This window comes from Apis florea, unplaced genomic scaffold, assembly GCF_048593485.1.
Source record: "Apis florea isolate Af1SG1 unplaced genomic scaffold, ASM4859348v1 contig_2272_pilon, whole genome shotgun sequence".
Taxonomy (NCBI): domain Eukaryota; kingdom Metazoa; phylum Arthropoda; class Insecta; order Hymenoptera; family Apidae; genus Apis; species Apis florea.
Genome location: NW_028256549.1, coordinates 322,089 through 610,446, shown reverse-complemented (window position 1 = coordinate 610,446; position 288,358 = coordinate 322,089). Strand labels below are relative to the sequence as shown.

Sequence of the window (288,358 nt, the reverse complement as noted above, 5' to 3'; positions counted from 1 at the left end):
AAATAAACTTGTTTCCACGACTATCTAACAACTTCGATTTAATTTATCGTCCAAAACGGTAATAAATAATTGTAGCAACGAACGAGGTAACCCTATTCGAAATTTTTAATTCTTTTCAACGCCCCCCCCCCCCCCCCAACTTTGTGGAACGAGATACGAGCTTTTGGGGATGGATCTCGAAAGATATACTTAACTCATCGTGCGAGAGGCGACGATCGACAAACGCTAAATTTTCTTGGCCGCGTTCGGATATATTTTCTTGACAAGGATGTTAAACATCATAGATGAATATTTTAAACAGCGATAGTGATATTTTTACCAATTTTTTTACCGAGATTATTATAATTGATAACAATTAAAATAAATCTTTCTTGTTCGACGATAATGAACGTCTTGCAAAATGAAATAAATTATACTTTATACAAAAATTCGTAGAAATCACGCGTGACAACAGCCTTGTTGTTCATGGCTGACGCGCCATTGGAACTTGAATCTTCCCCTCCCAACCTTTCTTCTTCACCCTTTGGCGGAGAGGAAAAACACGGAGCGGATGCGCTTCGCGAGATACGTCCTCGCCGTCCTTACCGTCACGTTCCCTTCCAACCCGACGAGATCCGGATACTCGGCCATCCAGGCGGATACACTCGAGGGGAAACCACCGCGCCACCGTTCCACGTTTAACGTAAATTTTACGAAAGGATCGACCGATCCAATGTTTGCCTGTTGGCTTTCCGCCTTTTCTCCCCATCCCTCTCTCCTTTCCCCTATCGCTCGCGGCCGGAATCCTCGATGACAGAATGGAAAGGACGACGCGATCTTTCGGATTAATACGCCGTAATGCACTCGGCCCTCTTCCGTGATTTCTGTCAACTGCACGCCACTGCACGCTTCGTTTCTTCCATATATATATATAGAGAGAGAGAGAATATTCCATCGATGAGACTTATTGAAATTTCATATACATATATTATAAATATTCGATGAACGAGGTATACACTTGTTACGTTAAAAATTGTACGTAATCGTGATATCAGTTTGGCGAAATATGACGAGATTCGGGAGTGTTGTATATTTCGAATAATAAAAGGGAAAGAAAGCGAGGAGGCCGGTGGGTGGGACATTTATCTGTTTTATAAGCAACGATAAAGCCCGCGAGGCGGAAGTAAATTTTCTGGCGGGCGAGAACCTCGTGCGTATTAAATTTGTCGCGGCAACAGGGGGTGGGGAGGGGAGGAAGCCAAGTTTTTCATCCAGGAGAATTAGTTTTTGTTTCGAAACGGGCATAATACCGCAACTTACAACGGGGTCCATTTATCCCCCAGTCGTAGAATCAGGTTCGTACATAGGAAGTATTGCATAGGATGCACATAAACCCGCCCTTTTATTAGGTGCAAAATAACGCAAACGTAGAAACAACAAAAGAATGGATGCAAATTTCTTGGCACAATGCCGTCTCCCCGAGTTTTGTATCGTCTATTGTTTGATTATATATATTCGATAGAGAAATCGGTGAATCGTATCGGGTTAAAGTATTTTTTTTTTTTTTTTTCTTCAGTAAACTCGATCGATATTGCGTTACAACGAACGCGAGAAATTAAGAATCGTACGAGTATTGAACGACGGGGCGGAAGTGTTGGGACGGAATCAAAGATTCTTTTCCAGCTTCGCTTCGATTCCGATCGATACTTTAATCCAAACGTTCGATCTCTCTCGACGATCCAATTCCACCGAGATGAAAGGATAGACGACAAGATTTCGAGAATGTAAAAATATCGGGAATTCGCGATTCTCGATGGCATTTTTTTTATTACGATTATCCACCGTGTAAATCGATACGGTGGACATTAACAGCCACTTTGAACCCGATACGTCGATTCATTGTATACCTCGAAAGAATTACGAACAGGAATTTTTTCGAAAGTATAGGAATTTTCACTCGTCGAGGATTGGGAAATTCTAGAAAATCTATTTCCACGAATTTCTTCGACCTTGGATCGAATATTCCGTAAAATGACGCGTTGGAGGGAAGGAAAAGTAAACAAAGAATTCGAACGCATCACGATCGATTATTATCCGACTTAATATACGTAAGATGTGCCGATCCAATAACATTCAATTTGCATAATATTTCGGGGATATTTAACTTTTTCCTAACTTTTCTGTAAACAGTTAGCGCCAGTTTGAAATAAGTACAATTTCTGAGCAAGTTAAGTCGACCCCGGTACAATTTCATAACAGGGAAATCCAACTTCGGAACAAGTACATCTTTGGTATAAGTTAAGTCGTCGAGTCGTCGTCGCCGCCGCCGCCGTCGTCGAGGTAACGAATTGCTGGAACGAGATTTCCTTAAATTTGAATTCTTTTACATCTTGTTGTAATTAAAGCGATTATTAATTAGAACCGGTGGAATTAAGGGAAGTGGTAAAGAAAAAAAAGAAGAAAAGGGAGAACAGAAATTTATCCTCGAACGCTACGCAGTCGGAAAATTAATTGTTCCCTCTGTTTTATGGCGAACGATTTTTGCTCTAAGCGCATCCGACCAATTTCTTTTTTTCTCTTACTCAACGAGCGTTATCCCTTTGATACACAAAATGTGAAAGCTACGATTACGAAAACAGATTTTTTTTCCATCCAGATGGAACCTCGTCGTCAACACTTAACAGACAGATCTTTCTCGGTTTTTTTTTTTTTATTAAATAAACGTGTACGCAGTTTTATTCAAATCAACAGTATTTTTGTGAAACGATATTTTGTGAAACGTTCGCTGTTGCGAAGGATGAAGGAATTTGACAGAATTGACACGTATATCTCGTTTCGCTTCTTCTCTCCTTTGAGCCGCACACATTGCTTTTCAGGATATTTTTTCGATCCGGATCCATTTTCACCAACCTCTTCGAAATCAGAATCACTTAATCTCGATCCTTGCTACTTCTTTCTTGAGAGAAACTCATCGTGTCTTTGTGTTTAACTTCCTGTAAATTACCGATGCGTCGAAGAGGGCCCATAATTAAATAGAGACGAGACCACTGATCGACCCTATCTACCCTAACTTACTTAAAAGCAAAGCTGCTGCGCGGTAGGTTCAACAGACGCAGACAGTTCAACCACGCAACTAAAGTAACCATATTGGCGACAAGTAACGCATAAAAGTGAGAAACTAGCGCGGCTAACTAATAAAAATCCAAGCGAAAACGTGAATCTGAACGTGTGGAAAAAATGTAAATTTACGTTACACCTTACCACGTTACCAGGCCAACAACGATATAAAATCGAGCGAAAAATCTAATAATAATACTTGAAAGGGGACCGCGTTGATCGACGTTAACAATTTCATCCACGCATCGAATTTCTTTTATTATTATTATTCTTATTAAAATTGAGAGGGAAGAGGTGAGCCCGTTCGATCGAATAGCGTTATGCAATAGCTGGTGTGCACACCTCTACCCTTAATAAATCGGATAATGAAGATGCCGGGATAATAGAAAATCGGATAATCGGGAAACCATAAAATGAGATCCCTTCGGCCGGGCTATATTGGGAGCCCGAATCGAGCTCTTAATTCTTGATATCGCCGGCGGCCGATATATCAGTGTCCAGTTTGAGGAAAAGAAGAAAAGAGCGAAGAGCAGGGAAGAGGAGAGACGTCGTGTATTTATAATTCGTATTTTGCCCCGCAAATATTTGCCCGGCGACATTAATCTTTCGAGTAACGAGAAGGAGGGAGGGAGGGAGGGAAGAAAAATACGATGAAAACTCGCATAATTTCGCCGCAACGAAAATTATCGGACGGACGAAATTATAACGGCTCGAAATCAATTTTCGAAAGTTTTCGATTTATTATTCTTCGTAATTGCGTCGTGATTCGAATTCCGCGCCCTGTTTACGATTATTATCATATTCCAAAACGTGAGACCGCGTTTAAAAAAAAAAAAAAAGAAAAATAGGAAAATAAAGGAACGAAATATTCGCATCTTGCAGTAACACGTGCAACGTGCAGTGTAAATATTCAGTTTTAATCGGTTTACGAGCGGCGGCGTCCTTCACGAGAGGTCGCAGCTTTTCGAAACGTGAATTTTTTTTCGCGCAATCGGGGAAAAAATTCACGGACAAATCGTATTTCACGTCGGTTGATCATCGATATTACGAATGATTCGAACGATATATTACGAAATTCGTTCTCTGAAATTGTTGATACGCGCGTGTGTGTATATATATATATATATATAACGTATTCTATAAACTTCGGTTAATATTCCCTCCTCTCCTCCCTTCCTCCACCCTCCTTTTTTTATTAACTTCAGTTTTTTGCAACGTGTTTGCAACGAGAATTTCACGCGTGATATTAATTTTCAATATCGCAATATACACATTTGTTACGGAAACCAATTTAGAATATTATTTCCCTTTTTAACGTGATTGTGTAACGTTTTTGGGAATTGGAGGAAGGGAGTTGTTATATCGGAAAACGTTATCATAGATAATGTAGAAATTGGTAAAAGAGGAGATTTTATTACGGAGAAAGTTAATCGAGTGTTATCCAAAGTTCAGCAACAGGCGGGGCCCGGTAACGGTTGTGCACGGCGATCGTTGTTACAATTATAATAACGGCAATTACGGCGAAGGAACGGAACGATTATCGTGTCGTGGAAGCGTTACAACAGAAGCGTGGCCGAAACGCCTGCACTTCTTATTGATCCCTCTCAGTTAGTAGACTACTTTGCTAGTTTAATTATCGGACGCTTATCTTAACGATCGTACCGGGCCGGGGACAGATGTCTCGTTCGCCAGGAGAATATAAAGTGACGAAAGATAAGAACGTTGCGCGTATCGTGTTACACGTAAATACGATAAATATTAATTTTCTAAAAATAAATTCAAGGAGGACGATGAATGATTTATGCTGTTTCCGGACAATAATATTGATCTTGCCGTGTTGTACGATCAACATCGATGATTCGACCGTTGGAAAGAGCAACGAGAAATTATTCGAGCGAAACGAAAATGTTGTTGTTTCTTCTTGTAAACTGAAAAAAAAAAAAACCTCGGCGGCGAATCGAGATGGCCGAGAACGCGAGAAAATTATGAATCTTTTCGGGAGAAAGAAATCGGAAAGGCCGCGTACAACAAACGAGCAAAGTGTACTCAATTATACCGTTTCCGCGTTTTACCCTCGCCCCGGCGGACGACTATATTCGAGGCGGGGTCGTAAGACACCGACTTTACCGATTCGACCGCGAACCAGACGGCAAACTCGAGTGCTTGCGGACCCTATATACAGTCCTCCGGAGAGCCTTTCGAACATCCTCCTCGAACAGGAAATTAATTTCATGGGAACGACAATCGATGATGCGCTTTTCCTCGAATTTTACCATCTTATATAAAGTAAAATTTAATTTCGTTATCACGAATGAATTCATTCTTTTCGTTTCAACAGAATCTGTGGTTCAATTTTTTTTTTTATACCAATTTCATATATATAAACTACGATGCCAACAAAGTTCGATGCTAATAATTCGGACTGGCGTGATCGTGATTCAAGGTGGGCCGCCTCGTTGAAATTCGAATCGCGAATTCGAGGATTGAAAAGTTGGCGGATGCAAGGGTATTAGGCGGAGGTGTATTTGTCAAATAGAAGACGTGGTGCGCAGCGGGGGACAATATATATATATATATATCGCACGGTTAATTTACTCTAGCAATAATGGGACGAGAGGGAGAGAATCATAAGCCCCAGGTGTTACGTCGCGAATCTTCGACCCTCGTAAACACCGTTGCACGAGAGAGTTGCAAGGAACGCGCTGTGTGCGCGCGCCCAAAGGGAGAGGAGGGTAAAGAAAGGAGGTAAGGAGAGAGGGAAGGGGAGGAGATATAACGAACAGAGGCTCAAGGGTGCACCCTACTTTCCTCGTTGTTACGGTATCAGTGGGTAAAGTTGTAGCAGTAGCTCGGCGGCACGCATCACTATTTCCATCTTATCCTTGCCCAACTCTCTCTCTCTCTCTCTCTTCCTCCTGCTTTTTAACTATCCGCGCTTGGCTTTTCACCAACGCCTTCCATTCGAAAGTTTTCTTCCTTCGTCGTTACAAGAGACGTTATCTCTTAATTTTCGATCAATTTTTCGATTCTAAAGCGAAGCTGATTTCATCCGGTGGAGGAAATTGGGGCGTTTATATTTATACGACGATATCATTGTTGCATGAATGAGAAAGGAATAAATGTTCGATAAGAAGGGTGAGGATGGAGATAAAACGCGTTTAGCGATATATCCCTCGATTCCTCCAGCTTCGTGGAGCACACCGGTAATTTGTATCGGTATTTGCCTGCTTCTTCCTTATCACTTTTTATGGATAGGTCACGTAACGCGAGACGAAAGTGGAATATGGCCACTTTAACGTTTTATTCGTATGAACTTTCATAGGAGAAAAACTCGTTCACATTCTTTCGAAAGGGATGCGATAATTTTCAAGGTATTTCTTGGAATGAAATTTTATCCGGAGAACAGGAAAACGCGTTTCTAGTAAGCCAAGGTATCGGCACGCGTGGAAAGGATCTTCGTTTAAGTAAATTATGTGGACGTGATTTAATTAAAATCAACGATATTCTTCCATAGAACGAAATATATACGTGTAGGAATATGTGTGTTCAAATAACAATTAAATTAAACCTTTCGCTCGTAACGTTTTCCATTTGCATTTTACCTGGCGTGTGCTACGTATCGTGCCACGTATTATTCGGAAATATAAAAATTTTTCCTTCCCACGGAAGACAAATATGAAATAACATTGAGTGAACAATTTCCAGTTTTAAAACAATTTCAAAATCGCGTGTATATAATTTATATCGTACGCGTTTGCCTGATTTATTTCAATCAAATTCGTGCAAAACATTTGTGTACATTTTTCCACGTGTTAATTACGACAATGTTCCGGCAAACATTTTCTAGAAAACTAGAAATCAATCGAACGAATAAATTCCCCCGTCTATAGATGGACAGATTTTGCGAAATTAATTTCGTATTTATCCGCGCTCCCAACTTTCGAACGCCGCCGCGCTTTCGAAACATATTTAATGTTTGCGAGCCGGACTCGTTTATTTAAAAAGTATTTAATTTTTCGCATACTTCGATATCTCGATATTTCTATCTAAAAAAAAAAAAAAAAAAAAAAAAAAAAAAAAAAGAAAATTGTGGATATTGTTTTTTACAAATGGCAATGATGAATATTATTTAATAAATAACAATTGTTACTCGATATAAATAACAATTTTCACCGATGAAACGGCCATTACCCGTCCAATTATTTTATCACCGTTCAAATTCAAAATTCTTTCCCCGTCAACAATAATATGATATAATATTTGCTTAATTTGATACGAAAATATTCCCATTCATAAAAATGTGAACAAAATTTAAAATGAAAAATTCTATAATTAAAAATTGTTCCGGTTTTTTCAAAAAAAAAAAAAAAGCGGGAAATTAACGCGAGAAAGATATATTCGTTCGATTCACGGGATATAAATATATTTGTGTTAATAAATTCTTCGATCGAATCTGTGTAATCGTATAAGAGCAAGGTAAATAACCTTAAACTTCACGCAAGAAAAATAACCGCGCTCTTTTCTTGGAAAGAAAATACTCTTTGATCGAGGTAATGAACCAACTTGTTGGAAAAAAAATAACAAAAATCCGGACCGATAACTCGTGTATAAGCTCGTACCTCGTTATTAATAACTCTCTGTGAGGTGAAAAAAAAAAAGAAAAAAAAAGAAAAGGAAAACAAAAAAACAAAAAAAAAAAACAGAAAAGAATTTGTTAGTATAATGAGTTTATAAAGCACGCGATACTTATGTACAATATAGCGTTCCTGCACGCTCCCGTTTTCGATATACCGTTGTTAAAACGCAAATAATTCTGATCAATAAGTTTATGGCCGTGTTCACTTCGACACCTTTTTAAAACGCCACCGAACGCGTTTGTTTATGCAAACGCGCTCGAATTACCATTAATAAAACGATCGTGAATTGTTAACGAGAAAAACTCGTTAATCGACGTTAAGGAGGGGGGGGATTGAAAATTTCCTTCGAATCGACGTGTAGAAAAATGAAGTAGAATATAAAACAAACCACGCTTCTTCCCGTCTTTCAATTCGCTTTTGTTTGAACGTTAAATAACGACGTCGAATTGGAACAGGATAGATTTCGATCGCGTGGAAAAATGGAGGAGACATCGTCATCCATAGAAAATTGTCAATCTTTTGCATCATCGAAAAAAGTATTCGACGCTAATTAAGACTTTGTTTCTCATTTCGTGCGAGAATTAGTCGAGAGAGAGCTCCAGTTTATTCCGAATCGAGGAGTAAATTCATGTAGAAAAGAGAAAAATTGATTTTTTTTTTTACCCTTTGATTTAATGAATCATTTCTCTTTCTTTTTTTTTTTTTTTTTTTCAATTTCACAATAATAAAATATCGCGCGAAACATTTCAACCATTCGATATTTCCAATTTTCGCCTTACCAACCATCACCCACGAACACGCGCGCATAAAATAATCGTCGGCTATCAATCGCGTGAGTTTTAAGCGAACGGTGGCCAATGAAAGCCCGGATACCGGGTATTAACGTGAAATCGTTCTGCTCCTGTCAATATATGAATAAACGTGTTTGTAATAAGGTTTTCACTAATTATCGGCGCGGCAAACAACAACCGTTTGAAAATCATCACCGCTCGCTCAGCTTCTTCTTTCGACACGGATCTTCAATTTACATTTACGCTAGGAACACTTAAATTATCCATCCGATATTTGAACGAGTCCCTCCTCGGAATAATTGCTTTTTCCTCCCCTGTTTTCGCTGTTTCGATAGAATTTTACAATTTGCCCGTGTGTATATATAAAGATATCCTTTGATATGCGCGCGCTCTGCAAATTTCGAAATTCTAATTTCGAATTAAGCGCTATCTCTAAAAGCGTAGTAATTTCCACGAATTTGCACCATCGATTGCACAACCAGTCGCGGATATAGCGGGGATGCACCAGAATTAAATTGCTCGAGTTTAATTAATATCATCGAAACGTAAGATTCTTTTTTTTTTTTTTTTCCAAAACGAAGCGATCCATTTTTCATTATCGTTCGATATACTATCTATACGAGTTTCGATCGAAATATTAATTTTCGAAAAATTCTCATCGAAATCGCTTGTATTTCGCTCGCGATCGACGAGGGGAAAAGGATACGCGATACGATATATTCGAGTAAATGTGATACGTGTCGGACAAGTTTGTCGCCTGCAACTGTACGTAAACAGGATACGCATCGAAATGACAAAGGAAAAGGAAAAAATTGAACGAGTCGCGTACAATTGACGCTATAATTCTTCCCGCGTTTGGCAAAATTTCGTATTTTCCATCTGTAAATTAATTATAGCGATCTTCGGGAAGCAAAGATCGGATCGAAAAATTACGCGAAATTACACGACAACGAACCAGAACAATGCAAAAATTTCAGCTTTTATCCGAAATATATATATATATATATATTTTTTTTTTCTTCGTAATGTTAAAAACAAGCGGGATATTCTCCCCAGCGGGATGGGAGATCCAATTACTTTATTTACCTACGTAAATTTAGCAAATTTTTACACGGAGGGGGGAGGGGGAGGGGGGAGAGGAAGAAGAAAATGAAGCGGATGGAGCAACAAAGAAGATGCAAATATACAAAGGGATTGATTACAGAACAAACACTTGCGTTGCTCGCTTTTCTCGAGTGGCTCTCGCGGGGACGCGTTTAAAATGCAATCAATGATGGAACGTAACACAAACGAGCGCGAAACGAGACGAGAAAGAAGAACAAATATCGCGCGGGCGACGATTGACGCACGCACACGCGCATGCGCACGCTCCATTTGCCGAAGCGGCGCTCATCACTTTCAATTATCGAAAATCTAACCGGGTTTCGCGGCCTGCTACTACATCCGGCCATATTTTAAATTCCATCGGGCCACGTGACGCCGCCAGTTCAATTTCGCCCCCCAAAGTTGGCCACGAAAACTAAGTAAACCGATCATTCGATCCGCGCGCGGCCCTTTGGCTTGTTCCCCCTCCCCCCGTGGAAACGGGAATTAAAAAGCAGCCCAATCCCCGAGGAAACTCAAACTCCGAGCTGTGCAATTCCAACGGCGAAACCGTTTAAAGTGCAGAATTTTTCTATCTTCGCTTTGACCGCCCATCCGGAATTGGATTACCGATTTACCTTCAATTTTCATCTAGTTTATTCGGCGCAACAACGCTACAGAGTTATTGCTCGCAGAAAGTAAAACGAGTTAATATTGAAAAGTGTTAAAAACTAAAAGGAAAAAAAAAAAAAAAAGAAAACAAGAAATGTAAAGGATATATGTACACGTTTCTCGTTATCTTGTTACGTATACATTATTCTCTCTCTCTCTCTCTCTCTCTCTGTATCGAGTATATACTTCGTTTAATCAAGAGGGCAAATATACACGCGTTTATTCAGAAAATAATAGTTTTATATCGAACAAGCCTGCCCAAAATGGCCGTTCTAACGTTCTTCGCGCACAATGTGTACAATCCCAAACACTCGGTCTAAAGTTTAGACTCTAAACACTCTTCCCAGCTTCTCAACTCTTGGAAAAAGTCTGGGATAGTATCGGTTAAAGCGAAACAAAGAGAGATATTCTCTTTTTCTTTCTCTCCCTCTTTTTTTTCCCTTTCACAACTCTCGAAAGGACGTTGAAAGGAAAAGCAATAACGCAATTTTTTCGGCGCGTTTCCAGAAAAAAGGAGAAAAATGATGGCGAAAATCGAAGGGGGAGGAGGGGGGAGGGAGGGGGAAAAAAAGGAAAAGGAATATCGCTGCACATTCCGTGATTGTTCATTGGCGATTACTCTTGCTATCGGGTGAAGCGTTCCATCTCAATATCGTTCCGCTAGCTGACCCGTCCTCCCAACCCTATCCCTCTCCATTTCGCCAGGAACGTGGCGAACTTTTCTATTTGAGTCCCGGGGAAGAGTGGCGCACGGCACATAGGAAACCGATAGTTGTGAACCCGCCACGCTGTCAGCCGCGCCAGATGTCTCAAGATAAATCGAATCGGGGCTGCACCGAGTTTCGTCGGGATAAACAAAAATTGTTGCAACGCTAACGAGTCAATAGGCGAGTTAAGTTTTAGCAAGGGTAAGATAGGTCGTGGATGGTTTTTGAAACAGGGAGAGAAGAAGAAGGAGGAGGAGGAGGAGGAAGTTAGCCAGCTGGGGAGAGGAAGACGAAGTAGAGAAAGATGGGAGGGCAAATAAGGATCCGGAGCCGTGGCTTCGTAAGGCGTAGCGGCGACGTAATCGCGCGTATTCTACTCGACAAATATTTGAGGCTATTCATACCGTTTCGCCAGCTTTTATTATCACCCCGATAAACGCGCGAATTGAAACTTTTCGAACGATGATTTTTTTAATTCTTAATAACACGAGTTAATAAAGACGATTCTTCTCTCCGATGCGTCCTGCAGTTCCCTGCAAAAATATCCTTTAACCAGGAAATTTTTATCAATCTCGTCGAATTGTACGCGACGATTTATCTTAACGCGAGACGGATAATTTAAAAAAAGAAGAAACCGAGGATTAGTTTTTTAGAAAAAAAAAAAAAAAAAACGACGACCTTGCACTTCTCCTGGAACACTTATCCCGTCTAGACGAGATAACCGTAGATAGAGCGAACGATCGGAAGAATTATCGCGTTATCTATATTCCTCTAATTGTTAACTCGCGTTAGATTATTAAAATAATATCTCGAGCGCGCAACGTTAAAAAAAGAAAGAAAGACGTGGAAAGAAAAACGAATATCGTGATCATCATCCTCTTCTTCCCCCCTCTAAGTCTTCTCCTTCTCTCTTTCCCCATCTCTCTGTTTTTATCCGCCAGTTTCGAGCAACGTTTCACGTTTTCTCTCCCTCTTCCTCTCTTTCCTTCTCTCTCCCTTCTTCTTTCTCTCGCTCGCTCGCTCGCTCGGCGACGAGACCTCGAGCCCGCGATCGATTGCGAATCCCCCCCTCCGCGCCACTCCATGTAGAGTCGTCGAATCGGATTTCAGAACGACTCACCTGAAATTCTAATTTAAGACACCGTGGGAGAGGGAAGGAGACTGAACGAGAGAGAGAGAGAGAGAAAATGCACAAGCCGGGGACAGAATCTGTGCATCAGACCGGCTCCTTGCCGATCCTCACCAACATCGGGCCGTGTCCCCGTGCCCGACCAACCGTTTTGCTTAATTGAGGGCTCGCCCGGCTACGACGTACCTTTCATACCCGAAATTCATCGAATTACTGGAGTGAGACGGGACGGTTCTATAACCGTGCCACTGACCGCGAAGAAAAACGCCCGCTGTTGCGATCCCGCCGTTTCTAACGTCCCCCGTTTCACCCGACAGCTCCATCAAATTACCTTTCGTTTGCTATCGTAATATACGAACTTCTCGATATCGTGTGTGCGCGTATATAGCTGAATTAAAAATTATATATCGAAACGGTCGAACGAACGTTTATTATTCGAGTCGAGATAAGAAAATCTGAATTGTCTTGACTCTAGATAATTCCTATCTCGAGATCTCGCCAATGAGATTTTATTCGGCTAGATCGTTCTATTTTTTTTATTCATTACGAACATTTTTTGGGGTAAAATGTTTCATCGCAGATGATTCATCGATCTCTCTTTCTCTCTCTCTCTCTTTCTCTTATTCATAGAAATTATCGTTAAAAGTTCGATGAACGAAATTTTAGCCGAATTTATTTTATTGAAGCGAAGAATTTTAATTTATTAAATAACAGTCTCATATTTAAAATATCAGAGGTGGAATGAGAGATCGATACGATATGTTCGAAATAAAAATTTCAATCGCGATTGATTGAACGGAAAAGTAAGGAAACGGTGTTAAATGAAACGTTTTTCAAGATAGTTTACTGGAGTATTTAAAAAGAAAAAAAGGAATTCGCAAACTCGTAACAAAAAATAATCATCCGTTTAAAACCATGAATTTTTGAACTTTGCACGAAAACTTACGAAGTCTAGTTCCCTTTTATGAAACTATCTCGACGCTATTATTTAATTCGAATAGCATTGTCGAGAGAATACGGTAAGTACATTTTCCCTAACGAAAATAGAAAATTCTAAAGGATAGTAACGTCATAGAGAATGTTACGAAATTTTAATAAGAATCTCTTTCAATATTCCAGCAATATTTGAAAATGAAGACGTAAAAGTAATTTGTATCTAGGTATTTCCAACGCGATGCGCGACCAATTTTGATAATCGAATAAAAAATATCCTCCCCGAAACACCGTAAATTAAATCATCCTTTCCCATCGCGATATTACTGTATACGAACCGTCACTTCGCGTTCCTCCAATTCCATTCCAACTCGTAAAACTAATAACAAAACACACATAACGGTAATTAATTCGTTTCCAGATATGAAAACTAGTTTTCTCTCTTAATAACGCGCTCGCGACTCGCACGCGGCAATCTCACGCAAACGATACTGCTAATTCTGTCGACATAGCTCTCTCTCTCGACCACAACCGTCCTCGCTCGTAAATACAACGTAACGCGATATTTTCCACGACGAGCACGTAAACACCGCGATTCCTTCCTTTCCTGTGAAACGATATTCGCAACGTACTGTTGTGATTGGTTAATTTGGAAGGAAACGCCTATTTTCAACTACGTACGTGTAGCGTGTGGTGTCAGTAAACAAAGCGCGCAAAGTGGGGATAAACGGTCCTTCGGTAGCGAAGGATCCCGTCCCGCCATACCTTTCTTTCCAACGGCGAAGAATGCGTCGTTACGAATTTTGCAAGACGATGGCGTTGCTGCTCGACCGACCGAAAATTAAGTTTCCATATCTCTCGAGCGAAGCCAACCTCGGTGGAAAGTTGGTCGTAATTAGGTTGGGTAACGAGTAGATCCCCTTTCGACAAAACCAGATCGTTTACTCGTTCGTCCATCCTCGAATCAAAACTGATCCGGAGCGTGGTCGAGTTCACCGGTGCTCGGTGAATTCGGTTGGTGCGAGGTCCTTTATGGTTGGAAGTGTTCGTGCATGCAAGATTCGGACCAGTATAGCCCGACAAAGTAGTTCCACGGCTTAATGCTCGCGCTGCTTGCACCAGCTGCTGCTCGTACATGCATCCCTATGCATATACGCTACGTATCTAATTGTAAGTAAATGCGTGTACGTATGTATATGTACACATGTGTATGCGTGTGTGTACGTGTGCGCAAAGGTACTGCGCGTGCGAACCAGTCTCGTTTTTTGAAACGAAGCCCGCGGCGTACTGGCATCGGCTCAATCGTCGAACGAGCCCGATTCCAAATGGCCCGCAGCTAGCCCTCTTGCCACGTGCTCTTTATCACCACGCCTCTTGCATTCGTTTCGTATTTCCACTACCTATATATATATATACCCGTGCACTCTCAATTGTCCCCAACTGTCACTCCTCCATTCTCCACGTACAATGGTAATGTTACCCTCTGATTTTCTTTCTCCCCGAACTCTGCTCTCCATCTTCTCCTTAAGGCCTGCCTGCCTGCCCTCTCCTTAATGGCCTCTCTCCGTCTCGCTTTAGGATTGGTCACCATTGTGCAATCGAATAATTCGTCACTCGAAACTACGAACAATTTCCCTACGTTCGAGAGCAGAGTCGTTAAGGAGTTTGCCTCTGTTCGTACCGTTTATTCCTTTTCCTCTTTTGCACCTTGCTTCTTCTTGACATCGCGCTTTGCGCTTTCTTCTCCTTACTTTTTTCTTCTTCTTCTTCTTTCTTCTCTCCTCTTTCCTTCTAATTGCGCCGTGGCCAGCCGTCCGTAACGACGTGCTCGCGTCATTATGAAACGGGAATGTTGTTTATTTGATGCTTCGCTCCGTTACGTTTCCCGAAGAAGGTTACCTTGAGAAATTAAATTAGTCGGCGGGGAAGATAAACGAGCATTTTTACAAGATACACGCTATCCTCTTTTCCCTCGTTTTTGTCCCGATCCGGTTAATTATTTTACCTATCCTATTTGTCCATCCTCTTCTCTCTCTCTCTCTCTCTCTCTAGCAAAAACAATCGTTCCTATTATTTCAAACTATATATATATATCGTATCCGACGATATCTAAAGTTTTCCTCGCCGTTTGATTTTTGAATATCTCTTCTATCTCAACCAAGTCCTTTTACTGTCGGTGTAGACAATTGATTCGCAGTTCTCGAGTCGTTTACGTCGCTCTCTTATTTTCAATCTTTCTTCGCTACATTTTCCTTTTTTTTTTCCCTCTCCTCCCTTTTTATCTTGTTCTCACCGTTGTCTCGTTAAATCATCGTTACACGAGAGTAGGTCGCAATTATTCGCGCACTTATCGAATATTCGCGAGCGCGATTTAATTACGACTGGGACGATGATATTATCACGATTGTTAAAGAGAGTCGGGGAAGGAGGGGCACTTGTTATTTACGCGTAAATTTATACATAAATTCGCGCAAGGGAAGAAAATTCCTCGCGAGGAGCGAGCAACAATTGTTGCGACGCGCGAATAAAATAAAATATCGCCGTTCCGAGGCTTCCATCGACAAAGGGACAAAAGTGTGCTCTCTCTCTCTCTCTCTCTCTCTCTCTCCTCTCGGGTTGACATAAATTATTCACGCATGAATTTACGCGCGTTCCCGATAAACAGAATTTGCACAATCAACTGGCAACCTCGTGACCGAATAAAATACAATCGCCACGAAGAGCTGTTTCCACCGGCAAAGGAACAAAGGTGTTTCTCTCTCTCTCTCTCTCTCTCTCTCTCTCTCCACGTAGATTATTTATGAAAAAATATTTACGCGATCGAGCGGCACTCACTCGTCCACGGAACGAGAATATTCTTGTACGGGAAAAAAGGGCTCCTTTGTTTCGCAAAAATATATCTGAATTCTCGACTCCTTCTCGGTTTAGATTTTAAAATTGTAAAATTTTGCTTAGAGTTGGAGGAGGCACGCACAAAGAGGAGTGTATATCTTTAACTGATTAGATAACAATGGAGGGAGGTTGGAAAGCTTATTTTTCATCTTCAATCCAAGCATTAAAGCACACATTACTACGCGTGCAACTTATAAAAGGAGTGAAAATAGTAGGAGCACCCGTTATCCGAACGCCATTATCCGCCCGTTTTATTATTCAAACGATCTGCTTTCCCGAACGAAGTGTGTACTTCCCCTTGCAACAGATGCGTTCTCTCCTTTTGCGAATATGTAATTTTTCTATATAAGCGCATATTATTTTCCTTTCCCCGATCAAACGAAGCTTGATCATAACAATTTAGCATAAAGCATATAGTATTACAACGGGTAACAAGGCAGCTCCGATATTTTCGAGTGGAGTTAAATTTCGAAAATGATCGAACGAATAAATCGGTAAATGATCGGAAAAAGTATTATACATCGAAACTGTACTTCGTGACCAGCAAAGTTTTCTTCCTACAATATAATATCTCTCGTCGACGATATCTTCTCTAGTTGCAACGTTTTCCATTCTTGGTTTTTCACTCGATTCCTCGATCAATTCGTCCATTTCATCGTTAGAAAAAAAGTTGAAAATTGAGGGAAACAGGTAATTCTTCGCAAAAAATTATGACAATGAGCGGACGAGAGCTATTCCCGCTGGTCACGCGACAAATTCTAGGGGAACGAACGACAAAAATATTTAACATTCGTGCAACGGCTATGAATCAACGAAACTCGGAACTTCTATCGATTCGAGATGCCGCGCGATGCACGCTCTTGTCTCTCGCTTAACCAACCCACGATTGCATATATCGATTATTCCGCCTCGTGTATTCTAAATTCTACGCGAGGGCAACATTTCTCGAAGAATGCGGCAGATAAGCCGACGTTGTCCATCTTCCACCTCGTTCCTCGCAATAATAAATTTACCAACAACTCGCAACACGCTCCGTTTGAAATACCTCGACCCGAGCTTTGCAAAGCGACAACTCGCCCATTAAATCATCTCCCTTGAATCCCCATTTCTACGACAATCTCTATCGACAGATACGCGACAAAAGAGCAGAGAGAGAGAGAAAAGAAAACGGCGAGAACGTTAGCGGATAATATTACACGGTCAAGATTTAATTCGGCTTAGAGCATCGTCTGGATGGAAATGTCGCGGAACATTTAAGAATTTCTTGAACGGAGCAATTAAAAAAGAGAGGGAAAGAGAGAGGAAGACGCAAAAGTAATACAAACGAGCGGTAATGGAGAAAACGAAACAAAGGGGAATCTATATATATATATATACAGAAGGGACAACGGAGTCCGTTCCTCCAGCCCCTCCTCCCCCCGTGCAAAGCAATTATTCCCGACGAGCAGCGGTGGCTGAATGCGTCCGCGATTTGTGACTCGCATTCGCGGCGCTTGCATCCCCCTTCGTCTTGTCTTTCGAGTAAGGAACACACGTCCCTTTCTCGATCAACCTCGATCCCCCAACAACGAGTCCTTCCTCTTCATCCACCGCATGTTTCTTTCATCTCGCTGCTCTTCTTTCCTTCCCTTCGTCCTCTTATAAAAATATCGGTCAACGTGACGAGGTTTCCTTTGAATAAAGTCCCCCTTCTAAGTAAGTTAGCGTAGTAGTAGTAGTAGTAATAAGTCTAAGAAGAATCGAAACGAAATGTGTCCGCGCGACAAATTCACGACCTCCTTTTTTTGTTCGGCTCACGTTTGCGCGTCGAATAATATCGAAGAATGAAATGAATGGTAGGAAGGTGGAGCTGGTATTATTTTCTTTTTTTTTTTTTTCATAAAGGTCGTTCTTTTTTTGAAACGAGGTGGAGAAATAAGGTTGAACGTCGAAACACATTGTATCCCCCGAATCTTTTATCCTTTTTTTCCGAAATAAAGTATCGGCCGGTAAAATTCTCCACGATCGTAAAATTTATCCTTCTATTACGCGTTTAGATAATAATCGCTACGTATGCTCTTTTAAACTTCTGTAATTGAAAAATATATATATATATATTTTACCTTTTACCCTCGTTCTTCTCCAAGGATTTCTCGCAACGCGTGCAAAACTTAATCTGAAATTGTCGAAAAGAACAGTCTTAAAAGCTGGCCAGAGAGGGATAAAGGATTTAAGAAAATTTTATTCCAGCGTCTAAAGCTTTGAAGCTAGAATAACCTTACTCGTGTATCTACCAGCGAACGGCCGGATCAAATGTTCTTCTTCTTTTTTCTTTTTCTTTTCTTTTCTTTTTCCTCTCCGTTTCTCTTTCTCTTCTTCTCCGTTACGCTGCCATTTTTTCAAACGTATACCTTTTATCATTCGAACTTGGACTTTTCGTGCAAAAATCCCCGTGAGAGGTGAAAAATTTTCCTCGCCAATATTTATTCTCTCTACGCGAACGTAGAGAAAACCGTGCCGCTGAAGTCAATTTTTTGACTCGCGTCGATATCTCGATCGGTTGCCGAGATACGAGGGCTCGAAGTTCTCCGAATGGGTCCGAGCTCGGTGACTTGCCGTTTATTCTTGGAAGTGCGTACTACAAGTCCTTCCACGAATCGTGTTACGTGTTGTGTTTTTCTAGGAATCGCGGCTGTCTGGCCAATGAGACGAGAGCGAGAGGTCCGAATAAACGGCAACGACAAGCGGCGGCGGTGAACGATGAAAAATTATCTTTCTCTTCGCGCGACGATATCTCGGCGACCGGAAGTCGTATCGGGATGAACGAAAGAGCGTTTTAAAGGGGAAGGTCCCGCGCTTCCAACGATCGTTCACTCGTCGATTGGGAACCGCTATCCTCCAAGTTACAGCGGTTTCAAAGTTTTCGTAATTTTAATAGGATCGGAGGAATGATAGCACCGGGCTGCGTGCGGTTCGAAAATGGTCGAGGATGGATTCTTAGTATTTAGCTTCGACCACGCATACTTGGCTCGATTATTGTCGCAAAGTAAACAATTTAACGGGGAAAGTTTCATTATTTCTGACTTATATTTCGAAGAAGAGGCAGTCTCAACGCCGTTGAAAATACAATCACGTAGAAACGCGACCAGTGAGAGACTCGCAAAGGGGAAATTTTTAGTTTGCTCTCCGCTTTTACTGTAAATAGCGCGTCAACTAATTTCCTTAGCGGTATAGAGCACCGCCTTACAGACCCGAGTAACTTTTACTCCACGGTAAACACGAGCTTCATAACAAGCGGAGTCTCCTTGTGCGAAACTTGTCCATATTTAGCTTGAAAAAGAAAAGCGTCATTATCGAAGGATGAATTTTATAATAAAAACACATAAAACCGAATATTTACGCATCATATTTTTTCTTACCTCTTTTTTTTTCTTTCTGGAATATCCCGACGTGTATATATATAATGTGTAGATAACGACACATTTTGGATTTTGCATCGATTAAAATATTAATTTTGTTTATATTTCTGAAAGCCCGGGGAGAGAAGCTCGCAACACAAATTATATAGATAATTCCTCCATTGTTCCATCTTGTTTGCATCTATTTAAGATCCTCCATTTTCTTTCTAACTTTAATTACTGTATGCATTTAAATTAGATGTCCATGTTTATTCAAATGAAACATAAATTGGCACGGAATATTCGTGACACGAAAGTCAAACGCTTCCTCGAATCCCCACCTCGCTTTTTTAAAATTACAATTTTGGAAAGATCCTCTCGTTCCTCTCTTTTTTTCGGTCGCCAAAGCTCGCGGCTTTGAAAGAGTCGAGAAAAAAATCGAAACGATTCAGCAACGATTCGCTTTATCGATCGAGGAGAAATAAAGCATCGGTATTTCGTTTCACTGGCAGTTATTTAACATTCGACAGAGGCGGCCTCGTCTTGATAAACTAATACCGAGCGGGATTCATCGACAGAAAGTTTAATTGCATTTGTAATGGACCTCTCTCTCTCTCTCTCACACACACACACACACTGGCCACCACCATCACGGGAATAAGTATTTTCCTTGCATAAAGAACTACATTAAGAAAATGTATTTGTGTTTGTCGTAGTGTGCGCCCCCTTGTCATTTCAACTCGAAATGAAAAGCGGAGAGAAATGAAAGTATGCTCTGTCCTTGCAACCTTTCCTTTCGCCGTTCAATGAACGCGATACTCGACTCTCTCTCCGTCTTCGCTATTTCGCACTCTCGCTACCGTTCCCACGCCACCTACGTGTATGCTGGGGGAAATTGAAAATGCGAGAATTTTCGCGATACACATTCCTCCCGAACGAAAACCGTCCGCGAAGGTTGGAAATTCGATCAACTTAAACCGACCGAACGTATTCCACCATCTTATTTCGAAAAATTATATCCTTTCTACTACGCCCTTCCCTTTTCTTCCTTCCTTCATTTTTCTCGCTAACGACAATTCCTTCAAATTCGCACCACTTGGATCGACGCAGCAATATTCGAACGACAATATTCATTTCTGTTTGATTGCTTTTAAAAATATCGCTTTACGAGACAGTACTCCTCTTTAAGTATAATCTCGTTAAGTGTAATTAAATAGTTAGATTTTTATCTGAAATAAGATCGAGAATCATTCGTTTCTGTTCGAGAGAAGAGAGAGAGAGGAATCATATTTCTTCGAAATCGTAAATTTCCCCAAAGTATTACGCGTATGACTACACGAATGCACGACGAGCAAGCTTAAGGTCTTTACAAAATTTAGTAGCAATTACGTAACGCGCGATTAAAGCGGCAATTTTCTGAGAAACAGACAAGTGTTCCCCCTGTTGTGTCGACTTCCACCGTTCCAGACATTATGAGAATAAACTTCCGGTCGATATGCGTTTATTTCCCTGTCTCTGTCGTCCCGACGAACGAGAGAGGGGGAAGAGAGAGAGGGATGGAAGGTACGCGCGAGAATATTTCCGCGGCAATTATGCATGCAGCATTCATAAAGAGACGATTTTTTTCTTCTTTCTTTCTTTCTTTTTCTTCTTTTTTTTCTCTCCTCCTCCACCGAAGAATAGCAACCGAGTACTCGTCTACTTGGATAATTTGATTTCCATTGTTGTTGTCGAATAAATACTGGAGGATCGTTCGTGCGAGGGGAGGAAAATTGAATGATTTTTCCCTTCTTTTTTTTCCCTCTTCCCTCCCTCCTTCGATGAAATTTTTAGGTTTAATCGCGATCGAACGAATTTGTGGGGCAAATTAAAAAGATGAGAACGCGCGATAAACGCGTTTGGGCAGCGATGAGAGCGCCATTCGCGGTTGGCGCGGAATTTCGTGAAAATCGCGATTGTAAACCGCGGGTTAATCGCCAAGGACGAAAATGGGTCGTATTGAAATGCGCGACGAAATGCGCGTAAATTTTATTACAAGAAAGACGCACGTTTTAGATTTACGGATCTAATCTCGCGAGGATCGAAATAAAGACGAATTCCTTTTGTACGTATTCGATTATTTTTCTTTTTTTTTTTTTTTTACATTTATAACGAATCTCGCGAACGAATGATTATTCACGATCGAAATGTAATATCGGATACGTCGTCTTTTTTTAAATAAATAAATGCGTACGTTATTTTTTTATTTTTTTTTATCAGTATCTTTGTAACACGATGCCAATGAAACCTGCCCCTCTCCCCGTATCGGCACGTGTATTTGTACGTGGCGATACGAGCATTACAAATCATCCGTGACAATGAGATCCGTGGCATTTCACGTTGCATTTAACGTCACTTCCAATTATACAAACGCAAACGTATAATAGTTGCGTGCAGCCTCCCCTATTCGTTTTCGAATTATTTACTCGTGGAATCGATGAAATTTTCATCCGAGAAAAAGAAAAAAATCGAAGAAACGAAAGGATGATTCGGACAACGCTCGTTCGATTCGAAACGAACGAATTTGGAAGAAGAAGAAGAAGAAGAATATTTAAGGACAAGAGAAGAGTGGGAAGAGTGGAGGTTTTTGCCTCGATACTCGATTAAATTTCATGAGATTGGCCGGATATCGGCGGATTCGTGCAATTATGTCGGTGAGAGTTTGCAGACAGAGGGAGCTTCCTTCGGTATTCTTTCAGTAAATATTAAAGCGCGGCTGCAAATGGGGCGACCCCATTATATTAAATTTCACGCATCAAAAGACGTACCCTTTTAGAGATTAAAAAACGCCGGGTGTATAAAAAGGGGAGCGGAGAATACGATTTCGTTCGAGGCAACTAGGCTGGCTTGTTTAATAATTAACAATAATATTCTCTCTCTCTCTCTCTCTCTCTCTCTATGCTGCGCGCAAATTTAAAGGAATTTGCCCGTTCAAGTCTAAAACGCGTGTTAAAACAAGGTGAAACTTGAGCGTGACTTTTAACGATGAATTGAAGATAATTCGGCTAATAAAATCGTTGGTGTTTGTGCAAACGTTAGGGGCACGAGCCCTAATCCACCGATCGATAAACTGCGGATTTTTATGCAGTTGTTCGAATCTGAACTTAAATCCCCCGTCCAATTTATTTATTTCCATCCTCCGTTAAAAATCTAATTACACGAATCGCCATCATCATCGTCGTCATCGAATCAAAACTGTTGTTTAAACGGGCGTTACATAAATTCAATCAACACAAAGTGTTAATCAATTACAGAATCGCGGCGATTACAACAATTATATCGCATCATCGATGATTGCTTAAGTCTCTCACTGGTTAATTGCCAGTTTATTTAGCCCGCCAATTCATTCTCGTCCCTCGTTAGTAGCAGGAAATCGATACGAGCACCAGTTGTGCCCGAGATCACGACTCGAGGATATCGATCGGCAAATTTACTTTCCCTCCAAGAAACCCAACATCTTGACCATCCACGCGCTACGATTAATCGTTCGTAAATCATTTCCAATTTATCGACCAGCGACAGATCCTTTCCTCCTTTCATCATCGAACCGAGAGATACGTTTTTACGCGCGTGTGTTTAAATATACAATAAACGGGTGGCCTCGACCCTGCCTGCCTCTCGACGACCGTGCAACTTTCGAACGGGAGTTTCTCCACGACCGCCGAAAGCGAATCGAGCACCCCATAAAAGTTTCATCGAGCCGTAACGAAATCGCGTCGTAACCCTTTCTCCACCTCCTCGCGTCCACTCGTCTATTCGTTCGTCCAGCTCTGCAAATCGATAGGAAATTTTATCGGAGGAGGAGATGTATCGTGGAGAAACAGATTTATCGAAAATTTTGGTATTTCTCTCTCTCTCTCTCTCTCGTTTCATTGCCACCATCTTTGCTTCTCCTTTTCTTTTCTTTTTTTTTTTCTCGAGTTGGGGTTTAATCGTTCAAGAAGCGGACGGTTAATGAAGTTAATAGTTAATTTGAAGTTCGTCGAAATTTTATTTTGCGATTCCTATCATTGAACGTTGGTATTTATTCGTTCTTCTTCGATAAGCAATATTTGTTGAACGTTTTGTAAACGTATAAACACGCAATTACGTGTTAATTAAATACGTTCGTTCACCCAAATCCGTGTATATTATTTGTTGTTTTCACCGTCCACTGTGTCAGTCGATGTTCCGTTTTTCTATTCGAATAATTCTAATTTCAACCCGTTCCTTCCCTCCTTTCGTCATCTCAAGCTTTCTGTAAACAAATCCGATCGAATTTAAATCGAAACTGCTGTTCCCTTTTTTTACACCACGCGGGGTGTTATTAAAATAGAAACAGAGATCTTGGAAATTAAGCAACGATTGTTTCGAAAATTTATGAAAAGTTTTTTAATCGGCCCGGATTACAAACCCGGATTTACGATAAAAGAGGGGGGTAAAAACGAGTTTAAAAATTCAAGCGAGGCAGGGTTTATTTATAGGATAATCCAGATTCGAAATCTTCGGAGAATTATTTATGCACAAGTTATGCAGACTAAAGGAGTCGGAAGAGGTGTGCGAACGACCGATATAAATGTTCCGCGATTATTCTCGCAAATAATTTACCCCCGCCCTTTATTCCACGCATCCCTTTAATTCGAGAGGCCGGCCAATAGCATATCATAAACTATATTTATGCGACGATATATTATTTGCATAATTTGATCGTGAAAAGACTCGGCGTGTAAAAGTTTGCCAACTTGTGTAACCCGTTGCCAAAATTATACACTTTTGTTTCCAACGCGTATATTATCCACGCATCGTGGACGAAATTAAGTGAACGTTATATTCACCTTAGCAAATCATTCATCGTTGTGGATGATGGAAATGAATTTTTCGACACGAACAATGTCTTTCGAAATCGAATAAAATCAGTTTCTATAACTGCTCTTACGTGTTTGTTTGTATTTGTGAACTTTAGATCGTGGACAAAATTAAGTGGATGCTGTGTTCATCTTAGCAAATTCATCGTTGTGGATGATGGAAATGAATTTTTCGACACGAACAATGTCTTTCGAAATCGAATAAAATCAGTTTCTATAACTGCTCTTACGTGTTTGTTTGTATTTGTGAACTTTAGATCGTGGACAAAATTAAGTGGATGCTGTGTTCATCTTAGCAAATTCATCGTTGTGGATGATGGAAATGAATTTTTCAATTTTTCGACACGAACAATGTCTTTCGAAATCGAATAAAATCGTAAAATAACTATAATAGTTCCTATAATTGCTTATATTCATTATTCTGATGCAATGATGAGAATAAATTTTTGAATATTTCAATGAGGAATGTTTTTCGTAAAATCAGTTCCCGTAACTGCTTCTATATATTTATTTGTATCGGTGAACTCTATAGTTAGGGCAAAATTAAATGGACACGTGGAGTTAATATTGTGATATCATTAGACAAACAAGAAGTGATCTAATTGAAAAAGAATAAGCAAAGTTATGTCGCCACCAATTTGCAAAAATAATTCGAATTTATCCTCTGGGAATGGCAGCTTTGGCCCGCAAGATTCGCGACTAAACTGGACGCGTTGTTCCTCGAAAACGAACGTCTCCGTCAGAGATTTGCTGGGAAAAGGGAGCCCTGTTTTTCAACCCCGCCAGACGGTACACGGTTGATTAATAATTTACTTTGCAACACGGTGTCACTGATAAATGAAAGCATATTGGACAGAGAACTAATTAAGCAGCGTAATAAACGTTTTGCGCGTTGCATTAATTACGTCACCGTGTTGACGCGCGATAACGCTGCTGCGGCCCATAATGAATGTAAAACTGCTCATTAAATTTGGAATTTTAAATATGCGCGCCGATAGAGCCGCGTTCCCGCTTATTAAAAAATCGTAACGTAAAAAGAATAATCAGGGCCTCCTCTTCTCTCTCTCCCCCCGAATCGAATCGATTTTCGTTCCCAAATTTCTTTCCTCCTTCGCCTTTCCGGGACAAATCGATCCAATTCTCCAAAACGATAATCGTGTGTCAATTATAAATCGCCTATTGCAATCCTGCAAAGCTTAATAAATATACGAATACACTCGTTGAAATGGTAAATTCGATGGAAATATTCCAACATTTTTATATTTTATTATTGCCGCGCGTGGATTATCTCTACCCCTCGTCAATTATTCGAAACGAGACGGAGAGGATGACGAGCGTTGATGGATCGGCGAGGGGGAGGGTTGCACCCTCGGCCTGACTTTTCAACCGCCACCCCAACTTGTTAAGGAGGAAAAGATCGAGCGTAGGGTGTGCTTCGTTACGATAATTCGCGGTGGTTGTTTGCGGTGCTCGAGAGCTCTCTCTCTCTCTCTCCCTCTCCCGTTTCCGCCAATGTAAACGAGGCGCCGGCCTTCATTGGCGCGCGACCAGAAGGGATCCACGCGCGCGTTTTTCAACCGCAAATATTTGTCATCCCGGGCATGGTAAACAAACGCTTTGGCCCTGTGTCGCGACAAACGCTCGCCCTCTTTCATTCTCCGCGCTAAGTGATATTCTTGAGGAAGCCCCCGTTGCTGTTCGATTTTCACCGAGCCCTCGAAACGATAACAGAGATTAACGATAATCGATCGATTTCGCTCGTTGATCGTCGTCCACTGGGATTCTGAAATCCGTCTTTTTTCAATCGGTTGGTTACATTGTTCGATAATAGCCTCCTTATAAAATGTCAATTATGTTTCGCATTTTCTTTTAGGTTTGTTTTTCAGTGTTCTATACGTTTCTAATGGTTGCGAAAAATTTATTCTGAGGATGGGCAGGGTGGTTCTCTTCCTCTCGACACGAAAGCCGTCTTCGAAGAATTTATCACGATATGATCCTTGATGTGGTTGCAAGCTTTTTGCTTTTCATTCGTGCTTTTCCATTGGGAGTTTAGTCCGTTGTTCGTTTATTACGAGAATTAGTCCCTCGATCTGATTTATCCTACATCGGGTCGGTTATCCAGACGAGTTGCGTTTCTCTGGCATTTTCTCTCCAAGATTTGATTCTTGATTATTTCGAAAGCTTGGCAAGTGGCAGTCTCGTCCGTTCAAATTTCGTGTATTTGTGATTGTGATAGGCGTTAGTTCTCAGACGTTCCAAGATTCGACTTATAATATTTTCGTTACAGCAGCTATCGTTGCATTTTTTCCAGTGACTATAGATTTTTGATAATTTCAAAAGCTCGTTCAAACTTCGTCAGTTCTCAAATGAATTCAATCGTGTTGCCTTTCCCTATTATTTTCACCAAGGTTTGACTTATAATATTTTCGTTACAACTAGCTATTTTTGTATTTTTTCCAGTACTGGAAAATGGATTTTTGATCATTTTAAAAGCTTCCGTGATCGATAAACGTTAATTCTCAAATCAATTCAATCGTGTTGCCTTCCCTTGATTTTCTCGTGGATCTTCAAGATTTGACTTATTAATTTCGTTACAGCAGCTATCGTTGCATTGCTATGGATTTTTGATAATTTTAAAAGCTTGGCAAATGGCAGTCTGAATAGTTCACAGCTGTTGTTCCACTTTTCCTATGGATTTTTGATAATTATAAAAACTTGGTGCATCAGCAGGCAGTTAGTTCTTTGCTGCTACGAGCGAGGAAATACGCGGGCGCCAAGGCGTGCACACGCGTACTTGCTTATCTACCGATTACGTACAGGTATATGGAGAAGGAAGGAGGAAGAGCGGGATATACGCTTACGTCATGTTTGAATACGCTGACTTCTCGAATATCTCTCCCCCGTCGTGTATCGTAATAGATTTCTATAACGGAGAAAGAGGAGGAGGAGGAGGAGAAAGAAGAAGAAGGGGCATGGCGGGACGAATGGAATGGAAAAAGTTTAATATAAGAGGAAAGCGCATGGATGGAACTTTTCGCTCCTCTCGTCGATCATCTATCTATCTTAAATTCTCACCGATATCTCCGTTATTGTATCCTTCTCTGGTTGACGAGACGAAACGAAAGTAATCGCGACCAATTTTTTGACGAACGATCTTGTTTATTTCGAGAAACCGTTCATCTATTTTCATCTATTAAAAAAAAATATTTATCTCCACGAGTAAATAATTTGCGAATCGTGAAGTGTGGAAAATTCTTCGAGGATTCTACTCGCGGAAGAAATATACGCGCACTTTTCGAGGGCGATGTTTCGACAAACGATGTTTCGCGACACGGGGAAAAAAAAGAGAAAACGACGAATAAGATAAACGTCGGAGGAGGGAAATGGAGAAATGAGAGTGGCGGTAAACAGAGAGCAGCGGAATAAAAATACCGGGAGGGAATAATAAAGGGTGAAAGAAGTGGTCATAGGAGAAAATTGTCCTCGACTTATGACCCCTCCCTCCATAACTACCCACCGTAACTGTACAACTGTTACGTAAGAATAATATCCAGTAAAATGTCATACGTAAGTTACGGTGTGTAAGTAGTTTTCATTCCCTCGATTCCAATTCTTTTCCTCTTTCGTCCACCCTTTCGTTCTCCTCCCGTGATCCGAGTGAAATTAAAATATCGGTTAGAATTCCCTTCGAGGACCCCAACCGTGTGTGAATATATAACGCTAATCGCAAGTCAAAGATCGTACGACGTTATTTACGTCGATATTTATTAAAGTACGTTTATACGTTATATAAAATAAATGTTTAAATCGATAGAATAAATATTGATTAAGGATTGAAACGAGCGAACGATAAATAATAGCAAGAACGGTATTAAACGTTGAAACAAATGTTGTAAGAATAAATATATAGATGGAAAGTTATTCTACATTATGTATACGCGCACGTTATAATTTCGATGCGTTCGTCTCGGAGGTTGGTTTGGAAGTGAGCTCTCGCTCGCGCGACCCCTCGTATTTATCGACGATCGTCCCGCAATTATACGAATCGAAACTATATTCTCGAAATTATAACGATCGATTTTTATCGTGTCGTTCCGTTGAATTAAATTACGAGTTAAAATCAAATTTCAACCGTATTAAAATATCGTAAATTTTAACGAGAATAATTACACATAATTACCGATAGAGCACCGTAGTTGGATTAACCAACGGGACGATATATCAAGAATAATCGTAATAAAATTTTCATCTCGGTGGTATAAAAATTATTTCTATACATATATATATATATATACATCTCATATTAAATCCACTTATTTTCCCTAATATCTTTCAATTATTTTGTACGTAATTTTTCTTCTCTTTTTTTTTTTCTATTACGATCGTATTATTCTTAACGCATTGCGGCCGATGCCGCAACAATGCAACGGTATCGGCGCAAATACTAAAATGTATCGGGCCCGATACCTTCGGCCGGAATTACGTCTCAGTCCATACGTTAACTGATGAAAAAGTTTTAATACCGTCGCCCAACTCCCCACGGCGCATTATATTTCCATGAACTTATTGTCGAGCCGCGAAACTCAGCTTTTTGCAGGACACGTGTTGCCTGATGTATTCCACCGGCTCGAAAACTTATTTGCCCCGGAGACTACGCGCCATATTTCATAATGCGTCGGTGTATACTCCCTCCGGGTAACGTCCTGGTAACGTCGCCCTGGAATCAAAATAAAGACCGAACGACCCCCTTCCCTCTCTCTCTCTCCTTTTTTCATTCACGCGCCGTTTCCATCGCTTTGACTTCTTCCATCGAATCGTTACGCAAATCTGCTCGCTCGATCGTTAACCCTTCGACTCGAGGAAAACCCTTTTCGCCGAGGGAAAATATCTCTTCGAAAAAGAGAGAGAAGAAGGAGTCGATCGTCCGTCTCTCTTAATTTTACGCGGTAATATTGTTTATTTGTCGTTTTCCCTGAGAAAACTTTTTTTAACCCCGTTTTCGCTCGAGTCTCCGTGATATAAACGCGTCAATTATGTAATGTAAGGTAGCTTTGAATCAATGAAAGAAAAGCAAGTGGAAGGGAACGACGTGTAAATTTCCAACGCGAAGTAATTACTCGAGCTTGATTTACAAGAAGAAAACGATCATCCACGATTTATAAGTATTTAAATTGAAGTAGTCGTTTCGAGATGTCGAAACTCGACCAATCAATCATCGATCGATTCTCATTCGCCTATATCGCTTTGTTCAATCCGTAAAAATGAGAAATTTCAACGCGCTAATCGATGATCGAGACGATTATTATTTCCTACAAATTTGAAGAAATGAATTTTCTCCACTTCGTAACGCGTCGTTCGACGTTTCATGACTTTCCACACCAGATCTCGTCATTTCCTGTTATAAAGATTACAGATCTTCGTTTCTTTTCGTGTGAATGAAACCAAAAAAAAAAAAAACGAAAAAAATCGCAAACGGTTGAACCTTTTCGGGCAGCCAATAAATAATCCATCGATAAAATTTGTTTTTTAGAAAAATTGGTGGCAGAGGGTATACTTAACCGGTGGAAATCATCGGTTGCTTACACTTGGAAGCGTCGATTAATTGCTTGTATTAATCACGATCGCGCGTTCCTCTGCATTAATGCGCGATTTAGTACAGGCGTGTACATTCGCCACAATGTGTTACCGCATCGGTTCGCGGTCGCTCCGCATATTCGCGCGCCGCGTGCAACCAAAATTTCATCTCCCGAATGCGACTCCATGTCTTCGTTCTTTTCAACCGTCCTTCACCTAATTCACTCGCGATTCATCGATCGATCGTTTCGTAGTTTTCGCGCCGACCGAAAGGTGGAGAATTTCTGATTGTCGCTTTCACGAACGAAATTCGCTAATTTGTTTTCGATCAACGGAAATCTCGTGGAAAATACGACGAGTTGTCTGAATTGAAACTAATTAAGGGAGTGACAAAAGTGGAATTTTTGTGGATAACGGAACGATTACTTCCTTTCGTGTAAATTTTGCAATCTCCATTCTATTTTATTATCATACACAGTATTTACAAATATGTATAATACAATTACATTCTAGGGAGTCTTGTTACTCGATCGGTGACGATATAAATCTAATTAATTAATTAGAAAATAGATCAGAATTTGTAACAAATATTTTTTTCATTTATATTATTATAAGTTAAAATATAACAAATTCATTGTTGCTTATTTACGCATTGCGTAAATAAGTATTTTTGAACGAAAAGAAATTGGATTTAAACATTTTAAATTATTTTAAAAAAATTACAACGTATAACGTCGAGCCACACTCGAAGACAAGAGGGTTAAAATTCGTTTAATAGAAATGAACAAAATTGACAGTATTTTGTCAACTGTCCCAAGAATAGAATTGCATCCCTGTGTGTATTTTTGCCAATCTCCAGTGATTCACCACTTTCTTCAATTATTTTCTCTTCCATAGTTAAAACTACGCGATCGATACGATTACGTTTAACACAGGAAACTGTATTATGTTTGTATATTTTATTAGCGTTCGAATAATAACGGGGTAGGAGTAGAGTATTTCTTTTTGAAATTGTATATCCATCGATTGCACGATCATCCGAAACGATTTGTCTTTCTATTTGTTCGACGTATCCCGACGAAATCAGAATTTGTCAGAATAAGACAGTTTACTTGGAAGAGCGTCGGGGATGGGAAGAGGAAGGGTATGACAGAATATCCCGTTTCCAATACGTCTAATGGTAGCGTTACGGCGAGTGGGCCGGTTTAAGGTACACAAGATGCATTGGTAATATCAAATTCGTCGATAATGGAACGTCGATAATTCGAAATGTGTGTGTGTCGATCTATCGTATCGATTATCTTAATAATCTAATGTGGCGTAAACTCGTGTTTCGCGTATTTAATTCTCACTCGATCACACAATTTTTGAGAAAGATGTGCGCGTAATTTCAGGGGAAAGAAGGAGGTGGCCAAAAGTTGCTGGTGAATTTTGTTCGTTCGTTCTTCAGCCTGGGAATTTTTCCAGTTTTTCCATCATCCGTAGCAGCCTGTATCAGCCGGAATATTTTTCGTTCGGTTGTTGTCCGGAATTGTCCGGTTATATCGATCGATTAATCGATCTTGATGCAAATTGGTCGCCGTTATAAACGACGAGCCATACAGTTAGAATCGACGAGATAAATCGATCGATTTTCAACGTAATGTTTTATCGATTCGCGATACGTTTTAAGGCCACCTCGCGAAACGACGGTTTAAATATAATTATCGGCTAACCATTGACCGTTAATCGATCGTTATTAATCGTGTAGCGAATCGCTCGATAGATTCGATAATTTTTCTTTTTCCTTTCTTTTTTTTTTTTTCTCTCTTCGCGACGAGCAATGCGTTACTCGATTAACCGGTGAAATTCAAATTTGAACAAAATGGTGTATATAATTTTTGACAATTGCATTTTAAATTTTGTTAATCGAACGATCGATGGACGATTCGCGTTAATTATTTCCACCCGGATGCCTCGTGGACGCGAGAGTGCCACCGTTTGAAATTGAAAAGCTGTGTAAATAATTTGAAATTCGCGGTTTTGTTATTAAAATTAAACGCGAAACAGTATTTATTTATCACTCGTGAAATGCGTAATTATTTTTCCTTTCGTCGATTAAATTTTCCGCGGATTAAATAAAAACCCTCCTCGATTTCAACGAATATTTATATTCGTTTGTAACAGAATTGAAAAGGGGAAACAGTCGTTCCATTTGAAACCTGTTCATCGAATGATCAACCCACTATTATATTTTAAAATTATACGAATACGCCTACGTGTTTTCGTCACAAGCATCGTAGATATCGCAGATTAAACTTACAGGAAAACGCGTGTCACGCTTTGTTAAACGAAAGAGAGAGAGAGAGAGAGAGAGATCTTTGATCCTTTCTGGCGCGAAGTGGCGCGAATATATAATTTTCGTTCTCAAAGAAGAAAACGCTTTTGCGCCGTCTTTAACTGGAACACACAATTACGCGTGTACGCTACGTAACAATTTAAGCTTCTCCCTTTCGACGATAGTTGTCGCCCGTTTCCTTCTTTTAATTAGCGTAAAAGATACATCACGCCACGAGTAACCAGTAACTCGAAATTTCTCTAAGATCCAGCTCTCCTTTTTTTATTTTCTTTTCACTAAAAAGTATTCGTTGTCGACGATCACGGCGACGACTACGAATCCACGATTTACGATTATTTCGTCCGCGTTACTCGTTCGAAAGATTCTCTTCATCCTCCTTTTCCATCCCCCCTCCTTCGATCGATAAGCCCCGAGCCGAGTCGATCTGACGGTTGATTACACTAGGAGCGAGTGATTTGTTGGAGGATTATGCCCGGACACGGTCTATTAAACCCGATCCGTTCGATGCTTAAAACAGTTTGATTATCCGCGCGTTTACGTTATATCCTGTAGCCTTTTCCTCCTGGATAAGACATTTCTTCCGTACTTTTTCTGGGGGGGGGAGGGAAAAAAGTGATCTCGCGGAATTCCGATCGTGTTATTCGAAAAGAAAAAGAGGGAGGGGGAAGGGGAAATAATAATTTTGACGCGTTTAAATGGAAATGGAAAAGTTTTGTTTCGTCGAGATGGAAATTTATTATGGAATCCCGAAGAAGGCGACGACGGATGATGGAAAAACGTGACGTTGGCGCACGTTTGAATACACGTTGTCGAACGTTATTGAAGTTTCCGCTATATAACTGGATTCTATTAATAGGAAAATCGATTCGCTTTATGAGTTTATCCATTTGTCAATTCGTCGCGATCGCATACGATTCTTCGGTATCGAAGAGTTTAATCGTCCAGTTGAACGATCTGTTTTATCGGCGAGGGGGGGAGGGAAAGAAAGAACGATCGAATTTATCGGAAGCGATAATTCATTCAGCTAATAGATTCGGACTATTGTTGCTCGAACGAAACATCTTGATAAATTTAAACGCAAAATTCGTTAATAACGGCGTGATATTATTCATTTATTGGAAAATATTTATATATATATATCTGCGATCATTCGCCTGCGACAATTTAAGAGAGCGTTCCGTTCCGAGCCACGCTTTCGCTTTCGTTGTTGGAGGACAGCAACGAGTCTGCAACGATTTCGCTTTTTCCTTTTACTTAACGTAATTGCAACAAAAATGAATTAGAATTGTAAGGCTTCTGCGTTGATCCGTTCGATCCTTCGTTAAACAGATATACAGATTCGCAGTTTGTTGGTTTATATTATTACAACGCGCAGCTTTTTCGTTATTACACGCGGCGCGAAACCTTTATTATCGTTCTTCGTTAAATCGAAATAAAAAGGTGCGACCTATTTCGTTCCAATTACCACGAGTTTTATTCAGTTTTAAAAAAAAATAAACACCTTCTTTCTCTTTTTGTGTCTTTTCTTGCACAGTATTTTCAAATACTTTCGAAATATTCGAAAAACCATCGGGTTAATTTGCCTCGAGGAAAATCTGAACAAAATGAAAAACCTCTTCGATATTTATCCTCCTCTCCTTGCTTCTCCTGCACAGTATTCGAAAAACCATCGGGTTAATTTTGCCTCGAACGCAACGAATCATCGTTTCCTAATTTCGAAGATTTAAGAAAATAAGCATTGTCTCTACTCAGATGCAGTTCGACGGGGCAAGTGTATATACGCTTGCTCTTCTGGTATCTGATTATTTTATCAATAGAAAATCGTATGAAATTAAGATTTGGATTTCTCTCTTTCGTGGCTTAATCGAACATACGTTAATATTAATCCCAAACAATATGTATATAGATGCATTTGTTATGCATATAATGTAATATAAATATTCACATATTCCTTTCTTTTCTTTCCTTTTCGCACCTTCCAACTGTATTTTCTTTCGGTGTAAAAATTTATTTATAATCACTTTACAACGTTATATTTCTCCAATAAATGTTGATTTTTTGGATTTTAATATCGTACCTCCTTTTGCCAATACGCGCGATCCTCAGCTCGAGTATAATTTATTTTTCCAAAAAAAAAAATACGCAAAGCAATGAGAATATTTGGTCGTTGTTGTAATTTTGTAAAAACGAAATGCGTTTGATTATGAATGAAACATCGAGCAAATAGCATACGGGATATTATCATCGATGAAATTGCCATATTTATTTGAATAGTCAAACGAGGATTATCGGGTCGTAAGAGTAAACGTTTGCTCTTTATGTGTATCGAATCAGTTTATTGGATTCGAATGATAATTCGAGATTATCCGGTGTTAATATAATAAAATAAACGAAACGAGTATCGATACACGACTTTTCCTTTTCTTCTTCCCGTGGCTCGCGTAATTTATATTTCTCACACACCCCTTCTCTCCCCCTTTCGCAACTTTCTTCTCCTCCCGCGCATCTCTTATCCACATTTCATCGCTCGTCGAGTTGGGTCAATTTTCGTGCACGAATATTTGCCCGAAACGAGCGGCAATTTCAGAAAGTTACGTTTTCCATTTTACCCCCCTTTTTTTTTTTTATACCCCTTTTCCCCTCCGTTTCTCCCATATTTCTCAACTTTCTCCCCTCCCTTTCCTTTCCATTCTCCGCTCGAATCTCGTACATTTTTTCCCAATTCTTTCGAAAAGTCTGTGCCAACCAAGCACCGTTCCTCGACGTCGTCTCAAAAGCGATACCCCTTTCGATTCGACTATTGTGCACGGAAACGTTAATTAAGGATGGAAGGCGGAAGAAAGTTTCGAGGGTAAGCGCACGTTGGCTGACATATCAACGTTGTAAAACTAAAGCACGAGGGAGGAGGGTGACGAATTTCCCCAGATTTCGCACACTGACGTTTAATTTTCGTTCAACCGTGTGGATGCGGATTCCCTCTCGACAGAGGGGGAAATTTCTCCTCCCCTTACGTCTGATTTCGTTTGAGTCTCGCTCGACAATGGAGCACAATGCTCATTGTTCCACACCGTCCCACGTGATTAGAAATCGGGGACGAAGGATGTGTGCATCTCCGCGAGCTTAAAAACTTTTGAAAAATCGACGCCTCTTCGCGCGGGGGGAGTTCAAAGTTTCCGAGGTTTCGTATTTTCTTTTTCTTTCCTCTCGATACGAAATTATGGAAATTCGATTCGAAATTTAGTCGAGAGGGAAATGCGATTGATTGGCATTCCTCGAAAGATGCGATGTGAGGAAGAATTAAATGCGAAGAAACGTGACGATAACTGCAATCGTTTCGTGCGAACCAATGTGCGAGGCGAATCACGCAACTGGGCAGGAAACGCGACCCTCGTGTTTTATGGAAAGTTTTCGTATCCATCGTTTCACTTCTTTCTCCCGAATACATTTGTATCGTGGTGAAAAATTGTTTTTTTTTTTCAATAATTTTCTATGTGTTAAAAAACTTAACCGATTAATAAAATTCAATCAATCTCTTGCGTTCTCGTCACTTGTCGCGATATCGTGAAAAACGAACGAGATATTTTGGCATATTTTCGCCATTTCCTGGAGACTATTGCTCTCTCGATAATTCTATTCTTGAACATAGAGATTAAACGAATCATATTTCTCGCACCAGCTCAAATATCGAGCCAGACTCGAAGAAATTATAACAATATTTTAGAAATAATTTGTAATTTTGCACAATTTTAAATTCTTATTTAGTATTATTGCACTAGGATCGAAACATTTTCATTTTTACTTTATCGAGACCCTCTTCTTTTGAATCTATTTTCCAGATGAATTAAGAAGTTGTTGCTAGATAAAGGAAAAAAACCTAATCGATCATAAAACTCAACCAATGCAAATAATTCCTCTTCTCTCCCTGCATTTACCTCGAGATATTTTGGGGGGGGGGAGGGAAAGATACTCCTTTCTCCGAAACACGACTCGTATCAGCGACTGATAATTCCATTCCTCGTTCTTGTCATATCGATCATACAGCGGTGAATAAGATAAATAAGAAACGTACCGATTTAGCTGAATGGATATATTTTATTGGTGAGTGCACGTGTCGGGCTACAGCAAGTGAACAACTGACTGATCGCGTATCGAAGACAGGAAAATGAAAGGATGCCAATTACAGGATAGCGAGACTGCTAGCAACGTTCAATAATAAAATTATAGATGGAATTTCATAACACTCATAACACTCGTTCAAAAAAGACGACCTAATCGATCGTGAACAATTCAATCGATGCGAACAATTCTCGTTATAAAGAGAGACGAGCGAGATACTTTCAGATATTTTCGCGAGATCGCGTTATTTTTCGTTGCATCGACCCGCCTAATAAATTCCTTCTAAATACGCGGCCACCGTAAATTAAGCGTTAAAGCGGTACATTTATGCACTTGTTGCACGTTCGGTGGCGTGCGCGGGGCTTTTATGATTTCCGCGTGTCTTTATGGCGATTCCGTCGAAACCAGGACGAATTGCGCGGATGGATCGAAACGTCGCGTTCCCCTGTTTGAAACCCGCGTTATTGGAACTGCTCGTTGGGAAATTTCAATTTCTGAAATGGAACGATAATTCTTCTGAAAAATTGATCGACAGTATTTTTTCTTTCTTCTTTTTTCCTCGTCGTAAATAAGGAAACGTAAGAGGTAAGAAAGTTTCGAATCCGGGGATTAACGGAGAGAGAGAGTTGCTAGAGTTATCTATCCGTCCGAAGAGATTTTCCATCAGACTCTATTTCCACAAATTCTCATATATAGCTATCGATCCTTTCGATAAATCTCTCCTTTAAACGTCTCCAACGTCCCGGAGTTTAATTTACGAATCCGTACGTTGTTCGATTCCATTGTGGCAACGTTGCACGTCCGTTGATCGCGTTTAAATGTTTAATTTCTAAAATTACCACGCCAATTTTTCTTTACACCACACGACTCTGGATTCTAGTTGATGGTGTCGATCGATATTATTCCGCATCTTCTCGCTTTCACAATCGCAAAATCGTGATTAAATTAGACCAAAAGTAAACTTTTAAAATCAACTACTGTCCGCCAGAGGTACAAATATATACGTCACAATGCGTAGAATAAATGTAAAAATGCACCGTCTCAGATAACATCGTTCGTGTCTCAAAGAAAAATTTATCCCACGAGTCCTCCATTCTTTCGCCCGATCCGAGGAGATGCGTTACGAGAGGGGCTATCGCTTAGCCGGATCGCGATTAAAAAATTGTTGTGTAAGCAAGCGGCGGAATGTTGATAAATTATAATTTCATTTGGCTGGTCTTTAACGTAAATTGCGTTGCCGCGTTTAATTGAAATAACTCGTCCTTTAAACCCTCTCCCCTGACATTCCCCTTCGTTTTATTAAGAACACCGGGGAGAATTTTCAATGTTTTCGCGGACGGATGGAACGCGAGATTACACCGCCGAATAATTGGAAGAGATATTCGGTGGAAAATACGAAATTAGATCAACGTTGACAACAATCCGGTTAATTGCCATTCGTATTTAACTCGGCTATCGTATTCCATAATTCACCAAAAACATGGCGGCCAGGTAAGGAACGAAATTCAATCGAATCCTCGGTCGGATAGTACGCGATAGTAAATTCGCAGCTCTCGGACTGTCAACAGACAAGGAATTCTCGGGTCTCGGCTTATCGACTTCCAAGCTGCCTGGCTGGCCTCCTGCAGGAGAAGGAAAATAAAATCGCCACCGATTCGCAAGAGACAACGCCCTCTGTCACCTTTTTAAGTCACGTGTATATTTAAGTATACTCTTGAATATATATGTCTCTTGCAACACGTCTAGTTGTGCGTTTCTTTACGTTTTAATTATTACGTTATTCGTTACATTAATTTTATCATTCCCTTTACTTATATAATAACGGTTCCGGCTGAAGTATTCTCCTTCGCGCAACGGTGTTCGACAATTTGCAATTTGCAATTATATCCACGAGCAGACTTTACTTATTTTTTTGCCGGCAATTCTTTTCCGCTTCAACAGCGTACGCCGTTTCAAATTACTCTGTGGAAAGTCTGTGCACGCTGGAACTCGATACATAATCCGTATTTGTATTCGAGATACCTCTTCCTCAACATCCATCGATTCTTCCTCCATCCACGATTTCATTACGGGAAAATCTGTTTATCTCGAGATATCGACGATTCTTTTTTTCCTTTAAAATTGCACACACAAAAAAAAAACAAAACGAAACGAAACAAGTCTAGAAGGGAAAAAGAGAAAGCGTTTTAATTTTTGCGCGAGATGGAGTGGAGATGTAGGGCACAGAAGGGGAGGGGAGGGAGCACTTGAATCCATTAGTGCACGGTCGATTGGCGTATTGGATCGGCGAGGAGGAGAGCAAGTCGTACAATAGTCAGCGTGGGTCGTGATTGGCGCGTGAACACGATTCGTCCCATAATCGCCACGTCGTGAGCAACGTTTGAATATGCAAATGTACGAATGCACGCGTGTAACGTCTCTCGAGCTTCTACCGCGCGATTAATAGTCGCGTACAATGTCGTCGACATTGGCCAACCAGAAAAACCGACCGACTCGACTGATTTAATCCGTTTATATCCGTCGCCAATAAATAATATCGACGAGAAACGAACCGAAATTTTCTCGAGTAGAAAGATGATTTGTATTTTCAGTTACACGATCTTCTGAAGAAAAATCGTGCGTAGAATATCTTCTTCTTGTCTCCGTTTCGCGAAATTAAAATCAAGAGAGAGAAATAATTTGATATAGCGCTCTCGTCCACTTTAACGAACAAATTAACGAAGAAATCGTTGCGAGATAAACAGATATTTAATTCATTATATTTTAAGAAACGTATTTTTAAAAACGTGTTTTGTTTTAATCCCGAATATGTTCGTTTAATTCGAGCCGATTTCGATCATCTGCTTCGTTTTGATTTAACGGTATGTCGTATACATTTTTACCACTGTTCACGTATTATCTGCATCTGACAGCGGGCGTAGTGTCTGCGGTGATACTGCGTTGTGAGTTTATCGACCTCCTATATGTATATATATATGTTACATTTGCAGCATACACGATCATAATCCTCTACACATCGCGCCGTTTGAAAATATTGACCAAAATACATTTGATACAATGTTATCGAATTCACGAAGCTTTAATCGCGATGTGGGTTCGAAGAATTAAACGAGGAATAACGATTCGGAGTGAAGCCAATCTCGATCTCGAGGTTAGATCCATTCCTTTGATCGTGGATCGCGATTCTCGTGCGAGAAAATTCGCTTTCGTATTTGTGGAAAATAATCGTGTATATATATATATATATAACACCTTAAAACTGTTAATCCTCTTTTTAAAAGGGATTAATAACTAATCGATGACTCGTCAATAGATATAATTAAATTTTAATACGACGTCTCGAAACGTCTATTTTAATTTAAATCGTTATAAATAAGTTACTCAAAGTCGAGTAATTACTTCGCGTTAGAAATTTACACGTTCTACTTTTTTTCTTTTTTTTTACTGCCATATTTGATTCGCAAAACTGTGTGCTAAGATTCTTTCTAATCTTTAGTTGACAATTTTTTCATTCTATAATAATTAAATGCAATATTAATTTACAGAAGTTATTTATAAGAAATAATAATTCGAAGCATGCAGCAATGTTCGATGAATAAGAGCGCAGTATCGATTTGCGATCAACAGATTTCTCTTTATTTCTTTCTTCGATTAGCAACGTATTATTATATCAAAGGAAAGGAAAGGAAAAGAGAATCTTCTTCGTACGATTCTAACCTCTCCTTAACCCCTCCCTTGTTTGAATTCCTTGGTCGAGCAATCGAATTGCAGATTCGCCAAATTACTTGGAATGTCCCGAAACATGCCGGCTTCCCCCAAACCGAGCGATCATACCGTGCCAGATTGCACGTGACTCGTTCAAATTCCCTCCCTCTGGGAATTTTCGCCCGTGGATTCTGGCGTATCAGCCGGAACGACGTATCGAACCGTTAAGATAAATACCACGGCTCAAGAATGGCTGTATGTCAGACGTACAATCCTCGCTCGTTCGTTCGTTCGTTGCTTCGTCATATCGCGCCGCTATTTCCGGAATTCGCATCACGGCTCACCTGCGGTATTGCTCGTTACATCTGGCAAATGTTCGGGAAGTACTTCCCGTCACTTCGTCCGTCCCTTAATTCGAATCGGTAATTATACGAAAAGAAAATTCGCTGTTCCGTTATTCAACACCAAACCTAGCGACATTTAACGTGTTCTACAGCTATGACCATGAGCGGTCGAATGACAGAAAAACATTTGTATCTTAATATAGAAAGGGATTTTAGCCAGTTGGATTCGTGAAGTAAACGATACAGAATGTTGTGAATATTGAAAAATGGGGGGTTGTGTCTGTATCGTGTATATAGAAAAAGTCAACAAGTCATACAGTAACTTCGTATACGAAGAAATTCGAAAGGAAATTTCAGAAACGGTCGTTTGTAGGTTTAATAAAACAAACGTTAACGAAAATCGACGGCTCGAACGTCATTTAGAGATTAAGACACCGTTCCTAACAGCGAAGTGGAAACATTCGTTCCTCGTTCGTTCATTATTGTTAAGGAAAAAATTGTGGCCCATTTCTCGTCGAGAGAAATATTCGGAGAAATTTCGCATTTATCCACAGGCTGTGAGGATACGATTCGAAGAAAAGAACGGTTCGTTCGACGAAACGGAAAGAAAGAAAGAGGGGAGGAAAAAAAAGAAGAAGAAGAAGAAAGAAAGAAGCAGCAGCGGGGACCAGGCGCTATATTTATGCATTTATTTATTAAGCAAGTTTTATTGGCCCCGAGGGCGGGATAACGGGCGGCGAAAACAAGTGGCGGGCCACGGCGACAACTCACGGCCTGCCACCGCCAATTGCGACGATTCGTTTTATCCCGCGACATCCTCGATCCGTCCACGTCGTACGTCAAGGCATGATAAATCAGTGTCGCGTTGATGGCAAGCGCGGCTGATACCTGCCTCTCGATTCGAAAGAAAACCCCTTTCCTTTCCCTTCTCCTCTGAGGTGAGGAGAAAAAAATTGAAAATCCAGGCGAGGCGAGGTTATTACAGCGGCGAAAGATTAGGAGGCGAGGTATTAAAGCGGCGGGTAGGGTAAATTGGCAGGATAGAAAAATCCCGATGAAAAGTGGAACGCGGCGAGATGAGAGGCGGGCAAATACCAAGTGAAATTGTCCGCGTTGTTTGTTTCGGTTAATTATCGTATCGCGCTCCCTCTGTTATTCCCATCTCCCCGCGAATACTACGTTCCCCAACGTATCTCCCTCCCCCCCCTTCGAGATTAAATTAAAAACCGAGATGTATCCGATGTATCGTTTGTACGGAAGGTTGTTCGACACAAAAATTTACACCTTTCCCGTTCGATCTCGCTTTCCCAAATTCGATATACGAATACACGAATATAATATTCTTCTATCCGTTTCCACGTAACGAAAAATTTAGTCGTTCGTTGAAATGAGAATTATTCGTGGCGGATAGCGATTCCTTTCAGAAGAAATCGAAGTTTCGATTAACGATAATTAGACAAGAATTCAGCGAAGATTATCGATCTCCCCTCCTGTTTCCTTATCGTCTCGAGATCCGATCTCGAGAAAAAACTCGAGGTCGAGGAAAATTGACTTTTACTTTTACGCTCGGGATCGACGTCGGTGCGCAATAAATATCGAGGGTTTGGGGGATAGGGGAGGGGCAGCGATCGAGGATCCACCCTTCTCCGACATAAATCGGCGAGGGATGTTGGACGCGAGGTAATTTGTCGCTGCTTCAAAATCGAATCTTTATGGAATTTCTTCTTTACCCGCCCTAAAATTATTCGGAACGAGGCGAAGAATGGATGGATCAACGAGGGACAAACTCGAAGAAGAAAATTGCGAGAGGAGAGATCACTCGCTCTCCTTTCTTCCGTTTCCTTCTTCCTCTTCACTCGCAATAATAATATCGGGAAAGGGCGGGGAAAGGCGGTTTTGACGGGCGATCTTCATAATTAACGAAATTTCCACGGCGTTAAAGGCGAGGGTAAATTTAAACAAGTAATAGTTGCTCGTAACAAAAAGCGCTAAGCCCTAGAATTAATGGTAAAGGGGAAGAGTTTCGAAAGTTTGCGCGGAACTTGAACCAGCCAAGGGATGAAATTCTCTTGTTTTTTTTTCTTTCTTTCTTTCACTTTTCCCCCAACCGTCGATTCGCGGGTACGCGTTCGGTTGTCTCGTTAGAGAACGTAGCGTTGTAAAGGCGACCGTTTCCTTTCTTCTCTCTCTCTCTCTCTCTCTGCTCCATGGTCGACATCGATGCTCGAAACGACCACTCTGCAAATTTTCTCCATATACCGCGAACACTGAATTATTTGGAAAGGAAACGGAAGGGAAAACTTTTGACATTTGAAAAAAGAAAGAAAGAGAGAGACAACGATTTGAACGCGTTTGAAAAATTCGTGGCCGGCTAATTCCAACTCGTTCGACGCTACGAAAATCCTGGTTTTGAGAATGGAATACGTAAGATTCCCCGTAACGACAATTTTTGCTCCTTTTTAATTATTCTTCGCACGCGATGCTCGCATTTTTCCTCTCCAAATATATATATATATATTTTGGGAGGAGGAGGAGGAGATACGATGAAAGAAAAGGAAATTATACGCGAACGTTGTTGTTTATTTCCAACAATTTTCCGCGCTTCGTTCGTTTCCGTTTCGAAAAATAGAAATACAAATAAATTACGTTTAAATCCTTTTGTTCGTTCGACGTTTCGACGGATTAATCCCGTCAAAAGGGGAAAATATGTATTTTTTAATCTAACCTCACGCCCACCAATGGTAAGTTTTAAAAAGTTTCCACCTTTTTATCCTCGCGCGAGATATCGCGTTTCAACCATTCCTTCCTTTCCCAAAATTATTAATTTTACCGTATTTTTGTCCACGCGTGAAGCGATTGTACGCGTTTTTTCGACGCACTCCTTCCCTTTCCCTATCTACAACGGTGTACCAAAGCTGATCGACAAAAAAGAGTCCGGGCGAGCCAAGATTCTCAATTTTCCGCGCAATTTATTCCATATCTCGTGGTGGAAAGTCGGTACACAGATACCGTAAAACATTCGCATAAAAAAACCTGCTCCTCCTCCTCCTCCTGTCTTTCGAAGCAACGGATCGGTGCATTTTCGCTCGGTAACAATCCGACAACCGCAAGAAAGCCTCGAGATTTTTGTCCATTAGATATCGGGGTCCCGATCTCGCCAACCAACCAACCACACACGTATACGATACGTGTATTATATATACGGTCCCCTCGAATCGCTTCGCCAACCACCGATCTCTAGACTCTCTCTTCTACCTTCTCTTCTGGAGGGGTTAAGGATGGAGAATGAATATTTCGAGGTAATGCGAGCATGGTGACGCGAGCGTTTCGCCTGTACGAAGGGCAAAAAACGAAGCGAAGGAGCGGGGGAGTAATTGCATCAACGGTGGCGATCGATGGCGAGAGGGAGGGAGGGCGCTGGCGTAAAAATGATGGCGCGGGCGTCGCATAGGGATCCGGGGAAAGTAAGTGTACAGGCGTAGCGAGCGGCGTTAACGAGTAGCATCGTTCAGCCGGAGCTTAAACCCTCGTTAGGAAGCTAACAACCGGCCATACGTCTTGTAAATCGGACCGAGCGTTCCACCGATCTGCCAATTTATGCGGTCGTCGAGTACCGATCCACCGGCTTTTCTCGAGTATAGATACTACAGTTCCGATCACAACCATCCTCCCCGTTCCCTTCCGTTGGTCGCCGATCGGTTTCTCCAAGTCGGTTGGACGATTTCGTGGCCCAAATCGGTGGAAATTTTCGAGAAAAGAAAGGAAGGGTCGATTTTCAATTATCCGTTTACGATTTAAACGATGCCCTTTCTTCCAACATTGTTATGGGAGATCGTTCTCCCGAGGATCGATCGGTTGGAATCGAGTTTGGATTTGACACGACAATCCTTCTCCTCCATTCGTAGCATCGACGATAACGGCCGTCACACGACGACGACGACGACGACGACGAGTCTCGTAATCTCATTTATTCGTGGACACTTTTCGAAAGAGGAGAAGAACGACGGGAGGAGTCAAAGATCGTACCTTTTAACTCGCATTTCCGATATATATATATATTCTCACGGACGTCTTTATGCGTTCTGCGTAGGCGAAGTATCGCTGTACGCCAACTCGATCGTGATCAGACTCGCGAAGGAGAACGCGTCTCGTTCCGCTCTCGTTACCTTTCTTATCCTCCCATGCAATCTTACCGATCTTTTTCAATCTTCTCCGCGATACGAATCATTGACGAAACGATAAGAGCTGTTAAAAAAAAAATACTTGTCGCGACGAGAGAGAAGACGATCCGTTCGTGCGGTTGCACAAACGTGTAATTCGTTCATCATTTTCAAGAAGAAACGCACAACGTTGTATCGTTTATTGTATCGGTGGCTGCTGCCATGGCGGAAGGATCGAAGGTTTGCGTGACGGGTAATTAAAAAAAATTTCGTTGGCCAGAGTTTAGATTTCGTGCTTACTTGGCACGCAATTTGCAAACGGTTGCGTTGCATTATCACGATTGTGATTTTTCACACAGCGCAAAAATGCATCGCGGTTCGTGCCAACCGTGTTTTGTTTCGCCCCGATTTGTTCAAAATCACGCTAACCTGAAATTTTTTAATTTCCATTTCCATTCTCGCGTTTGATCAAACTTTTTCTACGGATTAAAGAGGAATAAACGCTTTTAACGTCTCACTCGGCTTTAATCGTCGTCCGTGAAATCCGTCGCTTCGAGAACGAACATCCTCCCCTAACTTCTTCCTCTCCTCTCTCGCCGGAAGTATCGTGATGAAAATGCACTTATTGTTTTAACCGATCGAAAAGATACCGCGAGGAGAGAGTGAGAGGGGAGGGGAGGGGGAGGAATTGGAACACGCTATATTTCTCGAAGGAACGAGAGTTTCGGCTTGTTGGAACGTGTCCCACCGTGGAACCGTGCCACCAGAAATTACATTATCGGATTGTATGTGGTGGTCGACCGAGATAACAGTAATTTCATCTTTAAATCTTTTTTCAAGATTAATTCCTTTGTACGAAATTTATATGGAATCTACATTCGTTCGTTCGTTTCCATTTCATAGATGGAAATATTAGAGAAATTGGAGAACGCGTTCGAAAACGTGGTTTCCATCCTGGTGGAAAATTCTTCGATTTTTCTTCTCTTTTTCCGTATCCCGACAGATACGTATCCGTCGATAAGAAGGATGCAAGTTTAAGAGGGATATCGATCGAGTCAAAGTGCACAACAACTGTCGTCGTGTTAACCGATGGGTTTGGGGAGAGGCGAACAAAAGCCTCTCTCCGCGCAACTCGAACTCTGTTAATTAAATACATGCAGGCCACGGCCAGGCTGGTCGGAGCCGTCGTGCCCTATAAGAATAAGAAGTGGCCGAGGAAAGGCGTCGTTTGTCGTTAATGACTCTCGTTATCGCATTTCCACCAGACTTTTTCATTATCGCCGTTAAACCTTGTCGCGTAATATCGCCATCTCGATTAAACGGAATCGAGTTTTTGCGTTTTCGCGCCGTTTTAGTTTTCCAAGAGTTAACGAGGAGACGCGTGTTATTGAACGTAAAACATACACATATATTCCTTCCTTCCTTCCTTCATTTTTTTTCAGAGAATTTTACTTTAGTCAAAAAAACGATAAAAAGCTACGATTTTTACAATCACGAAACGATCGTGTAGCAGTTTAGATCGAAATAAGTAAAAGAAGATTTAACAAAAAAAATTTTCCATCGTTGCGTTCGATTCGTTGGAAACTTGAACGACAGATACGTATATTCGTGGATATTTTCACTGATACTTTTTTTTTTTGTCCCTGATATTCGTCGGACACGCATTCGCGGAAATCGTAAATTAAATAGAAACGCGATTATATCTATCCATCGTCCAATTTCCCATAGTGATCCCATAGATTTAGAAAAGAGCACGCGTGAGTTTAACGCGGAACACGAGCTCGAACGATATTTTTCACAAATTCGCAGTCCGGTTAATTCCCTAGTTTTTCACCAAACCCTCCCCGTCCCGTGAAACGTGGCGCGCGCTAGAATCCCGGATCAAACGCGAGAACTTCGGCCTACCGATCTATGTACACCGCGTTGTTTAAAGGGACGATAAAATATGGAGACGCTCTAAAGAATTTCAAACAAGAATTCTTTCCTCTTTTTCTTCCGAATTCAAGGTTTTATCGCGTAAATCGATCTTTCCGCCGATTCTTCCCGGATTTTCAATTCGTCGAAGTTTCTCGATGCAGATCGTCCTCTTCCAAATTAAAATTTTTTCCCAAATTTAAATCTTTCCTACGACTTTTCGCGCGTTCTCTTCCATTTCGATCTCGTAAGCTCGTAATACGAGACGATGCTTGTTGCACAGAGGAAACTTTGTTGGAGGAACTCTTTTTAAAAACGAAACAACGCTGTTTCGGACGGCGCCGCGAACGAGAATTCGATGAGAAGTTACGATCGTAGAGAAAAAGAAAGTTATTTGCACTGCACCTGATATACATAAATATGTTCGCGGTGAATGGAATATCCGCAAAGTTTTTCAACAAATTTTTTTAGAATCGATCGTTTTCGAACGTTTCCCTCGTAACGTTGATAATATCCAGGTGTGTCCGCGGGATATCCGCGTCGATCGAGATAAACACTCGAAACGCAATTTTTAAACCGTACAAAACCGTCGATTGTCACCTACACTCGTCGAAAACTTCGTTGAGCGCGCAGACTCTTCTCTCGGCGGAGAACTCGATTACAATTTCTACGCACGCGAACCGAGCCATAGTTTACGCGTTTTCGTCTCTCTCTCTCTCTTTCCCTTTTTCTTCTTTTTTTTTTCGATTCTCTCGAAAATTCGTGGATCACTTTCATTTTGACCGGTGTCGAGCGATAAATCCGATAGCACAACCGCAATTCGTATCAAACGTGGAAAAATTTTGTCTAGTTTCGATCGCTTATCAGACCCCTCCCCTCCTCTCGTGTTTGACTGACGTATCGATATATATATATATATATCCTTCATCAGCGAATATACCAAGTTACCTGTCAGTTCGTCGATAGACTACTTTTCTTTCCATTTTCCTTTTCTTTTTCTTTTTTTTTTTTTTTAACCCAGTTTTTGTAATTAGCAAGCGTTCGATCGACTTCATCCCTGAACCGAGTCGAAATTTGGGATTCTTCGATCGTGAATGGATAATTTTTTTTTTTTTTTTTTTTTTTTGCAAGGTCTAGGTTAAGCGAGGAGCGAGACGTCGTTACGCTAATTAACAAGCAGTAAGGTCGAACGAGGGAGTCGCGTGTTTGCGTTTTCGCCGAGGCATAATGCTCGAAGAGGTTGTTGCAAAGAAATTCTGGCGAGCGAGAGTTCGGTGCCTGCTCGACTTTTCAATGGCTTTTTCGCACCCGACCTCCTCCTCCTCTTCCTCGAATTAACGGGAAACCAGCCACCGGTTAACGGTATTTGCGGGACGCAATTCGTTTTCACGTGTCGCTGACCGCCTTTAAATAAAAGAAAAACGCTCCTTTCTTTTGTTTCTTTGCTAAGCTTTTTACGTTTCGAGATAAAAGAAGAAAAAGGAAAACTCGTGTTTTTTTTCGAACGCCCAAACACTTTGCCTTTCTTTCGCTTTTCACACGCAGATGGTTGCGACGACGACGAAACGCGAGTCGAAAGTTTTTCGTTGTTCCACCATTCCTTCGAATATTTCCGTTCGCATCACGAGGATGCCGCCATCTAGCGGAATCGTTTCACCCGTATGTCGTTCCCTCTCACTACCTCCATTCCCTCTACGATTCTCTTCTGTATATTCGAATCTTTCGGATACGTGGCGTTAGCTCGTTCCTAATACACACAGATACGCGTACCCGATATTGGAAAAATGTGAAATTTTGCGGATAGACCGCGCCGAATTTGTAAGATTTTTCGATATTTCCGTTAACGAAGGCTCGAGCTGTTTGTTTTTCGTCGGGGAGAGGAAAGAAGAGAAGCGAGCTCAACGATCGATACTCGGTTCGATATTCTCGTATATCGTACGAGACAAGACAAGGTAGAGAGAATCGTTGCTTCGAAAATCTCAAATTCGAGGAAAGAAACAGAGAACGAAACGAATTGTCGTTCGTCGTCGTTTCGTCGATTCCCCCGGATCGGGAAGGAATAAAACAACGAAACGACTGGAAATCGACGCGCGAAAATATAGATGTCACGGTGGCGCTGTGGAAGGCGAAAGTGAAAGCAACCGCGACGTCGAAACGCGAGACTCGGGCTGAAAAAAAAACGTGCGCGCGCAGGAGCAGGTGGGGATTAGAGAGCGCGTGTGCGTGCGTGTGATCGTTTATACAACACCGAGAGACTTGGCTAGGACGCGACATCGGTCACGATGGTCGGTAGCGAAAAATTGGACGAGGCCGAACAATGCGCGTACGAATGAAAACTTCGTTCCTCGAATAATGGTGTGTATAGGTGCATGGTGGAAGCGGCGGTACTCGAATCGACGCGTGTTTAACGTGCTCGAATGAAAGGGGTAAACAGAGAAAGAGAGAGAGAGAGAGAGAGAGAGAGAGAGAGAGAGAGAGAGAGGAGATGGGATGTCGTCGACGCTTGCTTCGTTCAAGTGGCGCGATACAAAAACATCCTCGATACTGACGACGCGTCTCTTAATTTGTGAACGTTTGTATCTCGACGACTCAACGATTATATTGCCTGCCTGCAGAGAGATAAGGGGTTAAGAGATCCCAACAAGCGATTGAAAAAAATTTCTTCTCTTCCCCCCGTAATTTACCGCTCGAAAATAATTTACGAATATGCTATATCTCGTGTTCTATCTGCACAACCGTACGCGCTTCATCCGTACGTATGCCCTTGCGTTCCAACGGTAATATCCCAGGATTACCAGAATAAAATAGTGTTGTTTGTTTTCGCGTGTGAACAGACCCCCCCCCCCCCTCCCCCCTTCCCCTCCCTTCACCTAAAAACGTCCTTGTAAAACAGGTATTACGAGTAAGATTTAAGGATGTATAAGCGAAGATGTATGGTCGAACAAAATTTTTTCCTTAATAAATAACAAGATGGTAATTTTATAATTATCGTATCCGCTGCGTCCGCGAACGAGTTTCGCGGTTCTCTTGTCTCGCGAAATGAATTCTGTTTCGGTATATCAAAAAAAAAAAAAAAAAAAAAAAAAAAAGGAGGAGAAGCACGTATTAAAAATATTTCGCGTACTTTTTGGGTGGAAAATTTATTTTCATTGCGCATTGCATTCGTAATATCGTAGATTTAATTATTTAAATATGGTTTACATATATACGTACGGACAAAATGGAGATGAAATTATTTTACTGTCATATTCGACATTTTGAAATATCTGAGATTCAACTCGAAATATTTGTATCCATTAGTCGATGGAAATTACCAAATTCCAATATTACTTAGGAATTTAATACAACATTTCTTTCGTTATAACGCTCGGCGACATCATCATTGTTATTATTATTATTATTATTATTATTATTATTATTGGATTTTTCGACAATAATGCAAAATATAATCCGCGTAAACGATTAATATCTATCCGCGTTTGTCGATTGAAAAAATACTCCGTCTTAAAACTCTGTCTTTTTTTTTTTCCATCCTTTCACCACTTTCGAACAATTAATTAATTCCCAATTAAAACAAATATCAAGAGATTGAAACGCGTTAACAATAAGATCTTTTAACGATACCGCGTCCATTCGTTCGTTCGTTCGTTCGTTCGTTCGTTCGTTCGTTCGTTCGTTCGTTCTCCTTTTCAATCAGGATGTCGAACATCGAGAACCAATGCGAGAACGTTCGAAAAGGGGGTGCTCGACGTTTTAAATAGTTGTTCGAAAGATTGAATCGCGCAAAGTGGATCGGAATTGTCCCTATGGTTTTTCCTTTTCACGGATTCATTATCTATTGAAATTCAACCTCCCCCTCCTCCTCCCCCTCCTCTTTCAGATATTCTTCACATCGTTGAATCTTACCCCACGGGTTTAATGGGATACCTCCGTTACCCCTATCCGCCTTATTTCGATCTTCGGAAGGATCCTTGGATGGATCCTCTTCCCCCGTCTGATTTCCACGCTTTGTTATTTTATTATAATCCCTCCTCTCCCCCCCCCCCCAAAAAAAGTATCGAAGTATCTTTTTCCCTCTCCCATCGTTATTTAGATACTTCTTCCTTCGAATTCGTCAAAAAAACGAAGAGAAGAGATCGATATCGAGGAAAATTTGTGGCGAATGTTAAATTCCTGGGATTCTCTCGGCTCTCGTGAAATCGAGGGAAAGTGGTTTATCGAAAATCTTCTCCCCCTTCGCTTCTATCATTAACGAAAATAATTACGACGAAACGATTTAAATTGAAACGCAATGAACTCGTGTAACTCTTTCCAAAAGGACGATGCTTTTTATATCGATGGTTTTCGGGAGAGAGTTCGGTTTCGATCGCCGCGTGTGCCCGCGTAGCTTTGCACGAATAAAGCGATCGATATCGGAACATTTCGCCGGCCAGGTATCGCCACGCTCAACCACCGACGCATAATTGGCATATTCACTTCCGAATCCGGTTAGACACAGGTACGGGAGAAATGCAAAATGCTTCCGAGAGAAATTATCCCTCCTCGGAAATTTACACGGATATCCGATCGATAATTTGCTCGATGTATCCGTTCTTCTTCTCGCTCCTTCCTTTCCTTCGATTTACCTCCTCGAGTTACGCGGGACACGTTGGATTAACGTCGCGCGAACAGCGATCCCGATCCGCAAGGAACAAAGGAACGATGGAAATTTTCGGGGGACAATGCGCGAGGACGGGCGCGTGGCGCCGGAACAATCGATAAGATCCGAGTCGGTAACAATTATCCACCGAGTCGAGCGAGATCGGTCGATCAAAATACCCGAGCGTTTAGATCGGGTCTCAATTAGGAGGCGGACTCTCGGGACAATACGCTCCGCCAGCCCGGGTGTATCTCGTCGGATTCGATCGATTCCCGAGATTTTAGTCCCGATCAATTAGAGCCGAGATTCGGCTCGAGGAGGAGGAGGATGGGCGAACAATTCGCGATTTCCAATATTCGAACGAGACAACTCTTAGCGGGGAGAGGCAACGAAACCAATCGTCTCGAGTCTCCTTCGAAAACGTAAATTACAATTTTGCCCGTCGTCGTTTCGCGCGACGAATTCGAATTCGTTTGCTGCGCGACAGTGTTGCCGTATCTCCGCCGCCATTGTCTCCTCCTCCCCGATGCGTATCCAAGCTACGCCGTTGAACACCTGTGCGAGGGAGAACGTAATGATCCCAGAGGCGGTCCCTCGGCTTCTATTTATCTTTCGAGCTTGCTACGATAGGCGCGACACGCTGTCGGATTATGAGCCACTCGTCGTCGTTTATCTGAAACTTTAAAGAGCGGGCCGAATGGACGGGTTATGCATTACGTAATAATGTACGCCCTTTCTTTGTGCGAGCTTTCGTTGGTGGGGTGGAGGGAGGAGGGAGGGGGGAGGGTACATTCGTTGCAAATAAGGAGCGCCACTTTTGAAATCGGAGTAACGTGGAAGGTGGATGGAATAACGAGAGAGAGAGAGAGAGAGAGAGAGAGAGAGGTAAGAAAAAATTAGAGAATATCGTTCGTTGCGAGAAAACTTTCGCTACTGCATATATATAGGAACGAGTCGAAAAATGAATTTCGAGGAGGGTGTTGTTAAAACAACGAGTCGTGTGGTTAATTGAATTATCCATTTTTTTTTTTTCGTCATTTTATTATATATATATATGTATGTATGTATGTATGAAACGTAGAATTTAATGGCATTGTATTTATTTCGTATTATTTTTAATTCGGCCAGTTAAAAGCAAGAATCGTGTACGCGTTTCAGCCGAGAAACGAAAATTAAACACGGCACGCGAGCGAAACGCGACGAGGCCAATGATAAAAAATAACTGGGAATAATTATTCCGCGTGGATCCAGGTTTTTTCTTTGAAACGTGCCAGGGGAATGAACCAAATTCTCGCCTAAATACGACGTCCGAATAAACGTAACCCGCATCCTCCCCTTCCTTTGCCCCTCTCTCTCTCTCTCTCTCCCTCCCCCCCTCACCGTATCGCGCATTTTTCGAAAAATTCTTAGTTGTTACGAAACGAGGAAATATCACGGAGAAACGGCAAAGGACGAAAACGAAACATCTGTAAAAAAAAAAAAAAAAAGGGAAGAAAAAAAATTGATAAATGCATGAAAAAGAGATAAAGTGTCTAAAAAAAAAAAAAAAAAAAAAATTCCAGTCAGCGAAATATTTCAGTGTTATCGTTAAATATTAGTAGAACATTTTTCAAGTCTTTTAGAAAAATTTAGAAACGCGATATTTTCGTTAAAAGTAATAATAAACGAGAGGTATTTTCTGATAATTTGAAAAAAAAAAAAAAAGAAAAACTATCCATGTGTTTTTCTTCGTTCAATTTTTAATCGTATTCGTTGGGAAAGGATTTCTCTCTCTCTCTCTCTCTCTCGTTTTGTTTTCCATGTTCTATTCCGATCGATCCATTTGTTCGTAATAGACTTCCAATAGCGGGAGCCCAATCGGTTGAATGGAGGTTTCGAGGTTAGGAACCCTGCCGAAGATCAAATTCTATAACTCGTTGCCCGATCCAAACTTCATTTTCCCCCGGTATGGAGAAAGCTGGATTTAGTTATCGTCTTTCCTTACATCGCACAATCCGACGTAGGAAAGGCGATACTCCTCCTCTATCTTTTATTTCCCTCCAAAATTGCCTCGCCTTTTAGGAAAGCAAAATTGAAAAACGCGGCGCTTACGTATCTTCTCGAGCCAAAGTTTTCGATAATAACGATACTGGAATTATTTAATCTTGTTGGAAATGAATGTGGGGAAAAGAAATTCGAGTAAAAAAAAAAAAAAAAAAAAAAAAAAGATATCGAGATTTCCAAATACGATCATTCTTTCAAAATTGCCTCGCCCTTTAAACAAAATTGAAAAAACGCGATGCTTATTTTTTCGAAAAAAAAAAAAAGTTTCCAACAAGTTTTCAAAAACCATACCATACAAATTATTCAACCGTGGAGATATGCGAGGAAAAGAAATTCAAAAAAAAAAAAAAAAATGAAACTTTCGAATACGATTATAATAAAACGCGATATTAAAACGAAAGAAAAAGAAATTCGAGTAATCTCTCGTCTTACGATTCCTACCACGATCCTCGTTACAATTTCTCGCTTATTTCTTCGTTATACGAAGAATTGGTATTATAACGCGGGTTAACCCGATACAATCGATAGACCGTCCCATCGGAAGGAACGCACCTTCGTCCGGCCCGAGTCGAATCAATTATTTTCGCGGAGGGTTTCGGATATCTTTCGGAACGCGCGGAGGGAATTCCTGTAAGAAGCAAGGCCGCGAATCGCGGAAGAAACGCGAGGAGAGGTGGGAAGGGATTGGGGTGAAGAGGTCGCGATAAAAGCGCATGAAAATAAAATGTCCCAGACGATTTTCGCGAAAGTGAAGAACTCTCTCTCCCTCCCTCGAAGTTGGAGAGTAATAAACGGAAACTTTGATATCGCGCGCTCACTCGTTACGCGAATAAACGAGTAACGGCGCAATAGAATCAACATAATCCGATTACCTCTCCGATCGTATCTCCAGATAACGCGATGATACGAGTATCTGGAACGCTCGTACGTAACATCCGCCGCTTTCTTTCTTCTCCACGCCGTAATAGTAATAACGAGAACGCACGAGGGGAATGGAAAATATGGTTGGAACGAACGAGGAAGGATCCTCTTCCCCCCTCCTCGTGGGATAAATCCGGGGGAGACTTTTCAAATATCCGATCATTCTCGCGCCATTTTCCACGCAACCGTTCGTTAAATATTCGAGAATTCGAGTACCGTTCTTTCCTTTTTCTTCTTTGGAAATTTTAAGAAGCTCAAAGTCGCTCTCGAGATCTTTTTTTTTTTTTTTCTTTTCCCCTTTTTAACGCGTTGCTGCATTAAGCATGATCGTGCGCCTCGTCGTAAGCTCGTCGCGCGTTTCTTGAAACTTTCGAACTCGTTTCGAACGAGCAAAAGTGAGACGCGAACGTTGGAATTTCTTCGCGCTTTAACTTTCTATTTTATATATATATATATATAACATACACACACACACACACATACATCCTACGAATACTCTCTTTTTCCTACCGCACTCTCGAAACGAAAATTTTACAATCTTCGTGTGAATTCGCGACGTTCGTTAATTCTTGTTCGAATAAACGAGAGAGCGAAGGAGAGACGCGAGATTGGAAACGATATATCCACCTTATATTTCGAAATCGGTCGGTATATATGTAAATCGGGTCGCGCGGAAGCTTTCGACATCGCTTTGCTCTCTGACTGTGTGATTGTTTTTGTTAGGAGCCCGCCCCCTTTTACGGGAGGGTAAATCCGTAACGGTAGAGGAGATCTTGTCCCATTTCTGGAGGATTGGCCTGGCTTGTGCCTCGAGAAAGCGAGAGAGGGGGGGAGGGAAAGAAAGATAAAAACGAAACTAGCTATCCCGTTCGACGATCATCACCACTGTTTGCCGTATATTCGTCGCATTACGCGTATTAAAAACGAGAAATTTATTTCGGATCTCGCGATACCATTTCTATCCTCGATAGATTCTAAACGGAGAATCCAACCGCGTTAAAATTGGATCTTATAAAAATAATTGAACTTTCGATCGAACTTACGTACATTCGTCTACTAAATTATATCGAAGCGTTTAATATCATCCATGTATTATCGCCTCCAATTAAAATTGATTCGATCCCGCTTCGAATTCGTCGCTTTCGAAAAATACTTACATTTTCGAGAATGAAACCTCCCGCAGAGATATCGCGTATTATCGTGGTTCGTCGAGAAACGATGGAAGATTCGCTCGAGTGGAATAATATTTCGATCGTCGACGCTGGAGGAGTGAGAAAAGCAATCGCGGCAAAACGGATCGCGGAAATCGTCGTCCAAGTTGCGAGGAACAACCACAACAGACGCGTGTTCCACGGCGAAGAAACAAGCGAGAGAGCGTGTACGTACGCGTCTGGATTCGCCAACAGTTGTCCCGTTTCCCACCTCGCCACTTTCGGAACAGCGAGCGAGAGAGGGGGAAGGTTATATACACGCGCGCATATACACGTGTATATATATATTTAGGCGCGCGAAGAAGTTTCTTCTTTCTACGATCGTAACTCGTCACCGAATTCGAATTGCTTGCGTTCCAGAACGGCGTTCTTTCGCGCGCTTGAAATGATTTCACGCGCGAATTAACGTACAAAACTTTTATATATTAATATTTTGCGCGTAAAGATAAAGAAAGAAAATTCGTGCGATATTTTAATAATAATGCAATTACCTGGATGGCATCCTCGGTTCGTCGAGAATCGAGAAGCAAAGCAGCAACGTGCGTCTATTACTCTTATTTTTCACTTATTATTCTCTTGCTGCATCGTCAATTTCTTAACGAATAGAAATAATTTCGTTATTTAAGTCGGGTTTAAGAAAACGATCTTTTCCCGAGTTAACTCGCGAGACCTGGATACACGCGCCGTCAATGCGACATTCCTCTTCGTGTCATTCCGTGTTTTAAAATTTATACCATAAATTTTCACCATCTTTCAATATTTTTTTCACCCTTTTCAAATTTTCTTTGTTTCCCGAATCACTAACTCGGTTAAGCGAAGTAGTAGGTGCAATTACCTTAATTATTTTTTATCGTAAAACGACATTTTTTCCTCAAGATTTGTTCTTTTGAGAATTTTAAGAAAATGGAGAGTAAACAAAAATTGGTGGACGAAACCGCTTTTTAACTGATGCGGTTTGAAGAAGAATGCGCCCCAAGCGAGCTTTTCCGGTCCCGTGAAAAGTCGTAGCAAAGAATTAAATTCGAAATTTTAATTCGAAGATCGTCGAGAGATCTCCAATACCCGATTTAACCCGCGATGAAATCTCGAATTTGGAAGGAGAAAGAAAGGAAGTTATTCGTATATACGGAGGAAGGATAGCGGTTTGGAGGAGGCAGTTTGTTTTTCTCGCGGCTCGTTCCGTCAAGGTGTTCCGCGCAACGTTTGTCACGGAAACAGACGTGAAATGTGTTGTTCTCGCCGCGACCCCGCCTCACACTCATTCCCCCCCGAGGGTTGAAGAAGTGTCGCGTCCTCTCCCCGTGTGAACGGCTTCCTCCTCCACGACTGTCTCACCGCTAAAATATTAACTCCATTACCAAATGACGCCGCGCCACACCTCGTTCCACCTCGAAATCGGTCGCCATTTCTCGCCGACCGAGAAAAAGGAAAAACCTCTCTCCTCTTCCCTTCCCTTGTTTTTCTTTCTCCCCTCGTCGATACGTTTGTCGACCGGATTCACCAGCTCCTCTCTCTCTCTCTCTCTCTCTCTCTCTCGCTCTCCTCTTGGACCAGGCGACTTTTCGTTGTAAAAGCGAAATGGTGTCGGTGCTTTATCCATCGTCTGGGAGGAAGAAAGGACAGGTCGATTCGAAGAGAAGAGGAAGCACTTCTAGCGATTAGCGACACCCTCCCTCCTCCCCCGCATTACACGGTTTGTCGAGAAGCTGCGTGGAGGGGGAGAGAGAATCTGGAGAGGGAATTTTTTTGGAAAATTGTCGGGGGAAACTCGATCGGATTTGGTAGTGGGAAGGTAGGTGCGTGGTTTCTGGGTTAACGGGCTACCTGTCGCGAGACCCGACCCCGAATCGAGTAACTTTGATAATCCGAGCTAATTAAAGCGGGCAAACGTTTGAATAGGCGACACGAGGGTTTAGCGGCTAATTGAAATTGTCAGTCGAATGTTTGTGAAAAATTCCTCTCTCCCCCCGTCTCGTGTTCCAAGATTCGAAGAACCGTTCGATATTCTTTTTTTTCCCCTCTCTCTCTCTCTCTCTCTCTCCTCTCGTCGCCTCTTAAACCCCAACCGCATCTCCTACTTTCCCTTAATTAAAACCTAATCCACGCCTCGATCATTCGTGGACCGTGGTGCGTGGGTTTGAAACGTGTGGTTATTTAATTAAGAAATTGAATCACCGAGGCGAATTTCTTTCTCTCTCTTTCTTTTCTCCTTTCTTTTTTCTTTTTTCTTTTTTTTTTAGATTGAATTTTTCAAAACTCTCGAGGTGTATTTCGAGAAGTTGGCAAGCGCCACTTTCCTTCGATGTTACGGCGGAATTAAAGGGGACGCGTTGTACAAGAAGAGCGATAAATTTTAATTATCCGATACTTTATCGCTACGTCGTCTCCTTGAATAACTGGAAAGTAATAGAGAGGAGGAGCTTAGCTTGTATACCGATTATGAGAGACAAATAATAGCTGGGGATATCGGTTAATAATTACGCGAGATATAAAAAGAAAAGTATAGTAAGTAGAAAGAATGCTATCCCTCGATAAACGATCGAGTACGCTCCGTTATTCGTCAATTTGGATACCGATCATCATCTCTCGTCTCCTTCATTTTCCTCCACGCTTCGATTGTCTCGTTTTTTTGCTTGCTTTTCCTTTCGTTTCGAATTCGATTCGTTTCTTTTGCGTCGCTCAAACGCGTGCAAATTTTTAATCCACGCGAAATCTTGCTCGAGGGAGCATAACTCTCGAAGCTCTTCGTGCTAAAATTGTTTTGCTGCTCTTGCATCTAGTTCGTCAAAGTGTACGTCGCACACATCGGCGCGTGAAGAAAATGTAGCGCGCCTCGCCGGTATATTCGTTGGATTGAACAAGGATTGAAAACTTTCGAAATTGCTTCTTGTTAAAAGGGACTTTCTCATTCTTGCGACGTTCGCTTCCGAGATATTGCTTTTTACCCTCCCGATCGAGGTGTATCATAAACACGGCGCGCACTGTTTCCCCTAATAAGTATGCGATCCCCAAAATCCTCGACCAACTTTCGTTTATCGAGCGAGTGGGTGGAAATCGAAGCGAAAATCTGTTCGATGATGAATATTTAACCCACCCGCCCTTCTCCTTAAAACCGACAGATATTTAAAGAAAACTGTAATTTCTATTTTCCTATATACATTTACTGCTACATTCATTATATTCATTTTACAACGGAGAAAAATAAAATCTCGTGCAGAGTTAGGCGCAGAGTCGATGCCGAGATCGATTCCTCAGATCTTCGCCGTTCCTCCAATTAAGAAACGTATAAAGGATCGCAAAACTCGAGTTTCTGCTTCGTCGCAAACACCTTTCGTCCAATTGTAAATAATTCCACAGACCGTATTTTCTCCTCGTGAAACGATTGAAAAAATATCGATCGATCGAGAGAGAGAATGAGGGAGGAGATTAACGAAACGGTATTCGATATATACTTCTTGGACGATAATAATTCGGGTGGTGGGACGAAAGTTAAATATTTATGATCGGGTGTAACGCGATTACGCCCCGTTTCGAGCGCGGAGCCAATCTAATTTCCGACTCGAAATAGTTCATTAGAGAGTGGCGCGTTGAGCGCTTTAAACCCTTGATCTGTCTCCGGGTGGATCACCGGGGCCAGGAATAAGGGCGCGGCTTTGTCAACGTAATAACTAATGTAACCGATTCGATGGCGATTCCAACGGGCGCAAAGATTATATCGGTAATCGCGGCTGGATCAAGGCAGATAACGCTCCAAATTTTATCCCCCTGTGAAATAATAAAATCGTCCCTCTCTCTCCCTCTCTCCGCGTCCGACCGCATTTGTTGCGTTTCAATGCATCGGCGTCGCGTATGAACAGGCAAACATATGAAATATCGACAAACAGTGAAGAAGATCAAATGTGATTATACGTGTATACGTATAGTTTCGTTCTAGACGAAGAGGAATCGGAGGAGGAAAGTTTTTTGTCCAACGCATTTTTCACGGGCGAGAGTCGAATACGATACGAACGTGCAAATAAACGGATAAGAAGTTTTAATCGGATAATCGATTGCCAAGTTAAGATAAATATCGTATTTTTTTTTTTTTCAATATTTTCGTCGAATCTATCAATTTTCGATCTCGGTTGAAAATAACGAGAAGAGAAAAATGGAGGATAAATGGTTCGATTCGTAAAATCAAATGGCTGGACGGAGGATAGAGATTAAACGCGGGTGATCGAGATAAAGGCTGAGACGTCACACGTCGAACAAACTAAAGCGTTTTAAAGTTTGCCAGCCACGCATGATGAACCAGCTAGGGCCGAAAATTTGTAAGACACGGGTTGTCGCACGAATTACGAATTAACCCCCCCCCCCCTCTCCCCCGAAACTTTCCAACTCTCGACCACGGTTTATTCACGTTATGTGCCTTCCATTCCCATTCACCCTTTTCGCCACTTCCGAAACCCAATTGTATCGCAGACAAACAGGGTTTGTTTCGAAACAAGGCAAACACGAAAATCCCTTTTAAAAATCTCTCGCTTCTAATCTCGTTCTTTCTGAAACAAATCCAAGCTTTCGTAATATCGAGAAGGGGGGAGGAGAAGAGGGGAGAGAGAAGAAAATAGGATTGATAAACATAACGGGAGAAATGGTTCGCGTGCGAGCGGTGATTAAGGGGTTAGAGACTTCGCAACGGAGCTGCCTCGTAGCTGCGAATTAATCGTTGGATCGTGCGTTGAATATCGCCCAGGTTAAACCACAGAGAGAGAGATACATATATATATATATTCGTGTGTTACTTTCACGCGGGACGATTCAATTTTTTCCCTCGAGATGTGATGATTTTCGTCTCGAATATTTGAAGGGGCGAAATTGCGAAGAAAAGAGACGAGAAGAAGAAAGAAATAAGTCGTTTTGGACCGATGACGAAGGGGAGGTTGTTCCGCGAGAACAAGGACTGGCTGCCACCTCGAACTAATTTAAAACGCGGCAGGGAAACGCGTTTCTTACTTCCGTAAGGAGTGCTCGAGAGCGACGAGCACCTGTTTCAATTAGAGGAATAATTCCTCGCGACCATTGTACCCTCGTACCTCGTGATCGCGAGGACTGACGTCCCTTATTATTGTATTAAGTAACGAAGCCGTGCTTGCTGACTTTTCCATTTTTCCTTTCTCCCTTGCAACGAGATAACGAGGGTCACGGCTGGCTCGAGCCGGTGGTTTAAAAAAAATTACTACAACTCATCCCCCCACCCTTTCAGCATCGAAAGCTTATTACGACTTTCTTCTCGCGTTGATAAGAAGAAGAAGGAGGGTGATAGATGGGGCGGTTATGCAATTTTAATCGAACGCTGAATGCTCGATACGCAGGAATAGTAAGGTCTGATCGCAAACACATTCGCTTTGAAGAGTTAAGCGTCCCAAGCCGATTGGTCGGCTTCGACGTGCACAAACGCTCCTCCTATACGCCTCTACGCGTGTGTGTGTATATATATATATGTACGCGTATATACAAATATATATATATATATATATATAGGCGTGTATATGGAACGGTGTTTGCACGGCTATGTAATACAACGTGTCATCACGGTACGTCATACGTGCTACTTTATCAAACGGTACATAGCCGGTCGATAGACCGTGCGAGCGTTAACCCGATAACCCGATGCTCTCCTTAGCTCTCGAGCGGCAACCGACGTCCCAAGATCAACCGACATTCCGTTCTAATTGAATTTACGTATCGCACGGTATTCGAACTCGTTCCGAATTGATCGATCGATTCTTTCCGAAGAAACGTGTTGCAAGAACGTGGTGTAAGAACAACAACGATCGATAGTTGTACGGTTTAATTTATTGCGTATCTCGTCCATCTAATAAACGAGCGTCTAATTTTACATAACGTTTCACACGGTTAGGCTATATATATATATATATTGCGAAAAATTTCAAAGAATAGGGAGAACGGTTTCAATTAGAGTTCTAAAGGAAAATTTCCATTCGCGATATATGTATTTCGTTGGGTTAAATATCTTGTATAAATTAGATTTATACGAGAAAAAGGAAAGCGCGATCTTGATTCCCCGATAGAAATTGCATGGAAATTTTATACGCGTGCATAGAAAATTTCTTCCATAATGTCAGCGTATTCATCGCTGCATCGTTCATTACCGTCTTTTCATACTTTCCACGAGTTGGTTCGCGCGCAAAAAGAAGAAAAAAAAAGAGGAAAGTTTTATTTCGCGAGCAAAGCTTCTTGTTCTTAAAAAATGTGGAGCAAACGTGGAAATCGTAATGGTCTTCGTATCAACGAAATTCCGTGTTAATAAAACTCTCTCTTTTAACCGTCTTTATTATTAACAAAATTTTAACGCGCAATTCTTCTTACGTATTATTTTTTTTTCTTCTTCTTCTTCCAATACAATATTGCTCGTCTCGTTTCAATCAACAAACTACTGTTTTAAGCAGCGAGTACAAAGCAGCAAGACTAATCTATGTAATTAGGTGATGTTAATTAAAAGTAAGTAGGAGGCGAGTTGAGGAACGCTTTCGAGTATTTCAACCTCGTTTAACGTTTATTTGCAATTTACGCGTGTGACTGGTTAATTAATTTATTCGAATTATTTTCCATATTTTCTTTAAATTTTCACCTCACGATCGTAAGAAAAAATTATTAGCCATAAATTCGATCAACGTTCGACGATTACAACAAGTTTCGTTCCTCCCTTGATACGCGTGTTCACAAAGAGTCGATGCGAGAATACGAGATTTATACGGGCCGTTTCGAGCCGTATGATAAATATCGTGGATACCGTACGCGCTTCCAATAATACGTTTAATCCGTGCAAGCTCTTTCTTCTTCAAACGTGCTGTTCCTCGCGCGTGTAAATACCACGTCGAGAGGCGACATTTTTAATATCGAGTCGAAGGGATAGAAGCGACGCGTGTATCTTCTCGCGACAAAGAAATGCTTGTAAAAAGTCCGTCCAACAAAGCGCGAAATGACATCAAGTATCTGTGTTCTACGTCGCTTTGACGTCGTCGGTTGTACGCTGCCGTCGGTCTACGCTTCAATGGCGCGCATCGAGCATACAGTCGTTAGCCTCTGTAACGTACCTGCAACCCCCATATGCGCCTGCGTGTACACATACATCCCGTGAAAGCAATTTGTCTACGCGCGACTATTCAATGTACCGCGTACACACGATCCCAACTACACGACGATCAATTTCCACGTATAATCCAGATACTAATCGTTAACCAAGTTTTATTCTTTTTTTTCTTTTTTTTTTCATTTATTTATTTACACCCGTATCGGCAAAAAAAAATTGCGGGTGCATTAATATTACGTAGATTACGTCGAGAAAAAGCATTCGCTATCCGTTGGAGTACGATAAAACGGGATCGCTGCGATCACGCAAAGTCGCGAATGAAATTTTCGACCGTGGAAACTAGAGAGATTCATCCACTCGGCTTGCATGGACGAAAAACGCGCCGTTCGAGTCAGTTTTTTTTTTGTTTTTTTTTTTCGTTTCGTATCGATACCCCTCGACGCAGAGGAGACTCGAAAGTTTACGTAACGCTCGGTGACGGTGAATGTGGCCTATATTTTTTTCTTGGAAACGCGTCTTCTACGTCGTTCCAAAAGTAGCGTGTTATTGCATTTTTCTAGGAATCGCGGTTGTTTGAGATAAGTCCGAGGCGAGACCCGAGCAAACGATGAAAAATTACCTTTCTCTTCGCGCGACGATATCTCGGCGACCGGAGGTCGTATCGGGATGAAACAAAAAGCGTTTTAAAGGGGAAGGTTCCACGCTTCCGACGATCTTTCGTCCATCGGTCGAAAATCATTATCTTCGGAGTTATAACGGTTCAAAGTTTTTCCAATTTTAATAGCACGATATACCGGTCTTTCCTTCGTGCAACATTCTCGAAGCAACATTCTCCTCTGGTCTCTCTTGTCCATGTCGCGCGTACACCGATACGCATCGATTTTTTTCCCTTCGCGTCGAGGAAAAAGAAGCGTCGAGGAGGTAATCGCTAGAACAAGCTCGTGCTTTTGTGCGCGGGATTGATCGATGACACCGATGACTTTGCGCGCAGTTTCGCGCTGCATTATGTCGCGCCAAGTTACGAGTAGCGCGTGGCCCCGTGGCGTGTGACGGCCGTTCATCGTCAGATGCGCACGTACATGCAACGTTCTCTCGTTTATGCCGGATATTGTCGCGCACTCGCGCGGGAACACGTATTCAATTGTCGGGGCTACATTGTCCCCGTGTACACCCCGTGTGTAATGAAAAACATTCTCGTAAAACGTGGCGCTCGCTCTCTCTCTCTCCTCTCCTCTCCTCTCCTCTCCTCTCCTCGCCTCGTACTCGAACCTCGTAGCCCTCGTTCTTTTGCGACGTGATGTTTTATAAGAAGAAAAAAAAAGAGGGGGAGGAAAGAAAAGACGAGGGGGAGGGGGAAAGGAAATAAGTAGGAGGAAGGAAGAAAGAAAGGGGGCAGAGGAGCGGGGGGGAGAGAGAGGGGGAGAGGAAAAAAGAAACGAACGACTCTTTCTTCCATTTCCAGACAGTTGGAAGGTAGACGATAGCGTGACAAACGCGAGACACTTTATATCGAACGGAATGCCGCCTATTATCGTCGATCCTCGTTTGAATTGCAAGGAGCACCGGCGAAAAGTCGAATGCGAACGGACGTGGAAAGGGGCGGGCGGGCTCGCCTTCATAGCGAAGCCACTGAATAAGGCCACTGTTAAAGACCTCTCTCTCTCTCTCTCTCTCTCTCCTTCCTCTATCCGTTCAAAGGCTAGTGGCGGTAAGTGAATAAAGTTTTGCTTCTTTCAATTATGCTGCGTAATAATGTTGTATACCCTTGCGTGTATCCTCTGTTGTTAATAGAAAAAGAAAAAATTCAAAGATTTCGAAATGAATAATTGAAAATGGCGTCGAATCAGAACGAGAATCAAGCTTGTTAGAAGATTATTCTACAGGTGAAAATGAATAAAAAATGATACGTATAAAACTTATCATTCATTCGACGTGCAATACACCTTCGTATATAAAACGACGTTGAATTATTTATTATACCGTTCCAACTATTAACTATTCACCCACTTTCTGCAACGTTCGGACGAATTCTATTCTATTCGCGGGAACAAGGGTATTCTCGCTCCTTCCCTTTATATATTTTTAGTTAATTTCGCACGAACCTCCATATATATTAAAACACGAAATCGAGAGAAACGAAAGGAGCGGAAGAATTTACGCCAATAAAAATTTTATTTTTAACCGCGTCGCGATCTCACGATGTCTCGAGAGAGATCCTGGAGAAACGTCGAGTGTGAAAACAACCGCGCGTATTAAATAACTGGATGAACAACCGGGTAAATTTGTAACGGAAAAGAAAGATTGGAAAAGAAGCAGGCTCCGTTCGATGGTAATTTTATTCGTTTGTACATCGCGTCTTTCGTTATCGAAGCTTTTCCCAGTTTACGGTAATATCGGACAAAGTGAGGAGGGGGAGGCAAGTACGTAAGCCGTCGTAGAACCTAGCCGTCGAACAAAACTGGACTAACTACTGTCTCGCTCCATTTCCTCTCTTTTCATTCCGCGTTTACCGTACCCTATTGTTTACCTTAAAGACAAAAAAAAAAAAAAAAAGAAAAACGCTGTTTAAAACGCTGTTTGAAAGTAGAGACGAGGCGAGGAGAGAGGATTTTAAAAAAGGAGAAACGCGATCGCGACGAATGACCGACAACTGCGAGGATCGAACTTTTATATTTTTTTTTTTTTGCTTTTCCTTCGTCCATTTTGTTTTGACCGTTTCTTCTTCTTCTTCTTCTTCATTCGAGACCGATTTCGAGCGATTCTTCGCAGAATTCTTCCTCCTCCTCCTCCTCCTCCTCCTGAAAATCTTGTTGCGCCGAAAATAAAATTTTCCGACCGAAAGGCATCGTCTCGCTTCGTTTAATTGATAAAACGGTTTACTTACTTGCTACCTTCCCGTTTACCACGTGCACAAGCTTCGTCCACGAGCTCGTTTACCAAGGAAGGAAGTTGGTTAACAGGCCCGGCTATATACACACCGACTGCGGAATTAATCGAGGTCTCGTCGTCGTCGTCGCCTAAATTGTGAATCTCTGCTGGTCGCGGATATTATATATTTCGAAGAACGAATCGTTCCAGGATTTTTCCAACTCGGGACAGGATTATTAGGATAACTTCTTTTTATTACACAAATCGGATAGATATCTCTCATCGTGGCTCATCTTTCGATTCGGTCGAGCATTCTCTGACCGATCGTCCTCTTCCAAATTTAAATCTTTGCTGCGTTATCCCAATGGCGCGCGAACCATTTCGACTCTAAGCTGGAAACTCTTCGAGTGCTCGTCTTAAAAACGAAAGAACGGTGTTTCGAAAGTAATTCGAATTCGGTGAGAAAGTGTTAGTGTAATAGAGAAAAAAGAGTAAAAGTACAAGCTTACCCTCTCTTTTGTCGAACGATTTATCGATAAGAGAAACGAATAATTCGTTAATCGACGCGCTCGTGTCGAATACCTTTCGTTAAATAACATCGTCCGGCGATGTTATTTCCGTTTTGATCGCGTGTCGCGATTCCCAGAGGTGTTGGCGCCGTTGTTCACGCGGGCAATGCAACCACCGTTGAAACGAGCGGGAAAAATTTATTCTCTTATTAACCGAGAATCGCTTCCGAAATTTCTCGTCGACGAACGAGAGAATCCCGTTCCTCTCGTTCGAGGATAAAGCGGGATATAAAATAAATCGCGACTCGTGTTGCGACGAATAAAAAGATTACAAGGAATGATATTAACGCGATTTATACCTTAGTTTTATATATTTTTAGAAAGATATTATTATCGCATCAAATACGTTTACACTATATCCGCTGATATTCCGTAATGGATATAACAAGGATAAAAGCAACGTTGTAACAATAACAAAGAGGCGAACGTCAACGTAACGATATTAATTAACGAAATCTGGTTATCCTTTCGATTTCCCCCCGACTCGAAGCTTAAAGTAAAAGAGGAGCGTAACGAATGGGAATGGAATTAGACAAGGATCGTTAAAATAACTAAGGTTACTTACAAATCCATGACTCGTTTATTAAGAAATACTGTATCGTTCCGACAAGATCCACAATCGCGAAATCGGTGGTGATGGCGCGGTGGTGGCGGTGATGACGGTGGCGACGAACGTGACTCTAATCCTCGTGGAGAAACGCCCGTCCACGAACGATCGAGCGTCTCCAAGACCATCTCGACGAGAGCCGCGGCCGATTCATAGGCGCCGCGTTTACGCGTCAAAACACAAACGCACACAAACGCTTAAGAGAAGCAAGTACAACATCGAGGTTTTTCTTTTTATTTACTTTTTTTTTTTTTTTTTTTTTTTCCGTTTTTCCTTCTACTCGTTTTTCCCAGATATACCCTGTCGATCATCCTCCTCCTCCTCTCTCGTTTTTCGAATTCGTCCTCTCCCTCTCCCTCTCCTCCTCTCGAGCGGAAACGAAGAGAAGAAAGGCAAAGGAGAGGGAGAGAGAGAGAGAGAGAGGGGAGAAGACACGGCGTGGACAAAGAACTCCTCCGTTGCAAAGGACGAGACGAGATCGTTCGAAGGGAGAAGCTTTCCTTCCCCCCGTGGATCGGCGGTGGCAGTGGTGAGGGGGGAACGAGAGGGGCGAAGAGGCGCGGTGATTGGTTGGAGTCGAGTCGAGTCCTCTTCTCCTCTCCTTCGTTCGAACCGTGGAAATCTACCGGTTGGTGGCCAAGTGCGCGCAGACGAGTAGCACGAGGTGGTAGAGCGACAGGTAGAGCCGTGGCGTGGATGGGCCGGTTGAGGCGAGCGCGAACGCGTACGACGAGTAACACTTCTTGTAGGATTCTGGATTCAATCGGGTGACCGTGCAGTAATGGTGGAGGGCGCAGGCCCCGTTCAACGGTCCCCCGCAGCCCCATATTTGCTCCACTTCCCGCGGCAACGAGACCGTGTTGGCCGCGTAGTATCTGTGGGAAATAACGGTAATACGCGGACAATTGGCAAGAACACGTGTTGGGCGAATATATGTAGAGGGGATAACGACTCGAGAGATATGAAGTTTTCGTATATATCGTATACAATCGCGGATAAAACGAGTTGAAATTTCGTTGCTCGAATTGCTTTTGTTCGCAATGACGAATATGTAACGCGAGCAAGGAAGAAACGCGGGAAATATGTATAATACCGGAGAGGAGAGACAACCGACGACAGCAAAACACGGTCGAGAGAGGATCTCGACTTGGACGAGGAGAGAAAAATATTTGCCGATCGATCCTCCCTACGTACCTGACGAAAGCGTAATCGTTGAACTGGGTGAATCGGTCGGCCAGGTCGTGAAGAGAGATCGCCGTAATTTCCTGAAGATTGTAATATTCGAGCAGAGAGTACTCGATCAACCAGTTTGCCGTCCCCGAGTTCGCTTCCGGCAGATTGAGATAGTACTGAGTGTAATCCAACACCTGAACAAACGAACAGAAGAAACGGAAGAGAAAAAGATGAATACGTATTTTATCTCATCTTTCGGTCGAAAACGAACAAATGGAAAGTCGCGAATGGACGTTTTCTCCCACCTACCTGGCCGGTGGTCGTTTCGAATTTGTACAATCTCAAGCCAGGATTGTTGGGCCCTCCAGGCGTGCTTGGCGATATACTGGGCGCCATCATTATCCAGGATACGGGCAGACCTGGCGGCACAAACGCGAGATTGATCGTTGCGCTTTGCCACGCGTGTGTTGGTGCGGATGTTGACGCGTGAAAGACGCGTGGGGAGGGGTTCGAAAGCGCGGTAAAACCGGTGTAAACCGCGCTGAGTGTAAAACAGGAGTAGTGGAAAGTATTTCTGGCCAGCGGACGACGCGCGCGGAGAATTTATCGATTCGCTCGTGGCCTCGGCCATTTCGATGAAGGAACACGATGAAAAATATGAGCGGAGCGTGACCGAATGGACCTGTACACCGTCGTAAAATTGAACCATCCTTCATTTACGCTTCTCTCTCTCTCTCTCTCTCTCGAATACGACGAGTTACGAGCGTTTTACTCGATCGTCGAAACTTGTTCTCGAGATTTGATTACTCGGATACGAACGATTGTCCGACTCGAAACTTATTTCGAAGTTTTTCGATAAAAGTTTTTTAACCAGGCCCCTTCCCTTTCTTTCTCTCTCGCTCTTCGGCTTTATCTTAATTTACAAGAAGGAAGAAACGTAAACGTATCGCGTCGAAATAAATTGCTCGTTTCGGATCACCAAACAGGTGTTGTATATATTGCGTGCACGCCGTTGTTACGGAAATTACGTATGGAAATATAATTGTTACCCGTTTCATAGATTTTTACTTGTCGAACCGAAGACTTTTCTCTCTCTCTTCGTTTCGCAAGTTCCAACTTAACGAACGCGTCAGGAAACTCGAATCGCCGTTGTTGAATCGATTTAACAAAGGCGCGTTTTTCGATACGACAAAAGCGAAATACGACGAGAGCAAAAGCACTTTGCACTTTGACGAGAGAGAGAGAGAGAAAAGAACAACACTATCGACGAATACGTACGAACGAACGAATTCTCGTTCGAAAAAAGATGAAAAGATTATTTATTTGCCGCCAAGCCGCAGGAAATCGAGCAATCGTCGTTGAAACGATAAAAAAATCACGGATGTATGTATAAACGCGCGGAGAGAAAAAAGAAAGAAAGAAAGAAAGAAAGAAAAGGAAAAGGGAGGCGAGTGGTGGAGCAGCCACTCGGTGAACCGCAGCAAATCGTAAAGGGTTGGGGCAGCGTTGCTCGCGGCGCATCGATCCGTCGGCCTCGACCGCGACGCCTCTCTGCTGCCCGCCACGGAAGAACACAGCGTCCACCTACCGTTATCGTTATAAACCACGCGAAAAGTGTCCGTGTGCCAGTGGCCGAAGAACTGACCGCGAATGATGTCCGAGTACAGCCGGATCAGCTGCAGGTATTTCGCGTTGTGACGCTCGTTCAACGTGGACGCGCCGCTTTCCCGATCGTCCACCCCGGGCGGCGTGTGACCCACGATGTAAACCTGGAAACGAGAATAGCGTGCGTTAATTGCCTCTCGAACGAAAACGAGGATCCTCCGTCGTATTCCGTTTGCCTCGACGACAATTTTCCCTCTCTCTCTCTCTCTCGTTTTTCGTCCTCGAGATTGAACCGATCCGATCGGGGACGAGAGGCAAGAAGCGAATTCTCCCTCCCGTCGACATCCAACGAGAGAGCGCGGGTAAACGGAATCCCGTAAGCGTTATTCGGCAGATCCGAGTTTAGATGTCGCGAAACACCTAATCGAGCACGTTCGCGAAATTAAACGCGACCTACGTTCATCCTATACATATGTGTGTGTGTGTGTGTGTGTGTGTGTGTGTGTGTGTGTGTGTGTGTGTGTGGAGGTAGGTTTGGATCTCGTAAACTGGCTGCCCGCGCTCGATGCTCGCGGAGAAAAATGGTGGGAAGATAGAAAATTGTGGGCGGGGTGAAAAGGGGGGGATGGAAAACGAGAATGATGCCGAGAGGGGGGAAGATGTAGCGGAAACGATTATCTCTTAAAACGCAAAACCAGGATGGAACGTTGTACAGAGAGGGGGGAGGAGGAGGGAAAGAAATGGTCGGAAAATTCGTAAAAACGCGGCGAAAAGAATTCGTGGAGGAGAGGGAGGGGAAGGGATCGAGTTAAGGTAAGGGTAAAAATGCGGTAAAATTGCCAAGGCGAAAACCGACCGAGTACCGAGTTGGGGAGGATAAAAACGCGATCCCGGAAAAACGAGAAAAATCTAACTATCGAGTTAAGAGGTGAAGGTGAAGAAGAGACGACAAAAGGGAGAAGAACGGCGTGCAAAAAGATAAAAGACAAAAGGACGCGGCTGACCAATCCCGCGGATGATGGAACGTGGCGGACGAGGAATCAAAGGGGGGGAAAGGGGCGGAAGCGGGAAAATGAAAAATAGTAAAAGAGAAAAGAAAGGGAGAGGGAGGAAAAAGTTCGCGAAAGAATGGAAGTCAATGACGAAGAAAGGGATAGTGGAGGAGATATGGCATAACGTTGTCGGCGGATAAAGAAAAGCTCGTTAAGAGGGGGGAGGAGAGGAAGAGGGGAAAAAAAAAAGAAGGTCGGAAAAAGTCGTTTTCCATTCGCACGGAGAATTCCGTTTCGAACGAATTGCACCGGTGGGAAAAAGTAGATTTTCTTTAAACGGTGAACACGTCGGTCGATCGGGCACCGGGGAACGAAACTTTGCCCCCACCGAAAGAGATAAGTGTTACGCGGTTCGGTAGGCCCACCCGCTCTTTCCAGACGTTACAACAAATATTCCGTATATTCCGTCGAAACGAAACACTCCCCGCTCCTTCTCCTTCTTCACTCGTCGATCGCTCGCTTCTCGACACACGAATATGAGATACGCGGTTGGCTATTTGCCTTTCCGACCGTCGCTGTCCTCCATTTTTCGCCCACGCTTTTTTCGCAGTTTGTCGCGCTCACGATTCTTTCGGCATACCTTTTCCCTTCTACCTCGATATTTAATATTCATCGGTGGAATTTTTCAACGATATTTCTTCTCCGCTCCGGGAAATATCGCGTTATTATGCGTATATACGTAGATACCTATATACGCGCGACTTTGAAAAATATTAAACTCGGTGTATCGCGAATTCGAATACGATATTGATTCAAATTTAAATATATCGTCTTCGCGATTTGCATAATTTCACCGAAGAGAACGAACGAACGAACGAACGAACGAACGAACGAATAATATTTTTAACGCAAAGTCCGATTCTTTCGAATGACGGAATATTTATAAGCACGTTCACCCGTTGTGAAAGATATTTATATCGATCCCGGCAAATAATAAAAACGTGAAATATCGCTTCTTATATAAGCGAATTGGAAATATTTTATATCGACTTACATACGTGAATGCGCATCGAAATTAATCCTATATCCCTACCCCATCATCCTACTTGTTTGTTATCGATACGAGCTATTAATATCTATCGGTTTATCGGCTTTGGTTAAGCAATATCCCAGTTAAACGCACGTGTGTGTATTCGATGCACGTGCTCCCTTGAATCGATTCCCTTAGAAAAACCAAGTTTCGTTGGGGAGGGAAAAAAAATCGAACGGGAGGAATAAATAATCGTAAATAATCGTTTCCCTCGAGCATTTAAATTTTTAATAAGAAGCCCGCGGAAATATTGAGAACTGTAGACAACAAAGAAGCGTATCCGCGCGTGTACGGAAAAAAATTCGAGGAAATTTTACGCAACGCGAGGAAGCAAACGATGTCTCTAAATATCGGGAGCCACAATACATTCCCTGTCTTTCGATCGATCCTTTCGCAAAGAAACCGTTTACCTCGATATATTCGTATTGCTTCTCTTTCAAAAAGGGTTCCCTCCCTCCCTCTCTCTCTCTCTCTCTCTCTCTCTCTCTCTCTCTCTCTCTCTCTCTCTCTCTTTATATATATATATTGACCGTGTTCGTTCAACGTCATATTGGAACAGGTTGTATATTAGAGAGAAGCCAGAAAAGAAATCTGATTTGCAGCGTGAAATTGAACTATTTTAAGCGCGAGAATCGACGCTCGTTCGCCGGTGGAAAGAAGCACAATTCGAAAAATTGTTTTTTAATTTACGAAACTATCCATACGATACATATCTAGCTCACTCGTGCAATTACCAACTATTCGAACTGTTAAACTATCGTTACGAATCGTAATTATCCTGTATTGAGAGCAGAAGTAAAAAAGTTGGGATAGTTTGGATTCCACGGTGAGAATATGTCGAGGTTTTGGATCGGCGTTTTTCTCCCGCGAGATTTCTTTCCAACTCCTCACAAAGAGTCACTCGCGTGTCATTGTTTCGTCTCTTTTCACCCTGAAAATTAATTCCTCGATCGTAGATCCCCTTTTTCTTATTCCCGAACGTGTCACGAGATAGAAAGAGAGAGAGAGAGAGACGATGAATCTCGGTTCGGAAAAGAAATTCTCGCAGTTTTGGGGGGAACTGCAAGTTCTTATCGTTAGCCGACAGAGTTTTCCAAACTTGCCGTTGAATTTCAAATAAACGAACCAACTTTCTTGTACTTTGCCGCAATTGATGAAACCCCTTCCTCCTTACACTTTCCATATATACTTTTATCCTTTGGAAAGGATGGCGGCCACGATTTAAACAGGAATTAAACGATTTCTCTTCCTCTCCTCCCTATGTTATTTAAATAAATTCCGGATAAAAAAAAAAAAAGAATATGAAAATACGAACGGATTTCGCGAGAAAAAGAAGAAGAGAAAATTGGAAAGTAACGATCGCGGTTGGCGAGGGAGCATCTTTCGCCACCTGGAATTCGCGACACGTGTATACATCGTTCAATCCAAATGGGACGCTTTCAAAGAATCTGCATATGACGGTATGAAGGTTTCACGTCGTCTGTTGCGTCTACGTACCTTGATTCCCTTCCATATACACGCTACATATGCGTTCGTGTGCGTATTATATACAGCGAGATGCTCGGAGACGAAAGAATGCTCGATGTCTTACGAGCACGAAAGTGTTCAAGGGTTACGGAAGCGAGCGCCTCTATCTTTGCCGGAATACATTTCCGTTACGTACAGCTTATCGCGTATGTATGAAGCGATTCAAATATTTAAATTGCTTCCTCGTTCGACAAATTTTCTTTGTTGCTCGAAACTTGCCGCTGCTATTCACCGAGAGTGAGCGAGACGAATCGTCGGGAATCTTGAACGTGTTAAAAGGGAAGGAGAAGAACGGATCGATTACGCGTCCATCGAAAAGAATATATACTTTTTTTTTCTTTTTTATTTTTCCTTCACCCGATTCGATACGTTTACCAACGAATAGAAGAGAAGAAGAAAGGAAGGGCGGATTTAATTCCCGGCCGGTGACAATAAAAGGGTGGTGGTGGTGATCTGAGAGGGAAAACAGGGAGGGCGTATAAATTTTTTGCCCCGAGCGATTTGATTCGAAACCGAAAAGTGCGTGCAGCCGATAGGCGGAAAAATCACCGCACTATTCACAGCCCGCTCGCCGATAAATCGAAACCCGGCCGACAATGGTGTTGCTGATTGGTCAGTTTCATCCGCTGACGTGTCTAAGCGGCTTGTAATTCGTAATCGTATTATCGATCGATCTTCGATCTTGCCTGCCACCGATCCTCGTATTTCTCAGTCCAGACGAGTTTCCATTTTTCCAAGGCGGAGAGGGTGGAAGAAAGGAGAGAGACAAAGGATTATATCTGGCCGGGGAGCAGATCGGATTTCCATCCATTCGAGCAACCACCCGCATCGTTTTTCGAAAAGCTCGCTTCAAACTCGTTCAACGATACGTGCGAGATATGCATTTACGCGCATCCTTGACGAGAGAGAAGCATTTCCATTTCGTTATTTAAAGTCGTTGTAGACTCGTGAAGCGATTAGACAGGCTGGATTTTTTATTTTCAATTTTCGAGGAAAACAATCGGAAAAACCAACGCTCTCTTCCGTTGGATCAGTTGGGACAAAATAGAATTCAGGTTAGAATCAGCCGCGAAAAAGTGAGCCACGATTCACTCGAATATAAACGACGTTGATACGTTAAAGATTCTTGATAATAGCGCCACATTTCTACAATATTCAAAACAATTCGATTGATCGACAAAAGATTAATTCCAAGAGAGATCGTCGCCGTTTCGAAGAGAGTAAGCACGGCCAATTTTGTGATCAGATTAATTTTATTGTTAAAATCCTCCTCCTCCTTCTTCTTCTTAACCCCTTCCCGTACAAATTAGCTCGACGAAATCCGGGCCCAAGCTGTAGGGCAGTTTGCAACGTAGATCATAATCGTGGATTATAAGAACTGAATCTCGATTGAAAAAATTCATTCGTGTTATTCGTTAAATCTTCATCAGACAATACGGGAAGGAGTTAACTCGATCGTTTGCTCAAGGGCAAGTGGAGTAAAAGTGGAATGGAAGCGTTATCGAGTAGTGGTACGAGCGCGATATAGCTCGGGCAAGTAGAGCAACGCGGGCGCGATCGGGCGAGAATCGAGAACAAGAGGGTACATGTATTACGCCAACTTTTTAATAAACTCGCTCAACGTAATCTTTGCGTTATTTCGAGAGTTGGCGTTCAAAGTTTAAAGGAAGAACCGTCCTTTAGGAGTTGGGATGGATCGATATAATACGCAACGATTTAGATACATTACGATTCCGTGTATGGAATTCAAAGTCCCGGCATAATTTATCACCACGGGTAACGCGGGAGCCAGCTTGAAGGATTCCTCTCTAACGTTCTAAACGGCTCGGGGGCTCGTAATCGATAACCGATATCTACGGAGTGAGAGAGAGGGAGCGCGTGATCCGACACTGATACCGCGCCAATTGTAGCGCGTAACCGGCGAATTCGCAATGCAAAGAGCCCATCAGACCCAGAATGGTAATTGGTCGTGGAATAAATTCGCGGCCGATCTCATTTCGCGGGGCAAACTCATAAAGCGTTCCTCCTCTCTCTCTCTCTCTCATTCGAGCGAATCGTAGCCGAGGGAAGATTGGAATTCTTTTCATCGCGGCCCGATATGAAATAGACGTTTGTTCCGGATAAAGATCGATCCCGACGGGGACGGTTGGAAACGCGCTTATTGGAGCGAAGAGTAAATTTTCGGGGAAGTTAGCTCGGCGATCGACGAGACACATTGCCCGGCCATCTTTCACTCTCCGTTGAAGCGAGGGATTCCAGCTTTATCGCGTGCCCTGCCTGCTTTACACCGCGACGATTAAATCGCGTAAAATAGTTTCTCTCTCGGCAAAACGATCCTTCTGCCATTCTCGCCGTTCCAATTTTCCAAGGAGTACCAGGTTATTTGTACCAGGTTCAAATTGATTTTTCTCTCTTCTTTTTTTTTTTTTTTTCCGTTATTTAACGGGAGGAGAGATAAAATTTTAAAACAGATTCCTCCTCGTCCTGTATCGCGAAAGAAGGCTTACGATAGGATTTTACTGTACAGGAGGAACAATTTACAGCATGCTTACACTTCGATCAATCCATAAATGGCCTCGGTTGCTCGCGGGGCACGCGAGCATCGCGTTGAATCGAGGTTGCAACTCGTTTTTAAGGATAAATCGATTCCGCCCAGGTACAATTATGAAACTCTGTGTGAATCTTGAATGACGGAAACTCGAGCGCTCGTGTCATTTTTCCATCCTTGTTCGTTCCACGAAGCTTGGATAGGTCGAGAGTTATCGATCTCACCCTTGTGTGTATCGGGATGTTCGAGTTTTAGGGATAACTTTTCTCTTTCGTGCACATTTTTCTACGCGAATGAGAAGAAATTCGAAAGAATATTTCTGCTCCATTTTTTCACAGCGCGATCATCGAGCCGTCCAACAATATCGAATATTAATATTTCCTGGGAAACTTGGGTCCATCCAGAGGCGCGGAGAAAACGGATTCAACGATCGGTTTCAGGCTATAAAGCTTCGGGTCGGAAGTTGTGTTATTGAGTGATAGCCTGTCATCCCGATAACTGCGTCCCGTGTAAATAATTTATCGCGACAGGAACCAAAATGGAGGAAACGAAGCGGCATCGGCATTGATACCGCCGCGGCGCCCCCACGATTTTCATCCCTCCCAAGGGAGGAATTGACGTTTCGTCAATAAACTTCCTTTGCCTCGTTCGTGTTTACCTCTCCCTCCCTCCCTCCCTCCTATCTGTCTATCCCCCTTTCCTCCCTCCCCGGAAATTTAAATTTCTCGCTTCACGACGCGAGAATCCATTTGTAAATCCTTCGTCTCGATTAATAAATCCACCGTTATATCTCGAACATATCGAACAGAAGGAAAGAGAGGAAGGAAAAAACAATTGGGGTCTTGCGAGAAGATGGAAGGAAAAATCGATTGTTTCGTAGGGGAAAGTTCAATATAAAAGGCTTGGAATATAGAAACGGAAAAGGAGGATGTTGGCGCGACGATGGGAGGAGATAACACGGACGAATTGATATCGGACGAATTCCTTACCGTTTCCTCCTTCCTTCGCGCGGTCTCGAGAGTCGTCTGGAACCAGGACCATTGATTCAGAGGATCCTGCGTGTTATCGGCCACGCTCGCTCCGGATTGGTGGTGCAGCATACGATTATCGGCCGTGTTCAGCCACAAATTCGTGTTGAGGAAAATGATCCGATATTTCTCCGAGGTTTGCTCTATCGTGTAATATCCGGCTGTAACAAGTGCGCCAAATAGTCGGATGAGTTTAACAGCGCCGCGGTTATATGCGGCGATACACCGGTGCGCTCTCTCTCTCTCTTCTCTCTCTCTGTTCGCAACGATTCTCTCGTGTTATTCGACTTTTATTGAAACGACGACGGAAGCAGAAAGAGAGGAGGGAAGAAATTTTTGTTTGCTCGGCGCTCGCCTTTTATTCGAATAAAAATTCGAGTGGGCGTGTACACGAGCGGTTGATTCAAGCGGCCGAGTGAGGGATTCTGTGAGAAGTGTCGAAGAGGATATTGATTTTTCCCAATAAGTAATGAATCTGAATGCTTTTTTTTTCTTCTTCTTCAACCCGTTGTTCATCCGATTATACCATTTCGCTACGATCGTCAACGATTCGTCGGCCAACGAGGTTCCTATAAATGTTACCTACTACCTAAACGAAAGTAGGTTTAAATATTTTTATTTTATACGTATATATCCGTTCTTATAGTTTTCATTAACATAATTCTGTAACACCGATTCCGAATTAATTCGTTCTTTTCCAAAGTCCGATTTTAAGTATTTTGATCCGAACATAAGCCTCCAATTGGTCGTCCAAACTTCAACTCACTTCCCTGTATTATCGGTGGAAATTCGGAAAACAACACCCTCCTACGTTGCCGTATAACGTTAGATTTAAAATTGTGATAAAAATAGATCTTGCGCGGATCGAATTATAGTAGCGAAAAATTCCATTTTTCTCAAATCCAAAGACAACAAAGATTCATTAACGAGTGTATTAATATCGTTCCGAGTGGTGGGAAGTGAAACGGGGAGGGTTAAGAGAACGTGTTCGATCGATATTCGACGTCGTCTCGCGATTACGAGAGAGAGCGAGAGAGAGAACCCGTTTCCAGACGGGGGGGGGCAAGGATGGAGGGAGTGGAGATCGTACGTACCGCTTTTTAAAGTGTCCAGAGCCTCCTGGGGCAGCCAGGTTGACCAGAGCTCGGCAAGTTGGGAGAAGTTGACGGTGTCGTCGTGCCCGAGCACCGGAAACACAAATAGCCCCTTAAACGTGCGAGACAACAGATCGGTCAAATTCCGCAAACACTGGAGACGGAGCTCGGCATTCATACCAGTAGTGCGCGTCAGCGCGTCACTGCAACAAGTAGTTACAGCTCGTTAGTGGTGTCCCGGTTCAAGCGTGCCCCTTCTCCCTCCTCACGATTCCCCCTCTTCGGAAGAAGAAACGACCGCCTCGCTCGTACGCGCGTGTACGAGTTTTGGAACGATTCTTTATGTACCCTTTTCCACTCATGCGTCGTTCCATTCTATTTTGTTATTATATACCCGTATTTACGTAAATATGTATGATATAATTACATTCTTGTTACTTGATGTAAATACGAGCGCAAACGGTTGATTCATATTTAGAAAATAGAGCAAATGTAAATTTAGACTGGATGTACTGGCAAGAATTGTGTAAAATATAACAAATTCATTCCCTATTTACGCGTATTTGAAAGAAAAGAAATTGGATTTAAACTAAGGATTGTTAATCAATGATCCGAGGTACCTTTTTAGCCGTTAAATATTTTATCGTAATCAGCTGCCGTAGAATTACATCCCCCCCCGTATTTGTGTATTCTTGCGCTAATCTCGTTCCACTTTCACTCCTCTTTAATTATTTCTATTATCTTCAATAGTTAAAACTAACTCGCGTGAAACTCGCTCGCGATCCGTTCTCCGCCTCGCGCCGAATCGATCTGATTACGGGAAAGTGTTTACATCGTATTAATACGTCGTATTCTAATCCAAGTGTATGTAAACGTGTGTGTATGTAAACATCGCTATAACGGAAGAAGATCCGTACATTAGAAATATATTCGGATAATGGGAAGTCTCTATTGTATATTTCAGACGATCGATCTTTTTATTTTATTTCCCCCTCCTTTCGAGAAAAAATAAAAACCTCGAATCTTTGTAAATTTTCAGTGGGGAGGGGGGTTAATGAAATCGTTCATCGTTGGACGTGTAAAAGAGGTTTAACGAGCGCGTACGCCACTTTCGAACGAAGAACTCAATTAGGAAGTTGGAAAATCGAATGGTGCAAATTGAGAAGAATGAACAGGAGTCTTGAGCCTGGTTTCTGGTCTACGTATGCACGTAATACACGTGTTTGCGGGACTTAATGAGAAAGCTGGAGAAACTTTGTAACCATCCTCCAGCGGAAGGCCATTAAAAAAATTGCTGCAATTAGATCCTCTTAGAGGCTGGATCTCCTCCTCTCTCCTCCTGGAAGTGAGAATTTCCTTCGTTTAAATTTTCATTCGAACATCGCGTTGCTCGAAATCCGTCGTAATCCCACGATCCAAGAGAAATAAAAGCATATTTTTATTACCGAGTTAATAGTTTTGAAAAAGGAAATTCGTTTCTATGGAATCTGTAAACTATAGAAATAGTACGTTTGAACACCTTACGAATCGATGATGATGGCAAAATGAGATGCGGTTCGAAACATTTCTTAATAATTTCGGTTTCGTAATTATTTTCGTCGCGTTACAAACATATCCTTTCCGAAATTTTTGTTCGATAAATCGATTTAAAATTATATCGGATCGCAAAAGTCGGGGGAGAATTATCAATTGGCTCGATAATTTATTCATAAGTGCATTAACATTCCCCAATTCGGCGGTAAATATAAATCGATCAAACTCTATTAAACCGACGGTTTAATTTATACGGGACGAACAATGGCTGCCTCGCGTCCCGGTAAACACAAATCTTTACAAATCCGCGCAATCTTGTCCCTCCTAATTTGCGAATTATCGATTATCAGATCGGTTTATGATAATAACTTCCACGCGTTGAAGACTAATCAGTTTTCATCGATTCACCGTCCAATTTACCGATAAACTCTGAAACATTCGTATCTGTTCGAGCTGATTTCGCTCGTTCCTCCTCCTTGTCATCCTTTTTGCATCCTTTCTACGCGAGATACACGATTAAATTTATCTTTTCCATCTAATTTATAAAATGTCGCAATGTTGTCTATCACTGTGTAAATTTCTCTCCTATTTCCTTCCGATGATTAAACGAATCATTTCGTCCCTGAGATAGTAAAAGTGTACCGCAAAAATAAATGGATAATCGCGTTATTCCTTATCGTAAAAGAGAACGATCGAAGAAAATAAGGTGGATGGAAAAGAAAAAAAAAAAAAAATCGCGGGGACAATCCAATCGCAAGAAGATGCGCGACCGATTCTCGTCGAAACGTTCTCCACGAGAACATCCGGATATTCTCGATTCAACGACTCTCGAGCCGATAATTCCCACGGGTTACTCGTTTAGACGAACTTTCCGCGATTACCGTCCAATTAATGTCCGGCAAATATAATTGCTCGCAAAGATTCTTATCGATCGACCAACCCTTTCGGCCACGAATTATTATTTAATCCTGAGAAAAAAAAATCATCGTCTCCGATCGAAAGTTAGTTATAAAAGTTTATCAAACGCTAATCAAAAAAAAAAAAACAATTTTTATTGCAATTTGCACGAAAAGAAAACCTGGTTTCTTACACTACTACGAACCATCTTCAAAATCTAATTCGGAATTCGGAATACACCAAGCATTCGTTGTGTCCTCGATGCACGTACGCCATGACCGAAAGGAAGTTGAAGCTATTCGCAGATGAGAGAAATTATGAGGGGAAATTTGAAAGGGAGGAAGAAACTTACCCCGTCCAGAGGACGAACTCGATCCCCTCGCCGCGATAAGTTTTCATCGCTTTGGCCGCGGACTCGACCAGCTCCCACGGTGAATCGCAGCCGTAATCGCCGAATTTTCCTGGCGTCTTCCGCCCGCCACCCACCCCGTTCCTCGTGTTCCAGCACGCTGAAAACAGGAACTGAGGGAGAGACGAGAAAGAGAAGGAGACGCAGGGGGTGAACGCAGGTGTACAAGGAAGGCGGCCGCGTTACCACGCTAACGGCCAAACGACACGGATAGACGCAATTTTAGCTAGCTAACCGTTGTATTTCGTGGCAACGCGACGCCACTTTCCAACCTTCGAAACGATAGCTGAACGAATTTCTTCCTACCACGGAAGAAAGCGCGAACAAAGAGAAGAAGGGGAAGAGGAAGAAGAAAATTCGAAAGTTGGAATTCTTAGAAAGAAAGGAAGGAATGTATCGATTAGAGAGAGGAAAAGAAAGAAAAGAAGGAAATAGGGATGAAGGGGAGAGGGTACTTACCGGTCGCCGCGTTCGCTTGAGCGGAGTATCTCGGGTCATAGTGGATGTCGGTGATGTGCCAGAAATAGCCTGGAAGCAGAGAGAACGGGGGTCGTCGCGCCTTCTGCGTTTCGCTCTTTATTCGCATCCGTCCCATCGCATTTGCATACATCGTTTCTTTTCCACGAGCCGACGTAACGTCCCGCCGCGCGTCGCGTTCGTGCCAGAACGAAGATGCGAAATTGCGACGGGGACGGATAAGGTGGAGGTTTCGTTCGTTCGAGAATTTTCTCTTCACGGATTCCTCCCTATTTTCCGCAAATCGAATCACGTTACGTCGCGTAAAACGGGAGTAGTTTCGAAATTAATTATAAAAAAAGCATTCTCATTCTCTCTCTCTCTCTCTCTCTCTCTCTCTCTCTCCTTGACGAGGTTAGATCTAATCCTTGGATCCCGTCGATTCGATATCTCGAATCTTTTTAAGTCGAATTATTTATTCTCCCTCTTCTTTTTTGTTTTTTTTTTTTTTTAATGAACCGAATGAGATTACTTTTATTTATTTTTGTCCACGATTAAAGGTGAAAATTTCGAATGTTCGCGTATTAAAAGGAATCGAGACCGGTGTGCCGGACACACCGCATTTCACGTATATTCGCACGGATATTTACCTATTTTTCCTTGCACAGCGCACAGCCACGAGAGCAGCAACAGATAGTCGCGGATCATCTCTCCAGCTTTGGATCTGTAAATCAAGTTTTTCCACGATAAAAAAAAATTACTCGTCGTGTAACGAGGATGAGATGATTCGTAAGAAGAGGAAAGGATGATTTTCTTTTTTTTTTTTTTTTTTTTTTTTTTAAGGGTCATCGGGGAAATTGTCGAGTTCGAATTTGCATAATTTCGTGCGGGAAAGTTCGAATGAAAAGGGGAGGGGGGGAGGGAAAAAAAAAAAAAAAGCGAGAATCCCGTGAAATTTGAGAGGAACTAGCGCGTACCACCACGGCGCCATCTGCACCCTCTCTCTCTCTCTCTCTCGGATTTTAATCTGAAATTTAATTTCGAAGGCCGTTGACAACAATGTGTCTTGTAAAAGAGCCGTGACGCGGGAACGTGCATCATAAAAACACTTTACAAGCCTCTCTCCCCTCTCGTCTGGAACGGAGGAGAGAGGAGAGCTCGTAAAACGTCGACAAACCAATAACCGGTGCTCGTGGATCGTTCGACGACACGACAAAGAACTGACGCGATACTCGAACGGCATAAATACGCGACATCTCCACGCGGCCGTCAATGGAAACTAAAAAGTTTCTCGGCTAGGATAAGCTGTGGATATTGCGCGTGGATAAACGTTCTTTGATCTTATTCATAAATGCGTATTCGTCCCCCCTCCCATTATTGAAAATCCTCTCGAATCCAAATACCGCGAATTAATATCGCGTTCAAGACGGCTTTGTGTTCGAAACGATTTAGGGGGAGATAATCGAGCTCGATTAAAAGCTTTGCTCTTCTCCTCTTTCTTCGGCAAACTACGGCTCAATTACGTGCCGCGTCCCTCGATATCATCGATGATTCGACTCCGGTGTCGCGACGGTTAATCGATAATAAACGTCCCGGCGAGCAATAAACGCTTTGCGTCGTTGAAAATGTTAAATGGCCATTCGCGTTATTCTTTTCTTTCACGAGAGAAAGCTGCGCTTAAATACTTAAAATCGCTCGAATTTCAAGCGGCCGCGTGACACGCTTTTCCTCCTTTCCGAATTTTTTACCCTCCTATGGATTCCTATGGACGAAGTATGAGATCATCCACCGCGATAATCTACGTTTACTCGCTTGCTAACTTGTTAACTTTCAGTAATAAACACGATTTATCCCTTCTTTTTTTTTTTTTTCCCCTCATCTTTTACGTTTATCGCAACGCGAGTTTATCAAGCGTATCTCGATCTTTCTTTCTAAGTTACGAGATTGTTAACGAAAATTTTCATCTCTTTAGTTTGGAAAAGAGAAAACGTAAATATGGATAAATTTTCTTTTTTTTTTTCAAGATAAAACATTCGATAAGCGTAAATTACGAACAAAGTACCTTTCGAGTATACCCCTTCCTCCCCTGTACATAAGGCTTGATATCAGTCAGACGAAATGGTGGTCGTACTCGGTGTAGGTAAGGATCGATATGCGTACACTCACGGTTTCATAATTCACGGGGCGTTTATCAATTTTTAAAAGCGGAATGTTCACGAAAATAAATCTTTCGTGACGTTTTACAAAATAGGATATAATGCGATAAGATTATATATATATATATATATTTCTTTTTTTATAAAATTTAAAAAAAACAAAAAAGGAGCACTCTCGTGGAAAAAAATATTCCGCTTTGAAAATTGATGACTCGGGCCGGGAAAATTTACCGTATTTTGCGTATCTTCTCTCTCTCTCTCTCTCTCTCTCTCTACAACCATTCGTCAAACACTTTTTCACGCGAAAACTAGACAGATGGGGAAGAAAGACAACTCGAGGCCCAATAAGACGCCCGAGAAGAAATTCAGATTGTTCGACTCTTCGCATGTTCCGTCGTCCTCGAACAATCGTTGGTGATGAGAGTTTCGCAAAAATTATTGTAGATCTTAGAATTTTGATTTAAACCGACGAGGAACAACGAGCGCGATTTAATAATATTGAAATTTATCGCGTTGAACTTTCGCGTTTCCTCGAGGGAAAATTGTAATCAATAATGGAAAAGGTAACGTCGATTAATCTGCCATCTAAGTGGGTTGTTGATTAACGTTACTCATGGAATTAACTCGTTAGCTCCTGGTCACGAAATGTTGATAAATTTTCAGGCGACTATTAAATTTCTGGAACGTGTAAATATATTCCGGAGGCATTGATTCGTAAAATTTTTAAAGATGGAAACCTTTTTTTTTTTTTTTTTTTTTTAATCAACGTTTAATTTATCCGTTTTTATTTTAAACTCGATACACGTATCAAGAATAACGGCGTAATATTTACATTTGAACAAATGACAGTTGCATTTCAATCTTGCGCGTATGTCAAAAGTATTAAAATTTCACGGAACGGGGAAATACACATGCAGGTTAAAATCGAAATTTTACGTTTTAAAAATTCCGCGAGCATCCGTTTCATAAGTCGGAAGCATACCGTAATTAATCATTAATATCGATATCGCGATATTAGTTGTGCGGTGCAAACCTACAATTTGCAACGAACGTCGATAATAATACGTCATGGAAGGAAATCTATATTGCTTGCGTTTTCAAAACAATCGAACAAGTCCTTTAACCAGTTTTATCTTTTTCTTCATGAAACGGGGCATCGTTAATTTTAATTTCGATAAAACAAAATCGAAAATTATTTTCACGTCGAGATACAAAAGACGCGTTAATCGTGGAAAATTGTGGGAACGATCGTTCTACTTTGACGATAAAACGATAAATTCGAAAGGAATATCTACATATATATATATATATATATGTGTGTGTGTAGATATATATACGAGAATCCCTGTCTAATAGCGGCAAACAAACAAACTCTCGCTCATCCCCGTCTCGTAACCCATGCTTCGTTCCGCGAAGTAATTCAAAATGAAACAGCGATCCCTTAATTGTTTCGAACGGCGTATTTACACGTGTTCTCTTTACGAAACTCGAAAGTAAACTCGACAATCACGCGTGTCTCCCTCTTCGCGAATCGAATTGCAGAGAGGGTTTAATTGGCCCGCGCTGTCTGCAAACTTTCCCCAAAGCGCAAAGTACGTAAGGATTTAATTCCGATTCGAAGGCGGAATCGCCCGCTGCCACGTTCACGCCGATTTTCAAACGCGCCGCTCCTTCCGCCGATCGCTTTTCCGCGAATTTGCGTTCCGATCCGATTCGGATTTAATCACGGAGCGTCGATCTGGCAACGGTGCATCGGCACCGATCCCTTCCTCTCCTAGTTCCTTTTTTTCCTCTTTCTCGCCCGAATATTCGCGTGGTACAACGAAAGCAGAGATACGCTTTCGATAATCGAAGGATAATCGAAAGAGGGGAAACGAGTGTTTGCGATATTCGATCCATTTCACGAGATCGTGAAAATTTGCGCCAAGTAAACGTTGGAAGAGGAACGCCTCTTCTTCGAATTTGTATATTTACGAGACGATTATTCCCGTGATGGGTAATAAATGAATTTCATCCGAAAATGGATACGAAAGAATCAACGCGAAGTGTTGAAAGAGGACAGGAGTTATTACGAAGGTTATTACGGAGTGGCGTTGACAATCGATAATAATACACGTGCCTGGAATACGATACGCTTCGCGAGCTGCTCTTTTACGAGCTTTTAAAACGCAGTCCCTCTTCCCAATATGTATTTATATACGTTCCATCTCGAGTTTTTTTTTAATTTTTCTAACGTGAGTGATTCTCGTTTCGATCGATATTTCAACAACGGTCCGATCGAAGAAAAAGAATTAGGAAAAGAAAGGAATACACGAACGAATAACGGTCAGGAAAGTAATTCCGTTTTTTCACGCGAGTGTCGCTAGTCGAACGTTTATCCAGCCAACTTCATTCTGAACCGTGTTCGTGGTTTATTTACGTAAGAAAAATTCGTTTGACTTTGCGCGTTTGCGTTTCTCTTTTGTGCGAATGCGAAACAAAGACGAAAGACCAAAAGGAGCTTTTTCATCGTCGAAAAGGTAAGAAACTTCGGCTCTTAGGCAAGGAAAAAGTTATTATGCGTATTAACCGAGTGTCGACAACTCGAAACCAAATTGCCACGGGATTGAATTCGTCGAATTCGTATTTGTTTCTCGTGGAAAGAAACAAAATTATTTTCCCGCGATATGTATACGAATATGTATCGCAATCGGAAAAAAGATTGGTGGGAGAGCAGTGGTTTATGACAATGCAGAGGCGATATATGGGCCAGCTATTAACGAGCGAATAACGAATGTGATGCAATTACAAAGGTATTAAAATATGGATAGGCGGCGCGCTACGTGCACAGGTCGATTACGATCGATCGTATTGGCCGTTGGCGCCGGACCGCTTCCGGTAAAAAGAAATTATCCGTCGGGGCTCGATGGGAAACCGGAAATGCGGGCATTAGCGTTGAACGCGGCGGTGATAAACACGCAATTTTGTGGAAATTTTATCCCCGTGTACCAAATTCACGGTGGCCACGCGGCCCAAATTCGAAGCAATCGTGAATTTCGACGATGACGCGAGCATCGTCATCCGCGATCGATGCCTGGCTTTTACCACCTTTACCGGCCGGTTAATCGAGCAGAAATGAAAAATGGGCATCGTGCTCGAGTGGACGGCCGGGGGTTATCGTTGCGTTTCCTTCGCGTTTTAATCACGTGATATGATTCGATCGAATGGATTTTTATTCGATCGAGGAGCACAGAATTACTTATTGCCACGGGATCGAAGGGTACGAAGTTCGAGAAGAAACATCGAAGATCGAGGATCGAGCGAGTAAGAGAGTGAGAGATTAAAAGTTCGTGTTGGACGGAGAGAGAGAGAGAGAGAGAGAGATTTTTGTTTCGCGCGTTTCGAAGTTTAAAGATGAAACGAAGGGAAAGTTTATCCTCGCGGAATCGTTCGTCTTAACGACGATAAAGCGAGGTTATAAGCTTCAACGTTCGCGTGATAAATGACTCGGACTGTTTATCAATTTTCCTTGGAAGGAAGCAGGAATGCTAAGTAAAAAACTAATCGATTAGTGGCCGAGTAAGGATTAAATTTTAATATAACGGCGCGGAGGAAAATTAAACAGAAAATTAAAGCCGTGCGAGTCGCCAAGTTTAATACGAGCCGCCTTTTTTCATTTTCTCCGCGACTCCATAAAAGCGTAAAAAGCTTGCATCGTCTAAATTACGGAGTAAAGTAACGAAAGTGTGCACGCTAATTATATACGAATGTATACGACGCGGCAAACATAAGAATCGTCGTAAACTCCATCTTATTCCGTATATATATCGTTTATCTATATATTTTCGTTTGAAATTCGATTTCGATCGAAAATTTGTATCGCTTCTTTTTCTTTTTTTTTCTTTTCGAGTTTTAAACACGCGTACGATTGTTGGCAGAATCGTTTGAAATTCATTTTCGAAAAAAAACGTTGACGTTATAAGGTTATAAGGAAAGATAGATGGAAGGGAGATACGAAAGAAGGTGGTGGAAGGAAGGGAATGATGTACGAGTGGACGAAGGACTAAGGCGTGATATACGTGTCGCGATACATGTATATTCGGAGGAGGGAGGGAAAACTTTTTGCGATCTTTCTTTGCACGGTGTAATTTAAAAAAAACTGCGAAACTATTCGGCAGCAATTCCAAGTCGCATCATTCGATCAAGAGATTCTTTCGTTAATTAAAAATTTTCATTCGGAATTTCCAAGTTAATTAAGAATTCCCTTTGAAATTCATAAGTTACAACTTCCTTTTCCTTTCCGGGAACTCTTATAAGAAGTTCCCCTTCTTCATAAAGCTGCGAACTTCTTTCTGGTATCATCGCCAAACTTTATAAAAATACAAATAACGTTTTCCAACTGGATGGAAGTTGCGAATTAATCGCCAAAGGTCGCCAAAGAAACGAGGAACAAACGTGAACGGAGAAAAAGAAAGAAAGAAAGAAAGAAAGAAAGATTCTCTACTTCTTTTTTTTTTCTTCTTCCGTCCATCGTTGCGACGAGAAAAACTCCTTTTCCTCCGGCTTTTCAATCATTTCGCGTTCCATTATCGAAAAAGAGAGGAAAAAAAAAAAAAAAAAGAAAAAGGAGCGAAACACGTTTCGCGTATTTTATATATATATATATATACACATCGAATTCAAAACAGAGCGAGCCAACAACAACAAATAACGAACATTAATATAACATATAGTGAGAAACACGAACGCGTCCAATCCCCTTTGATCGGTACACATCGGGCCGGTGTGTCGAAAACTATTCTTTATCGAAACGTCAAGCCATCGGTTGCCCGAATCTTTCTCTTTCTCTCTCTCCCTCTGTTCGGTAATCCTTTGGCCGCGGCAACCGTGAATCAGCAGAGGATCCCCCGGTATCCGTGTAAACGGAAAAGCAGAGAAATTCCCTGTGGCCCGCAGCCGTGGCCCGAAATCGAGCTTTTAAACCGATACTTTTATCCGACGATAGTGGCGTAGAACGAATCTCGAATCTCGCTGGTAATCGCGGTGATGCGGTTTCAATGCGGGACGGATCGAGGGAGAGACAGGGAGGAAGAGAGAGAGAACAAGAGGTGGCCGTCATTTGCGCCCGAAATTTCGGCCGACCCTCTCCTCCTCTCTCTCTCTCTCTCTCTCTCCTGCAGGCCCGGAGTCGTCGGTAAATTTGTTCGATGTTGTTTGCGTTCCGTTCGCCAAGAGAGGGATTGTTGAAAGTGCGGTAGGTTAAAAGCGTTGTTTGATATTTAGGACTTTGTTGCCCTCGGAACGGGCGAAACCGCACGGTAAATATTCCTCGCAAAGGAATGAACGACGGAGAGAGAGAGAGAAAGAGAGAGTTGTTCGAAAGGATTGAAAAGTAACGCGAAAGTAGATTCTTCGCGATCGTTGATTTATATCTTTTTTTTTCTTTTTGTGTGTGTGTGTGTGTTAACATCGTTGGAGGATCGATGAGAGATTCTTTTTTTTTTTTTTTCGGTCGAATACGATTCGGTTGGAAAAATTGGAACGAAAGGTTGTGTATATATATAAAATGTGAGGAATGGGTTGAAATGAATCTCGACTCTCGAGAGAAAATAAGGAGAAACTGAAACGAAAACGAAGTCCAGAGATGAAAAGGAAAATGAGTCCCTTCACTGGGTATATTTTTTTTCCCCCCTTTTCTTTTTTTTTGCGAGGGTGAAGGTTCCACGATATTATTTTTGCATGATGAATTCAAGATGGTAAGAGAAAACTCGATTCTGCTTTGATTTTCCACAGCTTAGAATTCTTCTCTAATAACCTTCTTCTCTACCGTCTATCGATCAACTTTTTCTCAAAACTACCAACTCGTCGATTTATATATAGTTACACGCGTACAATATATATATATCATTAAAAAAATATTGACGCAACATATCCAAGTTAAGCGTATAACAAAGCGATGAAACAAAATTCGGTTACAATTTTTAAAGAAACTGATCGTGACGAGGCTTCTTTACGAGGCTATATCCGGCCAGTTGGTTAACGAGAAAGAGAAAACGATAGGACGAGGGAAAGATAAACGCGTCAAAAATTTCTCGCTCGTTTATGAGAAGATCGCGTGTGTCACGTGTTTCGCACCGGCTTAAACACCGCCCCTTGTCACGTGAATCTTTCGAAAATCGGTCGACAACACGCTTTTAAATCGAGTCGATTTTTCTCGCCTCTCGCCCTAAACGAGCGAGCGAGCGTGGTTCGCTCACGTGACAATTTCTTAACTCGCCTCAACGTACGCTAAATTTTACAACCGTCTCTTTTCCACTTTTCGATCGCCACTTTGTGTCTCCTCGCCTCTTTTCCTCTCTCCACCTTTCTTCCTTCCACGCCATCTTTTATGCGCCATCCGTTTACGTGCCTTCCAAGTTTATCGGTAATTGACCTTTGCACGGAGAAACCGCATCGACACGCGATTCATTTGCAACGTGATGTTCGCGAAAAGAAAAGAAGAGGAAAAAAGGAAACCTAGAAAATTCACCGAAATTCACTGAAAAACAGGGATCGCGCAAGGGGAACACGAAAAAGCTTTGATGGAATAATTACTCCTACTGGATCCTATGTTTTCACTTGTGCATTACGTACTCCTCCACGAAAAACCCCGTATAGCGCAAAATCTACGAAATGGATTTACGAGGGAATACATATTTCATATCCGAGTTTAAACATTTTTTCCCGTACAACGCATTATTTCTTTTTTTTTTTTTTTTTCCTTTTTTTTAGAGAGAATTCCTTTACGAATAATATATATCCTTCTTTACACTTTGTTATTATTTCGTAAGAAAAAGTGCGACAAGATGTGTAATATTAATAAGCAATTGTTGTCCAATCTCATTTCAAATCCGTGAAGAAACTCTAGAAGCTCGTCGCTTCGTCGATCTATCATATTTTATTCGTAGAATTAGAAAAAGAATTTTGCCTCTACTATTAAATTCACTTTGGATTCCAACTAAAAATATCCTCTCTCTCTCTCTCTCTCCAATTCCTACGTCGCTTTTAAATTTTCCAAATATAAAACCATCGATTTAACTCCCTGTCTCCCCTCTCCCCTCCTCTCCTGAAACCTTTCCTTTATCAAAATTTTATCAATTTCCCATTCTATACCGTTCGAAATTCTATTTAGCCCTGAAGGAGCATCGCCACGGGCAATGAGATCTTTCCATTCGTGCGAGCTTTCGCCTTCCTCCCTATCCGACCCGCCCTCTATCTCTTCGTTTTGCGACCCGCAACCATCTGCATTTTCTGGCGTACAATTCTTACGCTGGCCGCGTGCTTCTTATCGACGTTATATGACTCTCATGCTCGTTAAGTTGGCCCGCAGCCAATCAGGACCGCGTACGTGGAACGTGCCGTGGCGCTGCTGGGCTTTGTGAAGAGGAACGGAAGTCGTCAGAAACTTCCAGTTGGCACTGAGCAGCCGAATATCGTGCATGCAATTACTCGTCGCGCAAACGACAACGAGCAAGTTCGCGCGTACGAGTTGCCGCCGTCGTCGTCGTCGTCGTCGTCGTAGTTTCACGATACAGTGACTCTGAAAACGGTTTGAATCGGAAATCACGACGGCGAAACTCTGTTCTATATCGTACGATTCGGATGTAAAAAAGAAGGAAAGAAAGAAAAATTGATCGATCTCTCTTCCTCCGATCGTTCGTTGAACGAATTCTTTTCTCTCTCTCTTTTTTTTTTTTTTGGAGAAAACTTACGTAGGAATTTTCCTCAAAGAGATAGAGAAACGGTTTATGAAAATGGGGGGAGGGAAGCATACGTAGGTGGTTGAAAAACGGGCTGCGCTAACAACACACGCTGTATCAAGTTGATTTATATTTATGGTTTAACTGTTGGCATACAAGCTACTATCAAGCTTTCGCGTAATAAATTAAGATTAAGGTTTCAGGTTGAACCTGCGCTTTACATTCAAACTTGTTTGCAAGTTGTTACACGTACAAACTTGTTACACGAATTCGTATAAATATATACACGCGAAAAACGAAATAACCTACAAATTACCCACGGACGATAAACTATTCGATACGTAAAGAAGTTTTATCCAATTTGTGTACGTGGCCACAACGTGCTCGAGGAGAGAACGCACGTGTTAATCGAGAAGATAAAATTATGAAAATTATTTCGATTCGATATCGTTCGTCCCAATTCGATCTCCACATTCTTCCAGATCCTTGTTAATCGCGTTCGTTATCGATCGATCGACGACCAACGCGTTGTTATCGTAGCGCGATAATAAAAGAAATTCTCGCGATAAACTTAGGGGAAATGAGGGCGCGCGAGCGATAAATAGCTTGTGTCACATCGTCCCGAGACGTATTCGGGTTAAAAATTACGAATAATTCACGCCGTGCAGTGCAATTAACCTATAGAGGGCGTCGTGGTGAGAGTGTCACAGGCAAGGAGAAGGGGGGGGGAGGAGGAGTATGGCGGAAAATCGGGGAGGGGAAAAAGTCACGGATTAGAACACGGATTTGGCGCGCAGTTTTAGGCGAACGGAAAATAGGGGGAAACGAGGCGGAACGAGGAGGAGGAGGAGGAAGCGGGCCGAAGAATTTCCTGCGCCGCATTTTTACACGCCAGAACACTCTATCTATACTGTTTCCTTTTAATGCCGCTCGACCGCGGCTAAAAGAGTGCAATTCGGTTCAAACGGAAACGAACCTCGTTCGATCCCCTGACACCTGTATTCTTCTTCTTCTTCTTCTTCTTTCCCTCTCTTCTCTCCTGAATATTTCTACGCGTCTTTTCACGATGTATCACGCGATACATATACATGGAAAATTAACAGAAAAATTTCAGAAGGAAGGAAGGAACGAAAGGAAGAAACGAGTTTGCAAAGTTGGAGAATGGGAGGGAAAAAAAGAAGAAGAAAAAAAAGAATCGGAATGAATATAAATTTGAAATTTTTATTCGAAGCAAGAAAACCAATATTCCCTCTTGAAACTTTTTAATTTAACTTCATAAGATGTTTTTAAATTTTAAACGGATAAATAAACTCCCTTCTCTTATCCCCTAAAGGATACAAAGATTATTTTCTTTTTACCTATATGTAACACTTGTATATTGTATATATAAGCGATATACAGTACAAGGATAAAAACAAAGAAAATCGTTCAATGAAGATTCGATCTTCTTTCACGATCATTTATAGAAGGATCTTTGCATTCGTTGAAATTCGTTCAATTGAAAAGAAATAATTTTCGCAAGTGAAAAAAAATCTCTCTAACATTTGGACACCGACATCTCAAAGATAAACGCGATCGCCACGCGTAATAATAATTTTTCGAACGGGCGTTAATCTCTCGTTCGTGTACGATTTTCTCCTCCTCTCCTCCTTTTTACCTGCAAATTTATTCCTCGAACGTGGCCTGCTTTCGCGACAGATGTATATCCGAGACTTACGTGACCCTGCACCGCTTATTCCGCTCGATAATTAATAGTTACGACGCTTTAAGACGTTAGGCGAAAGCGTCAAAAAGCCGGGAAGATATTCATTGTGATTTACGACGCGCAAAATAGGCTTTCGTTTCTTCGCTTTCCGTTTCTCATTTGCATTTTCGTCTTCGCGCATTCTCACGTACGCGCCACGATCGCCCGAAGAAAACTTTCACGAGGTTACGTTTTCGCGAGCTGCAAATTTACGTGTATTTTGGAGGAAGATGGAACGGAGGAGAGGTGTACGTAGAGGATAAGTAACGTCCAAAGACGTTGAAACCGAGAGATCGTAGATTCTCTTATTCTTCGAACGTTTCGTACGATGTACCTGTCAAAGAACATTACGGCGTTCGCTTTACGGCAGCTCTATATATATATATAAAAGCCGTGCGAATTTTATTCTTTCGAATTTACGTAGGAGAAATTTGTGTGAGAAGGAAGAAAAAGGGGAAAGAATATAAAGAGAGAATAAGCAACGCGTGAATAAAGATTTAATAGAATCGGTAAAATTATTATATCGAATTTTTAAATAATGTTCGAGGAGAACGAATGACACCGACGATACTTTATCCAATACAGAAATCCATAGAAATACGTACGATATAATTCGTACAATTTCGCGCATCTCGACACTTCCCTCTATTTATAACTAAATTGTTATCAATGTTTCGAAGCTCTTCGTGAACGCGCGAAAGTGTATCGTCTCCGATAAATAACGAACGATGGCTTCGTTCGCCCATCATTGCGTATTTTTCTATTCGACGAGTTATAATCGAGGAATGCGTCCATCCTGGCGAACGATTCCCGCGTACGAATCACGATGATTATTCTTCTTATTTTCAACCGTTCGTAAATACCATTCGAAAAAATATCCTCGTTTTTAGAAGCAATAAATTATCTCGTTAAATCTATATCTTCTCCACTCTATTTGCTCCATCGTAATTACACGCTCCCTTCTAATCATTCTTTCGAATTCCTAAACCGTTCCATCTTTGTCCTCTTCTCTCTCTCTCTCTCTCCTTCCTTTCCCGAAAACAATCGCTATATTTCGTTCATCATCCATCCGCCTACGAGTAGTCAATTTACATTCTTTTGAACACGAAGAAACACGTTTCGTTGCCTCATTTTCCACCAATGATTTTTCTCCGCGTTTCGTCGTCCGCGAAACTTTGAAAATCACAATCAAAGATATAAGTAAATACATATATATATATATGTATATAAATCTCTTCGAGCGACGAAAATAAGTCTCGCTTTTCCCTCCTAATGGAACGACGCCTCCTCTATTGAAATTTATCGCGTACGCTGGGAGAATTTCATCAAGCACCTTTTTAACAGGAAATAAACCTCCACCCTTATTGCTTCCAGCATCCCTTCGCTAAAATATACATATCGTTCGATATCAAACGATCCGTTTACATAAATCGTTATCGCAGTTTACAGAATTATCATCGTCATCTTACTCAATTTTCCTTAACCCTTCTTACTTTCCTTGCTGGCTTCGTTTCGAAATCGAACCATTTTCAGGCGTATTCAGGCTCAGGTATGTATACACAGGTCTGGGGTAAGGATGGAAAAATCGAACGACAAATTGGTCCGCGAAACGAGATACTGCGTTGGAAAGGGCATACGGGTAAACGGTGACGATGCGAGCGTATAAACGGTTTAATTATCTCGCTGTCTTACGTTCCGATTTAACGGGATGAAATTATATATATATATATGAATTTAAAGGGAATTTAACCGAACGTAATTCGCCGAGAACGAGAATCGTACGCGACACGCACACCCTTGTAACCAACAATTGTGTAACCGGAAATCCGTGCAAAACCGAGTCGTTATCGATTCGCCTGATCAAAATTTCCCAACGAGCAGTCCCCTCCACCCCCGTCGTAAATATTTACGATCGCTTTCCTCGGTAAACAAGAGGCGGAATTCACGGCGGAAGGGACGATCCAAATCCACGCTCTTACACGTACACATACACACACTTTTCGAACACGAATTTTAACACGGAGAGAACGGCTCGTCACTTTTCATCCTTCTTTTTCTCGTACAGTTTTCAGCATACGGATGCACGTAGAAAGGGCGTCGATTCGAATCGGCGAGGTAGGCGAGTGTAAGGGTCGCGTCCGTCACGAAGAGTGGAAAATTCGCTGCGAGCGAATCACTTTCGCTCGTGTTACGCGCAAATTAAAGGTTGGGTAGCAGGCCGAGATAAGGCCTAGTGGTGGCAAAGTAGTCGGGAAAATAGTTGCCGCCCCGCCTCGAGTTATCGCGCGATTATATGGATTTTTCAAGCGCTCGTGTCGCGATTATTACTGGGCTCGTCTCTTTCTCTTCTTCCTTTCTCTTTAAAATGATGGGGAAAAGACAAGAGGGAATGATCGAAAGCGAAGGGAGAGAGAGAGAATATCTGGAGACAGAGGTGTTCGACGATTCTCGAAGCGAATTAAATCGTCGACGAGTTGTCGAGCAGTTGATCGAGAAGGAAAGAAAAAAAAAGAGAGAGAGAAAAAGAACAGTTTGAAAATCCGAGCGATAAAATATTCATCGGAGTGAAAGTGACGAGCAGGGAAACTGGTCGTAGAAAACTCAATATTTCAGAGGTGATTAAACTCTCATTCGAAAACGGGGGGAATTTTTACGCGCGGAAAAAGCGCGTAAAAACTCGGTGACCGTTTTATCAAGACGCGCGCGATTAATATATGCCGTGAGAAATCGTTTTGTCCCCGCCATTTTCAATATCCGATCCGCGCGCGCCCGGTTGATGATGGCTCCCGCACCGCTGCGCTCCAATCCGTATATACACTTTTATTTCGCACGGAACTGGCATATTTTTTTTTTATTTTCTTTTTTTTTTTTTTTTTTTTTCCCCTCCTCTATTAAAAGTTTTATACAGAAGCGAATAGCGGCGAGGCACGAACGGACAGAATCGAAAACGGACGAGCGACGCGCGAACGTCCGAAAATCCGAACCACGCATCGATATATCCGCACGTACGTTCGAACAGAATGTTTCGCAGAATGTCTCTCCCCTTCCTATTGTTGCGTCGATGAGCGCGGCGTGAGATTCGAGTGTCGCGTTCGACCGACGGTCGAGAAGAAACGCGAATATCGGGCTCGTGAAAATTTGTGCTCACCGAGTGCGTTTCACCATCCGCTCGCTATAATAATAATAATAATCACTGGAGAATTAAATTCATGCCGCGCAACGTCGTTATAGAAAATTGCGGAATTTCGTTTCGACGTTTCGTTCGTTGACTGGAACTGCTCTCGAGTCTTCGTTTCCTCCCCTTCTTTTTTTTTTCTTCCGCGCGGACGACAGAGGGAGAAGAAGAAGAAGAAGAAGAGCGAGAGGAGGAAGGCGAGCAAAAGCGTAATATCCGAAGGAAAATTTGTTCGACGAAATGAAATTATCGAACGACCACGATCTTGCATTATACGATCTCGCGGGTGTACGTGCTCGGGATCGCTCGTCTTCTCGGTTGCCACGTCCCTTTAATACGTGGGATACGGTATCGAGGATACGTATCGCATCGTAACTTGGGAATCGGTTGAACTTTCTTCTTCTTCTTCTTCTTTCCCGAATTCAGGCCGGGGATACAGTCGATTTTATAATTCTTTCACAACGTGGTAACAAATTGATTCGAGGCCCGCGACGCGACGTTGCCCGAGTTTCAATTTCTGTTACGCTCGTTCTTGAAAAATGCTCGCTCGAGGAGAAGATACGTCGAAGGAATGCCATTTTGGAAATTGCTTCGATCGAAGACGCGGCTCGAGAACGAATAATCAAGAAGCGTAATTAAACAGACGACTTTTGCTCGGAAGATGCGAGGTCAACGAGGGAAAGTTGAACGATACTTTTAATTTTTAACACGATGATAGTGTTAAACGCTATCCACGAGGATCTATATCGAAACATTTTCTCGAACCACTCGATCCTCCTCCCCCTCGTTCGAACGGTCCGAAAGATGGATTGCGTTTTCTCTTTACGCGCGAATTTTATTCCACAAGATCGATTATCGCGTTATGGAGATTTATCCACAGTATTCCTTGATATTCCACAGTTATATATACGTATATATCCTCGATCGAGATCCCCAAAGTTCGCGGTTATCAATCTCGCTATGAATCGAAAAATACTCGTCGAGCAATCCACAACATCCGCAACTTTCGTACGTAACCTTCTTCTTGTCGATCGTTTATTACTCTCTTTCCTTCTCCTTCCTTCTCTCTCTTTTTTTTTGCAAATACAAGAATACGTAGTAACGAAACAACAACAAAAAAAAAAGAAACGAGAAAAGCTCGTCAACGATATTATTATTTCTTTGCCTCGTTCCAGTAAGACTTCTTACGATACGAGATTTATAATCCCGCACCGTTGTAGATAATTACATATAGCGCGATGGCGTGTAAATCTCGAATTACGGAGGCGGGTAAAGGAAGGAACGCGACGGGAATGATTTTGGTGCGTAATAAAGGGACATAGAAGAGATGCAATCGGCACTTACTCGTGTTGGTTCGTCGCCTGGTACGTAAGAGCGTGACACAAGAGAGAGTCAATCGTGATGGATCATAGCGGGACACACACACCCATACGCGTCGTTACCACGTATAGTTTCACGATATCCTTCGGCAGCTCGCACCATTCGATCACGGCCACCTATCCCCTTTTATCCACCTTTCCTCGATCATTCTTTCCAAATTCCACCTTCCTTCCTTCCTTCCTTCCTTCCTTATCGTTATCCGTTGAAAAAAAAAAAAAGAACCACCTCGAGGCAGCCGGTCGCTCCCTTGGCGCGATCGAGGGGAAGCGCGCTCTGTCCCCGTTCGCGCGCGTTTCACCGAGAGGGAAAAAAAGGAGGAAATGGCGCGAGAGAAGCGTGGCGGAACCGTGTGCGGTCCGCACCCTCGCACGAGACCTACTCCAACTTTGGTGCGCTGGAACCGGTAGGTAGGATGGCGAGAGCGACGCCGGCGCTGCCACCACTCGCTCCTACCACCACTGCCCGCCGGGAGTAGACGAGGATGGCTTCGCGGCTGCGCCCTTTCGCCTCTCTCCAACCCGTTGTGCCTCGTTCGCGCGCACCGTCATAAACACACGTATACACGCCGAACGCCTTATCGCGCGGGACCAACACGTTGCCACCAACGTGCTCTCCGCCCTGTAATAACGTTTCTCGCTCCTTTGTGTAGGTAGCTCGCTCCTTCCTCCGCCCCGCGTTTCATCTCCCACATCCTCCTCCTTTCGCCGCAACACGTAGCCCGAACCAGCTACTTGGCCTGCCTCCGTCTACACCCCGCGATACATCATCGTATCGCTTTATGTCTCGCCTAACGTTTTATTAACCGGAGGATCAAGCGCGCCTCTCCCTCCTCTTCGCGATCTTCGTCCGATCTTCGACTCGTTTCTCTTTCTTTCTCCTTTTCTTTCTCGCCGTTAACTCGCCGTTGAAAGGATCGAAAGTGTAAAAAAAGATTGGACGCGAATCGTGCGATATCGTGAATCAAGGGAGTGAGCGAGCGTTGCTTCGAAGAGTTATGTTCGAGATCATCCGCGAATATAATTGAGATTCCTCTTACCCGAAGGTAAGAAGGAGAGATTTTCGAAGGAAATTTCAATTTTTCGACGCGTTGTTGCCGGGAGAGATGAAAGAAAGGCTTAATACCGAGACGTCGTAGAGGATAGAGTTAGATAACGAATTTCCCTCGGTGAAATTTTTCTCGCGTTACGCGTAAAAAATGAAAGGACGAGGCAAAGGGACGGGTGAAAAATAAACGGTGTGCGTTTCCCCAAGACGATTCCCCGAGCGAATCCCTGAGGATGGATATTTACACGTATCCTGCTGGGTGACGTCGAATCTCGTCGAACCGCGCTTTATCCTAAAATATGAAACGGAGCGTTGCTCGACTTGCCAGGAATTTCGAGGGAAATTCGAATTGATTCGGGCGAATCCTCCTCCCTCGAACACGCGCTCTTTCAAATTGTTTTCCAACGCGAGGGAACCGGATACGACGCGCGACGTCGCGCGAATTCCTGACAGGACTGCTGCGGCCAAGGCGAGCTGAATCGATCCCTTTGCCAGAGAGAGAGAGGGAGAGAGGGAGGGAGGGAGGGAGGGAGGTGGTCCGGTTGTCCATGCAGAAATCAAAGTCACTTGACACGGTGGGTTCGCAGGAATTTCATTTACCAGATTCTAGGAGCGCGACCAACCCGACTAATTCGCGCCACGCTCTCGATAGAACTTTGTAACACGGATGGAATCGCGTTTTACCTGGCTTATCGATCTCTCTCTTTCTCTCTCTATCCGCCGACCGAGTACGACACGAGAGAACGAGAGTTCGATTCCTTCCAAGATTCGATCGCCTTTGCTCGATCGGAATGGATTCGTCGAGGAAACAATCGAGTATAGCGTATCTTGATTTCTGAGTCTAAATCGAAAATTGCTTATACTTCTCTCTTTCGAAGTAACAACGACTCAACGAAGACTTCGAGCGAAGAAATTTTTCGAGTTTAAAAATTATGATGAACGATGAACGGGAGGGAAGGTGAACGAATTTTAGAGCGTGGCGATGGTTCTTCCCACCGGCGTCGGGGGACAGAGGAAGAGGAGGAGAAGAAGGATTCCGTTCCATTCTCTCTCTGGAGGAAATTGGCCATCTCCCTTCCCCAGGACTTGGCACACAGCTCACGTATAATCTTTCCAGGTTGGCCGATTTCTCATCGGCGTGAATTGCCGGTACACGCAGAAAACGCGCGAGCAAATCCTCCAGATCCAGGGGGGGTGAACCAGGCACGTATTTGCTGCGCGTTTTGCACCACGTTCCTTCACGCTGCGCCCCGACATAATTCCAACCGTGGTGGCGTCGCATCGTCGAGTGGAGAGAGAGAGAGAGAGAGAGAGAGAGTAAACCATTGGCCGGAATTAATGCCGATTCACGGCAGCGCGAACGAACGGAAGCGCACCGATCGCCTCCTCCTCGTATTTTAAGATCGCGCGTTATACCGTTGTTGATTTAGCATTAGGATCGAAGTAATCTTATCCACAGTGTAAACGGCACGATGGATAATTTTTATTTTGGAATTAATTTTAGCCATTCGTGCTTGTCTTCCGTTTCTATCTTTACGTATTATTATTGTACAGCCTGGTTTCCTCTCGTATCTTGAGCGCGGATAATCAATTGCGAATTGAAAAGGGACGTGGATAAGGAACGATCGATTAAAATTTTCGTCGATCCGATTGAAACCTATCGTTTCGATTCGAATCATTGTGTAATTTCTATTAATTTCTATCGAAATTCCGAACGATCGATGCGATCCATTCCATTCGGAGAATTAGATGGACGAAAAGTCTATTAATAATCGTAAAAAATTGAGATTGCATCGAGCTCGTTTCTTCGCGGGGACGAAGATAGCAAAGATTTATACGAATGCCTGGAATGCTTTAATAAATCTCCCTTGATATTTTCTAACAAAGGATAAATATTAGAAAATATACTTCGAAAAAGTCGAGTATATGATTTCCATCAATGGTGATTAATTAATCTTCTTCGCCTTTTTTCACTCTCTCTCTCTCTCTCTCTTCTTCTTCTTCTTCTTCCCCCTGTACGTATTAATCGATGGACTCGCATGGAAAGTCGTTGGTAATCGGGCAAGTTGGAAACTCGCGTCGGCAATACTCTTGCATGACATAGCCGGCTCAAAGACTTTTCGGGCCGCGGTCGAGGATCAAAGTAGCGCGGCGCGGGTGAACTTTCAAAGGCTTATGAAATTCCAGTAGTGGCTTTTGTGCGCGAATCGTTGCGCGAATCGTTGCGCGGCCGCGGTAACGAGCGAATCCCCAAGTTTTTTCTCTCTTTTTCTCTCTTTTTTTTTTTCCTTCTTTCCAATTAACGGGACGGAAAAAAACCGTGGACGCACGCTCTTTTCAATGCCGGGCCTTTCCCCTCCCCTCCCGGCTTTAAGCCACGCGCAACGCACGTGCGCGCGACCGATGCGTTTCGTTTTTCGAAACGAGAAAGAAAAACGAAAAATGAAAGGGACGACGAGCGTTCGAAATTTTAATTTCGAAAAGGAAGAAAAGTAATGATAATCGAACGATGTCGCGATTATCGACGATTTTCCGTCGTCCTCGACTCGTCTCTGGTTCACGCGTAATGTTTTGACGACGGTTTAAAATTCGAGCAGACCCGTCATCCCGGATACGGAATAACAAGCGTATCTCGTAACAGCCAATTCCCTTGACAGCGGGGCTCGAGACAGCAGGCGGGGAGGTAACGCGTCGACAGTTCGTGCAACTCCGTGGAACTCGTTGAAACTCGTAATATCTTTCCTCCCACCACCACCCCCTCATTGAAAACGAAGAAGAAGAAGAAGAGGAGGAGGAAGAGGAGGAAGAAGGGAACGGATTGCGGGGATGCATGGAAAAGGAAGGGAGAGCAGCTCTATCGCAACCATACGGCTTTCACGGTCGAGATGTCGTCGTCGTCGTCGTCGTCGTCGACGTATCCCTCCTCGAGGATGGCCGCCGTTAGTCAAGGAGATCCTTTGATCTTTTACCTCTGTCCTCCCGCATCGGTCATCATCCTCCACCACCTTCTCTTATTCCCCGTCCGACACGTATCCTCTCCTCGTGTCCATCCTTCCACGATCCGTCGATCTTCGATTTTAATTAAACTCGAAAATCTTGCGAGAGTAGAAGGAAAAGAGGAGATCTGTCTCTATTCCTTTAAATTCGATCGGTGGGAGGGAGGTTAAATTTTAGGGGAGATAGGAGGGAATATGTAGAAAAGGGGGAAGAAGGGCGATTATGTAATGGAGCAGGTTTCTGGCTGGTTGAAAATTTATCACTTTTGGCTGGAAACCTCGCTCGTAAAATACATCTGCTCTTAACGGGATATCGATGAAAGCGATCGGTGTGTGTTTTCGAGAACGGCGGCCGACCACCTCGTATAAACTAGCCCCCTCCCCCACCCCCCACCCCTGGAATGTGTAATAAAGTGGATCAATTAAGGCGGGCAACGATGGAAATTTAGATGTTAATTAACCCACAGTCTGGAATATGGATGGTGTTTGGTGAATATAGCAATGGATTAATTTCGCCAAAACGTTCACCCCTCCCCTCCCCACACTCATCTCCCGCTCGAGCGAAAAAAAAGGAGGGAGAATTCGATTTTGGCTCGAAGCTAATTAAATGAAAAACTATTCCTCCTCTGCCTTCCTTTCCTGGGAAATTCGATGAAAATTCTCCCTAAGACGTAAAATCGAACGATCCTCTTCTCGCGTATACATTCGCATAGTTTCGCACGGATATTTGCCCGGCAAAATATATACGATAATAACGATTAAATTACGTTCGAAAAGTTTGATCCGTCGGAACACGGTGGTTTTCGATTAACAAGACGCGTCGATGATTGCACGCAACCCGGATCGTCATAAAAATTAAAACCAGACGTCCCATCTCGAGATCCTCGAGAATAATTCATAACCTATCGAACAAAGCTATTTCTACAAATGAAATATTCACGGTGAAACGAAATCCTACTCCTACGAACGGTATCATCCTATCCCCTCCTCCTGCGTCACGAATCTGCGTCGATACGTAAATTCACAATCGTCGATCAATTGCAAAATTTTGCAAATTCGATCCTTGTTCTCGTATACGCTTTCTCTCTCTCTCTCCCAGAGACGCGGGAAAAAAAGGCGGGAAATTGAAGGAGGATCATCTCGTGGGCGATGACGAAGGCGTTGAAACGAAAGAGGTAGATGCCTTGTTTCCACGAGCGCGGCGGCGGCGGCGGCGTCGTCGATGAGCCGAGAACGATCGTGGCCATTCCATTTTCCATTCGAGTGGATCCGCACGCTTAATCGATAGTTACAGCGCAGACACGCCCGGCGCTAGCTCCGATAACTCGGTCACCACGGAACTTGGCAAGGTCAGCGAGCCAGATGCAAAATCATTTCGCGACGACGTTATCGACGGTCGGCCAAAGGCGATAACCGGTTATCAATCCCGTGCGATTTAACGGGCGATCGATCGATCGATCGATCGACCGCCCGCTAGAACTCCGTCGTCTCTTTCGTTATCGTCCGAGTTCCATCCTCCTCCTCCTCCTCCTCCTCCGTTTTCAATCGCACGATTCGTGGTGGACGAAATTAACAATCGACTCGCTCGATAATTCTTAGAATTGGCAACGATCGAAAGATTGATACCAACGGTAGGTAGGTAGGTAGGTAGGTAGGTAGGTAGGTAGGTACGATTCGTCGGTGGCGCGCTCGTCGAACGGTTTATCGTTCGTTCCGTCTCGTTACGCTTCCGACGACGAATAGAGCACAGCGTTCCTCGTCACGGCCCGTTTGAACAACAACGGCGCAAATAATTGATGAATTTCGCCAATTAAGATACGCGTTATAGACGACGATTCGTCGAATTTACTGGTCGTTACGGAGATCGTGGACAAAGATGCGGGAACAAAAGGAAGAGGGGGAACGAAGAGAATCGATAAGTTTCGAATCGAAAAGAAAAGAAAAGGAAAGGAAAAAAAAAAAAGAAAATGTAAAAACTTTCTCGCTCGTATAAATTCGCGCGATCGATGAAATGATCTATCGGAAAGGAAGGGTAACGAAGGTAACGAGAATCGACGGGCGTTTTCGTTAATAGAAAATATCGTGGGACCGATTAATGCGAGTTTTATTTACGATCGGGTTGATAATCGTTTAAACGCCGATTAAACGAAAATGTCGTCGCGGGAAATGGTGTAGGCGAATAAATTGAAGGTGGGCGCGGTCGCACGCAGACGCATTCATTCGCGGCCAAATTACATACGCTCGTTCGTCGAATAATCGATGTTTCTAGTTGTCCGTGACATCGTTAAAACGACACGTTTTGCTGATGCTCCGACGGTGAAATAATTGGCGCGTGAGAACGGATCCCACCCTATGAATTTATGAACACAACACTATGTAGCGATACACCCAGCAATAGCAATGGCGCGTGGTTATTCTTACGCGCGCGGACGCACAGCGTTTTCACAGCCAATTAAAATTATATCGCGGTAACAAGTCACGTGTAATTGTCCGGTAAAATGAGATCGCGGCCCGGCCTCCCAGGTGACGACGGTAATGAAAGAAAATTTATTGAGATGAACGACCGCGCGCGTTTCACGACCGTACCGCGGCAATTCCTCCCCCTGTATCGCGTGCTCGCCACCCACCATCCATTGTCCTTTTAATATTCACTTTCCTCTGATAAACCGCAATGATATCTATTACGACCGAATTGCATCTTAATTATTTTTCCCTCTCTCTCTCTCTCTCTCTCTCTTCCTTTCACCGCGATACCATCGATGTCCATAGAAGAGAATATAATTTACTTCTCCCCCACTTTATTCTCTTTTCCTCGCTTAGAAGAAATCGATGGGAGCAAGGATAAAGAGAGGGAAGTAAGCTCGTTCTAAATTGCAAAAAACAGAGGCTAAAGAAAAGTATCCGAACTTTTTACGACCAAGATACGAACGAGAACGAGTTCTGTTCGAATGGCTACGAAATATCATCGCATCTCGATTTAAAAAAAGGAATTTTTATAAAGAACGAACGAAGCGCAATGTGAGCAACGGCTGTCGATTTATGGTTAAAAACGTGGATCGATGTAAACACGTATAATATCCAATTGGATTAAGCCTCGATACGGATGGATATAAAACTATACGGAACGATTTACCGTGCAACGATTCGGCTACGATTTGTTGTTACGGGACGGCTCGTTTGTTGTAAAACATCGCGGTTGTTTTCGGTTTCAATAGTAGTAACCGGCCCCATCCAGGCGAAACGTTGTTCACGGATTAATACGATTTCCCCTGTCCTGGCCGTCAACGTTGGCCAACGATCCGCCACCACTCCCCCCCCGTATTCGATAACCCATCCGACGCGATTACTTTTCAGTTTCAATCGCGAACCGACCGACCGAACGCCTTGTTTTCATATCGATCCTGCAGATGCGTTACAACCTTCGATCGCGTTCTACGATATCGTCCATGTTACACTTTGACGCTTATGTTTGCCCTACGCTTTACGACATCGCTATGGCAACTTGATGTACCATTCGACCACGTATTTGCCTTCCCTTCTCTACCCTATTACTCGCTCTCGGAACGAGCTTTAATAATCGACTCTGCCGCTTCGTGCTTCGTTATCTTCGAAATCGGCTGGCCAATCGGCTTAATTAATTAGGAGGAGTAAGCGTTCGCGCGTGTGCGAATGGAAAAAATTTCGTGGAAGGAAAGAAAAGGTGCGAGGAAACGTGATGATTGACAACGTTTAATCGTCGGATTTGGCCGGAATGTTGGGATAGGAAGTTACGTTTGTGTAATAATTATTCGCGGTATTCGATGATTTTCCCCCTTCTGCATTTCTCCTTCTTCTCTTGTGTTTCAAAATGCGATGAATACCAATGAATACCATGGAAATTTAATAAGTTTTCCAATTCGGGGCGTTCCATAAGAATACGTGATGATAAACTTCAACTTCGTTGCGTTCAATTCCATCCAAATGAAGATTGAATTATGGTAACGTCAACAGCGATCGTATCGATATGAGATAATTGAAGAAAGAATCGAGGAAAGAAAGATTGGAAATGGCATTTATTTGACTTTACTTGCCGTAACTCTTTATACTATACTCTTCTGGAAAGGATTTCCATAAAATTCCATATGCAATTTGGTTGATAATCCTTCTCATCCATAGAATTCGAAACACAAGAGAGAAGAGACGGTTAAATTTGTATGCAGGATATACGCATGCAAATACGAAGCGTAGAGAAATTCGAGAAATTTCCTCTATTCTTGATCCACTGTATAAAAATCGTGTGCGGTGACGTTGTCGCAAAGACGTTGCGGTAAAAATAAAAAAGAAGAAAAAGGAAAAAGGAAGTGGAGAAAAATTCCAAAAAAAAAAAAGGAGAAAACAAAGAGAATAGGAAAAGATGCCGATTGATTTTTATTACTTGGCGTATAGTCCACCGTGTCGGTCGGTTCTATTGCTGGCAAAAGCGATCGGCGTCCATTTGAACTTGAAAACGATCTCCCCTTTGAAAGGGGAACACATGAAATCCGAATTTGTGAAGGTAATTCCCTCCCTAGTTTCATTTACGTATGTCCACGCTTATAATAAAACGTTAAAAATTTGCTTAATTGATCGACGAAAACGATGATCCACAGTTGAATCCACAACACGTAATACCGACGATAGACGACAATGGGTTCGAAAGGTACCATCATCTTTCCACATTTTTCGCTCTTTGATAATAATAACTCGTACACGCGCTTGTTTTCAGCCGGCCAATCATGGGATACTTGGTGAGCAAATACGCCAAAAACGATTCTTTATATCCGAGAGATCCAAGGAAGAGAGGTGTCGTGGATCAAATGTTATATTTCGACATCGGCACCCTTAACGAGAACGTGGTTAAATGTTACGTACGTATTTTATACATATATATATATATATCGTGATACTCTTATACCCTATCTTGGAGAGCTATCGTTTTGAAAGCACCGATTTGATTTGATTCGGTGTGCACAGTACTCGATAATATTTTTCGGGGCGCATTCGTTGAAAGAAGAAAACGTAGAAGCCGTGGAGAGATCGTGCGAGGTGTTGAACGCGTATCTCGAGGATCGCGAGTACGTAGCCGGCGATGCTCTCACCATCGCCGATTTTGCCATCCACACGACCATTTGCGTCCTCTTGGTAAGTGTGTTTTCATCCTGTATACACGCGATATATAATCATCTCTCTATCTATCTTCTCTCTCTCTCTCTCTCTCTCTCTCCTACCACTGTCTCGTTTTCTTCTATTATATAATGTTATAATATATATATATATAATTATAAAGGAGACGTGTAAACATTTATTATATAATATAATTTTATTATAAGATATACAATTATAAACGAGAGACAGAGGAGAACGTAAGCAGAGATGATAAAATAAGATAATTCGAAGAATGATACATCTATTAAAGGCATCGAATGTGTATTTTAACAGTGTTTTGGCTTCGATATCGACCGATACGACAATCTGGCAACTTGGTACGAACGTTGTAAGAAACTTTTGGATAAATTCGGTTTCGAGGCTGTGCACGCTCCCGGAACGAAATTGTATACCGACTTGTATCGGGCGAATTTGCAAGAATCTAGTTAAAATGGTTTAGAATGGATGTACCGATGATCGAGATTAGACACGAAACTGTAGCGTTGTAATTCGTTGTTTTCGTTTAACGAGATTCTCGCGTTCGAGAAAAAGAAAATAGAAAATCCCGTTGCAACGGGAAAGTTTGTGGAAAAATTCTCTCTCGTCGAGGGAACGTAAATGTTATCCTCGATCGTGAAAAATAAAACTGCACTTTGAAAATTGCAATGTTAAGATTAATAATGTTTAAGACGGTTAAAGTTCACGTATTAATCGATATCTTTTGCTTCGACTTCTTCGCATGCGAATTCGAGAAATGATCAACGAATCGAAGAAAACAATTCGTAGAAAGATGGTATCTCTGAGATAATAGAATTAATCCTCCAACCTATTTAACCTAAGCAAATATTATTATACTATTGTAAAATAACGTTAATACGCGTATAAATAAATATTCGAGTTTTATAAATATATGACGCAATTACGAAATTTTCCGGTCGGATATACCATTATCATTGAGCTGTTCCACATCTTGAAGAATTCAATCAAGGTTGAACAAAAGATCGCTGCTTTTTCCTCGACCGACCTCGGTTCAGCGTGTCTGAAAAAAACTATTGGCTACATTGGATAGGATTCCAATATTTTTCGCGGTTAAAAAATAAAAATAAACTTGATTCAATGAAATTGAAAAAAAAAAAAAAAAAACGAAATGGAATCATCAATTTCAAAGGAGGATTTCAAAAAAGAAACTCCTCCTTCGTGGAAATGATACTTTTATCGCGCGAAACGATCGAATATATCATTTTTTGAAAAATCATCTATCTTAGTAGTGTCTGCCATCTATCATTATCATTCGATGCGTGAGTAAGAGGTATATACATTTTGTCGTATCATCGTCTTTATCTCACACGAATGCTATTAATTTTAATTAACGTTAGAAAAAAATTGTATAACTTTCCCATTTACATAAAAGTTGCATATTATCTTATAAATGGTTTAGCGTGGCGCTTGGAAACGTATCACGCGTGAATACGTATTGATATTCGTATAATAATGAAAAATGTAATAAATAATGTTCGTGTAATTCGTGATAAATTGTTGTTTCAAACGTTTGGAAAGAGAAAAATCTAATACGTACAAAGTCTTTTTGCGCGAGGAAATTTTTAAAAATCGTGCATCTTTTCCTATCGCGAGCAAAGTTTTTCTTATTACTCAATCCGACTTAATAACGCTAACCGCAGATTTTCAATCAAATCATTTTCTCAAAGTAAAAATAACGAAGATTTTATCGACTGTCTGGTTTTTTAATAAAAATAAATTAGAAAAATTTGTTTAAAAATAAATCTAAAGTAATATAAATTGTTGTTGAAAGTATAATGATAATGATTATTATCGCTATATTATGAAAAGAAACTTCTGATTTGAAATAAATTATCAGCGTAAAATGAGTTCGATTCTTGAAATATAATTATTAATCGCGTAGAAATATTAATGAATTCAAATTTTTCAATTTTTTAATAATAAAATAATTTTTTTAAAACTTTATAATTCAAGGTTAAATTCAATGCACTATTATTACCGTGACACGATAATATATTTACCGTAATATAAACGTATTTAAACATTTACGTAACTTCACTTCAAACGATTATTCCAATGTGTCGTACATTGTTTATTTATGCAATATATCTAATAGATACTATGTACGTAACAAGGCACGTAAATAACAGTTGAGATAGAGCGCGGTCTCGCTTTCGTGGAAAACAGAGATGATTGATCCTATTCGAGAGATCCACCAATCAGAGGCTTATTCTTCTCAAGGGCGAATCGCTGAATCGGCCGCGATACGTTCCAACTGAAAGGGATGAAAAGGAGCAAGGAAGCAAGGTGACGCATTGTTCGATCGTCAGTTGAAATCGGTCGAGTGTGCGCAATGCTCGATTCAAAAGGAGCGTGTATATGCCAGCATGTATAAAAAGATTGAGGAGCTTACACCTTTAAATAGTTCGTTAATTATCTCGCGGGACAACAGTGCTCGGTATATAAATTTACTTTGCGCGCCTCTCTCTCTCTCTCTCTCTCTTTCTCTTCATTTGTTCTGTCACAAATCATCCTTGTTTTCGTCGCCTCGAGTAGAAAAACGGTCCGGTACGCAATTTCAAATGTTTCACCCGCTGTTCAGTTTCTAATTTAATGTGCGTTAATCGCCACGTTCCGTCTACGTTTCCACGTCCACGCCTACAATTTGTTATCTTTCTTTCTTTTTTTTTTTTTTTTTTTCCGTTTTAACGACCGATATTCGAATACAGACATGTTGTTCTCGAGCAAAGTTATCGAATTGATGCATAGCGGTGACGGTGGATCAGGTTGGAGAAAATTGTTCTTTTCTCGAATACGAAAGGGTGTAATATTTAGAAGTTCTTGACTGTACGTGTAATCGATGTCGATCGTGGAAATATGTATTTTGTTATTTGAAAAATCGAGAATTGAATCTTGGCGAAAAAAATCTTGGCACTTCGATAAAAAATTCCACGAGAATTATTTATCGAATAAAGTAATGCGGTATTGAAAGTATTAATTAAGTTAAGAACGATGAATCAGCTATTATATAACAAAGTTTTTATTTAATAATTGCACTTAATTCTTACTTTACTCGTTTTCTTCGTTAATTTTTAAACAATATATATATATATTTAAAAACACACACGTTTAAAAACTATTTAAAAACAATTTACGTTTGTATTCCTTTTAAATAAAGAAGTGTTGAAAAAAAAAAAATGAAAATTAATCAACGGTTAATAATTTTGCGTACCAAGAAATCATTCATTCATTCGTAATTGATCGTCGAATAAAACGAATGTTATTTACATCGCGTGTTGCAGAAATTAAAATGCCGATCGATTTTTATCAACTTCTCGGAAGTCCGCCATGCCGTGCAGTTGCATTGACGGCTGCTGCTTTTGGTATCGAAATGAACTTCAAAAAGGTTGATTTGTTGAATGGAGAACACTTGAAGCCTGAATTTTTAAAGGTACGAAATATCATTCGATTGTTTAATCTTCCGAATCGAAACAAAAAAAAAAAAAAAAAAAAAAAAACGAATGTTATGAACGGATTAAATCGTAGATGAATCCACAACACACGATACCTACGATCGATGATAACGGTTTCTATTTATGGGAAAGGTAACTTTTGTCCACCTTTATTTTTTTCCTCGAGAAAACTCTTGAATTTATCATACCGTTGTTTCCCTTTCAGTCGAGCCATTATGATGTATTTGGCGGACCAATACGGCAAAAATGACTCCCTGTATCCGAAGGATCTGAAGAAACGGGCGATCATTAATCAAAGATTATACTTCGACGTGTGCAATTTATATAAATCGTTCGCGGATTATTACGTAAGTTATACAAATTATTCGATTATTTTTTTTTTTTTTTTTTTTCTTTAAATTATACAAAACCGTTCCGAACTATTTTCTATGAAAGCAAACGATTTTATTATTCGTGAGTATTCGTATGAATGATGAAATAACAATAATAATAATGATAATAATCGGAAAAAATTTCTTCCCCAGTATCCTATGATTTTCGCCAAAGCGGCCAAAGATCAAGCAAAATACGAGAGCATTGGCACGGCACTTTCGTTGCTCGACAAATTCCTCGAAGGGGAAAATTATGTAGCAGGAAAGAATATCACCCTTGCCGATTTAAGTATCGTGACTACCGTCTCCACGATAGAGGTAACACGTTTTATAATGTTATCTGTTGAACAAAAGTTTTGAACCAAATAATTTTTAGTTTAGTCCAAGTCGATCGTTAAGATAACAATTATTTATTTCAACAAAATTGTGTAGCCCAACTCTTCTGTTGAACGTTAATAACTGAAGTAAGAAAAATCTCGAATAAACTTACTTTTCAAGTAATTATTTATTATTAAAACGCTTGAATTGAAACGTTTATTATTCGTGGCTGGTATCATTGTCGATCCGCTTTTCGTATAATCTCCATTCGTTTCCCCCATTACAATTATTTGCGTTTATTGTTAAGTTTCGAACGAACGAACTAAATTATCGAAGTAAAGTTTAAGTAACGTTAAGTAACTTCGACTCAATTAAATTTTCCTCGTTCACCGATAAATATATACGATTGTAAATACGTTACATTGTGTCGCTTTGCGTAAATTCTAAAATTTCATCACGTTGGGAAATATCGTATTTTCGGATAAAAAAATTACTCGATACTTTGCTCGATCTACGATATATTTATATTTCTTTTAAAAGGTTTTACAGTTTAACAAGTGTGTGTATCGTTCTTGTAACAGGTGATGGATTACGATCTCGGCAAATATAAGAACGTTACGAGATGGTTTGCAAAGATGAAATCGGAGATACCGAAATACGAAGAGTACAATAACGCTGGATTGAAAATGTTCAAAGCGTTGGCGGACGAGAAGTTGTCGAAAAAGTAAACAAAATGGGATGAGATAAATTGCGTTTAATTATTTAATTTCTTCTTCTTTTTGTTATTATACGAAAAATTATTTTATTACACGAATAAAGAGTTATCGTTGTCCTTTAAGGATTGGATCCGATCTTTAGTTCTTAATCTTCCAACCAAATTTACTTGTCTTCTTCTTATCCTACGAAACACGTCGTAATTCTCGATAACTCGATCGAAAAATATCGATATTGACTTTTGCCGATTCCATTTCTCCAATAATTTCCCGAGAGCGAAAAATTTCACCAGGATGGATCGTAATGGATAAAATGCGAATGGATAAAATTTATTTAGAAAATAAATCGTACGTGTCATCGCATATTTTTCTTTTTTTTTTTTTTTTTTTTTTTTTAAAGATTTGAACAAATTGTATTGAAATCCGAAATTATTAATATTCGAAAAATTACGAGCATTTTATAATTCCTAATCGACTCGTAACGGTTCGATCATTCAAAGATTATTAACATTATCGCGTTTACCATGCGGTAAATAGTGGAATCAGCATCGAACAGCAAATTAATGAACCTTGTAATTATAGAAGCCACTTGGTGTTCGCAATGCGGCCAATTTACTTCGATAGTGACCATCCTTTTGTTTCGATGTTCATTTGCTAATTACCCTCGATCTCGGTTTCAGCTACGTTTTAATTACAATACAATGGTTGGCAAAACTCTTTAATCGTTATTTCCTTCCTCTTTTTTGCCGTGATTAGTCGACAAGGTTAAAAATAAAGATAAAAAAGAAAAAAAAAGAAACTTTCGAATCTTATCGTGAACACCTTGAAACGAAATATAAGAATAATTTTGCAATAAATTTTAGTTAAAAAAAAAAAATAAAAAATAAAAGAAAAAAAAAGAAACTTTCGAATCTTATCGTGAACACCTTGAAACGAAATATAAGAATAATTTTGCAATAAATTTTAGTTAAAAAAAAAAAATAAAAAGTAAAAGAAAAAAAAAAAGAATTTTATCGTGAACACCTTGAAACGAAATATAAGAATAATTTTGCAATAAATTTTAGTTAAAAAAAAAAATAAAAAATAAAAAAAAAAAAAGAAACTTTCGAATCTTATCGTGAACAACTTGAAACGAAATATAAGAATAATTTTGCAATAAATTTTAGTTAAAAAAAAAAAAATAAAAAGTAAAAGAAAAAAAAAAGAATTTTATCGTGAACACCTTGAAACGAAATATAAGAATAATTTTGCAATAAATTTTAGTTAAAAAAAAAAATAAAAAATAAAAGAAAAAAAAAAGAAACTTTCGAATCTTATCGTGAATACCTTGAAACGAAATATAAGAATAATTTTGCAATAAATTTTAGCATTGTTCGAAACTTGTTTAAAATTATACACACACACACACACACACACACACTATATATATATAATTATAATATAGCTATAGATGGAACGAGCGATTTCGCAAACTCGCAAACTCTACACTCTCAATTCTCCAATAAAACGGAGTCAATAAAACAGCATATATTCCGTTCCTCTTTCCTATTCATCATTCGTAAGAAATTTTAAAAAAAAAAAACGAATGATAATCATTTTCGTTACGCATCTTGTTTGTAAACTTGTTTTTTACGAAACAAATTGATGATCATTTCTTCGCATCGTCGCAGTGATCGTTGTTATATTCGTCGATTGTAAAAAATTCGTCACGAAAGAATTTCTCGAAGAATTTCAACAATTAAATTCTAAATTCTAAAAAAAGATTTCAGGTAAGAAGATTGATCATATATCACGTATATCAAAAGTTGTTCGTTTGAACAAGTTCAATTCGTTTAATTCTTTTTTTTCTTCCTTTCTTTTTAAATTCGTTTCACTTCTTTTCGTTGTTCGTACGTATATATACTTGAACCACCTCGCTTCCATGTATCGATTATTCGTTAATGGCGAATACACGTAGTCGAATACACGAATAGCCCGATTCAAGTACACGTAACACGAATTGAAAAATAATGCCCTGTCGATTATCGTTCGATTGAAAAAAAAAAAAAAAAAAAAAAAAAGAATTACGGATTATACACGGAATTATATATAAATCGAACGAGGGATAAAACTCACTGTTGCAGAGTGAAATTAGGACAAGGATTCTTGGCATTGTTTGAATAATGAACGAACGAACACAAATTCAACACGAATTACACGAGCGATTACACGAGAAATTATTTACACGAGATAATTCTCTGTAACTCTCTGCGTGTATGAATGTCGATTTTCTCTATGGGTATTGAAAATCTAGTTGCAAAACTAGTAGCTAGAAAAAAAAGGAATATAATTTTTTTGTATTATATTTCAAAGTTGTTCGAATTGTTAATTTAATTATATGTAAATTATATCAATTATATCATCCTAATATTACTTGTTTATTACTATTATTGAAACGTAATATTATATTTATACATATATATATTTTTCTTTTTTTAGTTGAACAAGTGTTGTGACTATGGATTTGTATTACACGCCTGTGAGTTCACCTTGCAGGGCAGTTCTGTTGGCTGCGGAGGCGATCGGCATCTCCTTAAATTTGAAGGAAATCGATATATTTGCAAATGAACATTTGAAACCGGAATACGTGCAGGTCGGTACGACGAAAGTATATGTATAGAAATCTTGAATATCGTTAGATTCGTGTGATTCGGATGTGAAAAACTTCAGATGCCCAATGCTTCCTTCCCATTTCGTTTTTTCTTTGTTCATGGATCCCAAATTTAAAGTGATTATGATATATATTTGATCGATTACTATTCTGTTACAGTTAAATCCACAGAAAACTGTTCCATTTCTTGTAGACGGTGATTACAAACTAACGGAAAGGTTTGTAATTAATGAGTCATATATATCGCGGTAATTAACGTTAATTCCATTTCTCTTATGTCATCGTTTCGTTTCCTAGTCGAGCTATTATGTCGTATTTAGCCGATCAATATGGTAAAAACGTTCGCCTGTATCCACGAACACCAACTGGTCGAGCTTTAGTCAATCATAGATTACATTTTGATATCGGTACTCTGTATAGAGGTATGAAGGATTATTACGTAAGTGTTCATAAGAAAATATATATATATATAATTATTATTTAAAAATGCTCGTTGTCTGAAATGGAACAAATTTATTTCAGTATCCAGTCGTGTTTGGAAAGACGAAGAATTATAATCCTGAATGTTACAAAGTACTCGAAGGTGCGTTTGACGTTCTGAATAAATTTCTGGATGGGCAAGATTATGCCGCTGGACGCAATTTAACTATCGCTGATCTCGCTTTAGCTGCCACTGTATCGACGGCAGAGGTATTAGGAAGCTATGTTTAAAAATTAAATATTAATTCGGAAATTAAATAATAGCTATTGATCATAGATTTTCGGTTTCCAAGTGGAGAGATATATTAACGTTGATAAATGGATGAACAGGATAAAATCATTCGCACCGGGTTATCGTAGAGCTAATGGGGAAGGATTAGAAATATTAAAGAAATTGATTGAAGATTTTAAAAAGGGCTAATGTATATAAATATTTGTGGTATTAATTTGTATAGAATAAATTTAATGATTAAAATTCAATAATAAATTGTCTTTTTCTTTGGATATTGCGTCTAAACGTGATCACGCGCCAAGAGCAAGCATAGAGAGAGCAAATAGTGGGAGAAGGACAGAGATAGGGTAAAAATTCGAAATCAACGCCATCTCTAGAATGCCGAAAATAAAACTCGATACACAAAGACAGAAAATAATAGGAGAAGGATAGAGATAGAATAAGAATTGATTTTCAACGCCATCTCTCGATTTGCCCAAGATATCATTTCATTGTCTTTCTGCAAAATAAGATAGGTAACAGAATAAGAATTTAAGATCAGCGCTATCTTTTAAAATTTTTAGAAACATGTTTTTTAAAGAGATATCATTACATTCGAGATGTCAATGACGCTGATAGTCAATTCTTATCTTTCTTATCCTCTTTTCTGTCCTTGTACATTGAGTTCCATTTGCTACATTCAGGAAATAACATTAATTCCCACATTTTTACTCTATTTCTATCTTTCTCTTATTATTTTATTTCCCTCGTTTATATCCATTTTGTAAAATTTATTCGCTTAAAAGATATTAACTTTGATATTTGATTAATTTTATTGTCGTCTTTATTGATTAAATTATTGATTAAAAACTATAAGAAAATCCATTCAATCTAATTTTTATATATCTTATATATTTTATTTTTATATATTTATATGTTATATACATATTTTATCTCTCTCTCTCTCTCTCTCTCTCTATATATATATATATATATATATATATATATATATATATATATATATATATATATATGTATTAGGTAAATTTAATGCAATATCAAGTTTCTTGCAAATATCTAGAAAACTAAGGCCAAGCGGCGTTAACACGCAAGGAAAGAAGTTGTTTAAAATATTGATTTCTAACATGTCCAAATTATTTATAACGTATTAATAAAAATTAACAAAATAAGGATCTCCCTATATCGAATAATTATTAAAAAAATTTATGAAAAAATATATTAAAGAAATTATTTTTAAAATATTTTATACACAAAGTATTATTAAATGTTAAATCTATTCTATACCTCGTCTGCGGATAATTCTTGAATAGTTTAGCACTAGATATTATATTAGAATTGTATTTGAATTTAGCATCATCGAAAATATTAAGATTTTCATGTAGAAAGTCGTGATAATAATAACGATTGCAATCAAACGCAGGTTTTTTTTTTTTGTCAATTTTAAGATAAGAATTTTGATTTCTTGATAATTTCCTGACAAATAAATATACAAATCGTATGAGCGATTACGCAGTTTCATGGTTGGAAACTAGATGAATATAGCAGTACATATTTGTCTTTCCTCATTCTTTATCAATATAGAAAGCTTTTTATTGATTTAAAACATACTTTATGTATATTTTTGCATCTCATTGTAACATACAATGAAAATATATTTCATTAAATATTCTTTTTTGGTCTTTCTCCAAATATGGCAGTACCAACTCTAACATTGGTACTTCCTAATTCAACCTATATAATATTTTTTTCATTTATATTTTATTTATATTTTTAAAAAAAAATATATATATATATTCTAATTGAAATTACCGCATGTTCATAATCATTTGACATTCCCATTGATAATTCAATTCGTTTTAAATCAATATCTAATTGTTTTGAAACATTTTCTCTGCATTCTTTCAAACATAAGAAATCAGGATTTGGTTCTTTACTGTAATCATATCCAAACATGCCTATTGTCATAAGACCTATAAATTCTAAATTCTTACAATTAACAATAATATGCTGAACAAGAGAACAAACATTTGTAATTTCACAACCATTCTTTTCTGAAAATATAAATATATAATTTTTATATATTTAATTTTATATAATTAATTATTCTATTACAAAATAATTATTTAAAATTATTTCATATTTAAAATTAGAATGATTTTGATAATTATAACTTACTAATTTATTTATTTAAAAATGAAACAAAATTTATATAAACTTTTGATATAACTTTTCTTTCATAATATTTTTAATCATAATATTTGTAATTTTTTGTTCTTAATATTTCTTATTTTTCAAATAAAATACAATCTGAACAAATCATTAAAATCATAATATATATTACCTTGCTCTTTACTAGTATTAACCTGTACCATCACTTTTAATTTTAAATTTTCATCCTTCCTATAATTAATCCAAGAAGTATTTACTGCTGATGCAAGTTTTTCATTATCTATTGTTTCAATTACATATAAATTGGGAACACTTAATAATTTATTTACTTTATTACGTTGAAGATGGCCAATAAAATGCCAATGTATATTTTTACATGTATCCAAAATAATTGGATCATTTCCTTTTTCTAATAATTCATTAACATAATTTTCTCCAAAATGTCTTTGTCCAGCATTATAAGCATCGACAATTAATTCAACCGGTTTTAATTTACTCACAGCTACCAAACGTGGTTCAAAATATTTATATTCCTGTTAGTAAAATATTAAAAATTATTATTAATTTATATATTTTTAAATTAATTATAATATATAAATTTATAAAATATTTAATAATACATACTAGTGATCTTTTAGCAGAAGCAACAATAATTTTATCTTTCACCACTTTTAAATTTGCTACTAATTCTGCCATTTTTATTATTTTTTAATTTTTTATCAACATTTTTTTATCACTATAGATCAACTGAAATGATTTATTGTATCATGTATCGTATATCACGCAATTTGATTTGTTTATTTCCATTCATTTAATATAGATGTCAGTATACGAATAAAGTCCCTATATTGGACTAATAACTATATGTGAAATAATTATTGAATATAAATTGAATAAAAAATTATAAATGTGAAATAATTATCTAATTATAGTCAGATATCGACAAAATGATTGTCAATTGACATTAGAGTAAGAAAACTAAAAGTAATGAACAATGTCACATTGGATGAAAGAATGAAAATAACAACACGATACTATTGGTTATTATCCTTACACTAATGAAATGATACTATATGATGCACTCTGCGGTTCTCCTGTTTCTTTCTCTGTGATGTCATTGGTAACCATTTTGTCCTAGTATCTAGTAATTCTGTTGACAATTTTATTCTCGGCTTGATTTATTTTCAGTCTTAATTGATGAATGTGAAATATAGGTACGTTGTGAAAACTGATTGCGCTAAATAAGATTATTTTTAAAATTTTAATATGACATTTTTAAAAACTGTACAACCAGGTAAATCTAAAAATTATTATATTTTTTATTACATATTAATTAATTTTTTATATAAAATAATATATATATAATGTAATATACATAATATAAGCTATAAAATATTTTATTTTACTTATGTATATAACTTTATTAAGATATTATTACAGGTTTGAAATTATTTCAAACATATCCAAAAATTTTAAATGTACCTTTACGTCGAACTAAATATTACACTGTTTACACAGAGGAAGATACAGAAAAATTTCTTGATAATGCAACAAATAAATCATTTTTCTTAGAAATCATACGAGGTTTAGGAATTACAATGTCACATTTCTTTACTGAACCTGCAACAATAAACTATCCTTTTGAAAAAGGTCCTTTGAGTCCAAGATTTAGAGGTGAACATGCATTAAGAAGGTATTGAAAATTATATAAATTAATATTATTAGGTTACAAATATTAAATCTTTTTTGAAAAAATTAATGAATATTATTATTCTCTTTTAAAACTAAATGACTTGTTAAAATATTTATAAATTTGAATAAAATTTTTAAATATTTGATATAATATAAATTATGATATTAGTTATGTATATGTATATAATGAGAAGAATTAAAAATTGATAAATTAATTAAAGTTAATAATTATTAAATTTTAATACATTAATATTGTTTTATTTAGAATTATATTTATGTTTGATTCTTGATATTTTAAAATTATGATTTTCAAAGCAAAGCATTCTATATGCAAAATAATATACATAATAAATAATAAAGCAATAATCAATTTATTTTGATAGATATCCTTCAGGAGAAGAAAGATGTATTGCATGTAAATTATGTGAAGCTATTTGTCCAGCACAAGCAATTACTATTGAAGCAGAAGAGAGAGCTGATGGATCTCGTCGTACAACAAGATATGACATAGACATGACAAAATGTATATATTGTGGATTTTGTCAAGAAGCTTGTCCAGTAGATGCAATCGTAGAGGTAATAATAAATATTCACAATTACAAAATAATTTTATGGTAAACATAATATTATCTAAATATTTCAATGATAATCTCATATTTGTATATGATTTGTAATATTTATAAAGATTACAGTTAAATACATAAAACAGCTATTTCTACATATAATTATTGTGATAAAATAATGATATTAGCTTCTTTATCGATAGATCATTTATGGAAAAATGGTATTATTAAAATTAATATTATTATCATTTCTAACTTCATATTTAAATTTAATTCAAGAAAAATTTCATATAATTTTAAATATTTATTTTATGGATTATTTTAGGGTCCCAACTTCGAATTTTCCACAGAGACACATGAAGAGTTATTATATAATAAAGAAAAACTATTAAATAATGGAGATAAATGGGAATCAGAAATTGCTAGCAATATTCATGCTGATTATCTATATCGATAAATTTAATAAATTATATAATGTAGTCAAATATTACATACATTATTAGTAATAATAAAAAATATTTATTATATAATATTTATCAGCAATAATTAGATTTCGAAATACCAAAATCGATCTATTATTCGTTCACCATTTTTGTAAAGAATCGTTTAATACGAAATTAATTTTATTTTTAATCTCTTCGATATAATCGATTTTAATTATCGTCGAATGAATGCACAAGGCAATCGTCTGTTTTAATTGATATTTGAATAAAAACAAATGATCTATCGAGTTTAACATAGTATACGTGGCAGATGAATGCCATACGAAAGAAGAGGTTAAAAATATTTTGATTTCAGAAGTGAAAAATTTCTTTTATAATTATAAATAATTAATATTTATTATAAAATGATCTTACCTTTTACATCTTGATATTTACTTAAAATGAATAAAATTTAAATTTAATGCATATCATACATTACAATTGTAGTTATATTTAAATTAATTTCTTATTGTTTATTTTAATTTGCATGTATATAAAGAAACTAAATATATATATTACTAATTTATATTAAAAAATTATAATGATTAACAATTTAATTTAAAATGAAATGATTTTTCATGTTTTCATATAAAATTGAGCATTCCTTATTAATTATTAAATTAATAAATTATTTATATTATTTATATTAATACTAATTTAATTTTTATGCATTTACAAATATATTTTAATAAATTCTTATATATATATATATATATTTTTGTATTTATAATATTCTATTTCCAAAAAAATATCCTTGAATAATAGTTAATAGTAGTCTTATTATATATTATATAATATAAATTACAAATTATTATTCACATATAGAATACAAACATATAAGTTTACACTCATTATTTCTAAATATGTAATTTTTATAACATTTCATTTTTATTCTTAATATTTTATTATATGAAAAGCTAATATTTATTTAAAAAGAATATTTGTACTTATTTTTTCTATCAAAATATTTTAAAAACAACTTTTTTACCAAGAATCACACAATGATAAAATTATTTATATCGTTGAAAACAAATTATAAAATATAATATAAATAATTAATATCAATCAAATGATGTATGTATATATAATATATTATGATAATATTTATGAATATTTAACCAAGAAATTCTGTTCTAATAAAATATTTTTAAAGTAATAAAAAGATTAAATTTAAAAAGATTTTAATTTTCATTTATATCTTTATCATTTTCAAAAAATTTTTAAATTTCAAATAATATTACATACATTTTGTAAATATAAATGCATTGTAATGACAAATGGAAATGCGTGTAATTAAAAAATAAACGCCACTCTTATATAAAAAGCAAATAATTTCTATGAAATCACGAAAAATCACTTTAATATTTATATAAAAATTTTATATATAAAAAATATAAAAAAAATAAAGGTTTTAAGTTTGTTCTGTAAATAAATTTTGAAATTAACACTGTATAATTAACAATATGTATGTATATATATATATATATATATATATATATATATATAACACTCAAAAAAATATCTTAGGATTGATATTTTTCATAGCTTTATATATAAAGAAAACAACAACAAGAAAAAAGAAATTATTTTAATCAATATGTAAACATAATTTATACTATTTATCTATCAAATTCAGTAGATAGTATTAAAGAGCACTAATAAAATGTATTTTACTCAATTATTATGAATATCTAAAATAATTAAATTTTTGAGATTTTATAAAATAATATATATCTCAGATTTGTGCCATTTTTTTAACGCATTACATAATCATTAATATTATTTACATTATAAAGTCTACAAAAACTTCTGAAATTAAAAATTATAATTTTAATAGCGAAAATAAAATATGCAAACTACATATATATGTATAAAAATTTTTTCTAAAGTATATATATGTATAATTCTAAATATATACATATATGTTATTGTAAAGATATTTTCAACATTTTTGAAATTCTAGAAAACTAAAATTTAAAAAAAAATTATATTTTTTTCATATTTCATTCTTCACAATTTATTTATATTGCAAAAGTGAAATTGTGCATTTAAAAATTCGACCACAATAATTATTATTAATGTTGTTATTATTATTATTATTATTATTGTTATTGTTATTATTATTATTATTATTATTATTATTATTATTATCATCACCATCATCATTATTAGTAATAGTACCTTACTTAGACTGCACTGTAATAGCAACTTCACCTGTTCGTAATTTTATAATTGATTTGACATTTACATTATATATCCTATATTCAATGAATTTTAATCAGTACATCGTTTATTTCGCTTACGATGATAATTTCTTGCTAATTCATGAATAATCGTTACTAAAAAGTAACATACCATCAATATTACAAATTTATCAAACAACCATGAAATTGTTGTTGCTCCATCCTAAAAACAAAGTAGAAATTTAGAAATATATGCATGCATTATATATAAAAAGACATTTAAGAAGATCATACCATTGATGTCTTGTCATGCAACTTTTTTTTTTGTTCAATAAGGTATTTTTTCAATGGTTCTTGAAATTTTGAACCTATAAATGGTACAATTGCAAGCAATTTTATAAATTTATCTAGAAGTTCTTCATTAAAAGCTATAATCACTGCAAGTTGTTGAATATGCATTTTTATAATCGCCTTTCCTATAAGTGTAGCTCCAAAAAATGTCCAGAAAGGAATTAAATAATGACCACATGTTAAACCAGCAAGATCAAATAATGGATTAGGAATCTAAAAAATATTTTTTGTAAATATTTAATTATAAAAAATAGTTTGAAAATATATTTTATTTAATAAATATTTATGTGAAAATCTTTTTTAAAGATATAATTAATTTAAAATATAATAAATATAATAAAATAAAGATATAATTAATTTAAAATATATATATATTTATTATTGACTTTATATATTGATAATAATATTAATGATGATAATATATATATATATATATTTTAAAAAATAATTTACTTACTGAAGCACAAGCAAGGATTCCCCAAAATCCCGCTTTTTGTACAAAGTGTTTCATAGTCAATTTTAGCCGAATTAATAATGATATATTTTCACCATTTTCTAAAGCTTCTAAAGCTTCTAATTCTTTTAAATCTTCTTGATCAAATTCTTCAGTCCTATTATTTTGTCTACTGGTCCGAGCAGCTCTAGCCATAAAATACGGTGGTAGTTCACCAAGTGCAGTACCAGCACCCCAAAGCATAGCCTCTACCCGTACTTTTCTCATAATATTTAATATACCTGCTGTCCACATTGGATCAATTGTTGTGGGACATATTATTTGATCAGGATATGGTGGTTCAGGAAAATTAAGAGCACCGCATTCATATGCAGCCATAGTAACAGCTGCTATATGTGGTCCTAAATAAAGTACAAAAGTGTGTAAGCCTGTTCCAAGACCTACACTGGAAAGAACACCTAAACCTATCCAATATAACCACCAAATCACTTTTGTTTCCCATGCTTTTAATATCTGTAAATATAAAAATATTGTATTAATTAATATTTAAGACAAACATTATATAAAACAAGAAGAATTTCAATTTGCTTTTATATTTTCAACTTTAATTGTACATAATAGTTAAATATAAATAAATAAAAATTTATATCTTCCAATAATCTTATTTATATGTATATTGATATTTCAAAATTTACCTGTTGATGTGGACCAGAAATTCTGCTTAATATCAGAAATAATATTATTATTGAAATTATGCTCCATACTGTCTTTTTATAATGTAATGCTTTTTTTCCTAGTCTAACTATATTACTAAAAAGTTCCCGGAAAAAATAATTCAATGTAGTAATTGGATGTTGCCATAATGTTAAATGTTCAGAATCTACATATAATTCTGTATTTAAATTATTTAAATCTCCTGAAAATGGTGCAGATCTTTTTTCTTCCACATTCTGTTGAGCACCATTAACAGGTTTTGAATCTTTCACACGTCGAATGGCAGTGGTATTTTCCAACATGATACTTCCTCACTGATTATTCTGTAAAAATTTAAAAAATTTTCATTTATTTAATAAGTAAAAGAATAAGAAACATATACAATATGTTAAAAATAAATAAAATATTATATATAGTTATATCACATATGATGTTACAATCCTTATTACTTGATATTAATATAATAAAACATTTTATCAATTGATGCACAATGTTAATAAATTTGAATTAATAAAAAAATAAAAAATATCAAATTAATTAATATACAAAAATCTAAAACAATATTATTAAAACAATTACATATTTTAAAAAAATATAAGTAAGATATTGATAAGATATATTTTAAATATAAATTAAATAAAATTAATAACATTAAATCTAATTATATTAATGAATTTTAATAATTAAAAAAAAATGTTATTAATAATTCTTAATAGTTAAATAATAAATAAATAATGTACAAAATAATAATTAATGATTATTATTTTTATTATGCATATATTTATAATTGAATTTCATGTGTAAAAAATAAAAAATAATTTATAAAAAAATTATAAATAAAAAAACATATAATAAATATATACTTAAAAAAATGTATTCTTATTATATGTATATCTTATTATAAAATATAATTCTAAAAACTTCTTCACATAAATTAGTTTCAAAAAAAAAAAAAGACTTTTTATATAAAAATCTTCATTATAAAATTTAAGAAGATACTTTATAAGAACATTAAAATTGATTTTTATTATTAATAGATTAGTATAGTTATTTACTTATTATGATTTATATTATGTATATAATTTTTCCAAAATATTTATTATGTATAAGAAGTTAATTTAATTATATAGTATTAGATTAATAATTTTACATATAAATTAAATATGATTTAAATTTCTGTAATAATAAACAGCATACTGTATATGAATACATTCTATACCATATTTGCTCTGTTTCCTGAAATTTGCAGGTGATGTTTTAGTAAGCCTTTAAATTGTTTGTGATAATTCATAAAAGTGGCATCATTGTAGAACTCATTAAGCTTCTGTTATATCCATATAAAAAATTCTGTACAAAACTGGTAACAATTACATTGGAGATAATACTCATCTTTCGATCTACTTTCCTTTATAAAAAGCTGTTAAACTGTATCAATCATTTTACATCATTAATTACTAATACTATTTTAAAAATAAAAAAATTTTAATAATCATTTCTATTTCAATATAGATTATTAATCATTTTTATAATATAAACTATAAATATTAATTTTAAAACATATTAAATAAAAATGTATCAAATATGTATGGTAAATTCTGTAATCTGTGTCATATCATATAAAAAAAATATATAATTTTTAAAAATATATAATAAGTTAATTTTAATAAGTATAATTATATAATAAAATGATTTTTTCTATATCTTATCAAAAAATTAAATACATATTAAATATATTTATGAATATATTGAAATATTAAGTTATGTTTCTGAAACAATATAAATATATACTATATGAAATAAATGTAAATACAGATATGACACACTATATATATATATATATAAATATATATATATATATAATTATTTTTATTCAAATAAAACTTATTTGATATTATATCATTTTGAAAAACAATTTAAATACAAAAAATTATTTGCATTATATTTCATTTGTATATAATTTACATAATAATAGAAATATAAATAACTATTTATTACAACTATTATAAATTATAAATGATCTCAATGTTTCAGATATATTATAATAATATATAGTTTAGTTTATTTTTTAGATAGATTATAAACCATACATACCATATAATTCACAAAATAACATTTATATATAAATATTAAACAATGACATCATTATATTTATATTAAAGTAATACACTTAAAATAAATTATAGTAAAAAATATATGTATATATTATACTTATATCTAAAAATTGATAAAAATTATAAATGTATATGTAATAAATTAAAATTATAACTTATTATAATATAATGAACCACAAATATAATATTTTGAATTTTATTTATCGTTAAGTTTGTCATTAAATTTGAAATAAATTATGCATTACTAAAAAAAAAATAATTGAAATAAATATAATATTTATTCAATTTGATAAAAATTCTTCAAAAGATTAATCTCCTATTTGACTTAAAAAAAAATTGATATTTTCATTTATAAAAAAACTGGAACTAATACTTTATATGGATACATCTTATACATTATTAATATATAAGAAAATACCTCAAAAAATTCACATAGCTTATAATCAAAATATTATTATATGTATATTTATATATATTTATATTAAATACTATTAAAATAATTTATTCCAAAATATATATTTATATACATTTGAAATATAAAAAAAATTAATTTTTAATAAAATAATTAAAAATATTTATATTTTTTTTAATTATTTTGTTTATTATTATTTTTTTTTAAATATTAAAACTGACAATATTAAAACTTTTATGGTTTTTATCTATAATGATTTGTAAATTTTATAAATTATTTATATCTCAAATAATATATTTTTTTAAAAATATACATATACAAATAATAAACAATCAAGATTTCTTTTAAATATATTTGCAATCCAATTTAATATTAACTTTTAATCTTATTTCATACTTCATTTTCACATACTTCATAAATTTATTTCATGAATTTCATTTTAATACTTTTTCTTAGAATATATATAAGATTTTAATATAAAAAACTATGGGAATTATATTATTTAAAATTTCTAAAATATATATAATCAATAAATACATATCAATAAATCGCACGTGAAACTAAATCATGAAAACATATTTCAGTATTGAAAATTTATTTTATATAATATTATTTGAATAAATACGTGCAAAAAACATATATTTTCAAAATACAATTCTTTTTAATGAAAAATTGGATACAATATAATATAATATAATAAAATAGAATAAATTATAATTTAATTACCTTTTAACCTTAAAATATGAATGTGACTAAGTGCTGAGTCAAAAGAAAATGTCTTATTCAAATCATCATAAAACATACATTTGAATAAAAAATTAATTGCTTTGTAGTATTTTAAACGATCGATAATTAGCATGTGCACTTAAAAAAGTTGATATTTTTAATCAATTTAATCAAATTGTCAATTCGACTACAGTAACACGTTTACATTTATATACATATAGAACTATAACCTATAGAACTTTATATATATATTGATAAGTGTGAATACGTATAAACTACATCTATAAAAATGTCTAATCATTAGCTTGTTAAATAGTAGAGATATGCAAATTTTTTCATTACATCATTAAAATTTATTCCCCTATATAATACTAATGATATATTTAATATTTTATATTTTATACATATATAATAATCAACTAGATATTAACCAATCAGCGTTCCTTCAAAAAATTACAAATATATAAATTTTACTAAATGAATAATTTTCAAATAAAATATAAAAATTTTTATCTTTTATATTTTATATTAGTAAAAAATATGATATATAAATATATAGTTCATAATAATTAAAAATAAAAATTCAAATTTAAGACAATAGAAAAATAATATTTATTTATGTTGGTATGAAATTAATAGGTGATTTTAAGATTGAGATATGTAGTTCTTGCATCTTTATATAGTTCAAGTTAAATACTAAATATTATTGACTGTTTATACTAACATTCGTTAGTATATGTAATTTTTTATTTATATCAGTCAATTAACAATTTTATATATTTTATATATATATATTTATAACAATCTATATATATATATATATATAATAATGAAGATTATTTGAAAGTTAAAATTATTAATTTTTTATTGGTTTAAAACGAGTCATTAATTTATTATATAAATAAAAGTCAAAATTTATATTTATAAAAATATACAATGAAAAAATGGCAGATATTTTAACACCATTTGTATATTGGGCTCAAACAGAACATCAAATTACATTAAAGGTAGAATTGACTGATACTTGGGTATGTAATTTCTAGTATGTGCTCTCTATTATTTATAGATTTGTATAGATCAAACTATACTTTGTAGCGTGTTAAAGTTTCAATGAATGAGAACAAATTAAAGGTTACTGTTTATGGGCAAGGTGCTAGAGGTCTTAATAAATATGGATTTAGCTTGGATTTACATTCATCTATTAATGTTGAGGTAACATATATATTGTTTAGATAAATTATATGATTATGATTTATATTAGTATATTAGTAACAGTGTAATATATAAATTTTACAAAAGCTGCTTTAGAAATATTTCTTTAATTTCAATGAAGTTAAATATATTAGTAGATCTTTATATATAATAATTATAATCATAATTACTATGGTTAATTAATTAATAAAATATATATAAAGTTTGGAAAAATTACAAGAACAATATATATTGTAATGAAATAATAAAAGCACTTGATTTTCAAGATTTGAAATATTAAATGTTAAAAAATTTGATATATGAGTTATTTTCTGTTCTTACTTATTTTATTTGAAAGTTCAATGCTCATGCTATTTTATTGTAGATATTATTTAAGATGCTTTATTATTTGAATACACATCTGTCTTTGTACATATCTGTATTTTACAAACTTTATATGAATTATAATTGATTGAATTTCTATAGCTAAAATTTTAGTTATGATTATTATACATATATATTTATCAATTAAATTTCATTAAAACTATTGGATATTATTAAAGCAATCATTGGAGAAAGCATATAAAGTTATATAATGCATGTTTTAATAAATTTCATTATATTTTTGTCCCACATTTTTTTTGTGCATTATTTTTTTTATTTATAATAATATATAGAAACTTACAAATTCTAAAAAAGATAAAAGGATATAATATTAAATATATTTCATATCAAGTTTTAACAAATTTTTTTTTTTAATAAATAAATTAATTTAAAATTAATAAAAAAATATAAATAAAAAAACTAAAGTTGTAAAATACACATTGTAAAACCAGAATTATTATTGATTTAATTTAAAAAAAATATTTTAAAAATAAATAACAAAGATTCTATGTTCATTAAATAATGAGGCAAATTAATATAATTAAATTAGAATCAAAAATTTTGATATTTTAAAAATAGTTTTTAAAATTATTTTAAAATTAGTATTTATCAAAAATTATAAAAAAACATTATAATGTTTAAAAAATAATGAATTTAAAAAAATAAAATAAAATAGATATAACAATAATATAATGTAACAATAATATAACACAAAAATAAAACTTGTGATAGATAAATGAATAATGTTTTTTAATATATATACAAGTTTATTGATTAATTTAAATTTTAAATATTATATGAATATATTTTTGAAATATAAAATATATAAATTGTTGGATTTAATTTTCATTTTTTTTGTTTATTGTTTATTCTAGTAAAACAATAATATTATTTAAAAATTCTTTTTTAATCAAATTATATTAATATATTTTATTAATATATTTCAAAAATATTAAAAAAAAAATAAATATTTTTTATATATTATATAAAAATTAAATAAAGAAAAAAGAAAAATCAATAGAATCTAAAAAATAAAAATTACAATATAAAATAATAAAATTATAAATGCAATATAATAATACATGCAAAATAGTAGTTAGATATAATATAATGTCAATCTGTATATTAATAAAAAAATTGATCAACTTTCCATCAATTATATCAATTAATTTTACATTTAAATAAATTTTTATATTTATTATGAATTATTAATCTCTAACTTATATAGAATTATAAAAATAAATCTGTTTATTACATTATTAAACTTTTTAAAGCATTTTACATCTTAATATTTTAATATTAATATTTTATTGATAATTGTATAATATATATATAATATATATAGTAATTGATTTTATTTATAATAAAATTATAATTTGTTGGAATTGGAATACAACATTTTATAGTTGTATGTATAATAATTTTATTTTTCTTCTTCTGTTTAATAATTAATATTTTTTTTTAATATAAAATATAGATATAGAATAAATATAGAATAATCCATTTGAATTGTTTTATTATTATAACTATTTAGAATAGCTACAATTTTTTTTATATTTAACATTTTATTGAATCATAAAATAAATGAAATATTATTACTGCTTCCTTTTTTTTTTTCCTTACTTTTTTATAGAATGTAATAAAAACATTTTGCACATAAACTTTATCTTTTATTATTATATAGTTAAAAATAAATATTTTGTTTTAAACATTATAAATATATTTACAAACTTATATATGATAATCTTAGTTATTTTTTAGATATAGATTAAATCTAGAACTCTTTTAAATATGTTTATTTTATGGAATCATTTTTTAAAATCTTAGATCATTTAAATTAAAATATTAAAATATTTTTTAAAAATAAAGTTCCTTTAGGATTCATGCCCATAAATATGCCTGCAATTTAATTATTTATTTATTTCTGTTATTGATCACTATGAATTTATGATATTTTATATGAAAATATGTAATATGCAAAATATATCATATTTATTTATATTTTTAATTATAATTTATTATAAAAAAAATTAATATAACATTTCAATGTTTTATCATTTAAAAAATTAATACTTATCATTATCATTATCAAAATTTTTAAAAATTCATTTTCATATTTCTTTAATTATATAGAATAAAATCAGATATTTAAAATAAATATTATTAAATTCAATAAAAATCTAATTAAATAATATGACAATAAAGAAAAAATAAATTATATCATTTAAAAAAAAGTGATAGATTCTCATCTCATTTAATTTAAGAAATAATGAAATCTCGAATATCCTGCAATGATTTTAAATAAAAAATAGTTCATATCACTTTATTCTATAATGATTTATTTTCCTCTAAGAATTAAAATTTAATATTACATATTAAAATTTACTAAATATAATTATTATCATTTTTTTTAATTTATTTATTTTTATTTTTTAATAAAAATAGAACATTTTTTTATATTTTTTAAATATAAATAATACAAAAAAATTATTACAGGAAAGTAATTATAAAGTAACAGCTCGTCAAGTTGACTTTATATTGGGAAAAAAATGTCCTGCTTGGTGGCCAAGATTAACCAGTCAACCGCAAAAACCATCATGGTTAAAAATTGATTTTGATAAATGGACAAGCGAAGATTTAGATGATAATGAAGAAGAAAAGAGAGATGTATGTAGTGATTATCCTGACATGTATGATAAACTTCATAAAGAAGAGTTTGGTTATAAAAAAGGTATGATTTATTATAAAATGATTTTATACATATAAAATAAATTTTAATACTAATTTATAATTATTTTATTATACAGAAGATTTCAAAAAAGTATATCTAATTATTTATAACCTTTGTCAATTTGTTGGTTTTATATATATCCTTACTGTAATAGGAATTATGTATTCACGAGATGGGCCAGGTTAGTAATTATATGATCTGTTTATTTTAAATTTCATAGTTTCTAAAATGATCTAAAATTTTTAATATTATTGAATTGTAGCTTCTATGAAAGAAACATATATAGCTGTTGGAAATGCAATGAAATTTATACAACTTATACAATTCTTAGAAGTTATGCATGCATTATTTGATTACACTAAAAGTAGTACACTTGTAACATTTATACAAGTTGGAGGCAGAGCATTTATTTTATTTACTATGATTGAAGCTGAACCACGTATGCAAACAAAACCAGTTATTTTTTATCTTTTTCTTATTTGGAGTACAGTGGAAATAGTGAGATATCCTTATTATATCACACAATTACTTAAAATAGAGATTTCATTTTTAAAATGGTTAAGATATACAATATGGATGCCTTTATATCCATTAGGTTTTCTTTGTGAAGGAATTATAATATTAAGAAATATTCCCTACTTTGAAGAAACACAAAAATTTACTATCTCTTTACCAAACTCCTGGAATTTTGCATTTCATTTCCCATCATTTTTAAAAATATACTTACTGATATTTTGTTTACCTTTTATGTATATGCTAATGTCTCGTATGAATCAAATACGTTATAAAAAATTAGGCAAATCTAAGTTAAAAAAAAAATATTTATGATGTAATAAATAATATCAAAACTAAAATATTAGGAAATTCAATTAATGATTTAATTATGGTAATGGTACAATTTATTTTAGAATTAAAGTGAAATGAATAAATATAATATATTTAAATATATTTATTTTAAATTTATATTTATATGTCAAGATTTTAAATTTATAAATTTTTTTATTTAGAAAATTTGAAACATTTTATTTTTAATTTACATATTATTTATCTTTGTAGCTATAAATTTAAAAATAATACAAGTAGAGATTTAATGTATATATAGTATGTGATTTTGTAATTATAAATAAACCGAATATTGATAAAAAATTAATTTTTATTTTCCATTTATTTCTAGTTTATTAAATAGAATTGAATATCAGAGATTAAATGAAACAGTTAATCTTTGTAAATAAAAATTATTTGCTAATTTAAAAATTTTTTTTTAACTTTTTTTATTAACACTAAAAACTCACAAACGTTTAATAATAAAAGTTTAAACAATTTTAAATATTTCAATAGTTTGTATTTAATTAAAAAAAGAACGAAAAAAATTCTAAAGAATTATATACATATACATATATTTTAAAATTTATATTTGAAATTTTTATAAAAAATATTAAAATGAATATATTGAATCTTAAATTTATAAATTCATCAAACTTGTCTTATTTTAATCGAATTGTTTCACATAACCTATTAAAAAGTCATTTGTAATATTAAAGAATATCAGAACTGAAATAAAAAGTTTTTTGTAAGAAAATATACATATATTCTTAGATAAAATATTATTAATCTAAAATTTCTTTCTTAATGTTAAAATAAAATAAAATTTTTGTTATATATTTACAATTTTATATATTATTATAGTCAATAAAAAAAAATATAAAAAAATTTTAAAATATAATTAATAAAACTAAGTATAATAAATTAATACTTTTTAATTATATTAAAATCATATTAATTATTAAATTAAGAATTTTTAATATAAATATAATCGTATATAATTCTTATAAATTTCAATTTCTAATTAAAAATATCTAATTCATAAATCACAATCAATAATATATGTATAATTATTACATTCATATGTAATATGTACACATGTGTATATATATGTATATATATATATGTATACATATGTATACATATATATAATATAAATAAATAAAATTGTGGTAATACAAAATTTTTTTTTGAATTCAGCAATTTAATTTATTGATTACTTTCTCAGCTGAACACAAAACCTTATATCCGGTTTAATAGCGAGAAAAATCTTTGTTTACTGTATGGTGAAAAGTATCACGTGGGAATATTGTATATTTAATGTATGAAAGAATTAAATGATACATTTTTTTTTTTTATTTTTTGATAATATGGACATGTTTGAATTAAGTATTTGGAAAGGTGATTGGGGTTTACCATCAGTTGACACGGAATGTTTACAGGTTCTGGTATGTAATTTATTTAGGTTATATTTTTAATATAATTTCATTAATATAGACATTTTTAAATGCTTTGATTATTTTTAAATTTTGTAAAAACAAGAATAATAATTATAGTTTATAAATATAATAAAATATATAAAATATAATTGTTTATTAATATTGTATAAAATATATTTTTTTTAATTGTCAACAATTTAAGTATTTATAAATAAATAAATATATATATGTAATCATGATATATTTAAATTTAACTTATTTTTAATTTTATAGAATTTAAAATAATTTTACATTTAATATATTTTTAATTAATATTAACTCTCAACTTTAAATTTTCAAATTTATTATAAATTTATGATAACATTGTTTAAAATAAATGTATTCTAATATTTATATAAAATATATATATATATTATATGTTTATATTTAAAAAATATATATATATAAGATGAAAATTTAAAAATTATAATAATAATATATTATTTTTATTATTGAAAAATTTTGTTTGAACAATGTATATAAGAGTAATATATATGTTTGATATAATATAATTTTTGATATCTTATAAACATTTTATGTAAATAATTTATATATTTAAATAAATTAATTGTTATAATATATTATAAAATCATATACATTTAAATATTTCTTAAGAATAAAAGTCTTATAGTTATATTAATATAAATTATATAAATTATATCAATGTTAAAAATATTTGATGAATATTTTTTATATGATAAATTCTAAAACATAATATATAACATTAAATATTATATAAATTTTTATATTCTTATGAGAAATTACTAAAATTACATATCATGAAAAAGTTAGAAATCAATTAATTAATCAGAATAATTCAAGAGATTTTATATAATTTTATATAATTAAATGTCATACATTTTATTAATCGTTATTAATTATATTTTATTAATTGTTATTAATTTGTTACATTTTTTTAACTAACCTTGGTCTATTTATTATTATTACTATTTATTATATATAATATATATATATATATATATATTAATATCACAACTTAAAAAAAAAATAAAAATTATATTAATTCTAATTTCAAATTAATTAATTAATATTATTATTAGTATTAATTTTATGAATTTAAATATTTTGATATTAAATAAGCATTGTTACAAACAAGTTAATTAACATTAATTAATACTTTATTTTTTCAGGTTTATGCCAAATTCAATGGTATACCTTTGAAAATTAATTCAGCTGGTAATCCATTTACAACACCCAATGGCAGCTTACCTGTATTAAAGACTAGAAATGGTACATTCAATGCAGTCAAAGATATAATAGAATTTTTTAGAAAAGAACGTTATAATACAGAATACGAATTAAGTCGAAAACAATGTGCAAAGGTTATGGCTTATGGTACAATGTTAAAAGAAAAATTATTTCCGGCATTACAGTTTATTTGGTATGTATATTATATATGATGTTCTTTAGCTTTATAATTATTCATTTATTAATTATTAAAATTTATTTATTTATTAATATTCATACACTTCATATAAAATAGTTAACATCACTCAGAATGTTAGACAGTCGCTCTTGCGCACACGCACTTATCCTTCTACTTTATCCATACTCATAGTATATTCTTCTAGTACAATTTATTCCATAAAATAAAATGGTTTAACACTACTTTATTAACGAAATCGATAATATGATAGATATAAAAAAAAATATAGCATTTGATTTTAATTCTATTGTCCTTATTGGACATTATTGGTCTCCCTTAATAATATCCATGCGTTTGATTCTTATACTTATGTTATTTTCATAAAAAATTAAGAATAGTAAATAATAATAATAATTAATAATTAAATAATGCGACACGATTTTTTTATAGAAATTCATTGCTTGATATTTAATTTATAATCAATAAATTTATAATTTTTTTTAATTTTAATTTTTTTAATCTGAAAATTTATTTAACATAATAATAAGATCTTTTTAAAATATTTATACATTAATATTTCTAAAGTCATCATAATAATATGTATTATAAAAAAAATAATTTTGTTAATATATAAATCAATATATAAATTTAATTAATTATAATATTGATTTTTGTTTACATAATACTAAAATTGATATTAAAGTATTAATTTTTTTAGGTGGATAGATGAAAAAAATGTAAATGAATTAATAAGACCATGGTATTGTAAAGCATTGCCTTTTCCATTTAATTTTTATTATCCAGGAAAATTCGAACGACAAGCCCATACTATGTTTGTAACTTTATATCCACTAGAAGATAATATAACTGCTATAGAAAATAAGGTAATGATAAAATATTGATTTTTTAAATTAAAAATATTTTAATTTCAATTTATTTTTTTATTAATTTTATAATATATATAAATGTATTCAACATAATGAGATAAATAAAATTAATCAATCTGAAAACTATGTATTTATAAACATTCTTTATTTTTTAAATTTTAATAAATATAAATAAATAATTATAATAAATAATGCATATAATGGAATATAGGTCTATTCTGAAGCACAAAAATGTTTAACACTATTATCTACAAGTCTTGGAGATTCACAATATTTTTTGGGTCAAAAACCTACAATATTAGATGCTATTGTATATTCTTATTTGGCTCCTTTGCTCAAAGCTCCTTTACCAAATCCAGCACTTCAAAATCATTTAAAAGCATGTACAAATTTAGTAACATTCATTTCACGCATATCAGAAAAATATTTTGCAAATGAATGTTGTGAATATAAAGCCAAAGAAAATGCTCAAAATATAAGAAAATATTCACAAAATGAGTTTCCTAATAAAAGACGTAACCAACTTTTTGCTGGTTTATTTACTACTTTGGTAATGGCAACTTACATGTTTTCAACTGGAATATTAGAGGTAAATATTTTTCAATTAATTAATTATTTATAATTTATAATTTAACTAATATCTTATTTATGCCAAATAAATAACATTAAAATGAAATATTAATCAAAATCAAATATTATTTTATTTAAAAATTATTTAATATATATAGCATTTATTAAAAATAAATTTATTTTATTATGAAAATGATTTTAGAAATGGAAACTAGTAAGAATTCCTCTAAGACATAGGAGATAAAAAATCAAGACTTTTTTATTCAACTATGGATTTATGTTTGAGATAAGAAGAAATTACAAGTATGTAAAATAATACTTTAATTTTTTTATTTAATCTCATTATATTTATACAACTAGATGTAGAAAAATCAGAAACATTCTCTCCAACAGAATATTTTATATTTATATCTTATATAATGATTAATATATAAAGATTAAAATTATAAATATTTGTTAAAGGTAACAGTAAAGGATAGTCAAATTCCAGATGTATTTACAGAAGTTATATCTATCAATGATAAATAAAATAAAAAAATTACAAAAATAAAAATTATTCAAACGAAAATTACTTCATTGAAAAGATAAGTTTTATTTAACATTAATATAATTTTTTATTTTTTGTTACTACAATTTTCTTTTAATATTATTATCAATAGAGTGTAATTATTATCAAATATTATATGTAATAATTCAAACTAATTCCAAGTTGTAAAAATAAATATTTAAAACAAAAATATATATATAATAATTCAATTGTTATTAATTTTGTATTTTAATAAGATGCCTGATGTAGCTTGCTGAATTTCCTCAAGAAAGCTTGCAGAATTATGGATAATAGTACCACCTAAAATAATTTTTATTCCAGGATTTTGTTTATTTAAATTATAAACAGTTAAACTTTCTTCATATGTTGTTCCTCCAATCATAAAAACAATAACATCTTGTGGCCTAAAATAAATATATATATATTTATATTATATTATATTATATTATATATATATTAAAAATATATTTTTTATTTTCAATTTAGATAAAACAATATATTACAATTTACCTTTTTGACATTACTGTATTTCCAAGGTATGGAAATGTTTGTAAACTTAATTTTCCTTTTATTAAATCTTCAAGAGTTTCATTTAATAAGGGAGTATGTTGAGTATAAATATTATCTACTCCACTTAAACCTTTGAATAATTTTTTAGTAATCTTAGCTACTGATTCTCGATCAAATAAATTACTTTGTCTTGCATTAATTCCACTATATTCTAATATGCTGTATATAAGCTAAATCATGATCTTGAAATTATTAATCTTGAAACTTATATCAAATATACAATCAAAATAATTTTTATATACCTTAATATACTTTTCTGAAACAGCTCTGCTCTTTAATAAATTTAATAAACCATTAATATCATTATTTGTATATTTTTCGTAATGAAGTGCATAAAGCATGACCAATCTTACAGCATCAATATCTCGTATTTGTTGATTATTAATAAGTTCTTTTATTTTTTGCAACTTTATTAATAAAAAAAAAATATAATTTATTATTAAATAACATTGAAAAGCATAATAGTAACAAACATAATTTGTTAAATTTACTACACCTGCATAGAATGATCACTTTGACAACTAAGTTCTTGTTCTAATTCTGATACTTGCAGTAAATGATGTCTTTCAACAAGTGAAGAAAGTTCTCCAACTACCGTAACATGTTTTGAAACAGTGCCTGATAATTTTTTAAATAATGGATAGGTTTCTACAAAATTTTTCATATCAGCTATACTTTCTACTTTTTGATGCTTCTTGGCTTTTTTTTGAAATTCATCCATCAATTCTTTTATAGTTTGTCCAATTTCTCCAAAGTTCAGATATAAATTCTATTCAAACACATTCTTGTTTTAAAAATGAAAGAGATAAAAAATTATATTTATAGTGGCTCATATTGAAAATCATCCACTATTCTTGTTTACTTATTTGTCTCTATAAAATCCACTAAACATAAATAAAATATGTTTATAATCAATATAGAAACACTCTAATCTGATTATTATAAAATATGACTTAGAAATATAAAATTTTATAGAGTAATAATGAAAGAAGAATATAATAATATACAGGATGATTCATACAAGTATAACATAAATTATATATGTATAATATATATGTATATTATATAAATCAATGATTTTTTTTTTACAAATGCAATAACGAAATGGAAAAATGTTTATAAAAAATTAATAATTAAAATAATAAAAGATAAATAAATTTTTTCTTAAATATTTCAAATTAATTTTTCAATCATGTTAATTTTTTATAGAATAATAAAACAATTTAACATATGCAAAAAAAAAGAAAATATCTAATCTTTAAAAATATAGTGCAACTATAAATATAGATAAATTATGTTTTAGAAAAACATATAATCATGAATATTCCATCTTATTTGTCTTTTTTCTTATATTTTTTTTGAATTTCAACTAAAAAAAAAGAAGATATAATTTGTTACAATATTATATGAATCACCTTGTAATATATAAAAATTTGTAAAAATACATAAGAAATTAAAGCCATAAGTAAGGTCACACTAAGAGTCGTCCATTTGTTTTATTTATAAAACTTAAAGATTAATCTGAAGTCTATAAAAACTTAATATTTGTAAATTATTTTGTACTATTTTCTACAATTTTTAATTTATTATATATAATATTAATTTATTATACATTGATTTTATAAGATTTTATATTTACTAGAAATATTATTGGAATATTTTTTATATTTCACTTATGTTGTTTAATTTTAATTTATAGTTCATATTATGAATATGTATAATTTATATCTATAATTATAATATATATATTCAAATGTGAAGAGATAAAGCTATTACCTTCCATGACCTTTGGATAAATATATAAAATACACAAATATTCTTTTATTACTGTGATCTTGTACTTTGAATTATTTTAATAAATATAAATTTTAAATTTATATTTTAATATTATTAATTTTTAAATTTTCAGCATTTTATTTTAAATTTTTCAAGAATTTCTAGATATTTATTTATTTATGTTTTCTTTGATAAAATATTAATATAAATTATTGATTCCTACTATGCATTCTTATAAAATAATTAATCCATTATCTTTTCGAACTATAGAAATAATATTTTTTTATATTCAATTCTAACTTTATATTTAATATTTAATTAAACCATTTTTTCAGAAAAAAAATTCATACTTATGTATTTTATGTAAATTCTAGAAAAATAAAGGTCATGGACGATTTTCAGTGTGAGCCAAAATATATAAAATACATATACATGTAAATAAAATGATAATAGATATACTCTTACATTTGCATAAAATTCATCATGTTCTGCACTAAGAACAACTTCTTTTAATTCCTTTGAAATACCTTTTACATGTGATAAATTAACACGATTATTATTAATAGTTAATAATTCATGAACCATTGCTTGGTAAGTCCATTGATTTAATAAAGGTGTAACAGGATCATCTCTTCTGTCAAGTATTAATAAAACTGGTGTGGAATCTTGTCTAAATTCAAATGAATTTGATTCTTTACTTAGTACTTCACGAATTTTTTCTGCTAATCTCTTTGCCATTTCAGAACTGTTTTGATATCGTATATAAGGGCATCTTTTAATTGACAATAATACTGAAATTAAGCCTAAGACAGTTCTATGTAGATGTACTGGATTCCATAACAAACCTTAATATAACATAATAGAAAAAAATAATATTATTATTTATATTTAAATTATTTATTGAATATATTATTGAATTAATATAATTATTGAATTGCTATAATTTCAAACAATTTGAGTCAATTAATAAAAAATTAATTATAAATATAAAATAATATTTTTCCATATAAAAATTTATTTTTGAATATAAGAAATGCAATGAAATAGGGATTAAGAGGATAAGAAACATGGAGAAAAATTAGCAGCATAAAACAGAAAGACTCTTTTTTTACATTATGTAATAAAGATGAACAACATTATTAAAAATACATATATACATATCTATAAAATTTTCAATTAAATAAATAAATCATTAATATAAGATTTATTACCTTGTGAACATGTATTAATTCCGAGTGAAAATAAATGAGGACTAATTGCTAAATAATCTGCATAATATTCATGAATTTCTCTTACTACTTCTTGTTCATCACTTTCTGCCAAAAGTTTAATATCAGCTTTTGCAATGATATTACTGAAATCTAAATAACAACATAATAATAAATTGAATAGAATAAAATATATTGTTTACTTATAATATATTATTATAAGTATTTAACACAATATAAAAATTTATTTATATATTATTTATAAATTAATTAATAAAAAAATTAATGTAGTTTTTTTAATAATAAAGATCAATTCAAGAACATCATATTATAAGTTGTTGAATTTGTTTTTTTATCAGCAATAAAGTAATATTAAAAAACATAAAAACATTAACATTGAAGAAAATTCAAGAATCTTAAAAAAAAAATGAAATAAAAAAATCAAATTGTATTCATTCAATGCATTTAAAATGCAACATAATCCACTAAAACATTTTTTGACTTAATTAATAAGTAAGTTATTTTAGATAGTTTTAGATTTTTAGTAATTTAGAAACAAATAATTTTTGTACCAATATTTATTTCATTTTTATTTCTTGTCATAATATATAAACTTTGATGTTCTTTTATTGATTACAATTTTATATCTTAAAAATAAATAAGTGAATATAAAAAAGAAAAAATATATTATACTTACAAATATAATATGTTCCATATTTAGGATATTTTAACTCATTACAAAGATATTCAACATTTTCTTTGGTTGGTCTTATAAAAACTATACATTTCAAATGCTTTAATCCTTCATTACGAACATTTGTATCAATTCTTTCAAATAAATAAACTTCTTTGAGGAATATTTCTGATTGACTATAAAGTAAACTTACTATACTTGTCTGAAAAAGATATATAAATTTTCTTTTAAATTTATATATATATAATAATAATATTTAAATATTAATCTAAAAATAATTTTATATTATATTTATGATATTTACTCTATAAAAAAAGGAGTTTTATAAATATATTTATAAAAGTATTATTATTATTTGTAAATATGTTTATTAAAATATTATAAAATTCAATGCATAACAAAAAATTTAGTAAAATTTTTAAAATTTCAATAGATTATATTTTCATTTTCTACTTTTAATAATATTGATACAATGCATTTTACTATTTGCATATATAAATTAATAGATATATCATAAATTTATAATTCTAATTATTTTGTAATAATTAGTAATAATTTGTAATAATGTAATATAATTAGTAAATAATGATTATGTTATAGTTTTAAATATTATTTAAAATATGTTGTATTTACCGTCTGTTTATCCATCAAAAGAACTTTCATACCAGGACCACTTTCTTCTGTCATTCGAGTAACATAAAACTTTAAAGCAGTTATCAAATTCATTTTGTCGTTTTTGTTTAACTTTATATGACTAATTACATTTTATAAATTTAATAATAATAATGTGTTTAATCTTCATTTATTATAAAATATTCAAGATATATACTTTATAAATATAAACACTATTTTTTGCAAAATGTGTGTACTTTCACACACTACACTATCCCTAATTCAGAAATGAGTTTTGTACACATTAATAAACTAATTTATTTAGTCATAAATATAATAGTAAGATAGAGATACATACAGTAAAATTAAAAAATATAAAAAATATAGGGAATAAATGCAATAATTGATTGGCTGATTCCATAATAAATATTAATTATTTTTAAGATAAAAATATAGCTCATTTGCATGAAAATAAATAATCGGTAGAATTAAATCTAGCGTAATTTATAAACGTAACAATTATCGACGTATAAATTAATTATCGACAATAATACCAACATTTCATCAATCTAATAATTAAATTGCAACTCTGTTATATTATTTGATTTGCTTCATAATATGACTCTACCAAAATTATTTATTTGTTATGATCGCAAGAAATAAAATTTTAATGCAATATTTTTATTTTTATTTTTTATTTTATTTTAAGCATTACTATCTCATTGATATTTGTATTGCAAATTTTAGCTCGTTCTATATGTATTATAAATTAAAAATTAAAGTAAAGATGTTGAAATTATGTAAAGATTATACATATGTAATAAAATAAGAGAAGTTTACTTTCTATATATAGTGTATAAGCATAGATTAAAACTTACTTCATTTTTGCTAGTCAATTTCAGATCGTGATATATCGATACGATAACTGTTGGTAGTTTTAAAAAGATAATAGTATGTGAGTATCTATCTTTATTGTTACTTTGTCAGTGGTTTTGTAACGTAATGTTGTACAAATTTTTTATTTAACTATAAAATTTAGTGTGAAAGTTTCATCATTATAGTTTTTCAGAAATGAATTAATATAGTTAATGTTTTGAAGTTTTTAAAAAAATCTAATGTCAGTTTTTATTAGTTCTTGTGCTTGTGAATACACATCAATACTGTGTAACATGTCTATAAACAGTTCTTGTTGGTGTTACTTGATACAATTTTGATATATTATAGCAAGAATTGTAATCTTTATTATAATTGTAAGTATATGTCATTGTGTTCATAACATCTTATTTAATTTTATAAAAATGGAATGAATAATATTATTATTATTCATGAAATATTTTTATTTATATGAAGTATTTTTAACATATTTATATATTAGTTTTTTATTTATATATATAACAATTATTCTTTTTATTAAATAAGGTTAAATATTTTATATATAGAAAAATATATAAAAAAAAATACAAATTACATATTTTTTTCTAGAAGTTTCATTAAAAGTAGTTATACAAGCAGTATTAATAAATTTAAAAAAAAATTATTATTATACGATAACAAAATATCATATATAATATTATAAAAATGAAGTGAGTTTCTAAATGGTTATATTTAAGTCTGCCATTATATTAGTATTTTATTAGTAATAATCATTAACATTTATAAAAAGCAATTCTTTTTATAAAATAAAATTTTAAATCTTATATTAAAAATAAATGTTTTAATAATATTATATCTAATATTTTATAGTAATTCATATATTTTATTTATATACTATGTTAGAGAGTATAAATGTTACAGAAGTAATTAAGATATATAAGAACAATTATTATTAAATTCAATATTTAAAATTAAATAATATATTTTTTATTGATTTTATTAATAAATAATATATAGAATGTAACTATTTTTTTTATAAAATTTTAATATCATTAGTTATTTAACATTTTTATTATTTAAATTTTATTTTTTAAATAATTTTTTTAATTATAACTAATCATTAACTATTCATAGTAACCACTAATAACTTCTCATTACTAATAAATCTTCATCATATTTTAATATAATTTTTTTTTAAAAATGAAAAAGAAAAATAATTTAAGTAATTTCATTATAATAGATAATTTATTTCATAGATATTATTATTTTATATTCTTTCATAGAATATGCATCAAATAAAGTTTTGTATTTAAATAACAAAATAAGAGAATTAGAGAATAAGAGAGTTTATGTATATTTATATATTATTTACATAATATATTATTATTTATAATTATATAATAATTATTTACATATATATTATGTAAATAATTGTATTATAATTGTTATTGTAATTGTTATTGTATTATAATAATTGTATATATGTATTATTACATATATATATGTATAATATATATATAATAATTATTTACATATGTATATAAATAAATAAATCTAAGATATAGCATTAAATGCAAATATGAATAAATACTTTATTTTCTTTTTGTAATATATAAATATAAATAAAAGAATTTTTTTGAATATTTAATTTGAAAAATTTATATATTTAATATTATTTAAATAGAATTAAATAATTTAAATAAATTAATTATTAAATAAATTATTATTAATTATTGCAAATTTGACAATAAATATTTTTTTATTAATAATATTGGAATCGATTCAGCTTTTTAAATAATGTTATTTTATTTTTCTTAATTTTCGAACTTTTTTAAATTTATTAAGAAGTATTTTCATAAAATTTGTTTTATGTTGCTTATTATTATGATAAATTATTCGAAATTTTATTCACACTAAATTATTCGAATTTAAGATAAACTGCTACATCTAACATTTGATTAATAATCGAAATTGTAAATATATGATAATAATTTGAAATTATCAATATTAAATCATCAATTTATAATCAATGTTAATATCATTGTTATCAATTATATAGGTATGATAAGAAAATTTTTGATTAATTAAATTAATTTATAACGATTTCTATATGATAATGATATGTGCCTATATACGGCACAAAATATATTTTTTTATATATTTTTATATAAATAATTATATAAATATACAAAACATTTTTTTTATCCAGATCCTACTGTTTTCTATAAAAATATGCATTTGCATAAACATTATGTAATTTATTGATAATCAAAAATTTTGAAAAATTTTTGAATTAAATAAATCACATTTGTAAAAATATTATTTTTTGTAATTAATTAATAATTAATTAATAATCAAAACATTTCACTTATATATACATATTTATTTATAAAAAAAATAGATTCATTTATTTTTCATAAGTTCTTTAAAAAAACTAATTTTACATTTTTTAATTATTTTTTTTTAATATTTTACATTTAATATTTATATATATTTTTTAATATTTAATATTTTGTATTTTCTGTTTTATTACATATTTATTATATATTTTTATATATATTATGTATTAAATTTTATATAAAAATTTAAAGTTAATAATTTGAATCATAAAATATATCATGTTTTGCTTTTATGTAATATTTAAATATTATTTTTTAGGTACAAACATGGGTCGTTACACTGGAAAAAAATGTCGTTTATTAACGATGTTATGGCTCACTGCTCTATTTTTCTTAGTAGAAATAGTTGTGGGATATGTGACTAACTGTATGGCTTTAATAGCTGACAGTTTTCATATGTTATCTGATGTAGCAGCTTTGGTCGTTGCATTTCTTTCTGTAAAGGTAAGTAATGCGAAATATGAATAATTACAAGAAATTTATATAAACAAATGTATACTTTGTATGATTGAGCAGTCCCGAACCATGTATTACTTATGGAAACATAAAAATAGAATTGATAATACGATTTCTTTTTGTTTACGATCAAAAGGTCAAACAATCAAATAATCGAAGATCGAATTATTGAATCAATTTTATTGAATCTGGAAGATAATGATAAATTGACATCTAACAATAATTATAATTATAATAAAAAGTACAGTAAATTGCATATTATAAAATAATTATAATATTTTATTAATTATCGTATATGAAATTTTTATATTATATATAATACATATTATATTATTTTTAGTATATATTAGATTTTGTTTCGACTTTTAATTTAAAATCGATCTTTTAAAGAAGTTTCATATGTTTTTTAATATTTCGTATTAAAATATTAATATTAATGTTTATATTGAATTATTTAGAAAATTTGTAATAAAATGTATAAATAATTTTATTAAATTTAAAGCTTATTTTAATGATTATTCGTCATTTAATATTCTTTCTTTTTTTCTTTTATTTATTTATTTTTTTAACATTTGATCTATTTTAATCATTTTTTAAAAGAATTAAGTTTCAAATATTAATAATGATTATAAATGATAATTAAATATTCAATAAACTTAATTCAATAAATTTAATATTCAATATTCAAAAATGTAGTTAAATTATACAATTTTTGATTCTTTATTGATAAAAAGAATAGCATTAATAAAGATTTTCTTTAGATTAATTTGTTTTTTATTGTTTTTAATTATTTTCAATGAATTCAAAAAAAAAATAATATTTGTCCGAAACATTTAATATTCATTGATATCAAGAATAGATATTGATTACATTTAAATTCAACTGTGGTAAAAACATTTCGAATTTTTTAAATTATAAATTTTTTCTAATTTTTTTTTTTATATATTTTTGAGATATTATTTTATAAATTCTGTTATATATATATATATATATATATTTTTTTTTATTTACAGATGTCACCAAAGAAATGGTCTAAGAATACATTTGGTTGGGCCAGAGCTGAAGTTTTAGGAGCTTTGGTAAACGCCGTTTTTTTAGTCGCATTGTGTTTCAGTATTACAGTGGAAGCATGTAAAAGATTTATCGAAGTAGAAGAAATACATGAAGCTAAATTGCTTGTGGCAGTTGGAGCTCTTGGTTTATTAGTAAATATTATTGGATTGTGCTTGTTTCATGGTGAGTTAAAAATATATCATGTTATAATAGATTGACAATTATTTTATTTGTTCTTAAATAAAAAACTTGAAAGAGAAAAGAGACAAATTTAATATTTTTATTTAAATAAATCGAATCTGTATATAGATAATCGAATGTAACATAACATAAGGAATTTTAAATAAAAATAGTAAAGAAAAAAGAAACAATTCGATTTCTTTGTTTAAATAAATTTGTATATAGACAATTGAAAAATATATAATATATAATGTAAAATTTTAAATAAAAACAGCGAAATTCATATTAATAATATTTGCTAATTTTTTAATAAAAAATTTTTTATGTACAATAAAATTTATTTCTATCATAATTTTCAATAATTTTCAAGCATATTTAATTTTTCTATTCATTATGTTAATGAATTATTATTAATATTTATAATCCGTGTAAATGTTCACATAAATTTTTCTAAATAGTTAATAAAATCTTTGATTGTTAATCAAATTTAATTTGTTAAGAATTTTTGATATTCGAACATAATAGTTTTTATTAGTTTATATCGATATTGATGATTTGATTGTTGATTTTTTTTCTCAGCATAAATTAATAATATATATATATATATATATATATATATATATATATATATATTTATTAATAATATTATTTCAAAATATGTTCAAAATATTATTATTAATATACAATTTTGATTTCAGAACATAGAAGTTCTCATGCACATTCACATGGCATATCTCGAAGTCACAATCGATTAAGTACTCTGGTGGGAACAGACGACAATGAAAATGATGAATCTTATAGGCCAGCGACGCCGCAAGTAAAAAGAACACATGGTCATACACATGATGCAAGTCAAATGAATATGCGTGGTGTATTTCTTCATGTACTCTCAGATGCATTAGGATCTGTAATTGTAATAGTGTCTGCTTTAATTGTTTGGTTGACGAAATGGGAATACAGGTAATTAAATATTATACATAAATTTCATTAAATTGTTTTATATGGAAATCACAATCAAAATAATTTTCTGTACTAAAAAAAAGATATTCATGAGATTTACAACAAATGTTGGTGAATAAAACTGAAAATGTTAAAAGAAATTCATTTAAACATAACAATAGAATAGAATCATTTTCAGATTTTTTGTGGGAATACTTATTTAAATATAGCTTAAGAATGGCATGATCTTAAACAGGAGAATTTGGATGCAGTCTCCTATCTAAACAACGGCAAGTAGTGTCTTAAAAAACGACTATTCAACCAAAGAAAATTATTCCTTTAAAAGATCGACTATAATTAAAAAAATATTGTAGGATCTGCAGATTGGGGCAAGTGATCTTGTTCAGTTTAAAATGAATATATATTATAAATAATTAGATGTATTTTCTTAAAATTAAAATATTTTACCAATGATTCTTGTAATGTTAACGATTCTGACAATACATAACTTTCATTATATAACTTTCCTACGCTAAAAAAATAAATACTCTTAAAAATATTTTACTAAATTTTGACTAAACTGAGCATGAATCTTCACGCAATATATTTTAACATTCACATTTTTTTTTCTTTCTCTTCGCACTTTTTTCACATCAAATATACATGTCTTTCCATTCCTATGATACAGTCCGTCAAGCGTTCGATTTTTCCATGTAAAATTCAAACCTTAATTATCTTAATTATCTTAATTACTTGCAATAAACAATTTTACTAAAATTCCATTTCTACAATATAATTCTGTTACAATTAATAGCTTTAAAGATAGAAAATTATTCATAGAAATAATTTGTTTGAAAATTGTCAACAAGAGTGACATTGATTATATATATATTATTGATAGAAATTTTCACTCTACATGACAATTTCTTTTTTTTTTATATTTTCTTTTTTTTTTTTCACAGATTTTATATTGATCCAGCTCTCTCACTTTTGTTAGTTATTCTTATCTTACGTTCAGTATGGCCATTATTGCAAGAATCTGCATTAATTTTACTACAGACTGTACCAACACATATCCAGGTAATTTCAATCATTTCAAATAATAATAAATTATTATTATATATATTTATCATTATATATCCTTTATATGCAACATATTATTTTATCATATATAGTTTTTTCATATTCATATTTTTATATATTTTTCATATTTTAATTTTAATTTTTATATTTTAAATATATTATTTGTATAAATAATATTAATCAACAATTAAAATATTTTATTTTAGGTTGATGCCATTCAACAACGTTTGCTGGAAAATGTTGATGGAGTTTTAGCTGTGCATGAATTTCATGTATGGCAATTAGCTGGTGATCGTATTATTGCTTCAGCTCATATAAGATGCAGAAATTTATCAGAATACATGAAAATTGCGGAACAAGTAAAAGAATTTTTTCATAACGAAGGTATACATTCTACAACAATTCAACCAGAATTTATTGATGTAAGTAAATTAAATCAATAAAATGTTGTTAGATTTGATAATATTTAAATACAAAAAAATAATATACTGTTTTCATTAATAACTTCTTCCTTAGAGATTGTTCTCTAAATTTTTATTATGAGAAATTAAAATATTTAATTGAAAAAAAATTATGTCAATATTTTGAAGAAAATATCTTGCAAAAATTTTATAGAAAATATTATTTATATAATGTATATTTTATATAATAATATGTTAATTCCATATTATTAATGTTCTAGTACCATTCTAATAGTGAAGTTAAAGAAACACCAACTGAAGATTGTGTATTGGATTGTCCAAAGACTGACAAACCTTGCAATCATGCAACATGCTGTGGTCCTTCTAAACAGGTATATATTTTATATTTAAATAGATGTAGCTTTGATTGAGTTAAAATTTGCCCCTTCGCTCCTGCAGTCTAATTGGAACACAGATACAAATTCTACCTATTCTGCCTGTCCTAAATCAAAGTGTCTTGGACGATGTTTAGAAGCTATTAAATCAGATTCAAATACAGTTATAGGTAACTGTTATTTGTTGTTTATATTTTATTGTTTCAATTCTATTCTACAATAAATATTATACAATCAGTTGTTTATTAATATATTATTAAATCGTTTCTTATTGAAATTGAGCAAAGACATTTTGAAATAAATAAAATTAAAATTAAAAAATATTCATAAATATTTAAAGACAATTTTTTTTTTACATAAAATCAAACTTGTTATTAGTATTTTTTTTTATAATTCTTTCTTTATGTGCTTCTATTTGTCATCCGAGAATTTAGTTTCTATTTATAACAATAAGAAATGAGTTAATATACATTTTAATTTATAATTAAATATCACAAAGAAAATAATCTCTTTCTTTATCAAAAGGATATAATTTTTTTACATATTTTATATTGCAAGTTATATTTGCATAATTATTTTTCACAATTAATATTCAAATGAAAAATTATTTCCTTTTAATTTAGCAATCCATATATACTTAATATTTTTATATCTCTTGTATAATTTCTTTTTCAATTTGCTTAGTTTATTATAGTATATGTCTGAATTATTTATTAATGTATCATTCTCTTCAAAAATATATACAATATACAAAAATATATATAATTTTAAAGTAATTATTTAAAAAAAAAATAATACATAGTCCATTTTCATTTAGGAAACAATTTTTTTGTGCAGATTCAATGTCATCTTTGCTAATAATTTTTATAAAATACATAATTTTTTTTTATACTCATAAAAAATAGAAATATAACAATTCTCCTTGATTAGAAATAATGAAAACAAATTAATAAATAAATAAAAAAAAAGAAATAATTCAAATATTGATTAATAAGATATTTATACAAATATTTGTGAAATTGAAACTTTTTCGAAAACAATAATTAATTTTTAAAAGTTTAATTTTGAATATTGCATTTTTTTTTACAATAATGTGAGATACTTGCTTTAATAAAAATATAATATTTATAATAATTGATTATATTAAAATAGATAAGTATTATTTCAGTATATCATTCAAAAAATCGGTATATCATTCAAAAAAGTGCTTTTATTTATTGATATTTTTGACATTTATGCTATATAAAAATGATATAATATATAATTATTTTAGTGATAAAAATATATTATTTCTTTCGGTTTTTTTATTTTACTTATTTACATTTACAGATTTTATGCATTAAGAAATTTTTTCTATGAGATGTATTAATGAAACTAAATTCAAGAATTATCAATATTATATTAGATGATACTAAATGAATCATACATATATTTCTATTCTATTTCCAATAGTTCCAAATTTAGAAGATATTATTCTTTTTGATTGTAAGAAATTTTTATTATTATAGATCTATCTTATCTTATATTATTTACCCAATATGAACATTTTTGAAAAATATAATATAAATTCGAATATATATTAACAACCTAATAGACATCTTAAAAATGTTTAATTAATCTTTATGAACAAATATTAATATATGTTCTAATTAAATGTTTTAATAATCTCTAAATTAATAATCTCTAAAAATCTCTAAATTAAAGATCATATATAATAATGTTTTTTTAACAAATTTATTATATATGTAACATGTACATTTTACAGGGTCGTGAAACGCCTTCACCAGGAGAAACACCATACATGTGTAGACAACGTAACAGTCTTGCGCGTTCCACTGGTTCTATAGGAGGAACCGAACAACAAGAAGTAAATGAAATGGAACGTGGACATTTATTATCACTGCCTGCTTCACATCACTCCGTCCAACTTCCACATTCTCATGTTAATACACCTGTTGTCTAAGTTATAATCGTATTATCAAATATCTACCTCTGTAACACAATCTGCGGCGCGTTACAATGTTATTATAAAAATTCAATAAAGTAATATACACGCTATATTTTATGATTATTAAAGTTAATAAAAAATTTTAATTGCTTTTTATTATCTATGTCATTAATATCCTAAATTTTATAAATTCTAAAGTTTTAAACTCCGTTCTATTCAAAAATAATATAATTTTAAAAGGAAATATTTCAGTTCTTTTTACTATTATTAATTATATTTGAGTTTATTTCTTATTTATAATAAATATATATATAATTATCTATAATTGATAATGTATTGAAATAATAATTAAAATTTTCATTAAAAAGAATAATAATGTCTAAAATATATATAATATAAAGGAAATAATAAAAAAAATAGTAGCATTATTTTTACGGATCATTTCACAATATCAGTGTTAACAAATGAAGTTCAATATACAAAATCGAAAAATAAAGGAATAAAGATAAAGTAAGAATTAACCATCATCGCCATCTTTTAAATATCAAAGATAAAATCTTTTTATTATCATTTTAGAAAATATTAAAAAAATGGCCCTATTTCTAAATTCTTCTTTTCTTAATTTGTCTTTAAGATATCAAAAAAACATTTTTCATATATGAAAGACGATCATGGTGCTAACAATCTTATCATATCTCTATCCTTCTTCTACTATTTCTTATCCTTTCTTTATTTCTTTATATGTTTCATTTGTGGCATTCTAGAGATGGCGCTGATTTCAATATTTTTATTCTATTTTTGTCCTTCTCTTATTATTTGTTCTTCTTATCTATATTTATTCTTGGTGTAATCACGAGACAAAGTACGTGATATTTCTTTCATTTCTTTTTAAAAAAAAATACATATATTTTTGTTTTTTTTATAATATATATATAATATATATTTAATATTGAATCTATTTCTTATTTAGGTTAGCGAGAATCATAATTAGCTGTATATTAATATAATATATGTAGAATATTTGCTATTTTTTCACTGATTAAAGTTCATTTTATTCTTTTAAAAATATATGACAAATTTGAGCATTTTTAAAAAAATTAAAGCTATTTTTTAGTACTAAGAAGTATTAAAAAAATTAAACAAAGTCTCTGATTTATGGTAATTTAAGGTAATTTTAATGAAAAAAAAAATATAAACACAATATGTATTTTTTTATATATATATATATATTTATTTATATTTATATTTATACGTATTATATACATATTTTTTTGAATTGAATATTTATGCACATTAAAAATAAGAATAAATAAAAAAACATATAATAAATTTATTCTTCCAAAATTTATACTTTTATTACAATTATTTCTATTATCAATTGACAGATATTTATTATTGTAAGATTATTTTACATTTTTATTTTTTCTATATTTTATTTCATGTTTATTTTTAATTTTTTTATTTATTATTATTATTATTATTATTGTTAAGATTAAAACAAAATAATTATTTTAATTTTTTAAATATTTTTAATATATATATATATATTTTTACAACATTTTTATTTAAAAAAAGAATTATATATTAAAGAGTTTTTGTATATAATATTGCATGATACATATTTGATTATATAGTTCTTAATCTATGACGTTTATAAATTATCTTATAAGAAGGTTATTTGAAAGTTACTGATTTTTATATCTATATACTTATATTAGTTTTTTTCTTGTAGTGTATGAAGTTAGAAAGTAGAAAGTAATATAATTGTGTATTCATCTTTTTAGCATTGTGAGTTCTAATTTATTTAAATTAATTTTATTAATTTATTATTTAAATAAAGTTAATAATTTCTTTAATTTATTTTCATCAAATAAAAAGATTATTGATTTTATTTATATCATTAATATTTAATTTATCATAATATAATATAAGTATATATATAAGTATATATAAAATTTTTTAAAATTAATTTTTTATTTTATATTCTAAAAACAATATCTAAATAAATTAATTGATTCCACTCATTATTATTATATTAAATTTTTTAATGAAAAAATTATTCAATATTAATAATACTATAAAATAATAAATGATATTTATTTGTAAATTTATTTTCTTTTAATTATCCTTTTATTTAATATTCAATTTTAATTAAAATTTTTTTTTATATCGTTTTTAAATTCCAATGAATGTGAAAATAATGAAAATCATATTTTGAAAATCTTTAAACTTTTTTTTTTATATATATTTATATATATATATAGTAGAAAAATATAGAAAAATAATTTAAAAATGTGCTTTAAATCTTTATGTCACATATATATATATATTATATATATATATATATATATATATTCATTTTCAAAATATTTATCATTAGATATAATATATAATATTATAATATAATATATGATTATAATATTATAATATCTGTATATTAAAACTGAAATGTTATACATATATGTATTTGTTTAGTGATTCGATTTTTATTTAACATTTTTAACTTTTATTTTGTAATTTATACATTAAATATTATTTTTTTTTGGAACAAAAATGAAGTAATTAAAATATTTTTATTTTTTACTTATTTATATGTAAAAATATTTTCTTATATTATAATTTATATTTATTTAAAGATATGTACTATATGTGCGCACTTCGCGCTTATTACACACACACGCATAACAATATATATTTATATATAATTTTAAACAAAACTATAAATTTGAAATATACATAATTATATATCTTTAATATTAAATGATTAAATTATATATTAATTACGCTATTACAGATGGCTATTCATTGGGGTGTAGCAGGTGCTGGAAAAATATCACATGATTTCGTATCATCTTTACAAACATTACCAGAATCTGAGCATATAGTAGTTGCAGTAGCAGCACGTGAACTATCAAGAGCACAAAATTTTTCTAGTTTGCATAAAATTAAAAAAGCATTTGACAGTTATACAAAATTAGCGGAGGATAATGATATTGGTCTGTTATATATTAAAAATCATAACTTATTTTTAAAATTATATAAAATCTAATCAAAAACTTTTTATGCATTTATAAAATGTAAAAAGATATAAATTTGAAATTTTTAGAAATTATTTTTTTTACGGAGAGTTATTCATATTTTAATTATTTAGTTTTTCAAATAGCTGAGTTATTTACTTTTTAGTTTTAGTTATTGTAATTATTTAATTGTATTTATTGTGATATGTAATAATACTAACGATGTTAAATTTTGTTATACATTTAAAAAAAGTGGCGCGAAGATTTTAAAAATGATTTAGATAATTTTTGAAGGTATTGTTATGAATCATTTAAAATGATATATTATCTATTAATTGATGATTTAAAAAAGAGATTATTGCTTTGAAAAAAGTTCATTATTCGGGACAAGTTTGTCTTTTATTTCTTCATAATATTTCTTCATAATTTCTTATGAGTTAGGAAATTATTTTTATTTAATTATTAATGTATTCATACTAACAAAAAGTTTTAATTGTATTATATCTATATTTAATTATATTTAATTATATCTATTCTAAATCAAAATTAATGTCATAAAATTTGAATTTATTTTTGGTTGAATTTATTGCACTGACAATCAATACAAATGATCCCTGAAAAACAACTCGACTATTTGCGAAAATCGACCGAATCGCAGATATTAAATCTAGTATAAGAAAAAGTTATGTTTTCTAAATTGTTTAAAATCATTATCAGGCAAAAGATTACTTGTTCAGCAGTTTATTTAACACAAATTTTACAAAAATTTTATAGTTCATATTTTTATTTTAATATTGATATATTTTTTATAGTATTTTATTTACAATATTGTATTTCTTTTCAAATTTACAGATGCTGTATATATCGGAACATTGCATCCTCAACATTTTGAAATTGCCAAATTAATGTTAAATCATGGAAAACATGTTTTATGTGAGAAACCTTTAACTATGAATTTAAAACAAACAACAGAATTAATAAATTTAGCAAAAGAAAAGAAATTATTTTTAATGGAAGGTATTTGGAGTAGGTGTTTTCCTATATATGAAATACTTAAAAAAGAAATTGAATCTGGAAGTATTGGAGAAATTTATCAAGTTTTAGTATCTTTTGGATTTAAAATGCCTGATGTTGAACGATTGAAGTACGTAACGATCATTTTTTTTGTTTTTTATATTAAAAATAAAAAGCCCATAAATTTCTATGTATCTGAATAACTAAAATTTCATGCAAAAATAAATTTATGTATTAATAAACATAATTTAATTTATGATGTTTTTGAATATTCTGCTATAGAAAATATATCGTAACTTTCGAATTTATTATATCATATTATATTAAAAAAATATATCTTTTTTTGTTTAGTATAAAAAATCTGGGAGGAGGAACTGTATTGGATTTAGGAGTATATGGAATACAATTTGCTTGTTTAATATTTGATAACGAAATGCCTCATACTGTACAAGCTACCGGTTGTTTGAACGAAGAAGGAGTTGACCAATCTACATCTATTAGTTTTCTTTATAAAGGAAATCATACTGCAACTATTCTTACTCATTCCCGAGTTGATTTGCCCAATGAGGCTTATATTATTGGTACGAAAGGAATGATAAAAGTGCCAAAGTTTTGGTGTCCGACGACCGTAGAATTGCCGAATGAAATAGTAAATGTTTCTCTTCCTGAAACTAAATCCAAGTTTAATTTTACTAATAGTGTTGGATTGAGTTACGAAGCCAATGAAGCTCGCAATTGTATTCTAAAAGGTATTGTTTTTTTTCGATTTATTTTAAACTAAAAATATTACTTAAATGTTTCAAAACTATTGTTTAAATTATTTTTATTTTGATTAATTAAATAATACAAAAAAAAAGAAGAAAATAGTTGAAAAATTAAAATATATTTTATTTTAAAAAAATTTTATTTGCGATGACGCATAACATCATTTTCGAATCACTCAAATAATTAATTATTAATTAAAATAATTGATGAAATTTAGATATATTAATTCTGTGTATTAATTAAAAATTGTTTATTTAATAGTCTTTTATTATTCTAGGTATGATTGAAAGTCCTAAAGTACCACATAATCTTTCTTTATTAATTGCACAATTAGAAGATGAAATTCGAAAACAGATTGGAGTTACATATCCTGAAGATTAAATTACTTTGAAAAAATTATTTCACTTGATTTAATATACTCGATAAAAAACATATTAAAACTTAAAAAAAATATTTTTATATAATAACAATAATATATAAATATATATATATATATATATATATATACAGATTATATTTAATAATCTCTATTGAAAATAAATATGCTGCAAATATGAATATATTTTATTTTTATGATATTTATCCTTGTATTTATTTTATAATCCATTTGAGAAACGGTGCATAAATTTTTTATTTCAAATAAAATAAATATTGTGTTAGTACATTATTATATTATATCCATCGGATATAAAAAGAGATAAAAGAACCATATAAAATATTTATAAATATGTAAAAAGTAGCTTTAACAGATCAATTTTAGAAAAATAATTAAAACAAAAATATTCTTTTATATTATATATCTCTCTATATGTATAATTTTTAAATTTAATATCATTCTAACATATATATGGATAAAATTGATTGTAAATTATGTTTTTTTTCTTTTTTTTTTTTCTTGATAATTCAATTATCTAACTGACATAAACAAGCTACTCCTCTTTTAATCCAATGAGATTCTTTGACTTTTGTCGGGAGCAAAATATATAGTACAAAGTTAGAAGAATGACCAGTAGTAGCTAAAACACCACGCCTTTCACTTGTTTTATATACAGGACAATGATACATGAATTCAATAATAAATTCAGCTCTTATACCAGGTTTCAACCATATTATAGGAAGAAGGTCAAACATTACTTTCGGTTTAGATTCGTCGATTTCTTTTATCTCTCTATTCCATCTTGCTCCTTCCATATATAGACCCTAAAAATTCAAATAAATTTTTTAAAGATAGTTTCATATATCATGAATAAATTAATTTCTTTTAATATACAATAATATCATTATAAAAATTATATATACTATTTCATAAGAAATATATCTACGTATTATTTCTTAAGAAAATTTAATACATAAGTTTCTTTATATTTCTTTACATTATTAATTCTAGTGTAGATAAAAATATATATCGATCTCAAAATATTCATTTTTCAGCGCGTTCATTTTTCATTATTAATTATACATTATTCGAATTTTCGGATAAATGATCGTATCATAAATTCATTTCTGATAATTTAAAAAAAATAAAGTACTTCTCTTTTTTCTTTATACCTTACAATTTTCAATTTTTTTTTTTATTAATATAATAATAATATTATAATAATAAAAATCTTACCTTTATGTAAACGCCGTAGGATGGTGCCACAGGAATGTCGATATCAGCCTCAACCTCGGTTACTTCAAATTCAAAATCTAATTTATCAATTGGAATTTTATGTCTGCGAGCATAATTTTGTAAAGCACCCGTAAGAAAAGATTGTGTGAAAAAAAAGCCAGATATCCAAAATACAACTGGTGCATCATAATCGATCCAATTTTGAAAAAAGTTTAATCTGTCTATTAAATCATTAATATAACTTCCCAACGGTTTTAGAGAAGGATAAGACACTTTATTCCAAGTAAGCGGCACTTTACCGATACTCATACTCGAAAAAATTTCTTCTAATTCAAAGGACATTAAAGTTAATCCTTTAATGGCTTTTTGTACATCGGATAACGTTATTTTAATCGTATCAACAAGGTGATTAAATTTAATAAGTTCTTGACGCAGAACTGTATTCATACTATTTATATAGAGTACTGGATATTTTTTAGCTACTGCTATAACATCAAATTTTATCTTTAATTTCGATGAAATATCATCGCATAAATTATAAACCACTTCGTCGATATCCCTTTCAACTCCCACTCCAGTAATATGCGGCTGTGTCAATAAAGCTCCTCTAAGTAATTGCAACGATTCGTGATTATCTTTTGTTATATCTGCATTTTCATGTAAACCAAATACTTCTGGTTGTTGAGTAATAGGTAGATTACGAATATAATCTAAACATCCGTGATGATCCGTATTTTCTGGTAAACGGTATATACAACTTGGTGAAAAACAATATCTGTATTAAAAATATAAAAAGTTTATGTATATTTAAAGTTCATTTAACATAAAATATATTTTTAAACGCATAAAAAACATATAATATATAAAGGGCATAATTTACTTTGGAGTTATAAGAACTTCTTCATTGTAATATTCTCGCAATAACGTATTTAGCAAACGCCTATCTTTATCATCAGTCACACGACCACCGTAATTGCATTCACCAGTTAAGTAAAGAAGCGCATCAAATGGTACTTCTTCATAATCGTCTAAAAATAGCTAATATAAAACAAAAGATAAAAAATTGTTATAGAATAATTTTAAAGAGACGTTGATATATAAAATAATATATCTCTTGATTATTTATTAATTAATTATTTTTAATTATTTTCTACGTAAAAAATTATAATACTTGTTTACCATTACGATACTATACGATACTATACGATACCTCGTGTAAACTTACTTGCAATTGTAATATACTAATACGAAGATCTGATTCATTGAATTCATAAGGAATGTTCCAACCCAATGGTCCAAAATTACGTCTTTCTTGAATAATTGCATGAAAGAGGCACAGAGCAAAAAGTAAAGTCCTCCAATGAGTTATTTTAGTACAAAGATTAAAGAAAACTGCATCCGATATTGGATCATTCATATAACTTCTCAATAAATTACTCTTCAATCCTTTTGGTGGTTCGTTAGTCATTTTGATCGCATTTTGCAAAATAGAAATTGGAAAATCCTTGGATGGATAGCTGGTTAACCATAATCGAAATTCATTATGCGTATTCTCTGGTGTAATGATTTCATCGCAAATCGCGTCCAATTCTTTCATCCAAGAAATTGCCAAGTGACAATTTTGAAGAATTACCCATTCTCCGGTTTGTATCCCTTTATTTATCATATTTATAGCTATAGGACCCTGACCTTGTCCCAATGATATAGTCATTAAATGCTCTTTCGATATTCCATAATCTTCCGCAAATTTGATTAAACTCGCCATTGGATCAGATCCAGGAGAAAGGATAAAAATAAGAGGGGTCACGTTAGTAGAATCGTTATAACATGCTTGAAGATTAAACGGAGGTGGTTCTATGAAAGAATGATCCATATTATGTGCAACAAACATTCGTACAGCCATCACAATTTTATCCGGTCTTATGCATTTAAGTATGACCAATTTTCTCAAAGTCTCGGTCTCGTCCTCATATGGGTTTGGCATAATTTCCTCCTGGGGATTAACCGAGTCGAAATAAAATTTCCATTTAGACGTTTGCGTCTCGAAAGAGTTTTTTAATTTTTCAACGTTGGGCAAATTGGTAGCTCTAACTACATCGGCCCAAGATTTATCGCTTAACCAAGAGGGATCAGGATTGGGGTAAGGATTATCCAGAAGTATATCACCCGCTAATAAAAATGTGCAAAGATCTTCCTCGATTTTATTGTCAGCACGTAAAAGGCCGATACATAAGACAAATGAAAATATCAATTTATCCTTTTCGAATAAAGAACGACACACGTTTCTGTAAATACTAGCTGTAAAATGTGTATTTAAACTTTTTATTCGAATCTCGAGATCATCGCTATGCTCACTTTTGGCTATCGACATTTCGTACAGGTGAATGAACCACGGTAAAGAGTACTGGTACATAGGATCGATATTTGCCAATTCGGAAATACAAAAAAATAAAACGGAACCATGCTCGGAAGCAGGTTTATATTTGCCACGAGCAAAATCAATTTCCAATGCCGTGTTAGCAGCTATTTTTTGCTTAGCTTCGATCTCTTCGGCCAATCTCTTCGAAGTTGACAAGATCGTAATAGCCGTTTCATCCTCGAGAATATTTCCTTCCGCCACGGACAAAACTTCTAAAATTTTATTCTCTATTTCCTCCAATATTCTTTTGTTATTTGCTTCTTCCACGATTAATTGATTCTTTCGTTCCTCGAGAACGGGTAATTCTCTGGCTACGACGATACCCAATAATTGATCCTTCAGTCCTTGAGGTGTGATCATAAAATTTAACAAAGTTACTTTCACGACTATTTCTGGCAAATAATGCGGATTTCTTAAACGCGTTGTAATATAAAATCGAAAATTAGGATCATATTCGATAACGTGTTCTCCAAATTTTATATACAAAACACCACGTTCTTTATAAATGTTTTTCAAAAGTACAGGTTCTAATATCGCGTCTATTTCTTCGAAAATATTTTCCAGCAAAACAGGTATGCCAATCTGTATAGCAGTGTCTACTATTTTCACGTAATTTGGATCAGACAGTTTAATCACCATCAAATTATTCTCTTTCTCCATATTTTTTACCCATTTATTTGCTTGGTTTTGCGGATCGATCATAAGCGGCCATCGATCGGTGTTTTTCACGATTATAGCATTCTCCACGGAGAAATGATCCGCCGGTAAACCAAAAATTATCCATGATCTGATCTCCACCGATTTACCCAAAATATCGATTAAATCGAACTTTTCTCTGCATGGGATTTTTATCTCCACGCAAGATTTGTGCCATTCCTCGATTAATTTATTTCGGTATTCTATGGTGAAAGCTCCGAAATAAGCAATTACTCCCGAGGATAATAAAACATCTCCAATAACGTTATACAGACTCGCGCCTAGCATAAAAGCTGTCTCTTGCCATCTCTGTTTCTCCCCGCTTAAACCGCCTAGCAATTTCTCGGCCCTTTCCAACTTCTTCATACAATAATCAATTTGATCCTCGAGCTTCTTTTTTTCTTTCATACACTCGACAAATTCATCGTTCAACGCCTGCAATTTCTGAGTAACTTCTAGAAGCAAGGCTCTTTTAGCGTTCAAAGCTTCCATTTGTTTAGCGAGAGCAGCTTCGGCCTCTGCCAGCATCATTTGTTTCGGCTTAACCACTTTAATCACTCGATCGTAAACCTCGATCGCTCGCACCCATTTGCAAAGGCCCTCGCAAGCTGTCGAAACTTTCTTGATAGCCTCGGGTTGAAAACTTCTGTCGTTTATAAATTTGTCGCGAATTATTTTCATATACGCCGGTGGTATATTATCTTTGTCAAAGTTCTTCAAGCTGTCGAGAAACTTCAAATCGCCTAATATCCTTATAGAAGCTGGCCAGTAATCTTCCACGACTCGGCCGGTCGCCGGGTCGGTGATCTTGTCAGGTTTAACCCCTTTTAAAACGCAGATAGCTTCCATTACCAATCTCACGCCTGCCGGTGGAGCTTTCATCGTTCGTACGATACTGATATCCGCGGGTTTTAAAGTGTCGAGCGCGGCTAGCGCAGCTTCCAATGCAGGCGTTGCTTCGGCCAAATCGCTTTCGCAATCATCCTTTATAGCTTGGGCAGCAGCAGCAGCCTCGTTCGCCAAAGCTTCCTCGGCGGCTACGACTTCCTTCCTCGCCTCGATGTTTATAGTGTCCTGTTCGATTTTAATCATAAGCTGGTTGCTCAACTCCGATTGCGCTAATAATTTCGGTTGCAACGCTTGAAGCTCCTCTTTCATTAACGCTATTTCCTGCGCTGCAAAATCCAACCTTTCCAATCCCATTTCGTATCGCCTTTGCTGCGCGGTGATTTCCTCTATTTTCCGATCGTACAATTGACAAAACGATTTGATAAGTTGTAAGAAACTGGTCGGCGTTACATAATACCGTCTACCCTGCGTGTTAAAATAATCCTCGCTGGCCAATGAGATACTTGTATGGAACTTTTGAGAAATACTGACACATTTTTCTCGTAAATCCATATCGATATCGATGTTTTTCAACGAGACTCGCGCTACCTTTTCCAGGGCATCTTCAGGCCAAATGGTAAACCAATCAATGGTACAACAATTTATCAGCGAAGGGAACATTCTCAAACGATTTCGAAATTTATCCCCTATCGGAGACATCGTTAAGATTAAGTGGAGACATTTCTTTATTCTTTCGAGAAATAAATTGTAGAGGATCATGGGAGTAACTTCGATTTTTCTCCCCCCTATAGCGTGCATTATGGTCGACATTTTATCCAAAATTTCAGCTTTCTCTTCGGTATCGTACAAATTCGGCACATCGGACGTGTTTAAAATCATATTTATATCCTCGACGAACAATTCATCTTTGATTTGATGGTCACCGAAAAGGAAAGAAGTAGGTTTTCCATCGCATCCCACGCGTAATAACAAATTCTTCAGATCTTCTCTCCATTCCGAAAATTCATAAGTCGTGGTAATTTCTATGTTATACAGCAAGTATTCGTTCATATAAGTCGCTAATTTAGCGCAAGAACTTCTACCTGATCCACCCATCCCTATTAGAAGAGCATGACCATTTTCTTGCTGTAATATTCGAGAGACTCGGGAGACGTGATCAATCGCGTATCTGAATAAAACCAACGACATCGGCGTTTTGGAAAGCATATTGTATTCCGTTAAATAATATTCCATTTTTTCTTGCAAATCGTCCAAATCTTCCACTTCGTCGTATACTTTGGGAACCGCATCCGGATCTATGTAATTTCCGAACAACAGATCTTGTATGTGAGAACTTTTAACATCTTTCTCCCCTTCTTTTAACAGTCTGGCGAGCACCTTTGCCAACGGTTGACGCAATTGATCGTAACAAGTGAAGTGTACCATTTTAAACAATTTTTCCCGATCGGCCGTATCTATTAGTCTGTCGTGGAATACCCTGTATATCTCGTGAACCCAAAGTCTGATCAATTTATCCGGATCCTTTATTCTAGGACCTGGTACCAAAAGTATACCCTTGATAACACGGCTAAAATCGCGGAGATTAAACGTGTAATGACTCTTTGCCGGAGTTGGTAAAAACGTTTGTATCGCGCCAAGATATATGTCCATTGTCGCGCTTACGACCATTCTTCCCAATCTCGAGACTTCGGGTAAAAATCCTTTCGAAAAGTGTGACTCGAGAATTGAAAAGAATATTTTGTTCATCGTCGTCTCTTCGAAAAAATCGATACCAATTATTTGCATGTGTCGGAGTAATCTAGGTGTGACCACGTTCGAGCCTCCTCCAGGTGGTAACATGGCACAAATCAAAAACATATCCACCAGATACAACGTTGTCGTATCTTTCAGATTGTACCAATGCCCGTGATCTATCCATTGCCGGATGAGCTCGATCGGTGGCTGTGCCCCATATATTTCTACTATCGGCATGCTTAGATCGTCAACGAACAAAACGCATTTCTTCCCCATTTGCGGACCGTACACACCTTTTCTTCTACGATCCAATTTTGACATCACTATCTCTTGAGTTTGATTTGCGCTGGTGCGAGCGCTCAAGTTTATGATATTTTCAATGTATCTGTCTCTGGGCAGAAATTCCAAATAATCTAATACAATTACGGACTTCCCGGTGCCAGTCGGCCCAACAAATAAAATAGGTATCGATCTATGCAGAAGATTTCTCATAAAGAAATATTGGATCACCACTTCGCTTGTCGGTACAATTAATTCGGATTTTACATCCGGTAACAAAGACTCCTAAAAATGGGATAAAAATATGAGATTATTTTACACGAATTTTACACAATATTAAAATTGTTTAATACCTGTAATATTGTGTCCATCCATGGTATCCAGGTCCCGTTGTTTCTTTTATCGTATATCCAATCGTAAACAGTCCCTTTGTCGGGAAATATCTGTTGTTTCGTTAATTTAAACGCTTTTGGTTTAGGATGCTCGTCGATGTTTCCAAGTAATAATTTTCTTAAATAAACGTCGAAAATTTTTCTGCTATCGCTCGTCAACGTTGAACACATTCCCCAGACCAGGCTGAACAATAAAACGCATTGAAGCCAAACCGTACTAACTTGTACTTCTCCATCCAACATTGCGGTGAAAAGTTTTGTAAAAGACTAAAATATATATATGAAAATATATATTTCAAATAAATTTTATCTCGAATCCACCGATGTATCAATCGATATTGATAATAAATCAATAACATATTTCTATTTACCAGAAACATGTGAAGTTCCGACACCTCTACAAAAATTTTGCAATATAAATGTATAAACGACAGAACTGGTTGCGTTAGCCATTCGATCAGTTCCACGATCAAGTCGTACTGTTCGATGAGCAACTTATTCCTCAGATATCTTTTGTACGAATTAAATAGCGCATGCCAACCAAGTTCAGACGGCTCCATGTAAATCATGCCGCATCTACTAACGGTAGCTGGCGATGCGTGCTCCAAATCAGCTGGTTCAAACATCATATTCATCTTAGGCGACATTTGAATGATCTCCCCGGACATCAAGCAAAGTTTCTTATTATCATCGAGAACCGTGTTCATACTTTCGATCCACAAAGCGTCAACGGGGCCATCGAAAACTATCCACTTCCGGTCTACCGTTATAGATTGGGCGAACTCTCTAAAAATGTTTGCCAAAACGCCGTCGCTCCACTCGTGCGATATCGGATCAAAACTACCATAAAGCTGATCCAAAGTAATAGATTTTGGATTAATTATCTTGTAAACCGTTGGAAATTCTCTCATTGTAACGCGCCTTTTACCGGACAATTCGCCCAATGATTCGGCTAAAACTTGATACGCCTGCGTCTTCCCGCTCAATGTATCGCCCACGATCATTAAGCCATGACGTACCAACAGCATCTCGTAAATTTGAAGTATTTTTTCTATGTACCAGGGCGTAGGCTGAAGGTTACGTTTGTTTAAAATAATGAAGATTATCTCTATCAATTCCTCGCGATACGGCGGTGGTAAGATGGTATCTGGAAACAGATCCGTGTATATTCCATTGAATAAAGGGATATCTTGAGCCAAAAATTTCGGTAGATTGACATCGATAATCGCTTGAAGAACCAAAATGGACTCATTTTGTAGCGGATATTTTAACTTTAAGTTCCCGGCCGCGATAAGCACAGTTTTCACCGCCCGCATACCGTAATCGTAATGATTTTGCGAACTTAATTGTTCGGAGCATAATTTGTAAGTGTGAACTATCTTCTCTGCCAGATTTTTTGCATCTATAAAGCCGAAAGAGTACAAGGTGATCTCTCCTATCATAGCGTAATCCGGCACCATCATCGCAACCGTACGGAAAAGAACTTTTAAATTGTCGGGCAGCTCTTGACGGCCGGCATAACCGGGATTCATTGTTATGATAACGTAACAGGTAGGGTTTAGCTTCAATTCGGTACCTTCGAATACAAATCTCTCCAATTTTGCACTTATTGCCATTTGAATGGTTAAAATTTGCTGAGCAATTACCGAGAGAACTTCCAAGTCTATTCTATTAAATTCATCGAAACAGGACCATGCTCCTGATTGGGCAAGTCCCTTGAAGAATTTACCCATCGCTTGAAAATCAAGGCCCTCCGAACAATTGAAAACAACGCATTGCTTGGCAACAGCTTTGGCAAGATCTTTTGCCGTTTCCGTTTTACCAGTTCCAGCTGGACCTTCGGGCGAGCCGCCTAGATTTAATTTTAAAGCGCTCATTAAAGTTCTGTAACATCGATCGGTTAATGGCGTGATCACGAGTCTTGATGTATTTCCAAGATATTCGAACGCATATGCTACCGTGGTTGTGATTATCGAAACGATAATGCTATCGTCCACCCAATAATACCTCAGCTGTGATATCCAATCGAAATCCATGATGTTATGCACTTTTTTTTCGATGAGTAATTGTAACACGTCTCGCGCATGAACGTCTATTACGATCAAAGCGTTTATCGTTATCCTTGCGCCCGGGGCCAGCCTACCTCTGACTATGGTAACCGTTTTTTCAATTTGATGGTTGCATTGGTCTAAATATTCCTGGGTAGTACGATTTTCGAACGATTCGCAAACTTCGCTGGTCCAATGTATTTGACTGCAACAAATAACAATTTGACCAGGCCAACTGAATATCCATTCCTCCCTAGGAGTATCGAAATACGCGATGATACTTTCCTCGGCGATATCTCGAAGGGAAGCTATCATCAGGTCTTCGACTTGACACAACCATCTCTCGACCATTCCTTTAGCATCCGCTGGATAAATCTTTCCGCTAAGGGGGACATATTCTTCCTCGGCCGACAACATCCCAATAATTTCTTCATCTTTGGTAAATCGTAATTTGCTAATACCTTCGAAACATTTCCTTAAATGAGGCTGCACTCTCTGAGGATCTTTAGTTTCGGACAATATTTCCAAAAGTTCGTCGTTCGACAGGAAGAAAAATCTTGGAAAGAATAAACGTTTCTTCTCGAGATATTCGTTCAAACCTTTCTGTATCTCGTCCAATAATGAATTACACAATATTAATTCTTGCAATATATTTGGCATATCGGTAACTTTGAGTACATAAGTATGCTCGTAAGCGTACGCTGTAATTTTACGCCAAATCTTATCCATTCTACGAAAATTCTTAGATTCCGTCGGCATTTGGCGTACAATATCTTCGCTGCTAAATATAGGCTCCAAGTACATCCAGGTTGCTTGGCATGTTAACCATTGATCGATAATGTCCTGCATCAACAACAATTTATTCTCCCAGATTTGCATCTCCTCTTCGAAAGCTTTTATGAAGGGAGAGCTTCTCATAGTTTGAGCCTTTAAAATATGATCGTCCAATAATTGATGAATATCGTCAATGGCAGTTAATATAAAAACACCAGTTTCACGATACGGTACAAATTTAAACTCAATTTCTGACCATTCTTCCTTCATCTTTTTCAAACTTTGTTGAAGCGTATACTCTTTAATAGCACCCGAAGCTATTTCTTCTAGTTTAGCTATATGAAGTAACAATCCCAAATCCACCATGTCCGAAAGGCTGCTCACAGCTGTCAGTATTATGTCCACGTGTATTATCTGGCTTATTAAATTCCAATGCCGATCTTGTAATCCAGGGGTACATATAATTTGCAAAAGTGGGATAAATTGCTTGAATTTATCCACTTTTGCACGGACCATTTCGGCAATTTTTCGCGCGCCGGGAATATCGGCAAGAATACGAATCAATTTGTACAATGTACGCCAGATATTGTCAACCTCGTCTTTAATGTCATCTGCATCGAGATTGAAAAATGGTCCATAGAACCATTTATCGTGATTCTTGTGAAAATTTAATGCTATGTGCCAAAGAGTGTCGAGCGCATTGACTAACATCGACATTATTGGAATTACCAAATACGGGCTTAATTCCATGTCTAAAAGTCCTTCCTCTTCGTTGATCTCTTCAACTTCCTTCCTAATTTCTTCCATTCCTTTGGAAAGACCTTCAATTTCTTTCACCGCGGCTTCCATTTCATCCATGGTCAACACGGGTGGATCCTTTCTTTTAAATTGATCAATCGCCAATTGCATCTCACGTATTTTTTGATCGAAATTATCCCGCTTTATACGCAACACTTCTTCGAGATAATCCTTTCTCATATTTAATCTCGTGGTCGCTAATTCCATTACGATTTCCATTTCTTTCGGCCACGTGATAGCTCGAGAATTCAAATAAATATCATCATCCGTGAGTGGATGATAATTAAAAAGGAATAATATCAATTCTATGGAACGTAATAATTTTCTTTTCAAATTGAACATGGTTGTATCTCGGCTTTCGCACAAATAATTGTACAGCTCAACGACATCTCTCGTTTTTTCAGGCATTTTTGAAATATTTTCCGCTATTACATCGAAAGCGGAACACAATTCACGATTATTGGATCGTAATTCATTTGCAAAGAAATCACAGATTTGCATACGAAGATCATAAAGAATTTGTCTTAAAGTATCATTTACGATGATACAGTCAATCTCTATCATGTTCAAAGGAATCTAAAATGAAATGCATAAATGCAAAAGAACAGGGTCGTCACATCGTAAAATACGTAACACTTGTATTTGTATTGTTTTCTACGTTTACCTTGTTTCGAAAAATACAAATTTCTTGTCTAAGCTGATCATACCCTTTTATTTTTTGTTCAAATTCATGTAAATATGGAATGGGTTCGATCATAAAAAAATTATCTAAAGCTATTTTAGCTTGACCAGCAACTAAATATAATAAATCTTTATAACATTTTAGATAAAGATCAGGACCGCTAATATGAGCGGTAATAATATTTAACACATCAGTAATTATTTTTAAAACCTGTGATATTTAATGTTAATGAAAGTCAGTCACTTTGATCAAAACGAAAAATTGTTTATAATATTTTTAAAATATTAATTTTTCCAGCCATGTTTAGATTTTATATTCTAAATTTATATCTGAATATTATTTTGATTAGTGTAAAAGTTTTTTTTTTTTTCTTTATTCTGTATATGTTTAAATATAAAAAAAAATTTTATTTATATATCAAATCAACTTAAATCAACTTATTTTAACGCGAAAAAGTACAATCGCATGTATGTTGCTTGTTCATCTTATCTTTCAATAGAGGGAAAAAAATCAAAAAACTTATCGGAATTAATATTTATGTTTTATACGTTTTATAGGAAAAATAAATAGCTATAATAATTGATTCGTAAAAATATTAAATTCAATAACATTCCATTTACCGATTCTTCATATCGTGATACAGGGAATAAAAACTCTTTTTTTCCCAATTCCGGAAATAAAATACATTCAATTTTTGGAATCACTGTTCCAACACTTAAAATTTTATCAAAACAATGTGATATTATTACTAGCACTTCTAAAACACTCGGTTTACAGTTTAATAAAAAAGTACCAAGTTTTGGTACTACTGATATTGTCGTAAAAGGAATTCTAAAAATGTAACTGTAATGAGCATTACACGTATATACATTATTAACATTATATGTATATATAATAATAAATTACATTACCTGTAAAACATAAGATCTTTGTAATCACCCTCAAAATAATTTCCATCTTTATATTCCATGAAAAAATCTCTAATATTATTTAATGTTTTCATTATCATCATTCGTAATTGTATAGATAAAAGAGAATTTACACTTCTAAAATATTTTTCTATCAATACTGTAGATGCATTATAATGTTTTTCAAAAAAACAAGACCAAGCATATTTTTTTTCTAAAAAAAATTCAGCAACATCGGCTAACCAATATCTAATGAGATAATCTATAGTTTTATTACATAATAAAGTTATTTTCGGTAGTATTTCATTTGCTGGAATAGGAAAAGTTCCCAGATCTTGAAGATCTACTATCGTTAATTCATAATATCTGAAAAAAATAAATGTTTTATGTATGTTTTAAAAACTAAATATTTCACATATCGATTTTCAAGCTAAAATAATTATTTAAATATTTTCATTAAAATTTACAAATTAAATAATATCACCATTTTTATATCTGTAAACCGATACTTACTCTTTTTCCCGAAACGGATTATGAAAATACATTAAAAATGTAAATGTAAAATAAACTATTATTAATTTGTGGTATATATGTATATATGTATGAACAAAAATATTAATTTCGAGTTTCGCGCTATTTCTTATATATTTATGCAATGAAATACTTGCAACGCTTACTTGATAAAATATAAATTTTGAACATTTCTCAATATTTCATTTCCAATAAATAAATTATAATACATTAAGTGACTTGCCGTCACTTTAGATTGATGCCACGGAACAGGTGCTCGTATGATTATTGGATATTCTTCCTCTATGGATTTTATAAGAACTTGTTTATAAGTATCAATAATTTCTATTTCTAATTCAGTCATTAAATCATCAAATCTGTGAAAAAATTTTTTATCAAAATTTATCATTACGTATAGATATAAAAATAATTAAAATTTTGATAAACAAACTTTGCTAATTTTCGTAATCTACCGGTAATATATTTTCTTGCTTCTACAAAATGGGTATTATCATAATAATCTAAATCACTATCACTAATACAATAGTTTTTAAAATATATTGGTTTATCAATTTGATATTCTTCTACAAATTCCATTTTTTTCTTTTTAATTTCTTTCAATATATCTTCTATTCGTTCTTCCACAGATTTTGGAATTTCGGCTTCAACTATTTGAAATATCTGCAAATATAATTCTATAATATCGTTCTATAATATGTTTAATATGTTTAATTATAAAAATATAATGCCTTTTTTTTAATATTTAATAATTCTACTTTATTATTATATATAAATGTTATTATTAAAAATATTATAAATATTATATATAAATATTATTAACGTAGTATTTTTAATTAAAACTCGCTTAATCATGTTATTTGTAAAAACAAAATAAAGTAAATTATGCTATTTCTTGCTTTATACTATTCTATTAGAAAAGAAATAAAATAATTTCTCATCTTTTAGAATTTTATGCAATTTAAAATGTATATATATATATATATATATATATATATATATATATATATATATATCTTACTATTGTTATACCGAGTGAATTATAGTTTTTTAAAGATTGAATGTTAGATTGCTAATTTAATTTTATACAGTTTTCTTTTATTTTACTTATATTTTACTTTTATAAATTTCGAATACAAATTTAAAACATTAAAAATAAAATATTACACTGATTTACATTGATTCGTTTCTTTTTCAAGATTTATATTTACATATATTATAAAATATGTATGCCTGGATTTTGAATTTGAAAGAAGAGGTTAGCGAGATAATTCTTCCTTTTAACTCTTATCATTTAGAAAAAAGTTTTCGAATTTCATGAAGATATGAATGGGGACAATAATAAATATAACAAATATGAATATTTTATAACTAGAATTATAACTAGAAAAAAGTCTATGAAACTTATGTAATCTTATGAGAGTTGTGGAAATAATGAGATTGCTTTATTTATATCATCAATCTTTATGTATATAATTATTTAAGACTTTTTGCTAATGATACATGTACGTATATTTATTTCTATAATTGTATAATATATTGTGATAAATATAATTACAATATAGATTTTTTCAAATTAATTCATATATAAGTGAAAATTGAAATTGCGTTACCTTTTCTTCTGCTAATATCTTTTTCTTTTTTATTTTTTTGATCTTACATTTTTTAAGTGTTTTAGCAGTATAGTCCTTTTGAGTTTTTTTCCACAACCATGTATCATCCGCCAATTCTTTTAAACTAATGATATTTGATGAAGGTTTTGCAATTGTAACAACTGTTTCTTTTTGCATATTTTTATATTTTTTAATATATTCTGTTGATGAATTAGTAAACTTCTGTCCAAAAATAAATAAATTGTATTATTAATATTATTTTTCAATATTTTATTTTTATATATTATATTATTGACGTAAAATGTTTATTTTTTACTTGAATATATAATATAATTTTTGTTCATATATAATTAATTAATTAATTATTAATTAGATTTCAATGATATTTAAAAGTCATTTTCTTTTTTTTTTTATTTTTATCATTTTATAAGTGATTTTTTTTATACATATTTTTTATACACATTTTTTATACATAAATACATAAAATTTATTATTACAAGTTCAAAGTTTAATATAAAATTTATGCAAAAATAATAAATTTCACTTTTTAATTATTTCATAAATTATAATTTTCATAAAATATAATTTTATTATTTAATTCTACTTTGTTTCATATTAATAATCATTTAATTCTAGAAAACATTAAATTTTATTAATTTGATACAAGATAAAAATCATTTGTTTCTATATACATTTTTAAGTAAGATATTATAAATACTATAAATAATATATATTTATTTATAGAGTTTTATAAGATACTATAAATATATAATATATAAATAAAAATTATATATATATTGAATAATTCATCAATATATTTAAATTTATAAAAATATTAAAATAATGCGCATAGAATTAGAAAAAAATAAGTTACATATATAAAATTTGTCATTTATATTATTCATTAATTGACATTTATTTTGTATATATATTTATATTAATTTATATTATCTGTATATTATATTAATTTGTATACATATTTATATTAATTTTATTGTGAAATATATGAAAAAAAACTATTAGTTTTTAAGTACATTACCTTCATTGAAATAAATATATGTTAAATATATATCTTGTATAAATTGTCTGAATTGTAAATAAGAATGTAGCTATGGTAACCATAATAAATATTAAAATTTGTATTAATATTATCTTGAAATATAATATAATTAAGTATATTATTTTATATATATAATATAAAACAAATAATTTCCAAATAGAAGATAATAATAATAAATAAAAAATGAGAAACTAAGTATTATTGAAATAATAATTAATAAAAGTATACTATATTTTATACTATATTTTGAATATTTATATAAATATAGATTTTATTTATAATAAATAAACGAAATAATATCTATTTACGTAAAAATTTTTTTATTGATATTAAATAATTTTAAAAAGATATTTCATTTCATACATTATATACATTCTGCAAATATTTAAATAGATATTTCCTACAAGATGATACTTTTATTTTTTTATTTCTATGTAAATATTAAAGAAATTATTTGCTTCATTTTATAAAAAATGAAATTAACTTATTCACAAGTTCTATAAATACTTTATAATATATTATAATGAATTATAATAAATTATAATGAATAAAGTTTTTTGAAATAAAATTTAAAACATGAAATAAATAGATATTTATGTATAAATTACTTTATTATTATAAAAATTACATTCATATTATATGTATAAATTATATTCATATTACTTTCCATATACACATATGTACTATTATAAAAATCTATATAAAATCTAACATTAAAAATTAAATATATATATATATATATATATATATAATATTCAATTTTAATAATTCATATTTTGATATAAAAATTTAGAATTCCAATATTAATAAAAGTTATTTGCATATATAGTGCACATATTTCTCTATATAATGAATTATATACAGTGGTGCTCCCTTAATTGTCGCAGCATTCGATGTACTTAGATATTCCAGTAATTATTTATTGTTATCTATCTCCAATTTGAATTTGTGAAACAATAGTGAAATAGTAAAAGCAATAAAGAGAAACATTATGATGATATATAATATATATAAGATAGTACTTTGAATTTATGTTATTAGCTTTAAAAAATTAAATAAAAATTAATTAAAAAAAAAAATAAAAATTCATAATCTAAAATTTAATATAAACCAAATATTTTATTGTATTATAAAATAATAAAGGACATAGATTTAGAAAAGTAATAAAAATGTTAAAATTATATAATCGTCAAATTTATGATACAAATGTTTAAATGCAATTTTAAATATTAAAATATAATAAATGTTAGGAAAGAAAACATAGAATTGTATGCTTCTTTTGTCTAAGCATATGTAGAACTTTTTTTATAATCATATATCAAGCAATCAATTTATTATAAAATTATGATATATACGTACCAATTATTTATGACTGACTCGTAATTTTTTCAAATTTAGATTCTTTTTACAAAAATTTGGCGGACGGTATACATGAATATATAAAGATTAATAAATAAATAGTATTGACTTTTTAATCATGTCATTATCATTTGGACACAAATTAATATCTAAACCAATAGATCAAACATTTTATAAGCAAGATATAAATCAAAAATTAATTGAATCAATTGTCGAAATAGCATCTACTTTTACTCAAAAAAAAGTGACTACGGTAGCAAAACGTTTAGAAATTATTCAAAAATTAGAAAAAGGCGTGACAATTGATAAACTTGTTGTGGAATATGGTCTTCATAGAAGAACCATACAACGATATCGAAAAAATATGAAATCACTTCGGGAAGTTTCGAAAAATCCAAGAAATTTGATTAAAAAAAGATATCGTGTACCTGTACATGAAGATACAAATATCCGATTATTTGAATGGATTGTGGAAAGATAAATGAAAGGAGATGTCTTTAACGACAATCTTTTACAAGAAAAAGCAAAAGAATTGCATAAAAAATTTGGTAGTTCGACAAATTTTACAGCTAGCCGTGGTTGGTTATGGCATTTTAAAAAAAGATACAATTTAAATGGTTCAGATATTCATGAAAAAAAAACCAAAGTAGATGAATTTACAATAGAAAAATTAACAAAACTATTAAATGAAGAAAATATTAATGAAAAAAATGTATATAATATATACAAGACAACCTTAATATGGAAATTTTTACCACAAATTATATTATCGAATGAAGAAGAATCAGTACAAAATGAGAAAACAAACGAAGATTATGTTACTTAGCATTTTGTGTTAATACTACAGGTACACATAAATTACCATCACTTTTTGTTACTAAATCTACTACTACTCAATTATTAAAACACACATTAGCAATAGTATATAAGAATCAAAAATAATAGTTCTATCGATAAAATTATTTTCAATGATTGGTATGTCAATCATTTTAAACCTAATATATGACAATATCAACATAACAGAAACATTGCGTAGGAAAAGTATTATTACTTGTTGATAATTTTAAAAGTGATATATTTTTAAAGAAGGAACAAGATTTTTATTTCAAATTAATGACCGTTTAATACTTCGATTATTCGATCGATGGATGAGAATATAATTATAAATTTTAAAAAATTATTTTACCAAATATGTCAATATCATGATGGAATTAAAAAGTATTATATGAATTTCGATTTAAAAACCTTTATCGATTTAATTAGCGAAACATGGAACAAAATAACAGTGGATGTTGAACATTTATGGAAAAAACTTTCATGAAAAAAATAAATCAGAATTTTGAAATTATTATCAAAGAAAAATCAGAATAATTTAAAGAAAATATTGTTAAGAAAAATATCAAAATGGGCTTCTACATGTAAAAAAGAATTAACTATTGAAAAAATTGTGGAAAAAAAAGAAACGAATTCAATTTGTTGTTTAATAGAGAAAAGAGAAATTGACTATATGTTTCATAATTTGGAAATTTGGACTAATTCATAACTTGATTTTATTAAATTATACGCAAATGTTTTAATACATTATTATAATCAACAATAATATTTTGTAAACAATATATAAAATTTTTTAAATTAAAACCTGAAATGTTTATATCATGTTTTTTGTCATTATTTTTGTTCTTTTATAATTTTATATAGATATCATGAAAAAATATTAAATTATTTATGTTGAAAATTAATTAATTTAAAAACTATTTTAATGTTGAAAATTGATTAATTTAAAATTTTTAATTTTAATTTTGATTTAAAAAATATTTAAAATAAAAAAGGAATATTAACAATATAAACAAAAAAATTTTATTATTATTGTACTTATTTTAAATTTACTTTTCATATATTATATAATTGGAAATTTAATTTTCTATATAAGGAAATATAATCATTTTTGTTAAACTTTTATAATTATTAACTTTTATAACTAATTCGCATAACATCAATTATAATAAAATTATACAATATAAAATATGCTGTTTTATCTTAAATTTTGTAAAAAAGCATTCCTATTATTATTTATTTTTTTAATAGGTATCTCTAAAATTATTAAATATGAAAATTTTATATGCACTTTTTTATAGGAACTATTATATCAATATGATATAATACATTTGCAAAACATTGTATACTAACTTAATTTACTTAATTTATAATTATTAATTTGTAAAAATAATAGGAAGTATGGAATACATAATATAAAAAATTGTATTTATTAATATTGCTTTCAAGAACTTAAATTCAATAAATAGTATATTAAATTTTACATATTTCAGCATAGTCATACTTCTAATTTTATCCAAAAAAGTTTATAAAAATTTTAATCCTTTACAATTTGAAATTTTAATTACTGCATAGAAATAGCAAAATAAATCATTATTGACTTTAGTATTAGTTAGTGTAATACTATTTGTTATAGTATTAGTATAGTATCTACTATAAATGACTTGTGATAATATATATATCATGTAAATAATATACTATAAATTTTGCGATGACTTAGAATCAACACATAACTGTCAGTCAGTGCAGTATATGATTTACATTCCTTTTATTTTGCAAAAACCTGAAAGTATTCAAATTATAATTATAATTAAAAAGAATATAAAATTAATTAGAAATAATAAAATGTGATTTAAGATATTACCATGTAGTATTAATAAATAAGTACAATGAAGTACAGTATTTCAACATGTGTTATATTCGAGTTCGTCTTGATCAAAGGTTACAAAAAATCCGACTAGAGTTAGATATATAATAATATTACCTGCTAAAGTCAAATAACAAGCACCCCATTGTATCTGAAAATACATAATAACAAATAATATCACTTACATTAGTAAATTTTTTTATATTCATAATAATATAAAAATATAATATAATATATTAGATTTCGAAAAAATATATATAATTTTAATATACCACTGGATCATTGACTGGAGACCGAGCTAAGACAATAGGAAGAGCAAAAGATGATACCACAAAACCCATAGTAATAAATATTGCCAATTCCAAACATGGATTAGGATTATTTTCAAAATCATTTGTTGTATAACGACGTGCAATTATAGTTGGGACTGGTGCTAATATATAGAATAGTACAACAAAAAATGGCCACCATACTCTAAAAACAATGTATATATATATATATATATATATATATATTTTGCCAATAATTAGTATTCAATAATAAGATTAAAATCATACTATTTTATATTAATATAATTATAGAATATAATCTATATATATTTTGATGTTATCGAAATAAAACAAGTAATATTATAATATAATAGTACTAAATAAAAAATAATATATAATAATATATAATATTAATTTATTTATAATATATACTCACTTATATGTAGGTAAAGCACAACCAAGTATGACAAATGTCATACCAATAGATCCACCAAATGCCAAAAGTACTAATCTATAAAATAATTTTTTGTTACATTTACTACAAAAAAATATTCTGCATAGATTGTTTTGAATTACTTACGCTGTTTATTAATGAAGATCATTAATAGCATGAAACAAAACAAAGAAATTATATTATATATAAATATATAATTTTTACATCATACAATATAATTTCATATTATAAAATTAAAATTGTAAAAATTAATTAAAATATAATTGTTTATATACTTGCTATATTTATTTAATGAAAAACTTTATAAAAAATTTGTATAATATAATAAATGATTTATTTATAAAATAATTAATACAAAATATATATAAAGATCAAATATGATTAATAAAAAAAACTTTATTAAAAGAATATAAATATAAAAATATAAATTATTTTACATATATAATCTATTATAATGAATATTTTTCAATTTCACATTTTACGTATAAAATAATATTTCTTATATTTTTAATAATTTATATATAAATATTAAAAAAAAATATTCAACTTTTTTCAATTTTTAATATTCAAATATCAACAAAATATCTAAACATAATAAATACTTATGATATCTGAAAATAATTATTTGTAAAAAGAAATAAGTGAAAAGAATAATAAATTTATATTATAAAAATTTAAATATAAAATAAATTAATAAATATGAAAGAATTTGACAGCAATGATAAGAACAGTAAGGTTATGTTTGAACATATTATTTTTTTAATTTATCTTTCTTATTAAATTTTTATCGGCAATATCATATTTTTTGATTTTATGAAAAAATTTTATGTATTTATATAATTAAAAATATGCCGAATAACCTTTAATTCCAGCCATTTTAGACCGATTTGACAGTATATTTATTGTATTCTCACTTCGAAAACGTCGTGACGTGATCTAAAGTTTAGTTTTAAACACACTTTTACTAGATATTACTAAGATTATCTAATGAATATAGCATAAATTTAAAATTAAAAAAAAAAAAATTTTATACATAAGTTTATATTTATTTAAAAAATTGTACATATGAATTTAGTACAAATATTTCATTTCATTAAAATTTTTTTTAATATATAATAACCCTTATGTATTCAGATTAAAAAATAAAAGTAAAAAATAAGTAAAAGTTATTTAAAATATTTTAATTATCTTTGTAATCAATAAAATTATTAAAAATAATAATGTATAACATAAATGATGAGTTTTTTTTGTAAATTTGCCTTTAGATTTTGATTCAACAATGGGGAGTTTAATGCAAGCCATGAAAGTTCAAATGAGAATGTTCATTGGACTGACTATAGGTGTTGCTGACTCGTACGTGTTACGATACTGAGTTCCGATCGTTGCCTGTGCATTTTCTTTTGCGTTAAATCAAGTGAATAATGGGCGAACCAAAAAGGTAAGTTAATTTAACAGAAAAAGCGTTTAATTAAGTAATATTTACAATAATTTAATTCTTGTACTTCAATTTTCAAACGTGAAATATGCAAATAATATTCATCCATGCTGGCTTCCAATTTTACGTTGTCATCATGTCGACGCAACGCGTCTTTTTATAGATTCTTATAAAAGTAAATAACATTTATTAAATTTTATATTATTAAAAATGATTATGTCTTATAAATTATTTTTTTTTTTTTTAAAAATAGTTCATTATATACAAATCGCGCTTATCACTTTTGTGTGCCGACTGTTCATGGCGAATACTATATCGAACATGACAAAGAAATTTTTATTAATACTGATTTATTTTTTGCTATGACATTTGTTAATTCCATAACGAATTCTTGATAAAAGTAAAAATTATTTATATTTTAAGATATATATATATATATAAAATGTCACTTGTATGAAATTGAATATGTTTGTTATATTGTATATTTATCATATGATATTATTTATATTATAATTAAATATTTTAAAAATGCTTTTTTATGACTTAATGAAAATATTCTATTATTAATTTTTATAATAATAAAGTATAAAAAATCAAATATTATATATATATATATATATTTATAAATTATTATAATTTATATAAATAGATTAGAAAATTCAATTAGTTTTTCTAGTTTGTATTATTAATAAATACATAATAGTAATTTATATTAAATGTTAAATATATAATAATTTAGTAATAATAATTTATATTATAATTATTTATTATATCTAAAATAGTAATCAAATATGAATTGTATTGTAATTAAAAAAACAAAAAAAAAATTGATCCTATTAATAAATAAAATAATTCAAAGTTTCAGATTATTATATTGATTATAATTTAAATAATTATGTAATAAATGCTAGTAAATTAAATTTAAATTTTATTTAATTATTATCAGCATTATATTTAAATTAATAAAATGCATTATGTTATAACAGTGAAGATTTGGCAACAGCAATCCTTCGAAAGAAGGATAAGCCAAATAGATTATTAGTGGATGAAGCTATTGCAGATGACAATTCTGTTGTGGCTCTGTCTCAAGCAAAAATGGATGAATTACAACTTTTCCGAGGAGATACAGTATTGTTGAAAGGAAAAAGACGCAAAGAAACTGTATGCATTGTTCTTTCTGATGATACTTGTCCTGATGAAAAAATTCGTATGAACCGTGTTATAAGAAATAACTTACGTGTACGTTTAAGTGATGTTGTCTCTGTACAAGCATGTCCAGAAGTTAAATATGGAAAACGTATTCATGTACTACCAATGGATGATACAGTAACTGGTCTTACAGGGTAAATTAATAAATCAAGATTAATTTATTTATTATTATTTTTTACTATCTCTCATTTTAATAATTTATTCATTTTAATAATTATCTTTATTCATTCATATAATTATAATTATTTTATTCATCATTATTTAAATATTTTTTTCAATATAATATACAAGTAAGATAATACACATATTTTTAACATTTCATAACAATTATAAAAATATAGTTGATATTACAAACTTATTAAATGATATAGAAATATAAGTATGAATTATGAAATGTATTAAAAAATATATTTAAAAAAATATTTAGAATTTTATAATAAATATATGAAACATAAAGTTTAATGTATTTTATATATAAAAAAAAATAAATAATTTACTATTCATTATTTACTAATAATTTATTTATTTAACATTTATTATTTTTTTAGTTTATATAAAAATTATTTATAAGTCTTATTTTTTGTTGTAGAAACTTATTTGAAGTATATTTAAAACCATACTTCTTGGAAGCTTATCGTCCTGTTCATAAAGATGATAATTTTATTGTACGTGGTGGTATGCGTGTTGTAGAATTTAAAGTAGTAGAAACAGATCCTGGACCATTTTGTATTGTAGCTCCTGACACAATTATTCATTGTGAAGGTGATGCTATTAAAAGGGAGGTTAGTTAGATAATTGTTTAATAATTGTTTATTTATTTTTATTATAATACAAATATGCAAAAATATTGTAGGAAGAAGAAGAGGCATTAAATGCTGTAGGTTATGATGATATTGGTGGAGTTCGTAAACAATTAGCTCAAATCAAGGAAATGGTAGAATTACCTTTAAGGCATCCATCTTTATTTAAAGTTATTGGAGTTAAACCGCCTCGTGGTATTCTTTTATATGGGCCACCAGGCACTGGAAAAACTCTTATTGCTCGTGCTGTTGCAAATGAAACAGGAGCATTCTTCTTTCTTATTAATGGTATGTTAATTTCAAAAAAAAATTTTTTTTTTTTTTTTTTTATAGAATATTAATATTTATTCTGTTAAAAGGTCCTGAAATTATGAGTAAACTTGCGGGAGAGTCGGAAAGTAATTTAAGAAAAGCATTTGAAGAAGCTGAAAAAAATTCACCAGCTATAATTTTCATTGATGAACTTGATGCAATTGCTCCAAAAAGAGAAAAGGTTTCTATGAATTATTTTGTTATATAATTCACAAATTAAATGTATTATTAATATAATATTGTATTATATTATTAAATTTAGACTCATGGAGAAGTAGAAAGACGCATAGTATCTCAGTTGTTAACTTTAATGGATGGCATGAAACAAAGTTCTCATGTTATTGTAATGGCTGCTACCAATCGACCTAATAGCATTGATCCAGCATTACGTCGTTTTGGTCGTTTTGATAAAGAAATTGATATTGGAATACCTGATGCTACTGGTCGTTTAGAAATTTTACGAATTCATACAAAAAATATGAAACTTGCAGATGATGTTGAATTAGAAGAGGTCTATATTATTAAGTTTGAAATTCTTAAATTATTAATTTTTATATAATATTTTACTAAATTAACTCATTTCTTTAGATTGCAGCTGAAACACATGGGCATGTAGGAGCAGATTTGGCTTCATTGTGCTCTGAAGCAGCGTTACAACAAATTCGAGAAAAAATGGATCTTATTGACTTGGAAGAAGAACATATAGATGCTGAAGTTTTATCTTCTCTTGCTGTCACTATGGATAATTTCAAAGTAATTAATTCATATATATTAAATATCAAAATATTTTCACAAATGTATATTAATTTTTATAAATAATATTATGTTCCTTCTAATTTAGTATGCTATGACTAAAAGTAGTCCAAGTGCTCTACGAGAAACTATTGTGGAAGTTCCAACTGTTACATGGGATGATATTGGAGGTTTACAAAATGTTAAAATGGAATTGCAGGAATTGGTACAGGTAAGACAATTATTAAATATATATATTATAAAGAAATATAGCTGTATATAATACATATATATATATATATATATATATATATATATAATATATTATACTTATGAACATTTAAATTATAAGATAAAATAATTTTGTTTTCTTTATTTTATAGTATCCTGTTGAACATCCAGATAAATTCTTGAAATTTGGTATGCAACCTTCCAGAGGAGTATTATTTTATGGACCTCCTGGTTGCGGTAAAACATTACTTGCTAAAGCAATAGCAAATGAATGTCAAGCAAATTTTATTTCTGTAAAAGGCCCAGAATTATTGACTATGTGGTTTGGTGAATCTGAGGCGAATGTTAGAGATGTTTTTGATAAAGTAAGTATTTTAAATTCAAAAAAAATAAAGAATTATTTCATTTATCATTATTAAATTTATAGGCAAGAGCTGCAGCTCCTTGTGTATTATTTTTTGATGAACTTGATTCTATTGCTAAATCTCGTGGTGGCACATTAGGAGATGCTGGTGGAGCAGCAGATCGCGTAATAAATCAAATTTTAACAGAAATGGATGGTATGGGAGCCAAAAAAAATGTATTTATCATAGGAGCTACTAATCGTCCTGATATTATTGATCCCGCTATTCTACGACCTGGCAGATTAGATCAATTGATTTATATACCATTACCAGATGAAAAATCTCGAGAAGCGATTTTTAGAGCTAACCTCCGAAAATCACCTGTAGCAAAGGTAGAGGAAATTAAATTCATATTTTTAATAAGATTTTATATTTTGTTTTAACTAGCGCCTAATTACATTTTTAATATTTAATATTATAGGATGTAGATTTAAGCTATATAGCTAAAGTAACACATGGTTTCTCGGGTGCTGATATAACAGAAATTTGTCAACGTGCATGTAAACTTGCTATTAGACAAAGCATTGAAACTGAAATTCGAAGAGAAAAAGAACGTGCTAGTAATCCCTCTGTATCTATGGATGTAAGTAATGTTTGATATATTTTATTTATATGAATTTAGATTATTGTTATTATTATTGTTAAAATAAATGTTATATTGAAATTGTATTTACTGAAAAAAAATGTTAAGATTAATAATTATTAAAATCAATTTTAAACGTAAAATATATTTTCCATGTAACATAAAAAAATAAGTCTCTTTTATATTAAATGTTTTCAATAATTACAAAATGTTTAGTTTCTATTCAGGATAATAATATTTTATACATTACAAATATAAAATAATCATACATACATATATAAAATAACATAATAATAAAGTTTTTTTTTTTTTGACAGTATAATAAAATTATAAGAAATAATTCAAAATAGCTAATTTAAAAAATAAATATTTATTTATTATTAAAATTTTTGAAAATATATCAAATGCAAAAAAAATATATTTTCAATTTTTATAATTAATAAATTTTAATAATTATTTTATGCATATTTAACATTTAAAATATAAAAATATAAAAATAATAAGTTATGAAAGAATTAAAATAAAATAACTTTTACATTTAAGATATTTTATTATTTATATGAAGTCAGTTTTAAATTAATATTGTATCTTATTTTTAATAAAATATAATTTATTTAATATTTTCTATTTTACATATTATATTAAAGATGGATGAAGATGATCCTGTACCAGAAATAACTAGAGCTCATTTTGAAGAAGCAATGAGATTTGCACGACGTTCTGTATCTGATAATGATATTAGAAAATATGAAATGTTCGCACAGACACTTCAACAATCTCGTGGATTTGGTAGCAATTTCAGGTAAAACATTTAAATTATTTAAATATTTCTTAAAAATTTCATAATATATACTATTTTTGTATATATTTACAATCAAAATTTAAATAAAATTCATAGATTTCCGCAAAGTGGAACAAGTGGTACTCAAGACACAACACAAGGTGATCAAGCCTTTCAAGATGATGGAGATGATGATCTTTACAGCTAAGTCTTCATGTCTGTGTACCTCATTACAGTGAGCATACGACAAAAGGGCCTGTCTATTCTGCAGAAAATACTTTGTGTTTATAAACACAAATTTTACAGAAAAATAATTCTAAGAAATTGATAATACAAAAATACATAAATCTAATTCAATACTGATATTCTGTGTAAGTATATGCAATTTTACGTATATAATTAGGGTAAATTTTAACTAAGCAAAACTGAATATACAAAAATGTAATAATGAAACGACATTTTTTAATATTAAAATTAAACAAGAAAAAATATATAATTGTGAAAGTTGTATTAATAAGACTACATGAATATTTAATTTCATTTTATATGTATAGATAAAATGAAATATAATTCGTTGATTATTAATTTATATGTGCATAACTGCCCTAATCTGATACGTTATTTTGTATATACATTACATAGAATTATATATGAATTTTTTTGTTGTTCATAAGTTTTTCTATGTAATTTTATATTTGAGTTATTCACATAAAAATGTAATTCTGATTCTGTAACAGTGTTATAAATTTTTTCAACTGACTTAGAGATAGACTCTTTTGCTATGTTGTCACTGTATTTAATTACATTTCATTGTTCATACTCTGAGATTACAGATTAATGTGAGAGTTTATGCAATGTCAGTGAAATTGTTGGAAAATGGTGATGTGTATTGGTGAATTTGCAGTCTGCTTGTAGTAGTAAATTTATTTACAAATTACCAAAGAATCTCTTAAAACCTTTCATTTTAGAATAAAGTGTTAAAATTATTCATTTTTATCGTATTTCTATAATTATATAAAAAATGGAATCTTAAATCAAACGATTTAAATTTTCGGATAAATTTTATTAATTATTTTGGAAATATGTTGCTTATTTTTACATTTATAATAATGGATTGTCAAATTATTCGTATTAGATAAAATTATTTATTATTTATTTTCTTGCAAACTTTAATACAAATTATGAAATATAATTATGAAATATTTTTAACTATAATTAACTTACATTTTTTTCTATACATTCTTTTTAAATATTTATTAAAATATTTACATAGATATTGAAAACAAATGTAAAGAACAAGTGGAACTAAATAATTTTTTAAATATGTTGTTATACTTTGCATTCACAACTTAGATTAATTCATTTTTTTTTTTTTTTTATTTGATTTCATTTAATCGTTTGTTTTCATTTTCTTAAAAGTATACTAATGTTGTAAAATTTCTCAATTTCATTTAATACTTTCAGTGGAATTATAACGACACATTTTTAAAAAAACATTAAAGTTAGAATTGCATTAAATTATAAAATAAGTAAAGATTATCATAATAGAATAATATTTTATTATATAAAAATTTAATATCATATTTAATAACATAATTATTTCATAACACAAAATTTAGAAAGATTAAATGTTTTTATATCATTAAAAATTATTTTTTTGTTTGATGCATCATCATAATTACACATATATTCATAAAAAATTTTATATGCAATATCAGTACTTAAAAATTTATTATATATATGCGTATTTACATTTTTAATATTACTTATTTTATAAAAGTAAAATTAATTACTAAACAAGACATTACATTCATACAAAAGCACCGAAAGACATTATGGGTCTATAACATTTGCAGTATTCGCAAAAATTACATAGATTACCTATTTTTTAAAAATAATATTATTATTCTAATTAATATATGTTGCCCGCACCCTTAAATTAAAGCATTGAGGACAAAATTTTATCATAATGAAACATTCAAAATTACATAAAGATATGTAAAATCAATGAAATAACAAAATCAGTTTCTACCTTAAGTATATATTATTAATTAAAACATTTCATAATAAAAGATATATAAAAATATTATTTTAATGCAATATCAACATAAAATAATAAGGGTTACAGACAACACATCAATTGTAACGTATAAAGATATTTAATTACAAATATTATGTAAATATGATATTCTGAATTTTTCTTTTATCCTTTCTGTAATATTAAAAAATAAAGACAAATATTAAGTTTATAATAAATATAAAGAGAGCAAGCAAAATGAATATTTAAATAAGAAATAATAATAAAGAAAAAATAAAATTAACAGAATATAAGAAATTTAGATTTTATGATATAGTTTCAGAAATGCCATAATCTATCATTATACATAATACATGTAAGGATATAATAAATTTTTAAATTAATTGATGCTAATGTAGGAAAATTTTAAATCATATAATCAATATATGAAGAAATTGGTAAATATTATATTTTGAATTAAATATTCCCAAAGAAACATGAATAATAATGAAATATGTTCCATTTTTTAATAAACAATAGTACTAAAAACGCACTCCAACAATTATGTTATTATACATTGAATAAAGTATAATAATTAAAAAGAAATTTTTTTTTTAGTATTTTTAACAAATGGCATTTAACCATATTATTTTTTAAAAAGTAGTTTTATATATACGCAATCATATATTTTATATCTAAAATAATTTGAATTTAATAAAAAATTCAAATATAATGAAATTCATTATATTTTATATTGTAACTATTTATATAAATCTATTTTTTACGTTTATACACTATATGAACTATTTCATATATAAACAAAACATGAAATATTTTTTATCACAAATATTTCAGAATATTTAATTTTTGGAAAATATCAGTGGAAAATTTTTTTAAAACACGTAAGTATTATACTGTTTATAAAATATTAATTTCATAATTTTTTCATTTTCTTTACTATTTCTTAAAAAAGTAAGTTTTATTATCAATGAACACAGAAGATGACAATATATAATTATAAAATATAATAATCTAGTAAAAAGAAATACAAGATATTCACAATAAGAATATTATATACTGAAAAAAAATTTTTTTCTATATCATGTCTAATGTATATAATATTTTACTATAATCATTGTATTAATAATTCATAGTAAAAATACTTAAATGTGGACATATGGTTTCACATAAGTTTACATTAAACATTCTTACTATATGTTATCAAGCATATTTAGCTTGAGTTTTCATAATTTTTTTAAGCATTGCCATAACCATAACCATTATTAAATTACTAAACTTTCTAAAATCAATTGCATGCTATTGATGATAATAAAGTTCTAATATAAAATACTGACTTGAAAAATTGTAACCAAAAATATCATAATAATTCTTTCAAGTTATTAACTTCTGATATGATGTGAACATCTAGTTATATGATAGCTTTAATATTTATATAACTCATACAAAGTCATCACTGTTTTTTTTTTATAATATTTCGTTAAAAAAGAATTTGTTGCTTTTTTTGAATTTGCAACAAATTATAGCTATGATCATAGATTCATAGTTTGACCTGTACTCAGTGTCCTAATTTCAATCACTGTTAGATATAATTTATTTTCATTCATTATTGATATGCCTGAATTATTACACTCAATCCGTCCTTTGTGTAACAGGTGGAAATTCTGCATCATCTTTTAAACGGAAGGAACCCGAAAATCCTGGTGGACTCTCAGTTGCTGCTATCATCTCGTGATACTTCTCTGACTCTATAAATCCATTTATGTACTTCAGTCATAATTTAAATTAATAATCATTTTAGCGGATGTAACGATAAAGATGTATGATTGAAATTCAATGAAATACATGACATATTTACTTAAAAATTTTAATTAAAAAAATTGGAAAAATATTTCTTTTATCACTGTTTCTATCATCCTTTTGAAATAATATAATATTTAATAACATAATTAAAACATAATTGAAATATTTGTTAATGATTGTTAATATTCAATATTTTCTCGATTATAGTTTTATAATATTGTATTTAAAATATAAATTTGATTAGTAAACTATTTTATTTGCAATTATTTTATATCATTACAGATTATTTAATTATAAATCAACCAAAACTATAAATATAAATTATTTAATAAAATTTAACTAATATATTTAATTTATTAAAACATTATAAGAATTTTTTAAAATTATTTTTATATTAATTATTAATTTTATATTTTTAAATATCTTATTTGTATTTATTTATGTTTTAAAATATCTCAATAATTAAAAAAATTTATTCTTTCTGAAATTATAATAAATATGAAATTTGGATGTGCAGATCTTCATTTCTGATAATTTTAAAAAAAATAAAATTTATGTGCAAAAGTAATTTTAATTATTGCTTTCAAATAATTGCTTATTAAAAGCTTTTCAATTTTAATGTAACAAGTAGTTTAAAATTTGATTAATCATTAGATTTTTAGTAAATATATATTACAAGATTTAGTACCCAAACCATGTAAAAAGTGTTATTTTCACTCTTTTTTTTTAAGTACATATTCATTTAAGAATAAAATTCGTCAGAATTATTTTTCACTAGTGGATAATGCATTGAAAATGATTCTGAAGTGAATCTCAACACAGTTTCCATTTGCAAAAAAAATACAAATTTTACTCTTAAACGAATATGTTAAATGATCTTAAATCATTACTATGTGTAAATATATACATTAAAAAAAAAAAAGCTATTTGGAATAAAATATTTGTAACAAATATTATAGTAAAAACATTACAGAAGAATTCTTAAATAGAATGTATATGGAAAATGAGAGTGAAAAAAAGCAAGGGACAGAATAGAGAATATACTAGTACCTGACATGGAGTCTGGCGAACGGCCGCGCAACACACCCGCGTAGCTATTTATGCAGGCTTCAGTGGATAATAAAAAGAAAAAAATTACATCAAGTAAAGTCAATTATTGGGGCCCCCCCTTTAGCCCCTAAAGAAGTTGCTTAATTTGAGAGGGTTTAGAAGCAAGGAAAGAGAAAATATAAAGTAAATAAAATAAAAATGATAAATAGTATAAGAATAAAGGATTTTAGATAAATGGTATTTATTTAATTATATCTCATTTTCAATTTTATTAAATCTCAAAAATTGAAAATAATTAAATACAAAAATAATTAAATTTCATTAAAACTAGAAACATTATTTTCAAATTTCAAACTTGATACATTTTTAAATAACTTTTAATGTTTATATATTTTATTATAAATCATATTTATATCATATATTATAAATCAAATTATTTGAAACAATATCTCAAAATCAATTAAATTACATATAGTAGAAAAAGCATAATTAAATTAATATTTTTAAAATTTTTTGAAACATTATTTTGTATAATATAAAATGGATAATAATGGAAAAATTATTCATCACATGTATATTTTATACTTTTGCATGTACAAAGTATCTTGATTATTATTAAAAATATAAAAAGAAAAGTTTTGAAATAAAAACTAAAAACTCAAAGTCTCAACATTTATATTTTTATTTCTATTGCTTTAAATAGATATTTATGATTTGTATAATATACAAAGATATATTTTGATACAAAGAAATAAAAAATTTTATGCAAAATTAGAAAAAATATGCTATTATCAAAAACATCATCCACTATTTCATTAAAAATTTATTCATTTATTAAAGTTTTTATTTTTCTTGTTATTATTAAAATTTTTATATTATTAAAATTGTCTTTCAATATTTCAATATAATTTATATTCATTATATATATATATATATATATATATATATATATATATGTAGAAAAATTAATTTTAATATGTGATTAATTTGTAAAATTAAAATTAAAAAATTAAATCTATAATTTATATATATTTTTTAATTTCATTATAATATATATAATGAAATCATTTATGTTTTATGTTATGTAAACACTCCAATGTTTTGAAATTTATATTGTTAAAAATAAGTATAATATTCACTTATTCCTGTAAATATACAATTTCGTTAATAAATTTATGTTATTGTAATTACAACATATGTCATGTTATGTAAAAATAGATGAACATATTCATTAAAATATTTATATTAAAATATATACAATCATAGTTTGTGCAAATGCTATATATACAGTTAAAATTGTAATAAAAAAGAATATATAATCTATAAATATTTTAAAAAATAATGATGTTTGAAAATTATCTTATTTTAAAATAAAAATTGTAAATAACGTTAAATTGTAACAAATTTTCATTCATACGCATACGTACATACGCGCACAAATACACATAGATACACACAAATAATATAAAGCATATAATGTCAATTTCACGTGAATGATATATCTTTATCGTCAACTCGCTCTATTGTAAAATCTATATTACTTTTAATATGATATAAAATATTTATATCATACCTGTATTTTGTACTATTTGTACAGTCGTTCCTGAAGGAGGTTCTCCAGATCCTAATCCTGCTGTAGATACACTAGCACAGTCTACTTCATCTCGTTTACCATCTAATCTATAAATGTAATTTATTATTTAATAATATTTTATTATTTATATATAATATAAATAATATATAATATATTATTTATAATTAGAAAACTTAGAAAATTAATTAAATAAAATAGATTAATTATAATCTGATTTAACATAGTTTATAAAAATTCCATTTTTATCTTGTAATATGGAATTACAAATAAAATTTGTTAAAAGTAATAAAAATATACAAATATATAATATATACAAATTAATAAATATACAAATATACAAATATACAATATATAATTACAAAATATATACAAATATATAATTCTGTTCTTTCTTATTGAATTAATCTTTCAACTATAAAAGAATGTAAAATAATTTATTTTAATTTATTATAAATATGAGTTTTCTATTTAAGAATTTTAATGATTAACTTTTAATTTTAGAAATTAATTCGACAAAAAGGAAAAGAAGAATTGAAAGTTATTTGCTCATTTGAATATTTTAAGTTATACAAGTTTGATTAAAGAATATACCAAATGGCATAATTGTCATACATAATAATTATTATAGTTAATTATTTATAATATTTAATATTCTTATGTTAATCAATTTAATTAAATATTGATTAGATTAAAAATAGTTTATTTTGATTAAATTATAATATTATTAATTGTAATTATTAAAAAATAATATTATATTTTATTTAATCATTAAAAATACAATGTTAAAAATTAAAAATATTAAATATAAAATTAATTAAAAATACAAACCTATGTTGCTTTAATAATGTACAATCTCCACCTTCTGTTGAATCCAAATTATAAACATACAAATATCCCTCAGCACTAGCCACCAACAACCTAAGTACTTTATGTACGCTACATAATAAAAAATATATATACATTTAAAAAAAATATACCTATTTATATATTTATAGTAAATATTAATTTGATTGAACTTACACTGTGATGGCACAAACATTTTTTAATCCTTGAAATGGCAAGTGGACACTAGCAAAGGCACGTCCTTGATTAAAAACATCAGTTACTTGTGATGGCAAATAATTAGCTGATGCAGATACAGCTTTTGTTAAATATCCCATCCAAGTTTGTGATTCTTCTGCTGTTTGTCGTAATCTATAATTATGAATAATAAAACAAAATTTAAATATAATAATAATTTCAAAACATCAAATAATGACATATTACATACGCTTCCTTTGGTTCTTCCAATTTGAAAATATGTACTGTTTCAGTATTACTTGAACAACAAAGGAACATAGAATCCACACTAAAAGCAAGACTGCTTATAGATACACATCGTTTAACTCCACGTCGGAATTCAAATAATTTTGTACCATCATGAACCTTTAGAGATATAAAACATTTTTAGCAATATATTTAAATTTTTTGAAAAAATAATTAATATTATATAAATAATTAAACTTACATGAAAAACTCTGATTACAGTACCCTTTTCAGAAGCAGTAGCTACTTTGGTACCATTAGGACTAAATGCAAGTGCTGCTAATGGACTATCATGAGCAGGAATCATAGTTTTAGCTTGCTAAAACAATACAAAAAAATAAAACAATTAAATGTATTAATGTTATTTTTTTAAAGATTTTTTATAATACTTACAAGATTAATTGCATCAAATATTTGAACTTCACCAATTGTGTTTGAGCCTGGATAAGCTAAATAGCAATTATCACTATTTATTGATAATGTACACAGACCTGCTAAATTAGGTGGAGTATCTCGAATTGTATGTAATACTTTCATATCTCTTATATTATGAATATATAATGATTCTTCCAAACATACCACTAATCTCTGCAAATTTATATTATTTTATAATATAAATATTTATATTTAATTAAATTATATATTAAAGAGAAATACATATTATTATTATTATTATAATTATTAATAGAAACTTATTTGTATGAAAATTTTATATGTAAAATCTTTATCTTTATAATTTACATAAAAATTTTTTACTAAATTTCTTTTTATTTATTGAACTTTTTATCATAACTAATCTATATCCAAAATCATTACATTGAATCAGCCACTGAAAAATTGCTATATCTTATAATTAAATTATTATCTAATTTTTTTGTGATTTATTTTATTTATTATTCAAAAGGTCAAAAATACAAACTAGTTTCTATTATTATATTATTAGTTTTATTATTTTCTAATTATCTTATTAAAATATAAAAAAACTTACTGCTCTATTGAGTTTCACAGCTAAGATAGTATTAGAATAACTATAATGGCAAATTTCAGTGCCTTTTCTAAAGTGACAAACTTTAAGTTTACGAGGTGATCTTAAACTAACTACTGCCACAAGACTGCTGCTGAATAGTCGTTCAACAATGTATATGTCTTCAGTATCTATAGTTTATATAATTATGTATAATTAAGAAAATTATCTATATAAAAAATATAATAAAAAATATGAAAGATACATTAAAAAAAGATGATAATATAAATACTAAATTATGAAATTCTTAAAATATAAAAAAAGGTTAACTATAACGACTAACAGAAGTTTCAATATCTATTTTATATTGTTATATTTCAATATTTATATAAATTTATAAAAATTTGTTACCATTTTCATATATTTTTTCAAGATGATCAACAGAGACTAAAGAAAAAAGTTTGTAGCCTGACTTTGATCCTACTGCCAAAGATCTAAAATAAATTTTATATAAAATTATTATTATTAAATCAATAATATCAAATTATATGAAAAAAATAAATATATTAATAATTATTGTATATTGATAATTATTATATAAAATTTATCAATATTAAAATATAGAATATTATGTATTAATCAATTACAATAGAAATATAAATTAAGAAAAAAATAATAACTTTTTATTTTAAGATAAGATAGAACAACTAAAGAAATAACAAGATAAAAACAATGCATATAGAAATTTTTCTGATGTACAATATATTCAATTTAAATCATAATTACATCAATAACACGTAATTAATAGGTAAAGGAATAACATACGTAACCGAAACATTACAAGAAATGCAATAATACAAACATAATATTATATATAATAAAAGAAATAAAGATAAATTAATATGTAAGATAAATATTTATAACTTATTTCTTAAAAAATATTTTATTTGAATAATAAAATAAAAGTAAGGTTAGTGAACAAAGGACAATGTCTTCACAAACGAAAATGCAACACTTACGTGCAATCCTGATTGAAGTTAACAAAGAAAACACGACTTTGAGGATCAGTAGTTTGATTTGCGAGGTTCATTAGTCCTGATATACTGTATTTTAAGCCCTGTGTCAATACATCCACGTTATGCACGAGATTTTGCATAAATCGCACAGACGGTCCGCGTAAGAACACTTTATCCGCTTCTTTCTTAATTTCTTTTTATATATTTTTCTCTCTTTATTTTTATTGCTTTTTTTTTATCTGTTTTTCTTCTTTCTTGCACATACGCTAATACAAATACACGCACGCGCACGCTTATACAAGATTTGTGAACAGATGTCGAACTCAATGTCGACGATTCCTAGAAGTGACTATATGATGCAGTATACTGTATATTGCTTGATACATGTCCATCGTTCCATGTATCGAACAGCTGACAGTCTATGTTAAATTTACGGAATGATGAAACTGAAACATCAAATTCTATTTAATACATTTATTATCACAACAATTAAAAATTATTATAAATAATGAAAAAATACTATAATATTTTTTATTATATTGTTTAATTAAAATTTCTGGTATATGTGATTGTATTTATAAAATTATTTGTTATTTTCTTGAGATTTATAATGTTTTATCAAATCTAATAAGTATTATAAAAATATAAAAAATTAATTATATAATTAATTATCTCATATCTCAATAAAATATAATTTTGTTTAATTTGTAAAACTTATTTTTTTAAAATTATATTTTATTTAATTTAATTAAATAAAGTATGAAAAAAATATTTCGGAACAACGGATATTGAATGCTTTATTTTTTAATAATTATTCACAAGTTATAATATATTACTAAAAAAAAATAAATAAAGAAATTTATAATTTATATTAATATATTATGTAAAATATATACTATTTATTGAAAAATTGAAAACAATTTCAATTATTTATATATATATATATTTATTTCTACATTATTTTGTAAAAATATTACTGATTAAACATTTCAGCTTTTCATTAATCTTGTATCAATATTATTTATGTCAATATAATTATATATTTTATAATATATATTTTATAATTATAAATTAATAAAAATTAATTAATTTCTTTAAATTTATTTAAATAAATAAATTTATAATTCTATAGTGATTATAAATTAGAAGAATTGTTAAAGTAATAAGTTTTATTGTAGTTTTTTTGATAGTATATCTAATATATATATATATGTATATGATATATATATATATATATATATAATATATGTATAAATGCACACATATATATACACATATCACACATATGCTTTGTAGTTGTATACTTTTATCTTCGTCATAATACTTAAAGAGTGTTCAGTAGTGCTACAGCAATAGTAGCGGTAGTGTTAAATGTGAATGTTTAGTTTATTTGGTATGAAAGATTTATTAGTTCCATTAATATTTATTTTGTGCGTATAATGTGAAAGTATGAAGCATGAGATAAAAAATAAATAATTATCGTGTAAATTAATATTTTAATACTAATCCTCAAATTGGTTATATTAAGATTTTACATATTTAAATTTACTGTAATCTTGGAAAATATGGATATATTTGGTCTTCATCAATTTGTTGCAGCACCAATAAAAAATCTTTTACAATTCCAACGTATTAAAGAGTAAGATGTAATAATTTATATCAATTAACAAATGTTAACCTGTCTACATATCTTTCTAATATCTTTTTAATTCGCTTAACTTATGCAACTAGTGAAGTAATGGCTATTTGAATTAATGTATAACGTTATTAGAAAAGTAATTAATAATGTTTCATTTTTGCATGATATTTTATATATTTTAAATTTTATGTATTTAAATTTTGGCTTTTATTCTTATTTGGTTTTTATCTTTATTAAAATGCTATAAAAAATAATACTTTAATGTAGCATGTTATATTATGTTATATAGTATTATATTCTTGTATCTGAATGAAACCTTAGAAGTTTATTTTCATAATATAACTGAATTTAACACTTTTATATAAGAAACCTAAGAATGTGCATAATTGTTGTATAACAGAAAAGTATTTTTGTTCAATAAAAAAAGAAAAGTTATATTTATGCATTTTTATTTTTATTCTCTTCAAATAAATTTCCTAAATTATATTTTCCAATTATGTATTAGTAAAAAAACATTGCATGTATTGAATACTTTAATCGGGCATATTTACATAAATGGAATGCAATGCTATGTGCTTATAAGTGGATGGATAAAAACTTTTTTCAATTAATATTATTTATGTAACATCTAAATCATATAGAATTATATCTTCAAATCAATTTTATTATATTTTGGAAAATGTTTATTATCATCAAATATAAATTGTCAAGTAGATATTATGAGAACTTATATATTAACATTTACTTAATTCTAATTTTTTATATTTATAAGATAATTTAAAGATTTTTAATTTATTTATTATTATAAATTTATAAAATTCTGTTTATTAAGCAGTTTTTATATTATTCATTTATATATTTAATTATAATATCATTACATTTATAAAAATACAATTCAAGTAAATATATTAAATTGTAAAAATATTAAAAATTAATATTTATTTTATATTTTTAGGAATTATTGATGTTTTCTCATATGGTTCATGTTATGATTATTATAAAATATTTGATATATTATGTACATGATATATAAATTTAAAATACATTTAACATGCAACTATATATTTATATATGACTAAATTAAATAATATATTAGGTACATTTTAAATTTTAAACACAATTTTCTATAAAAATCATTTAAATGAAATTTTACTAAAAATTTATTTTAAATAGTAATATTATTTATTTAATTTAATTTTGTTTATTGAATAATAGTAATATTGTTTTATTAAGAGTATAATTTTGATATTATAAATGATTTTTAATAGCTTATTATATTATTCTGTGATATTTTATATATTCACTATTTTTTTTATTCTACTCTTTTTTTTAAATATATTTATTATTTTAAATTTTATTGTAGAAATAATTATATTTTATATGTATATATTTTATATGTATATTTTATATGTATAATTATAAATTTATAAATAGTAAAATTTACATTAAGAAATAATAAAAAGAATTTTCAATGTTTTATAAATTTCATAAATATATAAATAACTCATCAAATAGCTATTTCTCAAAATTTTTTTTTATTTTGATTTTTATATTTTATTATTTTAAAAAATTATTTTTATAATAATAATTATTAAAATCATTAATGAAAATATTTTTAATTAAAATAATAATGAACTTAAAAATTAATAATCAACAATATTCATTTTCTTTATTAAATTTAAAAGAAATAAAATAGCATAATGCATTCAATTTCAGTTATTTTTTTTAATCAAAATATATTTATGATCTAAGAAAATGTTTTTTTTTTTAAGAAAATTAATAATAAAATAATAATAAGGATAAATAATTTAATTTATATTTGAAATTCCTTTAACTTTTCTAAAATTCTTTTAAGTTTTCTTTAACAATTTCTAAAATCCTTTTAATTCAATTTTTACTTGCTTGTTACTAAGCAATGTATAAACAGATATAAAAATATGTATAAACAGATTGGACTTTATACTCTCTTTGAATTGCATATACAAAATATATTGTATGCATATTTGATATATATATATATATGATATATATATATATATACACGTATATGCAATTTTAATAATATATAAAAAATTAAAATAAGTATAATTTATGTATAAATTATTTAATAACATTTATTAAATTTAATATAAATATTTTCTTTAAGATATAAAAAAATATAAAAAATTTTAATTAAAATTTTTAAATTTTACTTAAAAGAATGATGTGATGGTGTGATTTAATATAATGATAAATATAATAATAAATAAAAAAATGTTTTTATATTTCAATTTTAATCAATTATATCAAGAAATCAAAAAATGTATAAATTTATATTAAAAATTTAATAAAATATATAAATACATATATAATATTTTTTCAAGAACAATTTTTCATATAAATAAATAAATATGTAAATAATGAAATAATGAAAATAATTTTAAATAATAAGAATAATTAAACGAATATTTTATGTATTTTAACATATTCAGATTTCATTTTTATTCAGAGGAAATTTTTTGTTTTTTTGCTTTTTCTATATATTTATTTAAAAATAATTATATATAGACTTAATACATTATATACATACACATAACCTAATACATATTAAATCATTATTCTTATAATATATATATGTGTAAATAATTAATAAATTTTTATATTATAAAAAATGAATCTATTGTATTTGTTTATTGCAGAAAAAACAAAAAATAAAACTCTCTTTAGAATTATTTATTTTGACTGTTTTCTTAAAATTTACAATTATAGATTTTAAAATAAAAATGATAAAAAATATAATTTAAATTATTAATTGTTGATGTGTGTGTATATATATATATAAAATATAATTATATGTATAATTTATTGTATATATAGTGACTATTGTATTGTATGTAATATAATTTGTTGAATGAAAAGAAAATTTCAATTATAAAAATTTTATTCTAGATTTTTTATTTAATTATATTTATTTTCCATTAAGAAATTTATTTATCAAAATTTATATTATTTTGTTTTATCAATAATAATGAACTAATCTGTATATTTTTTGCTTGGTAATAAAATAAAAAAATTACTTATATAAATAATCTTATATATATATTATATAATCTTAGGTTTTTAATTTTGAAGTAATTTTGAAAAAATAAGTACAATAATATAAATATATATACATATATAATCTAGTTATGTTATTTTGCACTCTCATGTTCAGTGTTCTTTGAGATGCATGAGCCAAAGATATGTACTATTCTAACAATTCTCGGAACAATAAAGATGTAATTTAATCCTAATTCTACGATAGTTAATCACACAATAAATGTAATTGCTATTCATTGTAAGTATATTTCATGTTACATATTCTATAATTTATTGTCATTTGTTCATGAAATATTTAATTTGGTGAAAGCAAAATCTTTTGAAGAAAGAAAATCTAAGAAAATTTTACATGATTTTTATTATTTATATATTATTATAAAATATGAAAAAAATCTAATAAATTTTTATGTGATATTTATCTTAATAATAATCAATCATATATATTAGTTTATATTTTAGGTACATATGTAAGTACTATAATATATTTTGTTATACTATATTTCAATATTTTATAACTATTATAGATTTTTAAAATATGCTAATCAAAAAAAGATTATTCAAATTTTTAATTTAAAATTTCATTATATATAAAATTTTATGTATATATTATAAAGTTTTATTTTCGAAAAAAAATAATCAATTTTAAACAAACAGTTCTAAAGTTCAATTTAACATATACCATCATATATTAGATCGCTCAAAGTTCGATGAACGTACAATTTATTTGTACCACTTAATATTAATCAATGTTTATTGAATACTTTAAAATTATTAAAAAAAATATGTTAATTTATTATATAATTGTAAATTGTAATGAAATTATTATTATTTTATTTACTTTTAATTATTTTCATGTTTTCAAATAAAATAAAATTTGATTTAAATTATAAATATAATTGAATATATTCATAACTAATTTTTAAATTTTTATTCATGCTTCAAAATATTTTCCTAAATTTTTCTTATTTCATTAATATTTTTTTGAGTTTTTTTTTTAACAATTTATACTTTTGAAATATTTTTAAAAATTGAAATATTTCAATTTTAGGATATATAGGTTATATTCTAGGTATTATTATTATAGGTTAATATTCTAATTAATTCTATTCGTGCATATAGGATGTAAAAATATAATACATCTTTAGATTAATTCTAGACATCAAGATAATAGTTAAACGAAAATAATTAAAATACATTTATTAAATTATAAATAATTTAAAGCATGTTAGAAATGTACGTATGGGCACGCAATTAATTGTATATATTACATCCATAAATAAAATACTTCACCATCATGTGTTGATGAGTGAATATTACGGAAAGGAATATTCCCTTTATTCCTATGCTGTCTCATTAATCATCTTTCTTTATAAATTTTATTTATTTGAAATGTCAAAACTTCATCGTAACTTTTTAAATAAAAACTATAAAATTAGTTTATTTTTTATATTTTATTGAGATTTTTCTGTTGAAAATGATAACAAATACATGATATTTTGATTACATAGATAATTACGTAGATAATCAATTTAGATTATGTATACAATTGGGTAGACCTGAAAATAATTTAATAAATATTTTTTTTTTCTATTTTACTTTTAATTAATTCGTCTTTTATTTTAACAATAAAGATATTGAATCAAAGACAATTTAAACTTTCAATTAATAGAATAATATTATTATAAGAGTCTATCGATATTGAATTATTGATACTTATGTATTACATTTATATTTAATATTAATATCTTATTTATATTTATTATTCTATCTTCATTTTCTCTATTTTCAAAATTTTTAATTGCTACATATGATAAGCACGAGATTATCAATATTTATTATAGTTCAAGATTGTTTTGTTTATATTTCGCAAATTAAAAAATAAAAACATGACATATATATTTATTATATATTTATATATATACATCAATTTAATTAAAAAAATTCAATCCAATAAGATTTCAGTCATTGAAATCGTTAGGTTAGGTAATAAATTTTACTATTGTATTAAATTATAATTATTTTTTAAAATTCTAAACTTAAAAAAATATATAATCAGATATATGTAAATATTCATGCAATATATGCAATATATGTTAGATATTTTTATTAAAGTTGGATTTAATAATTTATTAAAATTTGGATTAAGTGAAAATTTTATACATAAATAAAAAATTGAAAATATATAATTAAACATATTAAAATATTAATTTTATTTTTTCTATAATATAAATATATTCTTAAATTTAATTAAAAATAAAAAATATATCAAATTTATTAATATTATATAATATATAATAATAATAATATGATATATAATAAATATATATAATATTAATATATATAATAAATATATAATAATAAGAATATAAGTTAAGAAAGAATAATCGTATCTTGATATGGAATAATGAAAATGAAATACGATGAAATAATGATATCCTATATAATTAGTTTTTCTTAAGCTAACCAAGTTTACCACTGAAATGTAACACCGTTGAAGAATAAGTTCGAGTACTATAAATTATTTGCCAACTATCATAAGACAATGAATATGATAATGAACTATGTATAATAGTAAAATTTTTATATTTTTAAAAATATTCTTTCGTTTGAATAAATGTTAACAATTCTTTAATTTTAACTTTCTAAATAATTATTAGTTAATCATTTCGTAATTATGTATATCAATCATAACACAAAAATTTTTAACATTATATTAATTTTATTTAGCGATATTTGATTTGAAAAATTGAAACTACATTTATTATGCATTCAACTTACCTTTGTTAAAAATATTAATTGATAATCCATATCACAGATAATATTAGCATTTGATATTGACATATATAGATAGAAAGATAATAAATTTAATATATAATTAAAAGGTTATGCTTATGTCAGTTTGAGAATATTAAAGCTCATTTTTAAAAATATTAAATTATTCAATTATTTTAAAATCAATTAAAATTAAATTTCTATCATAAATATGTATAAAATTATATATTCAACATTTTATAATTTTAAATATATACATATAATTAATAAAATTAAAAAAAAATAAAACAAAGAAATTCTATCAAATCTATATATAAAACTTTAATAAAACTTTTGCAGAATAAAATGGATGAATCCTCCAGCATGTACTAATGAAGCATATACACCTACCTCTGTAGAACATATAGCAAATGTAACTACTCATGGAATTTGGGTTGTACCATCTGTCATAGGTAGCTTGGAACTGGTTCGTCGTTCTATAACATGGACTCAATTAATATCAGCTTATGTATATGGTACATCTTTGATCCTTGTTTTCACAGTCTCAACATTTTTTCACAGTGTACATTACTGCAATAATAACAGGTACTTGTAATTATTCGATTGATGGAAAGTAATGTCGGTTTTATAAATGCAAAAAATAAATCAGTTTACTATAGCGTACATCCAGTTTTGAAATTTTTATTTTAAGTTTGTATAAACATTTTAAAAATATGTATAATTTATTAATAAATATTTTTTATTGAGGTTTTTTCTTTTTCATTTTATCAAAATGTAATTCTTCATTAGTACCTATTTGATCGAGATTTATCTTACGCATTTACATATGATGTACTTTGAAATTTCGATCATGAAATTTGGAAAATTATTAATTATAATTCACATTTGTTTCAAAAATATAATAAATATTTATTTAGTAATATTTTTATTAATAAACATATTAAATATTTTTTCAAAGTTAACATGATTGATTAAAAACAAACATTGTATTTACATCACACAATATAACTATAATTATTCAATCTATAAATTTTAAATTTGAACGAAAATTAAATATTTTATAAACATAAAATATAATTCTAATAAAATAAATTAATAATAAACAATTATTTAAAATTTTACTATTATTATATATTTATGTAGATTTAAATAAAAATGATATGACTTTTCCATCAATCTAATATAATTTTCTAAGTTAATTTGATATAAATATTTATAACTTTATATTTATGAAGCAAAGATTAAGAATAATAAATAAAACTTTTAATAAATTATATATTACAGACAACTTAAAGAAACATTACATCGTTGTGATCGTGCTATGATTTACATTTTTATTGCTGCAAGTTACTTTCCTTGGTTCAATGTAGATCATTTCCCAGACGATGAAATATTATTTGCAATGCGTTATGCTATTTGGATTATGGCAACAGTGGGCATATTGTATCAACAAATCTTTCATGAACAATATAAAATGTTAGAAACAATCTTTTATTTAGTTATAGGAATTGGCCCTAGTATTGCAATTATTAATGTAAGTATACAATTATAAGTTAGAAGATTTTAAAAAATCATTATTATTAAAATTATTAATATGATATTATGATTCAAATATTATTTGAAATTATATATTTTAATGTTTACAGTATAGTTATTATAATATTATTGAATTAAAATTGGGTGGATTGCTCTATATTTTTGGCTTATTGTTTTTTAAATCTGATGGAAGGATACCATGTGCACATGCAATTTGGCATCTTTTTGTTGCTGTAGGAGCTGGACTTCATTATTATGCTATATTAAATCATGTCTTTCCTATAGTTTGTCCATCAGATAATTTTATGACACCAGATGTACCATCATTACCAAAATTATTAAAATCTAATATTGAAGAATTATAAAATCTTATATTTTGTTTTTCATTATATCTAAATTTTACAAATTGGAAGTTTCAATATAAAATTGATAAAATATCAAATATTAATTTGCAAATTTAAGGTAAGACTATTGAAATAAAGTTTTTCTAATTATTTATAAAATTTCAAGAAATAGAAATTATCATCATGTATGAAAAATGTACTACTTTTAGAAAGTAACTATATTATGTACCTGAAATATACATAAAAAAATGTTATTCATAAATTATGGATACTTGTCAAAATATAAATAAAAAAGATTAGCTATTACAAGATTATAATTTAAGATATAATTTTCTATGTATTTATACAAGAAAAGTAACTTATACATTTAATAATAGTTTTTGTAAATCAATAATGATAAAAAAATATAAATATAATAAAATGGAATATAGTATACTATTATCCAAATATATTGAAAGATAAGACAATTTAAATAATAGAATAACAAATAGTTATTCTTTGATTCTTTGTTTTGTTAGAGTTCAATTATTTATAATAAATGATATTAATAATAATAATTGATAATACTACTAAACAAAAATGTGGAATCTACATTTATATTATATTAAATTTATATAAATTATTTTTATTGACTATACTCTGATACATTCCATTTTATCTAGAAATAATTCAATATATTGTAAATAATATGATTTGAATATTATTCAAAACAAAATACGAATGATCATTAATTTGTAATGAATATATGTATTTTTTGTAATGATATTGTTTTATATACATATGTAAGTACATATATGAAATACATATTGATACATATAGATAATATGAAAATTAAACTAAATATTGTAATAAAATTCATTCGGATAAATGAAGTTTTATAGTGTTATAATAATGACACTTGAATGATGTATAACATATTGTATACATTATCCATTTAAAATAATGTATAGCAGTTATTTTTTAATAATATTAGATAAACTTTTTATAACATATTATATTTTATAGAAATCTGTTTCTATTATGGGACTAAAATATAATTTTGTAATTAATGATATTTATCTAATAATGAATGAGAAAACTATTGTAATTATTTAATAACTCATTTTTTGTATTTATAACAATAATGTGCCAAAATTTATATTTATATTCAAATTATACAATTTCTATAACAAAATAATATCCATTATTAATTTTACATAGAATACAAAATTCTATATGAAAAAATATATAATATTCTATATTCTATAGTTGTTAATAAATATTTTTAGTTTTTTCTTAAAAAGAAATTGTAATTGTAAAAATATATTGACGATATATGTAATTGATATTTTGTTCCTTTCTGATTTATTTTATTACATAACAAAGAAATATGATTATGTATGTATGTTACTAATACTGTAAATTAATAAAATACTTGATATAATATATATAATCTTTATATAATCTTTATATAATCAAATGAATAGAAATAAAATAGAATGATTTGAATATATTTCATGATTTTGAATATATATTAAAGTATAAATATATTCATGAAACATATAATATAATTAAAAAATTAAAAATCCGTATTTTTACATAAATTATAAATAATCCATATGGATATTTATGTTTAAGTGCTTTGAAAGTGCTATTAAAAGTCGTTTATTTCTATTTTTCTTATGGAATTATTACTTATCAGGTTAAAGTTTATTTGGATGTTTCATGAACATATGTTAAGTATATATTCATATAGAAATATTGAAAATTATACAGATCATATTCCTTTTTTTTTCTATTATATATTCATTATTTTTTTACAGTTGTATTACAAAATGAATTTAAAAATCAATCGCCTTCCAAAATTAATCGATTAACATTGATAAATTAATTAAAAATTCTTTTAACAAATTCTAGTTTTATTATTGATTATATAACAATTTTAAATTTCGCTTTTTATTTATATACGATTTAAACAATGAAGCATAGTAGACTAATAATTTGAATAAATTTGAGAGGTTAGGCAAATTTGATTATTTCAATAATAAATCCAATAAAAAAATATCTAATAAAAATTACAAAATAAAGTTGACTGAATATATTATATCATATATAAAATTACATGATACTACGTATCAATGAGTGAGCGAAACATGTGGCGGGAAAAAAATAATATTCCTTTTTTATTGATTAATAGAAATATTATTAATAGATACAAAATATTACACGATCTCATTTATATATTCTAATCAATGATGATAAGTGCTTATTTGTATGTTATTTGATTTTAAAGAAAATAAAATTCTTTTCGAATGAGTTTCATATTTTACATAATAAAAAAACATAACAAAAGCGATATTTATAATTTATAATGAAGTTTTCTGGCTCATTAATTGTTTATAACAATATTATGTTTATGTTATTACACAAAGATGTTAATGTTTAAAATTTTTTACTATTTGAACAAAGTTTTATATATTATATTTGTGTTTCAATTATATTACAATTGAATACAAGAGGAAAAAGTCTTACATTATTAAATTAACTTATCATATATTAAAAAAATTGATAAAAGAATAGATTTCAAGATTATTGTTAAGAATATTGTTTCTACAAATACTTATAATTCTAATCCTAAATTATATAACAATTTAAATATTTTATTATGTAAAAATAAATTGAAGTATATATTAAATATGGAAAAATTACAGAAGAAAGCTATTTTTATATTATTTTACTAATTTTCAATAATATTTATTATTTAATTAAATAAATAAATAAATATTAATAAAAAAATATAATAAAGAATAATTTTATTTTTAATATATTTTTTTACAACCATCTATAATGTGCATAAGCTCGATTTGCTTCGCATAATTTATGTAATTCTTGTTTCTTTTTAATAACTCGACCCTGAAATATAAAGTAGTAGTAATTAAATGCAATTTTATATTTTAAAAATTTTGTTTATATAAAAAAAATAACTTATATCATTATATTATACATGCATAATAAGTTAAAAGCATATAAATATACTTGATTTTTTGCAGCATCAATAATTTCTTTTGCTAATACATTAGAAAATTTTTCACTATTTCCTTTTTCTTGTGCAGTTTTAATTAGCCAATTCATGGATATGAATTGAGCTCTATTCTCATTCATTGGTACTGGAACCTATATTTATAATATTAATATCAATTAATTTATTTATTAATTTTTAAGGATTATTTGTATAAAGAAAATTAAATTATATATGTACCTGATAATTAATCCCACCTCTTGTTATTTTCCTTAATTCTAAAATGGGTGTACAATTTTTTACAGCATGATGCAGAAGCATATTTGGATCCAATATAATATCTTCTCTATGTTCAGGTGAAGTATTATAATATTCATTTAATTTTATTATTTTAATATTTTCAAAAGTTTCCTCTAATAATTTTCTAGCTAATTGTTTTTTACCTTTTCTCATAATATAATTCATGAACTTTCTAACATATAAAATATACATAATTATTTAAAGAAAAAGAAAAAAAAAGAGAATATGATACAAGTTTCTAATAAAAAATTTACCTAACTAGTATATCATGAAATTCAGAGCATGTCTCAAAATTAGAAGCTGGTTTTATAGGTGCGTGTATTAATTGTTCTGTTTTTGTGTTTTTATATATTAATTCTTGTTCATCTTTTTTATAAATTGGTTTTATATAATTTGGTGGGAATACACTATAAAATTGAACATCATTTCCTAAATTATATCTATAAAAGAAAATATTGTTTACATATAATATCATGTAATAATTGATAATAAAAATATTTATTAAAATATTTGATGTACATTTAACCATATTATATGCAATATAATTATGAAATTTATTTAATAAAATTTATTTTTGATAAAGATTATATGATTAACTTTAATACATAATGATATATTACAAATATACAATAACATGCATCATGATATTGATATGAAATTCGAATAATATTACCTTAAATTAGATAGTATTAATGAATAAAATGTTCTTCCAAGGACCATTTTCAATTTTTATATCTATTTTATATCTATTTTAATAATTTTATTTATATTTAATTATTTTGTCAAGTTCAACACTATGGCAATATTTAAAACAAGTTATATAAAATATTAAAGTTTATAATACAATAAATAATTTAATGTATGAAATAAAAAATTTTATTAAAATTAATATTATTGTTTTAATATTTTCAATTAAGAAAAAGATAATGAGAGGAAAATATCATGATTCGTAAATATTTAAATATATAAAATATATTTCAATATAAGAAAATAATTTTCTTGATAAAGTTGATACTAGCGCCTACAATGATGAGGCGTAGAACTATAATAGTTCAAGAATTCCTTCATAGAGTCTCTAGACTTCTAAAAACATGTATAGAAAACGAAAATAAGTGAGCAAGCAGAAACAATTTAACATAAGAATTTTTTTTAATACAAGAATTTTTTTAAATAAATTATTAGTTCTAGTATAAATAAATGTAAACTTACCATTATATTTCTTTTTCACTTATACTCACGTGTTGTATTGAATAGTATGTATATCATTGTTGTTTCGGTTTCGTCAAATAACTGAACGTGATAAGCTTATGACAAAGTGTATTTTTTTTAATAGAAACAGTGTTAAATTACAATTAAAATCAAGCATTTCGTAAAAAGAGAGATTTTTTTATATAGTGATTGCAAAGAAACGAAATTGCACAAATGGTGCACTCATTGCGGAATACATATGCTAGATTGTTAAAATCTTGCGGAAAGGTCTCCTAAAAGGAGTGCCTTTAATAAAAGATTTTTCTTCTGATAGTCATCTATCAAGAATATTAAAAAATGACGGAAAATCGGGGAAATTTTTCAACACCAACTAATCAAAGTAAGTTATAATATCATAAAATTAATAATAAATATATGAAAGATTTTATATACATAACCTAAATAATTTCGTTATTGATAAAAAATAATAATTTTATTGGATATACATATAATATATGTTAAATTATTTATATAATGGTATTATTAATATTTAGGTTCTAGCAGACAATTTAATTTCCAACATTTGGATTTTGGATCTATTAATGATGTTCAAAATGAAATGTCAGGTATAGTATCTGTATCTATGCATCACAATAATGAGATGTAATAACATTTATATTTATTTTATAATAGAAAAAAGAAGACAATTTAAACTTAATTTTCAAACACAAGGAAGTAATATACCACTTAATAATTCAACGAATAGTTCTCTTTCTAATTCAACTGGAACTGCAGCCTGTGTACCAATGTAAGTTATATAATAAGTAAAATAATAATATTTAAATCATAAATTTTCGAATAGTATCTTTTGATATATTTATAATTTTATTTAATAATTATAGATCTTCTCGTCCAAATTTGCCTTTATCTTTGCCTAAACTACCAGTAAGATCTTGTACTGCAGTTCCACAAGAATTACCTGATAAAGCAAGGTATATTTTTGAAATAATCAAATAATTGTTTAATGATATTTTGATATAATTTAATGGATTATTATAGGGATAAATTACGAATGTGTCAATCAATGCAAAGTACTGGAAAATTACAGCTATCACCAAATGTAGTATATGATTTTACAAGTGAAGATCTTCAAGATCTAGGAGAAATAGGACGAGGAGGATTTGGCACTGTAAATAAAATGATTCATAGGATAAGTGATACTGTTATGGCTGTGAAGGTATATAATTTTATTATTTTTTTTTATCAAAGCAATCAATCAAATTTATAATGTTATATTTAATTACAGAGAATTCGTTCTACAGTGGATGAAAGGGAGCAAAAACAATTATTAATGGATTTAGAAGTTGTAATGAAATCTAATGAATGTCCATGCATTGTACAATTTTATGGAGCTTTGTTCAAAGAAGTACGTCTATGATAAATATTTAATAATAATTATTAAATTCTACATAGTGGTTAATATATAAATAAACTATATAATAAAGTCTATTTAATAATTAAAATCTATAATAAATTATTTAATATTAATATTAATTAATAATAATAATTATTATATCTCTATTTAGGGTGACTGTTGGATTTGCATGGAACTCATGGATACTTCATTAGATATATTTTATAAGTTTATTCATGAGGTATTAAAAGAAAGAATACCAGAACGTATTTTAGGAAAAATTACTGTTGCCACAGTAAAGGCGTTGAATTACCTCAAGGAAAAATTAAGAATAATTCATAGAGATGTAAAACCTAGTAATATTCTATTAGATCGACATGGTAATATAAAACTTTGTGATTTTGGTATATCAGGACAATTGGTAGATTCAATTGCACGAACTCGAGATGCTGGATGTAGACCATATATGGCTGTATGTACAATAATAAAGCATAATTAATATTTAATAAGATTTATCATATACAATCAGAAGTATTTAAATTTATTATAATTTTTCAGCCAGAAAGGATAGATCCACAACGTGCAAAGGGTTATGATGTTAGAAGTGATGTATGGTCATTAGGAATTACATTAATGGAAATTGCAACTGGTTATTTTCCATATCCAAAGTGGAATTCAGTTTTCGAGCAACTTTATCAAGTAGTTCAAGGTGATCCACCACGTTTATCTCCTAATGAAAATGGGAATCATTTTACAATGGATTTTGTGAATTTTGTGAATACATGGTAAATTATTTGATAATTTTAGTCATGATAAATTTTAATAAAAAAATAATTACTTATTATTTATTTTCTGATTTAGTTTAATCAAGGAAGAGACACAACGGCCGAAATACAATAAATTATTAGAACATCCTTTTATCAGAAAAGCAGAAGAAGACACTGTTGATGTTTCAGCTTATATAAGTGGTGTTCTCGATAACATGGTTCTCAGGGGATTGACGCCTTTTACTACTAATCGGCATTAAGTAAAAAATATAAAATAATACATATTTGTACCTTAATTTCCATAATTTTTCAAATCCTAAATTTGATTATTGTAAATGAATAGGTTATTTGCACTTCGATTTAGTATAGGTAGTAAAATTAATTAACCGTCGATCATTGTCGATAATAAATCATTTTGTGTAGAATCATATTATCGTGTCATAAAATTCTTATATACATAGTGATTAGAAGTGTTCAAATAACAAGTTGACATTATTGAATAGTATATAGAAGAGAAGTTCTAAATCAGCTTTTTCATTGGAATTATAATATGGTTTCAATGAAACACGTTTAAAAAATTATGAAAAAAATATTTGTTTCATATCTTTATCTTTACAATTGTTTCAACGACGATAACAATTTGTAATAATGACACAGTAAAATTTTGTCAATAATTAGAAACTTGTATAATATGTAATAATATTGAAAGCAACAAGTTAAAATAATCGCTACGTTTTAAGCTTTTGTAACTTCGTGATATAATAATTATTGATTTAATCAATTCAAAATAAGAGCAAAGAAAATAAAAGAATATAATTATTCTTGTTGGAATAAGTGAAAAGGATATATGTTAAAAGTTTAGTATATTTCTTTGATGTAATAATTATTCACAAGTAAAATAAGAAAATTTACTTTTCATAATGTTGTAATATGAATTTGATTTTTCTTATTCTTTTTTTTGTTATATACCTTTTTATTAAATATTAAAAACTATAAAAAGCAACTAGCTATTATAAATATAGCTATATAAATTTTCTTTAATTTAATGTTATGAAAGAAATATTATATAAACATTGATTGCATAACTTTTCTGTTCTTCTATAATATTGAGAGAAAAAGATTTTTAAAATAATAACAAAATAATAACAGAATAACAAAATTAAAAAAAATTTAATAGAAATTATTTTGATTTTACAAAATAGTTCCTCTGTTGAATTAAATATGTATGCATGAATAAATAAAAATTAATTATAATAAATAGTGTATAAAATATATAGCAAATACATAATAATATATAGCAAATACATGTAAGTTATACATATATGTATATATCATGCATGCATATAAAATAATTAATATTTCAAAATTTTGTTTTTACAAATTTTATAACAAAAAACGCTTTATAAAAATATATTATTTTAGAAAATTTCAAATTTTGCAATAGAATAGGAAAATATAGTAATTTTATAAATAAAAATGTCATTTTTTTCACATATTTGAATAAAACGATAGGAATGGATATAGAATCTGATATAGATATAGATATAACATTTAATAAGATTTTCCATATTTTGAAATATTTAAAAAAAAAAAAAAAAAAAAAAATACTTTAGAAAATATTGAAAACATTTTTTGGCATAAATTTTGCAAAGAATAGACAAAGAGAAGAAATAGTGAGAGAAGGATAGATACAGGATAAAAATTCGGGAATCAGCGTCATTTCCAATATATCACAAATGAAACATTAATATATAAAGAGAACAAATACTGGAAAAAAGATAGAGATAGGATAGTGCTGTTATCGTTATCTTTTGATATTTTAATATTTCAGAGATATTTCTTCAAAAATGATAAAATAAAATAGAATAACAATTTAGGATTAGTGCCATCTTTGAAAGATTTTTAGAAACATGATTTATAAAAAAAGAATGTCTTTGGTTTAATTTAAGAGATGGCGATAATAATCAATTCTTATTCTATCTTTATCTTTTTCATACTATTATTTAACCTTATATATTGAGTTTCATTTGCGGCATTCTAAAGATGGCGCTGGTTTTTGAATTTTTATTCTATCTCTGTCTTTTTTTCCATTATTTCCTTTTTTATCTATAGTATTTATGTGTATGATAATAGACGAGATATGGGATATCAATTGAACACTTTTATCATTAAAATTGTAATTTAATATATTAATCTTTAATATAAAACTTTTATTTCAGTTACCTATATTTTCACAACAATTTATATACAAATATAATTATATATTTGTAAAATGCCATATTTGCAATATATACCCTTACAATATTCTATAATGAAATATTTATTTTATTTTTTACTTTCGTACTGGAACTTTACTTTATACCGAAATTTCGTTTCAATCTAATTATTATTAACGTTGTAATGTTATTTTGAATTAAATCGATATCGTTGAAAATATCAATGAATAAAAAACAAAAATATATAAATTTTTCTTTAAATTTAAAATTTATCAATAAATGTATAATTAATTAATAATCAATTAATTTCAATTAATATTAATTTATGTTTACGTTATTTTATGTATATAAATTTTTGAATTTGTGATCAAATTAAATCAATAATCGAAACTTTCTTTTCTAAGGAATTGATATAGAATAATTATTTAGATAAATATTAAATTAATCATAATTTATGAGTGATCGTAATTGCATTTGGAAAGAAAAAAAAATATATTTGATGCGAGAAAATAAACAAAAAAAAAAATATAAAGATGTAAAATAATATTATATAAATATAATTATATTTCATTTTGCTTTATAATATTTCAAATTAGAAACTGATTATCTAAATATATAAATTTTTCAATTTTATAAGAAGTCGCATATAATACATATAACCGCAAATGTGTGATAAAAATAAAAATAATGATAATGATATATATAATGATTCTTTGATGGCGCTTTTTATCTTTACACGTAAAACTATATGTTTCAATAAAGATTCCTTATTTAAAAATTGTTAAAAATTACAAAAAATAATTGATACTTGATATATAATTAAAAGCTAAATTTATATTATTGATAACCATTATTCTTGTTCTTTGCGATTGTCACTGTGGTAGTTGAAATCAATTCTCTTGAATATTTTATAAAAGCACCATCATTCTCCTGAAATCTATACCTACTCACATTCGCGTCTATATTTGAAACTTGGCAAAGTAATATCTATTCTTTTAAATTAACCATTGAAATATATCCACATCATCTCTTATGTGGTGACCTATAAACATTTCCTAAGGGAATATGTTAAAATCTATCGATCTTAGATCGATCTATACTTTTCAACGAAACATTGTTTTTCATTTAAATTATTTCAAGGTAGTATATTTAATGTATATAGTTTTTGAAAATTTTCCCCTTTTTATTTCGTCTAATTTATTTCAATAAATTTAAATTTATAAAGCAATAAAAAAAATTTCAATAATCTTTATTTGAAAAGAAACGTTAGACTTATCTTAATAATTATTTAGCGCAAATTTTATATTTTCATATATATTTTTCTAATTAAATAAATTTAAGAAATATTATTTATATAAAATTCTATATACAGTGTCATGGAAATATTTTGAACATTTTTTAAAATATTTTACTAAATTAATTTCTCTTTTTGTAACATGTAACGTGCCATGTTTACGTATATATTTATTAAAAAAAATTTGTTTAAAAAAATGATTATTCATTGAAATATATTTTTTATCAAACAATTTTTTTCATTCCGATAGAAATAATATAAATATTTTGAATATATTACATATTGATCACAGTCTTATATCACAGAAAAAATTAATTTAAATTTTATACATATAAAATTTCCATTTTATGTTTTATATGTTAATATTAATTGTTTCTGCTTATTATTTTTGATACATATATAATTTTGATATTATAAACATATTCTACGATAATATAATAAATGAAAATAAAAAGGAAATTAACGATAATGGAAAAGTATCGAAAATAGAAAATAGTAAAATATACGGATAATTGTAAAAAGGAAAATTTTTTAGCAACAATTGGTAATGACAATAGATAGCGGTAAAACGGAAAGTGACGGTGAGTCACAACCTGACACACAGCACAGGGAGGGTAGCAGGTGCTACTACCGTTGTTGGTGCTGGTACTGTTGGTGCTGCTGGTGTTACCATTATTGCAGGGGTGACCAGCTGGATAGGCCAGCAGGGGAACGGATGTTCCCAGGAGATTATTGATCGTGTATGTAGATATTTCCACTTCAACTACGTAGACGACGGTATGGAATTTTGCTCGGACAATCTAAATCGAACTTTTTCTTCATTTTCCACCCTTTATTTTCGTTCATCTAAAATGGATAAAATTCAATCTATATCCTCGCTCAAAAAATCTTAGAAATAGTTTCGAAAAAATAAAGAATCGAGATGGATTTTTCTTTTTTGGCAACGAATGCACGCACACGCGCGATATTGTCATAGCATGGAGCTGTTAAATATAAAGCTGTATCTAATTTTCAAAATGGGATGTAGATTCTCGTTTCGAATTCTAACTTCTCGATAATATCGGAAAAATTATAATTATGTATTATCCTTGTAAAAATTATTTTGAAATGTATTACCGATCTTGAGAAAGACAATTAAACTTAAGAAATATTCTTTTCAGGTTTTGACCACTTTGGGTCAAAAGCTGCTCGTACGACGATCATTGCATTTATTTATTTTCCAATTTAATAATTTGAAATGATGAAAACAGTACCGATAACAGTAACAAATTTGTGAATAACGTATACAATATTTCAAATCCATTCATCGCATGAATATTCAAATTTTTTCAAAGAAAGAAAAAAAAAATTGAAAAACATTATGAAAGTGATTACCAAATACGCGATATCTTTCTTAATGAATTAACTTATATTAAATTTTTTTCTCGATATCGCGATTAGAGGGTTGGTCAACCATTGGATAACGCCCACACGATGATCCTACCGTGTGGGGTAAAATGGTTTCAAGATCTCGTGCAAATTTACGATGAAATTTTCGTTCTAACGATCCTAACAGACATCGACCAATAATAAGCAAGCTTCAGAAATTTTACACGCCATTCTGAACGTCGTCGAATAGCCGTGGTTCTTTCCCCTCTCTTTTACGCTGGGATATCGCGAGTGACGGTCACTGCCTTTCTGATTCGATCAATGAAAGTACCTGTACCAGAATGTTCAGGCTATGCGACCACCCCTATTGACAATAAACCGTATAAACACCTGATTTTTATTCCTTTTTTCCGATACAAACCTCGAAATATTAATATTTTTCTTTTAACGAATCATGGTCATCCTCTTGAATGCGATTTCCCAGAAATAAATATATCGCGTGTAGGTGTCTTGAAATCGTTCGAAATTAATTTTATCCTGTTTTTTCCGACTCGAATCTCTCGAAATTTAGACAAAATAATGATTTCGTCCAATAAATATTTTACGAAAATAACGCGATGATATGAATTAATTACAAATTTTGACTTTTCTTCTTTAGGTTATTCGCGTCTAATGAAAGAAGAAAAAAAAGAAAAAAATAGTTATTCTACTCTAAATTCTCATGTTTCAATTTAACTTTGAACAATTTTTAAACGATCCTTTACTCGCTTGATTAATAAATCTTACATTTTCGATGAAATACTCATTGAAGCATTGAAAAATTTACTAACATGATATATACTTGTACATATTTCGTAATATTACCTCTTTCGACTTTTTTTTTCATGCGTAAAAATTGTTTCAAAATTTATCCAAAATTGGATCCACTTCTATATTGTATCTACAATATAGAATATTTCACAAAAATATTCATCATCTTAATTAATCAACGATATTCGTTTAATTCCGAAAATTCTGATTTTACTTTTGCTCTCTCACACTCACATGTTTGTTAGAGCAAAATTCTTCTTTTCCTAAAAGGAGGTAAAAATCTATCTTTAAAATTGTAAACAACAAATTTTTATCAACTAAGTGTATAAAAACGCGTTGAATAAAAATCGATTGAATTTAAAGAAACGTGTTAAAATTTGGAGAGAGAGAGAGAGAGAAAAGAAAAAGGAAGCATATATTATATATTATATATTACGAAGAATGACTTTCTATCTATGTGTATCTTCTCTGTGTACATGCATATATATATATAAAAAATTGAACGTGTCAGTCGAAAAAGCAAAATTGGAAGGTAAGTATCGTGGGCGAATTTCCGTTCTGTTCACCGTTCGAGAAACGGAAAAGAAGAGAAGGAAAAAAAGGAGAAAAAAAAAAAAGAAAAAAAAGGTTTGCACGCAGGTTCGTGTACATACGGTCCACCTGCAAGAGGGAGTCCAACACCTGTCACGCACACAAACCACGGCCAATGGTTTACGGCAACCAGGTAGATTCAAAGTGGGGGGATTATCAGAGCTTTCGTTACCCCTTGGTACTAGTTTCATTCGAACGATCATGCGGTTTACATGTTTTTTATTATACACCGATGAAAATGTGCATACGTGATGTAACGAATCGTAATCGCATTTTCAAGCTTTTCTATTAACCGGCGTAAATGTTTTACCGAAAGTGAAACCTGTAACCTTTGGATGTGCCGATATTAAAAAAAAAAAAATGTTTTGAGGTGTGTTGTGCTTGGTTCAATTTTTCAACCAACGTTTTTTTCCCCCCTTTTCTCTCGCCTCTCAATCTTGTTCAAATTTTCATTATCGATTTACCGTAATTGTTCTCAGTCGCGATATTAGGAGACGGTAGAATTTCAATGCACCAATTGCCTCTGTCGATGGAATTCGTTAAAAAAAAAAAAAAGAGAAAAGTTCCGTTTCGTTCTATTCTAAAGAAAAAAATGTCAATATATTTATGATTGTTGTTCGAACGATATTATAAAAAAAAAGAAAATGATTAATTCTTAATTAATCCAAAAGTTATTTGAAACGCAATATTCTATTATTAATTGTATAATTGTTACAATAATTAGACGAATATTCCATTACGAATATATTTGTTATTAGATTCGTTATTGGATTAATGAAATTTTTACATAAATACTTATTCGATATACTTTTAATATTTACAATTGTAATACATTATTAATTGAATTCTTAATTACAAAATAACATATATATATTTATATATCGTTGAAAAATTTGGATTTTTGAGTGTTTCTACGTATATATATGCATACATACTTTTAACAACAACTTTTAAAAACGTAACAATAAAACTTTAAATATTAAATCGTTCAAAACTGCAATTAATTTCTGGAAAATCTATATAACAATAGATAATCTATTTCTATTTATTATCACATAGGAATGCATTTCATTTTGAACAAACGTTCGAACACTTTTTCTATAAGATAATTCAAGTAATAATTTGTTGAAGGTGGCGATATTAATATTCGAATTTTCGTTATTTTTATCTAGATACGTAGCATCGTTCGTTCGATACTTATGCGATGAAAAATGGTGAAAATGAAGGGGGAATCGATCGATGTTGAGAAACGAACGAATCGTGACTCACCGAGTATGAAGGAAAATATGCATAACGACGATTGCGATGTCGAGGCGGAATTGACCAGTCTTTCGTGGTTACAATCGCTCGACATTACGAGTGCTTCTAGTTTGCCAACGCCGCCTTGTTCTCCATCTCCACCACCGGTGACGCGACAACCGAGGAAAAAGCTCTCGCCCTTGATTAAGGCCGAATTAGGTAAACCATTTCGTTCCAATCGTTTTTTTAATTTTCCACTTTCTCGATTTCCCCATCGTTGAAAAAACGCACATAAAATTCCGTTTCTCTCGAATTCAAATTCGATAATTATAAGCACGTTTATTCCTATGTCAATTGTTATATCAATCGTATTTTTTAAACTTCAAATCTATTCATTTATATCTATAATTTAACATTCTTTCGATTATTATTCGGCAATTTGTCTTTTTCGTTTCTTCGTTATTGAAAATATATATATATAAATAAAATCGATCTTTTTATTCGTTTACATATATATATATATATATATCCTTAAATCGTACATGTGTAAAAATATCCTGTGTATAAACGAACGTTTTCGTTGATTTCTTTTTTTTGTTTAGATCTAGCTTCGAATGCCGAGAAATATCGAACTGATCCTGACGCAAAACCGCCATTTTCATACGCCACCATCATTTGCCTGGCGATGCGTGCGAATAACAACAAGGTGTCTCTCTCGAATATATACGCATGGATTCGAGAAAATTTCTTATTTTACAAATATGCCGATCCCGCTTGGCAGGTGTGTAAAAAAATTTTCCATCGCCTATTATTATTTGTACAACGCGCCACCACAATATTTTTAAAATATCTTACGAACGAAATCTTCGAATTTCGTTTCTTCTTCTTCTTCTTTTTTACGGTACATAAATATTAATCGACCCCTTTTATTTTCGAACAGAATTCAATTCGACACAATCTGTCGTTGAACAAATGTTTCGTCAAGTTACCGCGTTCGAAAGACGAACCAGGCAAGGGTGGTTTCTGGAAATTAGATTTGGAGAGAATGGAGGAGGGTAGGAAATCGAAACGGCGGGCAACCATGTCCCAACGGATCCGCGGAAATTCGAAGAAATTAACGTGTGGAAAAGCAACGGTAACGAACGATGCACAAAGCAATGGTGCTCCATCGATCAATTGTACCTTGTACGAGACTCCGCCCAGTAGCGTATCTCCTCCAATTCCGGATTGTCTGCCGGAAATTCCCGACTCCACGCAAGTCAGTTTAAGCGAGGATGATCTAACCGGTTTGTTAATCGCCACCGCGGGTTGGGACGAGAATCAATTGGATCTCTTGGATTCCCTTCTCGACACCCTGTAAGAAGTTTTTACCGCCCGAGTCTCTCCTATTCATGCAAATTCAAACGCGTTTACTTACGTTCGACTTCCTCAACTTCTCATTCAACCCGGAACGAATTACACGCAGCTCGGCCGATAAGTAAGATTATTTCTTCCTCCCTCAATTGCTCTCTAAAAATAAAAATGTATCTTAAACAAGTTTTTAAACAAAGTTGCAACATTCGTTGCCGATTCAACGTTGGAATAATATTTGGACGCAAAATTATTTAAAAATGCGAACGTGTAAGTCTTTTCTCCTAGCGATAGACAACATTTTTTTTCTATTCGTTTATATTAGAAGAAGAGTGGAAAGGGGGATGATTTACTTATTGACCGAGTCGCGTAGATTTCCAAAGCTTTTCCTCCTCGACGTGACAAAAAACTCTGAGGAGTCAATTCTCTCTACGAGAATCTGTGTATTCAATGATTTACAATATTTATAATCCAACAAAATCAATTTCTAACACTTCGTCTGGAGAAGTTTAAAGTTTAAAGTTTCAGCGAATATCGTCGCGAAACGTGTCGATGGCCGACCGAAATAAAACCTCGCTACTGTGCATAGCATAACGCTGGGAAAATGATACAACGAACACAGAGACACACGATGGGATAATCGGTTTTTTTAATCGAACAACGCTGCGCGATCTTTCGGCCAATGTGTTTATTTTTCCGTGTTTATTTTTTAATCGATCGTTGGATGTGTAGAGAATAATCGATTAGAATTTCAAGTTTCCTTGCCTTTCTAATAATCTCTCTAGCTCTGTTTCTGTAAAATGAGTTGGGTTTTTTTTTTTTTTTTTTTTTTGAATTTCGTTTTCATCTTTATTAACGATCGTCAAATTTACCTCGATTCATCCTTATTTGTCGTAAAAAACTTCTATCTATTTATTAGATATACCTTAGAAGTTACTTCAGAAGTTATAGGAAAAATAAATCGTGTACAGGAATCGAAATATTTATATATTTAAATCATTAAATACACAAGATAGCGCCCTTTTTCTGGATAAATAATCAAAACTTTACTTGTAAAAGTTTCGATTTAATTTTGATACGTTACGTTAAACGTTACGTCAATCAATTAAAACAATGGTAAATATTTCGATTTTTTTAAAAATCGTAGTACACGAAAAAATGAAGAAATCTATCGTTTTCTCCAATTCATTTAAATTAACTATTTGCACGTTTGATCGATGATAAATTTCTGGGAGAGCAGAAAAATTGGAAAGAAGATATTAATCGAGATAATGTATATAAAATGTTTCAATTATTTTAAATTAATTTAAAAAAAAACTGATATTTACTTATTCAGCAATAATTATTACTGTTGAAATATTTGTTAAATACGGAGACACGATTTTTGCTTATTATACTTGACTGAACATATTATATATGTATACATATATATATATATATATATATATAATATAGAGACAAAAATTTTAATAAATCGATAAGTTAATAATAATACTGTGTACTGAAAAGTAATAATTATAATATTTGTGACACAGTAATTTGCAGTGTGCCTTCGAAATAAAAAAAAAAAAAAATAAATATTTATGATATATATCGTACATTTGCCAACTCGATTAATTCGTGCAGAGTATATTTCGTATTCCTGCTTTAAAAATAATAAAATACAAAGTGCCTTATAAGTATTATCAGCAAAAAAGTTATTATTATTACTTTAATTCTTGATATTATTTCCGGAAAATTGTCATACGTTGCAGACAATAATAAAAATACAACGTTACTCTCCGACAATTTACAATTTATTTACCAATGTTTTGTGGATCGATAAAAAATAAGTAATGTTATAAACGCGTATGTGAAATAATCAAACGAAAGACAAATAATCGTTAAACCGATGAAACGGTGAGAAATTATGTAACGACGAATAATAGATTTCAATAAATTGTGAAAAGGAAAAGAAAAAAAAAAAAAAAAAAAAAAGATGTCGGAAAATTGTTTGCAATTTGTAATACTTTTCTGTGAGATCGTAATTGTGCAAGATTATATATATTTACATATGTATGTGTGTCGTCATAGAAGCCTAATATGTGAATTAATCGTTGACGAATTGAATTTTTTTTTTTATATTTATAAATAAAAAATACGAATGAATTTTTTCAGCTTAAGTAAAAACGATTAATTGATATATTTGTTACGTAGCATAGATTAGAAGTTAATTTCCGTCCAGATATCGTTTGCAATATATTTTATAAAATAATTGTACAATATGTCTCGTATCTTTATTATCGACGTTTCTTTTCTCGACGTGACTTAATTTGTTAGAAAGAAAGGATATTATCGATAAGTAAGTATATTATAGTATAGTGTTTATAAAAAGATGATTGCACGTGATTTTAATAATTATGCACCGAAACGATCGTAACTATTAAGAATCACTTTGTATGGATTGTAAGTGAAATGTAGGAATACACCAAAGAATAGTAAATACTTTGCATATGGATGTTTTATTAAATATAACGAGTTATCGACAAAGACGCGAAACTTCCATTGTATAACTTACATATACGTATATAAGTATACGTATATATACGTATATCGTGAATTCTAATATATTTTAATAATATTATTTGTAAATAAATTTTTTTTTCCTGTTTTCTAGTCTCTATATAATCGAAATAGAGATACTTTTCTCAAGGTACGTGTAATTTATCTTTATAACGGCACCTCGTTTTCCACGCGAGCTCGAAATAAATTCAAATATATACAAATATATTTGCAATTTGATATTTAACAGTTTGAGTTTTATAAAATGAATTTAATCGATAATTGTGTTATGTACACTTAAGTATATATTGCATCAAATAAAAATATTCCCGTAATACTTGTTTCCATACACGATATTAATGTTTTCCATTTACGAGATTAATGTAATGTATTTTCGAAGGGAAAAAAATAACAATAAGAACGATATGAATAATAATTTTTGTATCGAGTACACAATCGTTACCTGCTGTATCGACAGCATCCTGATATTTCGTTCTATACTCGTTTTTTTACTCGTTGTTTTTAGAGAGGGAAAACAAAGGTAAAATTGTGGATTTACGATTATAATTGCGCGATGGAAGGGATAGATATTTACGAAATCATCAAGTTATCAAAAAATGGGGAAGAAAGTTTTATTAGGTATAAAATATTTACACATTTGTTAGACCGAACAACTTGGAATTCCTATTTTCTCTATAAGAAATAAAGAAGAAACTTTACTCATCCTCGATTACCGACAGACTAATTTCTAATCGATTTATCAATTAACAAATATATAAGAGAGAAAAATTAAACTGGTCCTAATCCTCTGGTCGTTTATCTCAACATCACATTCTCCTTTAAGAGTAACGGAAAGTTTTTTTTTCATAGAAGAAATTTTATCGAGTAAAAACGATCGAAACGAAAAACGAATGTTATCAACGCGTTTGTTGCGCGTGTTTGCTGGATTTCGAAAAAAAGATTGTGATGTTGGATCATCTACGCGTCCCGTAGTTCAAAATATATCACGCACAATTAAGTTGAAAAATAATTTCTAAATCGCGACACGTTCCTTACACAACTTTTCCGCTTTGTAAAACTTACGATAATATCGTGAAAAAAGATTTTATCGAACGTATCGAAACGATCGTTATTCGTTTATTAAACATCCGTGTTATCTGAAATCACGCAGGCCGCAACTTATTTTACACTTTTTCTTCCTTTTCCTTTTTTCCCTTTTTTTTTTTTCTCACATTTTTAATAGCAGCAAAAAACAGTTTTTTTTTCTCTAGTTTCTCCCGTTAGTGGAATAAGTGGAGCGCTCGCAAATTTCAAATCAGTCTTATTGAACAAATTTCAATGTAACCGATGATCAATATCCTTGAACAATTCGTGGAGTTAACAATAATATCACGCTCTTATCATTAATACGATTAAGACGATTCATTGTTCCTTCGTATTTATTCTCTACTTTGTTTCACAATTAATATTCGACAATTAACGATTGATCAGTCCACTCGACATTGATTTCATTAACTACTTTACACGCTTATCCTATAGGTATTAAATATCATATATACACGAGTATTGTATGTACGTATGTATGTGTCTGTTCGTATATGTGTACGTGTACGCGCGCGCGCGCGTGTGTGTGTGCGAACGTATGGACGCGTGTGCGTGTGGTAGATCATTTTCACGATGGTAGTAGGACAATTCGTGGTTAAAGAAATAACCATAAATTTCGTGACTAGACGCGCGGATCAACACGATCAAACGTAATATTCGTTGATGTTCAGCGCGTCGGAATCGCATCCCTATACGCAACTCTCTTGGGTCGATATCAATGGTGTACGAACGGTGACAACTTCTCTGGTCGGATGTTTGCCGCTCATGGTCGAAACGTTACAGTCTTGGAACGTGCTTCTCGTCGACAGGGGCGCCAATGTGAACGGCAGAGGAGGCGGCGAGGGATCGCCTTTTAACGACCTCGTATTATTGTGATCTATACAAGCGTAAATCGTCGTTTCTCTGGTGCACGGTTTCCCGTAACCCTCCAGGGTGCTTAAACTGCCGATCCCGCTTATGCCACCCGTCAACTTGGTGTCGGTCGCCAAAGTCGACAATGCCGTAGGCCGTGACAGGCACAATTCGGCGTACGTTACCTCGTTCGATAACTGAAAGAGAGAGGGAGAGGAGGAAAAAAAAAAAAAAAAAGAAGAAAAGAAAAACACTTACTTCTCTCGGTTATTACTTATATAATGATAAATCTTTTTAAATCTTTTTTTTACCGAACCGAAACTTACCGACAACGTTGGATAATTGTTATACTCTTGCGAATACGGTGATAATCCTTGGAGATGAGTCACTTGTTGTATAGAGAGCGAAGTCGACGGAAGTCTATCCGGCGTGGTCTGCGTTGCCAACGGAGTGCCGGATATCGATCCCGTCAATTGATAATCCGAACCTTTAAATTTAACACCACCTTTTAAATACGAATCATCGTGTTATTATCATCGTGTATCATGATTTTGAAGCCTGCCATTTCGTATTTTATCATCCATTCCTATCCTCGATTCCATCTCGACGATGAAATTAACCCGTAATCCGTATCGGAATGTTAAATATTACTACAATTTTTCGATCGATTTTTACCTTTGTTTATAGGGACAACGTCTGGATTTCGATCGTCGGTATCGTACAAATCCTCGGAACTAGGAACGGCGCTCTTCTTTAACGGTAGATCGCTCGGCCTCTGAGCCCTCCTCTCGTTCCTGATCTTCATAGCTACCAGGGTAGCTACGGTGACGAAAAGTAACGCGGTCACTACACCGATCAGTCCTCCTAACAACGGAGTGATCTCAAACGGTACCGGTATACCTGTAACAACAAGATATTATACGTCAATTCGTATAAACGTGCGACGTGTAACACTTGACTTCGAACGCTCGAAGAGGAAGAAAAAATGGGAGAGATCGGGGCGGGGGGGGGGCGGAGGAAGGGGGGACGAGAGAAGCGACACGTACGTTTCGTCTCGGGATTGCCAGCCAGACTCATCAGTAGGGCTACGACTGACAAACCCTGCCCTAGACGTTGACGGAAAATCGTCCGATCGAATGAAGAAAATTCGTTGAAGAAAATTCGTTGGCAAAAGAGAAAGACGACGAGGAAGGAGACAGAGACGAATTTCCTCTCGTCTCGTTGTCGCCGGGAACACGGTTCGAGAATTAGGCCCCTCTTAATCCCTAACCTTTTTAGGACTCGATAGATACGATGGTGCGTAACGATGATTAGATAAAAACACGTTTCGTCTCGGGATTGTCAGCCAGACTCATCAGTAGGGCTACGACTGACAAACCCTGCCCTAGACGTTGGGATTAGTGTTCGGATTCGGGAACAAATTGAAAGAAACCGATCATTTTCGAGAGAAAAAGAGAGGAACGTGATGGATTATCATTTATTATTATACTCACCGGTCTGTTTCTCAGCGACCTTTAACGTGAAACCTTCCAACGAGGTCGGCTCGCTCCTCCCTTTTGCATTTACAGCGTACAAAACCATATTGAGAATTTTTCCAGCCTCTAAATCGCGAACGGTGAAAGCGGCGTTCCTTTTCGACGTGATATTCGCCTGCAGCAATCCCGTTTGCTGATCGAACACCTCGAGGAGGAAGTGTTGGGGCTGGCCACCGTCGAAACCGACGCAACACTCCACCGAGAGAGACTCGGTCGTTTGATTGGACAACGTGCAATTGTACAGAGACTCGGGTTTCCCTGCAAAAGTACAAGTCGTTACATCTTTTCCAACCGCTCGACTCGCTTGTTGTAAACGTGCAACGTACCGGCTGGAATGATGTGAAACACGCATGCGCTATTCTGTTGGCCTGCGGTGTTACTCGCCCAACACGAGACCGTACCGTAATCCATCTCCGTCATCGGCCGATAAATAAGAATGCTTTGGCTACGGCGCGTCGAGTTCTTGTACTTGGATTCGGACACGTCCACCATTTCTTCCGTGTTGTTGAACGTCCAACGAAAACTGTCCGGTGGTGGATACGCTTCAACGTTGCAACTTATCCGGGCGTCCTCCTGACGCGCCACGCCGTAAATCCGTTTTTGATCCGGCAAGCATATAGGTTTGTCTGAACGAAATTGGACAGAGATTTTTTCTTTTTTTTTTTTAAATTTCAGAGACCAGAAACTTACACATAAGGAGAAGATACTTACACATAATTTTAAGTTCGACGGTATTGCTGTAACCGTCTCCCTCGACGTTGCTAGCGATACAAGTGTAATTGCCAGCTTGAGAACGATTCACTTTCCTCAGGGCCAAGCTATACTCTTGCACTATCACACCGTTTTTCGCATTGTTCTGAATAACGTTCCCCTGCAACAACGTATGCGATCGACGTATCGATTCAATTCGCATCGCTATTCATAATGAAAAAAGAAAAGGAAAGGGGAGGGGGGGGGGGGAAACGTATTCTAATCAAAATTTATAAATTCGTAATTTTCGTACGTATCTAATCGCATCGCGGCAAGTAACACGTTATAAGCGACTTAATTTTGTACCAGGAACACCCGCACGCAGATCTTGCGCACGATCGATCGAGCGTGGCAGGGAAGGTTTTTACAGGTATCATCGTATCACAGTGTCGTAAACGTTGCGTGCCATGGACGTGCGTTGCTTCCATTAACCTCGATCTTTTCTCCCTTTTGCTTTCTTTTCGACCCGTTCACGCAACAACAACAACAACAACAACAACAAGAACCGAAGACAAAGCAACAATTCCTTGCTAACTCGTCGTCGAGTTGCGTCTACGAACTAGAATCCTATCGTGATCGATATCGACGAAAGCGTATCTTTTTTATCGATGCGCTCCGTGGACGTAGACGCAGCTTTACGTTTCTCTCGGTTTCGCCTCGATCAACTGCGGCGTAGCACATCTCCGACTGTACTCGTGTATTCGTAAACGCAAAAGAGTAAGATTGGGTTTCGAATAATTCTCACCTTATCCTCCTATCTTTATCTTTAGGAGCCAGGCAGAATATCGGTGGTGCGTAGACTCTCGGTTTTCTACGAGTGCCAGATCTCAGGTTCTCGACTCAGCATTCGGTCGTTAGCAAGGCATTTCTGTAATTCGCTTCATCGTCGCGCCGCGGACCCAAGTCGCATTCAAATGTTATTCGAATAATCGCAAGCGGAATCGCATGCCGTGTTCTGGAAACGCCGTTAGGGATGGAGAAAGTCTGCACGTGGTTGACGAAAAAACCTTAACAGACACAGGGTCATCATGAATTCGTGGAAAAAAAAGAAAAAGCCTGTTGAGAGGAGATGAGGCCAATTACCCTCCAGCCGTGGAAAATCGTCTTTTTCGAATTTTTCTATCGTTCGTTCGATTCGTTCGAAACGGCGAAATTGAGAAAAAGAAAAAAAAAAAAAAGAGAGAGAAAAACACCCGCAGCTGGAGGGTTAAAGCGGAAGAGAAGCGAAACGCACGAGCGCAGGAAGCGAGTCTAAAAAAAAAAAAAAAAAAAAAAAAAAAAAGACAACTCTAGAAAGCAAAGAAGAAAGAGTTTAAGCGAATAGATGATCCGCAGCCATCGTTGATATCAATTTCTTACATAATTTTCCGTGTGAAAATCAAGTTGTTTCGTTATATAGTTATCGATATGTATGCCCGGGCGGCGTGTAAAAGTGGACACGCGTGTGTGTGCGTGTGTGCGTTCGAAAATGCACGGAAAGTGATCGTTCGTGGCGAGGACATACCCTTGAAAGTTTTTTTGTCAACAATTTTTCTTGTCACGCAACACGACATTGCGATACGGTATCGAACATTCCCTGCTGGCGTACACTCGTTCCTAATGCAAGGTCAAATTGCTTATAAAACAATCTCGATCGTTCAGAGATCGTTACGTTTGTTCTCTTCGTATTCGTTCCATTTTCGAAAATGAAGCTTGTAAACGAAGCTAACCTAGTCAATTAATATGGATGGATAATTTTGTTGGAAATTAATACAAAAAGATGCAACACAGCAACACGTTTAGGCAATTTAACGAGAAGTAAACACGCACGCGAAAACAACTTTCTGTACGAGATGTACGTATGTATGTGTGATCGTTGCACACTTGATGTATTATTTCCTATATATATATATATATATTATATACACGTACATTCAATGTGATATTCAATTTTCTCGATCAAATTGTAAATCGCTCTGCTTCGTTTGCTATTTTCACAATTCAGTTATGGACAAGTGAATTATATATATATATATTTATATCGCTTACGTTGTGCTTCCATATGACCTTGTAAGCATTAGGATTTGCATGGACCTTGCATTCAAAATACACGTCATCGCCTTCTTCGATGTCGTCCGGATTCATATTCGATCCTAACTTGAGATGTAAAATTGGAACGACTGAAAGAAGTAAAAAAAAAAAAGAAATAGATAGTTAAAAAATGTATTCGTATTGGTTTAAATAATTTGAGGATAATTTTTGTAGATCGCATTTATTATTAACGATCTCTTCAAAGAAATCCGGGATAAAGTATTTCGCGTAAAGAGGAAAAAAAAAAAAGGAATAAAGTTTTACTTACAAAATACGTTTAATTTCCACGTATCTTCCACTATACTTCGTTGAATCTTGGAGTTTTCCGCCCGACAAGTTATCATTTTATCGTGATCGGATAAAGTTGGTTTCAGGATTAGCGTGGAACTGGTCGTGTTCCCATCTTGAGACACCTTTAACGTGAAAAAATAAATATCGAGTAATTTTAAAAGTTACTTCGGAATACACTTTCGGATAACGAGAGACTATTAGTTTAAAAGAGAGAGGTTACTAATTACACCTGTGAGGACCTGTTGCCGTTAACTTGTAATTATTTAAATTAAACTCGAACCTTATTTAGACAGACTAATAAGGGATGCTTCGAAGGGAACGTAATTTGTGAGCTTAAAAATTGGAAGATTTAACAATCCCAGCATATTATTTATTCTATGTTTTGCTGTCGATCAAATTTTCTCTTGCGCGATCAATGCGTGACACTTTCTTAAAAATCGACGTAGTTCACTTCTCCAATTGCCTTCTAGAAAAATCGAATCATGCGTGATTTGATGAGAAATAAATCTCATTCGATCATTATTTTTCGATCACTTTTCGTTTCGTCAATCCTGCAAAGGTGTCCCACGTATTTTTTAACCCCATATATATATATATATTTCAACGAGTAGCTTCGATTGTATTGGAAAGAGCTTAGAACGGGATTCTGATTTCTATTATTTTACACGACGATACGAAATTGTGAAATCGATGATGATTTATAATAAACGATAATAAACGGTAAAAAACAACGTACCTTCTCCGTGTGATTATTCAATTTCTTTCCATTCATGTACCAAGATAACTTAGCTGGTGGCCTCGATCCAACGGTTATACAATTTATATCATACTTTCGACCGGCACTAAGAGGCGTGTGCTCATTGCTCAATATCGTTACAGACATTGGCTTCACTGAAAAATAAGAAACATCTGATAATCTGAAAGTAATTTTTAATCGTCTGATCGATAAGTAAACAAATTATAGAAAAGTATTCAAACGAGAAACGAATATTTCACTCGTCATACGTGGGGTGTTAAGAAACAAGTGGGACACCTTTTTCGAGTATCGATTCTCGAACACCAAGACGAGATAAATACGAAAATGCCGCTTATTTTTCAAATTACGAGCAATTTAATTTTGGCTTGGTAAATATATTTGCTATTTCGATTAATTAATGACGCGCTACTGCATTTCATATTAAAGAGTTATAATTACTGATTACACATCGATAATATAGCGCGTATGCGGTAAATAAACATTCCCTAAAAATTTGCGCACGCTTGAAAAGTGTACCAAATACTTCTTAACACACATATCTATTGAAATTATTGAAATTTTTCTCGATAGATTTATGCTTACACATCTCCGACGATCCTTTTTTTCGTCTTTAATTTTTAATTCTATTCGATACGATTTAATTCGATTAGAAAATCCATTTTCATATTTTCGTATAATCAAAATGTTTTTATCATACGATCGATCGTTCAACTCGACGCGTTAACGAGAGTATCGCTAACGGACGAAATATCAAATATAAGAACGAAACTTACAATGCATTTCAATGGTAACGGACGCTGAAACAGGTTGACTGATATTGTTGTTGGATGCTTGACAAATAAACACCGCGTGAAGATCAGCTCTTGAAAGTTGTTTCACTGTTAAAGTGTTTCTACGAAGGGATGGGAATTCTCCCGGTTCATCCGTCGAGTCGAGAAGCATTTCTCCACGCCACCATTTTACTTTTGGCTCTGGCCGGCCTGAAAAACACGTACAAAAATATAGAAACACCTCTAATTTATTAACAGCGTGTTATATCGCAGCGCGTGGAACGACTCGAGATCGACTCGAGAAGATAGATAATTCTAAGAAGATGAAAAGATATCTCTGTTCGAGATATTATTTCGTGAAGTGGATGATAAAAGAGGTAACGTTACGTATCTATGAATTCGCATTCGATAATTCGAATTAACAATTTCTTTACGTTGTTGCGTATTTCCGCAACGATCATCGTATCTGTCCATTCGCTTTGGACGAAACCTTACGCGAAACTCGATCGTCGATACTCGTGACGGGACGATTAAACGAATCGCGGGAGTGGATTTAAAATAAATATTTACTAAGATAAAAATAATAGAGTCGGTTAATAATTAATCAATTAATTCTCGTGGAAAAAACACTTGGGACTTTGAGAAAACTCACCCCCTGACACCAGACACTGCAATTTCATATCCTCGTTCTCTTCGTACGGACCTGTTACCGTTTGCACAATCGTCCCATGCTCGTCGATGATGTTCGGTTTATGCGGCGGTACTGAAATATACACACGAAAATAGCCAAGCAAAGCGACAAAGTGGATCGCCTTCGTGTAACAGAAGAAAAGTAACTCTCTCCTTCTTTCTTTTCTTGTGTACATAATAATACAAACCTATAACCGTGAGATGAATCCTGGAATTTCTGGTAGGGCTCTTGGCAAAATCTACTCGACACCTGTATTCACCTCCGTCTCTCTCCTCGATGCGATTGATATTTAACGTTGCCGGTTCGGTAACCGTTCTGAAGAAGGCACGATCGTTCAAATGATTCTTATCGTTCCAGTGCGAATCCTTTTCCGACTGTTTACCCCTCATATCGTAACTGTAACAACCATTTCATCTTCGCTTAAGCGAGAAGAAAATTGGGTCGAGCTTATATGGAGGAGAGTAGCGTATGCTCACCTGTATATAGGCGTGATATCGCTTTTATACCAAACCACCAATATCGCCGAATCATTTTGTCGCGGAGGACGAATGTCGCACGGCAATTCTGCCGTACCTTGGAGAACCGCCCTCGCTGTCACGATCGGCCCTGCAACAACAAATATCACGGTCGATCGATTTAATAATCTTAAAATTTTGTCCTCGCGACAAGAACGGGCGACGAGAGATCGAAATGGGAATACGATGTAAGATAATTACGTTTCCTCGATCATCGAGAAACGTGGTTCCATTATATACCATATATATATATATATATATATATACACGGACAAAACAGTGGTTTACCGTTGTGCTCGCTAAATATCAAGTTGCGCATTTATAGATGCAGAGGCGCGTTATACGTGTAGGAGAAGATGCAAGGAAAATAGAGATAGGGGAGAGAGACAAAGGGAAAGAGAGGGAGATGGGGAAAGAAGATAGAGATTATGCAATTCTGAGTGTTTCCGTTTGTACGTGTTTATACAGGGAGGAGATGGTTCGGCTGCATTCCGACAGCTGCCGTTGTCTCCTGAGAATGCCAAATGGAATGTGAATTCTGTTGGTTAGGCTCGAGCCCGAGGAATACCGAGGTATCAATGCAAACTACTGCTCACTTCTACGCGAGCATCCAGCTGCGTTCATCCGACATCATCTTTCGACCTATTCTACGCTGCACAATGTCTTCGTATTCGGTTATATCGATGCGATTGTATCTTAAATGTCTGAAAAAAAAAAAAAAAAAAGAAAGAAAGGAAAAAGAAATGTCTCGAACAAAATCGTATATCTTCGTAAATCGAATATCAAACGATTTCTATCGTCTAAAGCATGATATACGCATTATCGATTATCGTAGCGTGTGAAACAATCGGATTTCGATTATAAGAATTTTCTTAGGAATTGCTAACCTCGCAAGCCAATTAAATTACTACACTGTTGTGCCAAGTGAAGTTTAATACACTGTTGTTGCTATTACGGTCGTATAAGAGATGAAGAATGTTTGTATCACAGTTGGCCGAAATTAATTTACCATCGTGACGTACAATTAATCTGCGGCAGAAGGGGACACGCGCACGAGCACCTTCCTCGCCTACTCGATTCCTACGTAATAACTTCTAATCCTCTCTTTCTCTCCCTCTCCCTCCTTCCACCCTCGCGTTTCACCTTCGTTTTGGCAAAAGCGCGAATCGAATGGAATTAAAAAGTAAAAAAAAAAAAAAAAAAAGAAAAGAAAAGAGAAACGCGAAAAAGATGGAATTTTAAATGGAAACGATACGAACGATACGTTAATATCGTTAAATAGAGTCGAGAAATATGAAAAATAAGAAGATCGGCTCTAACATATGAAACCGAAACATCCTCTAACTTCTCTTTATTAAACTGGAAAGAAATTTCCATCCCCTTGTTCCTTCTATCGGTTGAGCGGCTAAGAGGAGCGCAACCGGGGCACTCCGTCAAATTGTCCAACTTTGGCTTTTCCACTCCCGATCATCGAGTTATAAACTGGGTTGAGCGCCCGATCGAGCGACGAAAGATTCCGACAACGAACCATGATCTACTCCTTTCGAAAATTGATAATCTTCGCTCCACGTTGATTTTCTTCGTTAGAAAAAAGTTCCAATTCTCTCTCGAAAGCGGAATACAATTTATCGATTATTTTTTTTTGCTCAAAGGGCCGAACGCTCGGTCGTAAAGTCGTTCATTCCGATAACAACCACGTATATATATATATATATATATATATATAACTGACCGCACATTGTCGATACGTGGTAGTAATAGGCGGACGTACCACGTGTATGTACGACATATGTACCGTGTTGCAAAGCCACATGTACGGGTCTTTCACGTGCTCGTGCAGGTGCGAGTAATAAGCCCAGCTGGACACATTCCGCAATCTCTTGTATACAATCTCTTATCACCGATGTAAATTATCACGCGATGTATCGGGGAATCGTTGGAATCGGTTTTAAACCGATTCCAATGAGCGAATCTTAAAAAGGAAAAGGAAAAAATGAGGCGACCAATCGTCTATTTTTCATCCATTCGGATCCAGACGAACGAAGATGCACGATAAACGCGAGAAGAAGAGTATCGTAATCGTAAACGTTCGTAATAACCGCTGTCGTTAAAATATCCGGATAAACATTTTGTTCAAACATTTTGTTACGGATCGAGAATCGACCAGTATCGATAAAAACCGCCCGTACCGCATTACACCGAACACTTCCATCATCGTGTTTCATTCTCGGCCACAAATTTTTTTATTTTCCTTTTAGGACTTTCTCCGTAAAAGACTACTCGCTACTTTTTACTACAACCGGATACGTGTATATATATATATATACACACACACACATACACACACATAAATACACTCGAATAAATTTTTCTTTTATCTCGGCTGGAAAGCGCGGGGAGAAGCGCGGGATAAAAGGATTATCAATGAGATGCACGGACGGGTTTCCAAGTCGATGTGCTGTACGCGCGGAGAACGAAACTTGACAAAGTTTCATTTACCGAGAAATAGGAGGCTATTCGCAATAGCCGTGAGACGAGGGGAGGGGAAAAAAATATACATCACGAGGAACGACGCAATAACCATATATAAATGCGGAAAATGTAATATCTACGCAAGAACAACAGTGCATGTTAGCTCGGTATGTAAACTGTTAGCCGCGCTACGGAGTACGCTAACAGAGGAGACGAGGAGAAGGTATAATACGTATCGCACTCGTATTGCACCGTACAATCGTGCTACAAATACGCATACCGCCACGAATTATGGGAAACACAACACGCAAAGTACATAATAATAACGACCCTGTATTAACGGATGAAACGATCGACAAACAGATCGGATGTCCTTCCTAATGGACGAGCTAAATAATTTCTTTTTTTCTAAAAGGACAGAGAAAATCACGCGAAACGACCGTAAGAATTAAATATTGTATATACATATATATTATTTCTTTTCCACTTGTGTTCGTTTTTTTCAATTAATTTATCCTACGTCATACGTCGGTCAATAGCCGTCCTTCACATTCTCGGGTTAAACGAACCGAAATGAGAAAAGTTTTCACAGCGCGATATGCGATGCATTCAACCATTTCCGCTTCTTACTTTCCTTTTGTACCAACGTTCCGAAAAGAGTACGAGAAATAATAATAAAAGGGATGAACCGAGATAGGATTTCTCGACGAAGTGGAAAGCAAAGATCCGAGCCGTGTTGTAAAAGTTAAATTGTATTATTACCGAATCGAAGAAGGAAAAAGGAGGGAGAAGGGGGCAGAGGGGGAAACTTCAAATATAATATTTCTTCACGATCGACGAATCGTGATCACCGTCTCTCCTTTACTTTCCTATGCTTATTCTTAATAAATGCTTGTAAGATCGCGACATTCTTTGAGATCTTTACGCGTAAGAGAATGGCGTTGAAAAATGGTACGAGTGATATACATATACATATATATATATATCTGTATACAAAATAGAACGTTTAAGCGATAAAAATATGATTGTTTCAGTAGTAGCGCGAAATCGTTGGGGCGATTCTTTCTCTCTCTCTCTCTCTCTCCACCGATCCCATTTTAACCGTGTCTTCTTTCTTTTTCCTTTTATTCTTGACCCGCAATCTCTTATCCCGGTCCCTTTAAATTCCAGTTAATATTAGACGAGAGCTACCAGATTAAAAATGGGTATTCTTCGCGGCAACCCTCCTCCGCCCAACTTTCCACCCGAGCGGTAACTGTGATATTTTTTTCTCCTTTTCTCTTCCCCCCTCCCCTTTTCATTCTAACCAACGAATTTTCAAACTTTGTTTTTCCCATGCAAATGTCGCTACTTTCGTTTCGCTCGAACACCAATTTTCCGAAATCACCATCCGAGCGATAACATTTTCATCCATCATTTCTTCCCTCCTCCTATCGAGCGATATAACTCGGACTCGGCTCTTCGTTTTCGGCTCGTCTTTTCGAACTTTCGAATCGAATCGTTCGAAAAATTATAACGCACGCGCGTTCTAATGCAATTTCCCCCCCCCCCCCCCTCTTCGAGTAATATTTTGGAAAAAGGTTTGGAAAAGAAAAAAAAAAAAAAAAAAAGAATTTATCGCGGCGACAAACTTTTCGTGAAAATCGGATTACAGTTTTTGTTTTTCTCGTTTTTTTCTCGAAACAAAGTCGCGAAACAGATGTGGACGGAAGAAAGTGTCGTTGGAGCGAAAGTCGACGACAAAGTTGCGAGTCAGCATGACTCGCGATAAATAAGAATCGATCGAATTTCTGCTGGTAAAGGTGGTAAACTTTAGCACGAATAATAGCGACTAAACTCTCTCTCTCTCTCTCTCTCTCTCTCTCTCGCCTCTATCGTCGATTTTCCTTAACCGTCCGTGTCTTTCTCTTCCGCTGATTCGACCAGTAACTTCTCGACTAACCGGATTAACTAACCCCTCCGACAACGGAAACGATTCTCTCTTCTCTCCGCTCTCTCGTAACTCGTTCGTTTCCACTTTATCCCCCGAGATGGCGTTATGATAAGAAACCTTCGTTTCTTCGTTATTCGATCCTCCATGTTGCCGTCCACAACGCTGCGAATGTGCATCTTCGTCTACCGTTTCCTAATTCTTCTTCGCGATAAATATGGCAAAATATGGAGAGGGAAAAAAGAAAAAAAACAGAAAGAACAAAAAAGACGTTCTTACCTGAAAATACGAAGGAGGAAGGGAGGAAGGATGCAAGTATTACAGTTACGCGACGTTTCATCGTGTTCACGGAGGGGAAGAAGGGTCTGAATGGCGCGAGTTTCCATTTATCTCGGGGATCCATTCCCGAAGGAGCCGTCAACGTCGTCAGGAAGATCTTTCTCGAATTATTGCCGGAGACCTGGGCTTCGCAGATGTACTCTCGCAAGGATTGACCGCGTTAGGACCTGGCATCCAGTTCGATCAAATATAAATCGCGGATCCTGGCTTAGCAGCCACCGTCCCATTCTTCGATATCCCAGTCGATCCTAGTTTACAGTCCGCGTTCGAGATCGAGAAATCTTCGAATTCACCGCGCGATACATGCATATTTCACGAGGAAATCGAAGAGAACGATTTTTCTTTCCCCAATTTTTTTCTCTTCCCTTCCCTTCCTGTTTCGACGACGAAATTTTTCCCTACGCGTGAACTATCTTCTAACTCTTGGGTTATTATCCGTACGAGTTGGCCACTCAAAGTGCTATTAAAAAATTTAATTTCAAAGGTTACCGCGGAGGTTTAATTTAATTTCGGTAAATCGGATTTTTTCACTCCAGAAATGAGTTCACTTGTTCATCCAGCATCCAATTTAGGAACACAAAAATAAACTAAACGATATTTCTCTTTCTTTCTGTTCCCGCTAGGAAACTTTGTTTCCTCCGACTTACCATTATCTACCATTGTTCTACCGGAATTACGTTCTATATTTATTCGCGCTTTATATACTATTTTCGCTATAAATAGTATCGTATGTATTCGCGCGTGTGTGTGTGTATATATATATATATATATACGTATCGAGAGTATTAATTTAAAGATTAAACGAAAAGCCAGATAGAGGAAAAAAGGGAAGGGGAAAAAAAGAGAAAAAAAAGGAACGAGAACTGACTCGTTAATCTCTGTAATGAAAATTTAACGACACCCTCGTCGATATTAATATACGTGTGTTCGTATATTATTTATCGAGAATGGAAAGGAAAACAAAAAAAAAAAAAAAAAAGAAAAAAGAAAGGAAAAGAAGATACTATCGATGTTCTATGAATATCTACGTCAAATGTCAAATTAAACTGACAAATTATCATGCCGAATGCGCAAATATAATGTGCAACATTTTGCGCAAATATTTTCTCTATAAAGTATTCGTATTTATATGGGATAAAATTCCAATATCCGGATTCAGGAATAATGCTTGCATCATTGGATGTCAATATTGCTTGTGTTGCAGAAATATCCGCATTACAGGTGTACCGTGGAGAGAGATTCGCATCAACCAGCCAGTGTTCGTATTTATCTATAATAGAAAAACTTGAAATATATATATATATATATATATATCATTATACGTAATCGAAATATATAAACACCGAAATTTTGCGTGCATTTCAATTAAAAGCGAACGAACGAACGATACTCGTTTTTCCCCTCGAGATAAATATCGCCAAGACAAAAAAAAAAAAAAAAAAAAAAGAAAGAAAAAAGGAAAAAAAAAAGAAACGCGTATAACTTATATCGATGCACGAGTAGATGGATATACGTATATATGGATGCACGAATTCAGATGCATCTAACACGGGTACTTTTCGGACTCGAACAAGTCGATTAGCATAGAGATTGAGTCGTGGCTGTTTATGCAAATGCGGTACGGTAGTAAAGGTAGTAGCGGTAATTGACGTCTACGTCGTCAACGGCGATGACGTCATTTCGACCTAAGAATCCAATCGATTTATCCCTTCCTTCTTCTTCTTCTTCGGCGAAGACGAGCGTCGAAAATAAGAATTCCATTTCCCCTCCGCTATTGCATATTTATTATTATTATTATTATCATCATCATCATCATTATTATTATTTTAATCCGTCAGCAAGAAGGAATCGAGGAAATAAGGAAGGAGGGAAGGAAGGAAAAACGAGGAGGGGATCGGTTCGGAAGTTACTTATAACGGAACGGTAGAAATCGGTGGTATAATCAATTTGGTTTGTCGGGATAGTGTAGGCGCGGTGGGTGTATTCGCGAGCACAGATCGGCAGAGGACAACGTCAACGCCATTAACATCGACATTAGCATTAGCATTAGCATTAACGCCAGTGCTGGCAGGAACGTCGTCCTCGGCTTGTCCTCTCTGTCCGCCCTCTTCCCACCTACATGCGCCCCCCGTGCAAAACCCCGTTCGTTCCTCGTTTAGGCGGATCTTCTCTGATTTACACCGAACACGTCTAATATCCGTGTCTCCTATCGTTCCACCATCGGACGGATCCTTTTGCGAGATCTCGCCAAATTTATCCGATCCATCTTTGACTTTTTTCCTTTTTTCTTTCCTTTTCTTTTCTTTTCTTTCTTTCTTTTTTTTTTTTTTTTTTCTTTACGAACATTCGAATCGTACCTCTCTTTCCCCCCGAATCACGATTTTCAAAGGCGAAGAAATCGATATGCGCGGAACGATACGATACGTCGGAGGGAAAAATTATGCGAAAGAAAGGGGGAAATTTATTATTCGATAAACGAGTGCGTAACCCGATGGAAAACGAGCGAAACAACAATTATGTTTCACGCAGTTGATGAAAAATAAAAAGGTAAAGTTTATAATGTACGTCCAAGAGGAAAGGTAAACGAAAAAAAAAAGAAATAAAATCATTTTACATTTCCATCTTTCTAAGTTGATGTATTTTTAAAATTTAAAAACGTTATTGTACGTTTTTTTAAAAAAAAAAAAAAAAGAAAACGATATCATTTTATATTTCGTTTCAAATTCGGTTAATAGAATAATTACGAGTAAATTTCACCGTGCGTCGCAAAATTATATATATATTTTTCCCTCTATTTACATTTATTTATTTCTTATTACGTTCGTTCATTTCATCGTTTTATTTTATCATTGTACTTTTTATCTATTCCATATTTATATTTTATTTATTTGAAATTTTTTTCTCAATTCAATTATCATACACAACGACGCAACGCAAAATCAATATGATATAAAATTTTAAACATTAAAAACACGTTTTCATATCAAGTTCGCGATAAAATTTGCGTTCAATAGTATCTAAAAACAAAAAGAAATAATAATAATAATAATAATAATAATAATTTCCATGCTTATAATACACGTATTGCGCAGCATATCGAAATTCAATTCGATCCATTGTTCGCTTATATTGCCCGCGAATTTATAATAATAATTTATTTTCATAGGTTACACCGTTGAAAACAAACATCACTTGTGTGCATCTCAGGACAGACATATCTCGATAACGTATACAAAAGATAAGAGAATATACGAAAACGGAAGAATACGCGATACGATATTACGAAAAATCGATACAATACGTATTTCCCATGAATTTCTGATTTTTCGAACGATACGATTTCCACGATTTAATTTACCAAGTTAATTTAAAGCACAGTTTCTTTTCTCTATTCTCTTCCCGATATTTATCTTTTCTTTTGAACAATTGATTCGATCTAGTTGCGCGATTCTATCTCCATCTCCGTATTCTTATTTGAATTTAGAAAGTTCAAGATTTTCCTTTCTCACGATAATAAACGATCAATAATCGTCGCTCTTCCGAACATATATTTACTTTTTCAGAATACACCCAGAGTTTATCCTATTTAAAAAAGATCTTTTAAAAGATGATCACTTTGAATTTTCAACGATACGCGTAATTAATATTTTTATCCCGACACGTTTATTATTCACGATCGCTCAACTTTGATATTACAAAACCCGTGATAAACGAAAAGAGAATAAATAATTCTGGATCGTGATAATTATCTCTATTTCGTGTATTCTGTAAAAAAAAAAAATATATATATATATATATACGAAAGAAAAAAGAGGGAAAAAAATCTGGAATCATCGCAAGAAATTATTAATATTAAATTGCGCGATTTTTACGCGATATTTTTGTATAATCGCGATATCGTGGCGTAGGCATGGCGCAAAATCGAAGTGACATCCACGAAAATGGGCAATAAATTTCATACGAATGTCGCACGGCGCGGCACAGTAGAGGTGTAAAACGGTGATTTATTTACAATGCGAACTAATTGATTTACAATCGGAGCGACGAACGTGCGCACCCATTGGCATTCTACGACCGCAACTTTCCGCAACGATCCTCGCGCTTCCTATTTCTATCTTTCTATCATTCGTTTCGTCTATTCCTCTCTTTGTTTGTTTCTCGCTTTGCTTCTTTAATATCGTCGTCCAATTCATTCGGACGCCGAGTCGTCGCTTGTCGCTCGATCGAACCGGGCGATTAAAATCGAAGAAAACTTTAAATGGCCGTAACTTGGAAGACGGCGATTTTCGATCGACGAGGGAACGAGGATCGGAAGCGCGGAATCTTCCCCTTTAAAATGCCTTTTCATTCATCCCGATACGAGTTCGGGTTGTCGAGATATCGTCGCGCAAAGAGAAAGGTAATTTTTGATCTCTCGCTCGCATCTCTCGTCTCGACCGACCTATTCCGACAGCCGCGGCGATTCTTGGAAGGACGTTAGTGCGGGAATTCTAGGAAACGTGTAGTATGCATTTCGAAGGAAAAATGTGGGTTAGTGGGTCGCGAGTCCATTCATGATCTCCGCCTCGCGTTAAGAGTTATGGACACTTTTTGAATCCTTATATCTCGCCAACGAATCGAGATATCGGGATAAAACAAAAAGCAACTTCAACGGCACGGATTTTTTCGAAAGGAGTTTTCTTATTAAAATTTTTTTCCCCTCCCCTTTTCACCACGCTCCTCCTCGAAAATGTGAAAAATCAAAGTTCGCGTGCTGCGAACCTTGTCGCGATACGAAAGATATAAAGATTTAAATTTATTTAACTTTGCTATTCGCGCTTATCTACCAGAAGCACACAATACACGCCATCCAACTATCACCGATTTAATAATAAATCAACGTTTATTCGCAATATAATTTCAAAAGTTGAAAATAATTTTTGTTATTCAACGCGACGGGAGCGAAACGCGTGGCGTTCACGAAAGTGTGAATAATAATTTTTTTAAATATTCCACTAATACTTTTTCATACGTATCTTTTTTTTTTTTTTTTTTTTTTTTTTAATAGTTAGCTCTATTCTCGTAGTTTTGAAATTTCGCGTAAATCATAAAAATGATACGCGTGTACGGTTTTGTTTCTAGATCGCGTGTTGAATATCGACGAAACCGTAAAAGCCTCTTTCATCGAGATCACGCAAAATAAAAAGAAGAAAAAAATATCAGATGCTGCACCGTCGCAAATATGACACCTGAATAAAGAAATTTTCGATTGATGTGATTCCACGAAAAAAAAAAGAAAAAGAGGAAAAAATTTAAAAAAACAAATCGAATCAAAGATAAAACTAACGTTAAGATAGAAACATTCGAGGAATCTTAATTATTAATATATATTTTTTATTAAAAATTATTAAATTTCACGTATATAAATTTTTTTCCTACACTCTCTACGTCACGTGGTACGATCAATGCGACCTCGTTTCTCGATTCTTTTCTTTTTTATATAATTAACCTCTATTATTTCGATAACACGTATACGCGTATATACAAATACGCGACAAGATCGTAACATCGTGTAAACATAATAATAATTCGAGCAGATAAATAAAATATATATATATAACGCGGATAAATTTTTTCCTTCTAAAAATTAACAGCGTGCTTGGAACGGAACGAATGGAATCAAAGTGTGGGGAGGGGGGCGGAGAAGATTACGCGGAATAAAGCGTTTCAGTTAGCGGGAAATAAACAACAAGCGAGAATATCCGGGAAGAAACGTTAGGTATTAGTCGGAGTTAATACGGCTGAGAATACTGTCAGAGGCTTGTGGCGATTTACAAGGATCCGGCGTCGTCTTACTGGACAATCGTACCAACCTTCCTCCTTAATACCCATATATCTCGATTACTTTGCTCCTCTCCCTCACGGTACAAACATAAGACAGTTCCCTCCTCTCTCTCGAGCTAAGTTTACATTGTTGTTAACCAAATCTGCAACCTAAGCCCGGCAAATGAGTTCCCATCCAGACCAAGGAATCCTACGATATTTGTACGATAGTTTCCAAAGTTATACCCGTTCCTAACAATACGATCCACTCGGTTAACTGCACAGATTATATACGCGATCACGTATCGTTTACACTCCCCTTATACACTCCTCTTCCTCAAATTTTCCTTATTTCCTTATTTATTTACATTTATATTTCGCGTCTATTCATCGTTCGTATATGAATTAATCACTGCTGGAGAGAGAGAGAGAGAGAAAGATGTCCAGGACGGTGGAAAAGTTCGCGGAATCATGGATGGAAAGGTGGTAGTAGTAGTAAATCAGAGAAATCAATCGTGGGTGCGGGCGTGTTCGACCGGTCGTACGTACGATCAGCCGTAAAACCTTGGCCTGCTGGCCAGGACAAAAGAACGAGAAGGGGGATTGGCGATTCGGGAAAGGGGTGACGCAAAAGAGGTTGCGACACGGGGAAAAATAGGAATAAAACTGAAATGTTGGGGATAGGAAGAAAGAGAGAGAGAGAGAGAGAGAGAGAGAGGAGAAGAGGAGAGGGGGAGGAAAAAAAAAGAAAGGAGATCGAAAGAAGAGAGCAAAAAGAAGGAAGGGACGGAGCGAAAAGGCACGCGAAGGAGATCGATCGAAGGTGGCACGCGAAGAAATTTGGTCGTTGAAAAATCAAAGATCGGCTACGCGACAACGAGCGCGCACACATACACGCGCGCGCACACAGGTTTTGAAAAGAAAAGAAAGAGGGTTGGTCGGTGAAAAGCGAGAGACTCTCGGCCGGTCGATCGATCTCTTTTACTTTTTTAGCCAAGCGCAATGACCGGTTGGCTATTTGGCGATTCCTGCCGCCACTTTATCCCTCCTCTCCACTAACCGCCCTCCATAACTCGATCGACGAAAACGATCGATCCCTTCCTTGTAATTACTTTTCTTCCTTCTTTCCATCGTTTAAGGGAGGAAGATGGATACAGAGAGAATAAACGTTGCTCCTCGCGAAACACGAATCTCGAGGTGACGCATGAATCCCGGAAGCGGGCACGATGCAGGGTTCCTACGTACTAAATGCCTAGTTGATCCGGTTTCGCGTGCTTTATGGAGTGCGGGGCCGTGCATCACTGGACGAAACGTGAGGCGCCATATTTCCAACGGATGTGGAACGATCGTGACTTCGTATCGCGAATGAAATCACGTAGCCCGGCCGTTTAACACGGAAACGTATTCTACGTAAACGATTCCGTCTGTCTGTACGCGGCGAGGAGGAGGGGGTTATTTCTATGAATGCATACATGTAAATTCGATAACCACGTTAGCCGCGTACACGCGACGGAACGCGTGGTCGCAAACTTGTACAAACCTATACTTATGCATATGCATTTTCCGTACGATTTATCGCGCGAACGTGGTAAACGCGCGTGTACCCATCCCCGAAATCGTAGGATCGTAAGACGAATCTCTCGGACGACTCGTTCGAGATTGGACGATCTGGAAAACACGTAGGGGCGGACCAATAGTGGTATCGAAGTTTTAAAGTTGGTCCCCCAAAGAGCTGGGGAAGAGAAGCAGCTAGCCGCGATAAAATACAATTATTCTCGAAATTTCGGATTCAACGCGAATATAAATAGGATGGAGATAGGATAGCGGGAGTGGAGATATCGTGGGACTGGAATCAATTGTAATCAAGATGAACGTATAAATCAAGGGGGGTTGGGGGATAGAAATCAGGAAGTGTATAGCAGGTCGCTTCCTCGTCGGATGATTTGTTACCAGGTTACGAGGTTTAGCAACCTCGACATACCGTCTTCCTCCCCGCTTTTGTCCCCGCCACCTTCCGCAGCTGTCGCCAACCTCTCCGAACCCCATTACCTCTCTCCCCCCCTCGCCCCCAGAAGGAAGAGAGAGGATAGAGGAAAACTTGTCCCGTATCTTTTCAACTTTCGGTCAGGGAGGAAACAATATCCATCGCTCGCGAAGCGATACGAAACGACATACACACCTTTCCGACGGATATTGCTCGCTACCGCTTGAAAGCATCGGCAAACTTGCCTTTTTATACCACCTGTCAAACCACCTTATTCCTCCCCACTTCTTATCCCCCTCCCCCCACCCATCGCAGCCAACGAATCCACTCCTATCTTTCTCCTTTCGCCACCGTTTTCCTATCGTATCCGATTTATCATCCGTTAACCCTTTCTGCGTCTCGTATCTGCATCTAACAGGAATCAACTCGAAACTTTCTCCTCCCCCGCCCTCTCCCCCTATTCCTATCCTTTTATCAAAACAAAACATTCTCTATCGGTATCAAGTAACAATAGCTATAGGTTAGAAATTTATGTCGCCCTTTATCTTTTATCTCTCTTTGAAAACGATGATCCCGGGAACAAAATCGATTAGCCGGGATAAAAGGGAGTAGAAAAAGAAAAAAAAAAAATCTTTCATTATCTTTCATTCGTTTATTTTATCTTACGTGTATATAATTGTGCATTTAAGCAGAAACTAAAGGGAAACATTGTACGACAAGAGAACGTGATACCAATGTAAATACACAGTGTAATAATAAAACGGGAGGAGACACACGAGGGGGAGAGGGGTTAATATTGTTTATATACGCGAGCGCGTTTATTTGCCCTTATTCGTTTGCTCGCGGCAAACAAAAATCCTGATCGATATCGATAACGATTCCACACTCGATTCGAGAGATAATTTACAAATTGACTCGTTCTTTCGACCCGTGCAACTGCGTGCAACACACGTACGTGCATACAAAACTTAAGGGTTACGATTTTGCCCGATTCGGTAATGCAGTTTCTATGGAAAAAGTTGCGAAACGATAGGATAGGATGGGGAAGAAATTTGGTTAGGTCCGATATATCAGCTACACCGGATACAGCGTTTCCTAGCGTTCCGTGAGAACTTAAACTCCGGGGCACAGGTGTTGCGTTGTCGTTGAAATTTCATTTCTCGTACGAATGAATAAATCTACTCTCCATCTACGTCCCTCCCCCTCTTCCTATATCTATCTATCTATCTACTCTTAATCTTTGCGAGCGAAACCCTTTTTTTTTTTTTCCTTCGGCGTAAATCGTGGAAATTATTACCTTGTAATCCCAAGATTTATTCCAAAGATCCGATTTCTTTTTTTCTTTTTTTTTTTTTTTTACCTCTCCCCATATTCCCCCTCCCCCTTTCTCGCACACTTTTCGATTCTTCGCGCTTAAATTAATTTCAACCAGGAGGAAGATCGATAATCCGGCGAACGAAATTAAATCGCGTTTAATTATATAACGGCGTAATACGGTGCCGTTCCTCATCGTAAAATTCGATAAAATTATCATCGATTCGAAAAGTATAAATATTTGCGATAGCATAGGAATTTTACTCGCGAGAAACGCCAAGTATTTGGCGCGCGCGCGCGCGAAAAAAAAAAAGAGGAACAATTTCCAAGATAAATATTTATCTCGTTTCGGCGGAATAATTAGCGTGTAGCGACATGGAATTAATCGATACGACGGAGAGAGAATCGTTCGAAGAAACGAAAGTTCTGGACGAAGTTGAATAGCAATAGGATGGAAAAAATTGCAAAAAAGATATTACGATCGATAATCGTTAATCGTAGAACGAAACGTCAACTATTTCAATGATTAGGTCAATGAGGGGAGGGGAGGGGAGGGAGGAAAAGGAGAGGAAGGGGGGAAAGGAGAGGGGAAAAAAAAAAAAAAAAAGAAGAAGCTCAGCGGTAGATATTAGGGGATCGCAAAAAGAAGATGGGGGGAGGGGGAAGGGTCTATCCATCTTTTTTCCTCTTATTTACTTGCACATGCGCATTCCAAGCTCTACTTTAGGATCGTAGCCAAAGATTGACCGTCACGAGTCTTTTGTGCGTCTTTCAAATATTCGCCAGCATTGTGACATTCAAAGCGGATAATAATCGCGGAAAAATGTCCGAAAAATGACAATGAAATCTACGCCAACCTCGATATTATTAAAAAGAAAAAAAGAAAAAGGGAAGTTTTTCGAAAAGGATGGATGGATGGATTTGGAAGAGAAGAGGGGACGTAATAAATCGTAGTCGAGTTATACTAAAGGGGAGGGAAAAATTGTAAATTGGAAAAAAATAAGAAAGAGGAGAGGAGAAATTTGAAAGTCGGTCGGGAAGAAGAAGAAGAAGAAGAAGAAGAAGAAGAAGATGGCGGCGGCGGAATCGAAGCGGAACGTAATGAATTCACGGCGATCTCTCTTTTTTTCCAACCGTTCGAATTTCTTCTTAAAACGATATCTCGTTTGCTTTCTACTCGCGCAGAAATTTCACGGTTGAGCGATCGTCCTGGAAGAACGACGATCAGGAACGTGAGGAGCGTCGTCGAGTGCGCATCGCCGGACGTCGTCGTCGTCGTCGTCGTCGTCGTCGTCGTCGGTGGCGGTACCCGACAATGGATGTCGAGAATGTCGCGAATGTTTGCCGCCCCGAGCAACGAGACTCGGTACTCGAGGCGTCAGTCGAGCGACAATCTTGTCGTCGTCATCGTTGCTACCGTTCTTGTCGAGAATCGCTTCGTCAACCAATTTTTCACCGCCTCTTTCCAAAATATATTTAATATATATATATATATACAATAAATCATAAAAATAAAACTACGTACGATATATACGTGGAAATAAAGTTACGTGTATGTTATGGATAAATTTCGTATAATATCGAAGTATCGAGATGTTTAAATTCGAATCGCGTACGAGATTTCTCAAAAGACGACGACGAGAATACTTTGACGCGTTACACGACGGGTTCGTTATACGAGGGGGAAAAAAAAACTACCGCTATCGGATCCCTCGGGGCACAGAAACTTTTTTAAACGACACAGGTTGGGGGGGGGGAGTCTTTTTCTTTAACTTTCGTAACATTTCTCAATATCGAAAGACAACACAAGGGATCCATCGTCCTTTTGACAACCGAAAGAAACCGTTCCAACGAACGTTTCTCCGTTCCCTCGAATTTGACCGAATTCAACGCGCCAATTGATCTACGCGAGACGAAACGAAAGGGTAGGATGTTGGTAAGTATCGTTTGCGTAGATCGCGTGATATCGTATAAAAGAATAGAGATACTATGCACGCGTACACACAGAAATGGAAAAGTAAAAGATAAGAAGAAGGAAACGAATGCAATTCGGATAGAGGTGTCTATATAAAATATATAGAGATACACAGAGATACATCGAGAAAATGGAAATTGGAGAGAGAAAAATTCTACCGATTAATATAATTAGCCAAACCAAACGAGCGAATGGAACCAACCTCCTCGGTAAGGCCTAGCAGAAAATGTTCGCGGCCCTCCTGTAACAAAAATATATATAAATCATAAGAAATTATATAAGGAATGGAAACGAATATGCGTTTTTCATAATTATTATTACCGCTACCGTTATCTCTAAAACTAATCGATAAAGATGGTGGTGGACGAAGGAGAGGGGCGAAAATTGATTATTAGTTGGAAGCGAGTCAAAATGTATATAAAATTACGGGATTAAATAGATTTTAAAAGTTACGAATATGATATATCGGCGAATCAAAATTCGTTCGTTCTTCGTTATCCGCGTTAATCGGTGTTATTACCGATCAAAAAAAAAAAAAAAAAAATGACACCGGCTATCGAAATGGTGAGGATTAAAACATACAAATTCTATATGTATATATTTTCGCGTAAATATTAATATGGATATTAATATTGATAAAAATTCACGACGATCGTGAAAATAACCGGAAAAATTTTTTTCTTCTTTTTTTTTTCTATTTTATTCTCGTCGATATATTGGTTAATGGATATCAAAATAAAGTTTCCGACTTCGATAATGGTTACTCGGTTAACTAAAATAAAATTCTCGTCATCGATATTGGTTACCCAAAAACGATTCTTCTCGATAATCTTTCCAAAAAATTTCCAATCGTTTCGGAATAATTATTTAAGCAAGCGATCAAAGGTATCGAAGTAAATTTTATTTTGTTCGATTTTCGAAGCGTTCTGTCCGGGCGGAGAAGAAAAGGTGGAGGAAAAGTAGGCGCGGATTAGAGGCGCGGTGTGTAATATTTGGCGATGAAATCTCGTGGAGCCGTAAAGAGTGAGGTTAGCGGTGATGATGTTGATAGGGGTGGGTGTTAACGAAACTATAGCGAGGGCCGGAGAGAAAGGTTTATCCGCGTGGATGGCGGTAGAACGTGGAGGGCCGAGGTTCCATAACACTTGGAAACAGGTGGCGTTTTCTCGTGTTATTGCCTCGACCGATTCGGCCAACGGTCGATCGCTGTATACGAAAAGGAGGGAATTAAGGTGGCGAGGCAACGCCATGTTTTCCATGGAGAACGTGAAACGAGGGTAACGCGACGCGATAATCTTAAAATATAGTTTTGTTTTATACTCCTTTGAATATCTATTCTTTTCTCGTCTCCTTTCTTTTGTTTTTTTCGTTCGAAACTTAAACGATCGCACGGTTAGTTGCGAGAAAAAAAAAAAGCAGAAACGTATTATTTAAAGAATAATCTGTTATGCGACTTCATTTAAAGTATTTATTTCTTCAAAGTTGCACGATCGATCAACGTGTCAATACCATAACGGGGTATTCTACTTTCCTAGAAACTTCGATAATTTAAACGGTTTACCGGTTAAAGCTATACTTGCTTTGAACTTTGATTAATGATACGTCAATGAGCACGTCACTTCCTACATACGTCACACCTTTCTGCCATGATATAATTTCATCCTAATTGACGTTTATCGAGTTTTTCCGTACGAATAAAAATTAACTCGATTAAAATTTCAGACGCGAAACGACTTAATTATATTTTTGCCTTTTTTCCTCTTCTCTCTCTCTCTTTTTTTTTTTTACGATAATAAAAAAAACGACTTTCGCAACTATTGATTATTTACGAAAATCGATATCGTTCGTTTTATTTCGATATTAACTTAAAATTTCCATTTCTCCAAGTATTCTAATATTCGATATACCAAACGTAATAGAATAATGTCATCTCTCAGGCGTATGCAATAGGCTTCTGTCATACACGAGAGAAAAGTTCGTTTATTAATCGTGTAATTTTATCTTTTGATAAAAGAGATATATCAATACGGAAGAGAGGATTCATAAGGTGGTAAACGATGAAATAGGGGAGGGAAAGAAAGAGAGAAAGAAAGAAAAAAGATCGATGGAATCTTGAGAGACTGCGCTCTTGAGAGATCGTGCGCGATGCTATCCCCGTATGTCCGTATTTCGTTTTCGTGCAAATGTACTCCTCTCTCTCTCTCTCTCGACCCATCGTTATCGTTCCGAAGCACCCGCAACCGAAGTTGGCCCTAATCCCAACCCCTCGTACCATCGACTATCATTTTATTTCGATTCGTTCTACTCTTGACTCGAGCGTCGAGTGGTAAAGTTTTTCGATTTAGCGCGGAGCGCACAGGTTGGCTCGCACACACGCAACCAAGGGGAGTTGGCGCGCGCACGAGAAAGAGATACGAGCGTGTAAAAGTAGTACGAGCGTACTGCAGTACCGTTGCAGATTTTAGACGCGTACCGAGAGACGGGGGGGCCGCTTAAGTAGCTACAGTTTCACCAGAGTTTCTATCCCACCGACTATATTCGAGTATAAATGTCTCGTGTACAAATTTCTCCTCCCCAACTTTATCCCGATTACGATACTTTGTATATATTTTACGCGATCCGAATTTCGCTTCTCTCGCTCTTTTAACGTGTATAATTCTCTTCATCGATGTAATTTCACGGAATCGAAGAGACAAGTGGAACGAAGGATAATCCAATGATCGACTCGAGTCGATCATTTTCGTTCCGCGCAACAGGTACAGAATTTTTTCCCAAGCGAGACTCGTTTTTTCGAAGGATATTTCTTTTTTTAACGGGCAACGTATCCTCTTCAAAATTAGATAATTTACCTGTAATATGCTTCCTTTATCGATGCTGCATATCGATAGCTTCGAATTTCGTATTCTATGGAACAAATAATCGAATTAGCGGAACTACATATATAACCACGTACATAACATAATGACCTGATTCTCGCAGTGATATTAATTACTTATGTCAGTTAAATTGGTAAACTATCGGTTCGATATTCTGAAATTCTGATAATAGGGTTAATATACGTGCAGTTGACACTAATAGTGGATTCACGTATTGTTATCGTTCGATACACACGTGTATATCTGTGACGCGTATGGTTAATTAAACGACTTAACGTTACATCCATTCCCCAATATTTCACGAAACCAAGATTATTCGAAATCTTTCATCAACTAGATATAGATATCCCGTATCTTGAAAATTTTATCGATAATAATTTGCAAAATGCATTTAATCCATGTACAGTGTATCGATATTTTACTCAAAGTACGATTATTAGGTGCAGCGAAACATAGACAGAGGGCTGCCTGCCTCTCTCATCGATCGAAACACAAGAGAAACGAGCCAAAGATACCAAGTTGCTCGCTAATTGTAAGTTTAATCTCGATCGTCGAGCTATCCTATCCATATATTAGTACCACTAATATATTATTTATCGACCCGCGAAAACCGATTCCAAGTTCGACGACCGGGCTTTATTTTAAAATAACTTTCGATGGATCGGAGCGCGACCGACCGGTCTCTTGTTATTATTATATCGTGCAATAATTCACGTGTAATTACCGTAATTATACGATAATTATTTTCAGTCGCTAATGAGTTTGCAACACGGTTATAAAACAAGATTAAAACAGCTTCTTCGAATCTAATTAGTTTCCCCGTTGCAACAAATTTTTTTTCAAAGCGAACCTTCGCCCTTACCTTGTCCCTTATATCCCTATATATATAGTCGGAAGGGAAACCAACTTTGAAGCAACAAAGTCGGAAGCAACAAACATTCGCGTCTCAATCTTTATCATTTCGAGCGAGCTACCTAATCAAAGAATCAACCGCCCCTTTTCCTCCTCCTTTACGAGATACGAGATATCGCGATACAACTCTCTCTCCCTATATTTTTCTCATCTCCACACATCGTTAACGTACGATAGAACACGTATTTTTAATCCACGTCTCGATCGCCGTAAAAATACTTTCCATTAGCTCGTTAACCGTGAATCGGGTGTAATGTAATTTGCGTACAACAACTTGCCTCCTTTTTCCAAACGTTCAAAGGGAACTCGATCGAACGATCGAAACTGAAACTTTTCGACGAACTAAAAAAAAAAAAAAAAAAAAAGGAAACGAAAGAGAAAAAAAAAAACTTGTTTTCAACGGCGGCAAAGACTTGTTGCTAGACCCGGGAGATATATATGATAGATCGACGGGGAGGGAATCGAAGAAGATACTCTGATTTTTTTTTCCCTCGATGCGAAGTAAAGCAAGCGAGACGAAAATTGGTCGTAAACGAGCGTACGATATTTATTTGCCATCGTTTATATTTATTTTTATACATATATATATATATATATATATTTATCCACCATCGTGCCCCTTTATCTTTTAACTCGTATACGCGTTAAAACTACTGCTGGCAGGGCTACTGGTGTTTCGTAGAACAGCGATATACTCTTATTCCGTTGGGCTACGTGTATACATAGCGCATACATATATCTCGGGTTACCCGGAGGGTGCTAAGATCTTCGTCGTTGTCCTCGACCTCGTTTTCCGGATGTCATGAGTCTCGACGGAGTGCAGAGTCGTCGACGTCGTTGGCCACAGTATCACCCCCTTTGGTAATCTCTTCCTTCCCCTCCCTCCTCCCTCCATCTTTTTCCATCCTTCTACGCCTTCTTTTACACGTTTCCCCTCCCTCCTTTATTCCCTTTCTTTTCTCAAATTTTTACATCGTCTCTTTTGTGTCCACGTATATCTGTGTGCACATCGTAGATACACACATATATATATATATATGTTTTTTCGCGATTCTTCTTCATAATTCTTTCCCTTTTTTTCTTATTCCCGTAAGTTAGTCGTATTTTTTTTTAAAAAACCGCTTCCATCCGTGCTCCCACTCTCCTTCCAGTAGGTACACGTTCCTCTTCCCGCGCCATCTCTCTCTCCTTCCTTCTCCTTCCCTCCATCTGTCTCCATCGAATAATTAAGGCCGTTGGCCGCGAGGTCGACGAGCAAACCGCTTCGACGTCACACCACCATCGCCCCCTCCCCGCCTCTGCCCCTTTTATTCGTCTCTTCCGCAGCTGGGGTGAGATTAATCTTAATTTTCGTCCAGCTATAATCTTTAATTAAATCGCCATTGATCCGCGACTGCCAGACCCCACCGATCGAACCGACCTTGCCCGAAACGGGGGAGAAAGGAGTAAAAAATCGAAAGGGGGAGGAGTAAGGATGGGATGGAACGCGCGTGGCCGAGCACAAAGGGGGAAATCAATTTCGTGGCTAAAACGGCCGGGTCTAATTATCATTTTAACCGATATAAATAACGGAACGAAAGATTTCTTCGTCGAAAATCGTTCGCCGCCCCACCGAAATTCGCCGAACACGAGACCCAAGATTAAACCGCGGTTAAACGGCCCCCACGCTAAATTGATTTCGATAATTTTATTTTTGTTTCTTTCGGTAAGGTATCGCAATCGGTCAATTTTGAACGGCGTAGGTGAAGGTTTCGAAGAATTTACGTACATAAACTTTTCTTTTACTCCACTAATGCCGGCATCTTAATCAATAATATCTCTCTCTCTCTCTCTCTCTCTCCCTCTCTCGGTTAATGCAAAATTGATCGACGAAAAAAACCGTATCGCTGTCTCGATGAAACAACGTCTATCTTCAGTTTTAATTACCAGGGATAGAAGATGTATTTATCCACGATTATATATATATATAGATTAAAAAAGTAATTCCGTAAATCGGAGAGGAGGCACTCGCGTTCGTCCCGTAGACGAGCAGAAACGGATATATTAAAAATCTGAATGTATTTATTTTCTCTGTAATTACGCGTTTTAAAGGTTTGCCTCCCCTTCTTATTCTTTTTTTTTTTTTTTTTTCTTTTACAGTAACGAGTATTATTATTAAAAAGATGGTGGAAATTTGAACTTTGCTTAAAAAAAAAAAAAAAAAAAAAACGAAAAAAAGAATATTCATCAAGCGAAGTAATAAAAATGTTTATTTCTCGTCTTGCGTTTCCTTCCACTTTTCTCCATCATAAGGATATATCGATATCGAAAAATGGATGATGGAAGCCAACTACGAACCTCGCAGTTGATCGCGATCGTAAAGTTTCGAGATCGAGGAGGAGGAGGAGGAATTTACGTATACGGGTGGATCTAGTTGAAACAATATCCTGCCGTAAAGGCGAGGACCTCGGCACCTCGTGTTTCTATCAACGGGTTTACGTTTTACGAAAGGGAGGAGAAGAAACGAGGAAACACGAGGAACACGGTGGGGGAGGGATGGTTAAGCAGGAAACTAACGCCCAATCTAACATTCCGATCCAAAAGCTATGGCCGTCTTTACCGGTCGGGTAGCCAGGGAGAGGAGGGATTGTAATTAAGGTCGATTCGAACGTTGATGAAAATCTCGCCTGTATCCCGGCCTAACTCGATTAAGTAGTTAGTCCTTGGACTACGGGGAGATAAATCTTGAAAATTCCTCGCCGCGGTCACGTCCCCGTCTCTATACTCGACAATTTATGCCCCACCCTTGCTTTCCATTCGAATTTTCCCTTTCCTTCTGAAGGTAAAAAAAAGTGGCCGAGACGAGGAGAGGGAAGGAAAAAGCGAAACAAGCCGTTATTATTATTTAATCGGATCGTGTATATAATAATTCCGGCAAACGAAATGGCAACGAATACGCAACGCGGAAAACGATATCTCTACGCACCCCACCCTGGCATTATACATAGAAATAGCTTAATTATACGATGATGCGAGCGAACATATATCGAAAACGTTTATAATTTCGGTCGGCCGCCTCGTAGGAGTACCGATTTGTAACTCGGCATTATGCGGCTCTTGCCCGCGGCTTCAATTCCTACGAATGAACACGGCGAGGAGCCGTATGTTTGCCGCATTTATTTGCATTATTTCCGTTGTTTACACGCGCGTTATATCAATACCATCGTTCCGTTTGTTCTCAATTTCTCATTTAACGAATACAGTACAAATAAGTTAATAACCGGTCAATAAGTTAAAAAAATACATCTCCTTGTTTCGTTCGATTTAACGGGAAAATAAACAGAAACCCGTTGCGAGACTCGACGATTGGTCGATAATTTTTTTCCCTTTCTTCTCTCTCTCTCTCTCTCTCTCTCTTTTCTTTAATACGGAAACGAGATTAGAGAGAGACGAATAACGATAAAAAGGAAGGATGGATCGAAATTGGATCGAATTGTTAGGAAAAAAGAAAAAAAAAGAAATCACCACGTTTGAGCAAAACGTATATAAATAATTATCGCGCGATATTTCAGAGAAACGAACGCGTTTCTAATTTAATAGTTGCAACGATCGAATGCTCGGATTCGAACGCGTATATCGTATTTGTTCTTTTCGATCAAGTTTTTCTTCGACGTTCGAAACTCTCGATTCTACTCGAACTCGGTTTTTCACTCGTTCAAACGTGGAGAGTAATGAAAATATTTGGACACTGGTCTAACATTGATTTCTCTATATCTCTATATCCGAAATGAACGCGAAAATAAGATATAAAAAGAGAGAAGAGAAGAGTTTTCAATTTATTAGATTCGTCTAATATCTCGTTCGCGTTTAAAATTTTGCTCGAAGAAAAGGAATTTCCGTCTTTTATTACGTCGAAATTATTCCGTTATATCATCTACATATACATATATATATACCAGGCGATGCTGGTTTTTTCTTTTTTTTCTTCTTTTTTCGATTTTCGCCAAAAAAAAGATTCCCCCTTTTCTATCCATATCGCATAAGCCTCCCTCCCCCTCTCCCCTTCCTTTTAATTTTCCTTTACGAAACTGTATTTTCATATCGATTAATCCATTCGGATGAAATATTCATGTAATATGTCCTAACTGCAAACTTTCCTCCCATACATATGTACATAAACTTACGATATATGGATACATTTTGTTTGTCGTTTGAAAGAAAAAGAAAAAAAAAAAAACAGAAGCAAAGAACAAGTTGGCCTCGTGCAAATTAAAACAGTTACTATACTTTTATACAGGATGTTCCAACTTTTTCCAGTCAAACTTCGTTAAACGAATACGACGTTGTAGAAAAAGAACGAGAGAGAGAGAGAGAGAGAGGGAGGGAGGAAAGATGAAATTAAAAAAAGGAGAGAAGAAAGTATCTCATCTTTCCTTACCAAAACTTTAAAGAAAGATTTTACATATGTATAAATAATTTAAAAAATATTTAAACTATCCAACTATCATCAAGTTTACTATCATTCGACTATGGCGGAACGTAACGCTTTCGTTCTTTCCACGCGTATACGTTTTCAATGTCTTCGATTGAAATTTATCAGTTAACTTATTCACGAAAATGTTTTACACGTAGCTCGACGACGCGAATGATAAATGACGGGTTGGTTGGTCGCGCATCAACCCAAGAACAAGACGATGGAATTAACGAATCGGGATGTTCCCCGATATTCTGTTCTGTGAGGTAAAGATACGCCAAGTATAATATCCTGATAGTAGATGCGCGATATAAATATAATAATCGTTACAACATCCTCGAATAAATCTACGCTTAATTTTCTTTCAATCGAAAATTTCACTACTCGTACTTTTCCACTCGTACTCTCCGCGTCCCGTTGCACCATTTTCCCATTTTTATATCGAACGTATCGGTTAAACTGCGACTTGAACTCGTGCCAGGCCACAAATTTAAAGGATTTCTGGTCACCCACTTTTGTATCGAGCAATGACGTGTACCTTACTACCGCAAACTCTGCATTTCGTAACGATTATTTCGTCTCTCGAAAAGCGTCTATCTCGAGATCGTCCCGTTCTTTTCCAATCTTCTTAGCACAGTCTCTCCCTTCTTTCCTTTTTTTTTTCTTTTAAATCGCGATTATCCTTTACGAACGAGGGCCAAAGCAAACTCGAAAATACGTTCGCATTCGCATGTGCAAATTTTGACGCGCGTTTAATCTTCCCTCCCTCCATAAAAGAGGGTATTTGTGTTGGCCGAAGATGGTGGTGGACTTTTATTCACAGCGTTTCCGAACGGCTATTGAAACGCGTGTAACGTTTGAAATTTCAATACCGATCCTCTTCTTAAACGTGACGTTAATTCGAATCGCGATTTATTCGCGATTCCGTTTATTAAATTGCGTCTGAAATTCGAAAACGTTGAAAGAAAAGTATTTACCGTTTTCAACGACCACGCGATTTTAATTTTGCGTTACGTATGTCTCTCGGTTGTTAAACCCATTTATTCCATTAGACGAGAGAGTAAAATGCATGGATAATTAAAAAATCGTTGAATCGAACCGATTAAAAATATCGCAAAGCTCTATACAAATGTATCGAAACTTGTTATATAATTTTTATTATACAAGGGAGACGGAGACGTTCAATTCCTTGCCTTCCTCTTTTACGCCTATTGTTTCATCGAAATAATTTCATTTAAATATGAGCGTGATATACACGTTAGGTATACGCGTAGCACCTGTGGCTTTCGTTCACAATCAGATACAACTTTTTCCTTTTTCTTTTTTTTTTCTTCAAAGAAGCGAGAAGATACGAAGAATTACTTTTTAAATCTTTCTTCTTCTTCTTCTTCTTTCCTGCACACTTTCGAATCGAGTCTAACTGCGCGAAACAAAGTCGAAACGTTATCATCGAGAAATATTATAATATTTTCTTTATCGATCAATTATTCGCATTGTTTCGTTCGCGATTCGTAAATCGCGATTTCGATCGTCGGGGATAACAACATCGAGGTAGAAGATGGGAGAAGAGAGTAAGGGGTGGACGATGACATCTCGCGACATCGCGTTTTAATCTTATACGGTTGAAATAGAAGCGAAGATGGTGGAAAGGGGAGACGCGAGAGAGAGAGAGAGAGAGAGATGCTCGAAGAAAGATGGGGACGAAACGAAGTTTCATAGTTTTCTGTTTATCCTCTCACGGTACAGTTTTTTTCATCGAGGGCAAGAGAAAAGGATGTAATTTAAGTAAGTATCCGCAGCAGGTAAGTAAAGCAGAGTTGAACGAACGAAAATGAAAAGAATAGCCGGGGATACAGAACGAGAAAATATCCCTTATTTATTCGAAAGACGAATGTAATTACGCGAAGCGTATTAATCACAAATGGTGTGACGTTACGTTCCCCATTTTCCATTGTTTTCAAAGAAAACGTTATTTAAATTTAATTTCTGTGTTTCGATAACGAGAAAAACTCGCATATTTCGAGCCACGAGAAAAAAAGGGTATACTTTTAAAACACACTTTTCCCTACTATTCTAACGTGGTAAATTCGTATTTCTTTTTGCTTCTCCCTTTTTGCTAAAAAACAGAAAAGAACGTATTATCTTTTCCACACTCGCGTTATTTTCATTTTCCAAAAATGAGAATGTTAAACTAATTCAGTTGTTTTTCTTTTCTTTTTTCTTTTTTTTTTTTTTCAACATAATTAGATACATCGAGCACGGAAGATGGAAAACAGGATGCCCGTTTTCCATCCACATATTCGGGACCCGAAGGAACGATAAAGCATAAATGCGAGGATGCAACGTAATTAGGAAATGTTTCCTACGGGGATGAGGGGGGGATTTAACGCCATATAACGATAATAATATCGTAATTGTAATTAAGACCGATATCGGGGATTGATTATCGATTAATTTTTAATCGTATAAACCGCGCCCGAGGAAACGGCGATTCGCTCGAAATTAAATAAAATCTGATACCGGTATACATCCGGCGGAATTCGACTCGCGTATAAGAGACGAATTTAAGCGTCGAACGGGATCCCCATCAAATATACACGCATAAATGGCGGCGAGATATTACAAAAGGAGAGAACGGTTTGAAAAGTTGATAACGGTCAACGTTATTTTCTCGGGCAAAACAGGAGGAGAGGGAGGGATCGGGAAGAAAGGATTCGCAACATTCGCGATTCTTCGCGTTGAAATATTTCTGCTCTTCCGAAAAGCTGAAGAATCCTGCTGCTTTTGTCGAGCTCCCTCTCCCTCTCTCTCTCTCTCTCTCTCTCTCTCTATATGAATCGTCTCTTACATTAGAGGAGAGGAGAGGGGAAGAGAGAGAGAGAGAGAGAGAGAGAGAAGACATCGTCTTTGACGACAAACATCGCGTTCCACTCGGAAAGCTTTCACTCGTTTTCGTGGCTTTCCGCACGAATCCACGTGCACGCTCGGCTGAATTCTTGGTATGCATGCATCTTCCTCTGTGCATCGTGATTTCACAATTCCCTATCTATGTATATCGAACAAGAACGAAGATCGTATGCACCAACTTATCTATCCACTCCCGTGGAACGGCAACAACCGTACGGATCATCTTTCGCGTCTCATTTTCGCCATACTTTATTTCTTTCAACTTTGCCGAAATATATTCGTTTTCGATCCCTTCGACCAGGCAACCTTATATATATATATATATATATACACACGAGCCAAATGCGCCATTACGAACAGATTCCTTTTCCTTTCGGTTTACGCGTCTCGTTCGACGGAGCAGTTCCACTTATTTAAATCGCTCGTTCGATTTCCCGAACACGATATGAAATGTTTAAATAACGTTCATCGATACGATTGATAAATTTTCTCCGTTGGAAAATAATGAAATTAACGTAACAGGACGCACACGATGGGGAGATACGAGCTCGCTACCGATTCTATCGTAATCGAGATCGTGTAATTAGAAACCAGTTTTTAACGAGGAGAATGTCGGGAGGAAGAGCGATCGTACTTCTACTCTCTCTCTCTATATATATATAATATATATTGAAAATCTATATAGGACGATCGAAGGTGCGCGATCGACTTTCCTCTCCCTTTTATCAAATTTTAAGATGCGAATGAGCGGAAGGAAAAATCCGCTTTAATATTCGAAAGATTCCCGAGAGAGAGAGCGTAACCACATTTTATCTTAAGCTGGTACATTGAAAATTCCATCGGAAGAGAGAACTTAGGCAGAAATAGCGATGTTTCGCTCGATCGTTTCTGGAAAAATGAGCGCGGCCGAAAGGAGCCGCGAGAGGAGCGTGCAATTTTCGGAGTCGGAGAAAAGAAGATGGAGAGAAAAGGGTGGTGAAAAGAGCGGAAACTGGATGAAAAAGCGCGGAAGGGCCGAGGATATGAAATAGGAGGGGAAAAAAGATGGAGGGGGTTAAGCGAGTAGGACAGGAAAAGATTGGAGAAGCAAACGAGCGGATACGAGAAAAATGGAGAGAGAGAGAGAGAAGGAGCCGGTGGTGCTGCAACGGAAATGGCTGTACAGAAATGAAACGTACGACTTCTGCGTACGACATTCGAATTACCGCGCACCAATAACGATATTTATGAAACGCGTTTTCCTATCGATTTCGACCGATGAAATATCCATCCATCGATCTCTCTCCACCTTCTCTCGAAAAATCCACCAGTGTCCAGTTATAACGGACGACGAGACGCGATTTTTCCTATCACGGATCGCACTTTCACACTTGCCTCTGGTTTATTCGCGGATTCTCCGAGTTCGCGATTTCGAACGATCGCGTCGTTTCGCGAATCGATCGTGTAATTAATAGTCGAACGATGTTCATAAAAAAAAGAAAAAAAAAAAAAAAGGGAAAAAACAAAAAAAAAAAAAAGAAGAATTAAATAACGCAACGCGGAGATTGAAAATATCGCGATTAAAAATACTAAATAAAATATAAAGCGATAAAACAGGCACAAACGCGTTATAAAATTTATAACGTTGGCCATGGATTGAAACAGTTGCAAAATAAGTTACGTATATATAGCGCGAAACTGAAATTCAACGAGCAAACTGCTCCCCCGATGTAAACTTTATACGTATACGCGTATATTTTATATTTTAAAAGCGAGTCTACACGCGTCAACCGATTTCCAAACAACTCGTATCCAATTCGAATTATTTTATCTTTTTTCATCTTTTTCTTACACACACACGTATGTATTATATATAATGCAAACGCGAGCATTTATCGAAGTGTGTAACGCTTTTGGAAAAATTAGCGGGAAATTAGCGCGGAACAATTGTTTGATCTAGAAAACGAGCGCATAACGTGGTTACCCGAACGATGGACTATAAACGCGATTGTCCCGAATACTGGATTACTTTGTACCGTATTCAAAGGATTGTCTTCGATCGATAACCGTTTCGTTACCAATGTTGCAACACCGACCGACGAATCGCTAGAAAAGCTAAATCCCCCCCCCCCCCCGATCCTCTTTGACGATGTCGTGACGAATGTCGAAACACATTTTTCTTCCCCACCTTTTAATTTACGTCGGTTCTAATTTTCAAATATTCCCCCCCCCCTCTCCCCCCATTCCACTTTCTTTTCTTCGAACGAGAAGATGACGTTTATCTGCTTGGGAGGGGGAAGAAAGAGGGGGAAGAGCTCGACACAATGCTCGAGCCGGAAACTTTTCGAATCGACAACGATTACCTTTGACGGAAATATTCCACGGTAGTTAACTTTAATCGTGTCTACGTTTCTTCCATTCTCCTTCTCCTCCATTTTTAACGCGAAACGAAATATATTTCGACGAAAATATCGCTTCCTTCGTTTTCCACCGTTCATTCCTCTTCTTCGAATACGCGACATCATCCGAGAAATTGATAACATCGGGAATACTCCTCCCCCATTGTGCACAATTTTTGAAACGCGAAACATTTTTTTTCACCGCAACTAACCGTAATTTACGAGTTAATTCCAAGTGGTCGGTATCCAAAACCATTCCGGATAAATTCAGTTTTACCGTAATGTATTAAATAACGCGTATTTCGGCCGATGTATCGGAGATAGCCTCGATTTATCTCCATGGATTGTTTGCGTAGTGCAAGTGTTTCACCGTGAAATCACCGTAAACGATGCGATAAAAACGAAATCGAACCGGGACAAAGAAGAAGAAAAAAAAAAAAAAAACACGAGGAAAGGAAGAAGAAAAGGGGGTTGGACGCGGTTTCCCGCCGTTTCCGTGCATTGTGTTCGCGAGAAAGACGGTGGCGTTGAACCAAGAACGAGTTTTCTCGATGGCCGGGCGCGGCTGTACACCACCGTTTTAACCAGCCAAGTGTGTACCACGCACACGTACATACGGAATTTAATTAGTTGCATACTCGAGGCCGCTCTGTACGCGATAGATTCCGCTCGACGCCAACTGCCGCGCCAACTTGGCCAACTTCACCTCCGCCGCGCCACGCGCCGCTCTCCTTTTCCTTCCTGGTAAAGACCACTCGACCGCTTACATCGTTCTTTAATTAGCCTTAGGGAAAGCCTTCGATTTTTCTTCGACTTTTCTCCCCCAACCCTGTGTTCCACCGAGAGAATTCGAAAGAAGCTCCTTGTTCTTTGCGAAAAAATACCAACCTTTGTGCGTGTATATATATATATACTCTTTCAACGAGGGACCAGTGTGGAACAATTTATAAAATTGGTGTATTCTACCTTCTTAACCATTTCGAAATTAAAACTTCCTTCTTGGTTTGAAGAAAGGCTTTGAATTCGGAACGAACGATGGTAAATCGACGACAATACCCGCGTATCGAATTAAACAAGAAAATCTTTGTTATTTCGTTCGTAAGAGACGAGGAATGGAGAGAATAAAACGCGTGGAATTAACGTTGAATTAACGTTATCCCTTATCGAGTTAAAAGTCTTCGCATCGATCGCAAGTTTTATTCGTTAATATCCTTACCAAGTTTCCTCGTGTACTTGATATATGTGTAGCGTCAACTTCATTTCGAAGTCTTCATTCGAAATGAAATTGTTTTATCAACGTACTTTGATATTTCAATAATATCGAATCCGTGTTTGTGAAAAGTTTGCAACTCGTTTGTTAGACACGTTGTTGTGTATGTATAAAAGGATAAAAATAATTATTTATTTCTTTCGTCTATCCGAGAACGAGTTAATTTACGCACAAATAAATATTCAACGTGTTACAAAGTTTCAATAAAGTTTTTTCAAAGTCCCCCCCAACGTTCTTCGATCTATCTCCGCAGGAGAAGAAGTTCTCGAATGAAATTCTTTTTTAAAGTTCAATAAAAGAAAAGAAAAGAAAAAAAAAAAAAGCTCTCTCTCTTTGGAAAATAAAATTCCTCTTCGCGTTTAAATTACGAAATTTCTTACGAAAAACGGGAAACAACGAATCCCCTCGAAAAATTATATATCTTCAATCTTCGTAACCATTTCGCGTTTCTTCGAAATACACTTTTCTCCGTGATAAAAAAAAAAAAAAACTCGCTCGAACGAATCGCTGTTTTTAACTCGATTCGACCAACTTCGACTCTCAATTTTACGTGAGATTTTACGTGATATTAATCGGGGATAATATATATCCACGAGTATCGTTTCCATTTAACGTGACCGAAGTTTACAAGCTCGCGAAATTCAAAGTTTTGCTCGCGACCCACTTAGGGAAACGAGCAAATGTCGAACAAAGCAACCTTGTTGCGCTATATATATATATATATACCCTAGTATATCATATACGACATTTTAAGATAAAACGATACGAGTATTAACTTAGTTTCGCGTATAATCGTATCGTAACCTAGAAAATGATACACCTAATTTTCGATTTTAATTAACAAATACGTACGTGGGATACGTACGTCTTAATAATCCATTTCTTAGAGATACACGAGGAGAATAGGACGGGGGGGACAGGTTGATGAATTTCAATGACGGTTTCACGGTGGTCCGATCCTCCTTCGCTCGCTCCTCCTTTTCCTCGTAATATCTTCGTAAGAGTATAATAAGCTTTATCGACGAAAGATATCGGGACGAGGGAGGGGTTCAAACGCGTAATTTAATTCGATAAATAAAGGAAAAATGACGAAAGGAACGATACCCTTCACCTTTTAACAAACTCTCCTCTCTTCCCGGGGATTAATCTTTTCTTTTTCTCTCTCTCTCTCTCTCTCTCTCTCTTCTTGATCGTACGATCGCGAAATCACGAGGAATGCAATTTTATTCGATTAAATTTTACAATTTAAAACGATTCTCCCCCGCAACGCAAGATTAGAAGATCTTCTCCAACCTCGATTCGAATATTAAAATTCCTTCCCTCCCTCCCCCCCTCCGCCCGCCACCGAAACTAATCGAATCAAGCGCGAAAGTTGATCGATTAAAATTGTTTGTACTCGGGAAAACCATGCGGTTGTCACGGGAAAGTTACCAGAGAGATGGCTGATTAATAGCGAAACTCTGCTCGCGCCTACTACCGCGAGAGGCCAATGCTATCGGTTTTTGCTCGCGCGTCTATCGTTCCTCACCCCCTCCATCTTCTTAATTAAAACTTATCCATTCCACCCCTCCTCATTTTACATACTTTTCGTTCCCTCTCCCTTTTCTTTTTTCCCCTTCCACTCGACTCGAATCGAATCGAGTTATCGATTACGATTACGATAATAAGCCCAGCCATCAAGGGATACGTACAATTGACCGATGATTGTTGCGCTCTTGTCATCTTTCGTTCTCAATTCAACCGGTCGGACGAAGGCATTTCGAGTGGATCGAAATATTAATAATCGGGATCGTTGGGGAAAATAAGGTTTTCGATTCGTTCGTATATATATCCATACGATTTTATCGTATAGGAATAATATTACGCCACCATTTGTACCTCCGATCCGATTTGTCGAACGATAAGAATATAATTATAAGCGAATTCGAAAGCGCGAGAAAACGTTATCTCGTTCGCGCATCAAAGCGTCGATGATTCCGATAAGAGGGAGAACGACGCGTTTATTTTGAAAGCTCCATTATTTCGAGAGAATTAAAGGTTAGCGTATTAGTCGATTCGAAAAATGTAAATTAATTACCGCTGTTTCTTACTAATTTATCCATACGTAACTCGATTATACAAATTTCTTTCGGCCTTTCGAATTTCACTAAAATAACATATATTTATAAATGGGTTGTAAATGGACTTGCACGCGTTTAATTTGAATCGTGAAAAATTAAATATCGCTTAAAATATATTTTGCATCGATCCAATTTCGTTTATAAATAATAACGTAAGAAATAATAAATTATTCGAACGTTAATTATATTTACATAAACTTAACTTATATAAATTAAGATATCAAATATTTAACTAGTTGTAGATAAAAAGTTTAGATTAATCACAAATTATGCGATATCTCATTTCATTCCGATCCATGTATATATATATATATGTAATAAATAAAAAGAGGTAAAGTCGTTATCGATAGCGCATCGCTCGCGACGCTGTTTAATCCCTTGAACGAATACGGCCGCGAAGGACGACGACGACGACGACGTTTTGGAAAAAAACGAAAGGAGCGGAAAGTTGGGGAGGATTGCGCGGAGAAGAAAGGAATAAATTGAAACACGATAGTCGAACGGTGAAGTAACCGCGTACAGGATAAGGGGAGTAGAGAACTCCGTAAGTAGCCTCCTCCTCCTCCTCCTCCTCCTCCGAACTCGTGCCAAACAATTTGCAATGCTGAAACGAAAAGTTGTCGAGCTTTACTGCGAGGAGGGTTTCTCACGAGGCCAACCTCGATAGAACGAGTTTGTCTTCGCTCGTGTTTCCCCGAGAACGGGAGGAAAGAGAGAATTGAAGCCATCCTATAACCGGAGGGGAATCGCACGAAACAGGGCGAAACGAAGGAAGAAAGAAAGGAAAGATTAACGAAGACTATCGAGTAATCGAACCGTGCTTCGCGTAAAATCAGAGAAATCGGCCGAGGAAATACCTCTTCTTTCCCTCCTCCCCCCAACCCTCGTGGATACAATTTCGATTCTTGGCGCCAAGTCGGAGCTCGTCTGTCTCCCTCTCGTCTCTTCTAAATATTCAACCCTCCCCCAAGCAACGTCGAGTGCAACGTCGCTCGTCACTGCTCGTCAGAGAGGCCTACCCTCCCCGATCCTCGCCAGACGAACGTGTGTACTTACGTGGCTCGCACCTTTGTCTTCCCGACCCTTCTCTTCCACTCTCGGCCCTCCCTCCTCCGTTCACACCCCAGTAAGAATGAGGAGCAAGAACCTCGGTTGCGTTTTCGGACGTGACAATTGTGTTAACCGTGTGTCTACCACTTTCCACTCCGCTCTCCTCCACTACCTAAGCGCCTATGGATGCCTTGCGCTTTTGCCCCAAATACGATACTATACGATACGCGCGACTACTCGACTAACGAACAGGATAGAGTACAAACGGTTATTCGTTGTATTAAAAGTAAAAAAGAGAAGACGCGTGTGTGGGAACGGGATCCCGTGGGATAAAAAAAAAAAAGAAAAGAAAAGGAAAAAGGGTAAAAAGGGACACGGTGATGTAGTCGCGTGGAAAAATAGTTTAGCAGTTGGAACGTTTGTGTAATAAAATGGTTGCCACTTGTGTAATTTTTCCGGGCGCAATGAGTGCCAACAACGCGGAAATTCGTCGGTTGACGTCGGCCCCGCATAGCCGAGTTTGCGACGAAATTATCGCGGCTACACGTCCGAATCTCGGCAATAAGTAAGAGAAAAATATAGGGAGGGGATATCGTTGATCGCGTCGAATAATATTTACGTTCGATCGAGACGGGACGAAGTAGAAAGATCTACTTACAAAGCTGGAGAGAGAGAGAGAGAGAGAGAGATGAATAACGTTTTACAAATATATAAACTTGAATTTCAAGAGCGATCTTTAAAGGAAAACATCCACGCTTAATTAAACGTTTAATTTTCGAGTAAAGTTTCAGTGGCGTTTCGATTACCCCGAGTAATTAAATACCGCGCAGCAACACTCGAAACGCTCGAATTTTTCATGGTACGCAACAAATTTTACAACAGGTAGTGTATCACGTAATTTGTATCGAATCGTATCGATCGCTTCGGATCGCATCGAAGAAAATTGTCAGCAAGACGATTCTTCCTCTGCGTACGTGTATACATATATGTGGTGTGTGTGTGTGTGTGTGTGTGTGTGTTCGTAAATCTCGATATAATTCGACGCGAAACAATAGGAGCGTGATTCGGAATCAAGCTCGATCAGAGAATAATGCGAATGAGAATCATGAAAATTCGATGTCGCGCGCGATGAAGATCGCAAAGGGGATAATTCAATTTGAACGAATTCGTTTCGGGGAAAATTGGGGAAAATAATTTTTCATTGTTGCTCCACGCGAGCTAGGATTGTTAGCTGTCGAAGAAACGCGCTGCGGGGAGTGGTATTAAAAAAAGGAAAAAAGAAAAAAAGAAAAAAAGGTTAATCGGTTCATCGAAAATAAAAATTGAACCGAGAGACAAAACCGCGTACGTCTCGATACATTTCCGTGCTCTTTTGATCCCGGCAAAGGATCGTAAACGCGACGATCGTCTTCTTTTCCTTCTTTGGCGTTCGACGAGTTGGAGGATACCACCACCAGTTTTCTTTCATCGGACGGAGAGTGTATCGGCGGACGTTTCGAAAGAAGAGGCGTACGAAGGGCATCGATGTACCGGCACTCGAAGATAGATTGACCAACGAGTCAAGAGTCAATTGTCAAGATCTCTCGAGAGGGGAAAGTTGTCGAGCGAGCGCGAGGATGGTGGTCGAGCAACGATATACCAGGGATTTTGAAAGGAAAAGTTTCGAAAAGAATCGTTTTAATAATTCGTGGGAAGAAACACGGGACTAGAATATCCGAAGTTTGTCGTTAAAATTAAAATTAAAATTGCCGGTATAAATATATGATGTACGTACACGCGTTTACGAATCGTCGTTTACTACGAGATTAAGCTGGTGTATGCGTATCTATTGGTGGCTACAAATTGTTAGTAATCGATTCGAATCCCTAGTAATCGAGATAACACCAAGTAACGTATGGCAGTCGAAATTCATGGTACATCGAGCTACGTATATCGAATCGACAGAATTAACTCGAGAGACCGCAACGAGACCGCGCGTGTGTTTGGAGCGGTGGTCCGTTCTAATTGTAAGTAGAGGAAATGTAATTATCTTAATCCGAATTGCCTCGAAAGAATATTTTAACCCGTTTTTTCCCGGCCGAACCTTAATTTATCCTTCGTTCATATTATATCGCCCGTCCACAATTTTTTTCGTTAATTTTTCAAAAAACCTTCTCGAATCGAAAGCTAACATACGAGCAACGAAAAATCAACTTGAAAAGGTGAATCAAATTTACCTATTTTCTAACTTTTCGTTTCGCAACGAGGCTTGGTAATTTTGCCGTGTAAAAAATTTTTACACATCCGTTCATATCCGTTCGTCGCGACGGAAACGCTACCTTCCTCCTTATTGAGGATTCTTATTTTAAAAAGAAACAATCCCTTAATATTATTTCATCGACGAATATTATGAATGCGGGGGAACGACGAAGAGATCGATGGGTTGAAACACTTGGCCGAAGATAAAGAAACGAGTCGGCGGAACGTTATTGTGGCTTTATTAGCGCGATGATCTAACGCTAATATCTTTCCGCTAATAAACGTTGCACGCCGCCACGTGATTCGATAACATAAATCCTACGGGGATTAAGTGTTACCATACACGAAGACAAAATTAATACCGGCTCGGACGATAGGTGGGTAACGGTGTAATAAATAACGCGAGTCCTTTTTATAAATCTTTAAATCCCGCTGTAATTTCAGTAAGATTAGATTCTATATCGGGCATTGAAAAGAAATATCCTTTCTTAATAAAAATTATCCTCGATACGCGTAATACGGGATACGGGATAATACGGTATCTTTCAAAATTTATATTAGGCGAAATATTTTTATAGAATTCTTTTTGTCTTCTTCTTTTTCTTTTTTTAATGGTAATTTACCATTTTATCATTATTAGCTCTATCCCCGTTATTTCATATATTTTCGAAACTACGAATCTTTGTTCGATCGAAATACGAATAAATTGGTTTTAATCATCTTTTCTCCCCGAGATTCCAAACGACGTATTCCGTTTTAATTATGAAACTTTGTGTTTTTCTAAGAAATTCTTCGATTAGCACAGCTCCAGTGTCGAATATTTTATTTTTTAAGCGATAATCGCTGATCCGGCGAGTATTTCGTAGAGTGATTCGAGCGAAAGAACGGATCCAGATCTATCGACCAATGTTGTTAGTAAGAGTTGTCCTCTTCTTTCAGAAAAGAATACCAAATTATCCCGTTCACGTGACGATAGTTTCGCCATTCGTTCAGACGAATTTTCATTAGCGTCCAACCATTGTTCGTATAGTTATCCATTTCTCGTCACGGGAAATATAATTCTATTGAAAAATGGACTTTTATCGTTTCGAGCGATAGTTGGAAACGTCGCAATTTTTGATCCTCTGTCAGTTGGCGCGATACCCGCTTTTCCCATTTTTTTCACTTCGCCCGTTGCAAATGTCTGAGAACTGTCGTTCGAGATAACTCTGCGCGGATGTGTTTGTTCGTGGATTAGCTTCCACTTTGGCTTTCAATTTATCTTTGCTCGACATGGATTTCGGCCCATCTCGTTTCCCCGAAAAGATTCTCATTTCCACATTTCCTGAATTTTTGAAACCACCGCTCCTCTCGTCGATCGAATCTCCTCCGAAAAGGTGATCTCGTATTTCGATACGCTTCGGCTGCATTTCTCGAAACACAGTCTCAGAATCTCAAAAAAGAACTCAAGCAGGTGTAAGAGGGGAAAATAAAATGCTGAGCGAAATATTGGGTTAAGTTTAATAGAATCGCAGTCATTTTGTTTATTCCAAAACTGGTATCGAAGAAGAAGAAGAAGAAGAAGAAGAAGAAGAAGAATAAATCGCGTTATCTAAGAGCGAGGGGAGTCGCGAATTGAATTGCAGGTGACAGTATGGCGATCGATTAAGATCGCCACGCGTCATCCAAATTAATCGAATGGCCTGTATCGATCGACGCGTATCGGATGTAACGTTATTATTGTAAAGCGCGGAGCATCCCAACATTTACGAAAATCGCCACCTCCTAGCCTCGTATCAATTTACATTTAAGCGGAGGAATAATACAAAGATACAACGATATCGCGCTAAATGTCAATTTTAGTTGAACACCGTTTTCGTAGATTGAGCGCGATGTATTCCACTTGGTGGCACGAATACGATGCGCACAACTTGTTTTCAAAGTAAAATGACACAAACGTTAAAAGCATCGAAACAAAAATGTTGCAGCATTGGGCTTGCGATCCAGCTCGCTACACGCGTATATACACGCGCATCTACGTGTTACTTTCTCGAAAATATCGTCGAATAATAATCCTACGGTGTATTGTGAAAAATCGTTTCAACCTTGTCTCTCTCTCTCTCTCTCTCTCATGTTTTCTCTACGTTACGTTTTTATCATGGTTTATTTTTACGATCGGTTTAACGCTCTCGTCGCGTTATTCAAGAAAATTAAGAATCGAACGATCCTCGCGATTATCCCGTTGAAAACGGGATTATTATCGTTCGTTAATACTTGAACAAGTCCAAGTAAAAAAAGGTTTACATTTCAGCGTAAAAAACACGCGCATGATGTAATATAAAATTTAAAGAATTTTTAAATTCCTCACTCAAATGGTTTATTTTTCGCGGTAGATGGTAAACCAGATGATGTATATCTTTTCATTTTCATTTTCGGAGCAAATATAGAGTCGAGGATAGAGTTAGTTTTGTGAAAAAAAGAAAAAAAAAGAGAAGAAAAAAGGAAGAAAGAAAGAAAGAAAAATAAATAAAGATAGGAGAATGCAACGTTGAATATGGTAGTATTGTTCAAAGCCATGTCATCAGGCTGAAGAAGCATCGGAAAGCTCTCGACAACTTCAATAAAACCTGTTTCCACGTGTACATATACGAAGGTAGGAACGTTATCCACGGCCATATGGGAACCGTAAACTGTACGATCCATTGGGGTGTACGAAAGAAAGAAGAGGGTGCGTGGAGAGAAAAAAGAAGAAAAAAAAAAAAAAAAAAAGGTCGGCGACGGTAGAAAACTAGGGACACGTAGTAATTCGTGGACCACGCCTCGATGCTTGTAAAACTTGGATGTACGTGGTGCGTGCGCGCGTGCGTGCGTGCGTACTCGTCGATGCAAACACGCGTGCGACCCCGATTCGATTGCACCGGCGTAAGGTCCTCGCGACGCGCAACAAGCCTAGGGTCGCATCTCCGTCCAGTCATCCGGAAGAAGAATAGGCGTCGCCAGCTACTCCTTCGCCTCTTTCATCCATGCAAACGACAAAATGCGAACGAAAACACGTACACGCGCGAAAAATAAGAAAAGTAACGCGTTATTTGTTGTATTAAGAATTCATTCGTTTCGTCGCAAAGGATCATTTCGTAACGAAGATCATTAATATTTTTCATTCATGGAGATTTACGACAACGTTTTTTTTCTTTGTTTTCTCTTCTTCTTTTTTTTTTTTTCTTTTTGCCAGTCGGGAAGCTAGAGTTAAAACGCACGAGAGAAAAGCGCGAATAGCATCGTTTCACTGCTACCTTTTGTATAAAATATATATTTAGTTAATCATTTACACCTTTCCTTTGTCACGTGCAACAGTTTGTCACTCTATATATATACACACACACACACACACACACACACATATATATATGAACGTGTACGTATATAGAGTAAAAATGAATGGTGAAATAAGGAACGGTGTGACTCTGTTCAAATTTATAGATGGAAAAACTTCACAAAGAGATATTTTTATTTTTTAGAGAGAAAGAGAGAGGGAGGAAAAAAGAACGGATACACGAGCGATAAAGCACGATAAAGCATGACGAGTTGTTTTCTTTAAAATGAATTATCGGTTGATGTATTATTCATACAGCATTCGATCAACGTGTTTCAATGATTCACGCGTATCGTTTTAATCAACGTTTCGACTTCTATATATTTCGATACACGTATTATAAGCCAATTCTACGTCGAACAACCGATACCGCTACCGGTATCTCTTCATTTTTCTTCCTTTTTCCAGAGAAGATTTTTTTATCTATTTAAGATGATCGACGATTTCCTTCTATAACCGTATCAAAAATCGATCGCCACGATTATCTTAACGATCGTTAACCACCGTACAGCATGCGTTTATTTGTTATAACGGTTTTTTTTCGGTTGTCTATTTTTCGTTTTTTTTTTTTTTCTTTTTTTTTTTTTTAATAATACTTGATCGTTTAACGCACAGCAGCGAAGTAAAAGCGTTTCAAAATGAACAGCGAAACATTTCATCTTAAGTGCACTTTTAAACGATGAAATATTTTAAGAGACTCGATATTCGGTCTACGAGTATTTAAAATACGGATAAATACACCCGTGTACGCGTAGTATGGAAAAAATAATTAGTGAGAAAAGAGAGAGAGAGAGAGAGAGAGAAATCTATCTTACGAGATAGAAATACGACACGATGGTAAGGATTTCATTATTTTAGGATCTATTGTTGTGCGTCGACGAATGGAGTTTTTTTGTATATTTTTCTCTGTATTTCGAAAAAAATAATAACACGGGCTAATTTCAATCGAGTATGAAGATTCCTAAAGATATATATATATTGTATATACATTCGAAACGAATCTGCCATTTACGAATATCATTTCAATAAAAAAAGAAAAAAAAAAAAAGAGCATTTCACGAGAAAAACAAAAGAAGCTCGCTGCGTCGTTTCTACGCAGATATTGGAAAGCATTGTTATTATTTAGGACAAAAATCTGATATGCATATTCGAATGAAAACGTATTTAAGCTGCTATCGCTAAAAGAATATTCGTGTCGTTAATTATTTCTGTCCTTCCGTTTTAACTGGAGCATTAAATTCTCGGCTGTGTAACGGGGAATAAGAAAAAGAGAATTTCTCGCATTATTGCTCGTCACGTTGAGTGGCACGGAAACTTTGTTTTAGTTTTTGTAAAAAAAGGGGGGAGAGGAAAGAAAAAGAAGAAGAAGAAGAAGAAGAAGAAGGGAAAAGAAGCGAGCGACGAAGAAAAAAAGGCGAAAAAATAATGTTGTTGTTTTTAGCAAGTGCATCGTCGAAGTATGATAAATGATGATTCCACGTACAACAATAGATGCGTGCCATCTGATACGAGAAAAATCATCGAATTTCGTCGAATCTCTGTACAAAGATGAATTATTATTCGAAGAATATATCATTTTTTTTTTTTTTTTTTTATATATATAATTTTACGTAATTAAAACATTGCCCGTGTCATTGGAAACGAAAAGGATAAATGTTCGATAAATCGTATAACAAGATAATGTCTGTTAATAATTTGATGGACATAGGACAAATTTTTATATACATATATATATATATATATATGCACGTATAAGACAAAATCGAAACGAAACGTATGGAGATACGAGTAGGTTGAAATTTAATTTGAATTAATACTCTATTAATTCGTATTATGCGATAGATGTAGATACGTATTTACACGTGTGCGTATGTACTTACACGTACATATCAATTCATATAGACGAATGCAGTATCGAGTGATAATAATATCGAATCAATTTCACAGCATTTGTTTATTTTCAAAGTAATAATTTCGCATAGTTAATAAATTAATATTCGATCGAAAGAGGGGACGACGCGTGTCCCCTCGTTATTTTATTTTTGAAAACGAAATTAATTTTGATTACCGTCAAAAAATAAATTAAATACATAAAATAAAAATGGCTTTACACCATTTTCTAACATCATATAAGTAATGGAAAATCTGGAAGAGTTTCGAAAGAGTATCGATCCAAGTTGAAAAAAAAAAAATTCTTCCGGTCGACGGTCAATGTTTTTATCTTTCCGTGACGTGACCGTGTACGCACGCGAAACGTATAAAAGCGTAGGTTTCGATCGGGTTTTACGAGTGTACGCGGGAATAAAAATGCTCTCGAGGAAGGTAATGCGAGCATAGGTCAAAATCGAAACATCGAAACATCGTGGGGATCGATCGTGCACGAATAACACGTAAAAGCGGTAAAACTGGCGGGATGGATTAACGAAATCGCTTCTTAACATATATATATACATGCGTAATAGTAAAAAATAGTATCGGTGAAAACAATAGAATTTGAAAGGAGACGATTTGGATGGATGAGGGAGGGAGGGAGGGAGGGGGAGGTGGGGTGGGGTGGGGAAGCGAGAAGATTGACGATGAATAGGGGAAATACGAATGAGCAGTGGGACTAACCTTGAGCGTGGACGAGACGGAAGAAAGCGACGACAACGGGGAAAAGAAGGTGACACCGCATCTCTTCCTTTTTCCTCCAACTTTCCTTTCCTCCTGCTCGGGGTCCGCGCGCGCGCGCACACACACACACACACACTGTTTTCCCTTCTTTTCGTATTCAACTATTGTTTCACTTTTCACGCGATCCCGGGCGGAAGGGGAGGGGGCCGGGGGAGGAGGGGGGGTCGCTCGCAGCAAGGGAAAGGACGCGTTTTAATCGTTGCCCCGGCGTGGTATCGCGTGCCGGTTAATCGACGGGATTCGTTTCGACCGAGCCGTAACTCGATCATTTAACGTCACGAAAGATCCTGTATTCACTCATATCACCCGCCCGCTCGCGTTTCGCCAGATTTCCGCTCCCACTCTCTTCCTCCCCCTTATCGATTCTTCTTTTATTCTCACTTTTCCTCCTTTCTCACATCGGTATTACCATCGTCAACACTCACTCTTCTTCCTTCTTCTTCCACTTCTTCGATTCTTCTTCCAGTCTGCAATACAAACGACATTTACCATTAATCCTGTATCCTGTATCACCGACCTCGCGCACCCTTTACTCTATCCTCGAAACGGTGAAAACAAATATTTAGGATAGGAAATAATAACGATGATAATAATAATAATAATTGTGGACACGAGCAAACGTGGGACAAAGAAAAGGCGAAGAAAAAGGCTTTTCGATCGTAACGCGTCGATATCGATTCTAATTATCGGACCGATAACCGCTCGGACAAAGATCGCCGTTTCCTTCTTCTCTCGTCGTTCTTCGCTCCCGTTTCCTTATCGACTTTCTTTCTCGGATACGCGATACGAATATATGCGCCGTTGGCATATTGAAAAGGCAACATCGACTTTTTCCATGGATTTTATCGCCGATGATTGATGAACACGGTGAGGAACGCGTCTCTCTCTCTCTCTCTCGTCGTGCAACCTTATAGCGCAACTGTAACGCCGGTGTTGTGCCTTCGCTTACAAATCAAATACCACTAGCAAGGCTTCCGTTCCTCCTCTTCTTCCTTTTCTCCGCTCCAACTTTCCTTTCGACCCGCGCCATTCTCACCCTAAATCCTCCCAGTACCCGCCCCCTCATCCTGGACCCTGGCCACCAGCAACGCATAATTGAATAAAACTGCTAAGTGATTAATCGCATGAACCTCCGTCCAACTTCGTCCACCTACCCCACCTTTAAACGACGTTCACCGTATCGTTTCGCTTTTTTTCCACCGTGTCCCAATCCTCGAATACGCTTATTATCCACGTACGTACGCGATTACACCGTCAAATACGATTAACGAATTTTTATCCGTTATCGTCACTTCGTTTCGGATAATCGTTCGGACGCTCCATTCCTCTTCTTTTCTTTTCCTTTCCTTTCTTTCGACTCGACCATGATATTTTAAACTACGCGATGTTTCGCGATGATTCGAATCGCCCCGTCGAATCGAGTCATTCACTCCTTTCGATCGAGTTTTACAACAGTTTTAAAACTTGGCACGAGAGAATGGATTCGTTGGAAAGTAGAGGAATCAATGAATTTACCGGATTCTCGAGAAAGTTTCCGATCTTTGGAAAACGAGAAAGCGACTAGTTCGGAGTCACCGGGAACACGAGTTCCTTTCCCTCGCGATGATTTGTCGCCGACCGACAGAGTCCTCGTCGCGTTCACCGATAATTCCGTACACGCGAAATATTCTTCTCTCCATATTCTTCTTTCCCTCCTTCCCCCCCCCCCTCCCACGAATTCTCTCGTATTACGCGTATTAAAATTTGACACACGCGATGATATTTCCTCTCCTCCTCGATTCGATGGAAAAAAGTTTATCAAACGCAACGGTTGGAGCAACGGTGCAAGTTACCGCATCGAATCGAATTTGCTAATACGGCCACCGGCCCACAGGGGACTACTGCTCGTCGCCTCGTAGCAAACGTTGCGCGTTCTCAGGGAAAAGGGATTTTCATCCAGTCTGATCTAACGATTTGTGCCGAAATTCGCCATCTTGTCGTGCGTAACCATTCCTTGGTTATAACCGATCTGTATCCATTTTTGACGAATAATCTCATTCGTGCCCCATCTCCTTGTGTAAGATTCAGAAAAAGTGGAGGATTAACGCGATTGATCGGGCGGAATTTCGACGAAATCATTTAATCAACGATTAAATTTTTCATCGAAAATTAAACGGACCGAACCCTTACCTTCCTTCGTATTTCGTTCCAAGGTGGATAATTTAAATATTTGCGCGGATGGGAGGAGGGAGGGGCAGGGGGAAGTAATTTGTTTAATGGAAAGTAGACTTTTTTTTTTTTTTTTTAACTCGCGACAACACCTTTCGTAATACTTGGTAATGGTAAATTGTTCGCACACAGTGTGCGTTAATCTTAATTAATAATTAAAAGCAAAGCGAGACGAACGATGTGGAAAAAATGTGGGAAAGCGAAAAGAGCGGTGGTAAATTTTTTAACCGATTTGCTCGAAACACGCTATAAACTCGACGATTCGTCTTTGAATTCGAACGTTTTTATTTGTAAAAGAAAACTCGAGTTATTTATATACATACATATATATATATGTGTGTGTGTGTATATATAAATTGTTCAAACTATTAAATTTATCGAGAGATCGAAGAGGGAAAAATTTTCTTTTTTTTTTTTCACTCGTATTTATGAAGTTAGCGAATAAAAATCGGTAGAAGAGACTAAAAAGTTTCGAGGATTGTATTCGATTTGTTATTATTCCAACTACTTCCGAATACTCGTTAATATCGTTTATTTATTAACACGCGAAACTCACACGCCATCTAGAATTCCGTGTTTCATCGCTTCCGTGTTCTTCTTACGATCATCGTGCGAATTTAAACAGCTTCGCCATTTTCGTTCGTTAAATTCGTCGTAACGTCGATAAGGCGAAGGGTCGAGTACGAACACGAGTGGAACACGTACGCAATCACGCCCATTGTTTACGACGTAACGAAAACGAGTGGCAACTCTCTTACTCTCACCCCGGGTATAACCAGCGTGTTCTCGAATATATCTCGAAAACACTCGTCGATGTCATCGGCTCGTGTGGCGAAAAAACACGAGGGTTTTTTTTTTTTTTTTTTTTTTTTTCCTTCTTTTTTTTCCCGTCTCCCTCCTTTCTTTTTTTTTTTTTTTTTTGTTTTTCCCCGCGTTGTTCTCCGCCACAGCGAATCAATACGAATTAATTCGTCGATAAAAGTATCGTATCGGTGGAAATTTCGCGCGCCACCAGATCCCCAATTACCGAACGGTGTGGACCGAGAGAAAAACTCGTTGAACTCGTTAAGCCGCAACGGCGGTCCTGTTACCCGATCCCGGGTAACGCAACGATTCAAAACGTCGAATAAGATTGGACGTGCGGGAGGATGAAATCACGGCAAGGGTATATATGGATGGTATCCGGCGGCGATGTATCCCCATCACGCAGTCACGTACGTATACCTCTCCTCGCGACTTCTTCGATTTCGATAAATGCGAAAACGTGAAAAATAAAAATTCACCGCCTCGGTGATCGTAACGCGCCACTTTTCGCGTCGTATCGCGTCAAAATATTATAACGATATCTCCCTGGATATTCGATGGTGCCGATCGAATCGACCAAACCGATTTTACCCCTTTTTTCCTCTTCCCGAAAATATTTAAAAAAAAAGAAAGAAACACAATTTACTCGGGCAAAATAACAATCTACGTGTCTTCGATCGATTTAAGAAAGAAAAAAAAAAAAAAAAAAAGACGCGAGGAAAATATATATATACGGAGATACATATACGGAGAGAGAAAAGGATGAAAATCGGGATAACGCTACTTACGTTACGATATTGATAAACGAGCGTCGAGCTTTCGATCGATATCGGGCGTAGAAAAGATGCAAGAAATTGGGACGAGATCGATTCGAACGCGTTCGAAACGCGTTTGAACGTTGCACGAGATCGGGCGGAAGATCGAAGATTCCTGTCGTTCTTCCTCTCCCTCCCTCCCTCCCCCTCCCCTCCCCTCTTTTTACCTGTTGTTAGACGAATATGCGAAGAAAAACGAGGGGGAAGATTAACGAGGGGTCGAATTGTTTTCACGAGCAACGTTGGATAGAGCAACGTGTGTCGATTTGCGTCGGTCGGTGTATAAATAAAGAAGATAGAAGAAGAGGGCAGGGAAGGGAGGATAAGAATCGGAGGAAAGATCGGAGGGAGGACGGATGAATTCGCTCTTCTCACCGGGATACGTGTACACTCGTATACGCTCGATAGAAAAATTCACTTTTGGAACGAATCGGGAACGAAAAAGGGAGGCGAGGCGAAACGAGACGAGGCGAGGGCGAGGCGAAACACTACGCGTACACTCGCGATGGTCGCGGGCTGAATACTGGCGCGTCGTGCCGCCCGGACTTTTAGTTCGTGCCGCCACCGAGGAGCGTCGCGACGCTTTTCGCGCCCCCCACTCCACCGGTTCAGCCCTTGGGTTCAGCGTCAGCCGGCCGCCGGCCCTCTCAAATCGTCCGCCACGTTTCACGCTATCCCCACGACCCACCCTATCAAGCTTCGCCTCACCTCGCCCAGACTAGCCAACCCTAGCCTCGCCCCTCGCGCCCCATCCATCTCCTCTCCTATTTCCAACGTATCCGATCTTTCGACGACGACTCTCCCTTCGATACCCTTGTCTTTAACTCCTCAACTCCTACCTTTGTCTTCGTCTTCGTCTTCTTCTTATTTCCTTTTTTTTTTTATCCCCAACGACCGCGATTTCTCTCCCCTTCCATACGCATATATTTCTACCTTTTCATCGTTAACTTTTCTTTTCTTCTTTTTTTTTTCCGAAAAATTTTTCAAAAACGGATGAATTGAATTCTCGGGATGGAATGGAATTCGTTCTTAACGAATTCGAGTTGGCGCCGGTAAGTAAAGATTTTCAATATCCGTCGCGTCGATTAAACTTAATGTCGCGCTCGAAAATTTATTTATACTCGTCGGATTTCAGACTCTCTCTAAAAGCTCGTCCTCCCTCCTAGCTACCTAGTTGCGATTCTTCCAGGTTAATCCCTCTCGATCGAGCGAGGAAAGAGTAAGAATTGCGCGACTTACGTTTCTCGTTTTTTCCACGCGCGAAAATATTTACGGACTCGAGGCAACCGATTTTCTTCTTCTTCCTCGCGAACAACGGAACTAGTCGTTTTTCGAAACTACCCTCCAAATTCCCTTTCCAAAATTTAAGGCCTTTCTAATTGCTTAATAACGGCCGATCTTGACCGTTTATCGTAAGTTTCGCTCCACTTTCGGACCCGAATCTGGAATTTTACACTCCGCAAAGAGTCACTTTCCGAGCAGATCCATAATTATGGAAAATTTGCGCTCGACTCTCTCTCTCTCTCTCTCTCTCTCCGTTGAAACTGGAATATCGAAATATTTAAATGTAATATTTAAATAAGTTGTTCAAACTCTTATCGTTTCGACCAACGATATTTATATCGTCTCGGGATGATTTTTACATCGCGACGAAACTTTAAGATAAATTTCGAAAATATAATACAAAAATTTCAACGGGATAATATTTTTCACTCAACCAAGTACGTACTTCTTACGCGCGACAGAATCCTTCCTTTCGACACGAAGTGGAAAAAATGACGCGTGTCGTGCTCGTCAGAAAAGAAAATTCGCAATTTATTTTTCAAGCAAAACCACGTTATTAAAAAAAAATTTTTCTCTCTTTCTCTTGCTTCTACTTATTCCCAACTAGATCACGATCTACGCGTTTCCCATCGATCCTTCTATTTATCCCGGCTGAATCGGAAAAGGAAACTCGTTACTACTATTATTGCGAATCGTTCGTTCGTTCGTTTCAACGCACGTGTTGCGAGAGAATGTTAGAACGGAATCGATCGAAACGAGGATACCTTTATTTTTGATCGAAAAAAAGGATTCAAAAGTACGAGTACGAGTTATTAACTTGTTAATTTGTTGCTCGCCAACTGTAATCAAAGAAAAAGAAAAAAAAAAGAAAGACGAAGAAAAGAAGAGATAATCGGGAGGAGGCGTGGAAGAAACGAAGGATCGTTCCGTTCTTTATAATATGGAGTTTACTTTTGCCTCGTTACGAAATAAACTGTCGCGTCCCGAGGGAGAAAGACGTTTGCACGTCGCCGTACACGTATCGCGAGGAGAGCAGCAGCGACGGTTAGTTAACGCCGAGGGACTGTATACCCCGATCTCGCGCATCGAGATAACTGGGACGAGGCATCCAGGTTGACCAACCTCCCTTCTTCCTTCTGCGGGGCAACGGGGGGATTCGAAGGAAGGAAGGAAAGGCGTTTATCGATAGGACGCGTTTTAAGAGGAAGAAAGGAAGATGGAGCGAAGACAAATGGGTTATGAATTAATGGTCGGTGATGAAATCACGAGAACAAAGAGAGGATTGGAGATTCTCTATGGTTAGGTTGTCGGTCGGAAGGAGGGGGATACGGGTGAAAGGGCATGTCCGCGCGGATCCGGAAGCGAAGGGGGATGGAGAATGGATCCAGGTTGTTCCAGCCGCGTGCAATAAACGTGCGTTAAGCCGTGCGCATGTGGCCCAAACCCGTCGAGATTATACACCGAAACCTAATTAACTCCGCTCGAGCCTCGTCTCCTTCGCCTCTTCTTTCGCGGAATTTCACCGTGATTTCATCCGTGCTCGATCAAACGAATCTCGTCCCCCAACGATGTTCGACGAGACGAGCGGTCAAAAGTTTACCAACGAAATATAATTCGTAACGCGATTCGATCGTCGCGATTTCTTCACGGAGGGGGAGGATGGATGATCGATGTATCCCGAAACCTTCGACAACCTTCGAGTGGTGGTGGTGGTGGTGGTGGTGGATTCGAAACGGGAACTGCAGACCTGTTTCCCAAATTAAGGTCGTATGCAACATTCCCGCATCGCGTGTCTGCATACTCTGTACAGTTGCTTGCGTCGAGTGTATGCAAAATTCAGGAAACCACTGTTCTCCGCACTGTTCTCACCTTCTCGCCTCTCTCGCCCGTTGCCCTTTCGTATAATCCGCCTCCCCCCAAAAAAAAAGAAAAAAAAAAAAAGTTACGATTCAGAGTTTGACGTTAAATCAGTTTTTGGAGAGGGGGGGAAAAACAACAATACCGACAACTCTCTCTCTCTCTCTCTCTCTCTCTCTCTCTCTCTCTCTCTCTCTCTCTATCGTTGTTCGCGGTGGAACGCGTCATCCCACGTTCACCGTGCCGCGTCGTATATATCGCGATCGAGAGCGTCGTTCTGAAATTTGTTACTTTTTTACATATAATTGTTCCTTTGTTCCTACATTTTTCGTTATAACTTTTTTAACGACCCGTTTATGACGCGTTTTTCCCTCCCCCCGCTACACGGATTGATACAGTTTATTATCGGGAGGAATCGAGTTTGGAAAAAAAGGAAAAAAAAAAAAAAAATTATCCCAATTATATACATTGGTTATTCGTATTGGTGGTTCGATTCGTCGATCGACGAAAACGTTCTTTCTCGTGAAAAGACACGGTACTTGGTTGTACGTTGGTGCGATCTATCGAGGAGAGTACGTGATAAAAATTGAGTAGGAATTATAGTCGAAGAGAATATAATCGATCGATACAACATCGAGCTGTAAATTACTTTATACACGTTCGTGTATATAGGTTGGAGACGAACGAACGGCGAACGATAAATCGATGATCACGACGACCGATGATATCAACGTTTTATATATTTTATTTCATTATTTCTCGGAAATAAATCCGAATCTCTTTAAATCTTGTACGGGACAATTTAAATTTGAATTTTACAAATTTACAACGATGTTTATCTTTGGTCGGAACGCGCTACGAAAATATTATCGCGGGTATCGTCGATGGACGTGGAGTGGGTAAAAATTGGGAGGAGAAAAAAAAAGAAAAAAAAAAAAAAAATTCGAATCGATCAACGAGGACAATTAAGTATCGTTCGATTTAATTCGCGCGACATTTTTCACGATCGTTTATGCACGAGCGGCGAGTGTAAAACGCGGTAAACCCAATTCCCAAAGTACAAAAGTGAATAAATAATCGATTGGCGAGCGCGAATCTTGTTGAAAGTATCGTTTTGTATTTTTTTAATTCGTAGGTTGACGGGCGACAATTTACCGAAGTGAATAGTTAAACGAATTGGTATCTCGAAACCCAATTGGAATACCGATACATTCGGTTATTGGGGCGCATTGTTCCTAGAGTTGGCATTGAAACACGGATCGCTAAAGGCGCGCTCGCCGAGGATACCGGTGAAAATAACTTTGACCGAACTTTTCCAACCAAAAATCGATCGCGTTCGACTCGAATCGATAATAATTAAATCGCGACGATCTTTCTTTCTTTCTTTCTTTCCCTCTGCTGCGTTGTTGCGCAAGCACGGGGATAATTTGGCGCGGAGTAGTTTTCATTGATCGAATGAATCGATAATTGGTATCTCGGAAGCAAATTAGAGCGGTGTCGAGCGGTGCATTGTGTCGTGCGGTCGTGGACGGAGCAATAGAGGAAAACGGGGAGAACTGCGGACTGGACTGGACTTGGCGAGGCGGGCAGGCAGGCGCGAGTAAATGCGAAGCTTGCCGTTTGCTCCGCAACGCCGTCCGATTAATTTCTCCGGCAAAGCCTGCGGGCTCCAAGGACATTGGCAACGATTGTTTTCGGCTTTGTCGATCTCAAAACCGTGTAAACGTCCGCTTTCGCGTGTTTCCTAATTAAACTACCACTATGCGGCCAGAGAGAGAGAGAGAGAGAGATGGGGGGGGGAGGGGAGGAAACTTTAGCCAACTATTCGAAACCGCTCTTCCTATTTACATTAACATATCTTGGCGCAAAATCCTCTTGCTTTTTCGACTCCATCCTTTCTCCCCTCCCCGCCCTCCGTCCCCTCTCGTTTCCTTCCCGCCCACCTTCGCCAAACGATAACTTCGTTGACTTCGCGAAGGTGCAAAACAAACAAAAAAAAAAAAAAAAAAAAAAAAAAAAAGGAAAGGTAAAAAAAAGAAAGTTATAAATATAATCGTGTCGTTGATTTAATTCGTGCCGTTACGTTTATCCCGCGAAACGAATGAACGGAATGAAAGATAAATAATACTTTTTTAAAATGTGTAAGAATCTCGGGATCTTAGAATCAAGAGAATTTGCATAGGAAGAGAAGGACGGGAACGAAAAACCGAGGAATCTGCATTTCTTTGAGGTTAATGGGCCGAGAGGAAAGTAACGAATTGAACGCGTTATGAAACTCGGTTCATCTTGGACAGACGTCGGTCGTGCGTAATGGAGAGAGAATTTATTAGAAAAAAAAAAAAAAAACCAAAAAAACCAAAAAAAGATCGATCAAAAATACGATCTCGTTGCCTGGTTTATTGTCCTGGTGGTTAAATTAGATAAAGGATAAAGCGATGGAGATAATTACGAGGGGATTCTCGTTTGGTCGAAGCAGAACGTTTCGAAGACGGATTGGCTCGAACAGCCACTGTGACGAACTACTCGACGGAATCTCTCGAATGTTTGCACGAGCAACGAAACTCTACCCTCGATAGTTTCTCGACCGAGCTGGCAAGACAATTCGATGTTCCAACGGGCGAATCTCGGTTTCTTTCCCTCCTCCGCTCGTTAAAAACAAAACACTCTTCCGGATATCTCTCTTGGCGACGAGCGATCTTGCTCGTAATAATGCAGGAACAAGAGCGATGACGGGATCTTATTTCACCAGTCCGATTACTGCAATATTAAGTGAAACTAACTTAGCAACGCTCCAACGTAGCAACGTATTAATCCTAAGGTGCGCAACGTCTAAAATATTACGCCATCAACCGGGTAACCGTGATATAGCAACAACGAAGAAGTAAGAGACAACCGCTCTAACGATTTCATTAAAACATCTTAATTACCGAAACCCTTAACTTTGGCGAGGAGGAATAAAAGGGAGAGAGAGAGAGAGAGAGAGAGAGAGAGAGAGGGAGCTACTTTCTTTGAGAAAAATTTGGAAAAGATTCGAAGCGATTATCGGGAATATTCAGGTGGTGGTTTTTTTTTACGAGCAGCGATAGGCGTTGAGCGCGAAGGGAGAGAGAGAGAGAGAGAGAGAGAGAAGGTTATCCAGTCGGATGAGAATGCTGTCAGCATGATTGTCATCGAGAATCCAATCAAGTAGGCGAGCATAGCGCGTTCCGATCATCTCAATAATAACCGACCGTTTAATTTCGATCGATGATAGATTGCTCGAACCACTGATCTCGAATCGCTCGCTTCGCAACATTCGATTTTGAATCTGTTATCGCGCTCCGTTATCCCCCTGCGTTTAACTACCGATATTATACCCGGCCGCCGACTCGCAAATTTTCATTACACTCGCCCGTCCGATTCAAACGATTTAAGGAATTCGAATTTAATATTTGGGCGAGAAACTCGATCGTTTAAACATTCACTTTCCTCGTCCGTATTCAATTTTCTTCGAAGAAAACTTTCATTGAATGAAACGAGGGAATCGTCGAAGACGCCACCTACGTTTTCGTTCGCCGATCGAATCGTCGTACTCTTCTTTTGGCCAACGACCAATCGATTCGTTCGTAAGCAAGTTCGTAAGGGCGAGGTCCTTCGGAAAGTCGGATCTAAATAAAGCCCGGCCGTTCACGCAATGATATATTAAACATTGGAATTTGAGAGAGTCGCGTGTACGACAATGGACGGCAATTTAAATAATTTCGAAGGCTTAATTATGACTCGGGGAACGCGATCGGGGCCGTGATGACGGCTATTGGCCAAATTGCGCTCGAGCGAAATTTCAGCGAGAGAGAGAGAGAGAGAAGAAGGTGGAAAAAAGGTGGAAATTACAAGCGAATTCGCGGAGAGGCTTTTTCGCGATATCCTCGCCGTTCCATTCCGTCCAACGATATTTACGCGTGGAATTACGTCCCGAGATATCAACGGGGAAAGGAATTCGAAGAAGCAAAGCGGATGGAAGAAACAAACCCATCACCGGCTTCACGACCAAATATATTTTTTCCATCCCTTTTCCGCTCTCTCTCCTTTCTTTCCTTTGTTGCGCCCTCGTAAACCGCGCGCACACACACACACACACACTATATACATTGTAGAAATCTCCGCATTGACCTTCGCAACGACTTTCGAATAAGGTTGGCGAAGATACCTCGGATGATAAAAATGGTTCAAGAATCATCGTTTCTTCCTTCTTTTTTTTTTTTTTTTCTTTCACGGCGAAGAAAATTCGAAGAGAAGAAATTTTCGTTTTAATCTTGGCGTGATAAAACGTGTGTGAAACGTACACACACACACACACACATATATAGAAACGAAAGAAAGAAAATGGAGAGAATTTGGACGGAGAGGAGAGGGATAGAGAAATTGATATGGGGAGAGATATTCCGTTAGTCAATCATCAGGCGACAGGGCGAGTTTTTCGCGTATACATACGTATACGCGGGAACGATGAATTCTCGTACGCGTAGGAGAAGGTATCACGGATCACGATTTATCGCGCGTTTAGCGAGCGCTCGATTCGCGCTCGATATCTTGGCCGGATAGATATACCTACACCGTTCCTTTATTTGAATTTGAATCGCACTTGTCACCGCCAAAACCTACCGCTACCAATTTTCCAATTTAAAATTTCGTTCGATCGTTGGAGAAATCTCCTATCAATTTTTTTTTCCATATAGAACCAGGCGAGCAAGATGATATTTAACCGGGTTCCGTTGCGCGTTCCACGCTCGAGAGCCTGGTTTCGGATAAAGTGGAAAATTGTGGTGGCTGAAATTCAGAGGGACCGAAGATAATATCTGTGAAAGCGAGGGTTTCTATAGTAAAAGGGGGAGGGGGTAGAGTCGGTCGAGTAAGTACAGTGGTGGTGGTGGTCAATCAGGAATGGCAAGGGTAATAAGTCGTACCCTATCCGTTCCTATCTTGCAAGGTATTTACCTTTGGGATATATCGCGTCGAATCCCATTTCCTCTTCGCTCCATTGTTGCAACGTTTTATGACTTTTACAGTTTTTTTCTTTCTTTCTTTCTTTCTTTCTTTTATTTCGTTTAATCGATACTCGTATTTTTTTATAATTTTTTTCCTCCTCCTCTTCTTCCTTTTTTTTTTCTACAACTGGATGAAAATGGAACGTAAAATGGAGGATGGAAAAGGAAGAAGAAGAAGAAGAAGAAGAGAAGATAGGATAGACTGGTGAAATTCGTCCCGTATCGAAAACAGGTAGGATGAAAAAGATCTTATTCGTACGCGTCGATATCGTGTTATTATCGTTCGTAATCGTAATTGGTCGAAAATTTTTAATACACCGCGTCACGATTCGACGTAAGCTTAAATTTTTACACACGTTGCGCGCTCGAACGAAACGTACGCGTTTTATTCGACTTATTAATTACGCGCATCATACGTCGAGTTTACAGAATGTTAACCGCAATCAAGAGGGAAAAAGCAATGTTGCGCTCGCGTATCGAGCCCCGCCACATCGGATCGATTCGTTCGAAGCATTGTAAAGCGGGAAAGTACACAATTTTTATCGCAAAAATTGTCCAATTAATATCGGGCCAACTTGTTACCCCGAACTATGCAAAAGGTATACATATATATTTAATCGTACCGTTGATTTCGAACGAACGAAGCTTGAAAATACCGATAATTCAATGACGCGATAATCGAATAATTTTCCAATTTTTCGTAATTATCGCGCGGAGTTTTATATAGAAAAAACTTTGGAAAAAACTTTATAATAATAATTTTGCACACCTTAGTCACTACTATCGTCGTGATATCGTACCGCGATGGATGAAACATCATCATCGTCATCGTCAAAGAGGAATTGGATCGTGCAGAGGGGGAGGGGAGGAAGAATGAGAGGGGAAGAAAAGAGATCGGTATTAAGCGGAGGAGAGACTCATACCGACACGAGCGTTCTTAGGCATTTTCAATTACGTAAAATTACCCCGGGTTATTAATAATGCCGGCTGATATTTACGCTACTTGGCGCGGCGCCGGCGTCGTCGCCGTTGCCGCCACCGCCACCAACCGCGCTATTCTCTCTCCTCGGCACAGCGCTATGCTGACGGAAGCAAATAAAGCTTATTAGGCAGTCGCGTGCGCTCCAAATATGCACACCAATTTAAATGGACGCACGTACACGGTGGAAACCTCGCATTTTAACCCCTCTACGACCGATAAAAGGGGAGACCGCTTACGCCCGCTTCTTTCCTTCCGATTTATTTTATTTCGTCGATTTCGGCGAAGAAAAGAGAAAGGAAAGGAAAGAAATACGGCGTCGATTCTTTTCTCTCTCCCCCCTTTTATCGATTTATTTTATACGCGAGTTTTAGGAAAAGTTTTCGGGAAGCGCGATGAGACGCGATACGATCGATAATCATATTTATAATGGAGATTTATATGGAGGGGAATGGGCATTTCATACATATGTAGGTACACACAGGTTGGCACGATGTCCGAAAGAGTTTGGCGGCGAAGCCAGGCCGGCCACGTTCCCCCGATATTTCTGCCGCGTAAAAACGGAGAATGCAGATTACGCCGTCGGAATGGAATAACACGGTAGAAAATGCCGAGGATGATGCATGCCCCGACCGGTGCTGCTACACCGTCTTACGACCTTCTTCTTTTCGTCACGCTTACATTCCCTACTTAAACTCCACCGTTATATCCTTATTTTCTTCTTCTTCTTCTTCTTCTTCTTCTTCCCCCCCTTATTTTCTCCCCTTCCCCAACTTTTCGTTCCCCGTTTATTTGTTTTTTCTGTTCTCGTGAAGAGAGAAGGTTTGCAAATTAATTTACGTTTCGATTTCGAACGCAACGGGAGGAGAAGGAAAGGGGGAGCGGGAAGGAAGGAGAGGACAGGTAACCGGAGGTTTGCCTTTACGCCGGCACAACATTAGCTGGCGGGACGACGAGGCGGGTGTAAGAAGCACTCGCGGTTATGGGATTCCATAACGACGAGCCGAGTAATATACATAGATATATAAGTAGCGAGCGCGGTTTCGTTGTACGTTTCCCCGCTTTTTTTCGCCCCTCTCTCTCTCTCTCTCTTCTCCCCGGGGCGTTTACTCCCTGCAAAAATGAAAGTAATAATTACCGAGCGCTCTGCTTGACGCGCAATTTTCACCCCTGTCGTTCCTCCTATATACGCTCCTTTCCTAGACGCTCTCGGTTTTACGAGCGGCAGAAAAATCTAAAATATCCGTGAAATTATACCTGCCGACGTCGTTTTTTTCCCCAACCGCGTCTCTCTCTCTCTCTCTCGAGACGTCGTTTCCTTTAATCAACGAGATCGTTACGTTACGTCGACGAATATCTTGTCGCTCGAATTTTCAACAACGCGTCTTTCGATCGAACTTTGATATACGTGTACGTACGTGGAAAAAAATGACACGAAAACGACGCGCAAGTAGGAAGGTTGTCGACGATACGAAGAGGAGAGGAGAGGAGAGCACCCTCCAGAAATTTCTCAATTACCGATTATATTTTTTTCCTACATATCTACGTATATCTTTCGAGACACTCGAAAGTAAATCGAACTTCGTATCGGCACGGTTCGACACATTTTATTCCGAATATCATCGCGTCGAATTAATCGACGTCGATAATTTTATTATCAGCAATTATTTTGCTACTTCGTTTTGAATCCATCTCCGCTCTTTCATTCCATTTTTCTTAATTTTATTTCCTTTCGTAATAAACGTTAATTTACACGTTGGTGAAAAGAAAAAAAGAAAAAAAGAAAAAAACGAGATGAGACGAAAGAGCTTCGAAGAGAATAAAATCGCGATTGAAATAACGATTCGGATCGTTTCGGACGATCCCTCGCGGAGGAGGAGGAAGATGGGAAAGGGAGTGTGAATCGAGCGTAGCAAACTGGGGATGAAAATTCTGGATGGAAAATTATCGATGGAATGTTCGGTAACAACACGCTCGTCGAGCATTCTTCTCTTACCGCGCGACTAATTACGCTTTATCGCCTAGCATCTTGGCTCGGAAGGGACGCGAAATATCGAGTCTTCCAAAGTGCGGCCCTTCGCCCGTCCAATGCTTTTGGAATTCGGTGCGGAATTCGAGCGAGTATCGATTCGCCTGCAGTCGAACTTTAATAGCTGTGGAATACGTGCGCTAGACGAGTATAAAGGTAAATCGTTTCCACGCCGCGTACGTGTATTCATCGACTTTTTCATCCGTACCCTGCACACACACGCACACACACACACACCTACTCGCGAATTCAACAGTTGTCACTAACATAAATTCCAACCATCAAGTTTTTCTATTACCTACCTATCTACCGTTCTCTCTATCGTAACCAGAGAACAGAAATCGAAACGTTATTTCCAACGATCGGCCGTGTAAACGAGACGAAACGAGACCAGTAATTATCCAACTTTGTTCGTCTTTCGAAAATTCTATATATATATATACGTACGATGATTATTAAACGGATTAATTCTCTCCTCTCGTCACGGTGTATCCCGCAACGAGTGTTTTACGCGTAACGCGATACGGTTTACGGATGTTAAGTTAAATTTATCATTACGGTAATTACTAAGCGGTAATTGCAAGTTTAATACGAATGGCTTTGTAACACGGGATAGCTCGGTTATAATAGAGTTGGCGAGCTTTTGCTTCTCGATCGAGAGGAAATCGACCCTCCCGCCTTTTCAGCCCGATGCTTCAGCGGGAGCTGCTCGTTCGCCCTCCGAAGGTAATAAGGTGAAGGGTATATACGCTTCTCGGCTCGATACGCCGAGTTGAGAAAGGAAGCGGCGAGATGGTTAACCGACGTAGAAAGGGTTACACCTCTTCGCGTCTTTGTTTGCGTTCCACAAAACTCGTTCTATACTTTTAAGATTTTTATCGCCACCCTTACCTATACACGCCAAACTTTTATTATTCCGCGACGAATCTCTCTCTCTCTCTCGAGAGAGAGAGAGAGCGAGGAGAAGGAACGCGTATGAAAAGGAAGGCGAATAGGAAGAAGCCACGAAACGTCTTTTACCGAGAATCAGAGATAGAAATCCGACGCGACTGGTCGGACGACGTCTGGTCGATCGTATCGATCGCGCTTAAGCCGCTTATTATCCCCCGTGCGTATTATCGTCGCGGCTTTGAAATATTATACACGCTCGACTAACACGCGAAACATCCACTCGATTATCGTACTTTTGCTTGTGAAATAATTATCTTAGCTTAAACTATTTTATAATATATATAATATTCGTATAAGAATAAACTATCGATTCTTCTCCGATAGATTAGCTTGCGCAGACTATCGAAGAGGGAGCACGTCGCGGAAACGTTCTACCTTTACAAAAACATTCTTCCGCCGGCATAGAAGATTCCCCGTGTCGAATAAAAAGCAACCGTTGATCAATTTCCCTGCCCCTCCCTCCAACTGAAATTCTTCCGTCGAAATATATTTTTTGACGCAGCGACAAAGGATAGGAAAGAAGGACGGAGGAAAATTATCATCGTTCACCGATGTATAAGTCACCGAATTTTAGAGAATTTTGGCTAGGATGGGGAGCGAGGCGAGGAAACGCCTCTTGACGCGTCTATCG

At 34.2% G+C, this 288,358-nt stretch overlaps 21 protein-coding genes across 52 annotated transcripts; 12 read left to right on the top strand and 9 right to left on the bottom strand.

The window, feature by feature from the left end:
• Positions 1 to 66,256: 66,256 nt before the first annotated feature.
• Positions 66,257 to 97,272, bottom strand: LOC100864782 (cyclic GMP-AMP phosphodiesterase SMPDL3A). Of its 2 annotated transcripts, XM_086917653.1 has the most exons (10): positions 96,792 to 97,272; positions 81,305 to 81,378; positions 80,658 to 80,726; positions 80,142 to 80,298; positions 77,360 to 77,562; positions 76,227 to 76,426; positions 69,064 to 69,244; positions 67,785 to 67,894; positions 67,497 to 67,669; positions 66,257 to 67,177 (listed from the first exon to the last, which is right to left on the bottom strand). In XM_086917653.1, exons 2-10 carry the CDS (start codon positions 81,360 to 81,362, stop codon positions 66,925 to 66,927), a joined length of 1,404 nt encoding a protein of 467 aa, XP_086773779.1. In that variant the 5' UTR covers positions 81,363 to 81,378; positions 96,792 to 97,272; the 3' UTR covers positions 66,257 to 66,924. The 2 variants fall into 2 exon arrangements, with proteins under 2 accessions (XP_086773779.1, XP_086773780.1); XM_086917654.1 differs by lacking the exon at positions 80,658 to 80,726 and having other exon boundaries at positions 96,792 to 97,209.
• Positions 97,273 to 104,908: 7,636 nt separating this feature from the next.
• LOC147658369 (glutathione S-transferase 1-1-like) lies at positions 104,909 to 106,941 on the top strand. The gene is made up of 5 exons (XM_086917670.1): positions 104,909 to 105,401; positions 105,496 to 105,536; positions 105,612 to 105,753; positions 105,860 to 106,027; positions 106,325 to 106,941. Exons 1-5 carry the CDS (start codon positions 105,261 to 105,263, stop codon positions 106,478 to 106,480), a joined length of 648 nt encoding a protein of 215 aa, XP_086773796.1. The 5' UTR covers positions 104,909 to 105,260; the 3' UTR covers positions 106,481 to 106,941.
• A 527-nt stretch (positions 106,942 to 107,468) lies between these two features.
• LOC100872123 (glutathione S-transferase D1) lies at positions 107,469 to 111,048 on the top strand. Of its 5 annotated transcripts, none has more exons than XM_086917665.1 (6): positions 107,469 to 108,355; positions 109,351 to 109,499; positions 109,595 to 109,653; positions 109,727 to 109,868; positions 110,046 to 110,210; positions 110,792 to 111,048. In XM_086917665.1, the coding sequence occupies exons 2-6, from the start codon at positions 109,359 to 109,361 to the stop codon at positions 110,936 to 110,938; spliced, it is 654 nt and encodes a 217-aa protein (XP_086773791.1). In that variant the 5' UTR covers positions 107,469 to 108,355; positions 109,351 to 109,358; the 3' UTR covers positions 110,939 to 111,048. The 5 variants fall into 5 exon arrangements, with proteins under 5 accessions (XP_086773791.1, XP_086773790.1, XP_086773792.1 ...); XM_086917664.1 differs by having other exon boundaries at positions 108,355 to 108,506; XM_086917661.1 differs by lacking the exon at positions 107,469 to 108,355 and adding an exon at positions 108,378 to 108,616.
• A 1,350-nt stretch (positions 111,049 to 112,398) lies between these two features.
• On the top strand, positions 112,399 to 114,540 carry LOC100863627 (glutathione S-transferase 1-1-like). 3 transcript variants are annotated; one of them, XM_086917667.1, is made up of 6 exons: positions 112,399 to 112,692; positions 113,402 to 113,555; positions 113,733 to 113,791; positions 113,871 to 114,012; positions 114,096 to 114,263; positions 114,331 to 114,540. In XM_086917667.1, exons 2-6 carry the CDS (start codon positions 113,421 to 113,423, stop codon positions 114,472 to 114,474), a joined length of 648 nt encoding a protein of 215 aa, XP_086773793.1. In that variant the 5' UTR covers positions 112,399 to 112,692; positions 113,402 to 113,420; the 3' UTR covers positions 114,475 to 114,540. The 3 variants fall into 3 exon arrangements, with proteins under 3 accessions (XP_086773793.1, XP_086773794.1, XP_086773795.1); XM_086917668.1 differs by lacking the exon at positions 112,399 to 112,692 and adding an exon at positions 112,869 to 113,302; XM_086917669.1 differs by lacking the exon at positions 112,399 to 112,692 and adding an exon at positions 113,060 to 113,201.
• Positions 114,541 to 115,156: 616 nt separating this feature from the next.
• LOC100865019 (pyridoxal phosphate homeostasis protein) lies at positions 115,157 to 117,550 on the bottom strand. Its single transcript, XM_003692056.4, has 4 exons — positions 117,079 to 117,550; positions 116,627 to 116,987; positions 116,095 to 116,336; positions 115,157 to 116,016 (listed from the first exon to the last, which is right to left on the bottom strand). The coding sequence occupies exons 1-4, from the start codon at positions 117,148 to 117,150 to the stop codon at positions 115,945 to 115,947; spliced, it is 747 nt and encodes a 248-aa protein (XP_003692104.1). The 5' UTR covers positions 117,151 to 117,550; the 3' UTR covers positions 115,157 to 115,944.
• Positions 117,280 to 119,241, top strand: ND-23 (NADH dehydrogenase (ubiquinone) 23 kDa subunit). Its single transcript, XM_086917671.1, has 5 exons — positions 117,280 to 117,574; positions 117,643 to 117,748; positions 117,895 to 118,147; positions 118,530 to 118,722; positions 119,035 to 119,241. The coding sequence occupies exons 2-5, from the start codon at positions 117,721 to 117,723 to the stop codon at positions 119,164 to 119,166; spliced, it is 606 nt and encodes a 201-aa protein (XP_086773797.1). The 5' UTR covers positions 117,280 to 117,574; positions 117,643 to 117,720; the 3' UTR covers positions 119,167 to 119,241.
• A 1,523-nt stretch (positions 119,242 to 120,764) lies between these two features.
• On the bottom strand, positions 120,765 to 126,469 carry LOC100865256 (vacuole membrane protein 1). 3 transcript variants are annotated; one of them, XM_086917655.1, is made up of 6 exons: positions 126,143 to 126,469; positions 124,113 to 124,318; positions 122,875 to 123,216; positions 122,183 to 122,692; positions 121,669 to 121,938; positions 120,765 to 121,597 (listed from the first exon to the last, which is right to left on the bottom strand). In XM_086917655.1, the coding sequence occupies exons 3-6, from the start codon at positions 123,193 to 123,195 to the stop codon at positions 121,466 to 121,468; spliced, it is 1,233 nt and encodes a 410-aa protein (XP_086773781.1). In that variant the 5' UTR covers positions 123,196 to 123,216; positions 124,113 to 124,318; positions 126,143 to 126,469; the 3' UTR covers positions 120,765 to 121,465. The 3 variants fall into 3 exon arrangements, with proteins under 3 accessions (XP_086773781.1, XP_086773782.1, XP_003692106.1); XM_086917656.1 differs by having other exon boundaries at positions 124,113 to 124,250; positions 126,143 to 126,371; XM_003692058.3 differs by lacking the exon at positions 124,113 to 124,318 and having other exon boundaries at positions 126,143 to 126,378.
• Positions 126,462 to 131,594, top strand: Hacd2 (3-hydroxyacyl-CoA dehydratase 2). Of its 7 annotated transcripts, none has more exons than XM_012484294.3 (5): positions 126,462 to 127,149; positions 127,238 to 127,354; positions 130,214 to 130,448; positions 130,525 to 130,629; positions 130,711 to 131,594. In XM_012484294.3, exons 1-5 carry the CDS (start codon positions 127,087 to 127,089, stop codon positions 131,274 to 131,276), a joined length of 1,086 nt encoding a protein of 361 aa, XP_012339748.1. In that variant the 5' UTR covers positions 126,462 to 127,086; the 3' UTR covers positions 131,277 to 131,594. The 7 variants fall into 7 exon arrangements, with proteins under 7 accessions (XP_012339748.1, XP_003692107.1, XP_012339752.1 ...); XM_003692059.4 differs by having other exon boundaries at positions 126,462 to 127,170; XM_012484296.3 differs by having other exon boundaries at positions 126,788 to 126,870; positions 127,209 to 127,354.
• A 335-nt stretch (positions 131,595 to 131,929) lies between these two features.
• LOC105734964 (metaxin-1) lies at positions 131,930 to 136,354 on the top strand. 3 transcript variants are annotated; one of them, XR_015295207.1, is made up of 7 exons: positions 131,930 to 132,018; positions 132,499 to 132,718; positions 133,900 to 134,150; positions 134,854 to 135,019; positions 135,234 to 135,611; positions 135,795 to 135,895; positions 136,055 to 136,354. XR_015295207.1 is itself a non-coding variant. In XM_086917660.1 (5 exons), exons 1-5 carry the CDS (start codon positions 132,608 to 132,610, stop codon positions 136,118 to 136,120), a joined length of 972 nt encoding a protein of 323 aa, XP_086773786.1. In that variant the 5' UTR covers positions 132,421 to 132,607; the 3' UTR covers positions 136,121 to 136,343. The 3 variants fall into 3 exon arrangements, 1 of the variants encoding a protein (XP_086773786.1); XR_015295206.1 differs by lacking the exon at positions 131,930 to 132,018 and having other exon boundaries at positions 132,345 to 132,718; XM_086917660.1 differs by lacking the exons at positions 131,930 to 132,018; positions 135,795 to 135,895 and having other exon boundaries at positions 132,421 to 132,718; positions 136,055 to 136,343.
• Positions 136,161 to 141,462, bottom strand: Vps45 (vacuolar protein sorting 45). The gene is made up of 8 exons (XM_003692061.4): positions 141,021 to 141,462; positions 140,391 to 140,589; positions 139,697 to 139,846; positions 138,951 to 139,330; positions 137,206 to 137,478; positions 136,952 to 137,116; positions 136,650 to 136,879; positions 136,161 to 136,543 (listed from the first exon to the last, which is right to left on the bottom strand). Exons 1-8 carry the CDS (start codon positions 141,111 to 141,113, stop codon positions 136,345 to 136,347), a joined length of 1,689 nt encoding a protein of 562 aa, XP_003692109.1. The 5' UTR covers positions 141,114 to 141,462; the 3' UTR covers positions 136,161 to 136,344.
• Positions 141,463 to 141,844: 382 nt separating this feature from the next.
• Positions 141,845 to 150,882, top strand: ZnT63C (solute carrier family 30 member 1). Of its 4 annotated transcripts, none has more exons than XM_086917651.1 (9): positions 141,845 to 141,954; positions 144,531 to 144,715; positions 145,741 to 145,963; positions 146,659 to 146,920; positions 147,862 to 147,979; positions 148,189 to 148,404; positions 148,665 to 148,775; positions 148,843 to 148,948; positions 150,544 to 150,882. In XM_086917651.1, exons 2-9 carry the CDS (start codon positions 144,539 to 144,541, stop codon positions 150,549 to 150,551), a joined length of 1,221 nt encoding a protein of 406 aa, XP_086773777.1. In that variant the 5' UTR covers positions 141,845 to 141,954; positions 144,531 to 144,538; the 3' UTR covers positions 150,552 to 150,882. The 4 variants fall into 4 exon arrangements, with proteins under 4 accessions (XP_086773777.1, XP_086773775.1, XP_012339746.2 ...); XM_086917650.1 differs by having other exon boundaries at positions 141,882 to 142,249; XM_086917649.1 differs by lacking the exon at positions 148,843 to 148,948 and having other exon boundaries at positions 141,847 to 141,954.
• Positions 150,883 to 151,382: 500 nt separating this feature from the next.
• Positions 151,383 to 156,080, top strand: LOC100865727 (trans-1,2-dihydrobenzene-1,2-diol dehydrogenase). Of its 3 annotated transcripts, XM_086917652.1 has the most exons (6): positions 151,472 to 151,588; positions 151,697 to 151,894; positions 153,521 to 153,722; positions 154,596 to 154,887; positions 155,109 to 155,506; positions 155,800 to 156,080. In XM_086917652.1, exons 3-6 carry the CDS (start codon positions 153,521 to 153,523, stop codon positions 155,901 to 155,903), a joined length of 996 nt encoding a protein of 331 aa, XP_086773778.1. In that variant the 5' UTR covers positions 151,472 to 151,588; positions 151,697 to 151,894; the 3' UTR covers positions 155,904 to 156,080. The 3 variants fall into 3 exon arrangements, with proteins under 3 accessions (XP_012339755.2, XP_086773778.1, XP_003692110.2); XM_012484301.3 differs by lacking the exon at positions 151,697 to 151,894 and having other exon boundaries at positions 151,383 to 151,588; XM_003692062.4 differs by lacking the exons at positions 151,472 to 151,588; positions 151,697 to 151,894 and adding an exon at positions 152,357 to 152,514.
• Positions 156,081 to 156,135: 55 nt separating this feature from the next.
• Dnah3 (dynein heavy chain 3, axonemal) lies at positions 156,136 to 171,917 on the bottom strand. The gene is made up of 12 exons (XM_086917648.1): positions 170,855 to 171,917; positions 169,675 to 169,904; positions 169,391 to 169,600; positions 168,717 to 169,079; positions 168,426 to 168,636; positions 167,788 to 168,015; positions 163,875 to 167,699; positions 163,465 to 163,770; positions 158,360 to 163,396; positions 158,015 to 158,172; positions 157,135 to 157,909; positions 156,136 to 156,722 (listed from the first exon to the last, which is right to left on the bottom strand). The coding sequence occupies exons 1-12, from the start codon at positions 171,029 to 171,031 to the stop codon at positions 156,426 to 156,428; spliced, it is 11,817 nt and encodes a 3,938-aa protein (XP_086773774.1). The 5' UTR covers positions 171,032 to 171,917; the 3' UTR covers positions 156,136 to 156,425.
• A 3,597-nt stretch (positions 171,918 to 175,514) lies between these two features.
• LOC100866216 (leptin receptor gene-related protein) lies at positions 175,515 to 177,792 on the bottom strand. 2 transcript variants are annotated; one of them, XM_012484348.3, is made up of 5 exons: positions 177,558 to 177,792; positions 176,680 to 176,754; positions 176,247 to 176,448; positions 175,972 to 176,125; positions 175,515 to 175,890 (listed from the first exon to the last, which is right to left on the bottom strand). In XM_012484348.3, exons 2-4 carry the CDS (start codon positions 176,718 to 176,720, stop codon positions 176,012 to 176,014), a joined length of 357 nt encoding a protein of 118 aa, XP_012339802.1. In that variant the 5' UTR covers positions 176,721 to 176,754; positions 177,558 to 177,792; the 3' UTR covers positions 175,515 to 175,890; positions 175,972 to 176,011. The 2 variants fall into 2 exon arrangements, with proteins under 2 accessions (XP_012339802.1, XP_012339805.1); XM_012484351.3 differs by having other exon boundaries at positions 176,824 to 177,635.
• Positions 177,793 to 177,984: 192 nt separating this feature from the next.
• Positions 177,985 to 184,121, top strand: TER94 (transitional endoplasmic reticulum ATPase TER94). The gene is made up of 13 exons (XM_086917637.1): positions 177,985 to 178,135; positions 179,119 to 179,475; positions 179,931 to 180,123; positions 180,195 to 180,429; positions 180,501 to 180,634; positions 180,716 to 180,964; positions 181,042 to 181,206; positions 181,295 to 181,417; positions 181,569 to 181,781; positions 181,844 to 182,152; positions 182,242 to 182,403; positions 183,051 to 183,205; positions 183,302 to 184,121. The coding sequence occupies exons 1-13, from the start codon at positions 178,119 to 178,121 to the stop codon at positions 183,390 to 183,392; spliced, it is 2,403 nt and encodes an 800-aa protein (XP_086773763.1). The 5' UTR covers positions 177,985 to 178,118; the 3' UTR covers positions 183,393 to 184,121.
• A 777-nt stretch (positions 184,122 to 184,898) lies between these two features.
• On the bottom strand, positions 184,899 to 200,970 carry Atg18a (Autophagy-related 18a). 2 transcript variants are annotated; one of them, XM_086917638.1, is made up of 12 exons: positions 200,831 to 200,970; positions 192,955 to 193,397; positions 192,347 to 192,429; positions 191,960 to 192,126; positions 191,365 to 191,559; positions 191,174 to 191,290; positions 190,937 to 191,091; positions 190,687 to 190,860; positions 190,495 to 190,602; positions 189,646 to 189,752; positions 188,073 to 188,129; positions 184,899 to 186,967 (listed from the first exon to the last, which is right to left on the bottom strand). In XM_086917638.1, the coding sequence occupies exons 2-12, from the start codon at positions 193,089 to 193,091 to the stop codon at positions 186,852 to 186,854; spliced, it is 1,416 nt and encodes a 471-aa protein (XP_086773764.1). In that variant the 5' UTR covers positions 193,092 to 193,397; positions 200,831 to 200,970; the 3' UTR covers positions 184,899 to 186,851. The 2 variants fall into 2 exon arrangements, with proteins under 2 accessions (XP_086773764.1, XP_086773765.1); XM_086917639.1 differs by lacking the exon at positions 188,073 to 188,129.
• On the top strand, positions 194,243 to 203,747 carry LOC100866102 (monocyte to macrophage differentiation factor 2). Of its 8 annotated transcripts, XM_086917640.1 has the most exons (5): positions 194,243 to 194,344; positions 194,551 to 194,590; positions 200,780 to 201,025; positions 201,725 to 201,974; positions 202,087 to 203,747. In XM_086917640.1, the coding sequence occupies exons 1-5, from the start codon at positions 194,329 to 194,331 to the stop codon at positions 202,339 to 202,341; spliced, it is 807 nt and encodes a 268-aa protein (XP_086773766.1). In that variant the 5' UTR covers positions 194,243 to 194,328; the 3' UTR covers positions 202,342 to 203,747. The 8 variants fall into 8 exon arrangements, with proteins under 8 accessions (XP_086773766.1, XP_012339795.1, XP_086773769.1 ...); XM_012484341.3 differs by having other exon boundaries at positions 194,252 to 194,590; XM_086917643.1 differs by lacking the exon at positions 194,551 to 194,590 and having other exon boundaries at positions 194,283 to 194,344.
• A 1,348-nt stretch (positions 203,748 to 205,095) lies between these two features.
• mRpS7 (mitochondrial ribosomal protein S7) lies at positions 205,096 to 206,751 on the bottom strand. Its single transcript, XM_012484188.3, has 5 exons — positions 206,292 to 206,751; positions 205,873 to 206,058; positions 205,559 to 205,790; positions 205,336 to 205,473; positions 205,096 to 205,212 (listed from the first exon to the last, which is right to left on the bottom strand). Exons 1-5 carry the CDS (start codon positions 206,336 to 206,338, stop codon positions 205,132 to 205,134), a joined length of 684 nt encoding a protein of 227 aa, XP_012339642.2. The 5' UTR covers positions 206,339 to 206,751; the 3' UTR covers positions 205,096 to 205,131.
• Positions 206,735 to 209,922, top strand: LOC100865980 (dual specificity mitogen-activated protein kinase kinase 4). The gene is made up of 10 exons (XM_012484344.3): positions 206,735 to 206,871; positions 206,952 to 207,206; positions 207,361 to 207,432; positions 207,500 to 207,614; positions 207,709 to 207,798; positions 207,866 to 208,043; positions 208,113 to 208,232; positions 208,393 to 208,692; positions 208,779 to 209,005; positions 209,082 to 209,922. The coding sequence occupies exons 2-10, from the start codon at positions 207,164 to 207,166 to the stop codon at positions 209,245 to 209,247; spliced, it is 1,311 nt and encodes a 436-aa protein (XP_012339798.1). The 5' UTR covers positions 206,735 to 206,871; positions 206,952 to 207,163; the 3' UTR covers positions 209,248 to 209,922.
• A 5,517-nt stretch (positions 209,923 to 215,439) lies between these two features.
• On the top strand, positions 215,440 to 220,745 carry LOC100872599 (forkhead box protein J1-B). Its single transcript, XM_003692115.4, has 4 exons — positions 215,440 to 215,636; positions 216,439 to 216,724; positions 217,108 to 217,286; positions 217,446 to 220,745. Exons 2-4 carry the CDS (start codon positions 216,478 to 216,480, stop codon positions 217,863 to 217,865), a joined length of 846 nt encoding a protein of 281 aa, XP_003692163.2. The 5' UTR covers positions 215,440 to 215,636; positions 216,439 to 216,477; the 3' UTR covers positions 217,866 to 220,745.
• Positions 220,746 to 221,003: 258 nt separating this feature from the next.
• LOC100872722 (adhesion molecule nephrin) lies at positions 221,004 to 276,128 on the bottom strand. The gene is made up of 16 exons (XM_086902699.1): positions 275,979 to 276,128; positions 271,717 to 272,243; positions 245,750 to 245,788; positions 229,693 to 229,822; positions 229,404 to 229,612; positions 229,178 to 229,288; positions 228,529 to 228,735; positions 227,735 to 227,889; positions 226,976 to 227,120; positions 226,666 to 226,796; positions 224,599 to 224,758; positions 224,214 to 224,513; positions 223,846 to 224,145; positions 223,028 to 223,252; positions 222,679 to 222,839; positions 221,004 to 222,549 (listed from the first exon to the last, which is right to left on the bottom strand). The coding sequence occupies exons 2-16, from the start codon at positions 271,775 to 271,777 to the stop codon at positions 222,190 to 222,192; spliced, it is 2,694 nt and encodes an 897-aa protein (XP_086758825.1). The 5' UTR covers positions 271,778 to 272,243; positions 275,979 to 276,128; the 3' UTR covers positions 221,004 to 222,189.
• Positions 276,129 to 288,358: the final 12,230 nt, after the last annotated feature.

What these genes read in the sequence shown, in the direction of transcription:
- LOC100872123 (XM_086917661.1), top strand. Translation starts at nt 108,436, where the DNA reads ATGTATAAAAAGATTGAGGAGCTTACACCTTTAAATAGTTCGTTAATT. An exon ending in GGTTTCTATTTATGGGAAAG is followed by an intron (nt 109,654 to 109,726) that starts GTAACTTTTGTC and finishes TTTCCCTTTCAG; the next exon opens with TCGAGCCATTATGATGTATT. An exon ending in CTACCGTCTCCACGATAGAG is followed by an intron (nt 110,211 to 110,791) that starts GTAACACGTTTT and finishes TTCTTGTAACAG; the next exon opens with GTGATGGATTACGATCTCGG.
- LOC100866216 (XM_012484348.3), bottom strand. Translation starts at nt 176,720, where the DNA reads ATGACATTTGTCATACTTGGTTGTGCTTTACCTACATATAA. An exon ending in TGTGCTTTACCTACATATAA is followed by an intron (nt 176,449 to 176,679) that starts GTGAGTATATAT and finishes CATTGTTTTTAG; the next exon opens with AGTATGGTGGCCATTTTTTG. An exon ending in CTCCAGTCAATGATCCAGTG is followed by an intron (nt 176,126 to 176,246) that starts GTATATTAAAAT and finishes ATGTATTTTCAG; the next exon opens with ATACAATGGGGTGCTTGTTA.
- LOC100865980 (XM_012484344.3), top strand. Translation starts at nt 207,164, where the DNA reads ATGACGGAAAATCGGGGAAATTTTTCAACACCAACTAATCAAA. An exon ending in GATGTAGACCATATATGGCT is followed by an intron (nt 208,693 to 208,778) that starts GTATGTACAATA and finishes ATAATTTTTCAG; the next exon opens with CCAGAAAGGATAGATCCACA. An exon ending in GTGAATTTTGTGAATACATG is followed by an intron (nt 209,006 to 209,081) that starts GTAAATTATTTG and finishes TTTCTGATTTAG; the next exon opens with TTTAATCAAGGAAGAGACAC.
- Vps45 (XM_003692061.4), bottom strand. Translation starts at nt 141,113, where the DNA reads ATGAATTTGATAACTGCTTTAAAGTTTTATGTTACTCGAATGACAGAA. An exon ending in TTTCAGAAAAGTATATTAAG is followed by an intron (nt 136,880 to 136,951) that starts GTATATAAAAAT and finishes ATCATGATTTAG; the next exon opens with CTTATATACAGCATATTAGA. An exon ending in AATACAGTAATGTCAAAAAG is followed by an intron (nt 136,544 to 136,649) that starts GTAAATTGTAAT and finishes TATTTATTTTAG; the next exon opens with GCCACAAGATGTTATTGTTT.
- Atg18a (XM_086917638.1), bottom strand. Translation starts at nt 193,091, where the DNA reads ATGCAAAATCTCGTGCATAACGTGGATGTATTGACACAGGGCTTAAAA. An exon ending in CTGTAATCAGAGTTTTTCAT is followed by an intron (nt 191,092 to 191,173) that starts GTAAGTTTAATT and finishes ATATCTCTAAAG; the next exon opens with GTTCATGATGGTACAAAATT. An exon ending in TTGGAAGAACCAAAGGAAGC is followed by an intron (nt 190,861 to 190,936) that starts GTATGTAATATG and finishes TCATAATTATAG; the next exon opens with ATTACGACAAACAGCAGAAG.
- Dnah3 (XM_086917648.1), bottom strand. Translation starts at nt 171,031, where the DNA reads ATGCAAAAAGAAACAGTTGTTACAATTGCAAAACCTTCATCAAATATC. An exon ending in AGATTACGAAAATTAGCAAA is followed by an intron (nt 169,601 to 169,674) that starts GTTTGTTTATCA and finishes ATTTTTTCACAG; the next exon opens with ATTTGATGATTTAATGACTG. An exon ending in CGGAACTTCACATGTTTCTG is followed by an intron (nt 163,771 to 163,874) that starts GTAAATAGAAAT and finishes TATATATTTTAG; the next exon opens with TCTTTTACAAAACTTTTCAC.
- LOC105734964 (XM_086917660.1), top strand. Translation starts at nt 132,608, where the DNA reads ATGATACATTTTTTTTTTTTATTTTTTGATAATATGGACATGTTTGAA. An exon ending in TAACTGCTATAGAAAATAAG is followed by an intron (nt 135,020 to 135,233) that starts GTAATGATAAAA and finishes AATGGAATATAG; the next exon opens with GTCTATTCTGAAGCACAAAA. An exon ending in TTTCAACTGGAATATTAGAG is followed by an intron (nt 135,612 to 136,054) that starts GTAAATATTTTT and finishes TATTTGTTAAAG; the next exon opens with GTAACAGTAAAGGATAGTCA.
- LOC100865019 (XM_003692056.4), bottom strand. Translation starts at nt 117,150, where the DNA reads ATGGCAGAATTAGTAGCAAATTTAAAAGTGGTGAAAGATAAAATTATT. An exon ending in TAATACTAGTAAAGAGCAAG is followed by an intron (nt 116,337 to 116,626) that starts GTAATATATATT and finishes TTATATTTTCAG; the next exon opens with AAAAGAATGGTTGTGAAATT. An exon ending in CAAATGATTATGAACATGCG is followed by an intron (nt 116,017 to 116,094) that starts GTAATTTCAATT and finishes AATATTATATAG; the next exon opens with GTTGAATTAGGAAGTACCAA.
- mRpS7 (XM_012484188.3), bottom strand. Translation starts at nt 206,338, where the DNA reads ATGGTCCTTGGAAGAACATTTTATTCATTAATACTATCTAATTTAAG. An exon ending in TTTCATGATATACTAGTTAG is followed by an intron (nt 205,791 to 205,872) that starts GTAAATTTTTTA and finishes TTTATATGTTAG; the next exon opens with AAAGTTCATGAATTATATTA. An exon ending in GAGGTGGGATTAATTATCAG is followed by an intron (nt 205,474 to 205,558) that starts GTACATATATAA and finishes TTATAAATATAG; the next exon opens with GTTCCAGTACCAATGAATGA.
- LOC100872599 (XM_003692115.4), top strand. Translation starts at nt 216,478, where the DNA reads ATGGTGAAAATGAAGGGGGAATCGATCGATGTTGAGAAACGAACGAAT. An exon ending in CTTGATTAAGGCCGAATTAG is followed by an intron (nt 216,725 to 217,107) that starts GTAAACCATTTC and finishes TTTTTTGTTTAG; the next exon opens with ATCTAGCTTCGAATGCCGAG. An exon ending in ATGCCGATCCCGCTTGGCAG is followed by an intron (nt 217,287 to 217,445) that starts GTGTGTAAAAAA and finishes ATTTTCGAACAG; the next exon opens with AATTCAATTCGACACAATCT.
- Hacd2 (XM_003692059.4), top strand. Translation starts at nt 127,087, where the DNA reads ATGGCAGATATTTTAACACCATTTGTATATTGGGCTCAAACAGAACAT. An exon ending in TAGAATTGACTGATACTTGG is followed by an intron (nt 127,171 to 127,237) that starts GTATGTAATTTC and finishes TATACTTTGTAG; the next exon opens with CGTGTTAAAGTTTCAATGAA. An exon ending in GTATTCACGAGATGGGCCAG is followed by an intron (nt 130,630 to 130,710) that starts GTTAGTAATTAT and finishes ATTGAATTGTAG; the next exon opens with CTTCTATGAAAGAAACATAT.
- LOC100863627 (XM_086917667.1), top strand. Translation starts at nt 113,421, where the DNA reads ATGGATTTGTATTACACGCCTGTGAGTTCACCTTGCAGGGCAGTTCTG. An exon ending in GATTACAAACTAACGGAAAG is followed by an intron (nt 113,792 to 113,870) that starts GTTTGTAATTAA and finishes TTCGTTTCCTAG; the next exon opens with TCGAGCTATTATGTCGTATT. An exon ending in GAGGTATGAAGGATTATTAC is followed by an intron (nt 114,013 to 114,095) that starts GTAAGTGTTCAT and finishes AATTTATTTCAG; the next exon opens with TATCCAGTCGTGTTTGGAAA.
- ND-23 (XM_086917671.1), top strand. Translation starts at nt 117,721, where the DNA reads ATGACATTTTTAAAAACTGTACAACCAG. An exon ending in TTTAAAAACTGTACAACCAG is followed by an intron (nt 117,749 to 117,894) that starts GTAAATCTAAAA and finishes ATATTATTACAG; the next exon opens with GTTTGAAATTATTTCAAACA. An exon ending in GGTGAACATGCATTAAGAAG is followed by an intron (nt 118,148 to 118,529) that starts GTATTGAAAATT and finishes TTATTTTGATAG; the next exon opens with ATATCCTTCAGGAGAAGAAA.
- LOC100864782 (XM_086917653.1), bottom strand. Translation starts at nt 81,362, where the DNA reads ATGATCCGCGACTATCTGTTGCTGCTCTCGTGGCTGTGCGCTGTGCAA. An exon ending in TCAAGCGAACGCGGCGACCG is followed by an intron (nt 80,299 to 80,657) that starts GTAAGTACCCTC and finishes TCCTGTTTTCAG; the next exon opens with CGTGCTGGAACACGAGGAAC. An exon ending in AACGATTACGCTTTCGTCAG is followed by an intron (nt 67,178 to 67,496) that starts GTACGTAGGGAG and finishes TATTTCCCACAG; the next exon opens with ATACTACGCGGCCAACACGG.
- LOC147658369 (XM_086917670.1), top strand. Translation starts at nt 105,261, where the DNA reads ATGCCGATTGATTTTTATTACTTGGCGTATAGTCCACCGTGTCGGTCG. An exon ending in TGAAATCCGAATTTGTGAAG is followed by an intron (nt 105,402 to 105,495) that starts GTAATTCCCTCC and finishes GATGATCCACAG; the next exon opens with TTGAATCCACAACACGTAAT. An exon ending in AGAACGTGGTTAAATGTTAC is followed by an intron (nt 105,754 to 105,859) that starts GTACGTATTTTA and finishes CGGTGTGCACAG; the next exon opens with TACTCGATAATATTTTTCGG.
- LOC100865256 (XM_086917655.1), bottom strand. Translation starts at nt 123,195, where the DNA reads ATGTTGGAAAATACCACTGCCATTCGACGTGTGAAAGATTCAAAACCT. An exon ending in GAATCCTTGCTTGTGCTTCA is followed by an intron (nt 121,939 to 122,182) that starts GTAAGTAAATTA and finishes AATATTTTTTAG; the next exon opens with ATTCCTAATCCATTATTTGA. An exon ending in TGCATGACAAGACATCAATG is followed by an intron (nt 121,598 to 121,668) that starts GTATGATCTTCT and finishes CTTTGTTTTTAG; the next exon opens with GATGGAGCAACAACAATTTC.
- TER94 (XM_086917637.1), top strand. An exon ending in ACAGTAACTGGTCTTACAGG is followed by an intron (nt 179,476 to 179,930) that starts GTAAATTAATAA and finishes TTTTTGTTGTAG; the next exon opens with AAACTTATTTGAAGTATATT. An exon ending in GGATTTGGTAGCAATTTCAG is followed by an intron (nt 183,206 to 183,301) that starts GTAAAACATTTA and finishes TAAAATTCATAG; the next exon opens with ATTTCCGCAAAGTGGAACAA.
- LOC100865727 (XM_012484301.3), top strand. Translation starts at nt 153,521, where the DNA reads ATGGCTATTCATTGGGGTGTAGCAGGTGCTGGAAAAATATCACATGAT. An exon ending in CCTGATGTTGAACGATTGAA is followed by an intron (nt 154,888 to 155,108) that starts GTACGTAACGAT and finishes TTTTTTGTTTAG; the next exon opens with TATAAAAAATCTGGGAGGAG. An exon ending in TCGCAATTGTATTCTAAAAG is followed by an intron (nt 155,507 to 155,799) that starts GTATTGTTTTTT and finishes TTATTATTCTAG; the next exon opens with GTATGATTGAAAGTCCTAAA.
- ZnT63C (XM_086917649.1), top strand. Translation starts at nt 144,539, where the DNA reads ATGGGTCGTTACACTGGAAAAAAATGTCGTTTATTAACGATGTTATGG. An exon ending in TGGATTGTGCTTGTTTCATG is followed by an intron (nt 145,964 to 146,658) that starts GTGAGTTAAAAA and finishes TTTTGATTTCAG; the next exon opens with AACATAGAAGTTCTCATGCA. An exon ending in TTCAACCAGAATTTATTGAT is followed by an intron (nt 148,405 to 148,664) that starts GTAAGTAAATTA and finishes TTAATGTTCTAG; the next exon opens with TACCATTCTAATAGTGAAGT.
- LOC100866102 (XM_012484341.3), top strand. Translation starts at nt 194,517, where the DNA reads ATGGATATATTTGGTCTTCATCAATTTGTTGCAGCACCAATAAAAAAT. An exon ending in CAATTCCAACGTATTAAAGA is followed by an intron (nt 194,591 to 200,779) that starts GTAAGATGTAAT and finishes AAACTTTTGCAG; the next exon opens with AATAAAATGGATGAATCCTC. An exon ending in CATTACTGCAATAATAACAG is followed by an intron (nt 201,026 to 201,724) that starts GTACTTGTAATT and finishes TATATATTACAG; the next exon opens with ACAACTTAAAGAAACATTAC.
- LOC100872722 (XM_086902699.1), bottom strand. Translation starts at nt 271,777, where the DNA reads ATGCGGTGTCACCTTCTTTTCCCCGTTGTCGTCGCTTTCTTCCGTCTC. An exon ending in GATTCATCTCACGGTTATAG is followed by an intron (nt 229,289 to 229,403) that starts GTTTGTATTATT and finishes TGTATATTTCAG; the next exon opens with TACCGCCGCATAAACCGAAC. An exon ending in ACAATTATCCAACGTTGTCG is followed by an intron (nt 222,550 to 222,678) that starts GTAAGTTTCGGT and finishes TCTCTCTTTCAG; the next exon opens with TTATCGAACGAGGTAACGTA.